Genomic DNA, 252,003 nt, shown 5'->3' with positions numbered 1-252,003 from the left:
GTTGGAATTTTCTCACTCCACTGAGTAATCTGGCCGCCGCATTCTGCACCACCTGTAGTTTCCGCAGCAGCCTCAAAGGAAGCCCCACGTAGAGCGCATTGCAGTGGTCTAATATTGATATTAAGAGCGCATGCACCAAGGTGGTGAGCGCCCCCACATCTAGGTAGGGCTGCAGCTGGGCTATCCGCCTGAGATGAAAAAAGGTGGTTCGGACCACGGACGCCACCTGGGATTCCATAGTGAGTGCCGGGTCCAGATGGATCCTCAAACTGCGGCCCCATCCTTGGCAGGGAGGGTCACCCCCCCAAAAGAGAGGGAGTTTCCCAAACCCCCCACTGTGGGGACTCCCACCCTCAGTACCTCCCACCCTCAGCCCGTTCTCCTGCATCCATTGCAGTACAGCCTCCAGGCAGCGCTGAAGGCACAGAACGGCATCTCCTGCGGTTGGCAAAAAGGAGATGTAGAGCTGAGTGTCATCCGCATACTGATGGCACAGGGCTCCACATCCCCTGATGACCCCACCCAGGGGCCTCATGTAGATTTTAAATAGCATTGGGGAGATAATCGACCCCTGTGGAACCCCACAATTGAGGCTCCACGGGGCCGAGACCCTCTCCCCAAGCTGCACTCTCTGGGGACAGTCCTCCAAGAAGGAACGGAGCCAGGCCAATGCCAGGCCACCTATTCCCAACTCGGAGAGCCTCCCCAGGAGGATACCGTGGTCAATGGTATCAAAGGCCGCTGAGATGTCTAGGAGAACCAACAGAGACACTTTGCCCCTGTCGGCCTCCCTCAGTAGGTCATCGCACAGGGCGACCAATGCCGTTTCTGTACCATGGCATGGCCTGAAGCCCAACTGAAATGGATCCAGGGCATCTGTTTCATCCAGGAGCACTTGAAGCAGATCGGCCACCACCCTCTCCACCACCTTGCTTAGGAAAGAAACATTGGCGACGGGTCTATAATTACCAATCTCGTCCGCCGCCAAACTAGGTTTCTTCCTAACGGGCCTAATGAGTGTCTCCTTGAGGGCAGATGGGAATCTGCCCTCAAGGAGAGACCCATTAATTATTACCGTGGCCCATTCCGTTGTTAAAGGCCTGGCTGCTTTGATTAGCCAGGCCGGGCAAGGGTCCAAGGAGGAGGTGGTGGCACGGCAGCGATCCAGCGCCCTGGCCACAGAGTCAGGTGTGACAGGCTGAAAAGAGTCAAGTGTCACCGGGCAGGACGGAGCACTGGACATCTCTGCTCGACTCACTATATTCAAAAAAGGAGAGAGGTCCCGGCGGATGGCCTCCACTTTTGATTTTAAAAATGCTGCAAATTGGTCTGGCGAAAAACTAGGGGGAAGCCCATCACCCAGACCAATTCCAGATAGGTCGCATACTATACGGAATAGTTCCGCCTGCTGATTGGACGCCTCGCTTATCCGGTTAGCGAGGTATGATCTGCTGGCAGCTTTTACCTTGGCAAGGTAAAGGTTAGTAGCGACCTTGACAGCTATCCAATTGAAATCCGTCGGGTCCTTTCTCCACTTGCGCTCTAGCCGTCTCCTGACCCGCTTCAGCGCCCGAAGATCCTGATTAAACCAGGGCGCCGGGCGGTCTCTGCGGCGGAGAGGGCGTTCAGGAGCGATCGTGTCCAGAACTGGCCCAGGTCATGCTCTTTTCTAGTTCCTTCCTGGCTCCCCTTCTGAGCCTCGGTCTTCTTCCAATTTCTGGCCTGCAGCTGCTTCCCTGTGGATGGAAGGTCGGCAAGATCTGAGACCCTTGGAGATGCTTTGTTGACCCCATGAAATTTCCAACAGGCGAGATGATAACCTGTACATCCTGCCATGCACCGTGGGCATGGCTGTGAGGAGGGCCACACAGCCAGGCTGGTGACGGGATGATGGGATTCGTCATCCAACAGGGCCGCTTTCCCCATCGCTGCCTCTGACAGGCTGTCGTTCAAAATTCATTGCAAAGCTTTTGGCTGAAAGCCGATCCTTTCCATGAGCAAAGGAAGGCTTAGCAAACATTGGTACTGTCGATTTTAAGGATGCTGCCCAGGTCAACAGGATCTCCCCCCCCCCCACAACTCTCCTTTGGGTGCATCGTCCCATTTTCTTTCATCTGCTACTGACCTCTGGCGATCACGCCAGGAAATTCCACACCTGCTTCCCTTCCGAGCCAGTCTTCAATTCCTGATCGAATGCTATCTCCTTTGTGACTCGCTTTGTGATGGACGGCTCTTTCACCACCAATTTCAAAGCAGACTGTATGGGATATTTGAGGAGTGGTTTGTATGCATTCCTCTCCCCCAGTATCTCCTCCATGGCTGAGCAAGGATTAAAACCCAAGTCTCCTGAGAGGCCACTACTCTACCCACTACACCACATGGGGAGTCACACAGTAAATAGAGAACGCTGCCCTCTTTGGACGGCCATGTGTTGCATGCAGGTTGTGGGGTTTGCTCGTTGTGCATCTCCCGGAGTTCTGTGAATTTGGCAGGTATATAAATTAATTAAATAACAACTATTTGAAATAGTGACCAGAATCCTATCGGTCATCTCCACTGCCTTTACTGTCAACCATAGCAGCAAATGTCTAGATAGCTCCCTGGTGTAGGCATCTGGCTGCAGAACCAGAGGTTTGGAGTTTGATTCCCCCACTGGGCTTTCCTTGGCGGGGGCTGGACTGGATGACCCCACAGGGTCCCTTCCAGCTCTGCAGGTCTAAGATGAGGATGACGGTTCCTAGTTCATGGTGCCTGTTTTTCCTCTTGGCACTGGAGTTGTGTGTGTCTTGGTGTATAGAAAGCAACACTGGCAACATAGCAAATCCCCACCATTGACATTCAGACATGTGCATCATCTTTCCAAGGGAGTCAAGGATGAACATAGGATGAACTTTGGTGCTGATGGAATCGCCTCTTAAGTCAGGAGAGGAACAAGGTGGCTGCTTTCATGATTAGCAGACCAGTGAGAATTGGAATTGGGTATTCTGATTTTTAGACCAGTACCAATTCCATAATTTCCTGTTCTGGGAGTTCTACCGATGGACGCCTAAATGTGACTCACATCTAGAGCTCAACAGGACTTGCCATCCTGTTCCAGGCACTTGTTTCTTGTTTAATGCCCCAATAAATCCCACACCTGCTTTGAAACAACACAGATCTACCAGTTTCTTGAAATTGAATGTGCAGCCTAAACTCGAACCCTCACCGCATGGCGGTCTTTTTCAGCTCTGTGATCTTTTAAGATTTTTGAACAGGGCAGACTCATACACTGCTGGTTGGATAGCTCCGTGGTTTACATTTGGTTGGGAGTTCGAATCTCCACGGTGCCTCCTATGAGTAGAGTTAGCCTGGGTGGCCTGGGGCAAGCGGCACCGTAGTCCAAGGGCACCCCCAGAAAGAGGAAATTGTGAACCAGTTTTGTGTGTTCCCTATGTTAAAAAACCCTGAAAAGGGTCGACATAAGTTAGAATTCATTTGACAGCACATGGTTCTTTATTATTCTGCTCATACAGTATAAACTTTATCACATACATGAAAACTTGCAGACATTCAATTTTTTGGCACTTCACAACAAAGCTTTTAAGGCGCCCTTTTCTCTATGAAGCAAGAGTAGAAAAAGGTGATTTTAAAGCCATATTTTTTAAATTGAGACTGCCTGTGCATTTTTATCTGTTTTTTATCTTTTGCACCCTGTAATGTGCCCTGAAAACCTTGTTTTTCACTAGATTTTTTTAAATGATTGTTGTGCTCTGGCTGTTTTAAATGTGCTTTACTATTGATTTTATTACTGTTTTTTTAATGTAATACTCGTTTAATTCTTTTTAAAATATTTTTTTTATTCCAACTGTTTTTAGCTTTTAAAGATTGTCTTTTTAATGATGTAAGGCACCTGGGGTTCTTTTTGAAGGAGAACGGAGGGCTAAAAATATTTTAAATAACTAAACAAGCTTCTGGCTAATATCATCAAGATGATGCAGGAAAGGGCTCAGGGTGCTGGAGACTCATAAACCAGGGCAGAATCTCCTCCCCTGCACCATGAGAAAACCCAAGGGGACCTTCTCAGCCAAAACCAGCTGTTTTTCCTCCAAAATAAAAAGTAAAACAATTGAAAGGGATAAGCCTGATGGAAAGGCAGGGGTGCTGTCTGCATCATTCAGCCTCATGGAGTCTTTCAAGGAATCTGCAGCTTTGTTTGGAAAAACTTTTTCACGGTTTGCATTCTTTTTAAAATCAGGTGCCACAGGTGGTTGGTGTGATGCTTGTGCCGTCATCAGCCCTTTAGAAACGACTAGAGCTGAATGGGATCTCTCTCTCTCTCTCTCTCTCTCTCTCTCTCTGGTCCCTCACAGAGAAGCAATGGCCAACATAAAATTCCATGGACCACCAGGAGAACCTAGTGGCTGAAAATAAATCCCAATTCATGTCCTTTCCCCCCCCCCCTCACACACACACACCCCCGGAGCATGCTGGATGCTGAGCCGGCTGCTTGCTTGGACCCCCATCCGGGAGTGACTGGATGGGCTGGGAACTTCCTGGCTGGTTGCATCCATGCTCCGAATGTGCTTCTCTCTCTCTCTCTCTCCTGTATCTCCTTTTCAAGGAGGCAAGTCAGCTGTCTGGTGACCGTGGGGGGGGGGGGGGCTTCACTGCTTTCAATAACTCGACACCCGGCCTCTGCAACGCTTTGTCTTCTGCGATCTTCCTGGATTGATTCATTTTCCCTTTTTGGCCCAAATGAATAAAGAAAGCAAGCAGGAAACAAACCCACGGCCGGCCGCTCACCTCCCCACGAGGCCGGGTGGCACAGACAGGGATCAAGGCCAGACGGCGGGCGGCCTTCTTCAATGAGGTCACCCTTCCAGGAGATGATCAGAGAGGCGCTGAGTGGGGAAGAGAAGGGAAACATACCAGGGGGTGCTGATAAGTATTGAGCCTCTCCCAGAGGAAATTGAGCTAGGAAGCTATAAATTGCAGTGTGTGTTGGCCAATTTGTCTGTATTCAATGGTGCAAAAATCAACTACCTATGATTTTAACATATCCGTCATGTTCGGGTCCAAAGTGAACATGGCAGCACCTCCAGAAAAGTTCAGTGTGGAAGAGCACAGGAGCATAATCAAGTTCCTGTTCCTCCAAGGGAAAGGTGCAAAGCAGATCCATGATGAAATGTCACAAACTAGGGGTGACAGTGGCCCTTCCTATGCAACAGCTAAACGTTGGGTTGGCCGTTTCGGTGTTGAAAGTGAGAAGCCCAGTGGAAGGCCTGTTTCTGTCTCTGTGCCTGCAAATGTGACAGCCATCCATGACATGATCATGGAGGACCCCCGAATATCACCCAAAAGTATTGCTGTATACAGTATCTGAGAATGTCACGTGAGAGAGTCGGGGCCATTATCCACAGCGACATGGAAATGAGAAAGCTGGCTGCAAAGTGGATCCCCAAACTTTTGACAACCGAACCAAAGAGGAAACGTGTGAAGTCCTCGGTGGCTATTTTGGAACATTTGGCAAGAAATGAGTAACAGTTTCTGGGCAAACTGGCAACTGGTGATGAGACATGGATCCACTGTTATGATGCTGAGACGAAGGGACAGTCTAAGGAATGGAGGCACAGGGGTTCCCCCAGGCCGAAGAAGTTCCGAGTGCAAAGGTCGGTGCAGAAGCAAATGGCCACAGCTTTTTGGGATAAGAAGGGAGTTTTGCTGGTGGACAACCTCCAACAGGGTTCAACCACCAATGCAAAATATTACTGTGCTTTCTTGACGGTTGAGGCAAAACCTTAAGGAAAAACGTCGAGGAAAGCTCTCCAGAGGTGTCATCCTGTTGCATGACAACGCCTCGTCACACACTGCAGGTGAAACAATGGCAAAACTGACCTCCTAAAGGCTTTCAAGGGATGCCCCATCCACCCTATTCTCCCAATCTGGCTCCCTCTGACGATTATCTGTTCCCCAAACTTTAAAAAAAAAAACACCTAAAGGGACAACGATTTGGGATTGTTCTGGAGGCAACTAATGCTTCAAACGAGTGGTCACACCAGCAGTCGGAAGAATTTTATTTGCAGGGACTTAAGAAGCTGCAGGACAGATGTCACAAGTGCATTGACTTCCTGGGGGAATACGTAGAATAATGTGGCGGTTACAGCTTCCTAGCTCAATTTTTTTTTTCTGGGAAAGGCTCAATCACCACCCTCTTGTAAATTACAGCCATGCCCCCCCTTGCAATGATGGGTGAAGGAAGCCTGCGGTGGTCTGGGCTGGAAACGGCTCCCCTCCCCAGCTTTCTGAGAGGAGTCAAAACAGGGTGCAGGTGGGATGAACCAGGGCCAGCCCAAACTCAGAATATTCCATTTGAAAATAAATTTATTCATGATAATGTTCCAGTAGCCACGTCTCCCATATTGCTGCGGTTACTCCTGTTGAGTAACTCATTCATTGCACCCCATTTTATTAACTCGGAGCATTGTAGTAGCAGAGGGGGGGGGGAGAGATAAAACAATCTAGTTCCCCCTAGTGGCCAATTCTGTTATTGTACCTTGGAATTTAAAAAAACCCTCAAATTACCACTTAATATTGATGAGAGAATGGCATAAAACCTGAAAAATTGGCATGGAAATGTTTCCAAAAATTCCTTCAAAGAATCAGAGGAAAGCGAGCACAAGGCAGCTCTTCATTTTTGAACCGAACCAAACTCTAGAAGTGGCAAATCTTAGTAGCAACCGCTACTGAACCGAAGGCTGCAAGCTTCTGGATTTTACAGAACGCTTCAATAGGTAGACGTGGGAAAACCACAGAAAGCAGGGGTTGGAGCAGGAAAAATCAAGAACAGATGCTATCGCTAGCCAGTATAACAACCTGGAGGCAAGGATGGGGGATTCCTTGATCAGATCCCTTTAGAAAATCACAAACCTCAGCGACCTTATGGCCTTATAGGTCTTCAGAGGTCAGGGGTCATCCTCAGGATGGACCCCACAGAGCCAAGGAGCCTCTCTCTGCCGTCCACAGGAACTCAGTTCAGCCGAGGGAGGGGCCCACCTGTCGGCCACACCCACCTCCCTCCTCTAGTCCAGGTGGGCACGCTTCTTTCCCAGGGGGCAGGACCAGAGAGCACCCAGGTGTGCACAGCCTGGGGCGGGGCCTAAGCGAAGCCCCGCCCCCAGGACAGGGGGTTCCACCGTTGCTCGGGGTGACCCCCGCTGTCTGAGGCGTTCCGCTTGGCAACCTGCCCCTATTGGCCAGCTCTCTGGGGGATTCCGAGGGGACCGTTGCTAGCTGCTCTTTGTCGCCGGACCCTCTTTGCCGTCCAGCTGCTTTTCCTCTGAGCTCCTGCTTTTTCTCCTGTTCCTGCTCCTCGTTTTCCTCCGGTTTCTGCTCCTGCCCCTGGTCCCGCTCCTGCCCCTAATCCTGCTCCTCTTCCTTCTCCTCTCCCTGCTCCTGGCCCTCTTTTACCTCCTCCTCCTCCCCCTCGTCCTCCTCCCCTGGCGACTTTGGGGAAGCCTTTCGCCACAATGGCAGATTGGCAGGTGTTGGCATCCCCAACAAAACTTTACTCAGTGGCAGGACCGTCGTGCAGGGGCCACCGGCTCCTGGCACGGCGGAGCATCGTCACATTGGGAGTGTCCCTTGCATTCGCTGGGACACTCCTAGTCTCTTCCATGCTGGTCGGGCTGGGGCCCTGCAGCTTGGCCCTCTCGATGACCGTGGCCGCTGGCGCCAGCGTGGCCATCGCTGCCGCCCTGGGTCCCAAGGAGCCCTCCTCGCTGGGCCGATTGGGCCGCTGGCCCCACCATCAGGACCAGCCACCAGAAGGCCAGGCAATGCGGATCTGCCCTATTTGTGGGCATCAAGAGCCTTTCTTCCGTCCCCTGCAGATCTGGTAAGGAAGGGCCCTGCAAAAAAGGGAGAGGGTGAGGGAGAAGGCAGCGTCTGTAGTGAGCTCCGCTCCCTATCTTTTTCTTTTTCTTTTTGGTAAATGCTGTGCTTTGTTTTTTCTTTTTTAAAAATTTATCTATTTCTAAAGAATGAAAAGACAATTGACCATATTGCAAATATTAAATACAAAACTATCCCCCACATTTCTCCAAATCACATATATACCTTTCCCCATCACCTTTTAAAGAAATATTGACCAACAGTGTATAAGTCTCTTTTCAAACCACATGTCTCAAAGTCTATTTTATCAGCATATTTTAATAATGGCTTCCAATGTTTTGTGAATTTACTATGGCTTATTTATCCTCTATGTCAGTGGTCCCCAACCTTGGGCCTCCAGATGTTCTTGGACTATAACTCCCAGAAGCCTTCTCCACCACCTCTGCTGGCCAGAATTTCTGGGAGTTGAAGTCCAAGAACATCTGGAGGCCCAAGGTTGAGGACCACTGCTCTATGTGCTGTAACTTTATTAGTACAGTAATTTTTCCATCAGCAATGTATACCATATTTTACTTGTGAATGCTTGCAGTGAGAGATCTTGGGCTTTCCCCCCAATTTTTAGCTATTTCAGATCTTGCGGTGCCTATAAGATTTGCAACTAATTCTTTATATTGTAGTTTCTCATTTCCCCCTGTGAATGTTTCATTAATCTCTATTTTTGCTTAGTCAGTGTTTCTATCCATTTAACTACCTCCAGCCAAAAAGTTCCTATTTGGGGGCAAGAGATCCACATATGTTCCAGAGTTCCCTTTTGTCCGCAGTTCCTCCAACATTTATCAGATATATCTTTATTAATTCTATGTAGTTTTGTAGGGGATAGATGCCATTGATGCACTACCTTTAGAACCATTTCTTTTGCACTTGCTGAAATAGATGTATATGGATATTTTTTTCCAGATTCCTGTCCAAATTTCTTCAGGTATATTAATATTTAAATTTGTTTCCCACACTGTTTTAAAACCTCCACCTTTTCCATATTCTTTCTCAATAATGCTTTTATATATTAGGGAGGTTAGTCCTCTCTTTTTATTTTTTTTTATTTTTGTATACAATATTGTTCAAATTCAGTTAATGTTCTTAGATGGCCAGTTTTTTGTTGTAAGTGAGTCCCGAAACTTCTTATTTGTTTTATTTGTAGCCAATTGCTTTTTATTTGCTTTATTTTTTCTTCTATTTGCCTGATCATAAGTGGTTCCCCTGAGTTGAATACGTCATTAATTCTATATACAATTTGCTTCCATTCCTTAAATTGTGCATATTTCTCTTTAAAATCTGGGTGATCCATGAGGGGACATAAAGGGGATACTGGGGGGGGGGGCAATGTTTTACTATGTTTTCTCCATATCCTTAATATTTCAGAAATGAATGGGTTCTGTATTTGTTCTCCTTTTCCATTTTTTTTTGTAGTATAAATATACTTATTTGCTATGTCCGTTTTCATTTCACTTTCCATTTTGACAAAATCGGAATTTTTACAAGTCTCGTCAATTTGTATAAGTTTAATAATTGGGTTTATTTGCAAAGCTTCATAATATTTTTGGAGCTGTGGTATCCCTAATCCCCCGTTTTGACCATGTCTATATTTGACACTGTTTATAAATCTTATCTTCTTTCCTTTTCCTGCAATAAAATTTTCTAGCTTTCCTTGCCATAGTTTTACTTTTTTTAATCTGGCTGTAATGGGATATTTTGAAATAGAAATGGAAATTTTGGTAATATATAAGATTTAATCAAAGCAATTCTCCCCAGCATTGATAGATTCAAATTGACCCACTTTGTCATTTTTTTCTTTTGCGAATTTAAATAGATTTTTATAATTTCTGTAGATTAATTGATTAAGATCTTTTGTTACCCATATTCCTAAGTATTTAAAACTTGGGGGCAGCCTTTCACCACCATTCCAGGTTGGCAGGTGGTGGCGCCCCCTGCACCAAATGTGTTCCTCAGTGGCAGGACCATCGTGCAGGGGCCACCGACTCAAGGGCTATGGCAGTACAGTGGTGCCTTGCTTAACGGGCGCCCCATTTATTGACGAATCTGCATAGCGATGAAGATTTTGCGATCGCAAAAGCGATCATATTGCGATGTTTTGAATAGGAAAAAATCGCTTTGCGATGATCAGTACCCTGTTTCGTTTACTGATCATCGCATAGCTGATCGGTAGTTGATCGGCAGTTCCAAAATGGCCGCCGGGTAAAAAAAATGGCCGCCCGCTGTGTTTTCGCACGGATTCCTCGGTTACCGGGCAGCGAAAATGGCCACTGTATGGAGGATTTTCGCTTAAAGGTGAGTTTTAAGCCCATAGGAACACATTGAAGGGATTTCAATGCATTCCTATGGGCTTTTAAAAACCGCATAGCGATAAAATCGCTTTGCAGCGATTTTTGCTGCACGGATTATCGTCGCTCTGCGGGGCACCACTGTAGTCCTGAAAAGTGGGGAAGACAGTCTAATTTTAATAAATGTATATATTCCCCCATTCACATTAAAACAACAAATAACCGAAGCCTGGAATTCTCTAGAGATATATGTAGCAAACCTATTAGTAGATCACTCAAAAGCAAAGGTGATACTTCTAGGAGATTTTAATGCACATCTTGGCCCTGATGATGCCAGCCTTGAATTTGAGTACAAGGAGTTTTTTAATGATCCGGATAACTCTTATAAATTTCTCCCTTCCCCAAGGCTTTTTAAAGACTCAACCTCAAACCTTACAGGATTGTATCTGGCCAAAGTAGCCACCAGATTGGATCTGTACCTTTTGAATGGAGTTCACCTATATGTCAGGCCAAGGATCTAGTACTATTGATTATATGCTAGTTTGTGCCTCTCTAATCCCACTCACAACTAGCTTCCAGGTGTTACCCTACTTAGAGAGTGACCATTTCCCCCTACTGCTTCAGGCTAAATTCTCGTTTACAACCCAAATTATGACTGAGCAGCCTTCTTATGAAGGCCCGCAAGTATTAAGTCATAGAGTGAGGTGGTCCACACAAATTCAATCCAGGTTTAGAGAAATAACAGAGGTCAAAGATCACAGTATTCATAAATGTGAAGAGCAGGATCATAATCTACAGATTGACCCCATTAAGATCTATAATAGTTTAATACAGGAATTAAAAATAAATTTACCTGAACCTAAAGACCACCCATTCACATCCTTTAGGAAGTCCAAACCCTGGTTTCATAAAGATTGTCAAGGAGCAAGAAAAGTCCTTACAGCTTTCCATTACCTGTTTAAAAAAATCAAACAACAAACAAAGATAGGAAATCCAACAGAAGCTTGGGGTTCAAAAAGCAGCATACAAACATCTAATTTATCAAAAGAAAAAAAGAATACACTCATTCCCTATGGGAGGAAATAATTTTAGTTGCAAAACAGAAAAACTCTTCTAAGTTCTGGCGACTGGTTAGGGACAGGAGACAAAATCTCCCCTGCCAAATTGATCCTCCAATTTCCCTTTGTAAAACGGGAAACGGGACCCTCCGGCTTTACTTGCCCTCTGGCTCACTGAGGGTCTTCTTTTCTCCCACAGGTTGCAGCGTTGCCTGGAGGCGCCTCCTCCTCCCTTTGGTTCTCCTGCCCCGATCCCTCCTGCCCCTCTCCCTCCTCCCCCTGCCCCTCCGGCCCCGCTCTGTTCTCCCCGTGCCCGTCAGGCCCCGATCCCTCCTGCCCCAGCCTTTTTCGCCCCGATCCCTCCTGCCCCAGCCTTTTTTGCCTCGATCCCTCCTGCCCCCATCTCTCAGGCCTTTTCCAGCGTCTCCAGCCAGGCCCCATCTGTTCCTCCAGGTACGGCCTTGGGCAGGGGGGTCAGGGGTGGTCTCCCTCCGCCAGGGCCGTGGGGCAGGTGGAGGCAATGGGTCTCCCGGCGGGTGCCTCCTCGGGCCCTGCCTCGGTGGGTTCCTGTAAGGCTCTGGGCTCCCGGCCCTGTCGTTCCAGAGGGGAGGGCCGTGGGGCGCCCTAGAGGCTTGGTCAGGGAGCTTCCCTGCCTTTGGCCGCCCCACGGGCGAGGGTGGAGGGGGCACGCATGTGTGTTGGTGCCCGAGTGGGAATGGGCCAAGTGGGGCCCCCCACCCCACGCTGGCAGACCCCACACTCATTGGGCCCCCTCGTGATCCACGGTCCCAATCCTGGGAGCCTGGAATGGGGGAGGAAGGATCCCATGGACCCAAACGATCGCCATAGGGCGTTCAGTTATCCAGTCAAGTTTCCACTGATAGAACGTGTACACTTCTTTCTCTGACAGCTGAAGAAATGGAGTGGAGCCCGTCCACCGAGGACGAGGAGGCCATGGATTGGGCTCCTTCCATCTATGATGAGGAGGAGCCCATGGATTGGAGCCCCTCGTAAAACAGGTGAGGAAGGGAAGGGGGTCGGAGCGCTCAACCCCGGTTGGGGGGAGCAGAGGGCCAGTGCAACCTCCGAGATCCCTCTGAACCCAGGTGAGCAGAAAATAATTCTAGAACCCAGATTAGAACCCAGCTCTCCAAAGTGGTAGCCCAAGGCTGTAAACACTACTCCACACGAATATCTGGGGGCCAAAAATTGACAGGTTTTTTTTGGATGTGGCACCCTCTGGATGTCAGCAATTGGGAACAACAAGCATGGAAGGCGGTTCATTCTTGGCTTATGAGCTTCTCTGCTGGGTTGACCAGATGGACTTTGGGTTTCATCCTGCACCAGCTGGGGTTCTCTCAACTTAATGTTCAAGATGCATGGAGCCCCTTGGATTGAATCATGGAACTCTAGGGTTGGACAAGATCCAGTTCTCCATCGGATCCAACGTCTGACTGCTGCGGGACATCCAGAAGGTTAAAACATCTTGGAGAGGTTGGTTGCAAACTCTTCAATGGAGGAGGGTCGACCACCTTGCACGGCAGCCCATTCCACTATCAACCAGCTTCTACTGCCAGGAATTTCCTCCTAATGTTTAGTCCAAATCTCCTTTCTTGTCAGTTGAAATCATTGGTTCCTGTCCTGCTCTCGGGAGCAGCTTGCTCCCTCCAGATATTTAAAGATGACTATGTCTGCATCTCTACATCTTCTCTTCCCTTGACTGGTCCTCATAAGGCTAGTTTTACTCCTTCAAATCATCCTCTTCTGAACATGTTCCACCTAGTCGACAGCCTTCGCAAGTATGGTAATCCCTTACTCAACCAGAGCTACCGGTTTAAGTCTTCCCAAAAGAGATGTCCCAAGGTCAAAGATGCTGTGCTTTCATGGGGCAAGTGATGACTCCATGTCAAGTCAGAGCAAGCCTAAAATCATAGAATAATTGAATTGGAAAAGTCCTATGAGGCCATCGAGTCCAACCCCCCTGCTCATGTGATGGGACATCAAAACCCCAAATAAATTCAATCCTGATCATTGCAAGAAAGCTTTCTGTCCTATCAGGGACCCTGGGTTAAATCCACCTTCTCAGTTCTGGTGCCTTTATGTTGGACTACAGCTCCCATTAACCATGCTGGCTGTGTGGATAATGGGAGTGGCATTCCAATAGGCCCAGATGGCACCAGGCTGGGGAAGAACAGGTTTGTGTAAACCGAGGCTGTTGTTCTGCGGGATTTGTTGTGTGTTTGTGTTTTCATGCTCACTTCTTCTTTCCGTTTCAGGGGGAAGGAACAGTCGGCGACTCCCTTGAGGAGGTCTTCAGCTGCCGACGACAGGCCCGGATCCAAGCAGACCTTCTTGACACAGAGTAGAAGAGGGATGTTCTGTGGGTCCTTCTCCTCCGAGCAGAATGGAAACGTGGAGAACCACTTGCTCGGCTCAAAAGGCGTCCCAGAGCTACGACCTGGGAGAACGGCAAGGAGTCCCCAGATGACGGCTGCTTCTCAGATTAAAAAAACAGAGGAGGCCACGTCCCCTGGAACTCCTGGCCAAAAGGTCGGGGCATCTCTGGCCTCTGGATTCCAGCAGATGCTCAAGCTCCGTCCATCGACTCCAACTCATTCTAATGTTCAGCAGACTCGGGAGGTCCCAACCAGTGGCCACAGCTCAGTGGCCCATCAAGAAGGGGTTCCTACTGAGGGATTGAGAAAGGCCCCCAAAGCAGGGAGATCGGATGCGTTTCCAGATCAGCACCCCAGTTACTCCAAGCAAAGCATGCCTCGTAGCAGAGCCGCCGAAGACATTAAGACTGCCGGCTGCTGGTCCCGAGTCTCTGTGGGATCTCAGTAAATGCGCACAGGAGATCTCAGTAAATGCGCACAGGATGACATGCTGTCAACTCTGTGCAATGTGACGGAGAATCCAGGGTCCCCTTAGAACCACCACTGGGGTTCTCAGAAGATCACCCTGCCTTCTTGGCCCTTTCCTGGCTTTTTGTACAAATTCCCACCCACCCAGCCTTTCTCAAGGGTTCCCATACCATGGCAGTTAAGTGCTTAAATACACTGATATTTTGGGGAATTTTTCCGTAGATAAGTGAATCAGCAGATACTGAACCACTGATCTCTAGAACAGCTACTCTCATCCACCCACGATGCAACTGTCTTTGGTCTGCTGCCTTCGCTATATTTTTGGCCACGGCGGCCTCTTTGTGGACTTCCCCATTTCTTAGCTTTCTTTCGTTTCTTACAGTCCCCTCACCGGAAGGTTTTCTTCAGCTCTTGCTGCCCCCTAGGAATCGACGAGAAAGGCCCCCAGCATCAGGGTCCTTCTGCATACGGATGCCGCTGGACCAAGCGTATGGAATGATGTAAAAGGAGAATTGAATGGGAGGCTCTTAGAGGGCTTCACATAGGAGACAACAGCTCTTACGGCCAAGCAAAGCCTTCTCTGCCCACTTCGTTGCAAGGAACGTAAGCGGCGTAGGAGGAGTGCAGAAGGAGATGGCTTTTCATTTTGGTGCTCGGCACCACCAAGTGGTGGACTGAAGACCAAACTTGGGAGGGCAGGCGTCTCACCTTGAATGAACTGCCTGTGGAGCACCCCGGACAGGGGGGAAGACCCTTTAGGGGCTCTTACTGGGTCATAAGCTATGTGAGGTCTTAAGACTGCAGAAGACCTGTCCTTAGGTATTTTCCCAGAATGCAGGACATTTGAATGCTTGCATCCCCTCACACGGCCACTTCCACAATTCATATCTTCCAAAGACAAACGGGGCTAAAACGTCATGTTTAATTGTGGGTATGTTAAGTTCATGCTTTAAAAAAAAACAGAGAAAGAGAGAGATCAGGGTGGTGGTGGGGGTTTCCCCCTTCTTGTCTTATTTACTGTCTTTCTCCTACTTGTCTTTGATAATCTGCATCTCCTCACGGTCTCTGTTCTCGTTCACCAAGTTGGTAACGTTCTTGAGGTACTTAATAAATTCCATCCGGATGTCCTCCGGGTCTTCTTCCAGGCTGGAGTGTATCAGCTGCAACCTGTTGAGTGGGGAAGCTTCAAAGATGGAGAGGGGCAAAGCATTATTAGAAGGTCTGCTCAGAGAGACACGCCACACCCCCCGTGTTGTCAAAGAAGCAAGAGAGAAATGGACAAACTACGATGGCGGCTAGAAGAGGAAGAGATTTGTTTTTTTTGTGTGTGACCTTTTGCGGGTCAAAATGCACTGCCACAGACTCATGGAGTGCTTGTACATTTCCCCCATTATGGCAAGGTCAGGACTCAGTGAGAATATGGGGGATGGACAAAGGCACATGCATCATTAATACTAAAGGACTGCATCTCCCTCCATGAGTCTGCTCAAGTGTTAAGATCATCCGGAGAGGCCCTTTTCTCCATCCCACTACCTTTACAGTTGTGTTTGATGGAGACACAGGACAAGGCCTTCTCTGTGGCTGCTCCCAGAGACTCTGGAACTCCCCCCCCCCCCACTGGAGGCCAGGCTGGCCCAGTCTTTGCTGTCCTTCTGCAAGCAGGCCAAGACTTTTCTCTTCAGGAAGGCTTTCCCTGAGTGACTGGCTTGCCTGAGTGAGGTTTTTAAAATGGATTGTTGTACCTTAACTGCATTGAACGTGTTTTTAGTATTGATTTTATTCACCCTATACTGTATATCCACAGCAGCTCACACAGAACTTAATCTTTTAAGATCCCACAATATATTGTCCATTCCCCTGTCCATTCTTTTTTCTTCTTCTCCAACATGCCAAAACAAACTAAAAAGGTTACCTCTTAGGAAACAACCCAATACATTGTTAAGGAATAAAAACTTTGATGGCCTTACGCAAGTTGAGGTTCTCTGGGTCTCCCCCACTGCCTGGCTTGCGATGGGCAATGAGCAAGCACTGGCTCTCAAGCAGCTGCTGCTGCTGGACAAAGTATGAATGCCACATCTCGATTTCCTTCACGTGGCTGGGCAAGCCAGGGTTGAAGACCACGACGACCCCGTGAGCATCCTTCACCAGAGCTGGCCAACAAGTCTCGAATCTGGAAGCAAGACAGCCACACCCCATGGCTGGAAATACAGAAGGCACTTCCAGTTTGAGGTTCTGCAGCTGGATTTTTATGCACAGATCAAGTTGGATCTGATTGAAACCAAACATTTATTTTTTAAAAAAATAGGGTTTTTTATTTTACATTTTGAAAAATCAATTTTTGTTATTTAATTTTTTTTTTTAATCATTGCTGTTTATCTACTCTGGCACAGGACGATACTGCATACCTTTTTTTGCATACCTGTGGGGAACGTTCTTCAGTGAGGCCCCCCAAACTTGTGCCTCATCTGATGTTTCATTTTTGGATGAAATAAAGATCTGGGTATAACAGAGACTTTACTCTGTGGTGGAGCCCTGCGTGTTGGTGGCTGCCTGACCAATCTCTAACCTCACAGGTTCAATTTTGAACATTTAGGACTCGCACATAGTGGCTGTCATTATTCATCCTAGATGGGCCAAAATCTTGTTGAGCCGCTATGCAAGTTAAAAAATTTCCATTGCACAATGAGCAGCATGATTTGTTAACTCAGGGCAATTCAGTTCTAGACATTATGTCTTTTGGGTAACAGCGCAACAGGATTTCAGCCACCAAGGATATGTTTAGATGAAGGTCAGTGAGCTGAAGGGAGCATTTTCGTTAGCAAAGTCTGAGGAACTGAATTCAAATTCATGCACCTTGGCACTGAAATAAACTGATTACTCTTTAAGAGATCAATACTTTTCTGTTTTTATTTTTGCTAGACATGCAGGAACAAACAAATGCAGCTTCCTCATTGAAATTGGCTAGAGTTGATTTAAAAGCCCATCTTTCAACACCGTCTGCATATTGTGTCTTTAGTTCTGTTCTTTACATTTATTCCATAGGTCCCTAAATTAATGACTACTGTATTTAATTATTGAGTAGAATGGATAATATGATAACCCTGCTGTGAGGGTTATCATACTATCACTAGCTGGGTGAGATAAGTCAAATGAATAAGTAAATCAATCAATTAATCAATCAGTCAATCAGTCACTGCTGTGAACATGTTACATTTTAGAATCTCTTTGTGGCATTTAAAAATATTGGTATTTTTGGTCACTAAGTGAATTAAATAAAAATAAAGATATATAATTTAAACCACCGGGGAAAGTTCCTTGAACCATCGTTGGGCATCTGAACTGAACCTATGCTGAGAGAGGTGGCAAAGTACGTGGCAGGCCCACTTACTTTTGATCCCCACCACAATCCCACAGTTCAAATCGACACCTGGCTCCTTTGCCGTTTCCACCAATTTGGGGATTCTCATATTCTAGGATTCTGAAATGAAAGAAATACAGATACAAGCAACTTTAACATCCCCACGTAATAAAGGCAAAAAATACAAGAAATACATGTATGTACGAGCAACTTTAACACCACAATGTCATATATGCAAAAAATACAAGTATTCAATACAATATTGTATAAATACAACAAAGGATCAGGCTGTGTCATGGCACAAGAGGTATTGCTCACCCTGCACGATGATCCTTTGAGGGAGGCCAACAGGGGTAAAATGTCCCTGCTGGTCCTTCTCAAACCCTCAGGGTCTTTGATGCTATTGACCACGGTATCCTCCTGGGGAGGCTCTCTCGACTGGGGATCGGTGACCCGGCTCGGTCCTGGCTCCAGTCCTTCCTGGAAGACCGTCCCCAGAGAGTGCAACTTGGAAGAGACGGTCTCCACCTCTTTGACTTTCGATTGTGAGAGTCCCTCAAGGGCTCAGCATCTCCCTGTTGCTGCTTAATATCAGAGGCCACTGGGGGAGGTCACCCATATGCCGACGGACACACTGCTCTCTCTCTCTCCTTCCAGCCTTCTCCAGTGGATGCGGTCCCATCCCTTGAGTGCGACCTGGCTGCGGTACTGGAGTGGACGGGGGTGGGGGCAACAGATTGAGGCTGAACCTGGACAAGATGGAGGTCTTTCAGGTGGGTGCTCTGGCTGTCTGCAGACCGGATGTCCCTCTCCTAAGAGGGTGCAACTCTCGCTGCGAAGAATGGGATTTGTAGTTCAGATGTCCTACTGGACCCAACACTGTCTGTGGACATTCAAATAGCGTCCACCGATTGCCACTGGAGGCAGATTGCCCCGGCTGTGCCCCTCTTTTGCCAGCTTCAAGGTGACGGTTCTAACCTATAAAGCCCTAAACAGTTTGGGACCTCATTACTTGGCAGAAAGCCTTGCTTCCAACAGGAAGGACTTGCATCTCAAGCAAGCCAACTGAGGATGCTAACCCCAAGAGAGGCCTTTTGGGGAGGGGTCGAAACACCCATGAAAGACCATGTTTATAAACTGAATATAAGAGCAAATTAATACGGTACAAAAGAAATGCAACATCGAAACAGTTCAAACCTGTGTGGACCGCTTAATGTTCCATAGGTGGGTGGAAACAATATATCCTAATTTTTGTTGATGGTATTCCAAGATACCGTGTAGCTTATTTACTGAAAGAGAAAAACCAAACTTCTGAAATGGAAGGAATTTGAGAGAAAACTAAGGCCAATATTAACAGACAATAATAATAATAATTCATGTGCCCTCAAGTCAATTCTGACTTATTCGGGTTTTCCAGGCAGAGGGTACCCAGAAGTGAGGAATCAAACTCCCAACTTCTGGTTCTGCAGCCAGAGACCTAAACCATGGAGCTACCCAGCCAGCTGTTATGCTATTGTAAGAACCATGTGCTGTCAAGTCATTTCTGACTTCTGGTGATCTTTTTTTTAGGGTTTTCCAAGTAGAAAACACACAGAAGGGATTTACCCTTCCCTTCTTCCAGGGGGAAATCTGTGGAACTGGGCAGCTGGCCCAAGGCCACCCAGGCTGGCTCTTCTCCCAGGAGGCGCAGTGAGAATTCGAACTCCCAACCTCTGGCTCCGCACTCAGAGACCTAAACTACAGAGCTACTCAGCCAGCTTGTGAGAGCCTATTTGGGCTCATTTACAAAGCTGAAATGCACAATTTCCTGGGGAAGTACTTTTCAGAGTTTGTAGGGTTCCAGATGGCTTTGCAGAGGGAGAAAAACCAAACACCTGCTTGTGAGGTTTTGCATTTAACAAGCCGTGCTACACAGGAATAGAACAAAGCCTGTTTTTTGACTAGGCATTGCGGCCGGGCAGCACACACATACCTTACTCCTTGGGTTGGGATGTAGGTGCCAATCCCCTCCGTGCTTTCTGATAAGAAGTTCGCTAAAACAGATTTTCCAGCCTGCCATAAATAAGCACAGAAGCATGATTTACCATTTATCTGAGCAGCTGGGAGCTACAGTGAAGCATTAATTAATTGAGTGACTGGTTTATTTATTACTTTCATTTAAACGCACACACACAAACACACACACACATATAAAACCCATAACAATCTAACGGCAAACAGCAGCTTGTTATATTCCATCAAGTTGGTGACTATTTGAATTAGGTAAAGGTAAAGGTTCCCCTTGACATTTAGTCAGCCATGTGCGGCTCTAGGGCGCGGTGCTCATCCCCATCTCCAAGCCATAGAGCCAGTGTTTGTCCAAAGACGGTTTCCGTGGTCACGTGGCCAGCGAGACTAGACACAGAACGCCGTGACCTTCCCACCGAGGTGGTACCTATTTATCGACTCACATTTTTTATGTGCTTTTGAACGGCTAGGTTGGCAAGGAGCTGGGACAAGTGACGGGAGCTCACTCCATCGCGTGGATTCGATCTTACGACAGCTGTTCTTCCGACCTTGCAGCACAGAGGGATCTGTGGTTTAACCCATAGCGCCACCATGTCCCTATTTGAATTCGTGGCCTCCAAATGGTCCTGTCCATTAACAGCCCTGCTCATCTCTTGCAAATGAAGAGCTGTGGTTTCTGTCACCGAGTCAGTCCATCTCATATTCAGGCTTCCTCTTTTCCTGCTCCCTTCAGCTTTTCCTAGCATGATTGCCTTTTCCAATGAGTCTTCTTTTACCATCACCAGCTCCAAGTATCATGTTTCCTTCTGGAGAAACATGACTATCACCTAACAGAGAGGATATCTGTGGAAAAGGGAGGGTTCTAATGCTGGTGGATGCTTGCACAGGTTATTCCCCTCCCGCACCCCTTTCCAAAAATCTTCCCCCAGTTGCCTTATAAAGTGCTTAAAAGCTGGGGCCGGCTAAGGGGTGCATGTTTACAACTCGTTTTCACCCAGCTCAGGATCTTACCAGCAGACCCTACGGATGGGGGTGCACTCTTATTTCCCATCAGCCCCAATCTGCAATGCTTCATTCCTAGGACATTTCCCCTGAAATGTTTAGCACACTCTCTCTCATCCTTTCCCAGCCACTGGCACCGCTGGCTGGGACTGATGGGAGTTGTAGTCCACACTATCTGAAGAGATCAGCCCAGGGAAGCATGCCTTCAGCCTACTTACAGCTCCTGTGCATGCCAGCACCACTTCTCCCTCTGCTTTATTTTAATTTTAGTGCAACTCGCTTTGCAATCCTGGTGATAAATACATGCAATAAACAAATGAATGCACAAATAAAGGGATGGCTATATACATAAATGTATAAATAGTCTGATGGCTACTAGTTCTCCCTTCTGTCTCCTCCTCTGGAACACGAAGTAGCAACTTTGCTGAGAGGCTTTTTATGGATCTATTTAGGTATTTATTTATTTATTTATTTCGACTTTTCCAGCGAGGCATCGTTTGTAGTAACGTTCCAGCGCTTGGCTTGCTAACGGGGGAGACAGGATAAATCCTCTTCGTCAGATCTAAAGGGTAGCCAGAAATGAGAAAAACTGAGGTGTGTGCGTGTGTCCCATCTCAGACTCACCTCGCTGGGGCCAACGAAGAGGATTTTCACCTTCAGCATACCTTTCCGGACCAGGCCGCAAAGCCTCGGCCTCGCGTAGGGAAAGAATCCGATGTGAGGGGTCGAACGGTGGTCCGAAGAATCCCCGCGGCTCCGCCCAACTCAGCGGCACCGCGTTGCTAGGGACGGTTGCTAGGGGCGGAGAGAAGCTGGAGGGAGGAGAGGTGGCCTCCACGCTAGGTCTCAATTCAACAGGAGAAGCTTGTTCCTCTCGCAGACGAGAAGTCTTCCCTGTTGACCTATTTGCTTATATTTCTGATGCTGGAACTAGAGCTTTGGAAATTTACTTTTTTTGGGTGGGGGGGGGGAGAAGCAGTTCCCGACATCGGATAGGATGCTCTGGGAATTGCCATTTCCAGAAAGGGGAAAACCAAGGACAGAAATTTTCCCTAGCTCTAGAGTGGGGGGAAAACAGGTGAGCCATATATTTCTGGCATGGCAACAAGAATCCCTGGCTGATCCTCTTTGCCTCTTTTCTCCTCCCTGAGGGACCAGATTCAGGCAGATTCAGGCCAGCCTTTCAAACATGCCTCTAATAAAGGGCAACCTCCTAATTTAACACCCCCCCAACAGCATGGAGCAATACCTGCTCCAAGGAAAAGGGCAGTTCTTTTGCAAAAAAAGAGAGAAGAAAACATACATACATACATACATACATACATACATACATACATACATACATACATACATACATACATACATACATACATACATATATATAATCCCCCCTGCCCCCCAAGAAGTCAGGCATGTGTGAAACAGAGGGCGAGAGGGGGTACCCCACTCACTGGAGAGCCGTCTCTCCTCAACAAGGACGTGGACCCCCAAAAACCAGCACCAGAACCTGCAGTGGTAGCTCAGCAGGAGACAGGGATAGAGGAGCTGACAGAAGACCTACAGAAAGGGAGAAAATGGGGGAAGAGAGAGAAAAGGAGGGTGGCGTTTGAAGCAGGGCCCGGAGAGGTAGAGAGGAGAAAAGACCAGTCACCGCTTGGTAGTAACTGGTCTTTTGTGCAGTTACTGCATCCACACTCATACCAGTTGGGAATGGGTGTGGAGGCAGGATCCTTGGACTGGATTATGGGAGAGGTTAAGAGGAGGCAGATTGTAGGAGGAGAGCGGAGGTTCCCCCCTAGACTCTCTTACTGGGGAGACGCGGAGGCGAGGGAGTGGAGGAGGAGATGGAGAGAAGAAAAGGAACAAGGAGAGAGAGAGAAAGGAGAGAAAGGTTGGGATGGAGAGACAGGGAGAGGAAGAGAAGGAGTTTACAGGGAGGGCCCTGGGAGAACCAAGACCCCGATGGACGGATCCTGTCGGATGACGACCTGGACGAGGAAACCATATGGATTGGGTCCCCGCGGATCTCCCGAAACCATGGGACAACAACAGTGATAGAAACCCATTCCTGTTTGACGAATGGAAGCTCCTTCCGGACCCGTTGGCAGAAGGAGAAAGGACTTGCCATCCTCTTCCAGACACTTGTTTCTTGTTTAATGCCCCAATAAATCGCACACCTGCTTTGAAACAACACAGATCTACCGGTTTCTTGAAATTGAATGTGGAGCCTAAACTCGAACCCTCACCGCATGGCAGTCTTTTTCAGCTCTGTGATCTTTTAAGATTTTTGAACAGGGTAGGCTCATACACTGCTGGTTGGATAGCTCCGTGGTTTACATTTGGTTGGGAGTTCGAATCTCCACGGTGCCTCCTATGAGTAGAGTTAGCCTGGGTGGCCTGGGGCAAGCGGCACCGTAGTCCAAGGGCACCCCCAGAAAGAGGAAATTGTGAACCAGTTTTGTGTGTTCCCTATGTTAAAAAACCCTGAAAAGGGTCGACATAAGTTAGAATTCATTTGACAGCACATGGTTCTTTATTATTCTGCTCATAAAGTATAAACTTTATCACATACATGAAAACTTGCAGACATTCAATTTTTTGGCACTTCACAACAAAGCTTTTAAGGCGCCCTTTTCTCTATGAAGCAAGAGTAGAAAAAGGTGATTTTAAAGCCATATTTTTTAAAATTGAGACTGCCTGTGCATTTTTATCTGTTTTTTATCTTTTGCACCCTGTAATGTGCCCTGAAAACCTTGTTTTTCACTAGATTTTTTTAAATGATTGTTGTGCTCTGGCTGTTTTAAATGTGCTTTACTATTGATTTTATTACTGTTTTTTTTAATGTAATACTCGTTTAATTCTTTTTAAAATATTTTTTTTTATTCCAACTGTTTTTAGCTTTTAAAGATTGTCTTTTTAATGATGTAAGGCACCTGGGGTTCTTTTTGAAGGAGAACGGAGGACTAAAAATATTTTAAATAACTAAACAAGCTTCTGGCTAATATCATCAAGATGATGCAGGAAAGGGCTCAGGGTGCTGGAGACTCATAAACCAGGGCAGAATCTCCTCCCCTGCACCATAAGAAAACCTCCAAAATAAAAAGTAAAAAAATTGAAAGGGATAAGCCTGATGGAAAGGCAGGGGTGCTGTCTGCATCATTCAGCCTCATGGAGTCTTTTAAGGAATCTGCAGCTTTGTTTGGAAAAACTTTTTCACGGTTTGCATTCTTTTTAAAATCAGGTGCCACAAGTGGTTGGTGTGATGCTTGTGCCGTCATCAGCCCTTTAGAAACGACTAGAGCTGAATGGGATCTCTCTCTCTCTCTCTCTCTCTCTCTCTCTGGTCCCTCACAGAGAAGCAATGGCCAACATAAAATTCCATGGACCACCAGGAGAACCTAGTGGCTGAAAATAAATCCCAATTCATGTCCTTTCCCCCCCCACACCCCCCCCCCCCGGAGCATGCTGGATGCTGAGCCGGCTGCTTGCTTGGACCCCCATCCGGGAGTGACTGGATGGGCTGGGAACTTCCTGGCTGGTTGCATCCATGCTCCGAATGTGCTTCTCTCTCTCTCTCTCTCTCCTGTATCTCCTTTTCAAGGAGGCAAGTCAGCTGTCTGGTGACCGTGGGGGGGGGGGGGCTTCACTGCTTTCAATAACTCGACACCCGGCCTCTGCAACGCTTTGTCTTCCGCGATCTTCCTGGATTGATTCATTTTCCCTTTTTGGCCCAAATGAATAAAGAAAGCAAGCAGGAAACAAACCCACCGCCGGCCGCTCACCTCCCCACGAGGCCGGGTGGCACAGACAGGGATCAAGGCCAGACGGCGGGCGGCCTTCTTCAATGAGGTCACCCTTCCAGGAGATGATCAGAGAGGCGCTGAGTGGGGAAGAGAAGGGAAACATACCAGGGGGTGCTGATAAGTATTGAGCCTCTCCCAGAGGAAATTGAGCTAGGAAGCTATAAATTGCAGTGTGTGTTGGCCAATTTGTCTGTATTCAATGGTGCAAAAATCAACTACCTATGATTTTAACATATCTGTCATGTTCGGGTCCAAAGTGAACATGGCAGCACCTCCAGAAAAGTTCAGTGTGGAAGAGCACAGGAGCATAATCAAGTTCCTGTTCCTCCAAGGGAAAGGTGCAAAGCAGATCCATGATGAAATGTCACAAACTAGGGGTGACAGTGGCCCTTCCTATGCAACAGCTAAACGTTGGGTTGGCCGTTTCGGTGTTGAAAGTGAGAAGCCCAGTGGAAGGCCTGTTTCTGTCTCTGTGCCTGCAAATGTGACAGCCATCCATGACATGATGATGGAGGACCCCCGAATATCAGCCAAAAGTATTGCTGTATACAGTATCTGAGAATGTCACGTGAGAGAGTCGGGGCCATTATCCACAGCGACATGGAAATGAGAAAGCTGGCTGCAAAGTGGATCCCCAAACTTTTGACAACCGAACCAAACAGGAAACGTGTGAAGTCCTCGGTGGCTATTTTGGAACATTTTGCAAGAAATGAGTAACAGTTTCTGGGCAAAATGGCAACTGGTGATGAGACATGGATCCAGGTTCCCCCAGGCCGAAGAAGTTCCGAGTGCAAAGGTCGGTGCAGAAGCAAATGGCCACAGCTTTTTGGGATAAGAAGGGAGTTTTGCTGGTGGACGACCTCCAACAGGGTTCAACCACCAATGCAAAATATTACTGTGCTTTCTTGACGGTTGAGGCAAAACCTTAAGGAAAAACGTCGAGGAAAGCTCTCCAGAGGTGTCATCCTGTTGCATGACAACGCCTCCTCACACACTGCAGGTGAAACAATGGCAAAACTGACCTCCTAAAGGCTTTCAAGGGATGCCCCATCCACCCTATTCTCCCAATCTGGCTCCCTGTGACGATTATCTGTTCCCCAAACTTAAAAAAAAAAAACACCTAAAGGGACAACGATTTGGGATTGTTCTGGAGGCAACTAATGCTTCAAACGAGTGGTCACACCAGCAGTCGGAAGAATTTTATTTGCAGGGACTTAAGAAGCTGCAGGACAGATGTCACAAGTGCATTGACCTCCTGGGGGAATACGTAGAATAATGTGGTGGTTACAGCTTCCTAGCTCAATTTTTTTTTCTGGGAAAGGCTCAATCACCACCCTCTTGTAAATTACAGCCATGCCCCCCCTTGCAATGATGGGTGAAGGAAGCCTGCGGTGGTCTGGGCGGGAAACGGCTCCCCTCCCCAGCTTTCTGAGAGGAGACAGAAACAGGGTGCAGGTAGGGTGAACCAGGGCCAGCCCAAACTCAGTATATTCCATTTCAAACTAAATTTATTCATCATTATGTTCCAGTAGCCACGTTTCCCATATTGCTGCGGTTACTCCTGTTGAGTAACTCATTCATTACACCCCATGTTATTAACTCGGAGCATTGTAGTAGCGGGGGGGGGGGGGGAGAGATAAAAAACATCTAGTTCCCCCTAGTGGCCAATTCTGTTATTGTACCTTGGAATAAAAAAAAACCCCTCAAATTACCACTTAATATTGATGAGAGAATGGCATAAAACCTGAAAAATTGGCATGGAAATGTTTCCAAAAATTCCTTCAAAGAATCAGAGGAAAGCGAGCACAAGGCAGCTCTTCATTTTTGAACCAAACCGAACTCTAGAAGTGGCAAATCTTAGTAGCAACCGCTACTGAACCGAAGGCTGCAAGCTTCTGGATTTTACAGAACGCTTCAATAGGTAGACGTGGGAAAACCACAGAAAGCAGGGGTTGGAGCAGGAAAAATCAAGAACAGATGCTATCGCTAGCCAGTATAACAACCTGGAGGCAAGGATGGGGGATTCCTTGATCAGATCCCTTTAGAAAATCACAAACCTCAGCGACCTTATGGCCTTATAGGTCTTCAGAGGTCAGGGGTCATCCTCAGGACGGACCCCACAGAGCCAAGGAGCCTCTCTCTGCCGTCCACAGGAACTCAGTTCAGCCGAGGGAGGGGCCCACCTGTCGGCCACACCCACCTCCCTCCTCTAGTCCAGGTGGGCACGCTTCTTTCCCAGGGGGCAGGACCAGAGAGCACCCAGGTGTGCACAGCCTGGGGCGGGGCCTAAGCGAAGCCCCGCCCCCAGGACAGGGGGTTCCACCGTTGCTCGGGGTGACCCCCGCTGTCTGAGGCATTCCGCTTGGCAACCTGCCCCTATTGGCCAGCTCTCTGGGGGATTCCGAGGGGACCGTTGCTAGCTGCTCTTTGTCGCCGGACCCTCTTTGCCGTCCAGCTGCTTTTCCACTGAGCTCCTGCTTTTTCTCCTGTTCCTGCTCCTCGTCTTCCTCCGGTTTCTGCTCCTGCCCCTGGTCCCGCTCCTGCCCCTAATCCTGCTCCTCTTCCTTCTCCTCTCCCTGCTCCTGGCCCTCTTTTACCTCCTCCTCCTCCCCCTCGTCCTCCTCCCCTGGCGACTTTGGGGAAGCCTTTCGCCACCATGGCAGATTGGCAGGTGTTGGCATCCCCAACAAAACTTTATTCAGTGGCAGGACCGTCGTGCAGGGGCCACCGGCTCCTGGCACGGCGGAGCATCGTCACATTGGGAGTGTCCCTTGCATTCGCTGGGACACTCCTAGTCTCTTCCATGCTGGTCGGGCTGGGGCCCTGCAGCTTGGCCCTCTCGGTGACCGTGGCCGCTGGCGCCAGCGTGGCCATCGCTGCCGCCCCGGGTCCCGAGGAGCCCTCGCTGGGCCGATTGGGCCGCTGGCCCCACCATCAGGACCAGCCACCAGAAGGCCAGGCAATGCGGATCTGCCCTATTTGTGGGCATCAAGAGCCTTTCTTCCGTCCCCTGCAGATCTGGTAAGGAAGGGCCCTGCAAAAAAGGGAGAGGGTGAGGGAGAAGGCAGCGTCTGTAGTGAGCTTCGCTCCCTATCTTTTTTTCTTTTTTCTTTTTGGTAAATGCTATGCTTTTTTTTTTTAATTTATCTATTTCTAAAGAATGAAAAGACAATTGACCATATTGCAAATATTAAATACAAAACTATCCCCCACATTTCTCCAAATCACATATATACCTTTCCCCATCACCTTTTAAAGAAATATTGACCAACAGTGTCTAAGTCTCTTTTCAAACCACATGTCTCAAAGTCTATTTTATCAGCATATTTTAATAATGGCTTCCAATGTTTCGTGAATTTACTATGGCTTATTTATCCTCTATGTGCTGTAACTTTATTAGTACAGTAATTTTTCCATCAGCAATGTATACCATATTTTACTTGTGAATGCTTGCAGTGAGAGATCTTGGGCTTTCCCCCCAATTTTTAGCTATTTCAGATCTTGCGGTGCCTATAAGATTTGCAACTAATTCTTTATATTGTAGTTTCTCATTTCCCCCTGTGAATAATGAAAATAACAATAATGTTTCATTAATCTCTATTTTTGCTTAGTCAGTGTTTCTATCCATTTAACTACCTCCAGCCAAAAAGTTCCTATTTGGGGGCAAGAGATCCACATATGTTCCAGAGTTCCCTTTTGTCCGCAGTTCCTCCAACATTTATCAGATATATCTTTATTAATTCTATGTAGTTTTGTAGGGGATAGATGCCATTGATGCACTACCTTTAGAACCATTTCTTTTGCACTTGCTGAAATAGATGTATATGGATATTTTTTTCCAGATTCCTGTCCAAATTTCTTCAGGTATATTAATATTTAAATTTGTTTCCCACACTGTTTTAGAACCTCCACCTTTTCCATATTCTTTCTCAATAATGCTTTTATATATTAGGGAGGTTAGTCCTCTCTTTTAATTTTTTTTTATTTTTGTATACAATATTGTTCAAATTCCGTTAATGTTCTTAGATGGCCAGTTTTTTGTTGTAAGTGAGTCCCGAAACTTCTTATTTATTTTATTCGTAGCCAATTGCTTTTTATTTGCTTTATTTTTTCTTCTATTTGCCTGATCATAAGTGGTTCCCCTGAGTCGAATACGTCATTAATTCTATATACAATTTGCTTCCATTCCTTAAATTGTGCATATTTCTCTTTAAAATCTGGGTGATCCATGAGGGGACATAAAGGGGATACTGGGGGGGGGGCAATGTTTTACTATGTTTTCTTCATATCCTTAATGTTTCAGAAATGAATGGGTTCTGTATTTGTTCTCCTTTTCCATTTTTTTTTGTAGTATAAATATACTTATTTGCTATGTCCGTTTTCATTTCACTTTCCATTTTGACCCAATCGGAATTTTTACAAGTCTCGTCAATTTGTATAAGTTTAATAATTGGGTTTATTTGCAAAGCTTCATAATATTTTTGGAGCTGTGGTATCCCTAATCCCCCGTTTTGACCATGTCTATATTTGACACTGTTTATAAATCTTATCTTCTTTCCTTTTCCTGCAATAAAATTTTCTAGCTTTCCTTGCCATAGTTTTACTTTTTTTTATCTGGCTGTAATGGGATATTTTGAAATAGAAATTGAAATTTTGGTAATATATAAGATTTAATCAAAGCAATTCTCCCCAGCATTGATAGATTCAAACTGACCCACTTTGTCATTTTTTTCTTTTGCGAATTTAAATAGATTTTTATAATTTCTGTAGATTAATTGATTAAGATCTTTTGTTACCCATATTCCTAAGTATTTAAAACTGGGGGGCAGCCTTTCACCACCATTCCAGGATGGCAGGTGGTGGCGCCCCCTGCACCAATGTGTTCCTCAGTGGCAGGACCATCGTGCAGGGGCCACCGACTCAAGGGCTATGGCAGTACAGTGGTGCCTTGCTTAACGGGCGCCCCGTTTAATGACGAATCTGCATAGCGATGAAGATTTTGCGATCGCAAAAGCGATCATATTGCGATGTTTTGAATAGGAAAAAATCGCTTTGCGATGATCAGTACCCTGTTTCGTTTACTGATCATCGCATAGCTGATCGGTAGTTGATCGGCAGTTCCAAAATGGCCGCCGGGTAAAAAAAATGGCCGCCCGCTGTGTTTTCGCCCGGATTCCTCGGTTACCGGGCAGCGAAAATGGCCACTGTATGGAGGATTTTCGCTTAAAGGTGAGTTTTAAGCCCATAGGAACACATTGAAGGGATTTCAATGCATTCCTATGGGCTTTTAAAAACCGCATAGCGATAAAATCGCTTTGCAGCGATTTTTGCTGCACGGATTATCGTCGCTATGCGGGGCACCACTGTAGTCCTGAAAAGTGGGGAAGACAGTCTAATTTTAATAAATGTATATATTCCCCCATTCACATTAAAACAACAAATAACCGAAGCCTGGAATTCTCTAGAGATATATGTAGCAAACCTATTAGTAGATCACTCAAAAGCAAAGGTGATACTTCTAGGAGATTTTAATGCACATCTTGGCCCTGATGATGCCAGCCTTGAATTTGAGTACAAGGAGTTTTTTAATGATCCGGATAACTCTTATAAATTTCTCCCTTCCCCAAGGCTTTTTAAAGACTCATCCTCAAAACTTACAGGATTGTATCTGGCCAAAGTAGCCACCAGATTGGATCTGTACCTTTTGAATGGAGTTCACCTATATGTCAGGCCAAGGATCTAGTACTATTGATTATATGCTAGTTTGTGCCTCTCTAATCCCACTCACAACCAGCTTCCAGGTGTTACCCTACTTAGAGAGTGACCATTTCCCCCTACTGCTTCAGGCTAAATTCTCGTTTACAACCCAAATTATGACTGAGCAGCCTTCTTATGAAGGCCCGCAAGTATTAAGTCATAGAGTGAGGTGGTCCGCACAAATTCAATCCAGGTTTAGAGAAATAACAGAGGTCAAAGATCACAGTATTCATAAATGTGAAGAGCGGGATCATAATATACAGATTGACCCCATTAAGATCTATAATAGTTTAATACAGGAATTAAAAATAAATTTACCTGAACCTAAAGACCACCCATTCACAGCCTTTAGGAAGTCCAAACCCTGGTTTCATAAAGATTGTCAAGGAGCAAGAAAAGTCCTTACAGCTTTCCATTACCTGTTTAAAAAAATCAAACAACAAACAAAGATAGGAAATCCAACAGAAGCTTGGGGTTCAAAAAGCAGCATACAAACATCTAATTTATCAAAAGAAAAAAAGAATACACTCATTCCCTATGGGAGGAAATAATTTTAGTTGCAAAACAGAAAAACTCTTCTAAGTTCTGGCGACTGGTTAGGGACAGGAGACAAAATCTCCCCTGCCAAATTGATCCTCCAATTTCCCTTTGTAAAACGGGAAACGGGACCCTCCGGCTTTACTTGCCCTCTGGCTCACTGAGGGTCTTGTTTTCTCCCACAGGTTGCAGCGTTGCCTGGAGGCGCCTCCTCCTCCCTTTGGTTCTCCTGCCCCGATCCCTCCTGCCCCTCTCCCTCCTCCCCCTGCCCCTCCGGCCCCGCTCTGTTCTCCCCGTGCCCGTCAGGCCCCGATCCCTCTTGCCCCAGCCTTTGTTGCCCCGATCCCTCCTGCCCCAGCCTTTTTTGCCCCGATCCCTCCTGCCCCAGCCTTTTTTGCCCCGATCCCTCCTGCCCCCATCTCTCAGGCCTTTTCCAGCGTCTCCAGCCATGCCCCATCTGTTCCTCCAGGTACGGCCTTGGGCAGGGGGGTCAGGGGTGGTCTCCCTCCGCCTGGGCCGTGGGGCAGGTGGAGGCAATGGGTCTCCCGGCGGGTGCCTCCTCGGGCCCTGCCTCGGTGGGTTCCTGTAAGGCTCTGGGCTCCTGGCCCTGTCGTTCCAGAGGGGAGGGCTGTGGGGCGCCCTAGAGGCTTGGCCAGGGAGCTTCCCTGCCTTTGGCCGCCCCACGGGCGAGGGTGGAGGGGGCACGCATGTGTGTTGGTGCCCGAGTGGGAATGGGCCAAGTGGGGGCCCCCACCCCACGCTGGCACACCCCACACTCATTGGGCCCCCTCGTGATCCACGGTCCCAATCCTGGGAGCCTGGAATGGGGGAGGAAGGATCCCATGGACCCAAATGATCGCCATAGGGCGGTCAGTTATCCAGTCAAGTTTCCACTGATAGAACGTGTACACTTCTTTCTCTGACAGCTGAAGAAATGGAGTGGAGCCCGTCCACCGAGGACGAGGAGGCCATGGATTGGGCTCCTTCCATCTATGATGAGGAGGAGCCCATGGATTGGAGCCCCTCGTAAAACAGGTGAGGAAGGGGAGGGGGTCGGAGCGCTCAACCCCGGTTGCGGGGAGCAGAGGGCCAGTGCAACCTCCGAGATCCCTCTGAACCCAGGTGAGCAGAAAATAATTCTAGAACCCAGATTAGAACCCAGCTCTCCAAAGTGGTAGCCCAAGGCTGTAAACACTACTCCACACGAATATCTGGGGGCCAAAAATTGACAGGTTTTTTTTGGATGTGGCACCCTCTGAATGTCAGCAATTGGGAACAACAAGCATGGAAGGCGGTTCATTCTTGGCTTATGAGCTTCTCTGCTGGCTTGACCAGATGGACCTTGAGTTTCATCCTGCACCAGCTGGGGTTCTCTCAACTTAATGTTCAAGATGCATGGAGCCCCTTGGATTGAATCATGGAACTCTAGGGTTGGACAAGATCCAGTTCTCCATCGGATCCAACGTCTGACTGCTGCGGGACATCCAGAAGGTTAAAACATCTTGGAGAGGTTGGTTGCAAACTCTTCAATGGAGGAGGGTCGACCACCTTGCACGGCAGCCCATTCCACTATCAACCAGCTTCTACTGCCAGGAATTTCCTCCTAATGTTTAGTCCAAATCTCCCTTCTTGTCAGTTGAAATCATTGGTTCCTGTCCTGCTCTCGGGAGCAGCTTGCTCCCTCCAGATATTTAAAGATGACTATGTCTGCATCTCTACATCTTCTCTTCCCTTGACTGGTCCTCATAAGGCTAGTTTTACTCCTTCAAATCATCCTCTTCTGAACATGTTCCACCTAGTCGACAGCCTTCGCAAGTATGGTAATCCCTTACTCAACCAGAGCTACCGGTTTAAGTCTTCCCAAAAGAGATGTCCCAAGGTCAAAGATGCTGTGCTTTCATGGGGCAAGTGATGACTCCATGTCAAGTCAGCAAGCCTAAAATCATAGAATAATTGAATTGGAAAAGTCCTATGAGGCCATCGAGTCCAACCCCCCTGCTCATGTGATGGGACATCAAAACCCCAAATAAATTCAATCCTGATCATTGCAAGAAAGCTTTCTGTCCTATCAGGGACCCTGGGTTAAATCCACCTTCTCAATTCTGGTGCCTTTATGTTGGACTACAGCTCCCATTAACCATGCTGGCTGTGTGGATAATGGGAGTGGCATTCCAATAGGCCCAGATGGCACCAGGCTGGGGAAGAACAGGTTTGTGTAAACCGAGGCTGTTGTTCTGCGGGATTTGTTGTGTGTTTGTGTTTTCATGCTCACTTCTTCTTTCCGTTTCAGGGGGAAGGAACAGTAGTCGACTCCCTTGAGGAGGTCTTCAGCTGCCGACGACAGGCCCGGATCCAAGCAGACCTTCTTGACACAGAGTAGAAGAGGGATGTTCTGTGGGTCCTTCTCCTCCGAGCAGAATGGAAACGTGGAGAACCACTTGCTCGGCTCAAAAGGCGTCCCAGAGCTACGACCTGGGAGAACGGCAAGGAGTACCCAGATGACGGCTGCTTCTCAGATTGAAAAAACAGAGGAGGCCACGTCCCCTGGAACTCCTGGCCAAAAGGTCGGGGCATCTCTGGCCTCTGGATTCCAGCAGATGCTAAAGCTCCGTCCATCGACTCCAACTCATTCTAATGTTCAGCAGACTCGGGAGGTCCCAACCAGTGGCCACAGCTCAGTGGCCCATCAAGAAGGGGTTCCTACTGAGGGACTGAAAAAGGCCCCCAAAGCAGGGAGATCTTTTTCCCCAGTGAAACAGATGCACTCTGTTCAAAAAGAGGAGAGCAGTGCAAAGGGTTCAGCCAAGGTCAGGCTGACGTTCTCCAGGCCTCCCACCCCCAGCAAAAGCTACGAAACGAGAAATGGAGGGGGCCTTATGACCCAAGTTGGGGTGCTCAAGGGTGGGGCTAGTCCTCAGAAGGAAGAGGGAAAGGCAAGCAATGGATTTCCTGAGAGATCCTGGGTTGGACTCAACCAGGTAAACCTAGAACATCAAAGGAAGAATGTCCAGACAAACCTTGATCAAAGAGGTGCTCCGCATAGCCCTTGTGAGAATGATCAAAGCGGCCATGGAGATATCAAGGAGCCTCCAGTAGAGAAGGAACGTGTCTACACTCCATTGCCTATCAACATGGCTGAAGAACAGGCTCTGTATAGGAGTCTGGAGGAAGAAATCATGGCCAACATCAAGGAGTTGGAAGACGGCGAGGATGAGAACCACATTTCCAAAGAGAGCCAGTTGAGAGGGTTTAGAATGGACCGTGACTCACGAAGAGGCACGGCTGCCTTAGACTGTAATGACCGAAGGTTGTCTACACCATCCCTCCCCTTTTGGTCAAACGCCACAAAGGTCTTGGATTACAGGGAAGGTGTCCCTCGGAGTGGTGTCTATGTCCCTGAAAGCGAGACAAAATGGCACCCTGCAGGATCATGCTATGAGGCTGTCATTCGAGAGCTCTCCATGGCCCTCCACCAGGACCACGTGGGGAGGGTGGAAAATCCATGCCAAAAAAGGTTCTGGAAAGAGACCCTCCTCGTGAGGAGAAGCAAGGGTCCCCCCAAACAGGAGAGGACAAGCCCTCTCCTTCGATGGATGAAGGCGAACCAAATGGTGATGCCACCCAAGCCACGTTGAGTACGGCCACCAGTTCCGCAGAGAGTTTTGCCACTCTAGAAAGCGTGGAACTGCTCCCAAGTAAACCCAGGCGGTCGCTGAAGAAACCAGAGCGCGTTCCGTCCATTTACAAGCTCAAGCTGCGTCCTAAGATTCGACCACGCAGAGACCACCGGCCAGAGAAGAAGCCTTCAAAGATCCCTACCCCGGTGGCCGACAGGCAATCTCCGAAGGACCTCCAGCCTCAAAAGCCAGCCTAAACCTCCCCCCAAGAGCCTGGCTAAGCCGAGAGAAAAGGAAACTTTGAACTCTAGCACTGAAGGGCAAAATGAGGTCTCTTCCACACACTGTGAGGAGAGGACCACGGCCGAGAAGGAAGCTGGAGTGTCAGACGACGAGGAATCCTGGGTGTGACGGTTCCAGAAATGATGTTCTTCATGGTCTTTGAACATGAATGGTGCTTCCTGACTGTGGGGGACCCCCAGGTGTTCCTGGACTGCAACTCCTAGAAGCCTCCCTCCTTAGCTGGGCTGGCCAGGATTTCTGGGCATTGTAGTCCAAGAACATCTGGAGAAGAAAGCTTTCGGGAGCACTACTCTAAAGCCATCAACCTCAGCCTCTATGAAAAGGATCTGTTCCAGATATTATTTGCATTGTGTGTTTGCTGGTTTGTGCTAACTCGTGATGTGTTGTATCCAGGGTCGGGGCAGCTTATGGGGCTGGAATGGAAGGGTGCCTCAGCCCCAAATTTCAGGGTGTGTGTGTCTCAGTCTCAAATTGCAGTGGGGGGGGGTAGTGCGCCTGAAATTCTGCAGTATGGGAGTTAAGGAGACACCTTCTCCTTAAACGTCTTCATCTGCTTGATCCCCTGGGGGAAACTGGTCACGAGTCCTTGGCCTGTAATCATGAGGTCTAGAAACCTTTTCAGAAATTAAACCTCAAGTTCTCAAGGTTCCATGTGAGTTATCGGAAGTGTCTCTGCTCTACGTAAGGATACCGGTTTGACAGCACTTTAACGGTGACAGAGGTGCGGCGTTTCCAGGGTACACCAGGGGGCGCTATTGGTAGACAAACTTCCCTAAGATGAACACAGCAGGCCACTTGTAGTGTTGTCAGAAGTATAACTTGTATTATTTACAGTAATTTTCATATATACACAGCTTTACTCTTGGTCATACAGTCCTCGGTCATACACAGCAGTCCAGCAGATATTACTTATAGAATTGCATTCAACAATTTCTTCAGGTTGCCAAAACCTGTCAATCTCCTCCAAATTGTAGAATCAATTCTTCGTTTTACATATATGTACATTCTTAAATTGTTTTCTATACATTCCAGAATATTTACATTCATATATATTTCATTTCAATCCCAACATACAACAAGCTTTCTCATGCTTCGTTGGCCCCAATACCTTGGTTAAACAATCAGCTTTGTTCTTTTCAGTTTCACAGTATATTAGCTCTATCAATCCATTTTCAATGCTTTGTTTCACATTCTGGTATCTAATATCTGTGTGTTTAGATCTACTTTTCACATTAGGTGAATTCGCCATCTGAATGACCGCTTGATTGTCTTCAAAAGCTATTATTGGGCTTTGTATATGTATTCCCAGATCTTGTGCCAATTGCTTATAGTACACAAGGTCTGTACAGAGTTCTGACAATGCAGCATACTCAGATTCAGCACAGGACAAAGATATAAATTTTTGCCTAGCTGTTTTCCAGTTCACCAGACTACCTCCTAAATGTACTGTCATGCCTGAAGTGGATCTTCTGGTTATCACATCACTTCCGTAATTAGCATCAGCATAAGCAGTTATGGAAAGTTCTCCCTCTGGTTCTAAATGTAGCTCTTTGTCTTGTGTCTCCTTTAAGTATCACAACACTCTTTTAGCAGATTGCCAATGTCTTTCATTGGGTTTGCATACATTCCTTGAAAGTAAATTTACAGCAATGGAGATATCTGGCCTTGACCATCTGCTAAGATATAGTAAACTACCAATTAAAGATCTGTATAAGTCTATATCACACTCAGGACCAGTGATATTCTCTTTCTCATATTCAACATTCATTGGTGTTGGTGCACCTTTACAGTCTTTCATTTTATATTGTTTTAATATTTTATTTCTTTGAGTTATTTTAAATCCTTTTTCATTTCTTTCAGTTTCTACTCCTAAATAGTTGCTGATTTCTCCTAAATCTCTCAATTTATAATTTCTCTTTAACATTTGAATTATTTCCTCAGCATCTTTCTTACTTTTTGCAAATATAGCCAAATCATCCACAAATACAAGTATTATTGCTTGTGTCTTCTCTTTTATAAATAGACAAGGGTCTGCTTTTCCTTGTATAAAACCATTACTTTTTAAAGTTTTGGTTAAATGTTGGTTCCACTCATGGCCACTTTGCCTGAGACCATACAAACTTTTTCTGAGTATCCAACATTTTCCTTTCTTTTCAATACTTGGTGGTGTTTCCATGTAAACTGTATGCTGCAGGTCAGCATATAAATAAGCTGTTTCTATATCTACATGCTTGGTTACTAGATTGTGTTTAGCTGCATAGGTTAGTACAAATCTTAGTGTTTCTGGTCTTAGTGCTGGAGCAAAGACCTGATCATAATCATTTGATGTTTGTGCATATCCCTTTGCTACTAACCTCGCTCTATATCTCATGCTACCATCGGCATCTACCTTTCTTTTAAATACCCACCTGCATCCTATTATTTTACAGTTTTCAGGTTGTTTCACTTCCTCATATACCTTCAACTGTTTTAAGGAATTTAATTCTTTCTCTATTGCCTCTTTCCATTTTATTTGCTCTTTTTCAGGCATATGGCAAATATCCTCATATGTTTCTGGTTCAGATACATTAAGACAATAATATGTCTCTGGTTTATACCTATCTGGAGTCCTTCTTTCCCTGGTAGATCTCCTAGGTAATTTACTCTCCTCCTCAAGAGTTTCCCTTTCCTCTGAGGTTGATGGAATTTCTGCATCTTGCTGTAATTCAACAGGTTCAGTTTCTCTTTTTATTTCTTGTTCTGGCTGAGATTCTCTCTCATCTCCACTATCATCACTATTCTCCTGTTCTTCTGGTAATTGAATTATTGTCTCAGGAGGTTCACTTATTTTTTCCCAGTTACTGTGCTCGTTAAATGAGGCACTGCTACTGATAACAACTTTGTTTAAATTTGGCAATCCGAACCTAAATGCTCTCCTGTTCTGTTGATAGCCTAAGAAATACATCAATTTGGCTTTCCTGTCTCCCTTTCTCCTTGTCTCTTTGGGAATGTGTACCCATGCAGGAGATCCAAAAACATGCAAAAATTTTAAATTGGGTTTCCTCCCTGTCCATATTGTGTTCGGAATGTTGTTTACTCCACTGTGCCAAAGAATATTAAGATAAAAAATTAGCACAAAGTATCGCCTCACCCCAAAATTTTTCCGATAGTGTACTCCCCTTAATCATCGCCTCAGCCATGTTCTGCAGAGTTTGGCCCCTTCTTTCAATAAATGCATTTTGAGTTGGTGTGTAAGGAGCAGATTTCCTATGAGTAATGCCATTTTTACTCAATATAGCCTGAAATTTGGCATTGGTAAATTCAGTTCCATTGTCTGTTTGTATCTGTTTTACTTTCCTGCCAGTCTTACGTTCAACAAATTTAAGCCATTTTTCAAATTCTACATGCACTGAACTTTTGTCTTTCATCAAGTAGCAGAATCCAAATCTGGACTTCTGATCTTGAATAGAAAGAATTATCTCGCTCCTCCTAATGATGCACGCTTCGGTCCTATTACATCCATGGATACAAGATCTAAAATATTTTTGACTTGTACATTACTGTGTTTCATTATGGGAGCTCTCTTACTCTTAGCTAACTGACATGCTTGGCAGTTCACATATTCATCACACTGCCTTAAATTTACTCCTACTGAGTTCTCAATTGTTTTTCTCAGAGTTTTATAATTTGCATGTCCTAATCTCTGATGCCATAAATGAATGCAATCCCTATGTGGACATTTGTTCTCATATACATTGTTAGCTTTAGTACAGTTCAGCCTATATAAATTATTCCTAACATAGCAATTCAATTTTTCATTGTTCTTGCCTGTTATTATGCATCTGTTTTCATAGAAAGTGCAGATAAATCCATTCTTTGTTAATGAACTAACAGACAGTAAGTTATGTTTGAGTTTAGGGACATATAAAACTTCTATTGGTTGAGTTAAACAAGGCAATTTAACTTTACCTCTTCCCACAATTTTAGCATTTATACCATCAGCTAAACATACTTGCTGATTAAATACTGGCTGGTAATTAAATATTAGCTTTTTGTCCTTACTCATGTTGGCTGTTGCTCCAGAATCAACAATCCATTCTTCTTGGTGGTCAGAGTTATAAATAGCCTCAGTCAGGTTTAGTGCGTCTCTCTCGTGTCTTGGTTGTTTTCTTTTTCCTTTCTTAAATTTACAATTTTTTATCAGATGTTTTCTCGAGCCACAGGAAAAACAACGCTTCCCAGGATGAATGTTTGCAGCTGTATCTACCTCCTCCTCACTTTCATTCGGTTTGTCACGTTGATTAGTGAGTTTGGAGTCGCGTAGTTGCCTGTTATCTTTTCGCTTTTGCTCTTCTTCCAAAAGTTTGCTTGTTATATTAAGCACTGTCAGTTCTGCTTGAGGAAGAATTTCTAAATTGGTTACTAGCTGGTCATATGATTCATCTAATGAAGACAGAATAATAAATGCTTCCTGTATTTCTGTAAATGTAATATTTTTCTCCCTTAAGTCCATTAGCATTGTCTTCATTATTTCTAAATGTTGAAGCATACTCTCACCAGCTTTCAGTCTAGTACGAAAGAGTTTTCTGGCAATTTGTATTTGGCTTCCAATGCTATCTCTTACGAAGAGTCTCCTTAAATCCTCCCATGCCTGTTTCGCTGAATTTTGTCCTCTAAGGTGAATAAGAAGACGATCTTCTAGAGTTAGCCCAATTATAGCCAGTGCCTTAGTGTTTTGTTTCTGTTTTCTTTCATTTAGCACTGCCGGGGGATTCTCTACAATGTCGCACAATGCTTCCTTTTGTAATAGTAATTGGACCTTTTGCTGCCAAGTTGAATAATTTTCTCCATTCAACTTCTTAATGCTCAGTCCAGACATAAGCATTTCATTGGCCATTTTTACAGACTGTTGCCAAAGCTGTTAATACTTACTTCTTCTGTTTGCACACTACTTGGCTCTCTCTCAGGTCAGCAATTTCTTCAATAGCTTCCTGGATACACACCTGGACGCAGTCCTGGGCCCATAACCATTGACAGAGGTGCGGCGTTTCCAGGGTACACCAGGGGGCGCTATTGGTAGACAAACTTCCCTGAGATGAACACAGCAGACCACTTGTAGTGTTGTCAGAAGTATAACTTGTATTATTTACAGTAATTTTCATATATACACAGCTTTACTCTTGGTCATACAGTCCTCGGTCATACACAGCAGTCCAGCAGTTACAATGGATAAATCACAGGTACAGTCCTTTGGTAAATAGTCCAGAGTTTGTTACCAGTTTGAGTAGTCCTGAAGCCACAAGTTCCTCTCCCAGTAAGCACGGAGATAGGCTTCTCTCAGGATCTTCTCCAGCAACAGCAATTCTTCCAATACAGCAATTTTCTTCAGCACTCCGACACAGCATATATCACCAACAACCAACCCCACAACCAACAAAGTGTGAATGCTAGCTCTCCTAGCTTTATTCTAGGTTTCACCAATCATGTTGGTCTTTACTCAGCTGTATTCATCAGCTCAGCTGTATTGCCTTTAGTTACACATCTCTTTGTAGCTCTGATCCTGATATTACTTATAGAATTGCATTCAACAATTTCTTCAGGTTGCCAAAACCTGTCAAACGGTCCTATGGAGTCCTAGGGTTCGTAGGTTGGTGGCAGCCTTAAGATTCTTTGCCAATAGCCTTCTCATAGGAAGCTAGCAGAACCCTTGAAGTTGGACCCATGACAGTCAAGGCGGGACCAAGGTGCTCTTTACATATATAGTGCAGATGCAACGTCTTCTTTCTTTGGTGCTGTTGATTCCTAAATCTGCATTTTGTAGCAACAACAAAAGGTTGCCCAGATAGTTGTATATTTGTTGATTATTTTCTTTGCCTGTTATGACGATTCAGATAATTTTTTTTCATGTTTGTATGTGGGGAAGATCTTCTGTATATGGAATAAACACTTTTTATATTGCAAGTATTTTTTAAAAATCTCCTGATGACATCTTGGGATGGGTGAAAGGGTTGTTACAGAGGTGAGGTATATAGCATGTTCTGGATTTGGTCTTGGGATTTATACCCTCACAAAGAAATAATCATGGCATACTTATCCGGGACTATTGTTTGTTTATTGCTTCTTTATTTAAAATATTTACACCCTGCCTTTGTCCTCAAGAGGGCTCAAGGCAACTTATGTGTTAGAAGAAACAATATGAAGCTAAAAAAGGACAAACTCTTACAATGCAGCAGGACCCCTATATCCACTGGGGATTGGTTTCAATCCCCACCCGCCCCATGGATGCTGAAAATGACGGGTGATACCGTTTCCCTAAAATTCGACCTAACCTGAAAATAAGCCCCAGTATGATTTTTCAGGATGCTCGTAATATAAGCCCTACCCCCCCAAAAATAAGCCCCGGTTAAGTGGAAACCCCCACCCTCCACCCTTGTGCAGCAACCAGAAGAAGATGACAAGACTGCATTGGAATCAATGTAGATGATTGTACATGAAAAAAAAAACTTCCCCTGAAAATAAACCCTAATGCGTTTTTTGGAGCAGAAATTAATATAAGACCCTGACTTATTTTCGGGGAAACACGGTAGTGAATGCTACACATAGCATGGTAAAAGGGAAAAAAATGAGAAAGTATTTTCACCATGTCTTACCAGAACCGGCCACCCGAGGGAGCCAGAGACCATACTATGTATACTTAAACAAAACAATACATAACATGGTCTCTGGCTGCCTCTGGTGGCCAGTTCTGGTAAATACATCATGGAAATCCCTTTTTCTCGATTTTTTTCTTTTAATATTTTAGATTTTAGATTCTACATTTTTTTCTTTCGCTTTTTTCAGACCGCAGATAAGTGAAACTGTGAATACCGATCCCATGGTTACAGTCCTACTGTATTTAAAATGTCTGTACCATGCCTTTCTCCTCAAGAGTACCCGAGGTGGCTTGTGAAGCTAGGGAAGAAAGGGAAGGGAAAAGAAAATTAAAGAACGTGTATCTTAGGTAGCAGTGATTATTCAGTTCTTTCACTTTTCCCGACAGATCCTCAAAATGGCTAGTGGAGAATGGTCTTAGCCCTCCTTAAAGCCTTAGTAGCTGGTGTGTCCTGGGGAGAAGATCTAGGCCTCCATTCATCTGTTGCTCACCTTCTCCTTTTGTGTCAGCAGTTTCATCATCATCATCATCTTAGAACTGCAGAGCTGGAAGGGATGCTATGGATCGAGTCCAGCTCCTGTGAAGGAGGCATAATGGGGAATCAAACTCTCAACCTTCAGGCTCCATAGCCAGATGGCTAAGCCACTAAGCTACCCATTTGATGTCCATTTCCTCACTGCAAAACACAGGATATATAAGGCTTATAAACCCCACTAATGGTGAACTGGATGTGAAGAATCTATAAGGGTATTATTCTACCCTGTTTAACCAGTAGCTCATTGACCTGCTTTGGAGATACCTTAGAATTTGGTCCTCTTTTACCCATTTGTCCAAAGGCAGTGCACCTTCCTATTATAGACAATCTGTCATTAGAAGAAATAATTCCTTAATGGTTGAAAGCATCTGAGTGCACAGCAAATGCTTTGCTCACCATGGCCCGTCCTTCTGACTGATCCCCAGGGGAATAACAACAGTTTGAGATCTACCTCCTGCCCCTCCTTCATGCATCGATTCGCAAGGACATAAAACAACAGGGAGAAAGGGTGCCCCCCCCCTTTGCTTTTCCAGATGTAGGACTGAAGATTTTCTCTCCAGGCAGCAAGCTTTCATGTCTTCAGTGTCAGCTGTCAGCTCTAATACCTTCACCGTTTCCTTTAATCTGTGCTGAAATGTGACTCTGAAAGGGGTAACTTTGAAAGCTCTCCTCTTATCCTCTGTGAGTCACTGCCAGGCCCGATCCTGCTCTGCAGAAGACGGCGCTGGGATGACTCTGGAGGGAAAAGGGCCAGATGGAAGCAGAGACAGGGGAAGACGCGTGGATCGTGTTTGGATGGATTGAGGCTGGGGCGAGGAGTCGGATTAGCGTTGGGTTTGTTGTTGTGGTTACAGTTCGGGGGGGGTGTCAGGGTTTGGCTTCGCATCAAATTCTTTGCCAACCTGTTAGGGAGAACTGTGTACAAACCACACATCGGGGGGTGGGGCAATTTAACGGGACGTATTCCAATCACGCAAACCTTAAGAGATGAAGAAGCGGGAATGGTTCCAGGGGGTGTGAACCCCAAAGCAAGAACCCCACACAGGAAGCCCAGAGCAAAATTAATCAGTCACTTTTATTCGGAATCACCAGAAAATAATTCATCTATGATACTGTCGATTTTAAGGATGCTGCCCAGGTCAACAGGATTCCCCCCCCCCCCGCAACTCTCCTTTGGGCGCATCGTCCCATTTTCTTTGATCTGCTACTGACCTCTGGCGATCACGCCAGGAAATTCCACACCTGCTTCCCTTCCGAGCCAGTCTTCAATTCCTGATCGAATGCTCTCTCCTTTGTGACTCGCTTTGTGATGGACGGCTCTTTCACCACCAATTTCAAATATCCCTCAAATGGGATATTTGAGGAGTGGTTTGTACGCATTCCTCTCCCCCAGTATCTCCTCCGTGCCTGAGCAAGGATTAAAACCCAAGTCTCCTGAGAGGCCACTACTCTACCCACTACACCACATGGGGAGTCACACAGTAAACAGAAAACGCTGCCCGCTTTGGACGGCCACATGTTGCATGCAGGTTGTGGGGTTTGCTCGTTGTGCATCTCCCGGAGTTCTGTGAATTTGGCAGGTATATAAATTAATTAAATAACAACTATTTGAAATAGTGACCAGAATCCTATCGGTCATCTCCACTGCCTTTACTGTAAAACCATAGCAGCAAATGTCTGGATAGCTCCCTGGTGTAGGCATCTGGCTGCAGAACCAGAGGTTGGGAGTTCGATTCCCCCACTGGGCTTTCCTTGGCGGGGGCTGGACTGGATGACCCCACAGGGTCCCTTCCAGCTCTGCAGGTCTAAGATGAGGATGACAGTTCCTAGTTCATGGTGCCTGTTTTTCCTCTTGGCACCGGAGTTGTGTGCGTCTTGGTGTATAGAAAGCAACACTGGCAACATAGCAAATCCCCACCATTGCATCCCCCACATGTGCATCATCTTTCCAAGGGAGTCAAGGATGAACATAGGATGAACTTTGGTGCTGATGGAACCACCTCTTAAGTCAGGAGAGGAACAAGGTGGCTGCTTTCATGATTAGCAGACCAGTGAGAAATGGGTCTTCCCTTTAGGAATTGTGTATTCTGATTTTTAGACCAGTACCAATTCCATGATTTCCTGTTCTGCGAATTCTACCTATGGACACCTAAATGTGACTCACGTGTAGAGAAAGACCTCAACTAGAAGGCTTTGAGAGTTAGCTAGGCCTAGTTCTGCCGAAGCTTCCTGCTCTTGCCCCAGGAAGCTTCCTTTCTGGACAGGAAGCTAGACCTGTAGCTACCTTCCAATTGAGGCCCTTCTCCCAGGCGAGCCACATTTAGGTGTCTTTAAGGTGTGTGTCTCTCAGATAGGATGATGAATGACAGAATTTGCAGTGCAAGCAATTTATTAAAATCCCATTTCTCTCTCTCTCTCTCACACACACACACACACACACACACACACACACACACACTCATTCACTGGTCCTTTATTTCCTTTTCTTCAGTCTCCTCAGGGGCTTGAACCAAATCCATGGAATCTGGAATAAAGAAAGAATATGGGGAGGGTTGCTGGACTGCCTTGTTTAATCATCACAAAACCCAACAGCTTCAGCAGGATAGCTCTGAGGATGATGGGAGATGCCGTTCAACACTTTTGTGGTGGGTGCTGCCATCCTGGGAAAGGCTGGCTCTCAGGACCAGATGTGGACCGCTCAGCGGCTGAGGTCTCTGGCTGCTGAGCCTGAAGTTGGGAGTTTGATTCCCCCACTGGGTCTCCTTGACCGGGCCTGGACCCCGATGGTCTGGAGCAGGGGGTTCCCAACCTTGACTCACCCAAATGTTCTTGGACTGCAAGCCCCAGAATTCCTGGCCAGCACAGCTCGTAGTGAAGGCTCCTGGGAGTTTCAGTCCAAGAACATCTGGGGACCCAAGGTTGGGAACTACTGATCGATAGGTTTCTTTTCAGCTCAGCCATTCTAAGATGATGGTGATTTCTTAGCCGATTCCGTGAGCTTGGTGAATCCACCCCACGTATGAAGTCTCTACGAAGAAGGTGGCGGATGACATTCACACCATAACTGGCTTTCTGCAGAACGGCACAACTGAGGGGCAGCGAAAAATTGAGCGCCGGTGAAATGAGCAAAGTTTCCCCAAGAAGTGTATAATACCATCAGTCTTTCCACTCCTGTCCCTTCTATATTGGAGCCCGCTCCCTCCCTGTTTCGGTACATCCTTCCTTGTGACTTCAAAAACCCCAATTCATCATTTTGGGAGTTCCACCTGCCACACACCCCACAAAATGTGGCTTGCCTGGAGAAAAGGTCCTGTGGCTTCACAGCCTAGAAAAAACTGGGGGGGGGGGTTGCGCTTCTTGGCCTTGAATAGGCCTAGTTTTGCCGTAGCTTCCTGTTCGAAAAGGAAGACCTCCCTGCAACTTCCTTTTCAGCAGGAAGTGAGGACTGAGAAAGGCTTCGCCCTCTGAAGTTTGCCAGCTAGGCCACATTTCCAGGTGAGCCAAATCTGGAGGAACTCCCAGAACATGGGCTTTGTAGGCCAAAAATTATCCAAAAGGTGCACCCCTATTTGCCACCGGTGAGACTTAAAAAATCAGAAAGGGCTCGATCTTTGAACAAACTAATTTGGGACCCCACCTAAATTCTGCCATTTTATTTTGGGCAAGTGTACTTTGATCAGTTTAGGTAAATTAGATGTTCTGCCCCACACAAAAAAGAAAAATCATATATGTATACATATACAGTGGTGCCTCGCTTGACGAGGATAATCTGTTCCGGAAAAATTGCTATAGAACGAAATCCTCGCCAAGCAAAAATAAAAAAAACCATTAAAATGCATTGAAAACCGGTTCAATGCGTTCCAATGGGCTAAATACCTAATCGTCCAGGGAAGAGGCTCCATAGAGCGGCCATTTTCCAGTGCCTGTAAAGTGAAAAATGCCTCCTAAAAACAGCGGGGAGCCATTTTGCACAGTGGGTGGTCATTTTGAAACCTGATGATCAGCTGTTTTCAGATCGTCGTAATGCGAAGAATCGGTTCCCAAAGCAGGGAACCAATTGTTGTAAAGCGATTTTTGGCCATTGAAACATCATTTTGCGATTGCAAACGCGATCGCAAAAACTTCACCGTCAAGCGGATTCATCGTTTAACGAGGTAATCATTAAGCGAGACACCACTGTATGTGTGTATCCATGTGTATCCACTGTCTATAATATTTTAGACTGTGGATAAGTGAATCAGTGAATACTGACCCCATGGACATGGGGGTCCTCCTGTACAGCATTGGGAGGAATTGTATTTGTTAGCTTTGCAACCCAAGAGACTAGTCCTCATTGTATCTTGCCTGTGTTCGGCGCAGGGCTCAAATCCCCAGGCAGGTTTCTCGGGCTGTGGCCCAGGAGCCCATGTTCAATGAAGACAGGGCTGTAATGTAACTTCTCACACTTCCTGCAGAAAATAATTTCGCACTCTGGACACATCCCACTGTCGGAAGGTGAGTTTCTCTCCAGCCGGCAACATAAAGGCTCCTGCAGAGTTTTTCTCCTAAGTGACCAAAGGGAAAGGAGGATTAAGACACACATGGATATGTAGCACTTCCACCTATGAGAGTCCCTAATTTGGTCTGCAAGGTTTTTCTGCGGTTCTCTGCAATCGCAGCGAATGGATATCAGACCATTTAAAATCCAGAAATTCTGGATTTCACGCCGCAGGAAGCTGCTGGTTAGAACCAACTTCTGTTTTGCACTGCTCTGGGGAAATCCGGCTTCTTGCTTCCCTTCAACCATGGCTCCCATCGAATGACCCCCTAAATGCAAATAGATATCACACTTTTGTATCCACAGGATCAGGATCTGCGGTTTCACTTATCTGCGGTCTGAAAATATTAAAAACTATTAAAAGAAAAAACTAGAAACCCATATTCCCATCGTGTATTTATTAGAAATGGCCAGTAGAGGGTGCCAGAGACCATGCGATCTTTTCCTGTTGTTGAAGTTGTAACCCGTAACCACACACCCAGGATTCTTAACACCAATGAAAGGTTTGAATGTTTTGTGATTTCTGCATTCTCCGTTTTATTTCTTCCCCATATGTCCAAAGAAGTGGGCGTGATCCACGAAAGCTCACATTAAAATCTAACAGTTAGTCTGTAAGGTGCTGCCTGGTTTTGTTTTATTTTGTTTCTTCGTGTTTAACCCGACAGGTTTTAAACAAATCCAGTGCTTAGGGCTGGAGGTTAATTACACATACACAAAAGGTCATTTGTAAACCCCACATAGCGACGTAGAAATTTGAAGGATTTTCCTCTTCTACTGAGAGGGTTCATCTCAAATGGCTGATTCTCTTCCCAAGGGCTAACTCGTCGTCTTGCTTTGGGCCTACCTCACACGGTTGTTTTAAGAATTACAAATTAAGAATTTCCTCTGGTGGGTTGAAGGCTGTTCTGCTCGCTTAATTCTTAAAACAACCCTGTGAAGTGTGTGCAGACAGACAGACAGATGATAGACAGACAGACAGACAAAGAATCAAAATACATCTTTCAGATCTCCAAAGCACAGGTGAGCATTTTGGCTAGTTTCCAGTAAAGCGGCTTGGACCCTCTCACCTCTCTCCGAGCCTCCCTGAGAGAAGGGGGAAAGACAGCAGACCCCAAAGCCAGCTCTCCCTCCTCCCGCCCTGCTCCATCATCTTCGGGACGGGAGAAGGACAGGCCGAGGGGCGAGAGCCCGAGGTCTCGGCATCCGGCAGGGGCTCTTTCTCCTCCTCTTCCAGCTCCTCCGATTCTCGCCCTTCCTCTTTCTCTCCGTCTTGAGACATGGGGAGCAGTGGATCGCCTGAACCGAATCAAAGAGAGACAAAGTGGGAAGAGTGAAAGGATCGTCCGTGGCCGGGTTTCTGGTGATGTCCGGCCACAAGCCAAAGTGGGGAGGGGTGGAGGGGAAGGTTCATTTTGAGCCATAAAGTGCAGAAGGGAGACAAGAATTCTCAAATGGGACTGTCATGAGGAGGGCCCTTCTCTGAAACTGGGGGAAACAGCCATACCAAGGCCCATTTTATCTTAAAGAGAACTTTTAAGTCTCTGCTCAGGAGACCTACAAGCGTTTTGAGGAACCCCCTTTTGCCTGATGTTCCCGGGAACTGACCGGCTGATGGGTCCAAACGCCCTCCTTCCGTCGGCTTGGTTGAGGCAACCTGACTTCGGCGATTGTGATGTCACATGGATTTCCTGCAGGCCGGTTCTGCCAAGGAGAACCGGGGGTGTGTGTGCTTAGTGGCTTAAGAACGAGGGATCCCAGGGAAGAGGGCGTGAACTCTTATCACCCATTACCACCCCAGCTCATTTCCAGGGCCGAAACTGACTGCACCCATTCCATTTGCAGCTTCATTTCTGCAATCCAGAGCTGTTGGCTTTACAAAACACCTGCTCCTTGCGTATTTTATACTGACAACAACAAGAAGTCGAATTGCGTAAGTCGCTGCAATGAATGGCCAATAATTAAGAGCTAAGCGGTAGCCAGTGAGGAGCAGTGAATCGAATGATGAACCAGGACTCACGAGTCCTGTTTTCGAATTCCTGCATGGCTGTGGAAATTTATGCGGAGGGGGGCACTGATGAAAACACTCCTTCAATATCCGGCATCGCTATTGGGCTCGCTGTATGTCTGAAGAAACATCACAAGCCAAGCACCAGCCTCATGGGCAAGGGCTTTGCTCCAGGAATCTTAGCCGACTTCCATTTTAGTTAGAGTTGACTGCACTGAGTTACTTGGGGTAAGTAAGGAGCCAGTCATATGTCAAAGCAATTCAAACGAAATCAGTTTCTCAAGCAAGATACAACCAACTGCACTTGGGCCACCCAGTAAAATACAGCACAACCTCCTCATCCACAGGATCATAATCTGCTGATTCGTTTATCCACCGTCTGGAAATATTTAAAACATCCAAAGAAAAACCCTAGAAATATATATTTCTAATGATATAGTTAGCAGAACTGGCCACTAGAGGGATCCAGGGACCAAGCTTTGTATAGCATTTGCTAAAGAAATATATTTTTATAGTGTCATTACCAGGACGGACCACTAGAGGGCTCCAGAGACTAAGCACTGTTTAGCATTCACTATCTAAATAACATTCGCTCTATCCGCATTTTTCAGCATCCGCAGGGGTCTTGGAACCGATCCCCCATGGATACAGGGTCCTACTGTACTTGGTTTCCAACTGAAAAATATGGTTCTGCATTGGAGGGAAAATTCACACTTGCAAGTGTGTCATGTAGTCACCTTTTTTAAAAAAAAAAAGATTTAAAACATGCCAAGCCTGATTCAAATATGTCCCCCCCCCCCGTGTAACCGCGCTCTAACACCTGTATAAAAGACGAAGAGGATTCTGGCCCTTCTCTGCCATTTTATTTGGGAGCCGAGCGCCTTTTCCAGGACGTTCAGGGGACCCCCACACACACACACCTTCCTCTCCTCCCCCCGGGCAGCCCGTCCTTCTTCTGCAGCCTTAAGTGGTGGTGGGGCTTCGAAGGGGCGAAGAAGCCCCCCCACCCAAGGGACGCTACTTTGGGGGTTCATTCCTTTTCCAAGGCTATCTGGCCTGGAAGCATAAGGGCTGAGGGGGGGTGGGAACAGGGGGCCCTGGGTGGGTGGGGGGTGACGGGCCCCTCTGGCTTTACTTGCCCTCTGGCTCACTGGGGGTCTTGTTTTCTCCCACAGGTTGCAGCGTTGCCTGGAGGCGCCTCCTCCTCCCTTTGGTTCTCCTGCCCCGATCCCTCCTGCCCCTCTCCTTCCTCCCCCTGCCCCTCCGGCCCCGATCTGTTCTCCCCGTGCCCGTCAGGCCCCGATCCCTCCTGCCCCAGCCTTTGTTGCCCCGATCCCTCCTGCCCCCATCTCTCAGGCCCCGATCCATCTGGCCTTTTCCAGCGTCTCCAGCCAGGCTCCATCAGCTCCTCCAGGTACGGCCTTGGGCAGGGGGGCAGGGGTGGTCTCCCTCCGCCTGGGCTGTGGGGCAGGTGGAGGCAGTGGGTCTCCCGGCGGGTGCATCCTCGGGCCCTGCCTCAGTGGGTTCCCTGCCCAATCGGGATGGGTGCCCTGTAAGGCTCTGGGCTCCCGGCCCTGTCGTTCCAGAGGGGAGGGCTGTGGGGCGCCCTAGAGGCTTGGTCAGGGACCTTCCCTGCCTTTGGCCGTGCCACGGGCGAGGGTGGAGGGGGCACACATGTTTGTCGGTGCCTGTGTAGGAATGGGCCAAGGGGGGGGCACCCTAGGCTGGCAGACCCCACACTCATCATGCCCCCTCATGATCCACGGTCTGAATCCTGGGAGCCTGGAAGGGGGGTGTTAGAAGGATCCCTTGGACCCAAACGATCGCCATAGGGCGGTCAGTTATCCAGTCAGTTTCCGCTGGTAGAACGTGGACTCTTCTTTCTCTGACAGCTGAAGAAATGGAGTGGAGCCCGTCCACCGAGGACGAGGAGGCCATGGATTGGGCTCCTTCCATCTATGATGAGGAGGAGCCCATGGATTGGAGCCCCTCGTAAAACAGGTGAGGAAGGGGAGGGGGTCGGAGCGCTCAACCCCGGTTGGGGGGGGCAGAGGCCCTTTCCACCCCCCTGACCGCCTGCTGGAGGAGAGAACACCTCAGCCGGCCCAAACCTTTGCAGGATCGGAACCCCAATTTTGTAAGGGCTGGGAAAGCCAAAGGCAGGTGGGCGGCTGAGAAGGGGAGGCTCCCTGGGTGTCCCCTGCAATTTGGGGGGGGGAGTGAGGCTGCAAGGGGTGGGTTCCTGGTGTGCCAGACCTGGACACCCTCCGGCCGGCCACCTTCAGCCCAGGGAGGGGGCTTGGGCTTCCTTCCCTATCGGGGAAAAGGACTCAGGGTACAGGGAATGGGTAGCTGGGCTTAGCCCCTGTCCCAGCCCCCCCCTGAAGGTCTCTCTGCTTCTCCTCCTTTGCCCCAGGCTCGACGCTGAATGAAAGAAGATCCGGGGCCAGCAAATCATGCCCTGCCCAGTGACACAGCGCCAGGCATATAACACCAAGGGGGTTCTCCACTCCCTCCAGCTGATCAGGTTAGGGTCAATTTCCTCTCTGCACAGCCTCACAGGGAGTGTGGTTCTTTGAGGGACGAAAGGAGGCGGGTGCCCGACATCCGATCTGCCGGGGAGTGTTTTGTCGAGGGCGCCTGTCGCCAAGGAGAACAGGGCCGGTGAATAAGGAAGCACAACAAAACACGGAAAACCCAGGCCCCATTTCAGCAAGGGGAGTCCCTCGGATCCTGCAGCTGGGGAGTCTGAGAACGTCCTGAAAAGTCACCACGGGGTGAGGTGGAAAGACCTCCCGAAGCTCCTTGCTTTGAGTCGGGAATGAAAGAGCGGGTTTCCAGGACGGAGGATGGAGAACGAAATGCTTCATCTTGACCTCCCTTCCAAAGAAAGAGAGAAAGATTCCAAAGGAAAACATTCTTTCAAGGAGCTGGTCCCTGGCGTGATGGAGAAGGTCAGGACACAGAGAAGATCCTGAGAAGATCCCTGGGACCAAGGAGGTCATGAGACGGAAGACACACCCTTCGATCTTGCTGCTTAAGACGAGGACCGGTTGACTCCATGCTTTGGTGATCTGTGTCCATTTTTCTAATTCAGTCCTGAATCCAGGTACCCAGAAGAAGAAAAATCCCACTTTAAAAAAAAAATTGAGCCCTAGGAATTGTTTCAAGCAGCCAGAACTGAAAGGTGCTCTTAATTCTTCCTTGTTGATTTTTTTTTAAAAGTCTATTTCTGATTACCTGAAATTTTTAAAGATTTCAACACACAATTGTGGGGCGGATGGGGGGGGACAGTTTGTGGTTTATTTTGTGAAGTAACAAAATAAACGTCTTGGCCCAGCGATGAGAAATCCCACAGATTTACTTTCTTCTCACTGTTCACTCAAGGAATTAAAAGATTCAGGGGCATTTTTTGGAAAACAGGTTATGGACTGCAGTTGTGATCAATTTGTCTTTCCTTGCAAAGATTGAGTTGGCGTGAATTTCTGAGGCTGTAGAGGCTTGGGAATGGGTTGAGGACATTGGGGAAGCAGACCAGCAGATTTGGAACTCAGGACCTTAGGAGAAGATGTTGGGGAGTCAGGAGACGAGCATGAAAAGCATCCGCCCGTACAGGACCAGCGAGCAGTACCTCTACGCCATGAAGGAGGACCTGGCAGAGTGGTTGAAGGACCTTTACCATCTGAACATCCAGGTGGAGTCCTTCCTGGATGTCCTGGAGACCGGAGTCTTGCTTTGCCACCATGCCAACACCATCACCCAGCTGGCGCAAGACCTCGGCCAGGAGTACCCCGGGTTATCCCACGCGATCCAACTCCCCACGCACGGAGTGACCTGCAATGACTTTGCTCAGCCGGGGACCTTCCAAGCCCGAGATAACGTCTCCAACTTCATTCAGTGGTGCCGTCAGGAGATGGCCATTCAAGGTACAGGGGAGTGAAGCGAACCCCTTGTCGGACCAGTTCGACTAAATTTAAAAGGGTTGATTAATTAGGAAGGCGAACCTGGCTTTGCTTTTTTTTTGGCCTGCCTTATTCTTCCTTCTTAAGTAAAAATCATACACTAGGACTCCCTGATCCGCGGAATCAGTATCCGCTGATTCACTTATCCATGGTCTCAAAATATTAAAAGAAAATCCTAAAGTTCATCTTTAGATTATATATTTTTAAAGATGAACTTACCAGAATGGGCCACAACAGGAAGCCAGAGACTATGACAATGTCATTTCCAGAACTGGCCACAAGAGGGAGTCAAAGATCATGCTTGCGCTCAGTCTTCTTCAGTCTTAAAGCCAGCTCTGAGAAGTGTTGTATCCTAAGGAAACAGCACTTTCCTTCCTTCTTTCCTTGTTTCCCTCCTCCCTTCCTTCCTTGCTTTCTAACTTCTTTACAATATCATCTCCTTCTCTCCTTCCTTCTTTCCCTCCTTATTTGCTTCCTTCCTTCCACCACCAGCTCCTTCCTTCCTTCTACTCATCATCTGCTCCTTGCTTGCTTTCTACATTTTAAAAAAAATAAAAACTGTAAAACTGATTTTAAAACACTGAATAATAAAATCAGGTAAAATGTTAACATCTATCTTAACTTTAAAAAATGGCATTCAGCAAGTCCATCCTGCTTGTTAAAAGCCTGCCTGGAGAGGTGGGTCTCCAGGGGTCGGCGGAAGGAAAAATGGGGGGGGCCTCCTGATCTCCCCCCTCCCCTGGGAGGGAGCCCCCCCCATACCCTGGGAGCTGCCCCCTGAGAAGGATCTGTCTCAGGTCCCCATACACTGGGCCTGGGCTGCCCGATGGGGCCGAGAGGAGGGCCTGCTCTGAGGACCTTAAACACTGAGAAGGCCAGGATGGCGAGAGATGGCCCTTTAGGTATCGGTGGAATATACGGTATATAGGGTGTTGAAGTGAGCCTGAAACCGGACGGGTCACCGGCGCAGCGGCTGTCGCAGGGCCTTTAAATGCCCCCTATAACTGCGACCCCCCAGTCAGCAGTGTCAAAACCGACGTCCAAGGCAGCCCCCACATAGCGCACGTCCCGGTCATCCAGACAGGATGCCACTAAGGCCTGCACCCCTGTGGCCAAACCAGGCCTCTCAAGGAATGGGCATGGCTGGTGCACGAGTTCTCCCTGTGCAAAGCACCCCTGGGTGCTGCCGAAATCTGGGCATCCCGGGTGGATCCAGGAACACGGCCCGGACTCTCAGCTAGATTCAAGAAATTAGACCGAAGGGCCCGAGAAGACGTCCAACCCACAGTCTTGCCAAAATACTGCACAGAAACAAATGTTCGTCACAACAAATGAGACTTGATGGCACATCAGTAGCGCTGCTTATCTAATAACTGGAAGAAACTACAGCGTTCTAAAAAGCAACTTTCCAAGATCGGCAACAGACCTCTTCCGTTGTAGCTCTCCATTGACGGACAGCTGAAGAGATGCTGCTTTCAACCACGGTGGCTTTAATCAGCCTTTGTGATTAATTGCCCAAACTACGGAACGAGCCCTCCTTCAAAGGCTTCAGAGAGAGAGGGACATGGCGAAGAATCCCACAGATTGAATTGGGACCCACTCCATATTCTGACCAAATAAAACAAAAGATATGGTAAGGCTTGGATTCTCTTTGGAGCAGGAAGAAAACGTACAAAGAAAGCACTCTGCACATGCTCTGAGGATATAAAGAAAAATGGCAATTCCTGAAAGGGGGCCAGCTTTGGAAAGAACGATGTCCTGACTCGAGTGTCGGGAAGCTGCCCTCTCAAAATACCATACCCGGGAATCCACCGCTTTCTGGGCTGGGCTGCTCTCCACCAGCATTCCCGTCAGCTGGGACGTCTCCTCTGCCGCCCCGGCCTCCTTGGCCAACCCATGAGGGATGCCTCGCCTGTAGCCCCTGAAATCGGGGCTGCAGAAAAACAACAGAGGCTGGTGTTTTTTTGGGGGGGGCAGCATGAGAGGAGGGGGCCAAGCCGAACTCTCCAGTTGCCCAAAAGAGGGAACGGGGAAGGGCCCAAGTCAGGATGGGGCCCTTGGCCAGACAAAAGCCTGGAGGAGGCCTTGCCAGCATTAAACACACACATATACACAGAGACACACACACTGTCTGAATCCATGCCCCCTCCCAGCCAAGGCTCTGGGCTCCCGGCCCTGTTGTTCCAGAGAGGAGGGCTGTGGGGCGCCCTAGAGGCTTGGTCTGGGACCTTCCCTGCCTTTGGCTGCCCCACGGGCGAGGGTGGAGGGGCACGCATGACTGTGTCGGTGTCCAAGTAGGAATGGGCCAGGGTGGCAGACCCCACACTCATTGGGCCCCTTGTGATCCACGGTCCCAATCCTGGGAGCCTGGAATGGGGGGGAGGAAGGATCCCATGGACCCAAATGATCGCCATAGGGCGGTCAGTTATCCAGTCAGTTTCCGCTGGTAGAACGTGGACTCTTCTTTCACGGACAACTGCCCACAGCACGGAGGAAGCAATGGAGTGGAGACCGTCCACCGAGGACGAGGAGGCCATGGATTGGGCTCCTTCCATCTATGATGACGAGGAGCCCATGGTTGGAGCCCCTCGTAAATCAGGTGAGGAAGGGGAGGGGGTCGGAGCGCTCAACCCCGGTTGGGGGGGCAGAGGCCCATTCTACCCGCCTGGCCTCCTGCTGGAGGAGAGAGCACCTCAGCCGGCCCAAACCTTTGCAGGACGGGAACCCCAATTTTGTAAGGGCTGGGAAAGCCAAAGGCAGGCGGGCGGCTGAGAAGGGGAGGCTCCCTGGGTGTCCCCTGCAATTTGTGGGGGGGGAGCGAGGTTGCAAGGGGCGGGTTCCTGGTGTGCCAGACCTGGACACCCTCTGGCCGGCCACCTTCAGCCCAGGGAGGGGTACAGGGAGCGGGTAGCTGGGGTTTGACGCTGTCCCGCCCCCCCCTCCTGAAGGTCTCTCTGCTTCTCCTCCTTTGCCCCAGGCTCGATGCTGAAAGAAGACCCAGGGCCAGTAAATCACGCCCTGCCCATTGACACCGCGCCTGCCCTATAACATCAAGGGGGTTCTCCCCCCCTCCAGCTGATCGGGTTAGGATTTCCTCTCTGCACAGCCTCACACGGAGTATGGTTCTTTGACGATGAATTTGAAAAAATTCAAACCAAGCTAAAAGAAAAATTGTCCTTATTTCTATGCAAGATCTAGCAAGGACAGGAGGAGGACATCTGTGCTCCTGGCATGAGATCGCCTGAGTTTTAGCAATCCCAGAGTCAGCCCTGAGTCAGCCATATATATTGGCTCAGCCTCCCCTTAACACGGAAGTAGTGATTTTAACCTTTACCCTCTAAATATATATACAGAGAGAGAATGGAGATAATCCATTCTCTATGGTCTTCCTGCCACCCCACAGCGTTGCTATTGGGGTGCCAAGTTTGACCCCCAGCAAACCTCAACTCTCCTTCGTTTATCTTGGGTTCCCTCTTTCCCAAAAATGTCTCGGCAAAACCCTGCTCTCTTTGCCAAAACAAGCAAGGGCTTCCACCGGTATAATTTATTTTGTTTGCAAAATGGTTCTCGGGCAGTGGCAGCCATAAATTCATGTCGAACCAAAGGTTCGCTCTGGGTCTGCCAGAGCAACTGATGTGGCATCCAAGGCCGGGGTCCACAGTGGGTCGAGGTCACCTCGCTGTAAAGCAGCTTCGGTCTCTCTGGGAGACGAGTCCCAGTGAGGAAGAGAGGGCCAAGGCGATGGTACCAATTGGTCTTGGTGGAAGAGACACCGGTGCTCCATTTCCCTCTCAGGATGAGAAGGATCCTTCTTTGCTAAGGATGTAATCTAAAGTCATTTTGTGTTGCATTAGCATCCCAGCAAGTGACTCTATTTCTGTTTGCAAGGCCTTTATGCCCCTGGCGGTTAGATTTGCCAAGGCGTCTACTTGAGAGGACAATTTCCTGAATTGTTTAATATTTACAGCAACTCCCACTTGTGGCCACATAATTGTTCCCCATCTTTGCCTGTCTGGGGTACTGGATTGTACCCCAGATGGTCATCATAACTCCTTTTTCTTTTACTTCATCTAAAGTGAGAAAATCCCATGCAGTTTTAGGTTGATCTTTCATGTGAAATTGTATTCCCCTTGGGGATATGGTACCACCTGTACATGTCCCATTCCAGACACAGTCAAGCCCATTCAGCTCCTACGTAGGGAGCGGTGGAGGGGAAAGCAACCGTGGCAGATGGTCTGCGTGGTGACTTTGTAGGTTGCCTGAGCAGTGAGAATTAGGGTTAGGGTACCACCTCTTCTTCTTTTTCCCAAATGCAATAACCTCCCAGATCCCACACATTAAAAAGGGGGAGGGGATTGAGCCACGACATATATCCTTACATATGTGACACAGCCCCAAAGGCTGGGCTGTGGACCACAACAGGAAAATCTAACCCACCCCTCCCCAATTTTTAAAAAATTATTAGAAGTGAGCTAAGCTTGGTTTGTATATAAGAGTGGGAGATGGTCTATGTTTAGCTGGCTTGCTTTGAGCTTCTGAGCCATTTAAAGATGTGGTTAGTAGTACGACGCTCTTGTAAGGCGGGCTAGCCTTTTGAGCCTCATGTTGTAAGCGGAGGTGCTGTCCATGTGGGGGTGGGATTTGAATCCAGGATCTCTCGATGTCCAGTTTTCATTCTGGGGTCATTATTGGCATGGCAGAATTAAAGGTAGCTTGGAGGAGAATCATGTCTTTACTTGTCTTGAACTCATGATTTTTGTCCCGTATTTTGAATCATGAAGTGATGGGTGGACCCTTTCTTTTGAAGAAAAAAAATGGGTACCCAAGTCTTGCGAAACCAAGTGAGGAAGGAAACAGATGGAGCTCCAGATATTGCTAGATTCTGGTTCCCAAGAGCCCCAGTTAGCCTAGGCATTGGTGTGGATGATGGGAATGGTAGTTCATGAACCCTGGAAGGCTACAGATCTATCTGTCCCCTTTGAGGCTCACCAAGCTCTTTCTTTGCTGAAATATGTCCGTTTCTCTAGGGGTTGTTTGGGTCCCATAAGGACACGGACATCATGGAGGAAGTTAGGTTGTGTTGTTTTGTGTTTTTGTTCACTATGGTGCGGCTTTCCAGACCATCAGATCTTGTTTGTGCCAAGGGGCCTGGGCTGTTGTGTTCCAAAAACCTGTCAGCCAGGTGTGTAGTTATAAACCATCACAATGACAACAACAACAACACAACATTACCAAGGTAGCTGTTCCACAAAACCGAGGGGCGCAGATCAGCACCCTGAGAAATTTGCATCTGTGCTGACAACAGGAAGGGGAATGAAAGGCAGAAAAGAGGTCTGAGGGCAAAGGTGTCACTTGAGGGAGCGAGTCAAGCCTCAGGCTGCAGGCAGGGTGTGTGGAGCTGCTCTCTGAAACAACCGTCGTGGTTTCCAAGGGACAGGGAGAATGGAAAGGAGTAAGCATGGCAAAATAGAATAACCCCACCCACCCCACGCGGTGCAGGTCAGCTTCATTTGGGATGCTGCGGAATTGGCCACGAACATGAAATGCAGTCTCGGCTGCCTAGATAAGCCCCGAGCGGAACGGCAGATTTAGTACAGGTTGTCAGTGTGTCGGCCTTTTTTGCTGCAGCTTCACACCCTTGCCACCTTTGGGTTCCGTTTGCCGCAGCCGGGCGCAGTAAGAGACCAGCTTTTGTCTGGCTCCCACCTTCTCCTGTGGCTGAGGAACAAGATCTCAAGCGTCTTAGGTCATCACCCCAAAACGGGCCGTATCCTGTCGGTCAATGCAGAGCAGAAGCGGAATCACACAGAAGGATCCCTCCCACCCTGGCAGAGTTGTGTGATCGGTGGTGTGCTTGCTCTTATAACCAGAGTGAGAACAGGCACATGATTTGGTGCTCTAGCTGTAGGGCTATGGTAGATAGTTTGATTGAACTGGGGATCCCTAGAGCTAGGCCTGCATCTCACTTCAACGACAGTGTGGGCTCTTACTTTCAAATTCTGCCTGCGCTACTTTTTTAAAATAAACCCAGATGCTCTCCTTGTTCACCTTCTCAAAGACCCTTATCAATCCGCATGGTTTACACAATGTGAACCCAAACTTGTGACCATTGGCCTATCCTCAAATTCTCTATTCAACAGTCATTTTAATCAAGCACTTTCCCTTATCAAGGGGAGACTATGGGAGTCTTTCACTTAGTTTCCAATGTGAATCAGACATGCTCCCCAATTCATTTCGGTATCTTTTCCTCCTTTGGTTATGGATATTCTTATTTCCAGTCCTTGGTGAACCCCTCTATCAGGAGGGCCTTTAGCCCGGCTGGACATTTTCCCTTCTGAGATGCTAAAAGGACCATATGCCCGGGTACCTTTTGAACAAAGAATCTGAAATTTTTGTGGTTTAGAACCAGACTCAGTCACACACATTCTCTGTTACTGTCCTGAGTTTAAAGATATGCGTGCTTGTCTCTTAGGTTCAATTATTTCAATTTTTTCTGGCCCTCCTCAGTTTCTCACAGGTTTCCTCCTTTATGACTATTCACAAAAAAATAACGGCCTTAGTAGCCGAGTTTCTTGCAAAGGTTCTCTCCTCCCAGGTATCTAAAAATTAACCAGACTACCCCAAAGTATCCCCTATTGTGTTTCTTGCTGTATTTTTTAGCTGTGTAACTATTATGTGTATCTCTATTTACTATTGATTTCCCAAGTGTATGTTTTTAATTTTCCTATGCCAATAAAGGTTACCGAATTGAATTGATTTGGTGCTGGAGGTGATTCCCCTTCTACTCTACGTTCAGGCATCAGAGTTTGCCTTAGACTTCTCCTCTCATGGTTGTCTCGGGGGCTGAGCTCGGAACAAATTTGCTGGTCCTGGCACCATCAGACTCATCTTCCCTCCCTAAGAGGCTGGGAGAGCGCCAGCGCCAGCACAGAACAAGTAGCAATGGGTATCCCGGGCATGAAGAGGCCTCCTCTCGCACCCAAGACCCAGGTGGCCTCTTGCTCCATTGCCACATCCTGCTCCTTTTCGGTTAGTAAACCCGGGGGTGTGAGCTATCATTTCTTACAGTCAGGAAAAAAAATCCCAAAGCAGAACAAGGAAGCAAAAACCCATTGACTACAGTCCTGGTGCCACTGGGGGGGGGGGGGGTATCTGGATGAGACCGTCTGGTATCCTGATGCAGTGTTTTCATGGTGCAGGGGGAATGGAGCTAGACTCTCAGCACGGCCACAGAGCTATGCCTGGGTGGAGAAAGCAGCCATGTGGCTGGAATATGCCAAGATTCACTGAATATTCTGGGATGCGTGACTCTCCTGCCTTCCCACAGAAATCAAGAAGGTGCCCCCTTCCCCCCCCCCGTCCTTGTTACTATTTCGTGACTCTTTTCTCTGAATTTCAGGGTAAGATTGTGGGGGTGCGTGTGGGGGGTTGCAGAATGACAGTGTGCAATGTTGTTTAGGAACCCCAAAGAACGTTTCTACCTATCCTGTTTTTTCTTGTTTCACATCTTGCTATTTTCTTACCCCAAAAAATCCTATCTTGGCAGAGGTGTCAAAAAGAAAAAATGTCTTTATCAAGGCTGTAAAGATCCTATGTTTATACGTTCAGAAAGCTCTGGTAGAAAAATATTTTTTATCCCGCCAATAAACATTGCTAATTTCAGCGAGCTGGTTTGGGACTGCCCATTTCTTGATCTTTGCAACCCATGCTCCTTCCCTGTGTGGTACATACATAAAATGTCTTTTCTATTCTCCTGTGAAAAACATGGGTCAAAAAAAAATCTCTGCTGTGTGCAAAAGACCAAATTGCTCTAGAGAAAGCATGGAGATGTGTACTTTGACTGGGGCGTTTGTCTCTCAAGCAAACTCCTAGCAGAAAGGAGTTATAGATTGATATGAAAATATTCACACCAGGATAGTAGTAAGCGGTTTTATTTTCATGGAGAGAGCACACCTCGGCAAGTATGGTCTCTGCCCTTAGAACAAACAACAACTTTTATACCCGAGGCATATTTTCCCTCTCTCTCCCTCTGACCAATCCGGTCACGGTGGAGGGCTCACATTCAGCCTATCACGCGACGCCAACACAACTTATTAGTCTAAACTGCATATGTACTCCATTTTGTAAAATCCTCCATGTAAAATCCTCCATTTTGTAAAATCATTTTTATTACTGTATTGTGGAACTTAGAACTTTATAAACTACAGTTTTATATCAGCTCATTTTCTTTTTATAAAGATCTTCTAATGCTCACATTTAATAACCATACTCATTGTCTCTTTTTCTTTTTCCCTGATTAAAGGAGCCATCACTTCTTGCTGTCTTGTCTTAGTTTTCCTTATACATGGCATCCCTAAAGAGACCCATTGCATACAGCAACAAACTACTATTCCTATAACTACTATAAAGATAAAGAACACAAAAATTCCTTTAAAAAGCCATGAGAAATCAGGTAGCCATGAAGTGAGCCCATCCCACCATGATTCTCCAGCCACTAAGTTTTTCACACACTGGCAGCAATATCTTGTAGTTTGCTAATATCCAATTCAACCTGGCCATTTTGATTTATATAATGGCAACACGTGGTATTAAGCCAAAAACACACACACACCCTTCATTGCTAAGGATGTAATCTAAAGTCATTTTGTGTTGCATTAGCATCCCAGCAAGTGACTCTATTTCTTTTTGCAAGGCCTTTATGCCCCTGGCGGTTAGATTTGCCAAGGCGTCTACTTGAGAGGACAATTTCCTGAATTGTTTAATATTTACAGCAACTCCCACTTGTGGCCACATAATTGTTCCCCATCTCTGCCAGTCTGGGGTACTGGATTGTACCCCAGATGGTCATCATAACTCCTTTTTCTTTTACTTCATCTAAAGTGAGAAAATCCCATGCAGTTTTAGGTTGATCTTTCATGTGAAATTGTATTCCCCTTGGGGATATGGTACCACCTGTACATGTCCCATTCCAGACAGGTGGTAATGCGCTACCAGCCCACTGTCCACATATCAACACTAAACCTAATGGTAATTCATACAAACACATTCCAGTATGCATTTTTGCCTGTAATTGCATAGCTGTTATAGGTACATTTCCAGCCTCACTTTCATTAAGTACCGTCATGCAATTACTTCTTATTATTGATAAATCTTGGAATGTTGTATTTAAAGTGGCACTGCATGGATTTCCACTAACACAATAATCACAAACTAGAAAAGCCAACTTGCAGTCAGGATAATCTCCTACATTAACTCTTTTTATCGGAGATTTCGTAGTTTTCTTATTTTTGGTAATCGTGAAATGAGTCGGACGAGGTGAGGCAGTCTCTCTGGGTTGGCTCTCATCCCCCCCACCCCCGGAGATCAGAGTTGGGGGAGTCCCCTTCCCAAAATCCATAGCCGGTGTCATTTCAAATTCTACAGGTTTCCCGACCACACTTTTATTTTTTTCTGCTTTCTTCCCTCCCCGCCCACCCCAGGACGATAAAGAGTACGTCGGGTTTGCAACCTTCCCGAATCAGGTCCACCGGAAATCTATGAAAAAGGGGTTTGATTTCACCCTGATGGTGGCAGGGGTTGTGTGGATGGGGGGGGGGGTTGTGGAAAGGGGTGGGGGTGGCTCCCATTTCTTTTCTTTTCATCTGCAGGAACATTAAAACTGGGACAGGCAGAACCGAGAGTTCCTATTGAAACCAGCCATCAAGCTTTGTGTGTCCTCCTGTTTAGAGCGAGGGTCTCTCTGACAGGAGGGTATAGAGAGAGAAGAAAGGGGTTGGTCGTGTTTGATTTCCAAGTGAGCTCTGATTTTACAAGTCAGCGTGTTGCCAACCTCTTTTACCCTCGTGTTCCCCTGAATTTCTGGAAGCAGAGAGCAGGGTTCTTCTGCTTAATCGCCTCCGGTGACTCAAGCTCCTTGCCAGGCAACCACACAAGTGACTGTCGGAAGGAGGCACATTATGCAGAGCTGGAATTAAGGCGAGCCGGCTGGGGCTTAGCCCCACGGTGCTGAAATTTGCAGGGTCCAAACATTTACTGATGGAATGGTGCAAACCCACCCACCCTGGGTCTCTACTGCCTCCAGCGGATCTTCCGAGGGTAGAAGGAAACCTAAACTGGGTGGGCTCCGCACAGATCCAGCACAGCTGTTACACAGTCCCACTAAACCACCTCTCCCCATTTCATCATCCTCTGTGCATCTGCCAAGCTCATGTGACCCAGGCTTAACCCGTCGGGCAGCAAAGTTCAAGGTACCCAAACGGTTAGGGGGAGATTTGACGGTCTCTCTGCTTCTTTCAGTGAAAGCTGGATCCTTAGTTTGGATGGGGGCTGAGGGTGAGACACTCCAGGCTCTTCCCAAATTTTTCTCTTGGCACTCCTTCAAGGCCAAGCTCTGCTCAGATCCTGTGTGCTTGTCCAAATCCGCAGTTCCTCCCACAAAAAACTCTCTGGGCCCATCATCTTAACTGGGGATGGTGGGGAGCTAGAATCTGGCTGGGTCTAATCCTGCTTTCTCGCTGTGTGCAGTGCCAGTTCCAACTCGCTGGTAGTTATAGTCTTGGTAGAATAAAAGAAGGAAGTGGTTTCGATATACTCCACCAAACCCCACTCCCTCTTTTTGCTTCCTTCAATAAAATCTTTTCTCTCTCTCCCCCCCCCCCCCCCCGGAGTAACCTATGCATTGAATGCTATTGATGGCTTCCTTCTCCTGATTTCTCTTCCCAGGAGTAAGTTGTCTGGGAAAATCCACGCTTATCAACAGCCTCTTCCTCACAGATCTATACAAAGACCGGAAATTGCTAAATGCTGAAGGTAAGCTTCCCCTTCATGGATTGCTGCCTTGTCGTGGCGAAGGGGCTTGAGTAACTCAGAAAATCTATGGGCTATGCCGTGCAGGGACACCCAAGACGGACAGGACATAGTGGAGAGTTCTGACTAAACACAATCCACCTGGAGTAGGAACTGGCAATGCCACTCCAGTATCTTTGCCAAGAATGCCCCATGATCAGAAACAAAAGGCTAAAAGATATGACGCTGGAAGATGGGACCCTCAGGTCGGAAGGCGTCCAACATGCTACTGAGGAAGAGTGGAGGACAAGTACAAGTAGCTCCAGAGCTAATGAAGTGGTTGGGCCAAAGCCGAAAGGACACTCAGCTATGGACGCGCCTGGAAGTGAAAGGAAAATCCAATGCTGCAAAGAAAAATACTGCATAGGAACCTGGAATGTAAGATCTATGAACCTTGTGAAGCTGGAGGTGGTCAAACAGGAGATGGCAAGAATAAACATCGACATCCTGGGCATCAGTGAACTAAAATGGACAGGAATGGGCGAATTCAGCTCAGATGATTATCATATCTACTATTGTGGGCAAGAATCCCATAGAAGGAATGGAGTGGCCCTCATAGTCAACAAAAGATTGGGAAAAGCTGTAATGGGATACAATCTCAAAAATGATAGAATGATGTCAATACAAATCCAAGGCAGACCTTTCAACATCACAATAATCCAAGTTTATGCACCTCTGTGCATCTGCCAAGCTCATGTGGCCCAGGCTTAATCTGGAAGCCACAGCACCCTGGCCTTCCTCTAAGCAGGGTCCCAAAAAAGGCCAGCATTCCCATTGATCCATAGCAACAAAATCACTCTGGCAGTTTTGACCTCCACCAGGAGCAGGGCTTTTTTAAAGCTAACAGCTCTGAGTTGCTGGCTCAAGATGAAATCACCAGAAACAGCATTCCAGAATGACAGGGGTGACTTGGAGCAATGGGTTGCAATGCAGGGGAAACCCGCCTTCCCCCTTCCTAGCTTCAGGGATGATTGCCACTCAATCACAGTCAGAACAGAGAGCAGGGAGGGGGTGACACTCTTGTCCCTTCGGATCAGCAACTTTGGGCAGTTTGACTCTGTGGGCCCACTACCATCCCTGAAGACTTCCTCGGACAGCAAAAGCAAGACATTTAAAAACTTTGGAAGCATCCATCATGTTCAGTTCTCTTCTTTGGAAAACTCCTGCCTTTTCACAAATTGATGTCCCCTCCCAACCCAGACAAGCCCAAGTGGGATCTTCTGAACTCTAGCTCCCACCAACCCCAGCCAGCGTGGCCAAGGGGGACAGCCTGGGGGAGCTTTAGCCCACATGATGGGGCATACAACAAGTTGCAGACGGCTGGGAGAAACTACTGGCCATCCTGGGCTGGCAGGTGGAGGCCAGCGGTGCTAATATTTGGCAGGCCAGTGAATCCATTTTGGATTTTAGTTCGAAACTTACTGGAGCTACCTATTACAGGGGATGTTCCAGGAGCTACCTATCACGGGGAGGGGGGGAGGATTCAGTAGCTTGGGTAGCACTTGTAAAGTTCAGATAGAAGCCCCCTGTGGACTCATCTCCCCCCACCAGCCTCTACCAGACAGATCAAGGCCCACATTAGGAGAGAAGGCAGCTTGTCCTTCAGATTGAGTGAGAAGAATAGTCCCCATCTCTCTGAAAGGCCTCAGATGCTGGTCTGCCTGCGGGTTAAAAGATTTCCAGAAGCTGTCGCATCAGCTGAAAAACTAGGAGCTGCCTCACCCACTCACCCTCCACTTCCTTGCCAGTTGCTTTGCTTCCATGCGGAGCACGAAAACCCGCTCACGAAACCCAAAAGGACATTGGAAATTGGGTGTGCTCTGTCGAACTTCCAGTCATGTCCCATAGGAGACGCCCGCCCCCCAACCCCAGCCCTGGGCATCAGGAAAGTGTGTGCCAACACGAGGTCCTAAATCAGCAGGTGGGGGGGGACGACAAAATGCTGGCCCTCTAGGATTGGCTTAAGGGAGGTGAGAGCCAAATTCTGTGTGGCTTGGGGTTCCCCAAACAGTACTGTTTTTTAAAAAATCGGTCACAATGAGGTGTGAGCAGGCTTGGTCAATTTCTTAAAAGCCTCGGGGAGTTCAAGATGAGGAGCAGGAGTGAGTGCAAATCTCGGATCTCGGGTCTTCTTTCCTGAGAGAGCCTCTCCGGACTTCCCGGGAACCCAGGGTCTTGGAAGGAAGAGCCCCTACTGAAGAAGTCCTTGCTTGCATGCCTTGCCAAGTGCCAGCTGCAAAACTCCTTCGCTAGTGGCAGTCAGCCACAGTAATTGACCCCACTGCCCTTCCGCTGGGGTTAACAAACCCATTGGGTTTTTATCTGACTGGCCCCCGCCTGCACGGCCCTCCACAGAAGCCCTCGCATGAAAAGTGGGGGTTCGCTGGCCTCCATACGTACCCCTTCCCTCCCCCCTCCCCATCCTGATATGAATGGAAGGGACGGAGAGACAAAGATGACCGGGTGGTTGGAAAGTAAAAGCTTTTATGTACATGCATGGAAAACCAGAGAGATGCAGCTGGGGGGGAGGATGCAGGTTGACCCGAGCGCCACCCCAGCCTGGCAGGGGGGGAAAACGTGTGGATCCTCAGCCGTTCTGAGTCTGGTACAGCCATCCGAGCGCCCGAGGGAGCAAGGACCCGAGTGGCTCACTCCTATGGAGCAGTCACTGCAACACAGTCGTAAGGATGAGGGGGACTCTCCTTTGGCCCACCCAAGGGGCGTAGCAGGAAACAAAACAAGAGAAGGGAGACACAGAATTAAGGCCAGGGAGGAGAGAGCCAAGGTTTCCCCGTAAGGGATTCCTCCGAGCATGTAGGTCACCGTCCCTGCTTCTTTTTTTTTTAACTGGGTCGAGGGACAGGATTTTGCAAACCCAAAACTTTGAAATAAGGCATCTTAACCTTGAAGGTGTCTCTTCTGCCATAAACTAGAGGACGACATCTGATGCTTTTAAAATACAAGTTTCAAAAGCTTGGGTAAATTAGCCTTTTGACCTCCTTCTCTGGCTTTAGCACATTGTGAAATTAAATGGTCTTTCTCCCCACATCCAAAACCCAATTGGGAATTTCTCTGTTCTGGGCTAATGGTCTTATCTCCCTTCCCTTCCCAATGCTTATATTTTGGCTGGCTCTGTTCTGTGGGCTTGCCTACAAAATGGCCGCCACTCGCCTGCTGGTTCTTGAAGTAACCCTTGGGCTCCTTTTTGCTGTCCTCCCAAGTTTTTCTTCCCACTTTTACCTCAGAAAAATTTGGGTTTTGAACGTGTGCACTAAAACCTGTGACATCTCCTGGTTCCTGAACAATTTTGGGCTTTATCTTTCTTTCAGAATCATTAAACTTTTCCATCTCAGCTTTGAGCTGTAAAGCTTTTCCCTCAGCCCCATCATCTATTTTCCACTTCTTCTTAAGGTATAGTTCCATCTGCCTATACTCAGATCTCTATTCCGCTTTCCACTTTTCCAACTCTAACTACCACTCTCTCTGCTCAAAGGACATTTGACTGGCCTCCCGCTCATCTTTGATCACCATTGCTTCCAATTCCAATTCCATTTGTAATTTCCATTTTTGAAACTTTTGAAATTTTAGGCAGTTTTTCACCCTCGAGGTCTACTTTTGACCCTCTGAGGTAATTCCTCCCTGAATATCTTCCCCCTCCTGATCTGAGCCAACTGCCACCTTAGGAGGCACCTCTGCTGCCTTTTTTCCCCGCGTGAAAGGCATGTTTAGTTATGTAGGCTTCTGCTTCAATTTACAAGCCTCAAATTTAAAATGTACACTTTTTTCCTTTCCAGTGAGTTAGAGTCTGTAATAAAGTTGCTTCCCCAGTGATCATCCACTGTTAAGATACTGTATTTAGACCTCTGGCTCCCACCCAGGCCTTCTTCCTGAGACAAAGTGTCTCTCCCTGCTTCTAGGCACCAAATAACCAGAAATAATCAGCTTTAACTCTTCCCAGTTTTTGCTGATTTAAGTCGCCTCAGCTTCTCTGCCCTTGGTCTCCGCTTTATCCCCTCAGAACTCTGTCCTTTGAGCTCAGGACAAGCTAGCCAACTGGCCCTTCTCTGCTTGAGGCAAACTCCTACCAGAAATGGTTTCATCAGAGCCTGTCCCTATCTTAGCCCCCCCCCCCCCCCTCTGAGCTTAGGAGCCTTCCCACTAAGCTTTTTCCCCTTGAAAAAGCCCTAGGAAGTTACCCACTCCTTCCACTCAGATTCCCTGACTAAAATATATTTTTCTGCTCTGGGAACCTTTCTGTTTCTAGGCGTTCCTGGATTAAATCGTATCCCAACCACTGGCCACCACTTATGTGGCGATCACCTCTGAAGCCCCTATTTCCCCAGGCCTTCAGAAGGTTCTCGCTCTTCTTCTTTCTTCGTTGCCACCAGGTATTACTGCCTCAATACCATTCAATCAAGGAGACATGTGTGCTTTTAAAACTTAAATGATTTATTATATCAGGGAAGTTGGCATATGATTAATATTCAGTAAGCAAATCACAGGTTGCTAATCACTTGTATTTGAATCAGTTCTACTTTAACTTTAAACTCCTATTAACACTCTCTTCCATTCAGAGTTCTTACAGATCTCTAACTCACTCTAAGTTCACTTTTAAATTTCAGACTGTCTCTCACTCAATCTCTCTCAGGCTCCATACACAAGCCTTTATATCCAGCCCCCTTCCCCCTTGGCTCCACCTTCTGTCCTCTCATTGGCTCCTACTTCCCTGTTCAGCTGTGACGGACAGGTGAGGGCAGGGCTGTTCACTACCCAGGTCTTTTGCAAAGTCAGTGGCTCTTGATAGCCCCTCCAAGACGAAGCCTTCTGCAAATACTTGCCATTCTCATAGGGACACTTCATGGTCCTTCTGCCATTCTGGAGAAATCTGCAGTAACCTCCCACATCTCCTCCCCCCCATAACTATATACTTAAAGGGAAGATCCAACATTTTTCTGCCAGTATTTTTTGAGTGGCAACCTTGTCTAGGAACCCAGACCTTCTGCTCCCTGTAGTTCAGCCCCAAACGTTAAAAGGGGGCGGGATTGAGCCACGACATATATCCTCACATATGTGACACAGCCCCAAAGGCTGGGCTGTGGACCACAATAGGAACATCTAACCAACCCCAAAACTGGCAAATGTCTTCCTCTTTGAGATGGAAAGAACGTGAGGTTTCAAGTGAAGATTCAAACATGGGGACAGTAAACAGGCAGATTTTCTCACTCCAAGTCCAGTGGGAACATTTCCTGGGCTGCTTTATTTCCATCTCCCACCTCCCCTCGGGGGCTTGTGGGTCCCACGACTCCATCTTTACCAGCCTGTTCATCCCTTTGCTTCTTGCTCATTCTCGCCTCCTCTCGGCCCCTCTCCCTGATGCTTTGTTGTCCCCATGAAATTTCCAGCAGGGGAGATGTTAATCTGTACGTCCTGCCACGCACCGAGGGCATGGCCGCCTAGGAGCTCTCCAGGAAGGAAGAGGGCGGCCGTGTCATGCCAAGCTCGGCCCCTTGTGGCCAGGAAGACAGTGGTGGAGGACGATGGGCCTCGTAGTCCAGTGCCCCTGCAGGGTAGAATTTCTGTGGGGGACCCCCGAGAGCTCCCCTGGCCGAGCAGGGGCCCTTCTGCTCCCCAGACGCGGAGGTCCTGCAACAATCAACTCAGGGATATCTCTCCCCCACCCCACTTTTCCCCATTTCTGCAGGGAGAAAGCGGCACCATGCAAGCTCCGGCCTCTTTCAGCATCTCCAACTAGGCTCTATGGGCTCCTCCAGGTACGGCCTTGGGCAGGGGGGTCAGGGGTAGTCTCCCTCCGCCTGGGCTGTGGGGCAGGTGGAGGCAATGGGTCTCCCAGCGGGTGCATCCTCGGGCCCTGCCTCGGTGGGTTCCCTGCCCAACCGGGATGGGTGCCCTCTAAGTCTTGGTAGAATAAAAGAAGGAAGTGGTTTCAATATACTCCACCAAACCCCACTCCCTCTTTTTGCTTCCTTCGATAAAATCTTTTCTCTCCCCCCCCCCCCCCAGGAGTAACCTATGCATTGAATGCTATTGATGGCTTCCTTCTCCTGATTTCTCTTCCCAGGAGAAAGTGGTCTAGGGAAATCCACGCTTATCAACAGCCTCTTCCTCACAAATCTATACAAAGACCAGAAATTGCTAAATCCTGAAGGTAAGCTTGACTCCTGAACCACTTTCTTTCGGCCGCCAACCCGGGTTCAAACTGTTATCTTTCTGCTCACTTAAGTGGCTTCCCAGCTTATGGGAACACCGGGAATTTATGATCTCCAGGAGGTCCCGTTCGTTAACAGGCCAGTGGTTCAGTCTTGCAAACTCTGTGCTGTGGCTTCCTTTATTGGGTCATGGCATCCCACGACCATTTTTTTCCTCTTCCCCTGTCCTTTCAAAATTCTGTAACATTATTTTCTTATCTTATGACAAGGAACCATGAAATTCTCTTTCATTCTCCTTGGCATGTTTTTTTTTTTAAAAAATAAACCCTCAGGTTCTCTTCTGGGCCTGAAACCCTAGATAAATAAATTCTTTAAAAAAATAAAATAAGCTGACGTGAAATTTGGCCCGCGCTGTACAGGTCCGAACGGCACAACCTCTAGTCCCCAAATTGCCTCCTGGGGCCACACGTGCAGCTGTTTCCCTCCTGACAGCCATTTTGATTCCTTCTAATGTTTGGGCCAGAGAAGAGCCGCTCCTCAGCTTGCTCCAACCCTCCTTCAAACAACAACGGGTGTGTCTGTCTCTCTTTGGAGTATAAGATAGACTTGAGAGACCACACAGAGAAAGATGTAGGGCAGATCAACACACTTCCATCTCTGGTGGTACCCTTGTTTTTTGGGGGGTGTGTGTTTTTCTTCACCTTCTGGTGGTGGAGGCAGCCAATCAGTTTCCTCAGAGTACAGAGAGGTGCACCCTGAACAAAACCCAGAGCTCTACTGGAAGGAAAATATGTCCACGGTGACCTCCACAACCACTGACATCACCCCACAACCCTCCCCTTCCGCTGTAAGGGGCCTGGGTCGACCCTTGACCCAGACGTCCCACCTTACAGGGCTGTTGTAGCTATCAAAATGGCGGTTTGATGAATGCTATGCCCTTCTACTACTTACGTCAAGGATGTAAGTCCTCCCTGGCCTCATTCACAAAGGTGAGCAGGGGCAGGGGGAAGCCACCCAATACTTTTCCTCACTTGAAAGATGGCGGGAGGTTCTCTCTCATTGTTGACAATTGTCTGTGTGCAGTAAAGAAAGCCGCCTAGAGTGGTCGCAAGACCGGATAGGCGGGGTATGTATAAACAAACAAACAAACAAACAAACAAACAAGCTCGCAACATTTTTTGCACTAATTGTGCAGCTGCACAAACCAACAATAGCACAAACGACAATATTTTCATTGCTGGAGCTTTATTTGCAACATAGCATGCTGTGGTTTGCGTGACTAGGTGGGGCTTTTCTCAGCTAGGGTGATTATTTGTCTACCCAGCACTAATAAGTCATTCCTTGTAATCTTTGATTTAAAAGAGAACCCCATCTCTCTGCCAAATGTTCTTTCCTCATCTCTTTTCTGGGTTGGTGGGAGTCGCTTGTTTTGCTGTGGATCTGTTCAGTTGATTGCTAAGTCTGTGTGCAGTAAAGAAAGCAGCATACACAAGCCTGTCATTTCAAGCAGCTGTAAGTAAAGAAATGTTTTTAAAATTCTTTCTCCTACAAATGTCTCAGAGTGAGTTACTGAGGCCTTAAGCACCAGTTACTGAGAAAGGGGTGAACTCTGAAGATACTGTTCTCTTTTGCAGATGTCTGCACGTCTACTGCATAGCAACAACGAAGTTTCCTAAAAATTCATAGCTCTGGAACATACATTTTAAGAAACTAGTCAGCCAGCCATTCTGCGCTTGCTGTGTGTATATGTATTTACTCAGCTTCACGGAGAGAAAATGCACTAGTTTTACATGGATCTCTTTTGTGCAAACAGTGGAACCCCAAAGTACGAAACCCACACCATGTCTAATTTTCCCATGGAACACACAAAATCAAAGGGTTAAGAAAGTGTTTCATTAAAGATATTTTTTGCATGAATTCATCACCACTCCAGTCTACATCTGCCTTGTATCAACCCTGAAGCTTTGCTGAAAAACCACAGGCAGGGCTGCTACATGTTCTGGAGTCTGAGAATATCTCCAGTCGCTAAGGCTCTCTGTTTGGGTTCTTGCTCTGAATGCTTCTCCCCCCCCCCCCCCAAATTGGAACCAGGGAACGTGCTGAACAAACATGGGGTGTGAGACCTTTCTCCTGAGGCTTCGTGGAGATATATACATTTCCAAGCATAAACATTTCATGACATTGAACACAACATGGAACGAAAGTTTGCTCTCACTGCTTTTCAAAAGTAATTCAATGGTAGTATGCATGGATAGTTATATCCATGCAAACTATGGCAAGTCCTTAAAGAAATGGGAGTGCCTGATCACCTTATCTACCTCCTGAGAAACCTATACGTGGGACAGGAAGCAACAGTTAGAACTGGATTGGTTCAAAATTGGGAAAGGAGCACGACAAGGCTGTATATTGTCCCCCTGCTTATTTAACTTATATGCAGAATACATCATGCGAAAGGCCGGACTGGAGGAATCCCAAAACAGAATTAAGAATGCCGGAAGAAATATCAACAACCTCCGATATGCAGATGATACCACTCTGATGGCAGAAAGTGAGGAGGAATTAAAGAACCTCGTAATGAGGGTGAAAGAGGAGAGTGCAAAAAATGGTCTGAAGCTCAACATCAAAAAAACTAAGATCATGGCCACTGGTCCCATCACCTCCTGGCAAATAGAAAGGGAAGATATGGAGGCAGTGACAGATTTCACTTTCTTCGGCTCCATGTTCTCCATGGAGACAGCAGCCATGAATTTCCTCTTGGGAGGAAAACTATGACAAACCTCGACAGCATCTTAAAAAGCAGAGACATCATCTTGCCAACAAAAGTCCAAATAGTCAAAGCTATGTTTTTTCCTGTCGTGATGTACGGAGATGTCCTGTCGTGATGTCCTGTCGTGATGTACGTGATGCAAGAGCTGGACCATAAAGAAAGCTGACTGCTGAAGAATTGATGCTTTTGAATTGTGGTGCTGGAGGAGACTCTTGAGAGTCCCCTGGACTGCAAGGAGAACAAGCCTATCCATTCTAAAGGAAATAAACCCTGAGTGCTCGCTGGAAGGACAGATCCTGAAACTGAGGCTCCAATACTTTGGGCCATCTCATGAGAAGACTCCCTGGAGAAGACCCTGATGTTGGGAAAGTGTGAAGGCAAGTGGAGAAGGGGACGACAGAGGATGAGATGGTTGGACAGGGTCATTGAAGTGACCTAGATAAATTTGACACAACTCCGGGAGGCAGTGGAAGACAGGAGGGCCTGGCGTGCTCTGGTCCATGGGGTCACGAAGAGTCGGACACGACTAAATGACTAAACAACAACATAGCAATATGGTACCTAAAAAAACCTATCTATGCAATGTATAGTTCCTGCAATGTAATTCATTGTTTAGTCGTTGTGTTTAGACCCTGGGAGGTGCTGCAGAATTCCAGGGTTTGCCCACCGTCATTCTTCAGGGGGGCCCCAATGAATAGGAGAGGCATGAGATGTCTCTAGTCCACCGTCTGTATAATTGAACTTTACCCCTTTCCTTCACTGGTAGGTTCCTTGTCTCCAAATCCAGGAGGGCCCCTTCTCAGCCTTGACCAGGCCTGGTGTCAGTAGGGTTGGAACAAACATAGACCAGCTGGTGTTTCAGAAGACAAGAGAAGATTGCCTCCATCTGCGTTTGGCAGATTACCTCTCTCCTCTTTCATAATTCGTCAACTGGGCGAGCCTTTGCTGCCGCCTCTGACGTCTCACTTTCAGGCATGTAGCCCTGAAACATTTGCCCACTTTGTACGTCCTAACCTGTGATCTGAACATCCGAGACAAGAGAGAGGGATCTGCGCCGTAAAATGAATACTGAATTTCACGGGAGCGCAGTCCGACAATCAATCAATGGAATCAAACAGTCAACAATAAAAACTCGAAAACCTAAGGGGCAGAATCTCACCCCAAAAGGGGTCCGGTGAGGACAGATCTTGGCCAGTAGCCATTGAAAGTTAAGTTTGCATTGGAGAAGCACCCCACAGAGATGTTGAGCGGCGGTGTAGGTGGATGGTAACCCGAACAGGAGCATGGCGGCCAGGTTGTGAGGATAACAAAGAGCTTGTAACAAAAATTCATTATGGATTCTACCTATAAAATTGGGTCTAGTGGCCAAGATAGCTCCGATAGGTAGCTCAGTGGTTTAGGTCTCCAGCTGTGGAGCCAGAGGTTGGGAGTTCGAATCCCCCACTGGGTCTCTTTGACAGGGACTGGGCTGGATGACCCCCGGGGTCCCTTCCACCCCTGCCGTTCTAAGGTGATGATGAAGAAACCAAAGTGTAGTTGTATTTGGAAGAAGATATGGAACCATAAGGAGATGGAGGGCCTGTTGAAGTCCATCTCATCTAACCTGTTGCCAGTGCAGGAAAGGCAAGATTAGAACGTACAGAACCTGATCCAGTCCCTCTCTCTCTCGTCCAGGCATTGTTAAAACCTGGAAGATGAGCTCGTGGCGCAGTGGTTAAAATGCTGTAAAGGTAAAGGTAAAGGTAAAGGTTCCCCTTGACAATTTTTCGTCCAGTCGTGTCCGACTCTAGGGGGCGGCGCTCATCCTGCTCTTCAAGCCATAGAGCCAGCGTTTTGTCCGAAGACAATCTTACCGTGGTCACATGGCCAGTGTGATTTAGACATGGAACGCTGTTTCCCTTCCCACCGAGGTGGTCCCTATTTATCTACTCGCATTTGCATGCTTTCGAACCGCTAGGTTGGCGGGAGCTGGGACAAGCGACGGGTGCTCATTCCGTTGCGTGGATTCGATCTTACGACTGCCGGATCTTCTGACCCTGCAGCACAAGCTTCTGCGGTTTAGCCCACAGCGCCACCACTGTGCTCACGACCTGGGGTTCAAATCCCAGGTAGCCGGCTCAAGGTTGACTCAGCCTTCCATCCTTCTGAGGTCGGTAAAATGAGTACCCAGCTTGCTGGGGGGGCAATGTGTAGCCTGTATAATTAAAAATTGTAAACCGCCCGGAGAGTGCTTGTAGCGCTATGGGGCGGTATATAAGTCCAATAAATAAATAAATAATAAATAAGAAGCCCGGTCTCTTTGGAGGCTAAGGTTGTTTAGCATGTGAATGGAAGGCTAGCACAGAATACTAGCTTACAGAGGATCTCCAGGTGGGGTCAGGAAGGAGTCTGGTCTTGAAACCCAGGAGCGCCATGGGAGCCATCCAGATGGGACAGGACTGGACAAAAGGACATCATGTTCTGATTTAGGATTAGGCAGTATCCTGATTTAACTTTCTATGCTCAACGAAAGAGAAGCTGTTCCGCCATCAACCCCTACATCGCCACAAAAGACCTCCTAATGTTTAGTCACAGTCTCTCTTTCCTTGTAACCAAAAATGCTGGGTCGGGTTCGGCATCCTGGAGCCCTCTCTTCTGCATGAACACCTTCCAGTATTTGCTGGCAGCCTTCTCATCGTTGCCCTGTCATCTCCAAGCAGACATATTCACCCCCTCCAACTAGTGGTCTCTCCCGTATTTTCTGCCCTCTTCGTTCATGTTTGTCATCCCCGTATACATCTGTCAGAAGGATAAAGTTGGGAGGGGACTTGGCTTGGGACCAATCTCACCCTCGCCGCGGCCAGGATACTAGAGCAGTGGTCCCCAACCTTGGGCCTCCAGATGTTCTTGGACTTCAGCTCCCGGAAATCCTGGCCAGCAGAGTTGGTGGTGAAGGCTTCTGGGGGTTGTAGTCCAGGAACATCTGGAGGCCCAAGGTTGGGGGCCACTGCAATAGAGCATCCAGGACAGATCAGGGAGGTAATCCAGCTAAAGCACTATTTTGTTATCACAAACAGAATTCATGTGGGCTGGAAGCCCCAACGTCATCCCAGGAGCTTCAGAGGAGATGGTAACCTTTCCCTGTAAAATCTGGTTATGTACAAAATACTCTCAGGTTTCCTGTCAAAACCCATCCATCACTTCTGGGCAAACATCAGGCAGGGGTAGCCTGTGCTCTGAGCAGAGGTGGGGATGGGGTCCACTCTGAGATGAGTTGCCCCAAATGTTGATTACCCTGAATCTGAGTGATGCGCAGAAGGGTGTGAGTGTAAAGGTTCGACCCCCAAGCCAAATGGCATTGATAAAGAAATGCACAAAAAAAAAAAATCAACAAAGTGGTAGGTTGAAGTCGCTAGCAAGATCTCCTCCAAACAATTCAGAATGGCATCTGAGAAGCAAAGGATCATCTGGGAAAAAGGCGGGATGACGGGGATGAAACCAGGGCCCAAGGATCATACCAGTCCGGATTTTAGCTGTAAGTGATGAAGGAAGTATGAGAGAATCTGGCATCTTCTTTGATTTCCACAGAGCTCTCCCTGTGAGATACCTCTGAGAGCGGTGAAGGGGATTAATCAAATTGATTCGGACAAAGCGCATGAAAACAAGAAAAAGACCCCTCCGTGTGGGGATTGGGGGGGTAGGAGAAAGGAAGGGAAGGGAAGGGGGGACCCCCGCGCACGCCGGGAATTGTGGAAAAGAGGGGGGGGGAGCAGGGAGGGACAGATCTGGCAAAACTCTTCCAGCCTCCATGTGGAATAAGTTACCGGGGGGGGGGTGTCCTGATGTTGAAGCCAAGCTGGATGCCTGAAATGAAGTGATGGCAGATGGGCAGATGGGGGAAGGGGAAGAGGAGCTGGCAACTGAATGGAAACGCTTTCAGAGACGTAGGAGAAGACATGGTGGGTGATGCTGCAGCCGCTAGAAGAAAGGGGCTTGGATTCCAGCTCGAATACCTCCCCAGTTTTGGTACGCTCACAGTCAGCAGCTTGGACCTTGCCTTCTCTCAGCCTCGATTTGTTACAGGGTTTTGAATGGTTGGTCAAATTCCTTTTGCTATGCAGTAGAAGTATAGAGATTCACGGAGGAGAATAGCTACCAGTTCCCCAGAGAGTCCACCCCTTCCTCATTAACTGGCACTTAAGGTCCCAATGGCGGTGGCGCTGTGGGTTAAACCGCAGAAGCCTCTGTGCTGCAAGGTCAGAAGACGTGCCGTCGTAAGATCGAATCCACGTGGCGGAGGGAGCTCCCTTCACTCATCCCATCTCCTGCCAACCTAGCTGTTCGAAAGCATGTAAACACAAGTAGATAACTAGGTACCATCACGGTGGGAAGGTCATGGTGTTCTGGGTCTAGTTGCACTGACCACGTAGCCACAGAAACCGTCTACAGACAAACGCTGGCTCCAAGGCTTGGAAACGGGGATGAGCACTGTGACCAAGAGTCGGACACGACTGGACTAAATCTCAAGGGGAACCTTTACCTTGACCTTTTTAAGGTTCTCAGTCACTCGCTCTGATATTTTCAGGCTGTGGATAAGTGAATCAGTGGATACTGATCCTGCAGATAAGGGGTTCTACTGTAGGTGTTTAACAGAAATCCCCTCTTTTGCTTCAAATGGAAATGTTTATTTGAAGACTTCTGCCCTGGTTAAAAAAGTGAAATCTTCATCAGATAGCAAAAAAGCAAAACACAAACAGATCTACAATATCAAGAATGGTAACAAAATATTTTCAAGATATGTGAGCGATTTGTAAGTGGTTTTGTCACTGCCACACACACATCCCAAAGGATTTCCCATGGCTGAGTGAGGATTCAAACCCATGTTTCCTAAGTCCAGTTATCAAAGTTTAGAAACAAAACCCACCAATAAAGTAGTTAGTTAGTGCTGTATGGAGGCCTGGGAGAACCAAGTTTCTAGTCCCTATTGTGCTCTAAAAATTCAGCGGGTAACCCTGAGCCGTTCCCTCCTTTCCTTGATCTGACTCCCTCACTGGGTTATTGTTAGAATGATGTTGAGCATGAAGGGGAAAATTATGTAGCCTGGAACTCATCAAAAAAGGGGCAAGGTATAAATGAAGCCATTGGTTCCATTGACAGATGCCGCAGACAACATATCTGCAAATGAAATGAATTAGTTAATTTAAAGCCACAGTAATAGACAGAAAGAAGAAAAGTGGTGAAAACAAAAGCCCGAACGAGCCCCAGGAGCTTCTCGAGGGACGTGATCCATTCTTTGGGATCCCAGATCCCTGATTTCAAATCGCCATCCACTGAACTTCAAAGCGGTCCTGGAAGAAAGGACACACAAGGAGAGGGTGGAGCCTCTACCCTGGACAGTAGGGCCCCCTTATCCGCAGGATCAGGATCGGCTGATTCACTTATTCATGGTCTGAAACTATTAAGAATATTTTTAAACCCCCCCCCATGTAGATGTTTTAATGGTGTAGTTACCAGAACTGGCCACTAGAGGGGGGTCCGAGACTATGCTATGTATAGCATTCACTATTATAACAGCGTCTGCTATAATCCACAGTTTCCAGTATCCACGGTGGAGGTGGGTCTTGGAAGTGATCCCCCACAGATGTGGGTGTCTTACTGTACAATTAGAGCAGGATGACCCCACTTTAACCGACATGGCTCTGTCTTGAGGAATTTTGACAAGCGAGTTTGAATTCTTTGCGGGACTGTTTCTCCTCTGTCAAGTCCACCACTAAACTACAAATCCCATGATTCCACTGGATAAAACCACTGCAGACACCATAGCATTGAACTGGAACAATAGGCTTCTTCCCCCAATCAGGGGCCTTCCAGGTGCATTATCCCATTAACCTCCACCCTCTGGACTACAAATCCCATTGCCCGATGCTGACTGGGCATCATGGGTATTGCAACCCAACCCATTTGAAAGACAGGTTTGCTACTTCGACCTCTTCCCATTTCCTGGCAAGTGTGTGTGTGTGTGTGTGTGTGTGTGTGTGTGTGTGTGTGTGTGTGTGTGTGTGTGTGTGTGTGTGTTGTGATGACCTTGGGGGCAGCCGTGGTGAAATAACAATGGAAAATCAGCCACCCCCAAATTGTGCATCCACGCATGCTGAGACAGTGAGACAAACGTGGGTTTCTGGCCTTAAATCCCGAACAAACAGTGAGTGTGCAATACGGACGGGGAGGAGAAAGAATGCTCCTTCTCAAACTTTCCGAAGAATGGCACTAAAAATAAATGAAGCGGACTTTCCCCTTGAGAAGACAGCTTGAAAAGCTTGCTTTTGTGGGGGTGGGGTCTGTAACACTCCCCCCAAAAAACTTTTCCATGTTCTGTTTGAGAAACACGGTTTCTTCAGTAGGGAAAAAATGCATACGGATTTAGATTGCCAGAGGAAACCCACTTACGCGAACGTTAAGCCCCACTGAGTGGCACACAACTTATTGTGTGAGTCATCCTGCAGAGGGGTAAGAACTCTATGATTTCTTTAACTAGCTGAGTACACCATCTTTGTCTGAACGTGCATAGCCATGAAGCTGAGAGAAAGCGAACCTGTGAAAGACACAAACCGCGTTGCGGAGTTGTGAACTTATGTTAAAATTCCTTGTGGCTACGAGGTACAGAGACTCACAGAGCTTCTAGTCCCCCAGATCCACGCCTTTCTCATTAACTGGCACTTACAGCCTCAATAATTCACTCAGAGGCATTTGCCTGAGAAAGAATCAAAACGTTTCACTACTTCCGGTTGTGAACAGATCAACAGCAAGCCAACAAATGCTGCTTCCGACAGACTAAAGAGAAGGAAAGGGAGCACTGGGCAGAGAGGCGGGGCTCTCTCTGAATTCAGAGGCAGGGAAGGAATTATTGGTTAGCGCTGGAGAGATGGACAGTCCGCCCAGCCCAGGAAAGTCCCTCCCAGTCACTCGGACCACAAACAGCATACGAGGTTGCAAAAATTCCAACTGAACGCAGCAAAAAAATTGTGTGAATTTCAAAGTCTGCCCCACCACTAGCAATTTGGGCACCCAGGATGAGCAGGAGCCAAAATGCATCTCCGAATCAACACTGCAATGCATGAGAGGGAAAAGAGTGAAAGATGCCATTCCACTACCAAAGACGTTGCAAGCATCTCCCTTCTGGTTTTACCCACACAATCCAGGTAGACGGTCCCTCTATCTGGACACTTTTTTTTTCCAGATATGACCCAGAGACCGGACCTCCTGAGTTCTGGGAAGAGCAGAGCTTTTCTCTGCCTCCACGCAGCCTGAGATACTGAGCGACCCGATCCGTTCTTGTCTGGCAGCCAGCAGTGTTGACTACACAGCCTGCTGCAAATCAGTGACGTTTCCTCTGGAGGCGTCGGCCGCTTCGCCTACGGCCATAGACTTGATGGTCAGCTCAGTCTCGGAAGTCGAGCAAAGAGGCTGCAGCCTTTAAATTTGGCCTCCTTGAGCAAAGCTCGGGTTAGAGCCCCATAAAAGCTGTCATAATCATCCGTTCCCCTTCCTAATTTATGAACCTAGACCTATTCCATTAAGCTGGCTGGAGAGCTCAGTGAGTTAGGTCCCGGGCTTCGGAGCCAGAGGTTGGGAGTTCGATTCTTCCCACAGTGCCTCCTGAGAGAAGAGCCAGCCTGGGTAGCCTTGGGCAAGCTGTATGTTGGGCCAAGAATTGCAACCAAGAAGGAGAGACTGGGAAGCCACTTCTGAGTACAGTGGTGCTTCGCATGATGACGATAATCCATCCTGTGAAAATCGCTGTTTAGAGAAATCATCGTCATGCGATAACCCTTTCCCCATTGGAATGCATTGAAACGCGGTTTAATGCATTCCAGTGGTGAAAATACCTCATTGTCCAGCGAAGATCGCCCATAGGGAAGCCTGTTTGCGAGCGCCGATCAGCTGTAAAAATGGCTCCTCTGCGAAGCATGGGTCCAGAAAACACAGGGCAGCCATTTTGCGAAGCAGAAAAAATCATTGTCTTGCGAACAAACGGTTCACGAAGCACGGACCTAATTGATGTCCAGCGAAAATCCTCCATTGGAATGACTGTTTTGCGAATTGCTACAGCGATCGCAAAAAGTCATCGTCATGCGGATTTGTCATTTAGCGGGGTCATCGTTTAGCGAGGTACCACTGTACTTATACCTAGAAAACCCTGAGAAAGGGTCCCCCACAAATCAGAATGTATTCGACAGCACACAGTTATTATATTACACCGATAAGAATTGGCCTGTTCATATTTTTGGGTTGCTTCTCCTCTTCCCAAGTGAAATCTCCTTCATAAATTGGATCACAGCTCTTTTTCTCGGCCTCTCTCTCTTCCAGCTCTGCTCCTTCCAGTTTATCAACCCCGTTTTTGGAAACTGTTTAGATCAGCGATTCTGATAGGCACCTTGTTGTAGATTGAGGGGGTGTGTGGGGGTAGACACAGTCTATTTATTACTGTTAATGTAGGCCATTATATGACAGATCTCAAAAAGGAGCCAGCATGAAATGTCGCCTCTAATTTGTCTCTTACAGCAAGGAAAAAAAAATTGGGCTTTGTTTTCTCCTCCTTCAAACAAAACAAACAAACACGCCCCACCCACCCCCGGTCCATGGATTCGAACTTTGTCACCAAAACGGAAATAACAGAAGATAGCAATGGCTGGATCGGCAACGCAACGGCTGTTTTTCCGACCTTTCTGCCTGAAAGTGGCTGGAGAGGTGGAGGAAGTGGCTCATGACGCAGAAAATCAGTTCCTTCTCTCCTGCGGTGGAGGGAAGACTCATTCAAAGGGAAGAGCTTTTTTCAACCAGAGTTTGGAAGTAACTAATTACAAGGGACATATAGTTATTGCCAGGTGGCCAGGAAACACACACACACATACACACACATTAGGGTTTTGGGTCCACTAATGGTGCTGTTTCAACATGCCATTGCAGAAGTCCCCCCCCCGGCTGACCACACACCAGGGAGGCTGGGAGGTCCAACCATGGGTCCCATGCCCCCCCACCAGCATTATTAAGGTGGGTGGTGGTGGCTGGAAGCCCATGTGCCTTGTCACAGAGGCGCGAATGCTATTGCCAACGTACAGCTCTGTAAGGGAAACCACTGATGCCTGTGAGGAAGTGGAAAGCCCAGATTTGGGGGCTGAAGACGCTACGGGGAACTTGTTGAAACCTTGCTGGTGCATGGAGATGGACCTATGTTTTTGTAGCACCTCATTTGAGGGGACGGGGTGGCACTGCGGGTTCAACCGCAGAAGCCTCAGTGCTGCAAGGTCGGAAGACCAGCCGTCGTAAGATCGAATCCACGCAATGGAGGGAGCTCCCGTCACTCGTCCCAGCTCCTGCCAACCTAGCCGTTCAAAAGCATGCAAAAATGCGAGTTGATAAATAGGTACCACCTCAGTGGGAAGGTGACAGCATTCCTTGTCTAGTTGCGCTGGTCATGTGACCACGGAAGATTGTCTATGAACAAACGCTGGCTCTATGGCTTGGAGACGGGGATGAGCACTGCGCCCTGGAGTCGGACACGACTGGACTAAATCTCAAGGGGAACCTTTACCTTTACTTTTACCATTTGAGCGGTCTTTGCTGTAAGGCTTAGCCTTTGCTCCCTGGTTTAGAACATCAAATCATTGCCAAGTTAATGGGGTTTGCTATGTTTGTGTAAAAAGACAGACCAAGGCATGTCCTATTTATGGTCTAACACGGAGGGTCCTCTTTTGTCTATGCAAGAATTCACATGCAAAGAACAGGGGAATGTCGGTAACTATGATCGCCTCTGCCTTGATGTTTTCCTGACTTCACAGTCTTCCGATGCGGACAAATCTGATCAGAGCTGTTATGCATTCTGTATGTGCGAAAGTATGCCTGAAATCTTCGTGCCCCACCTATTTCCAAAATATCTTTCAGCCTTCAATTCTTTGGAGATTGGGAAGAATCGCTGTTCCTTTTTTAGATTTGCGGTGATATACTGGGGCAGACTGGGCAGGGGGGAACAACACTATTTCCTTCTTGCCAAATTATGTTTGAATGGAGTGTTTTCCCATTCTTTCTGCATTTCAAAGCTTATTTTATAGTGTTATTTTACCATCCTGTTATTTTACATGGTTGTTTGGGCTTAGGCATTGTGACTCTCCTTTATAATGGGAATGGGGAGTTGTAAATTTTTGGACTCTAACCCCCTTTCAATGCAGTAAATAAAGCATCTTTAGCTAGAGCTGGAAGTAACTAGTTACACAGAATGTGGTTACCGGCACCCTGATACTCTGCCGAGGGAGCAATATAACAAATAGTTACCAAGTTACTTTTTAGTTACAATGTGTCAATTACTTTCAAAAGTTACTTTCATAGGCCATTTTAAAGCATCTTTGGAAGCACTTTGGTAAGCTTTATGCCATTCTCTTCTTAATAGTGAGTGATTAGGAAGGCATTCTTTGTTTTCATCCTTTGACTTATTGCAAACATTTCAAAAGTGTGAGGTCAGAATTGGCCACTAGAGGGAAGCAGAGAGCATTACCCTCAATTTCCCTGGGCCTGTTGACCACCAAAACAATGTAATGCATTAAAAATGTATAATACAACCAATGGTGTGACTGGAGCAACAATAACAATTGCAGCAACCTGACCTCTGAGACAGAATTATTAACACAAGATGTTCCTTTGAAAATGTAACAGTCTGTATTCCACTCCTGAATGGGTGGCTACTAAATTAACACCTCCATTGAGGATGGATGTACAGTAATGAGATATCTGGGCTCCATAAAGCCACGAAGGTCATAATTTTTGCAACCTCAAAGTCCTTCTCATATGTCACTGGATTCTCAGCCTCCTATGATCTGCACATGACATCACCCGTTCAATAGTACCTCTTGAACAGATGCAATAACGATCGGCTTGCGTCTTCACAGATCTAGATATTTGTAATGGCGACTTGGTTCTCAACATTCTGGATTCTTGGATTTAGTTCCAAGACGGACAAAACCACTGGAATAAATAATGAGCTGATTTTACGTTCAAGCTAAGCATGTTCACATATGCCTTTAGTCAAAGTATTCCTCCTCCATTATTATTTTTTTAAAAAAATTCTATTAACATCCCTGATTAAACACGAGGACTCCCACCTCGTCCTCTCTCAGGAAATGCCAGTGGACTACACTAAGCAGAGACTCCATTTCTATCAGCACCAAGATGGAATGAAACGCGGAGCAAAAAGCCTCACCAAATTCATGTCAAAGCCTGGGCCCGCTGGCATAACGGATTTCACTCCTAATTAGAAACAGAGCCCTGTCTGTCCATAACATTGCCTGGTCCGGGTGTTTTATGAGGAGAGACCATTAGTGAGGTTATCTCTAGAGCGTGAGAATCCAGGCATTACCAGAGGGTTCATTCCCTCTGTGTTGTACAGTCCGGAATTCCGTAACTGAAGGTGGCCAGCTGCTGAAAAACCCTCCTTGTTATAGAAAAAGCAGAAATGTCTGGCCATGGAATCACAGAATCTTACAGTTAGAAAGGACCTCAAAAGTTACCTGGCCCAATCCTCTACTAAGGGAGGAAAATGATAATCAAGTGTCAAGTCAATCCTGATTTATGGTCACCCTTCTGTAGGGCTTTCCAAGTAGAGAATACTCAGAACTGGTTTCCCCCTTCTCTTCTTCTGGAGGAGGGGATCCCTGGGACTCCTGTGCAGCTGGCCCAAGGCTACCCAGGCTGGCTCTTCTCTGGGAGGCACTGTGGAGAATCGAACTCCCAACCTCTGGCCCCGCAGCCAGAGGCCTAAACTCCTGAGCTACCCTGCCAGCAAAGGGAGGAATTCTCAGCGAAACCATCTCTGACGGATCTTTGTTTAGGACGTCCAAAGGAGAACCCGCCGCCCTCTGAAGCAGTCTGTTCCATCATCAGACTGCTGTTACTGTCAAGATGGGCTTCCGAAAGATTAATCCGAATCTCTCTTCTTGTGGTTTGTATGTGTTACTCTGGGTCCCACCTTCTGGAGCAGCAAAAAGCAAGCAAACCCCGAGCTTTCTCCATCGTCCATCTGGCAGTTCTTCAAAAGGAAGATGGCCTTCACATCCCCATTCAGTGTTGTCGCTTCCAGGCGAAACATCCGTGGTTCCCTCAAACGGTTCTTTACACGGTTTGATTTTCAGACTCTTTATCAGGTTATTCCTTCTCTGGACATGTTCCAGATTTTCTAAAGAAGGGTGCCCTGTTTTCTTGTTTCTGGGTTTCTATTTTTGATTGGGTATTTTCCCTTGGCCTGTTTATGACCAGCAAGATTGAACCTTTTAATGCCATATGCACAAACACCCACACTTACCACTGGTGTGATATGCAAGGAACTAAGGGGGGTTAAAATCAGGAAAAGGCAGAAGGGTCCTCAAAACAATACAAATGCAGGAAGAGGTGATACCTTTATCGAACTTAGCATCCTTCAGTCTCGAGAGATGATAGTAACATGCTCTGTATGGAGGACTTGGAACAGCATCTAGTGTGGCTGAGGAGGCCAATTCGAGAGTGACCATCCCTTCCACACTGAAGACAAATACAGTCTGTCCCCTGTCCAGCTCCCCGGTTTTGCTGCTTTCGTGACTGCCTCTTTGCCTCGGCTTGCTGGACAAGAGTCTCTTCAAATTGAACACTCAAAGGTCAAGGTTTCTCATCAGTTGAGGTCCATTCTTAAGGCCTTCAGATCCCACTTGCAGATATCCTTGTATCACAGCTGTGGTCTCCCTCTGGGGCGCTTTCCCTGCACTAATTCTCCATACAGGAGATCCTTTGGAATCCGACCATCAGCCATTCTCACGACATGCCCAAGCCAACGTAGACGGCGCTGTTTCAATATTGTATACGTGCTAAAAATTCCAGCTCAATCTAGGACTACTCTATTTGGAACTTTGTCCTGCCAGGTGATACCAAAAATGTGTTGGAGACAATGCATATGGAAGGTGTTAAGCTTCCTCTCCTATCATGCACGAAGGGTCCAGGACTCACAGCAGTACAGGAGTGTGCTCAGGATATAGGCTCTATAGACCTGGATCTTGGTATATGCCGTCAGCTTCTTATTAAGCCAGACTCTCTTTGTGAGTCTAGAGAACGTGGTAGCTTTATCGAACAGAAAAAGCCAAACAAACAAACAAACAGCTTTCAAGGATAAGTCATCTTCTTTGGGCTGTGCCTGAAGAAGATGACTTACCCTTGAAAGCTGGCTGTTTGCTTTTTGTTTTTCGTTTTATATTCTGAATGGTCCCATGAAAGGCATAACCTATTTCTACCTTACTGCACCTAGTGATCCTCACTAGCATTTCGACTGGTGGCCTTGTCAGTGTGAAACCCACCACCCTGTGAAGGTCACACCCTCTTTGCTCAGGGCGACGTGTCCCCAGCTCTCCACCGTGTCCTCATCTTCCTCTATCCCCCGTGGGCCGAACTGTTCGGTTCCCTGCCTCTCGGGAAGTGGGTTCTCCTCCCGTAGAGCTCCCCCCCCCCCACTGCAAGGGATCTGTGGGTCTCTCAGGAGACCGGCGCTGGGACGTTCGCCGGCCAGCTTTTCGGCGAAGCTGGAGGAACAAAAACTTCGGCGCGCGTCGCTCCCGAAATCTCCCCTCCTCTCCGGTTCCTAGCCAGCCCGGACGCCCTCGAAGGGTTAATCCGGCGCCCCTCACCCACCCACCCCCCACTCCCACCCCTCCCTCTCAGGCAGGCAGGCGGGAGGGAAGAAGGGAGGGAAGGAGCTGCCAACCCAACCTCGCTCGGCTTTAGAGAAGCATCGCTAAGCGGGCTGGTGCGCCCAGGGCGCACGCTGCAGCTCGCCTGGCCGGCTCGGTGGCTTGCCGGCGCCCTGCCCGCCTCGCCCCTCTCCTGCTTGGGGTGCGCGCCCCCACATCCCTCGCCCCCTCCGTCGCGGCCCTCCCCAGCCCGGGAGGAGGGGTCTCGGAGCCGTGGGGGGGGTCGTCGAGCCCTTCCCGACCGCGGCAGCTCCGGCGCCTCCGCCTCGGGGCAGAGCGCAGCGCCCGCGCCCCTCCGGCGGAGCCACGATGTCCCTCGTGTTCTTCTGGTGCTGCTGCTGGTTGTGGGGAGGGACCTTCGGGACGGGCTTCCTCTACCCCTTCCCGGCCTCCGCCTTGCAGCACAACTATCCCGAGCCCAATGCCGGGGGACCCGCGGGCAACGGCTTCTCCAGCCGCCGGTGAGTGAGGGATGCCCAAACCCAGCCCGCTTGGCAGGCGCAGCCCCGCGCGGTGCCATCCGAGGAAGGAAGGGCTTTCGGGGGAGGGGGGCCGCCGCCCGTTTGCGAGTGTGTGTGTGTATGCGGGGGGCAGAACACCCGCTTTACGAGGGAGGCTTCTTTCCTGGCATCACAGCAGCCCGGAGAGACTTTGGCTGCCCGGTGCGGAGCCCGGTGGGGGAGCTTCCTTCATCTCCTCCCGCCCCGATCGTGGTGATGGATAGCTCTGGGCTGGTTCAGAAAGTACCCATGGGCATTGAGAGGTGGTGTGTGGGTGTGTGTGTTTGTGTGTGTGTGTGTGTGAGTGAGTGAGTGAGTGAGAGAGAGAGAGAGAGAGAATAGACGATTGCAAATTCCTCATTTCAATGCAAACTGAGTGCCTTAGTCCAGTCTTTCTCTGGCTGCTCCTGAAGATGATGCCCCCATCATCCTCTGCCACTTGAGAGATCAGGCATGCTTCCCCAGAAAATCTGGCCGTACAGGTTGTCGCAGGACCAGCCGTGTAAAACAGCCCCATATTTTCTGCACAACTAAATCCAAAAGCAATCCAGAGAGGCACACGCACGTGTGAATCTGACCCTGGAGGTCTTAGAGGGGCCGGGAGGTTTCCGTGGGGTGTGCCCTACACCCACGGTAGGGGAAATGGGTGGGCTCCATGCATGGGTCTTGGGTGGCTTATCCAGCTGTGCAAGGAAGGTCCTGGGCAGAGAGATTATTTTTCATAGAAAAGCCCTTTTATCCGTGGCACTTCGCGTTCAAAAGTGTGGAAGAGAATGGAAGACACAAAGGAAGTGAAGGGAGAACAACATGGTTATGCGCACATGAAACCTAGTTACTGTTGGGGACGATCCCAAATCCTTGGGAATGGCACTGTTGCTGTTTGTTTGGACTTCTTTTTTAAAAAAGGGGGGGGATTTGGAACAAGGCTTTGTCAGCTCCAGCGCTGATCTTTTCAACGGCTCCTGGTATCTGGCATTCTGGAGCGAGTGCAGCCGGGATCCCCCGTCCAGCCGCCTCCAAACACCAGAAGGGTTCACCGTTCGCTTTCATCAAGGCGTAGACTTTTCTGTTGTGAGAAGCAGGCTCTTTCCTGCCTGGTTTTGTGAATGAACAAGTTGGAGGACCCGTGGAAGGAGCACAACGCGGCCGCTTGCTTGGCTGGAAAGCCAGCGAATGCGTTGGAGAGGCTTCTGGCGAGCCTTCTGCCAGGTTGCAAAACGAGTCTAAAGGTAGCTAACTTCAAGGAGAAATTCAGATTCAATCCAGAGTTTGAGAAAGTTAGGGTTGTTTTTTTTTCGGGGGGCTGGGGTTGGACCACAGCCCCCACAACTCAGCGACCCCGTGTCATTCAGAATACGAATTTTTCTAAGCTGGCGGAGCGCTCATGGTGGTGGGAACTCTCTCGCCTCCATGGCAATGCTATCCAGCCCGTGTCAAACCTTGTGAAAAGCAAAGAGTCTCAAAATACTGCATCTCACTAATCTGAACTCTGGGAGGACATATGGGGATGAACTAGACAGGGTGTCTACTTATGTGAAAGAAGCGACTCTTGAGCCACTGGTTTTGCAAAATAACAGGGAGGGAGAAATCTTTGATGAGCCACCTAAATAGCCCAGAAATCTGCCATCTCCTGCTTTAAATAGTGGGGATACATTTAAACCTTAGTGTAATTTGTTCAGAGTCTTCCCAACAAACTTTCTACTGATTAATTATATTTTACTCCCATCCTTCTACCTTGATCTTAACAACAGTCACTACAAAATAGGCCAGTGTGCACTCAGAGAGAGAGAGTGGCAGGCCTTATTGATACCCAGCCACTATCATCAGAATCTCAATGACAACATTCCAAGCATGATACTACGCTGGCTCTCTCTTTCATGTGTGTGACCTGCCATTTTGACCCTACTGGGAACCACAATTCTCCTCTATAGATGGATGCATTTATTTATCCGTTTGATTTTTATGCCACCCGACTTAGTGAGAACTCACTGTTCTAGGCGGTGAACCTTAAAAAAAAACAACCATAAAAGAAATTATGCCCACAACCACACGATCAACCCCAACAACGGCACAGAGTGACAAAATAGTATCAAAGGGTGATAAAGTAGAACCAATTAGAACAAAACAACCAAGTTAAATGGCAACGGATACTACGCTCCAAAGGGGAAAAAAAAACACACAATGAGGTTTCTGAAAGTAATCCTCCTTTGTATATTCCTTGTTTTTAGCTTTAAATATTGTCTTTGCATGATTGAAGCGGCTTTGGGCCTTTTTAAAGGAGAAAGGTGGGTTAAAAAAGTATTTTAAATGATAATAATGTTAATGAGGTCTGGTGTGCATCTATTGGTAAGGAATTCCAAAGAGTCGGGGCCACCACCGAGAAGGCTCAGTTCCCGGTTGTATTTCTAACTGTTGATCTGTCTATTTGTGTGTTTCATTTATCTAGCAATGAACCATGCAAGACATAGTCCAGCTCCTCTGGAGGGCACTCGGTTGTCTGATCTTGCTGTGCCACCCCAAAGAAGCCCATGTAGATGTTAGTCTCTCTCCGTTGTATGGGACTTAATCCCAGATTATAAAAAAGCAATAAGTCTGTCTGGAGAGTGCGGGGGAAGCTTCAGTAAAACAAATCTGGAGAATACCCATTTGAGAAGTGCTGGGGCATTAGATTGCCAGTTTAGCCTTTAAGGAGTCTTTGATATGTTTACAGCTCCTGTTGTCTTGTTGTGGCCCTTGTGTGACCCTGGTTTTGCCATTTCCTGAAGGCTTTGCTAAATTGTTAGTTGTTACAGTGGTTGCAGTTGTTCTTCATTTGAGTTAGTCTCTCATTAGGGGCGCGAGGTGGCGCTGCGGGTTAAACCGCAGAAACCTCTGGGCTGCAAGGTCAGAAGATCCGCCGTAGTAAGATCGAAACCACACGACGGAGTGAGCCCCTAACGCTTGTCCCAGCTCCTCGCCAAACTAGCAGTTCGAAAGCATGCAAAATGCGAGTAGATAAATAGGTACCACCTCGGTGGGAAGGTAACGGTGTTCCGTGTCACGCTGGCCACGTGACCACGGAAACAGTCTACAGACAAACGCTGGCTCCACGGCTTGAAGATGGGGATGAGCACCATGCTCTGGAGCCAGACAAGACTGGACTAAATGTCAAGGGGAACCTTCAGCTTTTACCTCATTAGAACATGAGTTTTAAACGGTGGACCCTCTGGATGGATGTGTTCTGGCTTTCACTCTTGTCATGTCTCATGGTGTGCTCCTGCCACGTGGGGCAAATGGGAACCGGAATCTAGCAACATCAGGATGGCCACACTCCCCCTTGGGAATTCAGTCCCTAAGGGGGAAGGTGATGCTTCTCGTCTGGAAATGGAAATAAGAATCTGTGAGAGAAAATCCTGTCCAGTTCATTGTTGACCAACCAACCCCCCATTGGAAACATCTTCGTCAACGGGATGGAAAGATTGTGTGGGGTGGAAGCCAAGGTGGTAGATTTGTCTGTCCCAAAGGCATGCATGCGGACTCCGACGTGCTGAGCAGCAGACAGCAGAAAATGGGCTTTGTAGTCTGACTTCCGGAAACCTCTCTGGCCCTAGGGCCACCCACCTGTGTTACAGTGGTGGGCCTACATTTTTGGGGGCCTTGAAGACTGAACTCTTATGGAGGCCCCTTCACCTCCAGCAACAAAGTCTGGGTCACCACTGCTGTCTTCTTCAATGGGGTTGCTGCTTCTTGACCCCTCCGGGATTAGGGACCCTGAAGCTTCAACGTCATCCATTCCATAGGAGATCTGCCTCTGCTGGGGTGGCAGGGGAAAATCTCAGAGTTCAGGGAAGCCATGTATTCAAGTCATGCGTCGTGCTCATCCTCTAGGGACATCATTAACCGAAAGAAAACCCTTCTCCTCGATTTTAAATTTCTGCAGGAATAGACTTCCTTGTTGCTCTGTGTCCTCAAGTTGCTTCCAACACATGGCGACCCTAATGGGGTTTTTCAAGACGGGTGTGATGTTCAAAAAATGGTTTCCCATCATCGCACACATACCCTGTGTGTTTCCATGGCCAAAGGGGGGGGGATTTGAACACAGGTCTCCAAAGTCTTAATCAGACACTCTACCTTTACAGTGGCTCTTCCTGACTCCAGTAGATCTGTGAAATGGGGAGGGCTTGTTAAAGCAACAGTTGCGTAAGCCACATTGATTTAATAGGGCTCTTCTAGCTGGGAGTAACCACTGGAGTCAGCCTTCGGCCTGGTTAAAAAAAATGGAAGCCACTGCTAGTCAGAATTAATAGGATTGTTTCCGTGTCAACTTCAAAGTTTTAATGCTTACTTATAAGGCCCTAAATGGTTTAGGACCTCGATATTTGGCGGAACGCCTCCTCCCACCAAGGTCTACCCGGATCACCTGCACGAGTCAGGAGGTGAGGCTGAGGAACCTGACGTCCAGAGAGGCCCGGAAGGAGAAGACACGAAACCGGGCCTTCTCGGCGGTGGCTCCTCGCCTCTGGAACAATCTCCCTCCAGCGATTCGCGCGGCCCCCACGCTGGGCACCTTTAAAACCCAATTAAAAACATGGCTGTCTATTCAGGCCTTCCCTCCAGCCAACTCTTGATTTTTTTCTTACTTTTCCTTTTTATCTTTACTGCTGTTCTTGTTTGATTATTATGTATTTGTCTATGTTTTATTATTTGATTTTATATTTGGAAGCCGCCTAGAGTGGTCTGGTGGGCCAGATAGGCGGGGTATAAATTAAATAAATAAATAAATAAATAAATATTGGGACTAACGAAGGAGTGACTTGGTTCTCACGAGGCCTCTTCCTGTGTAGCTGTCTAAATGATCCTTTATCAGTGAAAGAATGCACACAAATCCTTAGGGCATAAGCCCAGCCTTAGTGCTGGATCAGACCAGCAGTAGTTATCCCTTCTCGCTCCACAGCCTGTTTCCCATAATCAAAGCCCGGAAGGTTACATTTTAAAAGGAACTCATAAAAATATTCATTATTTCTCAGCAGCTAGACTGGCATTTCCTTTGCGCATTGGCCTCTAAGCGATGCTTTGCAGGCTGTTTTATTAACACACTGCATGGTTATCCAGGGGCCAGAAAATACAGGAAGAGATTGTCTGGTTCCCACCAGTGGCCAGTTTCGATATTGCACCTTGGAAATATTCACAAACAAAACTAATCAAAACCAAATCATATTTCTCTTGCCATTTAGAGTACAAAAGAGAATTGCATCACATGAAAGAAACCCCCCAATGTCTTAAGAAACACCTTAAATGTCCTTCAAAAGTTACATTTGAAAGTTTAATTAGATGTTGCTCACTGCCACTGTCTGAAGTCTCTTAGGGTGTTACTTCTTATGTCTGGAGAAGTAGACTTGCCCACAAAAGCTGATATTAAAATACTAGGAGTTAGCCTTTAAGGTGCCACGACATTTTTGCTTTCTTTACTTTTCATCTTTCTTTTGTTTCTGCCTTCTGCACCTAAAAGAACGACTTTGTAACTACCAGTTGTATTCTAGTAGTTATATTGGGGAATCTACTCATTCCTCCAAAGGAACCACTTATAGGTCACTGCATTATTTGCAACTAGTTGCTTCTAAAAAGTTATGTCCACGGGAGCTAACCAGATGCTTCTGGGGAGCCCACAAGCACGTGATGATGACAAAGGAAACTCAGTGGCCCATAAGGAAGAGCAGGCAGAGAAAGAAAGCTTGCATTTGCTTCCGATAGTTTTATACTGATTCAGAGGGATAACTACAAATTTAGAAGAAGACACAACTAGAGACTATTTGCGACCAGCTGGGTGACTGACAGATGACACCTTTGCTGATTTAGCCACAGCATCGTCTATGATTGCTCTTCATAGGTGTGAAGGTTTAGTATTTAAACAAAAGAGAGCAGCCACCACATCTGGTTCCCAAGGATTCTGTTATGGCCTCCAGCATCCTGAACAGCTGCAGCATGCCAAACCTCATTTTTTTAAAAAAAATTAAATTAATTTTTTTAAAAAATATTTTTTTAAACAATTAATGTTATTTTAAATGTTTTCACTCAAAAAGTCACCTTTCACCCTCTCTAGGGGATGTGGGAGGAAGTTTCCCATAATAGCATGGCCCCACCAGCGCCCCTCTCCCTTAAAAATATAAATAAATAATTGGCCACTAGAGGGCACCAAATGACTATTTCAGTTTTTAAAAAAAGTTGTAAGAAATATTTTTGCAAGGGCTCGGTGGGGTGTGTGGGACTGCATGCAGTTGTTGCCCTCCAGGGTCCAGCAGCTTATATCTGTGCCCCCCACCAAAGTTTGCCTGCCCTTGCTATATAGCAACAGCCACTACAGTCTAGTGGTTAGAGGGCACATGCGACTCATGTTCAAATCTCCATTGAGGGATGAAATTCACCAGGTGACCTTGGGCCAGTTACAGTATTCTGGAATTAGCTTGGCCTATCTCAACAGGTTGTTGTGAATGGAGGTTGCTGCCCCCTTGAGTCTGTTAGAGGAATTGCAGGGAACAAACATTTGCTGCAAAAGCAGCTGTTTTTAGTTGCTGTGAAAATAAGTGTTTCCCTGTCTTCTATACCTGGTCTAATTCCATTTCAACACACTTTTAAGAATCGTTTCACTTCTCCATCAGTGAAAAATGATGCATATTTTGATAAAAAAAACCTTCTGACGTCTGGTAAGAACATATTATAGATAAGAATACGCTGTTGTACCTCTATAAAAATATTCGATCACCTGAAGTTGAAGGTGGGAGATACAGGACAGTTAAAAGGAACAATTCCTTCATAAGACACATGGCACTAAACAGTGGAACCCACTGCCACAAGATGTCCTGGTGGCAGCCAATGCGGACATCATTGAAAAGGGGGTTGGATAATTCCATGCAGAGAACAGGGTTCTACCGCGCCATCCATAGCCATGTGGTCTCTTCCATATTTGAGCCCCCTGGCCTGTGTTCCTCAGCTGCTAGTGGACCCCCCTGCAAGGAATTGACCGGCCACTGGGGAGATCAGAATAGTAGACTCCAGATGTGATCCCATGGAGAAATTCACTGGAATTTGGACCCCTTGCGGAGCAGTCTGGTGCCATCTATTTTCCTAGAGATTACAAGTTGTACAGGGAATTGTGCTCTAGGAGGACAGCAATTTGTGGCCAACTGGCCTGCTATGTACCGTATTTTTCTGTGTATAAGATGCCCCCATGTATAAGACGCCACCCCCCTTTACTAATCCAAAATTAAGAAATCTTAAGGGGGGCTTAGCAAGTGTAGGGGGGAAGGGATCAAAGCGCTGCAGGATCGCTTTGATCCCTGCTTCCCCCCCCAGTTGTTTTGTTCTCAGCTTAGTTCCGTGTATAAGATGACCCTCAATTTTTAGTCTAAAGATTTTAGACTAAAAGTCTTATGCACAGAAAAATACGGTACCTTTCAGGGCTGGGCTGGAGCAATTCCCCAAGGGAGGGAGGGGTGGTTTCAGAGATGTGAAACAGTTCTTAAAAGCGTGTTGAAACGGGTGCAATGGGACAAATGCCTTTCTTGGCACTCCGGCGGCACCCGTGACCTTCCCACCGAGGTGGTACCTATTTATCTACTCGCATTTTTACAAACTTTCGAACGACTAGGTTGGCAGGAGCTGAGACGAGCGACGGGAGCTCATTCCGTCCTGTGGATTAGATCTTATGATGGCTGGTCGTAAACTACTAAAGGAATGGTAAAATCTACTAGCTTTTATGGATCTGGAAGTCCATGTCCTCAGGCTAGCCACCTAGAGTGGTCACAATTGACCAGATAGGCGGGGTATAAATGAAACAAACAAACAAACAAACAAACAAACAAACAAACAAATAAGTATCTTGTTATTAAAACCGATTTCATACTTGAAATATATTTACGAGAATATACATATGTATGTATGTATATGTATGTATGTGTATATATATACTGTATACATATATACATGTATGTATGTATGTATGTATGTATGTATGTATGTATGTATGTGTGTGTGTGTGTGTGTGTGTGTGTATGTATGTATGTATGTATGTATGTATGTATGTATGTATGTATGTATGTATATACATATATATATATGTATGTATGTATATATGTGTGTATATAAATTTATACTCCCGATGGTGGTGAGTTATGGTGTATATCTGAGCTGTGATTCTATATATCATTTCTGTTTTTGTTAGATTTTGTTATTTATATATAAAGATGAAAAAACAACGTATTTCATACTTTACAAAATGCGAATGATGATGCCAGTGGTGGTGTCCATGTGGGGGGGAACCCCCTATGTATGGTAATTCAGTACTTTTGTTTCATATTGGTGTACCCTGTTTCCCCGAAAATATGACTTAACCTGAAAATAAGCCCTAGTATGATTTTTCAGGATGCTCGTCATAGAAGCCCTACCCCCAAAAAATAAACCCTAGTTAAGTGAAACCCTGCCCTCCACTCTTGTGCAGCAACCAGAAGATGACATGACTGTATTTGAATCAGTGTAGATGATTGTACATTAAAAACAAAAATATAACATCCCCTGAAAATCAGCCCTAATGCATTTTTTTGCAGCAAAAATTAATATAAGACCCTGTCTTATTTTCGGGGAAACACGGTAGTCCCTCTTTGGCTCTCGTTCAAGTCTGGTTCCAGAATAAATAAACGCAAAGCAAGCCTTGTACTGTATTTCTTCCTTTCCATCTGTGCCTGGCACATTCGGAGACTCCAGGAAGAAGGGGGACCCGCTGTTTCTCTTTTTCTTTCCCTTTCGGTTTCCTTGATGTGGTTTATTCTTCTGGGAGTGAGTCTTTGCTGTTGACCTTTCCACAGAAGGCTTTAGTTAGCCGGTCAAGCTGAGCATATCGGAGGAGGGAAGGGGAGGACGGGTGGGTGGGTGGATGGAGAATGGAGGGAGGGAGAGACCAGAGAGGGGAGAGTTAAGGGCTGCTGTTCCAGAGAGCCTTTTGTTTCAAGGGACACCCTCTTTTCAGATGTGGTCCCTTTACCTCTTGGGCCGCTGGCAAATGCTTCACATTCGAGGTTCAAGATATTGGCTTTATCATTTGTATCGCAGCTCCTTCTTGTTGATGTCCGAATTCTGCTTCCTTCTGTTTCCCCTTCCTTAATCGTCTGGGGCCATGAAGCTTGAACAGTGACGTAGCGCGGCAAATTTGGAAGTGGCGGTATTCATGGGGGCCAATCCTGGACCCAAAAAGAGAGCCCGGATACACAAGCTGCTGAAATTGGGGCATATTGGCAATTGAGGACCAGGTGTTTTGCAAAGTTAATAGCTCTTAATTGCCCCTTCAAGATTAAACGGCCCTCATATACTTCAGAATCGTACAATCATTGAGTTGGAAGGGGTTCTTGAAGGCCATCAAGTCCAACCCCCTGCTACAGGCAAGAATCCAAATCAAAGTTGATTTGAAAGAGGGTGGTCCAGTTTTCTCATGAAGGCCTCCAGTGCTGGCACACTCAAGAACGTCCCCCCCACAAAGGTCGCCGGTTCTCTTGTCGTACCGACTCAAACAGTTAGGTTTCGTGACATTCAGCCGAAACCTGGCTTCCTGAAGGTTGAGCCCATTATGACGTGTCTCGTACTCTGGGATGATTAAGAACAGAGCCTGCCCCTCCTCTACAGGACCACCTTTCAAATAGTCAAAAAATGCTGTGCTATCTCCCCTCCATCATCTTTTCCCAAGGCTAAACAGGCCTGGTTCTTTCAGCCTTTCCTCCTAGGGCTTGATTTCCAGTCCCTTGAGCATCATCCCTGTTGCTCTCCTCTGAACTTGATGTCATAGTTGCTATTCCTCAGAAAATCCCAGGCCTTTGGCCCTGTGAGCCCCACTATCCCCCCCCCCCCCGGGCTTGGACTAGGATCGTGATGAGTGGAAGGATGTCCTGTGATAAGGGAATGTCCTACTGAGGTTTCACCTTGGCCTGTGTCTTCATGCTCAGGAGACAGACTGCTTTGCACACTGCCTGAGAAGAGGAAATGACATTGGGTGGGGGGAAGACGACCCACCCCCCAAAAAGAGATAGGGGATCTATGTGCGATCCTTTGGATGCACGGCTGCAAATTTGGAAAACATATTGGATTTAAACTGAAATGCCATTACACCCTGGCGTTAAGGGGAAATAATGAGCTCCAAGTGATTAGCGTGGCTCCTGAACCTGCTGAGTTGAAGACTCTGCCACTTTGTGGACTTTTTTTTAAAAAAAAGAGACTTGGGCTGGGAAGGTCTTCAGATGGAGGATGCTTTCCCACAAAGGGCTGCCGGTGAGTGGCTCCTCAAGCAGAGGAGAATCCTTCCCCCAGTAGACGGGTGGCCATCTTTCTTTTCTGAAGGTGCAAGTGTAGGATTAGGTGGCAAGGCTGCCCTCCGGAATGCCTTGCTCTGCCGGAGACGCCTCCTGGAACTCTGCGAGGATGATTAGCGCTCCAGGACACCATGAACCGAGCAGGAGTCAAATAGTAACTTATCACCATCATCTTCATCTTAGAACGGGAGAACTGGAAAGGAACCTGTGGATCATCGGATCCAGCCCTGCTCAAGGAAGCCCAGTGGGGAATTGAACTCCCAACCTCGGGTTCTGCAGCCAGAGGCCAAAACCACTGAGCTACCTACACAAAGAAGGCCTTTGTCCCAAAGTCTATAGGCCAGGGAAAAGAAAAAAAGAGCAGGAAATACAAGCAGTTAAGCAGAAAGCAGCAAATACATTGTGTCCTTCCTTCCTTCCTTCCTTCCTTCCTTCCTTCCTTCCTTCCTTCCTTCCTTCCTTCCTTCCTTCCTTCCTTCCTTCCTTCCTTCCTTCCTTCCTTCACTGAGGGTCTCCATAGTGGCATGTTGGCTTCAAACTCCTAAAGTGGGGATCAGAATCAGAAGCCATGCTGGTTTCTTCTCTGCCCTTCTGCTTAATTTGCTTTTTTGGCCGAGTTCAAGCGACAGATCCATTTAACTTGGCATTCCACTCCCTGAAACTCTTTCCACACAGAGTCTACCCAGAAATTCCAGATCTCTTGAGGAAGGTGCTGCATTTCTTCAAACCGTCGGTCCAACCCCTCTCCCTCTTTCCCTCTCTCTTTTACTCACTGTTTTTGGCATGTGTTACACAAACGCCGTCCAGCTTATATCCTGCACTAGGTAATAAGTGTGGTGTTTTTTGAAGCGGGGGTGGTGGTGTCCCCAAGTATTTAGGAGCACTTAACTCAATCAAGGACAACTTATCTCAGTAAATGGAAGTTAGTGGCCCTGGCTTGTGTAAACCGTTTTCAAGTGCAGAATTTCCTCTTTTTCCCCCCAAGGAGCTATGAGATGATTCAGTTTATAAGTTTGTGCCAACTGTCAGACGTTAAGCGCTAGGTGAAAGGGAAAAAAACCCAACAATGACAAACAACCAATCCTTTATTAAAGTAGGTTCAATCTTCAGTAGCACATTACACAAGATATATGACAGATGGGCCATGCAGGCAATAATAATATACCACCAAGCATTAATGAAGCTAGGTAACAAAAAGGAATGAGTATTGATTGTAGGGAGCTCCTAGGGACTAGCATCATAGAATAGAATCTTAAAATAATAACAACTGACGCCCGTTTGTTGGCACCCTTCTTAAAGTGTGGTGTCCTTCCAGAATGTAAGGTATATAAAGGAAGCAATGCAGAGATTCAGAAACCACCTCCAGGATTCTTTTAGATATTATATATATAATATTACATGAAATATTAGTATATAAATCAGGGATGGGCAAACTCGGACTGCCTAACTACCACTCCTATCGTCCCTCGCTGAGGTAGCCGGTGGTGAAGACTGACGGCTCGGGCCACCATTTGCTCACCTGCTCTGACAGAAATGTTTGCATAAACAAGCCAGCAAGCCCTTGGCAAAAGTACCTATTAGAGGAACAAAGGGTTGCTTTATGGAGTAACAGAATGGGGTCTTCCTCAATTTTAATCACTGCAGCTTCTGTACTTGACGGCTCTGTTTTTTTCTATAAGTAGGACTTTACACTGTGCGGGGTGTGTGTGTTCATTTTACACAGAGCTTGGAAAGGTGGGCTGCTTTGCACTACAACCCCCAGAATCCCCACCCCACCCCGGATTCTGAAAATGTGGATTTCCTAAGCTCTGATTGGAATATTCAATGGCTTTGAGCGGCTAATGATTTTGAAGCAGCATATTGGGAGGAAGGCTAGCAGGTAAGACAAGAATGACCCCAGGTCAGCAGACACACACACACACACACACACACACACACACACACACACACACACACACACACACACACACACACACACACACACACACACACACACACACACACACACACACACACACACACACACACACACACACACACACACACACACACACACACACAGACCAAAACTTGGCCGTCATTTGATATCCACGCCGTCCCAGGAAAAACCAGGGCCCTCTTGAGAAAAGAAGACAGAGGAGCAACGGGACAACACTTTTCAAAGACTTGAAAGGCTGTCCTTCAGAGGAGGGGGCAGGATCTGTTCTCCATCATCCTAGAGTGCAGGACACGTCACAATGGGCTCAAATGACAGAAAACCAGATTTCCGTTGAATATCAGGAAAAACTTCCTAACTGTTAGAGCAGTAGGATCATGGAGAGAACAGCTTCAGGAGGTGGTGAGCGCTCCAGCGCTGGAGGCCGTCAAGAGAAACTTAAGATCTGCTTTGATTTGGATTCTTCCACTGAGCATTGGGTTGGACTCAGAGTCTTTCGACTCTTTTCTTCTAGGATTCTAAACTTAGCCATTCCCAATGTGCTCTGATTCCACCCCACATAATTTTTCTTGCCTTTTTGCCTCTTTTCCAGCTTGATCCTATTCTTTCTGAGGCCTGTGGCATGCACGGTCTCTCTCCCCTTTTCTCTCTAGCACCTGCTGTTGGAAATAAAGCTCTTGTTTCCAGTCCGTGTTCCACCGTCCCTGGTGGGTCTCGGATGTCACTAGCGGTGAGTGCAGCCCTCGCCATCCATCCCGACTTTGGCAAGGGTCTTTGCTCTTTGGCAAAACGCCTGGTCTGCTCTATTTGCGGGGGACGGTCAGGGGGGAGTGGGTTGTGTGAGGTGTGACGGAAGATAGGAAGTCATCCTATACATGGCATTCCAGTTTCTTACTTTGGTGACTGAGACCCTCTCTCATGCAGCCTGACTATATGAAAAAGGGAGGACCCCGTGGACTTATCCAGCTGTGGAGTTGTGGCCGTTGGCTTTAGAGGGTGAGCTGCTTTGCTTACGAGGCTGGTGGAGGTCTTTGCCAGGTAGTTTGAGGCCGGGCAGAGCAGAGCAGGTAAAGGTAAAGGTTCCCCTTGACACTGAGTCCAGTCGTGTCCAACTCTACAGCCCGGTGCTCATCTCTGTCTCCAAGCCGTAGAGCCAGCGTTTGTCCGAAGACCGTTTCCATGGCCACGTGGCCAGCATGACTGGACACGGAACACCATTACCTTCCCACCGAGGTAGTACCTATTTATCGACTCACATTTTTACACACTTTCGAACGGCTAGGTTGGCAGGAGCTGGGAGAAGCGATGGGAGCTCACTCCGTTGCATGGATTTGATCTTACGACGGCTGGTCTTCTGACCTTGCAGCACAGAGGCTTCTGCGGCTTAACCCGCAGCCCCACGACGTCCCTAGATCAGAGCAGAGAGCCCTGCATCTCGGTCACAGTAGCCAACCTGGCTCTCCTCCCAAAAGGTTGTGGAACCTGTTCATGTGTTCTGCTGCTTGTTCCTTTTGTAAACTTCCATTCCTTTTTAAATTGAAATTTAGGATTATAAGAAAACAGCACAAAACGTGGACGTTTCTTGTCAGAAGGCTTTCTAAAATACTCTTGAAACGCAGAAGGCACTAGAAAACATAGAACACCAGTAATGTAAATTTGTTCATGCTCAGTGTGTTTTTTTTTAGAAACGTAACATAATTTTACCATAAAGAAATTAATGATCTTACTTTAGTGTGTGAATTGGGTGGAGCCAACTCCGGGAGGCCGTGGAAGACAGGAAGGCCTGGCGTGCTCTGGTCCATCAGGTCACGAAGAGTCGGACACAAGTAAATGACTAAACAACAGCAATTTAAGCATGCAAATATGTGTTCATTTATTTCATTTAAAATATTTTTACCCTGCCTTTCTCCTTGAAAAGGACTCCGGCTGGCTTAAAACAATGAAAGGCAATATTTAAATTTGAAAACAATGAGTGTGCAACGGCGTTTAACATCATTAAAATATGATATTTAAAAATTATGAACAATGAATAAAGAGGCATCTTACATTAATGAACAGGCAAAGATAAGTATACAAAATTTTTAAAAAGTCACTCGGCGAAATGGGAAAATACAAAAATGGAAAACACAAGCGGTACTAAAAATCCAGTCAAAGCAGTTATGCATAACAATCTATCTAAAGTGGGCAAGCAGTTTGCTAGCCGAATACAATGTATGTGTTATGTGCCATTTCGTTATCATTTGCAGCCCTGTTCAGGTCTTGCAAACTGAAATACGTGGCTTCTTTTAGTGAGTCACTGCATCTCATGTTTGGTATTCCTCTTTTCCCACTGTCTTCAACTTTTCTTACCATCGATGTCTCCCAGAATACTTCATTAATTAGCTAATGGCAGTCTTCTTGATTCTGGTTTACAAAAACTCTATGAATCCGTGACCTCTGAAAAGTCCTGTTCTTAACAGTCCAGTTCTTGAAACTGAAACCTGTGGTTTCCTTTATAAGTCAATCCAACTCATGTTAGGTCATCATCCTTTCCTGCTGCCTTCCACATTTCTCAGCATTATTTTTTTCCCCACAGAGTCTTGTCTTCTTACAATAGGATGGCCTCACTTTAAGCATATTTGTTTCTTGCAAGAGTGAAGGTTTGAATTTGTTTATTTGTTTTCTTCATGGTCAATGGTATCCATAAATCTCTCCTCCAACACTCCATTTCGAATAAATCATTTTTCTCCCTATAGCTTTTCCATTGTCCAGCCTTCACATCTGTACATACGCATACATTTCTTGACTGCCGTCCCTAAGTTTTGTTAATGCATAATCCAAGGTCCAGGAAATTTTCTCACACTTGGAGGTCATCATTATCAATATTAACAACATTAACTGCTCAGAATAGCACTAAAGAGGCACTAAATAAATAAGATTAATTAATTAATTAAACAAAAGTGAAGCAGGGCTTCTGTGAGCAATAGGTAACTATAATTCTGCTTTTGCCCTTTTTTTCCTTGAGCTTCCTTAATCATCATTATAGAATAGTGTTGCTATTTATGCTAGTAACCTGGTGTCATCTGCATGTCTTAAATTACTGAAGTTCCTTTGTCCAGTTTTCACTCCTCCGTCATCTGAAATCTGATCTGGAAGGACCCCCATACTTTTTGAATTAAAAAAAAATTGGAATGTTTTCTTTGAATCCAGTCTGCCCCGTTTCCCACCCAAGAGCTGATGACCTTTGGGTTTTATTAAAATTCCTCTCCTGTCTTGGGCAGAAATAGGATCTCTCTGGGACGGAGAGAAACCCAAAGTTGTAGGTGGGGGAGAGAGAGAGGGAAGCCCTTTCCTTATCCAAACACTCCTTAACTGTTCTTTGTGTCCAAAACAGGGATCCACCAGTGTTAAGTCTCCCACAGAGGTCTTTTCTTCCCTGGAAAAATAAGAAGATACTAGTTCAGGACGGTTGTGTGAGATGGTCTTTCTGGTTGTGCTGAGCTGCAGGGATGTGGATTTAAAAAAAAAATCTAGCCCCACAAATATTTATTTATTTATTTATTTATTTATTTATTTATTTATTTATTTATTTATTTATTTATTTATTTATTTATTTATTTATTTAAAGCTCTCTCTCTCTCTCTCTCTCTCTCTCACACACACACACACACACACACACACACACACAACACACACACACACACACACCAAAAAGCTTATAGAACAGCTTCAAGTCAAACCAATCCTCTTTGGGCACAGAGGTGGCCGGGCTTTTTCAGTTTTGTAGCCCCGGCATGTGGGTGGCTCGTTTTCACACTCCTTCTCCTCTACATCGTCTGAGAAACGGCAGACTTGGAAGGGACCCTGTGGGGTCATCCAGTCCAGCCCCTATCCAGGAGGCACCGGTGGGGGGGATTCGAACTCGCCACCTCTGGTTCTGCAGCCGGAGATCTCCATCCCTGAGCGATTCCCTCCATCCTGCTGTGCATCCTTTCTAGGTACTGGGATGTGCCTCAGCTCCGGGGCTGGACCCACCATTAGGCTCAGGGAGAAGGCGGCCTCAGGCGGCACATTTTTTTGCTGCCATGTAAAGGAATGAGTGCTGAGTTATTTGTTTGTTATGAGGGACGGAAGAATCTGTTTGCACAAAGCGCCAGAATCACTTCGTTTGTTGAGTGTTGCTGCTGTTGTTGGCTTTTTTTTGCAAAGCAAACAACCTGCCTGTCCCTAAAAATCCAGCCAGCCTCACAGGATTTGACCCATTTTGCTGCCCGAGGCACAACTGTAAGCAGGGATTGGGGGGGGGAAGTATTAGATTTCCCCTGAGGCGGAAAATCTTCTCTCTTCTTCCAGGCAGTCCTTGAGGCCTAAAGAATTTAAAAAAAAAAAAAACATGGCCATCTTTTTGTGGCCGAACCAGAAAGGTGCTTTCTCCCCCTGCTAATTTGCTATCCCTCCCCCTTTTTCAGCCTCAGTGCAAATTTTGGTCATGTCCAAATTAAAACTTTGCCGGAGTCTCAAGACAACTCAGGTGCTCATGCTTGGAGAATTTAAATTTTCTGGCATCTACCTCACACAATTTTGCTAAATAAATAAATAAACCAGATTTATTCCCTGGGGAAAATATTTCCCTGTTCACCCCTCTGATCCTCGATCCTCACAGGCCTTTGCTGAGAGTGCTCATCAAAATGGTGTTGCTCATTGGAGGCTGGACGGGGGGAGAGGAGAAGGAGCAAATAATGTGGAATTTATTGTGTGTTTCACACAACTTGCTTTTAACGTTGTGAGCTGCCTCGGGCTTCCCTACCTGGGCGAAAGGCTGCTTACAAATGATACAAAATAGATTTTTTAAAAAATCAATAAAATGCTCATGCAAGCCAGGTTGGGGGGGAAAAAATGAAGATTTAATCCAACAGATAAGTTTACTTTTTAAAAATTACCAATTGTTGTTTTTTATTCACCAAAATGATTTCGTATTGATTTCAACAAAAGAAGCGCAATAGACAGAACAAACAAGCTAGGAATACATCCTGGTATGGTTGCACACATATAAAACATATCTTTTGTGTGTGTGTGTGTGTGTGTGTGTGTGTGTGTGTGTGTGTGTGTGTGTGTGTGTGTGTGTGTGTGTGTGTGTGTGTGTGTAAAAGAATAAAGCATATGTTATTAATCAGTGGCTTTCACACTTTTCAAGGAAAATTGTACAAATGGCCTCCAGGCTGAGCTTAAAAAAATCTATCTATCTATCTATCTATCTATCTATCTATCTATCTATCTATCTATCTATCTATCTATCTATCTATCTATCTATCTATCTATCTATCTATCTATCTATCCATCCATCCATCCATCCATCCATCCATCCATCCATCCATCCATCCATCTATCCATCTATCTATCTATCTATCTATCTATCTATCTATCTATCTATCTATCTATCTATCTATCTATCTATCTATCTATCTATCTATCTATCTATCTATCTATCTATCTATCTATCTATCCTGCCTGAAGCGAATTAAAAACAACAACACCAAGATGGCTGCCAGATTTTTTCTTCTTCAGTGCATAGCATCTTCCACCACAACCGTTCCCAAACTTGGGACCCCAGACGTCCCTGTACTACAAAGCCCATTAGTCCCAGCTTGTGCAGCCACTGGTCAGGAGGACTTTTGGGAGTTGTCATCTGAGGCCATGCCCCCCCCCAAGTTTGGCAACCACTGTACACACCCTGTCTAAAAGCGAGTCAAGACTGGGGGGCGGGCGGGCGGGCAAGATGGCAGAGTCTCCTCTTTCAGGGGCCCCACTGGCATCTGACCCTTTGGGGACGTGCCTCATTTTGATTCATGGCAGGGCGGCCTTGACGGGCTGCAGGTTTGAACTCCTATCCATAAAATCCTACCCATTAAAATTGGATAAACTATACGGAAGACTCCTCTGCTTAAATTAGTCTTTGTTTCATGCAGCCTCCAGATCACCGTAAGAATCTTTTAAATGCAATTCATTTTTTGTTATAAACAGCCCCGAGGCCACTGTGTTGGGCTGTTTTACCGTAAGTTGAAGATTGACCTTAAATATAACCGATGGGTGTTCTTCGAAAGGTTTTTGAAAATCAGACAGATCTAAGCTTCTGGGCGTTTATTTCGCTGAATTTTGTCCTGCAAACCCCATTATTTATTTGACGGAAAGCTTTATTTTTTTTAAAAAAAAATATCAGTCCTTTAGTTTTAAAAATTACAGCTCCCCTGTGATCAAAGTCATGTTACTCCCATCAAGATGAGAGGGTGCCTCTGACAGAACAGGAGATGCTTTTAATTAAGCTGCTTGTTTTATTGCTAGGAAATCCTTTATCCTGGGATACAAGGTTTTAAGTATAGAGAGTAATGTAAACAGATATATGTTTTCTTCTCTTATCCAATCTTTGAGTGTAATCTTGCTTTGTCTACTTCCTACCCTCTCATCTCTTGTTCTTAAAGTTTAGGACGGAAGAGTACATACAATTTCCCAGAGCTGCTGGTCGTGTTTGAAGTTCTGTCCATTATTAGTTATCCATATTTTAAATTCTGTGGCTAGCACACATTAATGTATGTATCTCATCAGTATTATTTCTAATAAAATGTACTATTAATTGGCCAAAATCCAGTGTCATACATCACACTGGCGTAGGCCTATGGAATCAATGGGACTTTAGCATGTCTACTTTTCCATAGGTTCCATTGATTCCAATGGGCCTACTCTAACTGCAAGTTATTCTTAGAATTACAGAGCTGGGAGGGTATGTACTGAACAGAATCCTACTGGTGATTTATGCTTACTGAAACTGGCTATGTTGTATGAAACTCCTCCTTAACAAGATTTGTTTTTGTTATAGTTAATAAAATAAAAATATATTTTTTAAAAAAGGAGGATTTTCCCCCAAACCATGCAACCCGATTCTAGAAATATTATAATGGCCAGTATAACCGTTGCTACTCGCAAGTAAAGTAGCCCACCACCACCTCAGTTCAGAGCAGTCTCTGCTCGTGTTTTAATGCAAACTCGTTGGCATAGGTTTTTCCTGTCCCCAGTGCTATGCAAGTATTATCAGTAAATATGCAAAATGGTTAAAAATAAATATGGAGGTGTGAAAATAAATATATGGGTCAGGAAACCGAAAAGCCAGATAAAAATGTCCAAGTGGTTAAAATTTCCCCTGCCCCACATTTCAAGGTATAAATGCTTTCCATATTTAATATCTGCACCTTCATTTTGTACTGTGTGGACTTATCAGGAGCCATGTGGCGCTGTGGTTAAACTGCAGTCCTGCAGCCAAAACTCTGTTTGTGACTTGGGTTCAATCCCAGGTAGCTGGCTCAAGGTTCACTCAACCTTCCATCCTTCCAAGATTGGTAAACTGAGTACCCAGCTTGCTGGGAGGGGGGTTGGAAGGGGTTGGAGGCAGTGTGTAGCCTGCGTAATTAACTGGTAAACTGCCCAGAGGATGCTTGAAGTGCTGTGGGGTGGTATATAAGCAGCACGCTTTGCTTTATTTTTGCTTTTTCTGGATTTGCAGCCTAATTAGAACTACTGTCTCCTCTCCATCTTCCCAGGAACTGGTGTCACTACACCGTCACTCGGATGGTTTCCTGCCAGCTTCAGAATGGCTCTGAGACGGTCATCCAGAGGGTTTATCAAAGCTGCCGGTGGCCGGGACCTTGTGCCAACTTAGTAAGGTAGCCACGGCTTTTTTCTACTTTCCAGAACTTGATTCCCCCCCCACACACACACACAAGGGTAAACAGTGTGCATCCAGAGTAAAAGAGGTGAAAGTAATTTCTTCAAGTTGAGAAATCACCATAGACACTATATGTCACGCACTGAGTTGTGTGACCCTGGATGTGATCTCACGAACATATAGTTCGCATTTTGACACTTTATGGTACTGCTTTTTGAGCCAGGTTAGAGCAATTCACTGATGGGTGGAATGGCCACTTTAAGCCATGCTAGCCATGTGGCCCTTTCGGGTGCAATCAGACACCATCCTTTCTCTCCCTCCGATCACACTGTCAAAGTACAACAGATAACGCCTGTGATGATTTCGTTAGCCGGAGGCAACGTACCTCCTTTAGCATTATGCTGGCACAACTATGCAAGAGGATTGAGGCGAGAATTATTCCCTTTGCCCCATGAAAGGGCATTTCGTGGCACCCTTTCTAAGAGGGGGGGAAAATACAAGAAAGATTATTTCAGTGTAAAATAATCTATATGGGGCAAAATAATACTCTAGTAGAATTAGTGTTTCGGCATGATTAAGGCAACTCAGCTAAAATGATGACTGGCTGGTTTACTACAAATGCTTTAAAGGATGTGAAGCACCAGGAGGGGTATATATGCCTCTTTTAACAACCAAGCATTCCTGTATAAGCGCATTGCTCTCCTTTGCAAAGGGGAAAAAGCATTCATTTTGTGAGCATCCTAAGGGCAGCTTATGGAAATCTTGATGAGAAAAAGAAGCATCTCTTATCTCACTCTTGCCTAGAGGCAAGGAATATTACAGAGCTTAAAAATGCCTCCCTTGAGTTGTCTGGTTAAGTCAAGACATACTAACATGAGTGTAAATGATGGCTAGAATCCTATTGACTCAGGCAAGCATGCAAGCAGTGGGGTTTATTTTACAACTTCTTTGCATGCTCAGTCCTCTTCTGAACGATCTTGCTATTTGGTGCTAGATTCTCGGCACGAGAACGAACAGGGGGGGAAAAAACCTGCCTACACCATTGCTCATATGTGCTCATTAGATTTTGGTCAGAGAATTAGCAAATTTACTTTAAATTTCTATTCCAGAGGGATGCAAAAACAAACGAATAAAGAAACCTCAAGGGTTTTTTTTGTTTTTGTTTTTGTTTTTTGCTCCAGGGGATCTGGGTTCAAATCCCGGCTTAGCCCTGAATGCTCACTTGCGGGTGGCGATAGCACACCTTGAATATCTCACATACCGCGGAAACCCAACGTGGGTCACTGTAAGTTAGAACCTCAGGCTAAAACAAAAGAGAAAGAAAATATAAAGAAGACCAAACGATAGTGGTACATGGAAGACTGTTATATTGGCTGTGAGCTTTTGTGGGCATGTCCACTTCCATAGCGGAAGTGGTGCCTGAGGAAGTGGATTTGTCCACGAAAGCTCGCAGTAAAACATAATAGTGAGCTTTAAGGTGCCGCCATGTTTTTGATCTTCTTTATTTTTTAATTTTTCTTTTGTTTTGGCCTGGCAGAGACCCACAGAAGTACCCCTTCTAAAACTACGACATATTTAAAAAATGGCTTGATGGCACACCGCAGCGACAAGCTATCTTTGGTGATATAGATGTACTGTATATATAAATCCCCTGAGATTTGTAGATCTTGATCATTATTTTGCTGTTTGTCGGTCCTGCCTGGGGGGAATTCATGATCAATAGCATCTTGAGGGCCTCCTCTCTGAACTGCTCCAGTTCAGGGTGCGAGAGATGCAGCCTGCCAGACTTAGAAAAGGTGCCACGCACCCCCATTTTTTTTTCAGCCTGAAAATTGGCAGTTGTTGCTCCCTAAAGCCTCTAGGGGGCACACTTCCCCATTTGACACCTGGATCCCTTCTTTTCACCTTTAAAGGCCCTAATAGTTCACACACACCCCAAAAAAATGTAAAAGTGAATGGATATCTTTCATTCAGCCACTAACAAACAAATTGCAAATCGTTTCATTCTTAGTGGTCCAATAAAAGGTATCACCCACACTTACATTTGACGTTTTGGAAGACATCGCTCTGTAATCTTGGGGACCACCTTGCTTTCTTTGTTTCCCCTCCAGTGACTTCCAGCTTTTTTAATTTTTATTTTTAAGGGAGGCCCTCTGAGGTCCGGGAAGGGTGGCCCCAGGGACAGACGCATCTCTTAAGCCTCCCACAGTTTCCCTTCACTGCTTTAAATACTGCTTTGGTCTCTCTCTCTCAATTGCTCTCGTTTAAAAAAAAAGTTTTAATATTTTAATAGCAAAATACTTTGGTCTAAAGAAACAGGGTGTAAAAGGCAACCAATTTTGAACTTTCGCGTACAGTCTCACCCTCCTCTCTGGTTCTCCCGCCCCTGATTCAGGCGTTCGAGATGCCATTTGAAATGTTTGCTGTGTGAAATCCTTGTAGAAGTTTGGTGTTCCAAATTGCCCAGTCTTGCCTCTAAAGAAGGGCATTCTAAATGTTATGTTGCTTTTATTTCTAATGCACATCAAAGTGCTCTGCAAGCCTATTTTGCCACAGCCGTCTGTGGCTTTCACACCTTTGTCATGCGCTTGCACATGTCCGTCTGCCTTTCTGCACGTAAAATAAAACACCGATGCACAACATACCAGGCCATTAGCAGGGACGTTGGCAAATCTTTGAGTCTGAGTCCCGAGTCTGAATTCCAAGTCTTTGGTGCCAAGCCCTGAGTCTCAAGCCCCCAATTCGAATCCCTCTTAAAAGCAAGCTTTTCCCCTCAGAAAAAAAGGGAGGGGTGGTTGGGTTGTGTGAGTCATGGCCCAGTCATTGAAAAAAACAACAACACACATCCAGAATTGAGTTCAAGTCACGTCACCCATGTGACTTAAATCTGACTCCATAGCAAGTTATGCAACTCGAGTTCCCATCCTTGGCAGTTGGATGCATGGAGGCCATGCGTGTTTGTGTTTGCATGATTTCTCAGAGCCACATAGAAACTGTCGAGCCATGTAGGCAGAAGACCTGGAAGGAACTAAAGGAGGAAAGAGAAAACAGTAGTACCTCCTTGCATTTGGGAATTAATTTTAAGAATTCTCCCAAACTGAACTGGAATCGAGGAGAAGTAATTGTGAAGAGAATCTATAGGGATGGTAGTTGTAGAAAAACCTACAACCGCCGTCAGATCCCAGCCATCAAAGTCTTCGGGAATACTTCTATAGGGACTTTTACTACAGAATAATCTAGATTTTGTGTGCAGCCGGGGACCTCGTGGTGCGACTAGGCTGCTCTCTCCAGGTTTTTGTGTTTTTCCTGCATTATGCAGTGCTAGCTAAAGGAAAAATCAAATTCTTCAAAAGCTTTTTGCCAAAAATCCCCAGTGGACTGCAGAAGAGAGCAAATCTAATAAAAGAATAAAAGATCTGGAAGCTACCTCCTGTTACAACCATTAATTTTTTTCCTTAAAGTACGGCAGGAGTTCAATAAAAACAACAATAACATTGAATGGTTCAGTATCGCTCAGAGAGGTGAGTAGCCTCGATCTCCGTTGAAAAACTGGTATTTTTAGAAGATCTTTGAAAATTTTGTATCAACACTTGCATGGTGTTTTATTTGTCTATTTATTTATTTATTGTATTGAAAATATTTTTTACCTCACCTTTCGTCTTAAAAAGGACCAAAAGAGGTCATTAAGACATCATTAAGACATAGTATTTAATACTAACAACTGTGAGTATACAAATACTAAGAAAGATCAGACAAATATCATGCTAAAAAACATAAGCAACACCAAAACACAGTCAAAGCAGTAAGGTACAACCATCCATTAAAAAAAAAAAACCCACTCAGGCAGCCGGTCAGTCACTGAGGAAAACTCTGCCTGAAGAGTAAGGTCTTTGCCTGCATGTGGAAGGACAGCAAAGACAGGGCCAGTCTGGGCTCCAGTGGGAGGGAGTTCCAGAGTCTCTGGGACCAGCCACCAAGAAGGCCCCGCTCTTCCACGTACCCAGCAGTTCTTTGATCAATAGTGGCTTTTTACTGTGGCTCCTATATACATTTGGAGGTTGGGAAGGATGAGGAGAGCTTAGACTCTGTGCAGATGGAGTGGTTGAAAATATCCACAGCCTTCATGATCCCAAAGGACAGACCATGTTATGACACAGAGAAATAATCCATGTATTAGAAAGCCCAACCACTAGCATCCGGAATCACAGCTCCCGGAATCTCCCTCAGCCACCGCAGTGATTGGCCCTGGATGCATATCCTTCTTTACAAAACAGCTTAAAAAACACGGCCTGTTCAGTTCCGAAGCAAAGACGACCGAGTAGGGTAAAGTGTGTGCCTTCAAGTCCCTCCACACACACCCCCCTTGTCCTGTAGCATGGACGAAAGAATATTCTCCCCTTGTTCTCAAAACATAGTCCTAGATCAGTGGAATTATTTGGCAGTAAGTCCACAGAACTGACAAAAGGAAGTCGTTCTTCCCAAAACAGATCATTAACTCAGGATATTTTTTTTTGCTGGTCACACACTGCGGTGGGGATGGTCAATGCCTTTGGTGGCTTTCACGGGGGATTAGAAAGATACGTGGCGGAACCAACCTCCTGCTTCAGAGCGACGCGCAGATGTTTGGACGGCATTTTTGACGGACGCAGAGCGTCCCGCGAAGGCTTGAATCGGACGCTGAACTCCAGAGCAACGCTAAGGATTTTAAGTCTTTATCTTAGCCACGGACAGCAGGCTCATAAGGTGAGCCGGCGGTTAGGAATTAGGAGCAATAATTCAAGAAGGGGGGGGGGAAATGGAGAGAAAAAAAGATTTATTCTTCCCCCTGCAAAAATCCACTCAGCCATGAAACATACAGCTGCACACAGACATCCCTGCAACTGCTTTTTCGATGCACAAGTGCGTGGAAAACTAATATGGATCTGCTCTTGCATGAGCTGATCGATTCAAAGAAAGAAGAACCAAGGACCTAAACAATTCCCTTGAAGAAAAAGTGGGTGGTCTACCACGAGTGATCTAAAAGCAATTGTCAAGAAGAGGGAGAGAGTTGAAGACACACATACACCCCGTTCTATCTTCTTCCCCCCCAAAAATCACACTGATTTCTTTAAATGCAACATGGCTGCCTGTATTCTAACAAACCCAGGGAGGGTCCTGTTGGATCAGACCCAAGGCCAACTCGTCCGGCATAGAGTGACCAACAAGACGCCTCCAGAAACCCTCCCTGCAGGACAGACGGATTCAGCGCCTTTCCACCCACATTTCCCAGCAAGGGTTCCTAAAGGAGGAGGTATTTGAAGACATGCCAGCATCGTTCTCCCTGCGTATCTGTTTCAGGGGTGCGCGTCTCTGCTGATTTCGTTGCTGCCATCAAGAAGGAAAAGTTCCAGAAGAGCCAGCCCGAGTGGCCTTGGGCAAGCTGCACCACCACCACCCCACCCTCGGGAAGAAGGGTAAAATGAACCACTTCTGGATATTCTTTGTGTGGAAAACCCTGAACAGATTCGCCATAAGTCAGAATTGACTTGACAGCACGTGATTCTCATTTATTCTTATCGTACATAGCTTTTAATGTGAAATACGATACTTTTTCTTTCTTTGGGGGAGCCCACAAAATGGATTCCCCCCCTCCCCACATGATGCAGATGACTAAAAAGTCATTTTTTTTGCCCTTGTGCAGGAGTGAGAGAGAAAAATAGCAGTGATTGGACTCCCTCCCCCCCAACGGGTCATGTCAAAACATACTTTTCTGTTGAGGGTGAGCATTTCTGCAGCCCCCCCATGTTTATTCTGTTCTATTCTAGTTTTTCACAAGACTTCCCTTCTTCCTCCCAGATGGGAATTTATAGGCATTACTCTGAGAGCATTTTTCTTTGCATATTCCTGATGCACACAATTTTCTAACACGTATATTTTTCTGTTAACTCAAGTGGGAGCGAGCAAACTGTAGACTGCCATTCCCATCTGCCCCAGGCAGTATGATTGATTGAGAGGGATGCTGAGTATTGTAATCCAGTCGTCTCTTGAGAATTGACAGCCCTTTCCCTCTCCTGCACTAAAGTGTGTAGGCACCCATTTTTCAAGGGTCCTTGTTTTAAAGTTGTCTATGTTTTTAGAAACATCTGGATTGTTTGTGTGCGTCCCATCTCCTCCAAAATATATCGCAAGTGTCCAAAATGGACAGATTTTTGAAGCAAGACGTCTTCCATTCCATTTCCAGGTTCTGAAGTGCAAAACGGGTGTTTCTGTACAGAAATGCAAGCCCAACAGATTTCTTTCCCATCCCTATTGAGAGGTTAACCGAAGGTGATCTATAAACTATAACGCCATTGACAGCCTTATCCCTCTCCATAAATTTCTCTAATCCCTTTTTAAAACTGTCCAGGTTGGCAGCTCTTACTGTGTCTTGTCCGAGGCCTTTTCTGCTGACGCCTCAAAATTTTGCAGTCCAAAATCCAGCACGTGCTTGTAACATTCTCATACAAAATATAATTTCATGGAGTCGGTCACCACCGCCCCTGCTAATATTATGCTATTTTCTTAAAAATTGACTTTGCAATGGCCTGTTTTATCATCGACTTAAAAGGGGGGGGAAGGTTAAAGATCCCCAGAAAAAAGTTGATGTTCCTACAGTGTTGTAAAAGTCAGCACTGGTTGAGCTTCATCTTGAGTATACTGTGTCCAGTTCTGGACACCGCACTTCAAGAAAGATATTGACAAATTGGAGCAAGTTCAAAAGAAGGCAGCCAGGATGATCAGGGGGCTGGAAACCAAGCCCTAGGATGAAAGACTGAAGGAAGTGGGCATGTTTAGCCTTGAGAAAAGAAGACTGAGGGGAGATGGGAGAGCATTTTTCAAAGACTTGAAAGGCTTTCATTCAGAGGAGGGGCAGGATCTGTTCTCAATTAACCCAGAGTGCAGGACATGCAACCATGGGCTCAAGTGACAGGAAGCCAGATTTAGGCTAAATATCAGAAAACACTTCCTAACTGTTAGAGCAGTACGACAATGGAACCAATTACTGTGAGAAGTGAGTTAGTGCTCCAAGGCTGGAGGCGTTCAAGAGGAAATTGGACCACCACCTGTCAGATCTGCTTTGATTTGGATTTCTGCCTTGAGCAGGGGGTTGGACTCAATGACCTTCTAGGCCATGATTCTATGATTCAATGAAAAGATATACAGTGGTGCCTCGCTTAACGGGTGCCCTGTTTAACTACAAAATCGCATACCGACAAACTTTTTGCAATCACATTGCAATGTTTCAAATGGTGAAAAATCGCTTTGCATTGATCGGTACCCTGTTTCGTTTACCAATTATCGCAAAGCGATGATTTTCTAACAGCTGATTGGCGGTTCCAAAATGGCTGCGAGTTAAAAAAATGGCCACCCGCTGTGTTTTCGTGCGGATTCCTTGCTTACCGGACAGCGAAAATGGCCACCGTATGGAGGATTTTCGCTTTAAGGTGAGTTTTAAGCCCATAGGAACACATTGAAGGGGTTTCAATGCATTCCTATGGGCTTTTTAAAATCGCATAGTGACGAAATCGCTTTGCAGCGATTTTTGCTTCACCGATTAACGTCGCTATGCCGGGCACCACTGTATAGCCTCTATAATGGTAAAGCTAAAGCTTCCCCTTGACATTGAGTCCAGTCGTGTCCGACATTAGGGCTCGGTGCTCATCCCCGTCTCCAAGCCATAGAGCCAGCGTATGAGCCAGACAGTTTCCATGGTCACGTGGCCAGCACAATTAGACATGGAACGCCGTGACCTTCCCACTGTGGTGGTACCTATTGATCGACTTGCATTTTTACATGCTTTCGAATGGCTATGTTGGCAGGAGCTGAGACAAGCATCTATAGTTCAAATGCTATCGCAGCAGCTGAAGTGAATGAAATACAGATTGGGCCCTGCAAGACGCTTGCATGTTCCTGATTTTAATCCATGTGCATCAGAGCATTAGCAACTCTTGAGTGGCATACATGAGTTACCCTGCCCCCTCATCCCAAATCTGCAGCCCATGCACTATAAACAAGATGGTCCATTGTCTCCACCCCTCCAAGATCTAACTCCTAGAAGGAACTGAATGCTCACAAATGACTCGATTGACCATCTGCCATATCCCAGAGAGGAGAATGCTTTATCCCAGTGGTTCCCAACCTTGGGTCACTTGGGTGTTCTCGGACTGCAGTTCCCAGAAGCCCTGGCCAGCACACCTGGTGGCAAAGGCTTCTAGGAATCGCAGTCCAAGAACATCTGGGTGACCCAGGGTTGGGAACCGCTGCTCTGTTTGAAATTACACAGAGAAAGTTGTCTTCTGATTCTTTGTCAGCAGGGTTGACAAGCTGACATCTGACTTAGAACTATAAACCTGGAGACCAGGAGCCATAAAATTGCCCATTGACATTTATTACCTGCACAGCAGAATGAGCTAAAATGGTTGGGGGGGTGTTATCTCCGTTCATTCCCCACCCCCTCCACCAATTTACACATTTATTTATATTTGGGATGGAAATACCTTGTGTGTTTCAAGTAAAATAAAATAAGATTTAAAAGAAATCTGAACTTACAAAGGCATCCAGCATGGCCTAGATGTCTGAGTGTTTAATCTTTTAAAAGTCTGGATTCGAATCTCTGCGCTTTTGATCATATTTATGGCCAAATTAGGGATGCCCCCACGTTTTCCGAAGAGGCTCCTTCTCTCTAACAGGTGACTCTTGAAAGATGGGAGGTGACAATCATGCACTCCTATCTGGATTGGGAAGAGCAAAATTGGATGAGGATGATGGAAGACTCTCCCCCCCCCCAAGTTTATATTTGAAGAATGTACTAAGATTTGCAAATGTTTTCACACGTGGGATGGAAACGAATGGAAGCTTAAGCCATTTTAATATGGCAGAAAAGGAAACGAACAGATTTTCTATCTTGAGACTGAGCACACAACAATGGTTACCTGCTCTCTTCCATTGCTCTCACCGTGAAACGGCTTGTATTTCAACTGAAATTCGCTGGCCAGAGTCCTTTGGGGATCTACACTCGTGCAAACACGGTTGTGTAAGAGGTTGTGATTTTATTGGAATTGCGGAAGGGCTGCATCCAAGGCAGAGTTGCACAGATAGTACGGTACACACGCGAGGTTGTATTTCAGCCATTCTCAGCCTTTTTTTTTTTTTTTAGCCACGGACATAAACACAATATGAGAGAAATATAGGTCGAATCAGGATTGTACAAGTCACATGGCGAACCTTATAAGGCAATGTGTGAAGAATGGTTTCCAAACTGCAGCCCCCTTCAAATCTGCTGGCCTCCCCCATGGGAGGCTGTATGTCCCCTTCTTGAGAACAGCTACACCAGGCAACTGGCTGTGCAGCAGTGTGATCCAACACAACTCTTGCATCACGTGAGTTGTATTTATGCTACGTGACTGTTCAGCAGGGCCCTGGTGTTTATATCTAAACTTTCTGCTGTCATATGGAATTCCGTGGCCAAAATCCTCTTGCAGAACTTACACCAGCACACGAGGAGGTCAATATTGGGGAAATATGTTGGTATTTATTGAACCAGTCTGGACTTGCTGAAATTTCTGGAATAACTGTGTATCATCAAGTGACTTCCAACATATGGTGGCGACTCTTGTCATGGTTTTCTGGGAAGGGAGTGTTCAGAAGTGGTTTGCCATTCCTTTCTTCTGGAGGTGGAACTGAGCAGCTGGCCCAAGGCTACCCAGGTTGGCTTTTCTGGGATGCACAGAAAACGGGGAATTGAACGCTCAGTTTTTAGCTCCACAGCCAGGTACCTTACTTGTTATCCAGCTATCCAGCCAGCTGACATGCACATATTGAAACCTATTACCGTGTGCCTTATTTTCACCCCTGCTGGTAGTGACACCAGCACACAAGAATGAGGTCACTGCACTAGCACATTACTGCTAATGAGAGTCCATAGTCTGATTTTTCATGTGATTCCCCATTGAGTGCTTTTGCACATGACTTGGAATGCAAACAGTGACTCCCTAAACAGCTGCCATTTGCCACTACCACGTCATGCACATACACCAGTGCATGTAAGATTCTAGCTGTTTCTTTTCCCTTGAAACAGTGCGCTCGTTGGCCGCCCAAAGAACGACGGGGCCTGCGATTCGCAAAATGTCAACCACTGTTTCGCCCCAAAGGCCAGAAGAGTGAGAAAAGAAGGAGCAAGGATTTTCTGGACAGAGGGACTGAAAAAAAGAGACGTCCCAATGAAACAGGAATAATCCTGGCAGAGGATTCCCGTTCTCCAGTTCTAAAAATGGACTTGAACGTCCCACGAGGACTCTGGAAGGATTCTGTTGGCTCAGTCCAGAGGAGAAAGGAAGATAAACACCAGACTCTTATCTTGCAACTGCGAAAGCAAGCTTGATCCCAATCTGAAAGGCGGTTGTTCGCACGGTCGGCTGCTTTGCCAAAATTCTAAACATTGCAGGGCGAATGTTTTAAAAACACACAGGAATGAGACGCGTCCGGTGTGGTCTAGGGACACACGTTGGAGAGGCTGCTCTTTTCTTGGCCTGATCCAAGGTCTGTCTCGAAAGAGCCTTGACCATTCCCACCACCCCCACCACCCCCAAGCTGCTTGTAGCCTTGAAATCCGCCTGCTTGGGGAGTTTCTGGAAGAGATGGAAAGGGGCTTGTTCATAGCACCTGGGCAAACTGCTATGGTAGCCAAGAGGGAGGGGAAAGAGAACCAGTATTGCCTTCCCATTGCTCCCTATCCCATGGAGTTAAGGCGACCCATCTCAAGAGAGGGAGGGAGAAGAAGGAAGGGAAGGGTGACAGGGGTACTTGGGTTTTCCTGGCTACCACTGGCCATCTCCATGCTCCTGGTAAAGGTTCTGGAGCGTAGGTGTTGCGATCCCCTGGCACAGAGCTGGCAGAGGGCGTAGCTGTTGCAGGAATGTCCTTTGGAACCTAGGTTTGAGAGTAACGTTTGTTTAAAAAATAAAATAAAAGACAAAAGCATGGTGGCACCTTAAAGACTAACTTGGATCATTTTAAACATGAGCTTTCGTGGAGAAGTCCATCTGATCAACGGTCACGTTGGGTGGCGTACCACAGCAAACAGTACAAAACATCTAATTCAATAGCAGCAACAGAAATCATCAACATCAGGCGAGGGCTGTAGGTAGTAAACAAACAGTCTGTAGTCTCAGCGGAGCATTGAGGAGGTTTATGGCTTGGAAAGCCTGTTGGAATGAAAAAGTTTTTAAAAGATTTCTTAAAGATTTCCAGGGAAGAGACTGGGCGAATTTTGGGTGGCGGTTCGTTCCACAGCAGGGAAGCCACCATTGAGAAGGCCCACTTCCTCGTTTTCTCTTGGGGGGGCTCTCTCGGGATTAGCCCCCTCAGCCTCTCAAGCTGTGATGCCCAGGTAGGACAAGCAACCCCTCTTGGAGGGAGGCGTGCTGTCCTAGACGGAGGTATCAAACCATTAGAGCTTCATAGGTAAACACTTGCACCTCAAACCTGATACAAAAATGGATCAATAACCAATTCAAGGCAGCCAGTATTGGGGAAATACGTTGGCATTTATTGAACGAGTCTGGACTTGCTGGAATAACTCTGTGTCATCAAGTGAATTCCAACATATGGTGGCGACTCTTTTCATGGTTTCCTGGGAAGAGAGTATTTCTAAGGGGTTTGCTATTCCCTTCTTCTGGAGATGCCCTGGAATTGAGCAGCTTGCCCAAGGCCATCCAGGCTGGCATTTCTGGGATGCACAGAAAACGGGGAATTGAACGCTCAGTCTTTAGCTCCACAGCCAGGTACCTTACTTGTTATCCAGCCAGCTAACATGCACCTATTGAAACACATTACTGTATTTTTCCATTTATAAGACTTTTCTAATCCAAAATTAAGAAATCTTACATGGGACTTAGCAAGTGTAGGGGGAAAGGGATCAAAGTGTTGCAGGATGGTTTTGATCCCTGCTTTCCCCTCCACTTGTTTTTGTTCTCTCCTCAGCTTACTTCTGTGTATAAGACGACCCTCAATTTTTAGTCTAAAGATTTTAGACAAAGGTATAGTCTCATATATGGAAAAATATGGTACATGTGCCTTATTTTCACCCATGCTGGTAGTGACACCATGGCTCATGACCTTGACAGTTGAGGTGTGCTGATTTGTGCTTTCGGGTTGACTACAACTCCCAGAATTCTCCAAATGGCTTGAAACATTCTGGGACTAGTTCAATGCCTTGTTGTGTTATATGTAGCCCCCCTTCAACCACATCCCTAAATAGAAGAGCCTCCTTAGGGAAGATCAACTAGCACTCACTTCAATATCTATTTGCCACTAGTGAAAACTGACTGACTAAATAAAGTACTTTTTAAAGAAAACATTCTTTCAGGTTGCTGAGGATACTGTTTATTATGTTCTGGTGCATTTTTATTTCCTGCAACCCACTGCTATTTTAAAAGTGTGGTCACACCATGATTTATTAGTGCATGAATGATATGCAATTATTTTACTACGATCTATTCTTTCTTCATTTGCATGTTACAAATTGCCCGGGAAATGTTGTGTGCACTGAATAAGGCAGGATCTAAATCCTAGAATTGAATAAGCAGTAGGGCTGTGATTTATACTGTACATCGGAAAAAAACAGAGGTCTTCCATACCTCGTGGCACCTTTGATTCCAAGAAGTCTACCCCTGTGTAAGTTTTTGTGGCCCATGCTAGTGCAGTTCAGTGGGTTGGAGCACCCAGTTATAGAGCCAGGAACCGGGAGATCAAATCGCCCTTTCTCTGTGCCTTCTGAAAGAGGGGGCCTCAGCTGAGATCACTCAGAGGGAGAGGGTGTGACTGGGATTGACCTGATGACACTTCATGCATTTGGGAGCCACGCAGAAAAGAACACATTTCTTCTGGACCCGCTCCATCCGAAACAGAGGGGCATGAAAATAAATGTGTTGACCTCGAAGGTCCCTTTAGATCACTGGTTCAGGAGAAAGGTGGCCTGTAAATAAAATAAAACAAAATAAAGGTTCGAGCATACTCTTCTTGTGGCTGTCGCTAAAAGAGACCAACATGGCTTCTTCTCTGAAAATCATGTATTTGTGTAGCTGTGGTTGATCCCCAGCGGGTGTTCTTTCCGCCAGTGTGACGTCATCTTTGTGTTAGTTACAGGACTCTCATCAGACCCACGTACAAAATCTCCTACAGAACGGTGACGGCCCTGGAGTGGAGATGCTGCCCTGGCTTCACTGGAAGCAACTGCGAAGAAGGTGAGGCTCTTGCGACCGGGCGCGTCCCACGTGCAGCTCTTTCCAACTGATTCCAGGGCGTCGAGCGAAGCGCTCGCTTTCTTGCTCGGGGGGGGGGTCCCCCTCTTGTGTAACCTATCATGCAAACATAACACAGTGGAGATGATATAAACACAACATGCTGGCTTTCACTGGGACATGTCAAAAACCATAACCGCCTTACTCGGCGGACGTTTCTGGATTTGAATCCGTGTTGCTTTTAGAGCCTTGTGAGGAGCATCCTCATGCAGCCTATTATTGTATTGTTGCACGACCCAGTGTAACAAACCATGCAGAAGTGCTTCTGCTGACTTCTGAACTTGGGGCCTTTCATTGTCGAAAACGGTGCTCATGGTGCTGCACCAATGGGTGCAATGAACAGAATGATGGCCGATCGACGATAGTGATTAGAGATGGGCCCAACCCTTGGTTCAGAGGTTTGTATGCGTGTTCCCTTTCCCTGCCTCCCCAGACAATGACCCACTCCCCAGCCGGCGCATGCTCTTCTCCTCCTCCTCCCCTTTGGCTGTTCAGCCAGTCCCAGGAGCACAAGTTCGCCTGTTCTGCCTCCTTGTTTGAGTGGGCCATCAGCCAAGGAGGGGCGGGACAGGGAAGCCCGTCCTCCTGCCTGGGATTGGCCGAACAGCCCAAGAGGAGGAGGAGGAGAGGAGTGTGTGCCAGCTGGGGAGTGGGTCATTGGCTGGGGAGGCGGGGAAAGGGAACACATGGCACCTGAATTGTTGTGCATACGAACCGGCACAAATCTCCGAACTGAGGTTCGTGCCCATCTCTTAACGGCAACGATAATGATGTTGTATCACCCCTAATGTGCTATGATGAAGCTTCCTTTTGGAGCGGCGCTTGGCCAGTTTCCCTCAGACTCTCTTTCACCGTGGACAGTGGTGCAGGTGGTTTCCCTTACCACACGTTCTTGGAGCCTGGCATTGGAAAAAAAAGGTCATCTCTAGGGAGAGGAGCGTGTTCGGGGCCGGTGATAGCTTTCAGGTCCCAGAATGGCTCTCTTAACACGCACTGAGTTCTTCCCACTCAGGAAACTCCTGAGCACACCCAACAAACACATCTCTAGCGTCGGGCTGAAATTCACGCCTGCCTGACTTTGTAATTCTGAGCATATTGTGTGTTGCATTCGTGAAAGATTGTAAGACGTTTGCCACGGTCTGGCTCTGCTTTGTGGGTCTGTTTTATGTGGGACTTTCTTTGTAGAAATTGAGGTTGATTCCGTTGGGTGTTGGATTCTCTGGTATTCCCTTTCCCTCTGTCTCCGAGTCCGAGATCTCTCTTCTCCCCGTCTTTGGCAGCCTCTCAGATTACTGGTTGAGTCGAACCACTCTGGAAACTGGCTGTAGAGTCAAACAGAACGTCTTGACCCTTTGCTAATAGGTTCAGGTTTTTGAGAAAAGGCACCACTTAACCATCACCAGCTGGCGGGCACCTCCTTAGCGCCCGAGGGCTAAAGATTGTTTAGATTATAATTATCTCAGGAATTTTAACTCTTAACCTGGCAGCTGACAAAGAAGAACTCCCAGCCTGGAAGGAGGTCTTGCTGGCAGTGAGTTAAACTGCACTGGGAGGTATGTGGGCTTTAAAAGCTTCTCTCTGTCTGTTTCCTTATTGTGGGGGAAATGGCCTCCTTGCTTCATGGGATTCCCCCATTCCCACGACACATGCCACGGCTGTGTTTACACAAGACATTCGGGTGAGGGTTTTGCGCTGGACGTTTTCTTCTTCTCTGTCCACCCCGTGGGCTTCTCTTGGCTCTAATATGTTTTCAGCGGCAATGGAAGGCCTGATTTGTTTTCTCCGTCATTCAGCTGTTTTTAAAATTAAGAGTTCTTTCTCTCCTGGAATTGGTTGATTTTGTAAATGCTAGAAGACCAAACTTTAAAGGAAATTGGGACCGCCAGTACGGTGCACAAATCCTGAGTTGCAGATCCCGGTCGTCTTAGAGTGGAGAGTACCGTGTTCTAACTGTCCACCATGGAGATGTTAAAGATGAGCGACATCTCAGAAAAAAAAGCAACAGCTACCTTAATTCAGTGCTAGCACGTGTGGAAAAACCAGGAGTTCAAACCCAGAGTTTTAAAAGTTAAGCACTCAAACCCTGGAAGTGGATGGGCTGAGGAGCTGAAGGACTGAAAACATCAGAATGAAATTTAACAGGGATAAGTGCAAAGTTCTACACCCGGGGTAGGGGGAAACAACTGCCCTGTTCCAAGCTGGGGGATTATTGACTCAGTAATACTCCAAGTGAAGAGGAACTTGGAATTGTTGTGCATCACAAGCTGAATGTGAGCCAGCAGTGTGATGTGCCTGCAAAAAAGACCAATGCGATTTTAGGATGCATTAACAGGAGTCTAGTCTTCAAATCCCGTGAGATACTAATCACCCTCTATTCAGTCCTGGCTAGGCCTCATCTTGAGTCCTCCGTCCAGCTCTGGACACCACATTTTAAGAAGGAGGTCAACGAACTGGAGCAACTTAAGAGGAGGGCAACAAGGATGATGATCAGGGGACTGGAAACCCAGCCCTAGGAGGAAAGACTGAAAGAACTGAGCATGTTTAGCTTTGAAGAAAGAAGACGGAGGGGAGAGAGGATAGACTTGAAAGGCTGTCCTACAGAGGAGAGGCACGATCTGTTCTCCATCCTCCCAGAGCGCAGGACACGTCATAATGGGGTCAAGTTACAGGAAGCCAGATTTAGGCTGACTGTCAGGAAAAACTTCTTAACTGTTAGAGCAGTGGGACAACGGAAGCCATGACCTCAGGGGGAGGTGGTGAGCGCTCCCAACACTGGAGGCTTTCAAGAAAAAAACGGACCACCTTCTGGCAGATCTGCTTTGACTTGGATTCCTGCCTAGTGGTCAGTTCTTGTAATGACTTTGTGGAAATACATTTCTCCAGCAAAGGCTCCCTTCTATTGGCCACTTCTGGTAACGTCACGGTTAGAAATATAAATTTCTGGGGATTTTTCTTTTAATAGTTTGAATATTTTGGGGTCGTGGATAAGTGAATCAGCGGATACGGATCCCGCAAATACGGGTGTGTGTGTGTCTTCCTGTACTTTAAAAACAGTTGAGCAAAAAACAGTGATAGGGTGATTAACTCTGTCCCCAAATCTCTACAGACAGAGCAAAAACCACAACTCGTGAGCTTTCAGCGGCCTCCCCAGGTTGCCATACAAGATTTTCCACCAGAATCATTCTGAAGGAGCTTTCAATGAACGCTAACGGCAAAACATCAAGTTGCCCTCTTCAAAAAAAGCCCTTCTGCATTTTGAAATGATTAGCTCTCCCAAGAAATGTGCTATTCCACTTGGAAGGCCACGCAGGAGACGATCCTACAGAGAATATGCCACAATCAGGGCCCGGCATGCGTCAGGCAAGGCAGAGCATCAGCTTATGCGCACATCACCTGACACCTATGCGCCTGTGTTGCCGCAGTGTCCCCCGGTGTCATCAGCTCTCGATCACCAGGGACAGCTCCAGCATTTTGATTTAGTTCACCCCAGGAAAACGTCATTTCCCCCAAATTGTTGTTGCTGTTTAGTCGTGTCCGACTCTTCATGTTCCCACGGACCAGAGCACGCCAGGCCCTCCTGTCTTCCCCTGCCTCCCGGAGTTTGGTCAAAGTCATGGTGGAGTTCCCCCAAATAGGGAGGGCCATTTTCTCTTTGTGATAGAGGATGGATCCTTGCAAAATGGAAACCTCTGGGCATGCTCGAGGTTGGTGTTGTCTCAATGATGCATACTTTGGTGGAACAAAGGAGGCTGGTGGGGAACGGTTTTTACACGCATGCAGGACAGCCCCCACTTAGCCTCAGATTTATCGGATGGAGTAGTTGATAGACAGAACAGAAGTCCGTCCTGGGAATGGCTGGTCTCATCAAGCACCACCAGCTCCAGAGGCTGAGGGCACCGAATTAGCTCCGGGTACCTGAGTTCTTATTTCAAGACCCGCCGCCTGCCCCCGGAGTCTTACCCCTGCCCCATCGTTGGACTCCCAAGAAACCTGCAGCTAAACCCCATCTGACAGCCCTTGTGAGGGACGCTGTGTTTGTAGAAGGTCTTGGTTAATTCCTGGATTGTTTTGGCTGCTTCTGGCCTCCCGCTAAGTTGATAAGATAACCAAGAACTTAACGGGAGTTGTTGCTTCAGCTTCGGAGGGGCTTAACTCAAACAATTCTGCTGGGTAATAAGCCTGACTTTGTTTCTGCCGCCCCACACACTCTGCCCCCCTCCCTCTCCCTTTCTCTCTGGCGTAAGGGGGATTTCGGCTACAACAGGAAATGAGCCCTTTCAGCCACCCAGCCTGCTGGCGGGATCCTGATCTAAAGACCATATGGAAGAGGGCAGCGTTGAGGGGATGCCGGGGAGTTATGACGAGGGTGCGTCGATTTGATTGATTGGCCTCCAAGAGGAAGCCGACACCTCAACCTACCCTATGTGCCTTACTCCTCTTGGCCTCGAGGAGTTCAAAGCCCACGCGGTGTCTCCTGGGAGGCAAAAATTTTTAAAAATCGTCCGTCCCCTCCACCACGCCAGCTCAGAAGGTTGGCGCCAACTTGATGTCAACCCGCGAATGACGGCCTTGTTTTTACTTTGGCTAATATCACATGTCAGCTTCCCCTTTCACCCTTCTTACGATGCAGATTGGCTGTATTCCGTAGGAGAAGAGTGCAGACTCAGCGAAAACAATTCTGTCCACCTGGCTTCCAAGGGAATGACATAGTCGGTGCGCTACAACATGATTCTGTGCCAGGGTGCAGAAACTGCCCTCTTCAAAACCTCCCTCCTTCCCTTTCTTCTCTTAAAAATAAGTTTCTAGCCCTGGACGTGACGAAGACACACTCTAGTCCTGAAAATGAGTAGCGGTCGCAGAATGTCTCTCGTGTTCTTTCCCTTTGGAAAGGAAAGCATAACCCAGTTTGCAAAGAAATATACACACAACCCATCCAGTGCTTCAGCCTCTTGCGAAACCTATCTTAACCTGGGCTTAACATCTAGGAGGAACTTTCCTGGCTGAATCCGTCTTGCCATGTATGTTTAGACTTCAAGTTTTCAGCTCTAGGTTCTTCACATTGGTACAAACCTGACGAAGTGGTGTTTTAATCCACGAAAGCTCGTCGGTTGTATGATGATATTTTTAGTGGTCCGTAATGGTGTCACCTATTTTTGCATTTAAAACAAAGCAGTCATCCTAGTTTTAAGCAGTAGTGGCTATGGATGCAATGGCGTGATAGTGAATCATCACCCTGCCCCCTGTACTGGCAATGTTCGTTTAAAAAGGGGACAATGATAAGCGAAATGCCATTCCCACAACTGCAAGAACTCAGTGCTGAGCGCCAGGAAATGTCTTGGCATTTTCACCAGCAAAGAGAAGAATAGGACATTCCTCTGCTTTGGCGTGCAAGAATGAAAGAAGCGAACATTTATAGTCAAATATAGTCGCTTAATTTGTTTCATTCACATGGTTCCCGTTTGCCCGGGCACAAAAGACTGGTCATCCTGAAGCTAAACCTCATTGTGAACCTGATCTTTACAGAAAAGTCGTCCTGACAGCTGTCTGTTGATCTGCCTATATCCTACATTGCCCTTCGACAGCACCACCGGCAGAACAAAATATCCCTTCCATTATTTATTTTGGATTCTCTTCCTATGGACTTTTGCCCACTTCCCTGTTTTAATCAAGATTTTACTTGTGTTTTTAATTCCTTGCCTACTAAATATTCCCAGTGCAACATAGCTCTCTTATCAGACAGAAATCTGATTAGCATACTCCCCTTTTCATCCACTAGCTCAGAAAGAAGAACCTTCAGGCGGTTTTGCAGACTGAGATGCCGTCCACATGCTTTCCCCTTCCCCCCCCCCTTGGAAGGTTTATTGTTTTAGTATGCGCAGCAGACTACAGTGCCCATCATGCTTTTGCAGTGTGATATCCTCACAAGCGAACGAGGAGACATCTGACAGTCATGGCGAGGAACTTAGAAACTGACACCGGGAGCGACACTAGTGGCAGATGGGAGCTGGAGTCCAACATCAGCCTCAATCAACCTGGGTCATTGTCGTCGAAACACATCTGGAGGCCACGAATTTCAGGAGGGCTGGCATATTGGATTTATTAAATCATTCTGGCTGCTATCATGCTTACCATACTTAATGGTAAGCCAATCCTGTGACCCCCCCCCTTTGCAGCAGTAGTGTATTAAAGCCATCATTCATATGGGTATCAGCAAAAAGGAGAACTCATAATATTGCACCCCATAGACCTCCTCCTCCTCCTCCTGGCACTCATTAGGGGGAAATCCAGGGTTTCAATGTAATGCATAAATAAAGAATATGTAAAGGTGCCACCTTTTCAGCTGCAATTGATGGGGACACAGGAGAGGGCCTTCTCTGTAGCTGCTCCCAGAGACTCTGGAACTCCCTCCCACCGGAGGCCTGGCTGGCCCCGTCTTTGCTGTCCTTCTGAAAGCAGTCAAAGACCTTTCTCTTTAGGCAGTCTTCCCCTTAATGACCGAATGGGGTACTTCAATGCAGAAGTCTCCAACCCCTGGTCCACGGCCGGTCCGTGGCCTGAGCCGTACTGGGCCGTGGAGACAGACCTCCCGCCCCTCCCCACACGCACTCACCCCCCGCACAGCTGATGTGCACTTGCGTGCACACGTGCAGGGGGTAACCTGCCTTCCGCAGCCGGTCCGTGGGGTGAAAAAGGTTGAGGACCCTTGTTTTAATGGATCGTTGTGCTTACTGCTTTGAATGTGTGTGTTTTTTGATGTTGCTTCTCTTTTAATGTGACATTTGTTTGATCTTTTTTAGTATTTGTGTACTTACTGCTTTTATATCCCAATATTGTTTTTTTAACGATATAAGCTGCCTTATGATATAAGCTTGCCACGAATTATGGCGTTAGCTCGTGTGGATTGCAATTACCTTCCTCAGTTACATGGGAAACTGCTTCAGATACTGTACATGTAATTAGGATGATGGCAGGACAGGACTGTAGACTGTGAGATCTGTAGGGGATCAAGTGCAGAACTGTACAGACAGTGAAAATTACATTATGAATTACATTATATATACAGCCCTTCTTGTTCATAGCAGAAGAATCTGAGTAAGATGCAGAAGCATAGAGGGTGTTGAAAATCCATTATCCCTATCCAAAAGTCTGGTGTCAGACTGGAATCTTTTAATGGCAATTCAGAGTCACCGTAACTCAGAAGAGAAATTGATAGCAAGTAGGGATGTATGCAGATACGTGGTGCCCCGCATTAACCCTCGCTATGCGGAATCGCCGCTAAACGGGTAGGGAAAATGTTCCAATACCTTGCTTACTTACCCGTTAGCGAGGAGTCCCCTTGCCGGCAGCCATTTTCGCGCCCAGCTGTTCGGCAGCTCCAAAATGGCCGCCGCAATACCCGATCTTCGCAATGCGGGTTTTCCCCATTGCGAAGATCGGGTATGTTTCCGTATAGCGATCCCGAAAAAGGGATCGCTATACGGAAACATCGCTATACGGTGCACTCGCTAAGCGAGGCACCACTGTATATGCTTTTTGGGTTCTTTTGCAGCTACCTGTTTTATTTGGGGTGGGGGTTCACCAACCCTTTCGGCTTTCACAAAAGGAAAGCCCCTTTTGAATTCCCTCATTTTGGATCTCTCATTTGTGGAAGGAAAGTTCTGACACTCCAAAAGTCTTTAAAACCACATAGAAGCAAGGCAAACAGAGAATCAATCTACTCCAAAAGCAGGCGACAGGACAGGAAAAAGAATAATCAGCCTCATTTATTTACCGACCAATTCAGGTACTGGATTCACCAACCTCAGAAGGCTGGAAGGCCGCATTTTTCAAAATGCGCTGTCTCTTGCGTCAGCCGTGGTCAAGCTGTTCTTAATATGGAACTGACTGTATTGTACCTACCGGACATTTTCACTTTAAAACTGAGTGGCTGTTTGCTTTTTATTTTAAAGGGCACCCAAAATTCAGCGCCAACATGCTCAAACGGACAATCTTCTCAATTTCTGTTTCTTTTACATTGATCCCCCCTCCCCAGTTTTTGATTTGCTCTCCGTCTGAGATTCAAATAAATTTACGTTTGAGTCAATTCTTATCAAAAAATGGCATTGAACGATATTGCGCCTCATTCTTACTTATTTCAACGACGTACCAGGTTTGCTTGGATATTGGAAAGCATTTGTCGATTTATTTGCAAAGTTCAAAAGAAGAATTCAGCATGGCCCTTAAGTGGTTGCATTGGGCTGATCTCCAGAGAAGAAATTAGGGATTTCTCATTTTGCTTTTCCCATGAGAAATGGTGGCACTTGTGTATATGCAAAAGGTGCGTGCCAAGTCTACGCAATGTGGTGCCGGCCTCAGGCGAATCTTTGCATCCTTCCTTTATGCCCTCAGTTCCCCTTTTCTCTGGAGTAATCCCCCAGTTTCTCCACGGCTTCCACGCACACGCTGGGGTACATGCCTTGGGAATACGTCCCGACCAGGATGAAGAGCCGCGTCTTCACCAAGATCACGCCGCTGTCTTTCCCTTTCAAATAGATGGATTGGTCGTCCGCTCGGACGCACCTGTAATGCTGGCCCTTAAAGTAGAGGCCGTCCCGTCGGACTTCGAGCAAGTTTTTGTTGAAGGCCTGGATGAAAACTGAAGCTTGGCTTTGGATGTTGAACCCGGGGGTGGTCGTCAGCACTGTCCCGTTTTCAATTTTGACGAGGGCGGCGTTGGCCACATGCTTGGTTCTGGTGAGGCTGTCGATCAACAGACTTTGTGCTTGGTTCATCTCTCTTGGAAGCTGCTCGAAGCGTCTTCCTTCCTTCCTTGGCGACGTAAACAGCTCAACTGCCGGCGGCTTTGCTCAAAGAATCCTGGCGAAAGGGCCGTTGGTTGAAGGAGCTGCCAACACAGGCTCCTAGCAACAGAGCAGACGAGGAGGAGGTGGCTTTCGCCCTGCCTGAAATTCGGCTTTTTTGTTCGTAAAACAATTGTGGTTTTTTTTCCTCTTATGGAGATACACAGGGGATTGTGGCAACGGGTGTTTTCTCCCGTCACTTGCAAGGAAAACTGGTTCCCCTCCCAAATGAATTAACTCTTTGCTATTGACCCTTCTTCTCACACATTACTGTCACCATACCTGGCCTCTTCCTCATTTGCTTTGCTTCTCTTGAATGTCAGGAGTGACAAGTTGACAGGGGGACTAATAGTCTTTATTATCGGTTCTCCTAGAACTGGAAAGACCTCCACTTTCTTTGTTGTTGTTTAGTCATGTCCGATTCTTCGTGACCCCATGGACCAGAGCACGCCAGGTCCTCCTATCTTCCACTGCCTCCCAGAGTTGGGTCAAATTCATGTTGGTCGCTTCAGTGACAGTGTCCAACCATCTCGTACTCTGTCGTCCCCTTCTCCTCTTGCCTTCACACTTTCCCAACATCAGGTTCTTTTCCAGGGAGTCTTCTCTTCTCATGAGAGGGCCAAAGTATTGGCCCCTTTCTAGATATGGGATTTAAGGTAACATCCCATTCGGGCTTTTGAATGTCTGTAAGGTTAGGCATTATACTTCAGTGGAAGACAGGAGGGCCTGGCATGCTCTGGTCCATGGGGTCACGAAGAGTCGGACATAACTTAACAACGAAACAACAACAACAACAAAATGTTAGGTTTTGCTCTGATCAGTGGAGAAACGCTCTTGCACTCTTCCTCTCACTTTTCTTGGTATCTTGGGTTAGCGCTAAAGCGCTACAGGTGTCCTAACACTCAAGCAGTCTTTTAAAAAAAAGTTCGGTTCCAATTTGGGTTGCTCCCCCCCCCCATTTTTCTAGCCATAAAGTGCCATTTATTCTATGTAGAGGTATCTGTGGGTGCATGCCTGTCTGGAAGAGAGCCGGCGAGGCTTTCCTCCCTTGCCTTGCTAACTTTCTCCTGACCCAAAGGCAGTTTAGGAACCGATGAAACACGACGGCAAAGGAACCAGAAGGTCCAGAAGAATCTGGGGCTCACATCTGACTAGAGACGAATTACGGCAGGAAACGATGCCTCCTGACTGGCCACTTTGAACTCTCTTTAAAAGCACAGGCCAGCTTTGTCGTAATACTGTTTTCTTTTAATGTTTCCTTTATGGGTCCTTAGGAGGACCTCCACCCAACAGACCTTTCGCTGTCTCCCCCTCTTCTTCCATAAAAGCATTGACATCTGCAGGCAATCCCCCGTCCACACACACACACACACACACACTCCGCCTGCCGAAAAGCTTCAAACAGCAAAAACGCCTGGGAAAGGTTCATTGAACAACACCAGATCTCTTGCCCCAGTGGACCTGAAAATGCGTCGGGTTAACCGGCTCCCTGGCTGACGGATGGCCTTTGTCTGTATGGCTTCCAAAATGGGTCCAGGAGTTGTCTGTCTGTCCCTTTATCTCGGAGCAAGATCTGGTTTTCTGCGCTCGGGACAAATCGAGACTCTCTCCCTCCCTGCTAGAGAACAGTGGGACAGGGAAGAGACAATTATTAGAGAAGAAGAGAAGAGAGAATATATTAAGGAAGGTCAGATATCTGTATTGCTTTGTTTTTTTTTATATTAAAAAGGGGAAATCCGTGGAAGCTGAAGCTCAAAACCTCTCCATCCTTACACGTTGCTTCTCGGTGTCTTGTCGAATTGGTGCCCCAAAAATGTGCAAGGATGGGGAGTGTCGCTGCATCACCCACCCCTGTTGTTGTTTCCACTCCCCTCTCATGCATGGAGGGCAATGTTCTGCATGCAATGTATTGTGTTATGTCTGAAATCTCCCCATGCTCTTGGGGAAGCCTTCCCCACAGAACATCCGCCTGGGGAAGGCCGCTAAAAATTGTGAAGTGAGCCGGTGGTGGTTCACGGCTGGTTTGTGAACTTTCCAAGTGCCACTTTCCAAGTGCCAGCCTTTTCATTAATTTGGAAGCCAGGCAGTTTGTTCTTTGGTCAAAAGATTCTGTTGTGCAATATCTGAAGAATCCAGAATGTAGCTGCCAGCCAGTATGTACACAGGGCTTTAGTGTTCATTTGCATGCATTGAAACACATGTGCGTTAGGGAGGACATGCAATCATTCCCAGCTCCAAGTGCCGAGACCAAGACAGAAGAAAACCAACGCAAAACCTAACACAAACCTTAAACTATGAAGGGAACACAGCTGCAGGTGGGAATCTGACCTGGACCCTCCCAGCCTATATTTTTCCATTTCACATTATTAGGTTACAGCCGGCTGGATAGTTCAGTGGTTTTAAATACCTGGCTGGAGAGCCAGAACTCGCAAGTTCAATTCCGCCACTGTGGCTCCTGGGAGAAGAGCTAGCCTGGGTGGCCTTGGGCCAGCTGCAAAGTCATCCCGGGGAGCCCCCTAGAGGAAGGAAAAGGTAAAGCACTTCTGAGTGTTCTCTACCTGGAAAATCCCGAAAAAGTCAGAACTGACTCGACAGCACATCATTATTATTTTATGAGTGGAGAGACATTTTTTGTTGGGAAATCATTGATCCATTCGAGAAGCCCAATCTGGATGAAGGCTCCACTTTTCGTTAAAATAACAATGGTCTGCTCAAACATGTTTTTGTTTGCTTGGTTTGTTGTCTTTTTTGGGGTTGGATTTGTTTGCTTGCTTTTTGATTCCAGAGAAATCTCTTTCAACTGGAACTGTCCTTATAAAACAGAGACGGTTATAGCAATCAGTACAGGGACTACTGTTCTTAAACTCTGCTCCCATAAACGCTCCCCAGCATATCCAGAAGCCAGGGATCCTGGGAACTGTAGTCTAGTCGTGGGCAGCTGTAGTCCAGTGATGGATACACACAGAGCAACACCCACAGGTGGCTCGTGCTCTGAGTAACGACCTAGACAGACTGCCATCATGCGATGTCCATGGGATTGGGCCTAGAGACAGCCTAGAACAATGGCGGCGAACCTTTCTGAGCCCGAGTGCCCAAACTGCAACACAAAATCAACTTATTAATTGCAATTAAAACCCAAATACTGAGGTTTTAGTTTAGGGGGAAAAAACTGCTCCTGCACTGCAAGGGTTAAATGCTTGTATTTTTTTCTTCTTCTTCCTATGGGCGGTATTACCAAAGAAATACTTACTGGTCCTCCAAACCCTCACTGGACTAGACTGGTCATGATCCCCATTGCAACCCCTCCGCTGGACCACTGCACCAGCAGAGGGGAGTGCCAAAATCCAGGATCAGAAGACAGGTAAGTATTTCTCGATGGTGACTTATGGCTCGCATGCCCACAGAGAGGGCTCTGTGGGCCAGCTGTGGCAGGCGTGCCAGAGGTTCACCATCACTGGCCTAGAGAGTTCAACTGATGTAGGATGCCAGGGGTGGGGTAGAATTGTAACTGGTGAAGCCAGATGGAGTTACATGGAGCCAATTCTGAAAGAGCTGCACCTCCCAATTCAGACTGGTGGCACTGATCTTCACCACCCTAAATGACATGGCGTCTGGAAGGTGGCCTTTTCCAGCTTGCCCGTAACCTAAGCCGGTTAAGGATGCTCCCTTCCGTTGATGAGGATTAAGTAATAATAATGTGCCATCAAGTCAATTCTGCCTTAAGGCAAGCTTTTCCAGGGTTTTCTAGGTGGAGAGGACTCCGAGAAGTGGTTTCCCATTGGCTTCTTCCAGGGCTGGACTGGGATAGTGAAGTTTGCCCAAGGCTACACAGGCTGGCTGTTCCTCTAGGAGGAACCAAGGGGAACCGAACTCCCAACCCTTTTGGATCCACAGCCTAACCCAGCTGGTTGTCTAGCACTGGCAGACCAAAAGTGCAGTAGCTTTTTTCCTTTTTGCATGAATGTTCCTGAACTTGGAGATTTCAACGTTTCTAAGGAGCAGGGTTAGGCTGCCAGATGTCAAGCAGCTATCTTCAGAGAGTTGTGTATTAGACGTCTTTAAAGTTGACTTCCTCCCTCGCCCTAAAAAGACCCAACCGTTCCTGCTCCGGTCTATTCAGTTTCAAACGGATCTGCAGGTTCAGCTTGCGTTACTCTGGAACCAAATGTGGCCCCTCCTTTCTGGTCTGGACTTCCCACCAATCGTTTCGGATCAGACCAATCTGGCTTAGAATTTGGACTCCAGCCAGAGTCTGTGCACGGCCTCCATCGTGAGCGGTCGGTTGGGCTATGGAGAAATAAACTTTTTTTTAAAAAAACATACTCTCAGTAGATCAAGATCTGATTCAAGAGCTGACATTCCAAAATCTCATATTTTAGAAAGCAGTGTGAAGATGTGGCTCTGTAATATAAAAACACTTCGCTTTTAAGGTACCATGGGAATCTTTTCCAGCAGCACGGCAAGGAAAGAGTTTGCCTACAAAACTCAAGCATCTTCCCCTCGTAAGCCGTCAGAATTCATCTGCACCCACGGGGGTATATATTCTCTAATAACCATTCCTGGCTTTCCTTCGTGGCTTTAATACAAACCATACGCAATGAAACCCATTTGCAAACTGGAGATTGTCTACGGTATTTGTCACTTTCCCCCTTCTTCCCTCCCTTGCTCTTCTGCAACGGATCAGGATCCAGGGTAAGGTTTTAGCTTTTGTTAGGGCCCTTGGCAGAAAACAACAGACCATAAAAGCCATTCCCCAGAACAGCTGCTAAGAGAAAGGCCTTTTTTTGATAATTTCCCTTCTCCCCGGCTCCCCAACCCACTAATCGCCCCCTTTTACTGACCTGAATGAAGGCAATTATACATCCTGGTTATTGTAAACGGACCACAAAACACCAGGCATACCTTACGATGATGTCATGTCTAGACGTGTCGTTCAGGTATAAATTATCGAGAAAAAGTAGCTTGTTCAGTGGTTAAAACTGTAAAAGTTTAACAAGATATTTTTGTGTCTCTCTTGCGCACTGTCTCCCATGCGCAGGCCTGTGTTTTGGGCTGAGAGAATTCTCCACTGCCTCTTGATTTAGGGGGAAGGGGGTGGATGGGTTGGGCTGGGGAACTGGAAATCTCTCCCCGGTTTTCTTCCCTAAACTGTTTCATTTCCTATTAGTACTGTACCGTGTTTCTCAGTATGCATGACTGTGTCTTCGTGTATAAGCACAGTTTTGACAAAGAAAGAAAGAAAGAAAGAAAGAAAGAAAGAAAGAAAGAAAGAAAGAAAGAAAGAAAGAAAGAAAGAAAAAGAAAGAAAGAATGAATGAATGAATGAATGAATGAATGAATGAATGAATGAATGAATGAATGAATGAACAAATGAACAAATGAACAAATGAATGAATGAATTTGGGTTTTCCACCTTCCTGGTAGAATTGTGATTATGGATTATTGAGGAAGTGGACTTATCCATGAAAGCTCACATAAAAATATAGCAATTACCTTTTAAGGTGCCACAATGTTTTTGTCTTCATTACTTATTTATTTATTTCAGTTCTGTTCTAATTACTGACCTACCTTTCTTGAGTTGCAGAAATCTGCAGCTTGGTAGGAGAACACTAGCTTATCCACAGAACAACCCAGATAGAAGCTGTGGCACCTCCACATCACGATGGGGAAAGTGCATTTGCTTCATCAAAAAGGAGGATAAAAGAGGGACAAGAATTTGCATATAATTTGCATATATGTAGCACTTTCTAGATGAGATTATGTTAAACTAGCTCTTATCTTTGTGACTAGAGATGAGCACCTCTCATTCGTTTCCCTGGGGAAATGAATACTAACCATGGCACCATGGGTTCTTCGGTGGCCAATCCCGCCCCCCATAACTGGCCGGCCACTTACTGGGCTCCGCGAGGTGCTCGGCTCTGTCGTTATCACCGCACCAATTGTGGAAGCAGCCCGTCTGGCTCTTCCCCACCTCCCCACGCAGCCAACCACTGTAGCATGGAAGTGTGACAGGGAGTCTACCCTGCTTATCCGATAAGTGGTCTGCTGTGTGGGGAGGCGGGGAAGAGCCAGCCAGGTTCCTTCCGTGATAGGCGCAATGATTACAACAATGGACCCGAGTCCTGTGCAGACCCCAGTATGTGGCCTGGCATGTTCTGGTGTGTGTGTGTGAGAGAGTGCGTCTAGCATGTGTGCGTGCCACTGTGTCACTGTGTCACCATTCATATTCATTTTTCCAGGGAAACAAATACTGTATGAAGTCCCCATCTCTGCTTGTGACTATTTTTTTTAATCCTACTGAATGCATACAGTACATCAAAAGATTGTCATATATACTAACATATTTGATAATATATATTTATAGTTTGTAATGCTACAAGGGCCAGAATATGGTTTAATATGCAGGCGTACATGCAATGGTGTAAAATAAGTGGGTGCATTAGGGTGTGAAGGAGGATGGAGAACATCCGAAGCATCAGAGAATCCAAATAATTTCAGTTAAAGAGACGTGTGTTCACAAGAAGCAACAGGACTTCCAATTAAAAAAGAAAAAAGAAAACGGACACCTTCTTATATACCAGAGATAATAGTAAGGAGTAACATTGGTTCAATATTATTTGTTAGATAAAAAAGTGGAAATATTATAAAGATTATAAATTTCTCATGTGACTGATGAAAAGTCACACCATTGGCCCTTATTGCATGAAAAGCCATATCGAGTAACAGTAATACTACAGGGACGTGGTGGCGCTGCAGGTTAAACCTCAGAAGCCTCTGTGCTGCAAGGTCAAAGACCAGCCGTCGTAAGATCGAATCCATGCGACGGAGTGAGCTCCCGTCGCTCATCCCAGCTCCTGCCAACCTAGCAGTTCGAAAGCACGTAAATGCGAGTCGATAAATAGGTACCACCTCGGTGGGAAGGTCACGGTGTTCACGTGGCGCCAGCCACGTGACCACGTAAACAGTCTTCGGACAAACGCTGGCTCTGCGGCTTGGAGACGGGGATGAGCACTGTGCCCTAGAGTCGGACACGACTGGACTCAATGTCAAGGGGAACCTTTACGTTTACCTTAATGGCATACTCAACCCATTACCTCCAAATTCTGTTTTGGAGTTATAATTTTTAAAAAATATATCTACTGGCTTCAAGGATCACTTCCACTGCCTGCCATCATCAGCACATTTGTTACCTGTCTACAAATATCTGTCTCAGGGAATTTGGGGGAAAGGCAGGAAATGGGGGGGGCGGGGTAGGGAGAGAAGGTTGCGTTCCAAAAGGCAGCTATACGAGCCCTTAAAGAAGGAACTGGATACCTCTCGGCTTGATTTTCTTTTCTTTTTAAGTGCTTTTGGTACTCTTGGGTCCAATGCTTCTGTTTCCAGATTTTAAAAGAAGAGAGAGGGAAACAGAGAAAGAGAGAGAGGAAAAAATTGTTTGAAAGAAAACCACTAACAGCATCAGAGGGCTATTAGGCGAACCACGATTTGGTTCACTAGTGTGGGAAATGCATGATTTGGATCTCCAATGCCAGTCGGCATTGTGCACCATATTCTGTGGATTATATCCCAGCCCCAAAGAGAGGCTGTGGTCTCCCAAAGAACATTAACATGAACATTCAAAAGAACTTTAGCATTAACCAAGAATTGGAGTGTTGTTTTTTTAAAAAAGAAACACTTAGTTGTTCAACAGACCTTTAAAAAGGCATGATTTCCCTGAAACAGGTTCTCAACAGAACAAAATAGGCAGGAAGGAACATGGCTGGTGGTGAGGGTTACAGGGCAATTTGCTGTTAATGTGTATGCGCGGATATCAGGTGTCCCAGCTGTGTTGAACTACCTCTTCCAACCCCTACACTTGGGGATGGTGGGAGTTATAGTCCCCACCATCTGGGGGGGCCAGAATGTGAAATGCTGATTTACACCAACAGAGGCTAGACGGACCCACTTAACCACCCTGAGATGTCAGCAAGAGAACGCGTTGAGAGAAGGACCTCAGTCACAGTGGAGATGATGATGATGATCATCATACGGATTGGGCTACCATATTTGAGAACAAGCAGGAAAAATCGATAATCTGTTATACATGGGCGACCCAAAACGACATGCAAAAGTTCCATGGAGATAGAATCACTGGACACAGTGTGAATATTTAGTGAAGATATTCAAATGGAATACTGTATTTCCTTCTGTCCATCATCAGCTCTTTCCTTCCTTCCTTCTGTCCATCATCAGCTCCTTCCTTCCTTCCTCTGCTTCTTCCTTCCTTCCATCCATCCATCATCAGCTCCTTCATTCCTTCCATCATCAGCTCCTTCCTTCCTCTGCACCTTCCTTCCTTCTGTCCATCATCAGCTAATTCCTTCCTTCCTTCCTTCCTTCCTTCCTTCCTTCCTTCCTTCCTTCCTTCCTTCCTTCCTTCCTTCCTTCCTTCCTTCCTTCCTTCCTTCCTTCCTTCCTTCCTTCCTTCCTTCCTTCCTTCCTTCCAGCTCAAAGGGGTGCCTGTGGCTTTTTCATCTCCACTTTATCCTCACACTAACCCTGTGAGGTCAGTTGTGAAAGAGTCGGACTGGCCCAAATCCACGCAGTGCGTTTCATGGTCACGTGGGGGTTTGCGTCCAGTTATTAACCGCTATACCAGGTGGGCTGTTGGGCAATCTTTCCCCTGCCTGTGGACTTCCCAGAGTTGCCTCTTTGGCCACCATGGGAAAACTCGAAGCTGGCTAGCAAGATCCCAACCTCCTCTCTGATCTGCCAGGGTTTCTTCTGATGTCATTCGGCTTGTTGCATAAAATATGAAGTGTTTCTCCTATTCCTGCTTTGCCTGGAAAAACCAATCAGGCGGAACACCTCGGTTGGCCATCTTCAGACCCGATTGCTTTTGTCCTCTCCTAATTTCTTTGCACGACCCCCCCTTGCATCTAGCAAAGAGCAAGCTGGAGCGATGGGAGGGGAACCAGGCTCCTTGTCAGAAAGCTTGAGAATTAATGGGGTAACATCCAATTCCAGAGAAAGAGCATAAATTACATCCTGGAATTCATCATGCCTTGCTCCCTACGACAGGAGGAAACGCAAGTCTACATTGTGAAATAAAAGACATACTGGAACCGATTATATTCTCGGAGAAAAAGACAAAAGGAACACAAGGAAGAACGTTATAGGATCGACAGGTCTAATAAATGATCTGCTGGCATCTCTCTTCCCCCAAGCCGTGGATTAACAACAGATGTATTACACTAATGCCTATTTATACATTAATCTAAAACAACTGCCTTGATGTTGTGAAAAGGAACCCTATAAATGCAGTGCTTTCCACTTTCTCCCCTGTTCTCCCCCCACGGTTTTGATTCTCATCGTAAGAGGGGGTTGCCAAGCTTGCAAAAATTAAATTGGGTGGGAGAACAGGGCGCAAAAAGACATTTCTAAATTAACAAATGACACCAATCACTTTCAAAAAGTTAATTTTAAAGGTCATTTGTTGGGGTGCATTTTTATAGGGATTTTCCAAGTTTTATGCCATTTTTAGAATCATAGAACGGCAGAGCTGGAAGGGACCCTGTGGGTCATCTAGTCCAGCCCCTGTGCAGGGATTCAAACTCCCAACCAGCTCTGCATTCAGAGACCTCAGCCCCTGAGCTCTCCCACCCTCTTCCCCAGTCCCAAGAGGCAAACTTTTATCTTTCATCTTTTTAGGGTTGATTTTATTGACCGTTTCCAAGATAATCATTGTTTTACTTCTTTTTTTAAAAAAATACTTGCATACACACCGTCCTTTTAAGGAGCCAGGTGGGGGTAGATTTTTTTTAAAAGAAACAAATCATACATAAATAAAGACATAAATATGATTTTAAGACGAGGGTGAGCCGTACCTTGACTAGACTGCTAAAACCTGACTCTGTTTAGGACTGGAACGCACCTTACCTGTCTTCAGGAGGCTTAGGGACCCCTGGGAGGGTGTCTTTTAATGCACCTTGAATAACTGATCCAGGCCAAGAAGACTGGCAATTCAAAGAAGGAACATCTGTCTTCTACACAGTTTTAGTCCTTCTCTCTACACCGCTTTCCAAAGCCCTTCCAGCCTTAAAAAACTTGTAAGAAAGAACGCTCGGCTCAGCTCTGTTTAAGTTCTTAAACGTCTTTGGTTTAAGAAATTAAAAGAACAGCATGGGCCCAAAAGCTTTAGGGAGTGTTGTTCCAGAAACCTCCTGCCTGCAAAGAAAAATGCCACCTTTCTCACAACCCGTTTACCTGCTTTCCCATCCTTTCTCTCTTTTTTCGCTCCGTCTGCTTTTTCTTTCCGAAAGTGCTACGGGAGCAGGGGAGGTAACTTAATTCATCTCATCCTGTTTCTCTCCCATCTCCACCTGCTGGGTTCAAAGCACTGCAAGATTTCACCCACGGCGTGGGGCGGAGGCTGATTAAAAAGTTGTGTGGGATATTAAGCATGTTCCCCCCCCATCCATTCTGGGGGTGCGATTTATTGGCTGATCAAACTTTTAAAGACTCATTTCCCCTCCTGCAACCCTTTCCACTCCTTTGCTGCAAAATCACAATTTTTACATTTGATCTCTTGATGAAGTTCATGAACTGAGTTGCTAACGGTTACAATGATGTTAGACATCTGGGAATAGCCCTAATCAAATAAACTGCTGACTCAGTTAGGCTGGATAAACCCAGACGGGTGAATTATTAGGTTTGACATAATGTTATATTTATTTTTTCCTTGTGTTTGCCTGTCTCCGGCAAATCAGACCCTCTCTGACACTGGGATATGGGTTTTTCGCAGAGGCAGATAAGGGTGCCGTATGGTTGACCCAAAATACTTCTCCTGCTCAAGGATTGTGGCTCCCTTTGGCCAGTTTTCTTGAGAGGAGTTGCCAGCCAGAGGAGCCACAGAAAGTTCTTGATAGCTTAGGTATTCACATCTCTTTGGGGAGTTAGAAACAATGGGCTTGGGAGAGAGTACACACCTGGTTTTTCTCCTTTTCAGGAAGGCTTTTTCTTAAGCGCTCGGTCACACATAAGAAAAGAAACCAATTTATACCAGTTCTTTTAATCCCTCTCTTATACAGAAACATTCCCCCCCCCCCAGAAGCCACATGGTATATATAGATTGGTGGGAGTGTTTACATTGTTTAGAACTGTGTCAATGTATTTCCTGCTATTTGAACTATTATAGCAGGCTACACTGCTCTTTAATTTTGTATTGATTCATTTTCTCTACTGTTTCCTGGGGCAATCAGCCGCTCCCTTAAAAAAAATTAACCAAAGATGATATATTGATTGAGTGGTACAAGCCTTCTCTCCTCCTCCCCTTTTCCCTTCCCTCCTTTACTCACTCATTCCCCTTTCCTTATTTCCCTGCATATCTCTACATTTTTGGTTTTCATTTTTCTTTCCCCTTTTGCACAGCATCAGGAGGAAGAAGCAGGTTTTAAAAGATTTGCAAAAAATGGTGAAGAGCAGAGTTAAGAGAGAGAGAGAGAGGAGAGGAGAGGAGAGGAGAGGAGAGGAGAGGAGAGGAGAGGAGAGGTTCATACAACACCCCTTTCTTAACAATTCAAAGCAGGAAATGTCCCTTTCTTGGCTCGAGCCCTTTTTCATCCACAAGGTGGGGGGTGGGGTGGAGTCTGTCTCCTTATGAGCACTGTTTGTGGTGATGGAGGTTGCTACTAGTGATTTACTGATATCCCTTAATTATTTTTTAAGGATATGAGCACAGTGGCCATGAAGTGGCCACAGCACCCAAAAACCCAACTCCTTTGCAAAGGAAATAAATGAACAATGGCATTCACACACACTGAAACTATAAGGAATGAAATTATACATTCTCTGTACAAATCAGTACTACCCTCCAAGTGTGGAGGAAATAAACAAAAAGCATACGAATCAATGTTACCCATGCATCATTTGCATGGAAAACTTTGAAACAATCCAAATAACAGCTGAAACGCTATAACTGGGGTTCTTTTGGCACGTGTGTTTGAGCCCTTGGTAACTGGCTGCCTAAGAGCCGTTTCTTAAAAATTAGTCTACTGTTTTTTGTTTTTTTAAAAATTTTGAATACAGTTTGTTTTATTATTGTCTGCCACTTTGGATTCTTCTTGTGGAGAAAGGTGGTGTATACATATTGCAAGTAAATAAATAAAATAATTACGTGCTGTCAAATCATTTCCATTGTATGACAACTCTGGCTTTGAAAAGTTCCTGTCATTCACATCTCTGCTCAGGTCTTGCCAACACAAGATCATGTGCCTGCCTCTTTTCCTACTGCCTTTCACTTTTCCCAGGATGACTGTTTCTTCCAAAGAGTCTTCTCATGAGATACCCAAAGCATGACAGCCTCAGTTTATTCATATTTGTAGGAATTCCTGCTTGATTTGATGTAGCAACCACTTATCTATCTTTCTCGTGGCCTGGGGTATTCCTCCAGCACCATATGTTAGAGGCGTTGATCCAGAGATGCTGGAGGCAAGCAGAGGCAAGAGCAGGGGTCAAAGCAGAAACACTGGCACGCAGGGGCTCAGGACCAGCAAGGCTCAGCATGAGGCCTGTCTCTTTAAGGCAGTCAGCTTTTATAGGAAGGGGTGGAGTCTGAGAGGGGGTGGAGCTTCAGGAGTGGGGTATTCAAAGCTGTCTGGTCTCAGACCTTGCCTGATGAAGTTGCAAGCAGGGAGCTGTCCTTTGTGCTGCAACCTCTGACCTGCCTTCCATGCTTTCTTCAGATCTGTCCATGACCTTGCGCTCCATCCGGTGAAGGTCTGAGATTGCCTTGGCACAGAGCATCACGCCACCGACCCATGCTTCCACCGTTTCATTGTGTTTGCCGTTGTGGTGGCTGGTTTTAGCCGTCCTTGTGAGGACAGGCCCCAAGGCACTTGCCTAAATCAGTTCTAGGTTGGCTGACACGAGGGCTACACTTGAACGTCCCACAAGTTGGTAGGATCTGCCTGAACACGGGAGGTAGGACTTAGACTTTGTGGTTGGGCAGTTGATGTCGTTTAGAGCAGTGGTCCCCAACCTTGGGCCTCCAGATGTTCTTGGGCTTCAACTCCCAGAAATCCTGGCCAAAAGAGGTGGTGGTGAAGGCTTCTGGGAGTTGTAGTCCAAGAAAATCTGGAGGCCCAAGGTTGGGGACCACTGGTTTAGAGCACTGGTTCTTAACTTTTGTTACTCAGATGTTTTTGGACTGCAACTCCCAGAAGCCTTCACCATCAGCTCTGCTGGCTGGGGTTTCTGGGAGTTGCCGTTCAAAAACACCAGAGTAACAAAGGTTAAGAACCACTGGCTTTAGTGTTCTTGTCATACTTAAAAATCGCACTTCCTCGTGCCGTTGGATATAAACTGGGAGCCAGTGTGGGAAACCACACAGGGACTTATCATGTTTCAGATTGTATTTGTTTTTCCCCCCATGCATTTATAAACTGCTGGCTTAGTGCAAAGCACAACTCTTAGTGATTTACAGCAGCACAGTATAGCGCTAACCCAGCCATCCAACACGAACTGTCTCAAAACAAGAAATAGATACAAAACCCCAGTTTTGATGTTGGGAACCTATATAGAATAATTTCATTTATGAGAGGGTGCTTTTGAATGCCTCTTGAAACAGGCTGGCCTGTTTGCAAAATGGGAAGCGGTTGTGTTGAAATGGGATGGTTTGTTTGTGGTTGCACCATCCACATGACGCTCACCTTGTTGGTGTTATGTGCTGCCAGGTCGGCTCGATTCATGGCCGACCCAGCGGATCAGTGACCTTCCAAAAGACGTGGCAATAGCCGCCACCCGGGCCTTGCAAACTCATGGCTTTTGTTGAGTGTGTTCATCTCGTGTCAGAAGCTTCTGTGAGCCTTTCACACCATCGCAATGGCTTCCTTTTCTGCCTTTTGTGCTCTCATTGGCCCTTCTCCTTCCTGCTGCTGACCCTTCTCCCACCCTCTCTGGATGTAGCGTGCCCTTCCTTATACGCCAACGACACCCCCTCAATAGGTTGTCAGAGGATGAAGGATTGTTTGAAGCGGAGAGGAAGAAGTAAGGACAGTGCCTTCTCCATTACAAGATGGAGGAGAGTTGGTTCAGTAATATTATGAGTAAGACGGATCTTGGAGCTATTGGAAGTCTAAAGCTGAGTATGAGCCAACCGTGTGATGGGGCTGCAAAAAAGGCCAATGTTTTTAGGCTGCATGAACAGAAGTCTAGTCACTCGGCTGAATATCTGATAACTGTTATGAGCAATATGACAAAGGAAACAATGACCTCGGGAGGTGTTGAGCGCTCCAACGCTGGAGACCTTCAAGAGGAAATGGGACCGCTACCTGTCAGGTCTGGTTTGATTTGGATTCCTGCCTTGAACAGGGCGTTGGACACGATGGGGACCAGCCTGACAAGTTTTCACCAGCCTGGCAAGGTATGGTCTGTAGGTTCAGACCGAGTTAGAGGATCTTGTTTCTGTCATGGGGCAAACTCCTCGTAGTTCCTGAACCGTCTTCAAAGGTCCCTCCGCACGCAATGCCTTGCATTAACCCAATGAAGCCACTGAGCATTGGGCAAATTCGAGGTAGTGAGAGGCAGCTTGTAAATGAATTCCGAGTGGCCGCTTTAGCAGGTACATCACCGACTGAGCATGAGCCCTGGAATGCAGCCAGCACTCCTCAGTAAAAGCCACGGCTTACTCCTTGTAACGTACGCCAGTGTAAATTGGCTCTTTGATTCCGGCCCTCTCAGACTCCACCCCTTCCTATAAAGCTGACTGCCTTAAAGAGACAGGCCTCATGCTGAGCCTTGCTGGTCCTGAGCCCCTGCGTGCCAGTGTTTCTGCCTTGACCCCTGCTCTTGCCTCTGCTTGCCTCCAGCATCTCTAGATCAACGCTTCTAACATATGGTGCTGGAGGAATACCCCAGGCCACGAGAAAGATAGATAAGTGGTTGCTACATCAAATCAAGCAGGAATTCCTACAAATATGAATAAACTGAGGCTGTCATGCTTTGGGTATCTCCTGAGAAGACTCTTTGGAAGAAACAGTCATCCTGGGAAAAGTGAAAGGCAGTAGGAAAAGAGGCAGGCACATGATCTTGTTTTGCAAATCCAAGGTCTTGCCTTGGATTCGTATTGACATCATTCTATCATTTTTGAGATTATATCCCATTTCAGCTTTTCCCACTCTTTTGTTGACTATGGGGGCTACTCCATTCCTTCTATGGGCTTCTTGCCCACAATAGTAGATATGATAATCATCTGAGTTGAATTCACCCATTCCTGCCCATTTTGGTTCACTGATGCGCAGGATGTCGATGTTTATTCTTGCCATCTCCTGTTTGACCACATCCAGCTTACCAAGGTTCATGGATCTTACATTCCAGGTTCCTATGCAGTATTTTTCTTTGCAGCATTGGACTTTCCTTTCACTTCCAGGCACGTCCACAGCTGAGCGTCCTTTCGGCTTTGGCCCAACCACTTCTGCAAAATGCTGGGTTAAAAACAAAATACAAGAGGATTAAAAGTACACCTATTTTCAATTTTAAAAGCCAAGTCATTTCAGGTGGGTCTTCAGATGACGTATTCGCACAAGGTAAACATTTATTATAGCCACTGGCCGTTAAAACCACGAACATATTCATATACATTAAGATGCACGATAAAATGATATAACAATAGTAAGGTTGTGCATGTGATAAACTATATATATGACAGGAGTTTGTGCCGCATCCTGCAATGCAGCTGAATATATCACAATCACCCCTAGGAAGCACCTACCACTGCCCCCTTAGTGTGGAGCAAGAGGCATGCTGCTCCACACAGCCTCTTCTCTCCTACTTGGCTTATTTTGATAGCATGAGTGGCTCAAAACACCAGAACCATTCTTCTCATGCTCACCTAGAAAGTTTGCTAGGCGGTTATTTATTAGAGAAGTGGTTTAGCAGCTTCTGTTGCTGATGGTGCTCTGGGATCACTGACCAGTTTACCCAAGACCACATAGGTTGTAGAACACATGATCCCATCAGCTACACAGGGTCTAGGTCAGTGGTTCCCAACCTTGGGTCCCCAGATGTTCTTAGACTACAACTCCCAGAAATCCTAGCCGGCACAACTGATGGTGAAGGCTTCTGGGAGTTGTAGTCCAAGAACACCTGGGGACTATAGATTGGGAGCCACTGGTCTTGGTGATCTAGCTAGGTCCTCTTCCCAAAAGCTGCAGTGGGGATTAAAACTCATAGAATAATTGAGTTGGAAGGAACCTCTATTGAGCCCAACCCTCTGCTCTCAGTGCAGGAATCCAAGTCAAAACAAATCCGACAGAGGGTGGTCCCACAGTCTCTTGAATCCTCCAGCATTGGAGTGCTCACCACCTCACAGATTCCGTTGTCGTACTGCTCTAACAGTTAAGAGTTTTTTCTTGATATTCAACTCCTAGGTGCTCCAACACGCTGAGCTATTCCAACACTCCACAAAATCTGGCCAGCCGTTCCACATTCTTAGGATCTTATTCTGAATGAGACAACACTTCTCATACAATCCGGGACAGGCTGTCCTGTTTGTATTCTTTTACAATCCAGTGGTTTCGTTTACCATTCCCAGAAAATGTATTCTGGTCCGTCCCTCAGGCGGATCAAAATGGATGGCATCCGTTGATGGCCTAGTTCTCTCTCTCTCTTTTTTTTCTGTTCCTGGATTGGAATGGGCAAAGTATACTCTGAAATATTGCAAACATATTGCAAGCATATGCTCTTGGCATGGGGGAATTTTTAATAAATCCAAACCGTCCTTGCATAACAATAAACTTAATGCTGAAAACCACATTTTTTAAAAAAAATAAATAAAAAGCTAAGTGGGAGAGAAAAATACCCTTCTGCTAATGGTTCAGGGTTGCTTTGAGAGGCAGAAGAAGCCTTATTTATTTATTTTTACCCAACCCCTTCTCCTTAAAATGGACCTAAGGTGGCTTACATCCTTGGAAGGCAAAATACTTAAAGCTAAGAACAATGAGTATAAAGAGGTGTCTTACATCATTAAAAGACAATATTAAAGCAGAAACAATAAGTATGCAGATGCTAAAAACGAACAAATACCATTCTGAGAGATGATGAACACTGGTACTGCTAACAATCCAGTCTGAGCAGTAATGCACCTAAAAGTCACTCAGGTTGCCAGTCCCTGAGAAGAAAGCTTGACTAAAGAGAGAGGTCTTTGCCGGCTTGCAGAAAGACAACAGAGATGGGGCCAGCCTGGCCTCCAGTGGGAGGGAGTTCCGGAGTCTCTGGGAGCAGCCACCGAGAAGGCCCTTCTCCTGGGTCCCCACCAAACACGCCTGTGAAGGTGGTGGGACGGAGAGAAAGGCCTCCCCTGATGATTTTAACACTTGAGCAGGCTCATAAAGGGAGTTGCAGTCCTTGAGATAGCTCGAGCCCAAGCCATTTAGGATTTTATAGGTCAAAAAACATCACTTTGAATTATGTATAGGTAGTATAGGTAAAAGATCTTGCCAGGCCTTGTTCCTCCGGGTGGCCAGGAAACCAGCCACAACAGCCCGGGCCTTCTTCGCAGTGGCGCCTACACTTTGGAACTCTCTACCACTTGAGCTGCTCCTGGCCTCCTCCCGCCTAATGTTTAAAAGGCTTTGGATGACATTTCTTGACAGAGAAGCCTTTCTGTGCAAGCCAGCCTGCCCTTCTGCCCCCTGTCCCATTCCCGCATTTAGAGAATACGCCTCTTCTGTTATTTGTGGTGTTTGTTTTTATTTGATTTATAAGTCGATTTTAATTTCTAATTTCTAGATGTTTGATCATTATGTTGTCGGCCACCCAGAATAGTGAATGCTATGCACGAATGGGGTGGCATATAAATGTAAATAATAAACAAAGAATAAGTTTGATCAATGATTATTCATACTAATGGAAATGTAGAAAAGTCTCCCTGCTAAGCTGCCTTCTTTCTAATGCAGGGAAATGTTTCACGTATGCAGTTAGAGGGGGAAAAGAACTGCAAGGACGTGGAAGAAGCCAGCAATGTGGTTAGAGGGTGTGGCTAGATGTGGCTAGGTTTTTACAGGTGAGGTTTTCTCCGGAACTGTGTGACAGCTTTGCCATTCCCGGCAATTTTTCCGTCACACCCTCCATCCAACATTTAGGGTGGTCCAGTTTGTTACGGATCACTGGCAGGCGATCACAGGCTTAATTTGCAAAGCTGAAGCTGATTCACTTATCCACAATCTGAAAATATTAAAAGGAAAATCCTAGAAATGTATATTTATAAAGAAGTTACCAGAACTGGCCACTAGAGGGAGCCAGAGACCATGCTATGGACAGCATTCCCTATCATCTGTGTTTTTCAGCATCTCCAAGGGGACTTCGAATCAATGCCCTGCAGATACATAAGTTCTACTGTCATTTTTAAATGGAGATCAACAGCCAACAGACAAACTAACTAGAACGAAACAGAAGAGCACAGAGCCGAGAGACAGGGCTCTCTCTGAATTCAGAGGTAGGAAGGAATGATTGGTTAGTGTTGAATAGATTGACAGTCTCCCCAGCCGAGAAAGGTCCCTCCCACCTACACCTCCCACAGACAGCATGCGAGGTTGTAAAAGCTCCAGCAAAAGTCATACCATATGGCCCAAGAATCTTTTTCAATTTATCAAGTACTGTTACACAGAGATGCTATTAGATTGCTTCTCAGTTATTATGACCCGATGAATTAGTGATGGCTCTGCTCAGGTCATGCAGATTCAAGACTCTAATCTTCATTGTTCTCTCGTTCCCCTTTTTTTTAAAAAAGTCAATCCATCTCATAGTTAGTCTTCCTCTTTTCCCATTCCCTTCCACTTTTGGGGAATCATCTCCAGATGAAGGGTATACACCCCGACCAATCAGGATCGAGTAAACCCCAGAGTCTTCCCAGAAAATTGAGACCAAAAGCCTTGATTTAGAAAAAAAAAAAAAGCAAGGTCCTTTTAAAAAGCAAAATTCACATCCATCTCCTTTGGGTAAAATCTTGTTTATTGCACTTATGTCTGCGCACAAGGCAAAGCTCTGGAAAGTCAAGCCCATTTAATCACTATTGTTCAACAGCTCAGAGGCCATGATGTAAGCCTCAAAGGAGATGGGAGAAACATCAGCTGCTGAAATCCGAGTTGTTGGTAATAGAATAAAAGAATTGTGTCAGCTGAGCCTAGCTGCTTGAAGTCATTAACTGGGGGAGAGGAATGCCCTTCAGATAGCTCAGAAGATAAGGGCTTAGACATGCAAAGCTCATCTGATCAAACAGTGTGCAACAAGGCCATCGCTGAGTGGTAGGTAGCACATGTGGTTTCCATTGCGATCATCCTACATTAAAATCCCCCAAATCTCCAGATACCGCTGGAGAAGAATTGTCGGGAAAACTAGTGTCTAAATGGTGACCAGGAGTTGGACGAAGCGGCCGTGTCAGAAAGCTCGAAAAAGTTATTTTTGAGGACTACAGTACAGTTTGGAAAAGGAATATTTCCAAGTTCCGGGTCTGGCCCGGTTTCTCTAAGGTTCTTGCACAAGATGCCTTCGATGGATCCTGTCCCATGAATGTGTGTTGGACTTTTGGCTGTGTTTTGCTCGCCCCTCACCTGAGCTTCTTAGTTCATTCACCTGCTGTACCTTTCCTTCTCTTGAAGTTCTTCAATCAGGGGATGACCTTGGGTTTGGCCGCTGGTCTTGGTTCAGAAGACTATCCCCCCCCATCTGCTCTAGAGGAAATGGGGGAGCTGCAGAGAGTGGTGTAGCCGACCCTGGGCTTGCAGGGTCAAAGCTCTGGGATTTTCCTAAGTAGCTATCTGCCACCGCTCCGGATTCCTTGTTCCTTCTGAGTTTAATTATAATTTTCACCATATCTGGGAGAGACTGATTTTTCCCGGGAAGAGTATATGCTCAGAAGCTTTTTCCTTATGTATCAAAAGGTGGTTTGGTCTTGAATGGGCTAATAAGAGCCATTAACTTTGCAAAATACCTGCTCTTCACATTGCTACGGTGTTGATCCCGCTGCCTGCATTTTGGACTCTGGTTATACCGTGTGTCTGGTTGCAAGAATTGTTATGACAGGCACCCGTGCTTCCAAACTCACTGCTCCACTGCTGCCTGAATTCTGTCAAAAAGCTGAATCGATACTTCTAGAGCCACCCAGAAGCGACCATTCACCTTTTTCACCAGAGAAGGAGAGAGTTAGGGGAGAGTAGAAGGCTACAAAAATAGCCTTTGGTACTACAAATGTCCCCACAGCTACACTTTGCCTATCCCTGCCCTAGAGCAGTGGTTCTTAACCTGGGCGATAATGCCCCCCAGGGGGCGATTTCATTTTTCAGGGGGGCGGTAGAACGAAAAGGGGCGGCGTGGGGTCGCTGGAGCAGAAGGGGGGCGGTAGGGGGTCGCTGGAGCAAGCCAAACCTGTGAAGATGGCTGCAGCCTTTTTACAATGTGCAAGAATATATATTTTCCTCCTATCTTAATTTAGTTTCAGAGTTTTCGTCTTGAAATTTTTAGTGTCTGCATTTTATGCCCTTTTTATATTTCTTTTTGAGTCTTAAAATTCGCTTGCAACTAAATCATTAAATGTTACTTTTTTGGGGCATTTCGTTTTCTTGGAATTGAATTTTGTTTTCAGGGGTCATTGGATTTAAGTGTCTTAAACAAACAAACAAACAAACAAACAAACAAGATATAATAAGAAATAAGAGGGGGGCGATGATAACTTCCTCAATGGCTCAAGGGGGCGTTTCTTTCAAAAAGGTTAAGAACCACTGCCCTAGAGGATAGAAATGTTGGTTTACTATATTAGGACCCCTGTATCTGTGGGGGACCAGTTCTAAACCCCCAGCCTCTGGAAACACTCCACATAGTATGGGTCCATCTAGTGTCCAGTTTTGGTCATGTCATCTTTAGAAATACAGTGGTGCCCCGCATGACGACGATAATTCGTTCCGTGAAAATCGCTGTTTAGCGAAATCATCGTCATGCGAAATGTGATTTCCCCATTGGAATTCATTGAAACCTGTTTAATGCGTTCCAATGGGAAAAATACCTCTTCGTCCAGCAAAGATCGCCCATAGGGAAGCCATTTTGCGAGCACTGATCAGCTGTAAAAATGGCTGACCTGTGAAGCATGGGTCCGGAAAACACAGGGCAGCCATTTTGCGAAGCCGACAATCAGCTGTAGAAATTGTCGTCTTGTGAACAAATGGTCTGCAAAGCACGGACCAAATCAATGTCCAGCAAAAATTGCCCATTGAAATCACTGTTTTGCGACTCGCTATAGCAATCGCAAAACGTCATCATTATGTGGATTCGTCGTTTAGCGGGGGTCGTCTAGCGAGGTACCACTGTATATATATATATGTATATTTGTGATTTTTCTTTACTATTTTTAATATCTTCAGACTGTAGATAAGAAAATCAGTGGATACTGATCCTGCGGATAAGGTGATCCTATTGCACTTCCTCCAGGACTCCAGGGAAGAGGGCACTGATTGCCTGTTTCTCCTCTTTAAAAAAAATGTTTTCAGCTAGTAACCTTTTTTTTAAAAAAAGTTTTTTAAAAAGTTTTTTTAAAGTTTTTTTTTTTAAGTATCTGGATCTTTGCTCTCTCTCCTTGTGGCTCTTCACTTTGCAATCAGACCTGAGAAGACAATGATCTCAAGAGGGGCAGGACCCATTGGAACCCGGGACGTGTGATCAGTCTGTTTCCATGTGTAGGGGGTGATTTTATTGAGACATGGGGTGAGGTCCTTTGGGAGAGGTCCACAGCCCTGTTCTTTCGCACATTGTGCAATTTTCTTTTCCCCACGCCCCACCCCCCCAAAAAAGCTCTTTGCATTCTTTTCTTCTTAGATCTTGCAGGAATTATACCCATATTATCACTGGGGAACAATTAAGTGTCCCTCCCCTTCCTTTGAAGCAAAGGGATTCAAGTACAGTATTTGGCTTGCGTTGCTAACACGCAGGCTTGATCAAGGGTTTTTAAAACAATGTGGAATGGTGAATGGTCAGAAAACAGGTGACCCTGATCATTGATAACATACAGCCATGAACTGTTGACAAGGGGACAGGAGAGATGGTTATGCTTGTGAAAGATGAGTATGTGAAGTTTTAATTCCTCTGTGTGTGTGTGTGTGTGTGTGTGTTAATATTTTTTAGAATAGTTGTGATTCTACCGATTCAGAGAACTAACTCCTATGGTTATTCCCAGCCACAGAAGACCCACTGAATGCATAGGGATTGTTCGTCACAAGTAACATCAATTCTGTTGACTTTGTTGGTCTCCTTTATTTTGTCTCAATGGCCACAATCTTAATGCCAGTTTATGCTTACTGAGTAAGGTATCTGGCTGCAGAATTAGAGGTTGGGAGTTCGATTCCCCCCACTGGGCCTCCTGAGAAAAGAGCCAGTCTGGGTGGCCTTGGGCAAGCTGCACAGGAGTCCCAGGTGAAGGGAATGAATGGGAAACCGCTTCTGAGTATCCTCTATCTGGGAAACCCTGGAAAGGGTTGACTTAAGTCAGAATTGACTTGATGGCACACAGTTGAAGGAAATGGCCTAGGTCCTGGTGGCAAATTGCCACTCATTAACAATGTACTGGCCTGCATACCTGGGAATGGCTAGGAATGCAACCAGCACCTCTTTAATGGGCAGCAATTTGCTACCAAGACATTCACAAGTGTAAATTAGCAGTAGGATTCTCACCAGGGATGGGCACGAATTGCCAGTTCGCCAGTGCATACTGGTTCACATTCGCTGAACAAGTATTCAGCACTTCGCAGCCCTGCCTCCTCCAGCAGCAACCACTCAGAGGCAGCAGCCTAGCTTTCCTGCTCCACCTCCTCTGGGCGCTGCCTCTCAGTGGGTGACTGCCAGAGGAGGCAGGGCTGCAAAGTGCCAAACACCTATATGGCCAATAAACAAACGGTCACAATTTACTGAACCGGGAGGTTCGTGCCCATCTCTTAACCAGACCAATGATTGGATACCATGTGTGGCATTGCTTACTGAGCTTTTTATTTAAAGAGTGTTATAGCTTGCTTTCCTGGGCACAGCTTGCTTATCCCGGGATAATTAGTAGCTGTAATTGGTATAAATCCTCTGTTGGAAATAACAACCAGGGTTCTGAGCATTATGTGAATGTGGAAGATAGCACTTAACTATTTCTCTAGTTAGCCTGGTCAGAAGCGCAGCAGTTCTGTTTCACCAGACCAGCTGGTCCATTTTTAATCTCTACGGTTCTCTGGCATCTTATTATTCATAATAGATTTTTAAGCACAGAGTTTCTGTGTACATTGGAATCTTGCTCAATGAAAAATGCCAGGATTGGTTGTTGTGGATTTTTCGGGCTCTTTGGCCGTGTTCTGAAGGTTGCTCTTCCTAACGTCTCGCCATGTCAATCACAGTGACAGATAATCTCTTCTCCTTATGACTGCAATACACCCACAACAAAAACACACTGATCACCATAATCACCCATCTCCTGAAAAGGACACAAGCTGATCTCACAGCCATAAATATTCAACTCGCAAATAAACTGCACCAGAGCACAGAGTGCTACTCCTGTCCTCTGAAGATGCTGGCCACAGAGACTGGCGAAAGGTTAGGAAGAACAACCTTCAGAACATGGCCAAAGAGCCCGAAAGACCCACAACAACCATTAGATCCCGGCCGTGAAAGCCTTCGCAAATACATTGGATGCCTCTATGAGGAGGAAACAGTCAGACAGACTTGGAGACTAGAAACACTCCAAAACAAAAGAGCAATGCCGGGATTCTCCTGCCATCGGTGACACATGTGTGTCCCCTCCCTTCTCCAACCCCGCTCTTTTCCTGCAAGAAATACATTCCTAACCAATGTGTGAAGTGTTGGAACCTTGCAAGAACCCAGTTCCTGGCTTCATCCGGTGTTTGCCTTGGAGACCTGTAGCAACCTCTCTCAGTGGCGTTGCCTCCATTGGGAGTCTTCTCTCTACACAAGGGTCTACCTTTTGCCCCCACTCTGCATGATTCGAATGGAATCATCTGTTCCTCAACCAGACCTAGGGTAGGCATCGCCCCAAGATAAGATGTAATCTGGAAGGATCAAGGACAGATCTTGCCCTCCTCCGTATGACAACCCTATCAGATAATTATGCTCCTATCTGGTCTATACTTGGCTCAGAGGTTCAGTTTCTAGACGCTACAAACACACACACACACACAGAGAAAGAGAAAGAGAGAGAGCGCATCTCACAAATATACAAGCAGGAACAAAAGAGAGCTAAATATTTACTGAGGCAAGGACTTCAAAACATAAATGTTTTCTAATAAATAAATACTGGCAATGCATGGAATTCTCTAAAACAGCTGTTACCAAACTTGGAGGCTCAGGTGTGGGTGTGTGAGTGTCTTTTGGCAGGCAGGGGGGCATGATTTCCAGAAGCCACAAGAGCACAAACAGCATTGTCCGTGTGGCTGGGTCATTCAGGCGCAGATAATTTCATTCATTCATTCATTCATTCATTCATTCATTCATTCATTCATTCATTCATTCATTCATTCATTCATTTTTCAGAGTACTCTGGCTCAACCAACCACAACCTGCAGCCTGTCAGATGTGTAGTCTATAACTCCTATTATCATCAGCCTTGATGCTGGTTGGGGATAATGGTGGCTGTAGTCTAAGCCATCAAGAGAGGGATGACTCCAGGATCTGGTTTGCTCCCTTGCTTGGTCTGAATTGTCCAAAGGGGTGGAGTGGGGAGTCTCAAACCTGGCATGTGTACAGGCAAACATCAAAGCACCATAGAGGGCCCACTGGTGCTGGCACACCCTTTAGGATATTAAAAAAAAAAAAAAAACACGTATCTGGGGACAGTGGTGAGAGGCGACACACCGGGGCTCATGCCCGTCTTCATATTGCCACAGTGGCCGTGTGGATCTTAGCAGATGTGCAGGCCCAGAGACCTTTGGGGGAAAGGAAGAGGGTGGCTCCAGACATCCAGAGCAGCCCTTTGCCTCTCGGCACCTGCTTCTGGATGGCGCTGAAGGGCAAAGACAGAACGGAGAAAGAAAGACGAGGGCATCATTTCTTGGGCGTGGATCAAACCTCAAGCCTCGGCTTCATTTTTAGCGAGCCCGGTCGTAGCTGCTCAGTAAAGTTGCAGGAAGGGGATCTGGCCCCCATGTCGTGTGAGGCAACACTGGAGGACTGTAGGCCCTCCCCATGACCCCCCCAGTCTCCGAGACGTCCTGGAAGGGCTTATGGAGGTTGGAAAGCCCCACAATGCAAATGGATGGAGGAGCCCTCGCCGAATCCCGGGCCACTAAGAGTTCAGCCTTCCCAGGTCCTGTGCAGCTTCAGCATCAGTCTCAAATGCGCTTGGAGAGCATCCAGCAGCCTCTTCATGCGATTTCTTCGCATTCGGGGCTGGTTTGAGTTAAGCCTTTCCTTCAACTCCCTCGACTCTCCCCGAAGCTGCCTTCTTTCTCTCCCCCCCCCCCCGCATCCTCCGGCTTCTCCAGAGCGCTCTTGACACGCCTCCAGTTTGTACAGCCCTGCAACCAGGTGTCCGGAATGAATGCAGACTTTGTGTAAGTCAAGACTGGGAAGGGTGTGTATGGCGTTTTCTGGTGTCTCCCCCCACTCGCACAAACTTTTTTTAAAAAAACTTTTAATGCTTTCAAGACAGGGAGATCCCAAGGAGATGTCTGGACAATATATCACCCGAGGTTTATGCTTGAGGTTGACTCAGCATATTTGAGATGAATCTTTGACCTCTGCATGCTTCAGAAGGAAGCAGTAATAACTTTCTAATCATCCTTGCTTTGGGGCAGTGGGAGCGCGTCCCCTTGAATGGCCATTGCAGCTGTGTGGAAAAAGATAGCTACAATCCTGACCTTGTGTTTCTGGTTTGCTGCCTTGACCCATTTCCCTCTATTTTACTTTAACCACACAGCCTAATTTTTTATGTGTTTTGCATCCCCTCCAGTGGCTCATGTTTTTCTAGTGAAGAAATCTCAAAATGCTACTGTGCCAGTTGCAGAAAAGGAGGTCAGAAATATCACCTAACCAGACATACAGAGAGAGGTAGCCCTGTTACACCCCAACCACTGTGGCTTCTATTTGTTCGGACTCAAACGCATTGGCATGAGTTCAGATGGTGTGATCGCTTGAGCCGAGGTGGAGGGGGTTTGTAGCTGGTCTGTTTGAAGCCACCGTACATCAGCAGCGAGAGAGGCCGGGCAATGGGGAAGCTGACCAGTGATTGCCTGAATCATCTCCACCACATCTTGGTGTCTGCGTCTGCCCGGCTCTTCTGTTCCTGCTCTTTTTTCTTAAGGCTTTCGTTTTCTGGTGCTAGAAAAGCTAAATGATCAAAGAAAAAAGAGTGAGGAATCATCAGAGAGAGAGAGGAAGTTAACCATCAGCCTTGTTTGCTGATTGTTAACAGCAGTGCACCTTGTTTGGGAGCTCTGCTGTAGCCCTGCCTCCTGTGAATCTGGATGGCTACAGCCCAGCTACCTCAACAAGTGGCACCAAGGCTTTTTGCTCATTCCTCCTTCTCTTTCTGCCACCTCCTGTGTGGTTGGCTGAAACCCCAGCTTCCTGGATGCGAATTCAAATCTGATCCATTCTTATTTTTCTCACTGTCTCACCATCCCTAAAAGTGCCGAAATTCTCTAAAACATGAACTGGGGTCCTTTTGAGACTAAAAAAATGGTGTTGGTTTCTAGATTACGATCCACTTCTTCAGACCCATGGAACACAGTATCTGTATGAGGATGACAGGACAGGATGGGACTGAGAGTAACGACGGTTGGATAAAATCGTGGTAATGAGCTTGCAAAGTGACCATGGCCTTATGAACACAGGAAGGGAATGTTCAAGATGTTGATTTAAAGATACCCAGGTCATAGGGCAGTGAGCCTTCTGTCTACTTTCTTGCTTATAACAAAGTTTTTTGGAAAACAAGCTTTATGAAAAGTCAAGTTCTGCAATGTCTGTCATTCTTATTCATGTCCTTCTGGGCCACGAACGCCTCCAGTCTTGCCTTAGTTATGCCAAGCGCTGCCAAATTTTACCCGTCCACGTTTGTGTGGCGTCACAAGTGAAATGAAGTGGCGGTGTACACAATGGTATTGACTTCAATTCAAGTGAGCCGGCGCGGCTGTCATTCAGAGAACATCTTATTATATTCTTGGCCAAACATGAGATCTGGTTAACACTGCTTGGAGAGATATCTCCTATTTCCTCCCTGGCCATATTCGTTTACCTTACATTTCGAACACATTGGGATAAAAGACGGGGCACGCAATGAAACAAAACAGATATAGACAGATAGTTCAAAAGGTCTCGTTCATGGCCCAAGACATAAACATCTGCTTAAAATAAGGCTTTACCGTGGAGAGAATTAAAAGGGGATTAAAATTTTACTTCCTCTTCCACGACTCTGTGTTTGTCAGCTGGAAATCCAATCTATCAGAAAAATACGTTTCCCTACGATTCCTGGCAGGAGCACAAGTTTGTATGTTTGGACTTTGGGGTTGAGGAGAGGAAAAACAACCGTAATTGGTTTTGTATCCCAGTTTTGAAACATGTTTGGCCTTTTGAAACAGTGTGCATGATCCATTAGTTCCGATGTCAAGCACATGCTTCCATAAATCTTCCCTACTGAAGTTCGTGAATCTTGACGGGACAGATCATTTCCTAAAATTTTAGGCAGTCGTTCAATTTTCTTTTCAGTTTTCTATATTTTTAGAAAAATACTTGGGGGGAATTATTTTCCCAGCATTCTTCTTGTTGTTTATTTCCTACTTTGGCACAACCTAAGTACTGTACAGCAGGCCCGCCATATCTGCGGGATCCAAAGCTGCGGTTTCACTTATCCACTGCCTGAAAATATTAAATTAAAAAAACCATGGAAATATGCATTTCAGAGATGTATTACCAGAAGTGGCCACTAGAGGGAACCAGAGATTATGCTTGATAGATAGGGTTTTTAAGCCACACTTTCTGGCACTCGAGAAGCAAGGGACTTAGAACCGATCCCCCACAGATACTGCAGTACATAATAATACAGTGTTCTATTATGTGCCACCAAGGAATTTTTTAAGTTATGGTAACCGAGTAAGGTTTCCAATGTTAGTGCGATAATTTAGTGGCTTTTGCCAATGCAAACTCCCAGGGAGTCTCTATAGCCAAGCATCTCCAGAATCCAAGTTGAAATTCTGCTAACTATGTTTAACAAAAAACCCCGATTTAGCCTTCTGCATTTTAAATGTCCATGATTTCTCGATCTTTATTCGTCTCAGTACAACTCTATTGGCCACTCTTCCAGTCTAGAAAATTCTTAGCATCCTGTGATTACCCATCCCTTATTATAGTTCCCTCTAAGTCCATACCATATAGTAGAACAGAAAGGTCATCGCACCTTACAACGTGCACCCTCAAAGCCAATTTGGTCCATTTCAACTTACTGGTTGGGAAAGCAGCATTAGTGATTTACCTTCCAGGTATATTACGTCTGGACATTGAGGTTCCACTCCTGACTGCCATGGCATATAAAAACAGCTATGTTGAGTCACCATATAAGCCGTCCCTCTAACTCCATAAAAGAGTGAAAAGAAGTTTTTCTTTCCTGGCTCAAATGTGAAGTGGAAGTGAGTAACATGTTAATAGACTTTTAAAAAGCAGGAGGTAACTTTGGCCCCATTGAAAATAGATTTTTTTTTTTGCGGGGGGCAGAAGGAGGGCTTTGACAAGCAAAGACATCATCAGATGCAATCATTTTCTGGACAATCAGAAGAGTGAGTTAAAGCAGTTCCCACTGGAAAGTGATAAAGGAGAACGAGAGACCCGCTAGAGAAGCTCAGGTTTAACGGAGAGAAAAATTGGTTATAATTTGCATCAGTTAAGGGAAGGCCATTGGGACTTCTAGGGAATTCAGATTGAGGTTGTGTGCGTTGGGGGTTTAGGGAGGAGGTTGTAGGGTCTGGAAGAGAAGGGAGAATGAACTTTACATATGTTTTGTCTTTTGGAAGGTTCTGTTTCTTCAACTGCTCTCCTTGGGCAGTATTTTTTAAAACAGGAAAAAAGTCCATGCTGTTAACCTTCAGTTATCATTTGATACGACACTGTTCCCATTAAGGATGCACCCAAAACCTACTAGCTCAGCAGCAAAGTTCTTCTTCTTCTTCTTCTTCTTCTTCTTCTTCTTCTTCTTCTTCTTCTTCTTCTTCTTCTTCTTCTTCTTCTTCTTCTTCTTCTTCTTCTTCTTCTTCTTCTTCTTATTATTATTATTATTATTATTATTATTATTATTATTATTATTATTATTATTATTATTTAAATAGCCCTCTGCCTAATCGCTCAAGGATGTTTCAACATTATTTCCATAAATGTTTTCCATTGCATTTGTATTAATCTCCTCCCTCCCAAATGACTTGATTTATCTTCCCTGATAATATCGTAGAGGCCCCTGTAACTCAATTCATGCCCTCTAGAGATCTTTTGGAGGGCAGCTTCCATGATCTTTGACTGCTGCAGGTGAGGGTTTATGATGGGAGATATCTGGGAGACACCTAGGTGGTCAAATCTAGTTTTTAATGGTTAGTCACATGGATTATCTCAGACAATCAGGGATTATAGTAATACAGTAATGCAGTGTAATCCCTGATTGGCTAGGATGATCTGTGACTAATTCAGGAGGCATTGCTTTCTGAATGGATTTAACAGCCACTTTGTCATTACGTAGCCATTTGGGAACTGCAGTGTAATCCCTGATTGGCTGGGATAATCCAACTGTCTGTATACATACCTTCGCAACATCATTGTGTTGACTTTATTCTTTTGATGGGGTCCAAGTTGGTGTGATACATTCTAGGACAGAGAACGTAGGAAATGCAAGTAAGGGACACCAAAGAAGCAGCAGTAGCAGCTGAACCATTTGATGGCAGACATATCATTGAAAAGGTGGTCTGATTGAGTCATATGCCATGCGGGAATATTTCTTGCACACAGGCTGCTAGGTTCTGCCTGAACAGAACTTGGGTGCTGTCTGGTGAGCCCCTTTGTGTCCAATTTGCAGCAAACAATAAGAGAACTATAAATACATGTCGATGTTAAATTATAAGCCACTATATACAGCTTGCTTTCCTTGCTCTTCCTAATGCAGGGGTGGGCAATTAATTTCTATAGGGGGGGGCACATGAAAAATCTGAACTGTGTTCAGGGGCCGAACCAACTTTACTTAAAAATAAAATGAAACAGTGATGTTATGATTGTTTTTATTTTAAACTTGTTAATCTTCACAAATACTAAAGAGGTTTTTTTGCGATGGGTTAAAGATAAGCAACTGATCAACTTTAGACAAAAAGCTATAAATGGTTTTGATGTTCAAAACTGTCCGCGGGCCGGACAGGAGCGGCTCGGAGGCCGTATGTGGCCTTTGGGCCGCACTTTGCCCAGGTCTGTCCTAATGGATGTTTTACATTTGCCTCGTGATTTTTAATTGATAAAGGATTCCTGCTTTGAACAAACCGGCCTGGAAAGATCTGGGAATTTGCTTATGAAAGCTATTTGTTTTCCAGCGTCTGGAGCTGATGCTTTAAAAGAAATCAAACCATTTTAGATTTAGAAAGGCTTTTGCTGTACGGCTATTTTGGGGGGAACCTTGTAGGAACCTGAAAAGGAGGGGCTCGAAGAAAATAAGAACTGTCCCTATGAGAAACCATAAGGGATTGAAGAGGATGTAATCATTCCATTCTAAAATGGAATGAGAGAACGATCGCTCTCTGAATGTTTCTGATTTTCAGTTCCTATCAGCCTTAGTCTGCACAGCCAATGCCTAGGAAAAATGGGACCGGGAATGACAGCTGCAAGGCTGTTGGTTCCCCCAGCCTTATTTCAAGCCTTCTCCAAATCAGCTTGCCTTATGTTTCCCCAGCCTGGGCCCATGTTATTCCTTTTCCTAGTTTCTTTCAGCATGACATCAACCCTGATGGGATAGGATGTAGAATCAGTGGGGTGTCTTGCTTAGAATTTTGTCTGTTTCACTTCCCTAGTTTTTTTTTTCTTTCATTCATTCCTCCTTCTCTGGAGCAGACATGTCCATTATGGTGTTGGAGACAGGGATCGCTAAGTCTTCCAGAAATCTGTTTTTGGAGGCCGGGAAGGAGAAAGGCTGCTGCTCAGGGAGCAAGTTGTTTGAATGCGAAAGCACAAAAGGAAAGAAGGCTCCGTCTGTATGGTGTTTTTTTTTTTAAAATACTTGCGTTTCCCCGTCACTGCAGCTACTGGTGTTGTGGTTGAAAGCTAGCCTTCCACGCTCAGGGCATCTCTTCCATGCTCTTAGGTGAAAGCAAACCGTTTCTGCGGGCTGCTGGTCAGGCTTCCGGTATCGTATCAGGATAGCTCACACATTTCCTTAGTTTACAATCCTCGATCTGTTTTGGAGCCACCAACATCGCACTTAGTACAAGAGAAACCTGAACAGTCATCTTAAACGGGTAGGATTCTGGCTCGAGAACCAGATGGGCTTCCGGGTGGAATATGTTTCGTTATACAGTGGACCCTCTACTTACGGAATTAATCCGTATTGGAACGGTGGCTGCAAGTCGAAAAGTCTGTAGGTCGAATCTCCATTGACCTACAATGCATTGAAAACAGATTAATCCCATAACTGGCAGTTTTTATTCTATTTTTGTTCCATTTTGGTTTTTTTCTGGTCTGTAAGTCGATTCTCCGGCTGCAAGTCGAATCTAAATTCCGCGGCCAGAGAAGTCTGTAACTCGAAAAGTCTGTAAGTCGAGCCGTCTGTAAGTCGAGGGTCCACTGTATTTGTTAGCTATGGTGTTTTGCACTAAGGAGCAGACTGGGTTGAAGTGATTCTAAAATAATCACACTGTTTGATCAAGGGGCACCCACTCTGCATTCATCACCAGAGAGGAAACTGGGTGTGATTGGTGTATACAGCAGGACCCAATATCCATGTGGGATTGCATTCAAGCCGCCCCGCGGATGCTGAAAAATGTGATTAGAGTGAACCCTATACATAGCATGGTGTCTGGCCCTGTCTAGTGGCTAGTTCTGGTAACTTCATCTTTAGAAATATATTTTTCCAGGATTGGATCCTTTTGGAAAGAAAGGCAGCATAGAAATATTTTAAAGAAATAAATGAAATACATTTAAAAAAATATTTTCAAGACATGTATAAGTGAATCAGCAGATACTGATCCCGCCAATAAGGGAGTCCTACTGCACCTTGGGCTCTATATGGGAAATTAGAGCTAAAAATGGTCATGGTAGAGGATTCTGAATGGGCTAGTTCTAGGTCAGAACGAGGGGCCAAGCTACAGCCAGAATCCACTAGTTTGCTTCTGTCACAGTAACTCCAGTAACACAAGCAAACAAATAAGTAAATCTCAGTGGTGAACTGCAACCAGTTCAGATGCCAAAGACTGTATTGTCACAGGGTCATGTGCTGCATTATGTGCCTATTTTCCCTCTCACACTGTCTTTCTCTAATATAAGTAGTCTCAGATATCAAGGTAGTATCACCACATTGGATAGGATCTTTGGAATTTATTTTTTTTACTAGAAATACCACAAATCGCCATTCTGGGAGTTCCACATAATTTGCCAGCAGCTTGCAATGACTTGGTGTGATGCACCTGGGAGGAAGGCCTACGTTGGAAGGCTTTGAAGCTGAGCTAGGCCTAGCTCTTCCCAAACATCCTGTGCTCACTGGAAACTCTCTTTCTGAACAGGAAACTAGGCCTAGCTAGGCCTCAATGCCTCCCAACCCAGGCCTTTCTCCCAGGTGAGCCGCACTGAGGCGTTCGCCAGATGCCGGCAAGACAGGAAGAATTCCCAAAGTGGAGAATGATGTGCTTGTTGTCTAGAAAATCAAAACATCCCATCCCTACACCCAAGCGGACCAGATATTTTAGTGAATGCCTCAGCCCTGCTTCCAAAAGGCTGCTACATTCAGGCAGTGAAATTTATGGCAACGAAAGTTCAAGTATTCCATTCCCTTTTGTTCCCTTTACTCGCTGGGGTGCTTGGCTCCCTGTTGCAGAGAGAAGGGTTAAACACACACGGGGTGGAGCGCAGTAATGCCAAAACCCATGGGACACGGGAGGAAAGAGAACAAGGGGCCTGAGAGACCCATGGCAAAACACCACTTGCTCCTTTCTGTGGTTCACTGCCTTCGGAGTTTCCTGTTTGAAGGGCGAGCAATAACCCGGAGATTGTAATTTATCTTAGTCACTCAACGCCAAGCCTCCCCTCTGTTCACAGTCGGCTTATTTCAGGTCTCCAAGAATTGTATTCCACGTCTTTTGCTTTTCTTGCTTTCCTTCCACCACCACCCTCTCCAGTTTTGCAAAGCGCAGGCACATCCTGGGAGAAAGCCAGCGTGTGTATTTTGGGAAAATAAGAGTTATAAGGGTTTTGCAGTGACACCTCAGTAATTCTAGGTGAGCCGTTACATTTGTTTTTACAGAGGCCAGAAAAGAAATTTGGTAGCTAAAATTAAAACAAACCACAGGTCCTCCAAGCCCCCCTTTTTTAAAGGGAAAAAGGCAGGATAAAATATTTTAAATACTGTAAATAAATATTTCTTCTTCCTTTAAAATTTGTATTTATTTTATTGTTCTTTTCTGGGAGTCTCCCCAGGTCCCCAGCTTTGCTACTGATCTCTGAAAAAACTGTGAAACTAGTCGCAGCAGCTATTCTGCATTCAGTCCACAACTGGTTGCCTGGTTATTAAACAGTTCACGCTGCAGTTTTAGTAGGAGGTAGATCCAGTGATGGTGTTTGCATCTCACTTTAAGAAAAAAGAAAGAAAAAGAAAAAAAAAGAAAGAAAGAAAAAGAAAGAAAGAAAAATAAAAAATAAAAAAAGAAAATTATTATTGTTTAAAAATGCCAAACACAGTCAATCAAAATTATAAAAACAGATAACAGGTTTTAACCAAAACCCGAAGTATCTGTTAAATATTAGCGCAGTATGTACTGTATGCTGTTCCTAATATTGCCATTTTTTGCAGCTCCGATGGTGTTATTTCTGAGATCTGCAACTGCTTATACTACTGTATGAAATTTATTGACATTGTTCTCAAAGCCCCAGTGACTAAGGGGACCACTCAAGTGTGTTTCACCCACAAGCGAGAAGTTTCACAAGGTCGTCTCCTTGCTGGTCTCCTTGTTGGCGTTGTTAAAAGCATTTCCCCAAATTTGCAGCGATGTGTTTTGGGACCGTTTTCTGAAAAAAATGAGAAAGTGCTTCTTGAACCCGGGGGGGGGGGGGGGGGAAGGCATTTTATTATTTTTTTAAAGGGGGGGGGGTTGCAGAAGAAAGCTTGCATTTTTGATCCAAATAACTGGTGTGTGTTTTTGTTTGTTTGTTGTTTTTAAGAAAAAAATCCAAACAAACCAAAAACCATTTTTTGTCATGATGCCATTAATGAAAAACTGCTGGGGCTGATGGGAGTGGTGGTCTGTCTCAGACCCGTACGACACGTTCACTTTCTTTCTTGGGTTGTCCCGTCGTTGTCATCAAGTTGGCTTCTATTGCACTTGGGGCTGCGTGCAGATCCCCACATACCCTCTGGGGCCAGTTCGGCATTTCGGAATAGATCCCGATTCAGTCTGGAGTGATTTGTGTCCCTTCGGAGCCAATTTGCGCCCGCCTCAATCCAAATCAATTTATGAACCTGTGAATCCAATGCAGTAGAAAAGCAAAAGATGGCTGTAACAGGACTTCTATGAAATTTGGAGACATAGACTTTGAAGAAGGGATGCATCTTTCCAGATTTCAGGAGCTAGATCCACCGGTAACTGGCTGGATAGTTTAGTGAGTTAGAGAGGTTGAGAGTTCGAATCCCCGTGGTGCCTCCAGGGAGAAGCGACAGCCTGGGTGGCCTTGAGCAAGCTGCTCTCCAGAAGAAGAGAAGGGTCAACCACTTTTGAATATTTTCTACTGAGAAAACCCTGAAAAGGGTCGGTGTAAGTCAGAATTGACTTGATAGCCCATCATCATCAGATCCATTGGTTGATATGCAAGGCTTCTTTGAAATTTGTTTGAAACAAAGAGAGGATGGCGGAAGCAATTATTCGATTCATGTTCTGGATACAAATCAATCTGAAAGTTCAATTCACTCGAATTTTGGGGGTAACGACATGCCTATCTCCCCGTTATGCTCTTAACATGTGACAGTTTTGCAAACTCAAGGAGCATCAGATCTAAAATCTTGTCAGTGACTAAGAAACAAAGAGTAAAACTCTATCGGTGAAGCTAAAATTATATTTCAGACCAGGATTTCAGTGGCTTTCTACACCAGCTCTTTTATTCTTACCAACATAAATGTACTCCCCACCTCCACTCCTTTTTTTAACCCAACTTTAGCATTTTACACTCTTTTAATTTTCTGCTTATATGTTTTGGCTTTTGCCCAAAAGCTGAAGCTGCATGCTCATATGGTTTCGATAAAAAGCCCCCAACGCCAGTGATACGTTTTCTTGAACATGTCTTCCTGTAAGATCGGAGGGCGATAGCAGACAACTGATATATTATTGGTAGCAGTAAGGTATCCTCCATCGCAAAGCATCCAAGACGCAAGAGCTTATGCTATGTGCATCCATGAGTCTTTCAACAAACAAGATTAATACATATCTTATTTTTGGAAGATGCAATCCCCCATTATTTAAGAACAGCCATCAGGGCTGGTTAGCTCTTATTTCGGTTGCATCTCTTCTAAAAAACATTTGGCAAATCCTCCTCTATTTCTGTTTTGCAATCTTGTTAGCCTGCTAGGAGAGATGCAAATGGACAGCAGGTTCCGGAGTCTCCGCAGCTCAAAAGCAAGGAGAGAGATAAATCAGCCTCCAGAGAGGTGGATACGAGGCTAATTAAATTGGGGGGGGGGGAGAGAAAGAGAAGGGAAAAAACATGTGCAAACAATTGCGGTAGTCGAACTGGTGTGTTCATGTGTTGTTGTTGGTAGTAGTTGTTGCTGTGAACAAAACCGTACACAACCTGAAGCCAGCTGTGTTCCAATTCGTGAGTCAATTTCAAGTCACTGGGGGAAAAAAAAACAAGTCAAGTCTGAGTCGAGTCACTGGTGTCTGACTTGATAGCAAGTCTGACTTGCTAAGTCTGACTTGATAGCAAGTCCCACATTTCAAGTCCCCATTCCTGATTCACATTTTGCAATGTGAACCTTTTATTCAGGGACCTCCACTTTGGCATCTTCTACAGGGCCAGCCCTACTGTTAAACAGGATCTTGCAGCTGTCTCGGGTGGCGCATGACTGAGGATGATGAATTTTTCCCTCCCTTTGCTGGGACAGAGCTTGGCACTCCACTGCGTTCGCAGTTCTCACCTGATTCTCAAACGCCTGGCTTCAAGGGTTCTCGGACCAGGCGCGACGAAGGGGAAACCCACCTGACGGGCCCCTCTATTCCAGAATTTCAGTTCGGAAAATTCCGTGAGAAATAAAAATCCCGTTGTGTTCCAAATCCTCTTGGTACAGAGAGGCTGGAGCACGCAGGGGTGCAGCAGGTTTTGTGCGTTGTTGCAAAGTAAAGGTAAAGGTTCCCCTTGACGTTTAGTCCAGTTGTGTCCAACTCTAGGGGGTGGTGCTCATCCCCGTTTCCAAGCCGTAGAGCCAGGGTTTGTCCAAAGATGGTTTCTGGGTCACGTGGCCAGCACGACTAGACACAGAACTCCGTGACCTTCCCACTGTGGTGGTACCTATTTATCGACTCACATTTTTACATGCTTTCGAACGGCTAGATTGGCAGGAGCTGGGATGAGCGACGGGAGCTCCCTCCGTCTCGTGGATTCGATCTCACAACGGCTGGTCTTCCGACCTTGCAGCACAGAGGCTTCTGTGGTTTAACCTGCAGTGCCACCACGTCCCTTTCATGTTGTTGTAGCTTTGGGCTATTCACATGGTTGGGGAGAAGAGTAGAGGCGACACTCACATCTTCACTTAGGAGTGATGGTTACTAAAACTGAATGAGCAAGAGAACATGCTTTCAGGGATCTTTCTGTATAACCCCTGGATGTCATCCACACATTCATAGTTTTAATGCTTTTTTATATAACTTTTTTATTTTACTAAAATGAATTACATAACATAAACCTACTCCCACACCACACACACAAAAGGAAAACACAATAAAATAAAATACAATTAAATATGACGCAGTGCCACCATCACCTTCAGAAGCTAGCATTAAATTTCATTCAATCCATTTCCCCTCCAAAAATGCAGTTTCTTCCCTCGGTGTATACCCCTTCCCTCTCCAAAATACATATTCCAAAAATACATTCCATATTTTCTTAAAATCATTATTTTTTGATTGGCCTCTTCTTATTTTCATATCACATGTTTGTCATTAATCGCCACATCCCATAATTCTCTACACCATTCCTCTGAACTGAATTATCATTTCTCCAGTTTCTTGCAAAAATTAATCTTGCAGCCATAATCATTATTACCATAGTTTTAATGCTTTGGAATCACTCAGCTGAGAAGATCTGGAGAAGATCCTCTCCAAATGGGGCCTGAAAGCTAAAATCTAGAGCTCTGGCTTGTTTACATATTTATTTGAAATGTTTCTGTGCCATCTCTCATTTGCCTAAATTCCAGGGTTTTTCTCCCTTACTTATTTTTTTAAAAAAAATGCTCTCAAGTGGAGGACTGTTCTTTTAAGAACGAATGCCAGCAGGCCCCTGAAATCCATAAAGACTTTTGAATCATGGAAACACAAAACCACAGAGTGGGAAAAGACTTGTGGGTCATGACGTCCAACCCCTTGCAAATAGGGCCGGATTTCGAAAAGTCAATACAACAAGGCAGCGCCTGTTGTATTTGTGTGCGGCTTGCCCCCTTTCCATCACCATTTCCGTGATTTGGCCAAAAAAAAAAAAAAAATCTTCATGAAAAAGCTTGAGAACCTCAGAAAACATCTTGCCATCTCACATACGGGGAGAATGGAATTCTGCTGTTTCTCCTGCACAAGAACAAGATAAGCTAGGATTTACATCCTCGCCGTAATTTGAAATCCCCAACCAGCCCTGAAACTTACCGACTGACCTTGGGCTTACATTGCACATCAGCCTAACTGAGCTCATAGGGTCAGGGTGAGGTTAAAATGTGGGGTCAATCCTGCTGTAAGCTGCCGTCAGCTCTGCGAAAAAAGGGGTGGATCTGGAAGATGACAGATGAATATTTTACCTCCCCTCTCCCCACCACCGTGAGACTGCGCGCATGGTTCAAGTTAAATTAAATTAACTTGCATTCATTGTCAGCTTCCAAAATATTGAGGTTGGCCAAGAAAATAATTGAAAAATAATATAAATCAAAGATTAAAACAGGGGTGGTGGGAGGTTCTGGGCAGGTGGAAACTCTGTTTTCAACTACTTTGGCACTCATTCTGAGGGCCTCTCTCATAATCCATAGCTTTCTCTTCCCTTCTTTTTTAAAGAGAAATATTTATGAAACATATAAAATATCCAGACTTCCCTTCCAACCAGCTTTCTCGATAGTTTGCCAAGTATTGTTTTCTATAAGCCTTGAGACGCTGGGATGGGGCTGTTTCAGAAAACTCTGCAGAGCGTCCTTTTCCTTTGGAAAGGACGACGCTTCCACTTCAGCGCATTTCTGACGGAGAGAAGGAATTTTTGCCCTTTCGTTTCCTCTTCTTCTTCCTCTTTTCCTTCTCCTCCTCCTCTTTTTAATTTTAAAATCACCTTTCAAGGTAAGCAGGAGGCATTTTGCTTCTTGAAACAGAGCCCCACCAAAATCAAGGCGCTTTTTCCCCAAAGTTTGCCAAGCTATTTCGGCACGTGATGTAGCAAAATCACGCCGGGACATCTTCCCCTCCCTGGGAGTCACAAGGCAGTGGCCAGAATCCTCTTGGAGATGTATCATTCCGTAAGGCAAATCGTGTGAACCCGGGCAGCAATTTGCTCCTTGTTGCATCCGTGCTGGTTGTATTCCTGAGAGTGTGCCAGTTCATGAGGTTGGAACAAGATCATCATTGGGTTGAAGAGAGGTTTGCTTCTCTGACTTTCACCATTTCCTTTACGAAAGCGTAGGTTGCGTGTAGAATTCTGGCCGATAATGCCACTACAGAAACACCAGAACAATTCTCAATAAGAATTTGCTGTCCTTTTTAGATGCCTCAAATCAGATGCCTAATAACAGGGCTTCCCCTCCCATTAGACAAAATTAGACAGCCTTCTGTCAGATCTGCTTTGATTTGGATTCCTGCCTTGAGCAGGGGGGTTGGACTTCATGGCCTCATCGGCCCCTTCCAACTCCATCATCCTAGGATTTCCATGGTTCTGCCATGCTTTGCTCCCCCATCTGATAATTTTCAAGATGGAACTGTGTGAATACAACTCTAAACTCTGAGTGGGGTATGAGATTTCAGGATCCTGACCCTCAAAGGCTCATTTGATGGCTACTCCCTTCCACAAGAGACTTGGCCAGGCCTTCCTCTGTTTGCTTTTAATGAACATGTGCTCTTCGTCTTTATAAAAAAACCCTGATTTTTTGGGGGGTAACAGTAAATAATAGTTATGAATGTTTTCATATTACGGTTGGTTTTAAATGCACTTCTTGCTGGTCTGTGCCGTCAAGACTTATCGTGATCCTAATAGGACTTTCAAGGTAGGTGAGATGTTTAAGGAGTGGTTTTACTAGTTTGAAACTGTCGGTGAGTTTCCACTGCTGAGCAGGATTAGAATAAGTCACTTTGAAGGCAGTTTGGGCAGACAAAGTACTGTATCTGTAATTGGACAAAGACGCTGATTAGAAGGTAGAGCAACAGGTATACAGTGGTGTGAGGGTACAGACATATGAGACCATTGTTAGCTAGATGCATTTTGCACTCATTTCAGTCTTTGAACAATCTTCAAGGGCTGCCCCGTCTACTGCAGACAAAGTGTAGGAGTGGATTTATCACCGAACACACACGAAACTGGCTGTAAAGCAATATAGACTGGCATTGAAAGGGCAGAACAAAGTTGTCATGAACAGAATAGGAGTGGAATTAGGTGGATATGATGTGGGGCTACCAAATTGTGGATTCACAAGGTCCTCAGTCTAATTTTGTGCTGCCTACGGCCGAATTTCAAAATTTGTCTGCAACGAATCAGTGCACACTATTCTGTTCGTTCTGTGCAGAGAGTAAAATCTGTCCCTCCATGGCTGCCCAAAGAAGAAGGAGGGAAAACGGGTAGCAGAAACAGAGAGAGTGATCGAGAAGGTTTCATGGCATCGTTACATGGCACATGCCCACACAGAGACACACATTTGCTACCACCAGAAGCAGCAACATTAAAATGAGTGTTCTTGGTGAAGAAAGCATGCATGCATAAACAGAGAGAGAGAGAGAGAGAGAGAGAGAGAGAGAGAGAGAGAGAGAGAGAGAGCACAGAAGATGGAGGTGATGGCTCCGAAAGACACAAGCAACCCATCTGAGGCTTTCTCGCCCGCCAAAGTCCATGGAAACAAAGCAACAGCCATGGTAGCTGGCTGGATAGTTTAGCGAGTTAGAGAGATTGGCAACCCTGCATGAAGGGAGAATATTGAGGGTTTTTATATCTGATGAGAATACTCAGCTGTAGCCCCCATCTTGCAGGGGTGCTGATCCAGCCTCTGGTGTGCTGGAGGATTCAGGGCGGTTCGCCAGGAGTCTCGGCTGCTGGCTACCAGGAGCCCCAGCAGAGAGAGAATTCTGTCAGGAAAGTGATGCCGTTGTTATGTGCCGTCAGATTGTAACTAATTTATACAACCCTAATAGGTGCTTTCAAGGTAAGTGAAATATCTAAGGGGTGGATTTATCAGTTCCACACCCGCAGTGATTTCCATGGCTGAGCGTGGATTCAAAACCTCCTGAGTTTTTGTCCATCACTCTATCTACTACGCCACACTGGAGAATGGTCAGTATTGGGGGGGGGGGGGGAAAGGTGAACCCGTGCAATTCAAGGGAACCTTCACTTCCTGCCCTCCCAGTAAATCCCACATTTTTAGTTTAGCCATAAGAGCAATGCAGTTAGAGAATGTGGCTGGAAAATTACCACCAAATGTTCTCGCATGTCCCATGATACAGTCCAGTCATTTTTCACCTGAACAGGCTACCTTTTTACCTTGGTAAATGTACCAAAGCTACGACATTCTGTTTTGCACCCCTCTGGGTCTGAAACAGTTGGTTCTTCATGGTGGTCGTGCGTGCCATTTGCAATCCCGCCGATGTGCGATGCCTGCCATTAAAGAGGGGAGGGGGAGGAGAGAAGGAAAATTAATCGTAATCCAAGCTGAGATATGAAAATAGATTTCAGGTCTCCAGCAAGCACTAATCAGGAAGCACTGGGGATTTCCAGGGAACGTTTTCTTTTCTTTTTTTCCTTCTTCTTTTTGGTAAAGGCTCGCTTAGGATGGGGCTTTATACGTCGATTAACATCTGCGGATTTGTTGTAAGGGAAAACCTTGGGAGCTGAGTAAGCCGCACATCTGCTAAGCAGATGAGCTACCCAAAAACACAGAGGGGGTTTTGTGAAGGAAGCAACGGCCCATCTGGGAATCGGGAGTCTCCTGCTCGAATGTCTGTCTTTTGCCACCCTCGAGAGGAGAGCAGCTTCAGCGGAAATCTAATGCTGGCAGCCCGGTGAGGGCAGGCTCCGGTGTCGGTCCGCCAATGCGCAAGGGACCCGAGACTTTGGGGGAAGGTCAAGGGGAGGGACTTTGGGGTGCTCACGGTCAATCCAAAGTGTCCGGGGAGAGTTTCATCTCTTCTCTCTTTCCCGACGTCCCTCCTGGTCAGCCTTCAAATACTGCCCTGCAGAATAAAAATACAGGAGATCCCGTGGATGGAACGACCACGATGAGCCCCACAAAATAGTCGATGAGCAGAAAAGAGCTAAAACATTACAACTTCTTGATGGCTTAAAAATATCTGCAGGACTGTTTCTACCACAAGTAACTGGTGTCGGGGGCTGACAACCAAGCAGACAACTAGGTGGGCAGGAGTACGTTGTCCATCTTGACCTTTTGTCCAAGATTACTTCATCCTCAGTCCAAGTCCCTCTCGTCTTGTGAAATAAGTTGCGCTTTGTTCCCCTGTTTCTCGCTTTCTCTCTTCTGCTGCAACGGAGGAGGGATTATGAAGGCTCCTCAGTCTACGTACAAGCCAGCTCCAGAGGTTTAAAGTACACAAACCTAGGTTTCGCCTTGTTTCATCCTCATGGATGGGTTGTCGTATTCTGTCAAGTCACTTCCAACTTAGGGGGATGATGCTCTGATTGAGTGACCTCCCAAAGATCCTATGGTTAGCCAGCTCCGCTTAGGTCTCGCAGACTGCAGGCCATGGCTTGCTCTCTTGACTTGACCCATCTTAGGTTTGGTTTTCCTCTTTTTTCCTCCTGACTTTCATTTTTCTCTGACTCCTTCTGCTGAATATCCAAAGTAGAGATGGGCCCGAATCGCATTGTGTCGGGTCATCGCAAGTTGTTGGCGCAGCACCACAGGTTTCGCGCATTCTCTTCCCCCACCCCTTGGCTGGCTCCCCAGCTCACCAGCCAGTGCACACTGCCTGTCTCCTCGTCATCACGTGACTGTCCTGTCGCAGCAGGAATGTGTGCTTCCCTTCTCTTCTGCCTCCTCCAGCAGCTGCCCACTCAGACGAAGAGACAGAGCAGAGATTCCTGCAGTGCAGTCTTTGATTGGGTGGCTGTCATGCCTATCTCTAATCCAAAGCCCCATAGCCTCATTTTAATCGCTTTAGCTTTGAGAAAGAGTTTCTGCTTTGGTATTTGCCATTCTAGACGCCCAGGGTGTTTGTAAATCTCTTCTCTCTGTCTCTGGGGACCATCTCTGTGGTTGAGGTTGGCTTCCATCATGGCATGTCTCCTCCAATCTCTCCCTATGTGGACTAGCTGTTCTCTATTATCTCCTCCGACACCACACTTTGAATGAATTGATTCTTTTTCCTGACATTGTCCAGCTTTCACATCACGGTATACATATTCTTGGCCTTGGCCTCCAGAGACCCAGCCTTATTTTTATGGATCTTTTCTGGATTTACTGCAACAACAAAGGCTTGTTTATATCTTATTGTGGGGTATCCAGAATGATGACTCCTAATGAGCAGACATCAGCTCACCATCAACTGAGCAGCCTCTGGCATTCTGCTGAAAGAATTACTACAAAACATCAAACGTGGATTACTGGACAACTTCGCCTGGCTCGTGCTGTTTGGGGTTTGCTTTTAAGGCCTCATTGAACAGCAACAGATGGCTAACTGAAAAGTTTCTATCCCAATGATGCTATTTATGTAAAGAAGATGTTTACCAATGGCTGATTCTAGGATACTATTTTTTGAATCCTGGCCAACATTTAAAAAACAAAACCTTGCGAAGAGAGAACCAATGATGGTTGCTGCTTTATTTGCATGGGTTTGAAAGTTAGAAGGACCGGATGGGGTGTTTGTGTCTCTTTTAATGATCAGCCATCACTCTGTCCTTGTTCTACCCATGGGCGTGCTTTTCTTCTCAAAAGAAAAGGCACATTTTATATAGATTGTACAAATTGCAGAGATTTTAATGAAAAAAGGTAGTATTCTTTGACTTCCTCTCTCTTGGAGATGATAAATCGCTTAGTCAGGAAGTCTTCTCAAGTCAACGCAGCCAAAATTAATTTGGGGGGGGGGGGAATTAGCAGCCCCAGCCATAAGCTATATCCTTTGGAGATAATAGCTAATTGGAAATTGGCTAAGGAGCTCTCAAGAAAGAAGTGGATGGAAAAGTGGAGAACAGTTTTAAAGAAAACATTAGGAAGCCAGATACCATGACAACAGACCCTTTTAATAATATATGGCATTGATTTGACTTATATCAAAAGAACTGGGATGGCTATACACTCATGCTTGACATGCACAACTACATGGGAAGCCTTGCCCAAACCTTACAGGAACACCGTTAGGATTCTGGCCACGGACAAACAACTAAAATTAAATTTAAAGCAATCATCATATGCTTGTATTCAGACCAAACTATCCGAATCATGATGTCCATTTTTCAGTTGTTTACTTACATGAGTAAATGAGCTGTGTGCCCCATTATGCACCCAACACAAACTATCCATCCATCCATCCATCCATTTCTATGCCGCCTTTCTCTCCAAAAAGGATCCAAGGTGGCTCACATGATTTACCAATGTGGGATGCCCTGGCTTAAAAAAAATGCACGAATGGGATTTCACCTCTTTTAAAATAAAGGAGGGACACCCACCCACCCCAGTAAAGGAATGGGGGGGAAAGGTGGGTGGTTGCTTGTTCCCAGTTTGGTTCTTTACATGGAGAACATGTGAATGTGGCATCTCCTACGATGATCCAACTCTGGGCATTGCATCGGCTTTCTGCCATCTCCTCCCTGTTTCATTCTGCTGCCGCTACTACTAACGTGTATTGCACCAGTCAAAGACCATGGCAAGATAAAACAGTTGCAATCACTCCGACTGACATAAAATAACAGCAAAAACAACTAAAAACAGGGTGAGGGGCATAATAAATATACATACATGCATGTTAGGTACCTTTAAGTCAGCACTTTAGATATCTTTGAATCAATACGACTACACTTGCAACCCCAGACTAGGCTCCCACCCATTTCCATGCTGGTAGCTGCCAATTTTGGAAGATTTGGGGGGGGGGGGATATGCTCCACCAAGCGCTACAGGGCATGCATCAAAGAACCTCCAGCTGGATGGTGACCCCCAGTGGTACCCTAAGCCACTAGCAGTTGCTACAAGGTGCAGGATTCGTGAACAGATGGACCATGTGGTGAGCTGCAGGTGATAGCCTTCTCAGCAAGACCTTGAGTGATTTCACCCACCCAGGTAAGCTGTGGGCCCCTCCTGGGCAGCAAGGAGTAACACTGCAGCTTCCTGATTCAGTTGGGTCTGCGAGGAATAACCGTTTTCACTTGTTTCTGGCTATTTTGATACTGCTGAAGGCAAAAAACATTCCACAACTCCCAGATTTGCCCAGATCCCATGAGGATTCAGGGGCATGTATTGATAGATAACCAGATGGGGTTGGGTATCGATCTTTCTTTCTGGCTTGGAAAGAAAGCTCCCAGCGAGCATTGGGGCAGGAACAGGAAGCTTGAGTGGAACTAGGCCTAGCTCAGCCACACAGCTGTCCAGTTGAGGCCTTTCTCCCAGGTGAGCCATACTGAGGTGTCTGAAAGGTATCGCTAGAACTCCCAGAATGAAAATGATGGGATTTTTAGTCCAGAAAATCCAAAAATCTCTTCCTTTATTGAGAGCACACAAATTAGAGTGCACAGAAAATCAAGTTAGGAGCACTGTATGATACCCAGCGTGATGTAGTGGATAGAGGAGCAAACTAGGATTTAAGAGGCCTGGGTTCAAATCCCTGCTCAGCCATGGAAGCTCACTGGGGGAGTGGAACTGGTAAAAACCACTCGTTAGATATCTCACTTACCCTGAAAGCACTATAGGTAAAAGTTCCCCTTAACATTTAGTCCAGTCATGTCTGACTCTAGGGTGCGGTGCTCATCCCCGTTTCCAAGCCGTAGAGCCAGCGTTTTTCCGAAGACAATCTTCCGTGGTCAAGTGGCCAGCGTGGCTTAGCATGGACCGCCGTGATCTTCCCACTCAGGTGGTACCTATTGATCGACTCGCATTTTTACATGCTTTCGAACGGCTAGGTTGGCAGGAGCTGGGACAACCGACGGGGGCTCACTCCGTTGCCTGGATTCGATCTTACGACGGCTGGTCTTCTGACCTTGCAGCACAGAGGCTTCTGCGGTTTAACCTGCAGCGCCACCACGTCCCTTGAAAGCACTATATGGGTCACTATAAGTTGCTTCCAACTTGACAGCACATAACATAATACGAACGACAGCTCATCTCCTAGAATTGCCAAATAATCCAGCGACTCCATCCTCTGTTCCCCAAAAAAGGAGGAGCTGTAGCCCAAAACACCATGGGCCAAAGCTTCCCGGCTCTCGGACTTCGGTGTTCCTGATCGTAGGCGACAGGTACTGTCCTCTTCATGTCCATCACATGGGCTTCTCTTCGGCATTCTGGTTGGCTACAGTGTAAACAGAGCATTGGACTAGATGGTCCTTGGGTTTGATCTACCCATCACTCTTTGATGTTCTTATCCAGCTACTGACTCTATTGACAGTCACAGGGCTTCCTCCTAGCCGCCCCAGCTATCAGTGAAGCACCATTTTAAGGACAGTCGCAGCTTGCTTCCCTCTCCGCTTCCAGCACTGTCAGGTCCTCGTGTTGATCCCTTCTCTGCCGAGGACTTCGGGACTGGTTGCTCCGTCATTCCAAAAGTCCATTTATGGGACAGGGACCCTTGTCCTTTTCTGAAGTCTATCTACTCTAGAGCATGACTTTGTCAATGCTGCCCTCTAGTGGTGCTTTTGATACAGGGAAGTTCTTTGGACGCCTCGGGCAAGAAGACCCTTGTCCACACAGCACTGATTGCTTCTGTCAGCAGGCCTGTGTGCTTGTGTGCCCTTGGACCTGACCCTCGGTTCCGTTCCACATCACCTGTGAGCTGTCCCCCCCCTCCTGGTGCTGCCGTCTATACTGATGTCTATTTATGTACGATTTATGTATTGTAACCGTTTGTCACGGAGTGCATGATTCTTCCCATTGTATCCTCACAAACACTATTCTGCCATGGATCTAGCTGAGAGAGGGGAACTGACCCAGTGATCCCTCGGGAATCTAGTGGCTACGTTTATAAGTGGATTTCGGTGCCTTGGAAGTGAATGCACCTATGGCCTGTTTGATTGCCATCTGATGACTTGGCTGAGGAATTAGGGATGGCTGTCTGGCATTTGTAGTAGAAGTAGAAGTTTGGGGTGTGTGTGTCCCTTTTCTAAGAAACAGTGCAAAGGGGACAGGCAGTGGCTACCGGTCCATTTCCAGGCCCTAATCAAAGTGCTGGCGATCACCTATAAAGCTGTCTATCTCCGAGATCATCTGCCCTTGCAACCCGCTCCATCCAGGCTATGATGCTGCAGACCCAACATTCTGAGGGTGCCCCAAAAACCAACCACTAGGAGCAGGGTCTTCTCGGTGGTGGCTGTGATGTGACAGGATCCCCTGTGATGTGTTGGGGCCCCTCCCTCCTCGCATTTAGATCATCTGTCGAGACACAGCTTTTCTGAGAAGCTTTTCAAGATGTCCTTCCCGCTTGCGACTTTATGATATTTAATTGCTGGTTAGGTAAGAGTCTAATTTAGTTCTGCTTTATTGTGCCATGTTTATATGTTAACTTTGTTTTTACTTGTAGCTTGGTCTTTTGTTGTGAACTGGCCAGAGTAGCTTTGGCTCGATGAGCAGTAGACAAATCAAATAAACAACCACCACTGTAACAACGATGATGATGATGATGATGATGATGATACATTTAATGTATTTCCTGTATGGTGTTGCAGCTTTTTCAATCAATCAATATATGACGGGTTCAGGCTATCTGAAGGGCCATATCTCCCCATAGAAGCCTTCTCAGCTCTTAAGATTCTCCGAAGACGCCCTCCTTGTGGTCCCATTGCTATCATGGGCACATTGTGGCCTCATGACACAGGGGTTAAACTGCAGTTACTGCAACAAAAACTCTGCTCACGACCCAGGTTCAATCTCAGGCTTAAGGTTCACTCAGCCTTCCCTCCTTCTAAGGTTGGTAAAATGAGTATCCAACTCGATGGGTTGTGTAGCTTGCCGAATTCAATTATAGACTGTCCAGAGAGAGCTTTAAGCTCTGTGGGGTGTTATATAACAAGCACACTTTGCTTGATGGGGGGATACAGGAAAACCTGAGGCTGCTCAGGATTGGAAGGGGTTGTTTTTGTTTATCCCTTTGTGTTAAGAGTCATGAATTGGTACAGCCGGCTATTCTAGAAAAGAGGAAGAGCAGAGTAGAAACAAAGCACAGCAAGAAACAGAAAAAAGTGGCTGGGGAAATACTTAAGAATGTAATGTGTTTTCTTCAACCACGTGTTATAACAAAGCTAATGGATTTCCTCCCCCCCTCCTCTTCTTTTAGAATGCATGAATTGCACTAAGCTCACAGACATGACTGAGCGGCTGAATACCCTTGAAGCGAAGGTAAGGTAGTTTTTCACATACATGAGGATATGCCGGATAGCTCAGGGGGTTGGGGCATCAGGCTGTGGAGCCAGAGGTTGGGAGTTTGGTTCCCCCACGGTGCTTCCTGGACAGGGGATGGACTTGATGACCCCTAGGGGTCCTTCCAGCCCTGCAGTTCTAAGATGACCATAGAATCAATGAAAAGTGAAGTTGGAAGGGGGCCTACAAGGCCATCAAGTCCAACCCCCTGCTTATGGCAGGAATACAATCAAAGCATATCTGCCAGGTGATTATCCAAGTTTTTCTTAAATGCCTCCAGTGTTGGAGCACTCAACGCCTCCCCTTGAGGTCATGGGTTCTATTGTTGTACTGCTCTAACAGTTAAGGTTTTTTTTTATGATATTCAACCAAAATCTGTCTTCCTTTAACCTGAGCCCATTGTTGCGTGTCCTGCACTCTGGGATGATGGAGAACAGATCCTGCCCCTCCTCGGGAGGACAGCCTTTCAAATATTTGAAAAGTGCTATCCATCAGTTTTCTTTTCTCAAGGCTAAACATGCCCAGTTCTTCCAGCCTTTCCTCACAAGGCTTGGTTTCCAGCCCCCTGATCATCATCCTCGTCTCCCTCCTCTGAACCTGTTCCAATTTGTCAGCATCCTTCTCGAAGTGTGGTTTCCAGAACTGGACACAATAGTCAAAGTGAGGGCTAACCTTTGCTGAATAGAGGGGGACTAGCACCTTGCAGGATTTGGAAACTATACTTCTGTTAATGCAGCCTAAAATGAAGGGATGATGATGATCCTTAATGAACTACTGGTGGTCTCTGGCTGCAGAGCCAGAGGTTGGAAGTTCGATTCTCCTGTTGTGCTTCCATGACAGAGGGCTGGATGTGATCATCCATAGGATCCCTTTCAGCTCTGCAGTTTTAAGGTTATTGTTATTTACTGTTATCATTGTTATCATTGTTGTTGTTTAAGATGGGCCACCCACTTCAGTTTTCACAAGGATGCTCAAGTCTCCGTGTTTATTATTTGTTTATTTTAAACATTTCTCTGCCATCGTCCTCCTAGAGGATCCAAGGCAGCTTTACAGGATTAAAAGAAACAATGTTAAAAACCCAATAATGAATTATTACAATCCTTTAAAAAAAATTCGACCCGTGTCTTATTAAAACTTGCCGTAAGAGCAAGATTAAAAAGACAAGGAAAACACAGAATAAAACAATCCTTTTTGTAGAACGATGAGACAGGCCGATTTTCCACACAGTCCTGGGTGCGATTTATTTTTAATGTCTTGCATCTAGATCTTACTGCTGGAGGCTGCAGAGCGAGTCCCGCCTTCAGAGAACGACCTGCCAGTGGTGAGGACGACGGCCACGTGGTATGATGACTTCGTGCCCGACGCCATTCCTCTAGCCAAGCCGGGTACTGTGCTGAGGAAACCTGTGGGACCCGTAGGTGAGCCAACGGCAGGCTATTCGCCTTCCACACACTGTCTCCTAGCAGAGATGGCACTGCTTGTCTTGTCTTTTCTCTTGGCCCCTTTGGCGTAGGTCCACTTGTAAATCAAGCTGATTCTGTGTCTGTGCCAACTGTTTTATCAAAAACAATTTGTCTTTCCATATTGCTTTAAAATGTATTTTGATGGATTTGAGCCAAGAACTTCACCAGACGTTCAGGACATGTGAAATCAGAAGGAGAATGAAGTTCTGATCTGCACTTCCATGTAGAGCCCCTGGATCGTGTTGCTCTCCTTTCTGGAATTCACATGGGTCAGATTCCTCAAATTGATCCCTCTACTGTATTAGCTCATGAATGCTTTATAGAGAGGGGCACAACTGTATTTCAGCAGTTCAGCCCGGTTTGGCATGGTGCCTGCCTGGGTATCCCTCGGGCACCGCCTGCTTCCTTGCTCTCCCTCCTCCAGCAGCCGCCCACTCAGGCAAGGAGGCAGGGCAGGGAACCCTATGAAGTGGCGTCTGAGTGGGCGATTGCCCGAGGAGGCAGAGGAGGAAAGCGCACTACTGCCAGTGAGTGGGCAATCATCTGGAGGAGGTGCAGACAGGAATGCACGACGCCCATGGAACATCTGTGTGGGCGCATGCCAAACAGAGCCAAACTTCCAAACCACAGTTGATGCCCATCTCTATTTATCATATCTAAGGCTTAAGATATGATAAGATGAGTGCCCTACCATGTCTAGCATCTTGTTTACACAGTGGTCACCCAGATGCCTCCTCTACAAATTACTCTCATATTAATGCTGTGCTATGCTGTTCTCTGGCTGGGCTCCTACTGGGTTTTACAGCATGCATATGTGCATTTGTAGAGACATTGCTTTCTGTTGGTGGGCTGTCCATTGTGTGACCAGACCTACGACCGGCTATGTGGCCAAGTGACGAATGACAGCACAAGTGACTGATGGACCAGCCGTGAAACCGTGTTCACTGCTTTGTGATTGTGTTTGCATTCTACGTGATTCCAAAAGGATGCTGATTATTCTATTCTATTCTATTCTATTCTATTCTATTCTATTCTATTCTATTCTATTCTATTGTCCCCAAATCCTGTGAGATACTAGTTCTTCTCTATTCGGCACTGGTTAGGCCCCATCTTGAAGGATGCCAACAAACTCGAGCAAGTTCAGAGGAGAGCAACAAGGGTGATCAGGGGGCTGGAGACCAAGCCCTAGAAAGAAAGATGGAAAGAACCAGGCATGTTTAGCCTTGAGAAGAGAAGACAGGGGAGATAGGGGAGCCCTTTTCAAAGACTTGGAAGCATTGCCCTGCAGAAGAGGGCCAGGATCTGTTCTCAATCATCCCAGAGTGCAGGACATGTAATAATATGCTCAAGTGACAGGAAGCCAGATTTTGGCTGAATCTCAGGAAATGTTAGAGCAGTCCAACAATGAAACCTGTGACCTCAAGGGGAGGCGGTAAGCGCTCCAACACTGGAGGCATTCAAGAGAAAAGGGGAGCCCCCCCCCCTACAATCTGCTTTGATTTGGATTCTTGCACTGATTAGGGAGTTGAGCTCAGTGGCTTTATAGGTTCCTTCCAACTCCATTGTTCTATGATTCTGTGACATTATGTTACGAGTATATGGGCCAGAATCCTTTGGAATATTCAATATTCTATTGAATATTGCATCAGTCTCAACAGCTAATTGCCACTCATTAAGCAGCTGCTGGTTGCATTTCTGGGTCTGCACCTGATTATTGGGAGCGTGCCCGATGCCTCATTGAATGAGTAGCAATTTGCCACCAAATTTCACCTGATGGCTGCCACACACACATGCATCAATCGGGATCCTGGCCATTACATTACATGCTATGCTCCACATATCCAGTGCTGTCTGGGTTCTTCGTCTTTTGCACCAAACTGTGCGACACTGTATGCTTGAATCTTTGCAGGGCTACCGGGACCGACGGGGAAACCAGGCCCAAAAGGGGAGAAGGGAGAAGTTGGTGAGAGGGGGATGTCTGGACCGCCAGGTGAGTTCCGGGTGGAGGCAACTAAAGTTATGAAAAATAAAAACCCACTTCCCCCTGGGCATGTTGTTTTGAGGACCCATAGCGCTCAACCACATGTTATATCTGTTGTCAACAGTCTCTCAGGCGGTAGGTCCTTCTTTGCTGGCCGTTCTTCTGTGCTGGTACTCTTTTTAGGGCTCCTCTGGTCCATTCTTGGAAAAGCAGCTTCTTAGAGCTACAGCTCTTCAGCTACTCGATGGCTGTGGTGGCTGTGTAACTCTGAGAATTGCAGCCCCCAAATGAAACTTTTCTGAGCTGTGTGCCTGGTCACAGTCTTCTGCATTTGGGCAAGAAGTTTTTTTTCCCCTCTTTAAATGTCAGTACCTGAAACAAAATGGACAAAAACGGCCTGAAACTCAACATCAAAAAAACTAAGATCATGGCCACTGGTCCCATCACCTCCTGGGAAATTGAAGGGGAAGATATGGAGGCAGTGCCAGATTTTTCTTTCTTGGGCTCCATGATAACTGCAGATGGTGACAGCAGCCACGAAATTAAAAGACACCTGCTTCTTGGGAGGAAAGCGATGACAAACCTCGACAGCATCTTAAAAAGCAGAGACATCACCTTGCCAACAAAAGTCCGAATAGTGAAAGCTATGGGTTTTCCTGTCGTGATGTATGGTAGTGAGAGCTGGACCATAAAGAAAGCAGACCGCCGAAGAATGGATGCCTTTGAATTGTGGTGCTGGAGGAGGCTCTTTAGAGTCCCCTGGACTGCAAGGAGAACAAACCTATCAATTCCAGAGGGAAATCAACCCTGAGTGTTTACTGGAAGGACAGATCCTGAAACTGAGGCTCCAATACTTCTTTGGCCATCTCATGAGAAGAGAAGACTCCCTGGAAAAGATGCTGATGTTGGGAAAGTGTGAAGGCAAGAGGAGAAGGGGACGTCAGAGGATGAGATGGCTGGACAGTGTCTGCAAAGCAACCAACATGAATTTGACACAACTACGGGAGGCAGTGGAAGACAGGAGGGCCTGGCGTGCTCTGGTCCATGGGGTCACGAAGAGTTGGACACAACTAAACGACTAAACGAACAAACGAAACGAACTTATTTTCATATAGGCATGTTTACTTATACAGTAGCCCGTGCAAATAACATGCAGGCCCATGCCTGTTTTGGTGCTTCTTCTTAGGATGGAAGTGAGTTCTCCAGAGTTTCGGCATTAAGGAACTGATTTAGGACATCCTTTTAAGCCCCTGCAATATTTTTAAGCCTCTGCAATAGTTTTAAGCCTCTGCAATAGTTTTAAGCCTCTGCAGTACTTATTGCCTTTTTATTTAGGGATGGAAAATATTTGTGGGGGTTTTTTTTTGTACTGCAATTCCTAGAGATGTTTTTCTGGTAGTGGTGGTTCTCCATACACACGCACACCCACCCACACGTGCACACACCGCGAAAAGTTTCCAATCTCTGCTTCTAATAGTTAAAAAAAAAACTTATGCTTCTCTGTGTTGAATCCCCAGGTCTGCTGGGGCCTCCTGGACCCAGGGGATATCCAGGCGAAACTGGAATGCCAGGGCCGCCGGGGCCACCAGGACCACCTGCGTCTCCAAGCCTGCCTTTGACCTTCCAGCAAGGTGTCCTGTATTCGCTGCAGCCCAGCGCTGAGAAAGAAAGTAGGTCTTGTTATCTTTCGCACCAGGGCCATCCTCTTCCCCAAGCACATGAACCAAGAAGGGCTGTAGCTGAAACCCAAACAGAGCATAGAAGAGTGAGCGCTGCTTGAACCCTCAATGCTCAACAGCAGCAATCCTTTTTTGAACCTCAATTAGCCCTGCACAATTAGCAACCTTGAGGTCTCGTATATCACAATGGATGCACCCCACAGGCCACTTTGTCGAGAACCAGGAACCTCCGGGTCGGGCCGGAAGGAGTCAGGGCTAAAAGCCAGCCAAGGTGTCGCTTGGTCAGAGTTGGGCTTGTTCGACCCGACTTGATGTAAAGAGCAGCCTGTGTTGCCAAGTTTTGAAATTTCTGGTAAAGTTCTCCTTCAGTAGAAAGACCCACAGACGAGAATAGCCACAAAGTTCCCCAGAGTCCGCCCTTTTCTTATTAACTGGCACTTAAAGCCTCTGTAAGTCACTCTGAGACATTTGCAGGAGTATGAAATTATAGTGGCTTGAAATTACAGACTTGTGCTTCCCGCTTTCTTTGTGGCACACATACTAGCAACCAACCGAACAGATCAACAGCAGACAAACAGTGGCCACCGACAGAAGAAAAAGAGGGAGAAAAGAACACGCAGCAGAGAGGTGGGGCTATCATTGAATTCAAAAGCTAGAAGGAATGATTGGTTAGGGCTGGATACACAGACAAACACCTCAGCCCAGAAAAGTCCCTCCCAGTCACTCAGTCTGCAGATTGCATGCGATGGCTAAAACTTGAACAGCCTGCCTTTCCATGTATCAGTACACAAGAGTATGTATGTAGGGTGTACAGTGGCCCTTAACCGCTTCACCTTCACCGGAATCCTTGACTTCCCAGAAATTCTGTACAAGGTCAAGAAGATTTCCTTCTGCTGTTCTCTCTTCTCATTATCCCTTACATTTTGCTCACCACCTCTGTCCAGTAGGTGAGGACTTCTAAACTTTCATTCTGATCCTTGGCATGTGGCACAAGTTTAGCTTTGATTCATATTTGAATTATTGATCCACACGAGCACCTATGTGCGTGGATGATACGCAGCTCAAAAGAGAACTTCTGTGCTTCAGTGGCTTTTCTGTACACTCACATCTTTTTTCCCCCACAAGATTGTCTATATATTTTTGCACTCTGATTAATTTAATCCATGCACACGGGCGCTCATGTGCATCACTCACCTGGAAAGGTGGTGCCAGGAGGGTAGAGAGGAACTGTATTACTGAATGGAAGAAAACGAAAGCTTCTAAATCCCAAGACGGCAGAACTCTGTATAAAGTCAGGGATTAAAATAAGGAGAAAGTGTGTAGATTTTTGCTCTAGATACAAGCCAGCATATTTGGGAACCCCCAAATCCAGGAAGTAAGAGGGATAGGGACCATTTATGAACAAAGCTATTTTTTTAAAAGCTACTGTACTAATCAAAGAGCAGGAACTTAAATTTCCTGAAAGTAGTTAGGTGTTATCATTGTTAGCAGTTTTTCAAAGTTTGCACTTTTGCAAAAGTAACTTGTACCTTTAAGTTACTTTTAAGAACCTGTAGATGGTTCAGTTTGCTAGCTTAGGCACATCCTGCTTGCTGTTGCTGCAATACTATGTAATAAATACTCTTCCTTTTTTAATCCTTAATGGAAAATGGTGCCTTGAAATATCACTTGATCAAAATCCTGACTTCTAGTGAAACTTTTCCAGGGTTTTCCAGGTAGAGAATGCTCAGAAGTGGATCACCCTTCCCTTCCTCTAGGGGGAGCCCTGGGACTACTGTGCAGCTGGCCCAAGGCTACACAGGCTAGCCCTTCTCCCAGGAGGCACCGTGGGGATTCGAACTCCCAACCTATGTCTCTGCCAGCTGTTTTGGAACATCGCTGTGTCTCATTAGCAAGTTTTGCTGCTATGTTGGCTGTTTGTTTACTGAGCTCCTCTAGCGCAGCCCACCCATGTTCTTTATCTCCTGGTTTGTTAAAAGTGCCGTAATCACTACAGCAGCCTTTGTAGGCAGAAGATTGTTCTTGTTAATTAATCATCTCTCTCTTTTTCTCTCTCCTGGACATGGAGGAAGTGGATGTATTTTTAATCTCCTGAAGATTAAAAAAAAAAACAGCTCCTTTAACAGCCGTGTTTTTTAAAAATCTAAATTATTTAGAAGGGAGCGAATTATTTGTGGTTCGTTACACCAAGGTTCGGAGTAAAATGGAGGGAAACACAGAGAGCAACCCCCCGTTCATGAACAGTTTGTGCAGTGGTTGTGTGTTTGCCCTCATGTTTCGCTCACAGTGGCTTCATAGCTGAATTAATGGAATGTTTTGTCACTGTCCACCAGACAAACTCAATATCTATTTGTTCAAAGCATTTATCCATTACAAGTATGCATATCCTAGCTTTTATCCAAAGGAAGATTCTCCTCCATCCCATCTTCTCCAAATGGCTTCTTCTTTTCCCCACTGTATCCTCCCCACCACTAGAGGCTTAAAGAGTGTAAAGCCGTCTGAGTCTCAGGGCTTGGTGGGGATTCGAACCCAGGCCCTCTTAATCGTAATCTAAACTTCCAATCTAATACACCACATTGGCACTGTGAATACACAAAATTGGGATGCTCACAGCCCTAGAAGAATTCAAGAAGCAGAAAAACATTCTAGGAAAAGAAACTTAAATGGAGGGAAGCCCCACCCCGACAGTCAACTGAGGACCAAGCAGATTTAGTGGCCATTAAATACTAGTTGATTGATGGAGGATAGAACGAGATAACAAAGTACAATAGGACCCCTGTATCCATGGGATCAGTATCCACTGATTCACTTATCCATGGTAGGAAATTATTAAAACTATTAATAATTTTCCCTACATCCCCCCTCTACCTTTTGTATTCCTTACCTTATGCCTAGTTTTTAAAAATAAAAAAGAGATTTTAAAAAATAAAACTATTAAAACTATTAAAATCCTAGAAATATGTATTGCTATGTTTTTACTAGAATTGGCCACTAGAGGGAGCCAGAGACCATGCTCTTATATATACAGTGGTGTCTCACTTAACGACGATAATCCATTCCAGGAAAAATGCCGTTAAGCGAAAACATCGTAAAACGAAATTAAAAACTCAATTGAAACGCATTGAAACCCGTTCAATGCATTCCAATTGGGTAAAAACCCACTGTCCAGCGAAGATCCTCCATACAGTGGCCATTTTCACTGCCTGTATAGCAAGGAATCCGTCCCTAAACACAGCAGGGAGCCATTTTAAGCACCCGGTGGCCATTTTGAAACCGGCGATCAGCTGTTAAAAGAAACATCATTTTACGAAGAATCGGTTCCCAAAGCAGGGAACCAATCATCGCAAAGTGAAAAAACCCTATTTAGAACATTGTTTTGCGATCGCAATTGCGATTGCAAAAAGATTGTCATACAGCGATTTTGTTGTAATGCGAGGCAATCGTTAAGCGAGGCACCACTGTATACCTACTGGAGTTGCTATGGAGGCACACTCACTAAGGACTCTCAGCTTGTCATCTCTTGTGGTGAGGAGTTCCACAGTATATATACTGTTTGCTATTAGAATACATTTGCAGTAATCTGTGTTTTTCAGCATCCGTGGGGGAGGAGGCTTGGAACAAATTCCCCCCCAGACATGGGGGTCCTACCATAATTCATAAAAAATTAGGGCAGTGGTTCCCAACCTCAGGTTCCCAAATGTTCTTGAACTAAAACTCGCAGAAGCCTCCAACACTAGCTGTGCTGGCTAGGATTTCTGGGAGCTGTAGTCCAAGAACATCTGGGGACCCAAGGTTGGGAACCAGTGGTCTAGGGTTGTCCACTGACACTAGACAGTGGGTATATCAGTTGATGCAAAGAGGAGCTTCTGCAGACATGCTATGAACCTGTGGAACTCCTCGACACAAGACATGACAAGAGAGTCCTTAGTGAGTGTGGCTCCATAGCAACTCCGGTAGGTATTCATTCCATCCTGAATCAGGAGTCAGTGCAGCCACGTGTGGCTAATTTTATGGACTTCCCTGCCTCCAAGGTGTGGCGTTGGCCGTTTGTTTGGGGTCCCTAGCCCCAAAGGGGCATCCGATGAATTTCTTGGTGTGGGAGGAGGACGAATACTCTGTTCGAGGACTGCGAGCCGTCAGCGCTCAGCACATCCACCCTCTCTGAATCTAGGTTGATGGGACACTGGGTCACAACGGAGGCGTCTTCTTCTGCCCCCTTATTCGTGGCCTTCCCAGAACCACCCCATAATAAATACCATGCCCCCCTCTACGAGCAACAGGATGCTGGAACGAGAGGGCCTTCTGGTCTACTCCAAAACAGATTTTGGTTTTTCGCTCCCAACGCTAGATCTTAGGCTTTCTGGAGCACACCCCAGGAACTGGAGGAGATGGAATTCTATGCTACAGACAGCAGATGGAAGCAGAGCCCAACTCACTGGAGAAAAGACTGCCTTGTGTTTTTTTTAGCCTTCCCCCAGCTGTTGCTATCTGACAGTTTTCCTCCTCAGAGCAGGTGGGAGTCACCTGGCTGGCCAGCCCCCATCCCCTCTCCCATGTCAAGAAAAAAGGTTTTTAAAAAATAAATAAATGGGTAATTGCCATTCACAGGAACTTCTGGGATAGACTGTTTCCCTTTCAAACCCAGTGCAACTTCCATCCTACCATAGAGGCTCCCTGAACAAACCCCTTCTCCTCTATAAAAGTAATTTTACAGGGGCAGGTGGGGGAGAATTTATCCATCCGCCCATCATGGGGTGATACAACGGGACGGCTGGAAAAAGATTTTGTTCCTGGCATCGAAAAATAGTGCTCGGAAGCCTTCAAACACAGGTGGAATTCCAACGGCTTTGTGTGCAGTAAGTTGCAACTAGAGTAGGCCCACTGGATCAGTAGGTATTTGCTGAGTCAGCTCATTGGCAACCTCCACGGGGTTCAGTGGGTCTACTCTAGTTGTGATTTACTGCATTAAGCAACAGGGTTTTAGCCAGAGTCTAATACAGTGGTTGCCAACTTTTGGGTCCCCAGATGTTCTTGGACTGCGACTCCCAGAAATCCTGGCCAACACACTTGGTGGTGAAGGCTTCTGGGAGTTGCAGTCCAAGAACCACTGGTCTAGCACAACCGATCGCGTAGGTATTTTACCTATGTATATCCTTTTATTCCCTTCCACAGCTTCAGCCAGGCCAGGTATGGCTCTCCTTTGGCCCTCCAGAGGCTAGACTTACATATGAGTTCCTTGCATGTTCATGTCATGTGGAACATAAAGTTAATTCAAAATATTACATCTTAAGGGCTGGATCGCTCAGTGGCTTAGACATCTGGCTGCAGAGCCAGAGGTTGGGATTTGAATTCCCCCACGGTGCCTCCTGGACAGGGATTCATAGGATCCCCTTCTAGCTCTGCACTTCTAAGATGATGATGATGATGATTAAGGAGACTCATAACAGGAATTCCTCAGGACTCGAGAAGCATAAGTAGCAAAGGAAGTCTGTCGCGTTGTCTTTGGTAGCAGTTGTACTTATTTCCTTCCTTTGTATTATAATTTTTTTTCACAGCACAGCCATGCGCTTTCATGCCTTACATGTTGGGATTCTCGACAACGGTAGCTTATTCAGTGGATTGTAGAGCTGGGATAGTTGCATGGAAAAGTGGGCAGATGTTTTAAACTCACTTTTATAAGTACAAGGTTTTCAGCAAATGCGTGGTTTTTCTCGTAAGCTCCCCCCCCCTGAAATCAACGAGTCCAGAACTGTGGAACGCCACTAATTTCCTTCTTCTGCTTCTCTCTAATACAGATGGAGAGCCACAGCTGGCCTCCACAGTCATTGACACTATCCTGGCCGGCTTGCCGGGACCTCGCGGCGCACCAGGACCCATTGGACAACCGGGTAAGAGGGTTGATGGGATGAATCCGTAACTAGTTACAAACCAAATAGTTACTTGTAAGTAATTACTTTTGAGAATCAACTCATGTAATTAGACTTTACAAGATTGCTTTTTAAGTGTAACAAGAACACCTAGGTGACTTGGGTGTAAGGAGTAAATCTAGTTACTTTCAGGAGTTACTTTTAAAAAGTATTTTAAGATATTTCAGGTGGGCTTAGACCCCAGATGTTTAAGTGTTACACTATTCTGTTACCCATCTTAAGTGGCAAGGGGACATATTTGGTTCTGACTTTATTGTTCTTGCAAATATTTGTGTATTGTAATATCAGAATGTTTAGTGTTACAGAATGATATTCAAAGCAAGGAATGTTTTTTAGTAATAGAAGAATACCTCCTTTTGTCCTGTGGCTCCCACAGCTTTCACATGAGGAAACAGATTATTTGCAAATGTGATAAGACATGGATGAGAACGGGGAAGTCTGACTACAGAGAATTTAAAGATAGATGTGTACTTTCACCCAGAAAGGCAGAATGAGGCTGGTGTGCAGAATGAATTCCAAGAAAATCCATATTTGTGTCTTGTTCTGTCCTCACCTCAGACTACTGATGGAGGCTGGGGCAATTCACAGTAGAATGAGGGGCAATTCACAGCACAGTAAGGTCATGGATTGAGTTCTGTTGAACTAGATGGGAACAGGCAAAATGTGTCGCCCTTAATGTTTTTATAATTTAGCAGGAACCGTATGCCCAAGCTTGTAGATTCAATCCAGTGCTTGGAAGGTTAGCTGTAAAAAAAAATAACACGTTTCATTACTTATTAGCAAGCTCTAAAAATAATTCTCCATCGTTAGCATCAGTGGTGAAAAAAAAAAGTACAGTAACTTGTTATATCAACCAGTGTGTTCATCAGTGCATTAACCATTACTTTTTGAAGCAACCCTAAGCAATCAGCAAACTAGCTGCTAGTCTGTATAGAAGAGCACCCTATTTAAAAAAATCAGAGGGGGAAAAAACCAAATAAATAAAAATTCAGAAATCTAAAAATAAATTTCATTTCTCAGTCCTGGCAGCCAACAAGACAGGGAGTTTTGCAAGCAAACAAGGACTCTCAAAATCCCATATGGGGGGTGGGGGGACACACATGAAACCAGAAATGGGCTGCTAGCATAATTCGGTTTGGGTTTTTCATATTTTCCACTGGTTGCCAGCACCGGTGTGCCCTTGATGGAACTTGAGCTTAAACTGTGGGTCCCCAAATTGTCCTGATTTTACAGCATATGAGGAAGGAAAAGAAAGCTCCAAACTGCCTTTATATCCCTTTTAACCGATGGACCGGTGGTTCTCAACCTTGGGTCCCCAGATGTTCTTGAACTACAACTCCCAGAAGCCTTCACCACTGGCTGTGCTGGTCAGGATTTCTGGGAGCTGTAGTCCAAGAACATCTGGGGACCCAAAGTTGGGAATCGTTGCTAGACTTAACCAAGAATTGACAAGCATGTTTTGTTAATAAGTCCCCCCCCCCCATGAGACCTGAATCCCCTTCTGGTTTTTAATGCTGATACACATTTTCCCCACCCCAAAAGGGTCTTAAGGGGATTGTCTGCATGGAAGACTCTCAGAACTGACCTCCCGTGAGGAGCGCAAGAGGCTGTTTGCTCTTCTCACTGCATTCCTCCATTTAGCCTTCGGTTCATTTCACCCCTGGCTTTGATAGACAAAAGGTTGCATTAATTATTGAGGCTGATTCAACGGCCCTGGTGGGCGTCTGAAGCACGCCGGGGTTTCATCTGAAACAATTAAAGCCGAGATCAGAAGGAGCCTGTATCTGTTCCCTTCCGCCCGCACCCCGAGAACTGCAAATATCCTTAATAGTCAACGTCTGGAAGAAATTATATTCCCTTCCTGCTCTCCCTCCCCAAGTGGGAGGAAGCCATCAGGAGACAATGCGGCATAGCAAGCAGATCCGGCCAGAGGAGCATTCCTGTTCTGCCAAGCGCGGGACATGCCAGGCGGGACTCTTAAAAATGAATGCCTGGCGAAGACGCAGCCTTTGGAAACCTTGACCCATCGCGCCGCCTGTTTCTGATCCCAATAAGTCGGGAAAGGTCCCTGGGAGCAAAATCTGGTGGGTTGTAGCTGGGAGCAGAACCAAGTTAGCACCAGGGCCGTGGGGCTGAGTTCAGATCAGTTGCAAAGCCCAAACCAAATCACCCGGGCTGGCCTGGGTTTGTATGAGGTCTAAGTGAAAACAGAATGTCCACATTCAGTCCTGGAGCAGACAGAAGTGAATTTAGGGATTTGTGCCATCAGAGGGGGCACGAGTCACTCTGGATCAGAGTGTGTCCGGAAGCCCCAGATCGGCCTCCCGAGGGAAAGACACGCAGCTGATCACAGCAGAAAAGGGGTGCTTTAATGGGAGTGATCTGTCTTGAAGGAACCCTTCTGGGGAGACTAAGAGCTGTTGAATCTTATTTCAGCCCCAGTGATGGGATTAGCTAGATGGACCGGCGGTCAAACCCAACGTAAAGCAGTTCCATGTGAATGCGGCATAGTGAGAAGGGTGTGCAGGCTTCTAGGCTGAATCCAGAACGTAGCATTTTGAGTTTAGTGTCAATATGCCTCATTACCTGTTCGTGATAGACGCAAAATTAATTCAGAACGTTTAAGATCAGGAGTTTGAAAACTTCGCCTTAGTAGTGAATAGCTTTATTTCTCCTACGTTGCTCAGCATCTTTCATCAAGGCGTTAATCATAATCTGTTTGAAACAAAAGTGTGCAAACGGAAGTTCTTGTTCCACGCAAAACAAGCAAGCAAACAAAAAACCAACACACAAACACAAGGGGCAGGTCTGCACCCCGGAGTATCCATTCCATAGGCTACAAACGGGAGCTTGTTTCCCTAAAAAAATCTTCCTAAGCTTGGAACCAGCATTTTTAATTCTATCTTTGAACACTGATTTGATATTAGAGCAGGGGAAAAGAATCAGATTATTAGTCAAAGACATATTATTTTGTTATGCCATTCTTAAACAAACAAGCGGAAGTCTTCCTAAAATTAAAATCAATTGTGAAGTCAATTTTCATTTGTTATTAAAAGAACAATATAGAATAATGTGTTATTTTTAATGCATTGGCACCAAGCTCCAGTTCCCCTGTCATTATATTGGGCTTTACAGTAGATCAAATCAAGCCCGAACTGTCCTTGGTTGGTGGCAGAAATGCTGGAGCTGAAGCTGTCCTCCTTTGGGCACATCATGAGAAAGCAAGACAATCATGCTAGGAAGAGTTGAAGGAAGCAGGAAGAGAGGAAAACAGAATGTTAGATGGACTCCCTCCCTAAAAGAAGCCACATGCTTGAGCAAGGCAACTGAGGGCAGGGCATGTTGGAGATCACTCATTCATGCCATAATTCATGGGCAACTTGACAGCACATAAGAGTAGTAACAGCTAAGGGAGGGAGAGAAAAAAAAATAAGGCTATTCTGAGCTGGAAAAAATAGCAAACTTTTCCTCCCCCTCCAGCTCCCATTGGGCTTGATTTTCTATTAATTCTCTTAATAATCCTCTTAATTTTCCCATTTCCCCCCCCCCCAGGCCCACCTGGATCATCAGGACCCAAAGGGGCCCCGGGATCTGTTGGCACTCCTGGCTTACAGGTAGGCAAAGACCACCCTTTATCCTTGAATAATTCCTATACGAAAATAAGGGCAGGTTTCTAACCAGGGGTGGCAAAAAAGAAAAAAGAAAAGAAATTGGATTTAATAGCCTTGGGAAAAGGATTGTCATTGTACCGTTTGGGATTAATTGTGGGACTCAAGGAACCACATTTCAAGAGTCCTACATTGGCAAGAATCAAGATATGCTTTGGAGAAATTCTTTACATAAAAATAGGCCCTGAATTTTAATATCGTTTACTCACTCACTCACTCACTCACTCATTTATTTACTTACTTAACTACTTACTTACTTACTTTATTTAGAATATTTTACTCTGTCTTTCTCTTTAAAAGGAACCAATATAAGATAAGGTAAAGGTTCCCCTTGACATTTAGTCCAGTTGTGTCCAACTCTAGGGGGCGGTGCTCATCCCCGTTTCCGAGCCATAGAGCCAGCGTTTGTCCATAGACAGTTTCCGTGGTCACGTGGCCAGCGCGACTAGACACGGAATGCCATTACCTTCCCACTGAGGTGGTACCTATTTATCTACTCGCATTTGTTCGTGCTTTTGAACTGCTAGGTTGGCAGGAACTGGGACAAGTGACGGGAGCTCCCTCCGTTGCGTGGATTCAATCTTACGACGGCTGGTCTTCCGACCTTGCAGCCCAGAGTCTTCTGCGGTTTAAGCTGCAGCGCCACCAAAATCTATGCACACAGTGTTGGAAATGTGCCTCCCAAACTGTGTACAAATATCACAGTGTGTGTTAGCAGGGGACGCAATGCCACTTAATATAAACGACCGTTGAGGAAGGGAGTGCAAAGTGGAATTTTGAGCATTTTCTCCCTCAACTTAAAGGCCACAAGGGTGTTTGAAAAGATACAAATAGAATGGCTTCTTGTGCACTTGCTGGTGTGTGAAGTGGCAAGTGTTTGGTGCGCCACAAGATGTTACCTTTTTATTAAACAAAGCAGAGGCTGACTTTACTTGGAGCAGAGATTCACGTACAAAGACATTATCACTGATGACTACCCCACGGGGCCTTATCTCTGCTCCTTTCCTGGGGATGGGCCTGATCCATTCACCCTTTCTATTTAACGCTCATCTAGGGCATCCCTGGCTCCCCAGGACAGCCTGGACCGAAAGGATCCAAAGGAGACCGAGGAGAAAAGGTGAGTTCACCTTAAGATTCGGGCACTGCCTTTTTCTAGTTCACAATGCTGGACTCACACCATCTTCTCCATGAGTTGAAAAGCAAGCACGAGGAACCCGTGCACAAAAACCCTCCGGGCTACTGGCTACCCGATTGGCGTTATACCAAGGGAAAGAGTTGGACACTCCATCCCAGCCTGGAGGTTGGGCTTCATAACCCTTGAGGGCCCTTCCAGCTTCCCAACGACGTGAGCCCAGGAGCCGACGAAATCCGACACGGTGTCGCCAGGGCTGTGGCTCCAGAGGACAGTTCCCTGAGAGGGTGCACAGCTTGTCCCTCACACAAGTACGAGTGTGACAAAGACAGGGTCAGATCCAGTCCTCGTCCTGCCTCTGAACATGTGCACAGCTCTCGGTATGATGGGTTTTATGCTAGCAGAACGGCACTGGCCCTTCCATCCCCTGGCCACAGAATCCTGCTTCCCCCTCACGCACGCACGTTTGTGAGAGAAGAAAAACAGGATCATATGGTTCCCACGGTGCAACACCATATTCCACACCAAGCATGCCAAGTGGGCCCTTAGGAGTTCTGAAGAGTTTAGTGCTCCATTCCCAAAATTATGCCCATCCCATTTGCAAGCTGAAAAAATGAGAGTGACATGAATGGATGTAACATCTTCCTCTCCTTTTTATTCTCTAAGCATTTTCTGGTTCTCCATGTCCCTCTGCCAATCACCCCTGTCCAAAAATCCTTGTTTATATCAGACACTTGTCTTTTCTGGACCGCCGTATCCAGAATCCTGCAAGCAGGATGGGTCCTTGGACCTGCGGCCTCAGAGATTCTGAAAGTTAGAATCCAAACGTGGCTTGCCCAGCCTCTGGTTTATAGCTAAAAAAGGAATGTCCTATGTCTGTCTGTCTCCTGTCTGTCTGGTCATATGGGCCAAAACGGTGCCGCTTTGTCAACAAATCTTCCCCCAAAGTACACCAGTGGTGGAGAGGTCTGTGGGTTACCTGTGGACATGTATGGTGAATCTCTGTCATCGCTTGTGGAGAGGGAGAAGAAGCTGAGGAACAGAGTCTGCGTGGAGAAAAGAGCAATCAGGGGGAATGGGAAGTGTGGAAATAGAGACCAGAGACCAGAGAAAAGGGGTTGTGTGACTTTTCCTGAGAAGGGCTAAAATCCTGTTGCCCAGTTACACAAATACTGTAGTGGCTTAACTCAAGGCAATTTGTTTGGAAGCAAATTGCCTTCAGAAATCTCCATCGGCTCAGCAGGCAACCGAATAACGCCTATGGTGATTTCTTAATTTACGCAAGTCCATCTCTACAAGGTACATCATTCGTGTAACTGTGCCGCAGGATTTCAGCCCATGCTTTTGTTAGGAAAAGCTATAGTGCGGTTTGTGGAGGTGGCTTGTTAGGATGTGGCATGATGACGAGGTATGATTCCGCAGTTCCAGACCACTCCTTGAACCTGTGGTTTGCTCTCAGCTTATAAATTCTGGGTTGCAAACTCGGGACCGTGGCTTTTCGTGACAACTGGACTCACAACTGTGATTTGTTCCTGGGTTCTTTCTCCAGCTGCCTGCTGTGAATGGACACAGGGGAAGGACAGTGACAAACCAGAAATGGAAAAGACAGATCCCTCCTCCACAATTTATGGAGTGGTCTGCTGCAATACTTGTACTTAAATAGGGACAGGTAGAAACCTCATTAAATTCCTCACTAAATCCCCGTTGGGAGTTGCCGGTTTCAGAGGTGCAGTGAAATTGCCCCGGCTTTCCGTTTGCCCTTTACTGCAGCTGTTCAAGGTGGTGAATCTCTTTGGGGTATTAGAGTTCAGCACCTGGAACGGTTCCAGCAGAGTCCATAACAAAACTCGGAGTGGATTTCTGCCACTCCCGAAATTGGCTTCAGCAGCTGCCACTGCTTGGAGGCTGCCTGTCAAAAGCTCGTTGACGTCTGTGATATTTCTCACCTACGGGACAAGAAAAAGAATGAGCGCAGGGGGTTGCCGAGATTTCCTCAATTTGCACAGAAATATCTGTGCAAAACTAATCTTTTCCCTTCGTGAAGCAAAATCAATCCATAGCAGGAAAGAAGGAAGGACTGGCCTGAGTGACAAGAAGACATAGATTAAGCCATCCAATCTTTCTAAAGTTTAAAAGTTCATGAGACAACGTGGCAGCTGTGATAGTTTGCTACACAGGGTTGTGCAATTTCCATCAGGATCTTTCTTTAAAACATCATATTTTGCTACACAAGAACCAGCAGAATTCCCAATTATTCCATTTCAATTTTTCAGCAAATCCCAATTAATTCATTCTAATGAAAAATACTTCACTTCTAACAGGGACAAGTGGGTCTGACCGGTGAAAGAGGCATTAAGGGAATTCCTGTAAGTGATGTATTTGATTATCAATTGTGTGTGTGTGTCTGTGTGTCTGTGTGTGTGTGAAAGAGAGAGAGAGAAAGAGAGAGAGAGAGGCATCATAGAGGAGAAGGATCATTGTTCTGGCCTCTAACTTCCCTCTCCAGAGCCATAGCTGGAAATTCTGGAAGCTGTAATTCAAAAATGTAATCTTCCCAGGTTGCAGGGAGGATATAAAATACCTATATGGTATTATATACTAAGATATGACCTGCTGTATTACAGAGTGGGTAAATTTTGATATTTAAGACTATTCCCCCCCTTCACACACATACACATACACACACAGCGCCCTGTAGGCTTGAGCAGTGCGTAGCCAGGGTTCAGAAGAAAAATGCCCAAACAGAATCTGGAAGTGAAAAGAAATTAGGATTTAGAAAGGAGGAATGTTGTTACTGTTCAGTCGAAGTGTTGCGAGATCCAGAATCAGAACCCTGGGTGTGGGGGTGTGGTGGGGAATTGAAAACTTTTATTCCTGGAAAACACCACCATATGTAATACTGGTATATCTTTTTCTTTAAAACTCATATGACTTTTTGAAGGGCCCAGAACTAGAAGCACTGAGCTGGCTGGCTATCGTTACTCAACGAATTATACCAAGAGCTGTGCTACACTGCCAAACTAATTGATGGGCCTGAGAGCCAGATCTGAGCACAGGCTAACCCCGCCTGTAGTTGCCACATGTCCTTTTTTTGCTGAGAGCCATGCTCTGTTAAAAATCCTGCCATAGGCCAGTCCTCTTTGAAAAGCTTCTAACCGGGCATCTCTGACTGTGGAGATCAGTTTCAGTCGGGAAGTGCTGTAGTGCTAAACTCAATGCCTGGAACAAAAGGAGAGTCAAAATAAACCATGCTTTCAGGAGGTACAAAAAAGTACAGCAGTCACAGAAGAGGCCACTGGACTAAGCAAGACTTGAGAAACGTCGTGCGGATGGTGGGGAAATGCCAATAAAATCAGTGTAGAAGCCGTTGTTGGTCTATGACTCTTATGACTCATCACCCTTGAGACGCCTGTCTTGAGTTGATGGGAGTTGTAGTCCAGTAATGTATGAAGGGCCACACTTTGCTGAGCTTTGTTCTAGAAACTCCTTTTTAAATGCTGTAGCCCATAGCTGTTATTCCAACTGTATCAGGCCAGCTCAACCAGTAGCTACGCTGAGGCAGTCACCTTGAGGCCACAGATTGCTGGAAACACAGCCATAATCTGCTGTTTGGAGAACGTCTGACTTTGACGGTCCTTAGAGCCTGGGCTTTATGGGACGGCTTTCCCCCTCCTCCCTGAATTGACCAAAGCAATGTCTTCCTTCTTCTTAGTGCGTTGTCATTTGGGAACAGGGAACATGGCATGAGGACCCTGTTTCCAGCCTGGTAGAAGGAAAAATGTGCGCTGACATTAGAAACCATTTTATTCTTGTAGCGCGAGATGGGAGTGGTGTTGATGATCCCGTCTTATACTGCGGATGGCTAAAAGGCTTTTTACTCCATTTTTAGAGTGGGGGAGATACAGATTTATATTCAGCAGGGATATCTACGCGAAAGGGACACATTGCCATGCTGACCGCTCCAGAGTGCAGATCAAAAGTCATTTCTTTGGACTCGCTTGTCTTTAGGAAGGGTCACGTTTTCATAACTTTCAAGGCCTGCCGATTGGAACAGACCTTCGTCTTGAGAACACACCCCCTTGTGAGGCTTCCTGGAGGTTTCAAAGATACAAACGCTCACACAAAAACGAGGCACACATACATTAAAATGCAAAGGACTCCATTTTTCAAAGGGATGTATAAAAAGCTTTCGTTGACGAGGCCATGGTGGGCATTAGATAAAACACACGGACAAATGTGCACCGTAAGCAAAACGTAGCATGAAATGTCAACTGTTGTACCCCCCCCCCAAAAAAAAAACAAGTTTCGTGGAGCGAAACAAAGGCTGATTTGGTACACAATGGGATTAAGAGAAAGGTAACAAAATTGAGATGGAAGAAGTCAGTAAGCAGAGCTTGCTTGGGCAAACTGGCTGTGGATTCTGGCTGGCAAGCTAGTTAATTTTCTTCGGGCCTCCGATCTTCTTTCTTCTGGCACTGAAAATGATCCGTGACTCAGGTGGGACTCTTTCACCATGTTCTGTTTCCTCCTTTTCAGGGTGAACCTGGCAAGAAAGGCGAAGAAGGAGACAAAGGTGCAGATGTAAGAATCCAAGCAATTCTTCTTTATAGTTACGGCCATTCTGTTCCCACACAATCTCTCCCTCCCTTAATGGATACAATAGGCGGGAGGGGCCCAGGCACACACCTCCAATGAAAATCCATTTCATAGGGAGTGGGCCACCACGAAGAAGGTCTCTCCTCTCTCGGTGGGGCCACTCTCAGCCACGAGGCCCTGGGAGGACCAGGTGAAACGGGTGGAGCTGTTCTTTGTGAGAGATGCTACTACAGTAGTACCTTGACTTATGAACTTAATCCGTATTGGAATGGCGTTCGTATGTCGAAAAGTTTGTAAGTCGAGGAAAACCTTTCCATAGGAATGCCTTGGAAACCATTTAATCCGTATCTGCTGTTTTTCGTTCATATGTCAAGGTGCTGTTCGTAGGTAGAGGCATTAGTTCCCATAGGAACTAACGCAAAGCTGGTTAATCTGTACTCTACCACTAGGGGGAGAATTTTTTTTATTTTATTTTTCTTCTTTTGACCTAAGATGAACTTAGGTCAAGAAAAGGGCAGGAAAGGTTTTTTCCTCTTTTTTTCATTCGCAAGTCGAGGCTCCGTTTGCAGGTCAAAGCAACTTTTTGCGAACGTAGCCATTCATAACTCGAATCGTTTGCAAGTGGAGACGTTCATAAGTCGAGTTACCACTCTACAGACGTTGTAATTTTTAAAAACTGTGGCCCCTGTAAAATGAAAGGCGGCCATCTAAGCAGGCCAGTAGAGGATTCTGTTTTTGTTTTCCGTCTCTGAAAGGATAGTGGGAGTTTCACGGCCAACGAGCAGTGGTGGAAAAAAACAGCTGAGTGGAATTGAGTGGGTTGAGGTCTCTGGCTGCAGAGCCAGAGGTCGGGAGTTTGATTCCCCCCCCCCCCACGGTGCCTCCTTGATCGGGACTGGAGTCCATGATCCCCGGGGTCCTTTCCGATCTGCATATTATAAGATTATAAAATAAGATTATAATCCACCGTACAATTTGTTAGGATGACGCCTATTCCAAGGGCCAGGATTTTGAATATTCTATGTCTCTTCCTACACAAGATTTTTTTTAGTGAAACAAAAGGAACCAAATACGTACATTCTGTGTGCCATTTAAAGCCCTCGGAATTACGTAGTTCCCTTTCTCAGACCCGCAGCTTGGAAAACTTTCGGTTTTAGAAGCTAACTTCTGGGAGAATCCCTCCAGCAGCATAACCACTAGCCATGCTGGCTTGGGAGCTTCTGGGAGTCGTAGTCCTCAAAGTTGGCTTTTCCAAGCTATACTGAGATTATGGCTTTCTGTGTCAGTGACTTATTTAATTAACTGAAGGATACCAAATCATCCAGTTTATTTTGGCATGTGAGACCACAAACTCCCTAAGGCCTTCATCCCGTTCCTGGCAGTAAAGTAGAAGAAGAACAAAATAAATAAATAAGCCTCCTGTGCTGCCTCTCCATTATTGTCACACCAGCCTGTTGTCCGAAGCAGCCCCCTGACCCTACCTAATGGCAGGACCAGTTGAGAAGCCAACATGTCTCCCCCCACCAACTTTCTCCCCATGCAGTTCTTCTCAGCAAAGGGAAAGGGACAAAGGGAGAGAAAAAGAATCCCTTTATGGGATTGTGCATTATGAAATGGTGGCAGTGATGTCTGATCAGGCCACAGTGCCACATACCTTAGTTGCATCTCACCTGGATGGCTGCAAGGACTTCTACATGGGGCCCTTCCTTGAAGATGGTTTGGAAACATCACCTGGTGCAAAATCTTCCATCCAGGAAGCTGGACTAGATGGGCCCTTGGCCTGATCCAGCAGGGCTCTTCTTGTGTTCTTATATCCAGGCCATGAATCAGGGCCAGTTAGCTTATAACTCCCCTGTTACAACAACTTTACTGGCTGCTAGTCTGTTTCTGGGCCCAATGCAAGAGCGCTTGCTATGACTAGAGGTGGGCACGAACCGCCGAACCTGGAGTTCATGCTGGTTCGTTTCTTGGCCAGAGAGCTATTTTGGGGCTCCCAACCCCACCTCCTCCATTGGGTGTCCACTCAGAGGCAGTGACCGGCTTTCCTGGCCCACCTCCTCTGGGCCCTGTAAGTGGGTGTCTATTGGCGGAGGCAAGCTGGGCGCTTGTTCGGCCTTGAAACGAACCAGCACAAACTGCGGTTCGTGCCCATCTCTAACTATGATCTATGAAGACCTGTAAAGGCTCGATTTGAGGCACACCAGAGAGAGAACCTTCTCTTTGGCTGCTCCCAGGCTTTGAAATGCTACCCCTCTGGAGGCTCGGTTGGCCTCCTTCCTCTTGTCCTTCTGCTGCCAGATAAAAACCTTCTTTAGATGAGCTTCTAACAGCTAATTGGGCAGAGAAGACTTTTTTAATTTAGAATATTATTATTAATATTATTATTAATGCAACTTAACAGGTAATTGGACAGAGAAGAGTTTTTATTTACGGTATTATTATTAATATTATTATTAATGCATCTTAACAGCTAATTGGGCAGAAGAGTTTTTATTTAGGGTGTTATTATTAATATTATTATTAATGCACCTTTGGATCTAGTTTAAGGGCTTTTAAACAGTCTCAACTAATTATTTTAATAAACTTATTAAAATGATTTAGCCTGATTATTATTTTTTAAAAAAATAATAATAATTTGTGCACTCCTTTGGGTCCCCGGTTTGGGAGAAAGGTTGCACAGAAATAAGATAAAATAAAGGTAAAGGTAAAGGTTCCCCTTGACATTTTTAGTCCAGTCGTGTCCGACTCTAGGGGGCGGTGCTCATCCCGTTTTTCAAGCTGTAGAGCCAGTGCTTGTCCGAAGACAGTTTCCGTTGTCATGTGGCCAGCGTGACTAGGAAGCGCCGTTTTACCTTCCCACTGAGGTGGTACCTATTTATCTACTCGCATTTACATGCTTTCGAACTGCTAGGTTGGCGAGGAGCTGGGACAAAGCAACGGGAGCTCCCTCCATTGCGTGGATTCGATCTTACGACTGCTGGTATTCTAACCCTGCAGCACAGAGGCTTCTGGGGTTTAGCCCACAGCGCCACCACGTTCCTTGATAAAATTATAAAATAGAACCTCCAAATCCATGAGTGGCAGTTTGGGGGGCAGGCTGAGTATGGGTGGTGGCACATGGCAGTGGGTTATACCTTTGGGAGCCTGAACAAATCCGTGGTTGCTTTTGTCTCCTCTCCCTTCTCTCCACCGCAGGGCGAAGGTGTACAACAGCTCCGAGAGGCCCTGAAGATTTTAGCCGAGAGAGTGTTGATTTTAGAACATATGATAGGAATCCACGGTGAGTCCCGGACAAAACATGCTAAGGGTTAATGGGGAAGGAGGCGCCATGCTTATTAGGGATGATTCTCTGCATGTTCCGAGGTTCACGATATTCGTCCATTTGTTTAAAGTATCCGTTTGCTACGTTCAGAGCAAATTGCATTCTGAAAGATAATGTTTCAAAACACAAATCACATCAGTCCGATTGCAAAATCGAGCAGCATTTCAGAGTCTTGCTGAATGGGACACAGACTGGGGTGGGGGAAAATGATCTGTTCGTGACAAGTGAAGGTGATGCTCTGGGCTCTTTGTGGATGAGAGGGGAAGGCACCCTCCTGGAATCATCACTTCTGTCCTGAAGGAGGAAAGGTACCTGTCCTGAATCAGGCACAATATTTTCTGTCAGTCTTTACCAGAGGTTGGGAGTTCGAATCCCCAACGGCGACTCCCGTGAGTAAAGCCAGCCTAGGTGTGGCCTCAAGCCAGCTGCAGAGTAGCCCCGAAAAGGTCCCCAGAAGAAGGGAAGGGCCAACCACTTCCGAGTATCCTCTACCTGGAAAAAAAAACCTGAAAAAGAAGTCAGAACTGACTTGATGACACAGGATGATTTCCAAGTCGTGCGAACGATCTTTCCACAAATCATGCAAATTGAGCACAATTGGCTGTGGATGCTGCTTTGTTTTTATAGATGACTAAGAACTGGAAGTGCGGGTCTCTTTTTGAATAATTATCAAGTGTTCCTTTGCTCTCTCCCCCCCCCCGTGTGTGTGTGAAAAGGGAGCTGTGTTTTCGCACAGGGACATCTCAAAGAAATTGTGGCGAACCCCTAGCCTTGCTTTTCCATCTCACTCCCTTGAAAGTTCCTCGTGAGGGAGCCAAAATCCATGAGGGGGGGGGGATTTAGCCGGTATTCTTCACCCCACAACCGCATACTCCACCTCCCCTCCCCTGCCTCTCTTTTAAAACAACACACACACCCCGTCCCCGTTTTTCCTTTATTTTCAGATTCTTTGTCTTTCGTTGAACCAGGCTCAGGACAAGATGTGATCCTGGGCGCCCCGCTCCGAGCGAACATGAAAATCAAGCGACACCATTCAAACCAGATCATCTCCTCACTGCTGGACGACAGCGAGACCAAAGGGAAGAGCAACGGAAGGAAGTAGGACGCCCAGTAAGGTCCCTGATGGAATTTAGAGGAGAGTTTGGGAATAACGGTGCTCAGAGTTAATTCGTTCACCCTGCAACCCCTTCTTCTCCATGAAATGGGAGAAACGAATCAATTCGTCTCACATCCCCCCCCGAACACCTTTTGGAGATTAAAAATTTAGGGTTTTTTTTCAGCCATTCTCAATGGGGAACATATGGCTACCTGGCGGGGTGAACCTTTTTAAAGGGGGCCACAAGCTGGAAACAAACCTCCATACACACCACCCTATAAGGTTCAATTTGCAACTTACACAGTCCTGATTCTGCCTGTATTTTTTCTGTGTTGTGCTTATGGCCGTGGCTGAAAAAGTCTGAGAATAGCCAGGTTAAATGACCACTTTGCTTCTCCCCCTGTTTAATGCATTAGCAGTGATTTTAATGTTAACAAGGACACATTTCCACCCTCTGGTTCAAAGAATGACTAGGAAAGTGGGATTATTTGTTATCTTTAATGGACTCTATACTCTGTATTTCTCCTAAGTGTATATGTTACAATGAATGTCCCAAATTTTAAAAATGTGCATGATTTGCAGAAAACACACACACACACACACCATTTTTCAGTTGGATAGACAGCCGACAATAAATCTAATTAAAATCACAGTTTATTTTTTTTTAAGTAATAAATTCAGAGCCAAACAAAAACAGGCGGGTATATCCTAACAAATATCCCTCCCCCCACAAAAGCACTCCGCTTAGCGTCAGATGAGACATCAGGAGAGATGCATGTTTCCACCACTGAAAATGTTTTCCACAATCAGATTCTTACAGAGGTAACATGATTTAACAATCAAGCTTGCCAATTCAGCCGACAGCCACTTTTCAGGGTCTTCTCAGAAAACACAGCATGCTAAATGCAAGATGTGTAGTTGCAGAAAATCACATGCTATGGGAAACAAGGGTCTTTAGGGAGCACATCTTCCTAAAAAAAGTGTCATATGGGTTATCTAGTTTGATCCTCAGCTGGTGGAATGCAATTCCTCAGTGAAGTCTGCCACTTATTAACCCATAATGTCTCCAAGTTATCCTACAGTATGTTGAGGCATCATTGATGAGAGAAAAAACAAAAGTTGATCCTCTGCTCGTTAAGATGGGTTCCCTCGACAGTCCTAACATTTATGGAATTTCTCCTGATCCCTAAACTTAATTGTGGGGAGAAGGTGTCTCTTTCTTTTTGCCTTTGTAAAGCAAAAAGAAAATATATTATTTTTTTCAAAAAAAGTCAGCACTAGCATTAACAGTATTCACAGAAAGTTGTTTACATATAGGCAACTTGGTGCTACCTCTAGAGGTTATCGGAATTATAATCTAAATTATCCAGAGAATAACCCCTGAGAATCCAGAGAATTGCCCCTGATAATAGGAGGAGACCGCACTGATTTAAAAAATGTGGGAAATGCTCCTGGATTGGGATAGGCTGATTCACATTATTTTTCCTCTAACCTCACTAAGCAAAAGGAAATATGAACCAGCCTAGAATCTCCCCCAACTTCAGTCTGTAGTTTTTGCCTCTGCCACTGAGGCTGCTACTTTTTTTTAAAGGATCCAATTGCATTGGTTCAGAACTGTGCTGCTTGAACCCATGCAGAAACATGCCCATCAGCACACATTTAACAGCTTCTTCTTCTCTCTCTCTGCAGGACTCTCCATTTGTTAAATATCTCTCTCCATGGGCAAGACTCTTCTCTCTATCAGCAAGTTTTCTTTTTAAAAAAATAAAATAAAATAAATAACAATATGAAGAAATGAGGGAAGGAAGCCTTGCTTACAGCTTATTAGGTTGTTTCTTTGTAACAGTGCCACCTACAGGACTATAATTAGAACTGCAGACAAGCTGTAAACAAGGCTGTCCTCCTCTCTGCCTGTGTGGGCCAGTCGATCCAAAAAGACCCAGGGGAACCCAAGTTCCCCAGTGCAACTTCACCATTTCCCTTGCTATATAGTCACATCCATAGTGTGACAACTGGTGTCAATAGCTGAGAAATGGAGGAAAGCTGAGTGGAGTGGTTGCCCAGTGCCAATGACAAAAGGACATACCGCAACATTTTGTTACCTCTCCTTATTGTGAACAATACATATTTTCACAGCTGAAGACTGAGTATTGTATCTTTCCTTGGCAGGCTCAGCCATGAAGGCTGAAGAGGCTCAGTTACCATGGACTTCTGTCAGACGTCCCTGCAGGTCAGGAAGATGGAACATCTGTTGGGACAGGAAAGCCATCTGTGAACTCTCCACGACCTTTCCAATGTATATTTCGCACCTGGTAGACCTCCTATCTCTTTGTTTCTGTCCTGTCCTTCTCAGCCGATCATGGCAATAATGTCTAGCTGCTGCCAGGCAAGCTCACTTAATCCAAGCGGGCCACCGTCCTCCATCCTGCTCCGCCTGTAAACATAGCTCAAACGCTTCCCCCTCTTCCGACCTCTTGCCAGCACAAGAGGAGTAGGTTCCCTAAGCATCATCCCTGCACAAATGGCTCCTTTGGGCCAAATGCTGGTCCCCAGTGGGTCCGGGGGAAGAGGTGGTCTCTGAGGTCATCACAACCCACCAGTGACCTTGCCTCTCTTGCATCCTTCCCTGTTCTTCTGGAATTGCACCCACTTCCTCCTCCTGTTTCCTCTGAAGCAGTGCACACAGGTGGGGAGAGGTGGGACGGAGGGAGATGGCGTTCGTGGGTTTTTGCTGGGGAGGCACCGTGGTGGTGTTAAGCCTGGGTGTGGGCAGAGGAGTGCCCCCCACACGCCACCTTGCTTAGGATGACCACCTCAGGGTGATGAATGATAAGGCTCTTCCCGGGTTCCAGAAACCAAGACGTTGGGCATGATCCAGGCACCAGCATCTCCGAGAATGTCTGAGGCCCACGCCCAAATTTCCTTCCTTCCTTCTGTTTGACTCACAAGATGCCTTCTGTTGTAGCCCTTCTGCATTCAGACACTCTGGAGCATTTTCTGCCTATTTAATCCGTGCAGGGATGCTCCGCTGGCTCTCTGCAAATCATTTGCCGTGAACCGAAAGGGTTCTGTGGGACCCACCCCACCCTTGCCTGCCACGGAGTATTGTGGCTGGGAGGGTGAATGACACAGCATAGCTATTTTCCATGCCCTTTCGGATCTTTTCGCAGAAGAATTCAAGATAACCCCTCGAAGGAACTGAAGGTGTCTCTGAAACACAGTTTGAAAGCCATTGTTCTACTTGGTTTTACAACCATTGCCCTCATGCAGGGGAAAAGGGAAAAAAGAAAAAAGAAACACACCATGTCCAATTAGGGGTATGAATTGCTGGTATTTGTTTACTAATCCTGCTGGCAAAACTTCATTCTGGGGACCTAAGATCCATGAAGCCCGTAAACCTCTTTCAGAATCCATCTACCATCTGCTAAAGTTCAGCTTAGCTCTTCACCCCTTAACTACAAGATCATTTCTGGATTCTCCTATCCATGAGCAAAGATTCCATCACCGGTTTCTCATTTTATGTCTGAAGTCCGCGAGTTGCTGTGGATGATGGGGAACCACAAGAGTTAGGGTTGCTCCTTGGGACCATCACTGCCCAAATCCTACAGACGTGCTCCTTGTAGGAACGAGCCAAACCCTTAAAAAAAGCAAACTTCCCCATCTCTGGGGGAACAACCATGCCATTAATTGCCAAGTTCATGGATTTTGTTGGGTGTAACGGGGTGAATTTCACCAGGCAATGTTTTCCCCGTTCCCTCAGGTTCACACTCACACAAATCTCTCCTCCTAAGTTTCCGCTCAACACAACAGATGTTAAAGGCACCAGATGCCCAAGCAGAAAAAGAGATGTACTCCCAGTCACTGGGTTGTTGAGATTTTGGAAGATGGACTCCCCATCTCGCTTCACAAGCCTTGCTTTGTTTCGACACTTTCAAGCCTAATTCTCTCAGCCGTGAGGACTAGAAACCTAGTGGCAAGCTGAGATTCTCAGGAAGAGGCATTAGGTCTGCCAAACTCATAGAAATCATAGAAAAGTGAAGTTGGAAGGGGCCTACAAGGCCATCAAGTCTGACCCCTTGCTCCATGCAGGAATCCATCTTTGGTGCCTTCATCGCCCTGCTTTGCTGTGGAAGCCCTTCTTTACCTTCTAGGGTTGTTGTAAAATAAAATAAAAAAGGGGACACTTGCAGAATGCATTCCCCCCCCCCCCAAAAAAACATAATTTCTGGCCACTGTTCACTATGGTGAGGGCAAGTAGGTTAAAATGGAGAATAGATAGGGCTCTGGTGGCTAAATCTGCTTCCCAGAAAGTAAATATTAGAGGTGTGGAGACTGGGTGTCTTTAGGACTGCACAACTGCTGGAGGAATTCTGAGCATCAAAGTCCAAAGCCACAAGTCTTCGCACCTCTAGTAAAAACCATGAAGACTGAACGCAGGGCAGCTTACTTCAAAGTAAACATGACATTAGTTTTGTATCATTTCAGCAGCAGAGGGGCCTGTTTTAGTCAATGGGATTGAGCCCAAAATATAGAGGCCTCAGTCTTGTTACTCCCAACTGGAAGAAACTCATTGCACCCCCGACCAGAATTTGGTTGGAGATTTATACTGGTGTGCATGTAATTATGTAAATCACAATCCAGGGTGAGATTTTTGGTTTCTCTAGCCTGCTGATACCATAATTTTCCATTGGCCCTATCTTGCGGGCGCATTACAACACCGCAGTGTGATGCAACTAGGAGCAAGGCCTAAACTGAAAAGCTCTTGGGCTGAGCTCGGCCTAGCTTCCTGTTCCTGCCCCCAGTGCTAGCTGGGAGCTCTCTTTCTGTGCAGGAAGCTTGGGCTGAGCTCGGCCTAGCCTAGCTCAAAGCCTTTCAGTTTAGACCTTTCTTCCAGGTGAATCTCAGGGAGCTGTTTGTCAGGTGCCTGCAAAGTAGGAAGAACTCCCAGAACTGTGTTTGTAGTCCAGAAAATCTTAAAACCCCATACTTAATAACAACGGTGAATTGCTGCTTTTTGAACTATTTGCTGCTTTCTTTCCTAGCCCCATGCCAAGCCATGCAACCACCACGGGTCCAAGAAAGCAAGTAGCAACTCGTTAATTAGCAACGATTTCCTGACACCATTGATGCATTTACTCTTTTGCCTGTGCAAATGCTGAGTATGCTTCTGAACCATGAGGCTTACGGAAGTGTTGATTTAACATGACTCATTCATTCAGTGGGATTAACATTTGCATTTAGGCCATATTCGTTTACAGTTTTAATGCTGCTTTGCCACTGATTTCAGCCTAATAAACCCCTGGTATGTTACAGTTATTTAACAGTAATTACAATAATTTTAAAAAGAAAATAGTTTTCAGAAACAGAGAGAAGTTTCAAGCTGGCATTCACATACTTTTCTTGCTACACAACGTGTAACGAGTTTAAAGTTATTGGAAGGGATCCTTTTTGTTGATGAACGACGTATGAGGAAGTGAGTCCACGAAACCTAATGCCCAGTAAACCTTTTTTCAGGCACCACAGTCACCTTTGGTTGGTCTTGCTCGGAGGAACGTGGCTCTGCTTTGCTCTCATAAACATTTTTTTTCATTATTTCACAAATGCTCCAAGGTTGACCTTATGGATATCCATCAGTAAACCTGCGATGAGGCAAGAAGTTGAGGTCCTTTGCAAAGAGCGCAGATATTCCTCCATTCGTGCCTCTTCAAAGCATGCAACACGTGTGTCTCTGCATGCACACACATCAAGTGAATCAACCGTTGGAATCAAAATGTTGCGACAGGATATTTAGCAGCATTGACCTTGACCCACAAAGCCTCAGTTGCCACTGTAAAGTAAGGCAAGGCAAAAGGTTCACATTGTAGGGAGTGTGATTTACCTGGAGGCAAAAGCAGCTTAGCTCTGATACGCAGGAGAGACGCTTCACATCTAACTATCCAGCCCTGCGCTATTGTGACCGTATAACGCAGAAGCCGTGGCTGATGTTCCTAGTCCGGTGCTGGCTGTCAGAAGTGTAGATGGTCTATAGGTTTCTTTCAAGTCCGTGCCTGCCCCCACAGCCTCCCCATACAGGATGCAAAAGAGGTGGCCCCAAAGGTGCTATAAATATCTATAAATATTAAATATATATATATATATATTTAATTTATACTCATGTGTTATTAACATCCACTAGTGTCCCAACTCCTTTTAAAGCTCCTAATCCTGATACTTGCTGGGAGAGGGGTTGTTTGCTTTCAAATCATCGTCACGCTGAGCTTGCACCGACCGGCGCTAGGAGCGCTTCTGTCTGAACGGGTGTGCTTTTGTCGATTTATCAGGATCTGTGGAACGGCGAATCCTGATCGGCAATGAGAGAGCTCAAGCAGGCCACTTGGGAAACGGGCCAAGACACCGACAACTCAAAGCGGCCCTGCCTCAGAATCTTGTTGCCTTAAATCCTGCTTCTTGCATCCTCTTCTTTAAGTCCAGGGCATGGAAAGGAAGAGACTTTGAACCCTGATCTGCCCCCCCCCGAGGCTTCTGGTTCCTAACCCCCCAGTACAATGGGAAAAAGGAGCCCACCCTTCTTTCTGCCCCCAGATTGTGCATTGTTAACTGTTACTGTTCACTGTATCTTCCCTCCCCACCTTTACTATGGGGTTTGTTACTGTATGTGGAATATTTTGTACTCCGTTTTTTGGGGGGGTGTTTCCCCCCCTCCTTTACAGAACCGAGTGGGGACACTATTAAAGGGCCCACAGATACCAAATCCCTGCTTATTTAATGCACTGAGAAATAAAACATACTGTTAGAGGAAAACAGCGTCTGGTGCCTGCCTGCTGTATTTACGAAATCGTTATCTTTTTCGCCTAATTTTCAATGAAGTTTGCTTCCCCAAATATAAACAGGGATGCCGGTGGGGGCCCCCGTTTTTGCTCCTTGTCTGTTGTCAGAGCTTCGTTTCCAGGCAGTTCGCATCTAGGGGAAGAAGTGGTTGCCAAGAAAACTCGAGCTGACAGATGGTTAAAATGCCATCCCACAGAAGATGCCTTGAATGCCTTCCTGATCTGCCTCTCTTCGTGCGGAGGTTCGAAAAGCGATTTTGTGTCTGAACACATTTTTGGTGGCTGCTTGGTACGAGGGCTCCTAAGCAGCGTGTTATCAAACAGCCTCCCCAGAGTTGGAAAGCTTTTCTTGGCCTTCCGGAATTCCCACATGATTTGTTTCATCGCCTCCTCACCGTCTGTTTGATGGGGGGGATCTGTTCGATCTGCTGCGGGAACGCTGTGCAAGCCGAAGGAGTCATGGATCCACGACTCGAAGGTTCCATTCAAAACATCCGTACAAAAAGGCTCAGCAAGAGTTTCCCCAGAAAGGCAGTTCTGGATTTTATGCAAAGGAAGAATCAGGGCTAGGGTCAGGCTTTTAGGGTCAGGGTCAAGGTTAAGGAGGAAGAATTGTCAGGGAGGATCAGGGGGCTGGAAACCAAGTCCTCTGAGGAAAAGCTGAAAGAACTGGGCATGTTTAGCCTTGAGAAAAGAAGACAGAGGGGAGAGAGGAGAGCCCTTTTCAAAGACTTGAAAGGTAGCCCTACAGAGGAGGGGCAGGATCTGTCCTCCATCATCCCAGAGTGCAGGACACATAATAATAGGCTCAAATTCGGGGAAGTCAGATTTAATATCCAAAAGCGCTTCCTAACTGTGAGAGCAGTACGACAACAGAACCCATGACCTCAAGAAGTAGTGAGTGCTCCAACGCTGGAGGCATTCAGAAGGAAATTGGAGACCCATCTGTCTGATCTACTTTGACCTGGATCCCTGCCTTGATGGCCTTCTAGACCCCTTCCAACTCCATGATTGTAGGATTCTATGCATGAAAATAAGCACAGTTGACTTAATGCTTGCATATGAATCTCATGCATGCCGATTCACTTTTATATGAAAATTCCTGGGGGGTTTCCCTTAATCTTTGGGGTTGCTCCCATCTCAGCCCTTAAGATCCACAACCCATCTATGCCCAAACCCTTCTCTCCACTCAACTGGTCCAGAACTACTTTGACAAGAACAGTGTAGCTGCCGAAACATTTCCAGCCACTGGGCTCATTCTGAGTCTAGCAGTCAACGAGTAGAACCCCACTCACTCAGCCATGAAGGCCAAGATCTGAGACAGGGTTTTGTGACATCATGGAGCAGAGCAAACCAGGACGAAGAAGGAGGCAGGACTGCTCCTGCGACAGGAAACTGAGCAAACAACCAGCCAAGTCAATCCAAGTAAACCCATTCAGGTAAAACGTGGTTGATCAAGTCATAAAGCATCTGAGATTCAGGAGGAAATGGAGTGCAAGGCAAAAGGCAACAAAATGCACGCAGAAATGCTGCAGCTGCTGACCTTTGGCTCCTATCCTGCCTGGCTTCCCCTACATCTCATAACAAGACTCGTGCAGGGGTGCTAGAACTGATGGAAATTTCACCCTCGTCCCACAAGGGCTTGTGCAACAGGAGGTCTCAGGAGTTGCCATGCCAGGTCTCTGCTCCTTGTCTTGTTCCGAACGGCAGGAATCATCTTTCCCGCCCACCCTTTTCAAGATGGAGGCCTGGCGCAGACGGGGCTTTGCTAGGTCTCCAGGCAGGGTGAAGGCCACAGGGGAAGCGCTAGCATCTCGCCATCCAACGATAACAGAAAACGTCTCTGTCAGCCTCAGTTCCTTGGAGATCATCTCTGCCGAGATGCCTCCTGACAACCCCACTCTGATCTCATTAGCCTTCCGTGGTCTGTAATTGTTTTGAAAAGCAAATCATATCAGGTTCTCTTCCACGGCAACAGTAAGCTTCACAGGGTCAGCAATGAACTCACGGAGAACTGGTGTGATCCAGGTTCCCAGGCTGTGCATTCTTCACCCGTTGCTCCTGCCGGTCTCCGGGGCTTCTCGGAGCCGACCTGATGCTTTGATGCATGGGCTGGAGGTGAATCACTAGGCGCGATCCAGAATTTGCAATTGCTGCTTAAGCGTGTATACTGTATGTATTCATACGGAAGGAAGGAAGGAAGGAAGGAAGGAAGGAAGGAAGGAAGGAAGGAAGGAAGGAACGAATGAATGAAAGAACGAACGAACAAACAAACAAATAAACAAAGAAAGAAATGAATGAACGAACAAAGGAATGAATGAACGAACGAATGAGCGAATGAGCTGGTGATGACTGGAAGGAAGGAGGGAAGCAAGCAAGAAAGAAAGAGAAGTTACAGAGAGTCACCAGTCTCTACAAGAGCTAACTGGCCCTAGGGAAAGATGATGAAATAAAGTTTGTGTAATTAGTTCCAAGTGTCCTTTAACTACTTTAAACTGTTACCAGTGGAGGTAGGCTGTATTAATAAAGAGAGAGAAAAGAATGTGCAGACGCCCACATTTATATCTGACCAGCTTTAAGGTTTTTTTTTACATTTAATATACATTAAAATAAAACAAATAAAGAAAATCTCCATACACAGTTAATGTACTCCCCCTAACCAGGACCAACGGGGATCATAAATTTCCTTCTTTTTATGGAGCCCCATTCCCCCTTCCAAAAATCCATTAATTAAAAAATATTAATTAAAAAAGTAATTTAAAAATGGGAATTACTCATTTGCCGTGCTGTTCCCAGGCCCATCCTCCCTGGAGAAGGGAAGGAAAAAACAGGACCACTAGGTGGCGCCCCACGTCTGTTTGAAGTGTGGTTTGTTCCGTACCTTCTGGCATTTCCTAAACCAAAACAGAGACAAGTTGCAAGAGGATCGCACCATTGTGCTTTCCTGGCACCATCATCATATGATTGTACCCAGGTGGTTTGTGATGAAGAAGCCCTGAATTGCCCCTGCTAACTGCCTGAAATGAAAAGAACAAACAAGGAGAGACAATCATCGTTGAAAGCGTTCCCGCCACACAAGAGCAGAAGATGATGGTGGATGATCTAAAGACATTACCAGGAGACAGTTCAAGAGATTTGTGCACAGGCAGATGTGAGAATACCTCTTCCAGTTCTGATTTATGAACGTTTCCATTACAAGAGTCATGCAAACCTACCTATGGCTCTTCAAAGGTAAGTTTCAGGAACATAAAAGAAAGCAGGTTCTTAGAAAGCAGGGATAATGAAAGTAGGAAAGAGTCCTGGCCCAAAGACCCCGTTGTGGACGATGGCATCCAGAATCCTTTGCTGGCTGCAGAAGCATGATTTTCTGAGCACTATTCTGAACTGAACTGAACAAACTGGTACATCCACGGAAGTCCAGATTATAAATGAGCGATGAAGTCTCAGGATGTAGAGAATAGAATCAAGTCCATTATTCCTTAAATGGGTCGTTAAAAAGCTCTGGCTCTACGTGTTATGCTTCGCTCCTGAAGAAGGCTTGGCTGAAACGCATAGAGCCAGAGCTTTTTAACAATCCATTTAAGGAATAAAGAACTTGATTCTATTCTCTACATCCAGAGACTTCTGTGCTGCAAGGTTGGAAGACCAGTCATCGTAAGATCAAATCCACGCAGCAGAGTGAGCTCCCGTCACTTGTCCCTGCTCCTGCCAACCTAGCGGTTCGAAAGAATGTAAAAATGCAAGTCTATAAATAGGTACCACCACAGTGGGAAGGTCACAGCGTTCGGTGTCTAGTCGCGCTGGCCATGTGACCATGGAAACTGTCTTCGGACAAACACTGGCTCTACGGTTTGGAGACGGGGATGAGCACCGCGCCCTAGAGTCGGACACAACTGGACTAAATGTCAAGGGGAACCTTTACCTTTATCTTTATGTGTGTGTGTGGGGGGAGAGATGAAAAATATTGGCAGGCTGGAGTTTATGGTGCTGTATTTCAGCCCACGAGCTACGTTTTTGATGGTCATTCCCATAATGCCACACTGTTGACAACACCGGATCGAGCTTCTGTACAGCAAAACACTCCAAGGGAGAAAGGTACTGGTTTCGAGATGGTGCAGGACTGTTGGACTGGACTTGGCACTATAAGCATGTCCAGAGTACACAAAAAAAACCCCACTATTCTTGCTCTTGACAATTTTCTCATCAATACCAAGTTTTGCCACCCACAGGATTCCCCTGTACTGGCAAAAATTTCCCCGCTTCCTCCAAAAATGAGTCCCTTGGCCTTGTTATTCTTGGGTTATTTCCCCTGATCCAGTGCACACAGGTGTTTCTTCCATGGGCCACAAAACATCTAAGAAATTCAGAACAAATCTGTAGAAGAATTCTGAATTTTGTGCAGTGCAGTGCAGAGAATAACAGAGCAGAATAGCTTCGTCCCCCAGAGGAGACCATCACTTTTTCTCATCAGCTAGCACTTTACAGTCACTCACTCTAAGATGTTAGAAGGAGAAATAATTTTTTTAAAAAACACCTTTTTTTGCTTACACTTATGAACAGTTCAAACAGCAAACTGACAGACATGACTGCCATCACCAACAGACTCAGTGCTTCCAACAGACTTTACAGAGGGAGAAAAAGTCTCTCAGCAGAGAGGCGGGTCTCACTTTGAATTCAGAGGCAGGGAAGAAATGATTGGTTACCGGTGGATAGATTGACCATCACCCCAGACCAGAAAAATCCCTCCCAGCCTAATCTACTAAAGGCAGCAAGCAAGGTTGTAAAAACTCGAGCAAATGTCCTGTGAGATTTCTTAAGGGAAAAATGAATAACTTTTTTTTTTCAAACAGAAAAGAGGGATTCTCCCACCCAGCAGCTGCCAGGACGAATCCCGTTAAATAGACTAATACGGCGATGCCAGTTGGATTCTTAAACTGACACCCACACATAACACAGTCCCTCTAATTTCTGCATGCACTTCCCTGGCTCCTTGCACCTCTCTTTCCGATTGCCCGCTGGAAAGCACAGCGTTGGCCTTTTGCCTTATGTACAGCTCGAGAAATAATTCATGATTATAACAGCTAGAAAAGGCCCCTCCCGCCTTGTACGTTTTTCTGGAGCACAGTTATTATTCCCCACCCTTGGAGGCAGACGTCCCAAAGGAAAGACCCTAGAAAAGAACTTATCAATGCTGGATGGTCTTTTGTTCTTCCCCTAGCTTGGCAGGATGTTCTCACATTTCTCCGGGCCTTTGAGGTCTCAGCATTCTTAAAGATTTCCTGTTAGATATTTGATTTCTATCAGATCACATATGCCTTTACCCTTTGGTGGTTCATGAATTTCCCTGCTCTACAGGGTGCTCTTTCGTTTCCCCCTTTCAAGGTCCCAATCCTGTTATGTAACACGCAGACTCCTGGAGAGAATGAGAGAGAGAGAGAGAGAGAGATGGAAAGGGGGGGGGAGAGAAGTGTCTTTGTGTGTAATTATTCATCTGAAAGATTCAGCAGGTATAACGGCTTCCCCCTCCCCGGGGCTCCACGGTATAATTGGATTTCATCCCTAGAAATTAAATCCAAGCTTCTACCCCTTAGTTAAGCCGAGCAGTAAGTATTTAATGCCAATATGCCTGGCAACAAGCGAAGCAGAAGGGGGTGGGTGGGTGAAGAGATGGGAGCATTGATCATTTAAGAAATATGTTGCTTTCATATGGGGTGGGACCACCCCCCCTTCTCTGCTTTTCCTCCTCATGTTTTGTCGGGAGAGAAAATCAGCCAGTGATGTTGCATTGGCATGAGCCAGCCTTGGTTGTTGTGTAAAAACATTCATGGGATGTATTGATTCTGAAGGAGTCATTGAGATCCATTGGCTTTACAAAAGCCCCCGCTCTTGCAGAGATTAAAAAACAACAACACACAGTTAGAGCTGGCTTGTTCAAATGAATCCCTTACCTACGGCGGTCCAGCCACAAGGAAGCTCTGCATTATAAAATTTACCATGGCCAATCCACCCGAAATGAATGTATCCGGTCCATTTAAGAGTAGCAAACGGGTCAATTGTGTTTCATTACAACTCCTACCCCTCCAGCCAAAATTCGCACTGGGCTGGCGGGGATGATGGTGATGGTTGACCTGACAACCTCTGTATCCTACACTTAAGATGCACAGATTCCAGACTCCAGGCTAGCGAACGTCTCCCAGAATTATAATGTGGGGCTATAGGCCTGGTGGGGCAACGTTTGATCCTGTAAATGTGGGTGAACTACAGTTCCCATCCTCCTTGGCAACTGCTTAAGCAAACTAAAGCTGGTAGGGTCTTGAGTTCAGCAACCTCTGGAGCATTACAGGTTTCCCCCTCTGTTGTCTAAATGAATACCTTGCTTGTGCAATTGTGGCCAGATACGCCCCTCTGAGATGCTAAGTCAGATTCAACCCCCGTGCCAGGTTCAAACTCTTGTTCCTCACAAGGAAGATCCTGCCTCTATCTGGACCCCGAAAACATCTTGGTGTGACTATAATGTTTAAATAAACTTTAAATCAATATTCTGTTGCAGAGCTTTGAATTTTCAGCTAAACTCCTTCAGCCATGCAGAGATTCATGGAGTAGAATCGTTCCCCCAGTTTAGTCTGCCTCTTTTTCTCATCAATTGGCACTTATAGTCTCAATAACTCACTCTGAGACATGAGTAGGTGAAGGTAAATGTTCCCCTTGAGCCCAGTCGTGTTCAACTCTAGGGCGCGGTGCTCATCCCTGTCTCCAAGCTGTAGAGCCAGCGTTTGTCCATAGACAGTTTCTGTGGTCACGTGGCCGGTGCACCTAGACACGGAACGCCGTGACCTTCCCACCGAGGTGGTACCTATTTATCAATTCGCATTTTTACATGCTTTCGAACGGCTAGGTTGGCAGGCGCTGTGACAAGCGACGGGAGCTCCCTCCGTCATGTGGAGTCAATCTTACAACGGCTGGTCTTCCAACCTTGCAGCACAGAGGCTTCTGTGGTTTAACCCGCAGTGCCAGCACGTCCCTGAGACATGAGTAGGAGAAAGAATAAAAAATTATAATTAAAGATGCAAAACAGCAAGCTATGAACAAACATGACTGGTTTCAGGAGCAGGCATCAACAGACTCACTGACACCAACAGGCTTTGGAGGGGGAACGAGACACAGAGCAGGAAGGCGGGTCTCTCTTTGAATTCAGAGGCAGGCGGGAACTATTCGTTGGTGCTTGGTGGATTGACAGTCACTCCAGTCCAGAAAGGCCCCTCCCAGGAACACCTACTAAAGGCAGCATGCGAGCTTGCAGAAACTCTAACACATTCCCTGTATATCGTAATGGAAAACAGCCACCTTGTTTTAAGGACACAAGGTGTACCAGTGTTACGTCGCTTCAGTCTCTGATTGATTGTGAAAATGGGTTTCAGAGAGAATTCGCTTGCCAAAACATGGTCTCCTGGTAGTTTAATATCTCTGTGAGAGAGTTATAGATCATTTCTCTACAGTTTCCCCTATTAAATGCCATTAGTCAATTTACCAGAAAATGCTTCGCTAATAATTTACAGGGTTTTATGGGATACAGGAATAAAAATGTGCGTATATTGTGATGTGATTTTTCAGTTAATTGAATTCCAAGAAGATTTATCTGCTGAGTTATTAATAAATCTTAATATGGCCTATAATGTTCAATTGATATTTAATTAACCTGAAGTAACTGCCTTCTAAAAAGGACCATTAGAGGCTTCTTTCTACCCTGCCAAGGATGTTAGACCAGGACAAAAATATCATTAAAAATAACTTTATAGGCTAAGAAAAGAAACAAAACATTAAGAGCATGCAGCTTTAATGCTGGCAATATTTAACAACTGAAAAATGAAGTTCCAGTCTAAAGTTCTGTTAAGTACCCTTGCCTTCTTGTTTGGTGGAGTGAGGTGATTGCCTCAGGCATCCGATACTGAGAAGTGGGCAAATCCAGTAGCCAATCCAGCGTGGTGTGGGTGGACCCGGAGCCCACTGGGTTTGAAGCTTCAGTGACACTGAATCTGTCCCTGGTTTTGTTCTGTACTTTGAAGCTGCTTTCCAAGGTGCTGAAGCTGAAACAATATGGGGAATACGGTTCATCACTTTAGAGAACTTTTTAAAGTTTGGACTAAAACCCACAGGTTCACCACTTGTGAGAAATTGAAGTAACTAGCCTCCACTGGAGTAGGAAGGGAGGGACAGCTTGGCCTTGGCCTCAGGTAGCAAAATGTCTTGAGTTACCTCAGATATTTCCTCATGAGCAGACTGAACATGTCCGAATAAGGTAACCACCTTGGGTGGCAGAATTTGGGGTGTGTGTGTCACGAAATGGCTGGGTATTGCTATTTATTTACTGCCACTGATGGGAAGATGACTTCTCCAAATTTTCCGTCGCACGTGCCAGGACAATTTGGTTGGCTCCAGTTCTCTGCAGGCTCGGATGGATGGATGGTGCCTTTTGTGACTCTACCTCTGGCAATGCATGAGCCAGCTTCCTATCGGATTTTGGTTCTGGTGTAAGTCATGGTGACCAACTGCAGTGAATTAACCAAGTGCTGGTCTCATGCCGGGTCTGGTGATTGGCCCATGACCAGGGATGCAAGCAGCACTTTGTTGGTTGGCTGCTGTTTGCTCTCTGTGAATGACACAGTTTCCCTTACTCCTGATTTACCACTTTTTGAGAACCAGGAGCTCAATATTGGATAAGACGAAAGGCTTCTCTAACCCAGATTCTGTTCTCACAGGGGCCAGCCGGTGACCCCCAAGGAAACCCACTGGGAGAAAACATGCCAGCTGCACTTTCCTTTCCTAGCCACTGTTCCACAGAGGCGTACCGTGCTTGATACATATAAACCCCTATCCATCCATCACAATTAATCGCCATTGACCGCCATCTCCTTTGAAATCCACCAAGTGGGTCTCCATCCAATGAAGCCAGGTGGGTCCCGCTTTCAGGAGATATCTTTCCCTGCTCTCTTAAGACGATTAACGCCCGAGTCTCAAAATGACTGGGCTTGGAAATCTCAAGGCCAGCCGTTGATCGCAAGCTTCAAGCAGTTTGTAAAACCCTTCTCAAATCCAAACATATCCGGGAGCTGATATTTTCCATCAGCGGCGAAGAGAACAAAGTATTTTCACTGGGGAAGGTGACAGTTGTATCCTGGCTCTCTGTCTGCGTCTATGATGGGATGCAGTGGGGCTAATGAATATTTAGGAATGTTAGGCATGCCATAGAATTGCAAAGACACTTCTGCACCCTCAGGATAAAAGAAAGAGGACAGGAAGAGAATACGCTCCCGTTTGAACAGAGTTTATGGCCGCCATCTAGTTCAACGTCCTATGTACATACGGGCAAATGCAGAAACAATTGTGGGGATGTTTGTATGGCTGCTTGTGCAACCAGTCACACAATCAACCAGTCACACAAGCAGCCATACCCCCGGGCATCCTAGAGAGTGGTGCATGCATTTTTAGGAAATGCCAAGAATTCCCCAGGCAGAATTCTGGTTATTCTTGGGAGCTGTCGTTCTTTGCAAGGTGCCCTCTGGCGTGTAACGGGAACTACGACTCCCAAGAAGCACCACGGGAGCTTTCTTTTTACTTTTTGATCATTTTAAAACATTTACAACAGGAAGGGCAGCTGGACCTTTCTCTGGATGTGTGCTTGAAGCCGGAGATGCTCAAATTTCTCCTTGGGGAATTCTTAGAGTACAGTGGAGTTGGAGCCAAAATGAAAAATGAAAATGAAAGAGCATACCGATAGCAACCTATAACACCTCTAAAGATTGCCACAGATGCTTTAGCACATGCACTTCAACCACAGGGTAAACTGAATAGGATCCTGACTGGTATCTTTTCCCCTACTTTTGGGACATGACACACGATGCATGTTCATGATGTCCTGTTTATTTTTGTTTAACTGACATACAGTATTTTTAGTCTATTCAATTCTTTTTTTAAAAAGACCCATCGTGTTTATGAATATATGATATTGTGCTTCTGTGTCCACCATTCAACACCTCAGGGAACAGCCCCATATTGTGGCACAATATTGTGCCCATATTGCTAGCAGGAATAAAGATGCCAAGCTTTTACAAAGGGCAGCCTGAATGTTGATGACACCCATGGCAGCAGCAGTCAAGATGGTCTATAGGGTGCCCTTTTGTGCTCGTTACCATGCACAAAGGGGCACTAAGCAAGGGAAGATCTCAGAAGCTGACTTCTTTTTTTCCCATCAGTTAACCAATTCTGGTTACACAAAGCAATTGTCGTGTCAATCACACCAGTGTGAATGGTAGTGAGCACAATCAGTCGACTGCCAGTAAAGCTCACAGTGGGCTCCCAAAGACACAACACCAAAGAAAAACAAACTAATGGACGACTTGCAAAGCTTATAAAAACATTTTTTCCCCTAGGATGAACAAACATCTACTATATTACCTATTCATGCAGCACTGCTTCTAACTGTGAAGCTGCTGTTTCCTATAGGCAAAAGCCTGCCGTTTTCATTTTGGTGGTATTCAGGTAAGAAGCCTATTCCTAGAAAGATGTAGAGCTTTTCTGGGCTTAAATGTCAAGGGCACTCCTTGTGAGTAAGTGTCTCTCTGGCCATAAAGAGACCATGTGGAGGGGAAGACATGGAATGAAAAGGTGCTCCGACCCACTGAGCCATATCATCTCTTAGGATAGATTGGTTTCCAAAAAAACCCCAAAGAAGCTTGTTCGGGGTAAGTCAGGACCCCTGTAGCATACATATTCCAAAACTGAAATGCAGCAAAAGGGTGTGTGTGTGTAATAAGATATTAATAGGTTTAGTAAGAAGCTTGCAACGCTTGCTCGGATGAATTAGTCGTTAGCACAGCGATTAACGGCAGTGATGGGTTTAGAGGCACATTGTACGGAAGGGATTTGGAAAGACAACTGCTCCGGCCACCCATCCGTGCCCTTCCAGAAGCTGGTTCTCAGCTAAGAACGATCAACAGAACGTCCGACTCTGCAAATTGTCGTCTTGCGAACACCGGAAGCGCAGAGCACATGGAAAAAATGTTGGCTTTCTCCCCTCGCCAGCCTTAGCCGCTCAGAGCAGCATCGAGTGGTGTGACAACCCCCCCCCAAGCCGGTGCTCACCAAAGGGCAGAATTGGAGAATGCAGGTGGTGCCAGAAAAATGTGGGAAGTGTCTGGGTGCCCCCCAGGGGCAGCTGTGGCTCCGGACATCTCCCACGGAACGAGGACTTCTTTCACCGCTTCTGTCACAAGCACAGAAGAACACTGTCTTACATTCTTAGACAGGACATGATTCCTTTCGAGAGCGAAGAGCGCTCAGGTCATCTTTCCGAGTCTCAAAGGGCTGAACCCACGTTTTAATGCTGCTCCATGACCACCGTGTGCTTGTGGCTGTCACGAGCCATCTCCGACTTAACGGTGACCCTAGTAATGAGCCATCTGCTAAATGTCCCGTCCTCTACAGCCCTGCTCAGCTCTTGCAAACCGAAGCCCGTGGCTTCCTGTAGCGAGTCGGTCCATCTTGTATTGGGTCTTCCTCTTTTCCTGTAGCCTTCCACCTTTCTCAGCAGGATTAGAGCCCTGCCTTCTCATGAGGTGCCCGAAAGCAGAACAGCCTCAGTTTCAACTTTTTTTTTTTTTTGCCTCCAAGGATAGTTCAGGCTTGATTTGCTCGAGGACCCACTTGTCAGTCCTTCCTGGCAGAACCAGGGTATCCGCAAAGCTCCCCCCCCCCAGCACTCCCATTTCAAACAAATTAAGAAAAAGGAAATGGTGGGCTTACTCTTGCGCTTATGTAGAAAAAGAAGAATTTCACATGTGGGGTTAGAGATCCTTTTTCCCTCTCCTTCCTTGTTTCTGTGGTTGGGCTATAAAATTCTACAGAGCTGGCACCCCTGAATCGGGATAGTTTACAGTTGGAAAGGAAGGGGGGGGCAGCCCATTAGCCCTGAAGGATACACCTCCAGTACGTATTATGGCTACTCGAGTGGAGGAGGAATGGCAAGGGGTGCCTTTCGGGATCCGGGAAGCCATTGCTTTGGCTGCTTCTGGGCAAGAGAGAGAGAGAAAGAGTTTGTGCTTTCAAGGAACAGAACCGAACCAGAAAGTGTTCATTTCTCTAACACTCACCGGTGGATCTGCCCTTAAATTTCGGTGCCGTGGGGCCAAGCTCTGATTCTTCCCCACCCTCGTGGACCACCCGAAACTCAAGACAAGGCCTCGCCACATCGCACCGTTTCAGGAAACAGGCCTTCCAGAACATACCTAAGGCAGAGGGAGTCTGGGAGCGATAGCAAGGACGCTTTGTAAAAAGAGAGTAAGTCTACAGGACGACAAATTTGCTGGGCCAAGCCACACGAAGTCTGCTGTTTTGCACGCAGTGGCTGGGGGAGTTTCTTTCAAAAAGTTGAGAGACGGACAGTTTTTTCCCTCTCAGACACCAAAATGCCAGATCAAGAGGGGGAAACGAGGTCTTTTGGAAGCAAAACTCTGTGACAATGTAGGTGTGTGTTTAGAATAAGCTTCCCACAACCATCTGCCTTTGCGATGTTGGATGCTACAACTTCCACATGAGCTGGGGATGAAGGAAGTTTGGAGAGCCAGGGAGTCAAGGAATACCCATTAAGACCCGGATGAAACCTGCAGCGAAGGACTCAGGCGAGAGCAGGACCTAGAAAGAAGAGCGATGAAGGAACGAGAGAAGATCATCAAGTGCAAGAATGTGGTGCTGGCGATCAAGGGGGAAATTTTAATGGTATGGTATAGTTCAGGGGTTTAGGTCTCTGGAGTTGTGGAGCCAGAAGTTGGGAGTTTGATTCCCCCCACCGGTGCCTCTTTGACAGGGGCTGGACTGGATGACCCCACAGGGTCCCTTCTAGCTCTGCCGTTCTAAGATGATGACGATGTTGATGAATCGTTTGGAATGTGCTATTAGAGACAGCATGACAGATACTGTGGACTGCCAGAAAGATGAACAAGGGAGTCCTAGATCAAATCAAGCCTAAATTTTCTCTAACAGCAAACATGAATAAACTAAGGCTGCCATACTTTAGGCACATCATAAGAAGACAAGGCTCACCAGAAAAGACAGTAATGCTATGAAAAGTAGGCAGGCGGAAGAGAGGATGACCAAAATATGAGATAGATTGACTGCCTAAAGGAAGTTACAGGCTTGAGTCTACAAGAGGATCTTTTGGAGGTCACTCATTCGTAGGGTTGCCATCAATCAGAAGTGACTTGATGGTGCTTAATTACCATATATTTAAATCCTCTGCTGGATGTCGTTGAGAATGAATCTACATTCTTCTCTCTGTCTCATTCCCACCTCCTTTTCCTGTCGCATCCTTCCATCTGAACACGGTAGCTGCTACTTAAACAGAGAGGAGACTCTATAATTAGAGGGAGCTCTCGTTCGGGCGATGGGTTGGAGCCAGCCTGGGTGGAGAGACGACGACAAGGTTAAGCCAACCTGAGGATTAAAGCCAGCACTTCTTGTACCACCCATCTTGGGGGGAAAAATTGGCAGGTGGGCAAGTTCAGTGTTGTAAAATGAGCTGTTGCGGTAGGCCTCAGGACCAACGGAGAAAGGAGCTGACCGCACGGACGCCTCCTTGTTCAAGGAAGGGTTCGCTCCTGAATTGGTTTCGCTCGGCTCCAATTTGGACTTGACGCTTACACGGACAGAAAGAAGTCTCGTTCAGAGTCGCCACCCCAATGTCTCCAGAACCTGAAATGGAAAGGCAGGTTTTTTCTAGGTGCAGAGTACTCAGAAGTGGTTTGCCGTTCCTTTCTTCCTGGGGAGCTCTGAGACCGTGCAATTTGCCCAAGGCTACACAGGCTGGGTCTTTTCTCAGAAACTGAACTCAAAACTGCTGGCTCCGCAGCCAGGTAACTACCTCGTTAAACTATCTAGCTAGTGCAAAAAAAAAATGTGTATGGAATTTCAGGATGACGTCCACAAGGACAGGAAGAAAGGAAGAAGAAGTTGGATTCAGAGAAACTCCATCAATTTTTCATTTATTTACGGCAATCATAGTGATTGCTGAAAACATGACAAATGATGCCGTTTCTATCTCCTTGTTGAAACTGGCTCAGCCAAGATGTCCGTAGAAGTCCTTCATTTTTGGGGAAATGACACCATCACATCACCGCCTTGAGTTAAGGCTGACTCTCTTTTTTCCAACTCTTCCTCAGCCGAGAACTAGGCATTTTTATGGGCACAGCTTTTCATTGCAGCGCCCAGCCCTTGAGCGGTGTGTACCTTGTTAATATTCGAGAAGATTAATAGGTCATCAAACAGAGCACGCACTGAGCGATCATTATACCATCTAATGACAAGGTGATACTATTGTATATTTAAAAGGTGGTGGGTAATTGCTACCCCTGATAACGTCAAGCTTTCCAGCATGAGCTACGCAGGGCAACTGCTACAGCTTGGACGTGTAGGAACTTGTTCATATTTTCCATGTTTAAAGAGCCGGCCCGATATAAGCACAATACAGCCGCCAGGGAGGGAGGGAAAGCGTGTGAGACCGAAGCATTAACCTTCCCAGGTCTTCTGTGGCAGAAGAAACAAGAGGAAAGCTGGTTTTACACTTTAACCTTTACCAAGATTTGGAAAGTCAGGTTAGCAGAGGACGAGAATGGCCCTCAATCGTCATTTACATTCCAGGGGGGTGGAAGGTTGTGGAGATGTTCAAAAGCTGTGGCTATTTGGAAAGTGTGCTCGGGAAAACAGACTTGTTTCAAATGTGCACAAAACAGTGCTGAAATCTATGGAGGAAATGTGAACAACACATGTACAGTAGTTTCAACATAAATGAATTTACACTGAATTGAAGTATGTCAACAAAGAAAAGGACAGGTCAATGACAGTTGGTGTCCACTATATTTATTCATTCATTCATTCATTCATTCATTCATTCATTCATTCATTCATTACAAGTCGAACCACATTAAAATTAACAATATAAAATGCAGTATACAGTAGGACCCCCATATCTGCAGGATCATGATCCACGGATTCACTTACCCATAGTCTCAAAATAATAAAAATAATATAGGAAAAATTCCCAGAAATATATATTTCTAACGAAGTTATCAGAACTAGCCGCTAGAGAGAGCCAGAGACCATGATGATGTCATTTCCAGAACTAGCCGCTAGAGAGAGCCGCAGGCCATGATAATGTCATTTCCAGGACTGGCCTCTAGAGGGAGCCAGAAGCCATGTTATGTATAGCGTTCGCTTGCTATTGTAACTGTGCTTGCAATAATCTACATTTTTCAGCATCCTCAGGGAGGCTTGGAACTGATCCCCCACAGAGACAGGGTCCTACTGAACAATAAATACCATACTATAGTAGAGTGGGTGGATTGTGAACACAATGTATTAGAGAACATGAGGATTTGTGGCCACAGGTGCATCTGGACCCACGTTTTGCTCAGCGGTGTCTGGTGTTCATTCAGGTTTTTGGTCCAAACTTTACAGGACCTTTCCAAGATACAAAACCTATTTGGAGGAAACAGCTGGTCACATTGGATAGTTTCTGTTGGCCCTGTGACCTCAGAATCAATAGCCTCCCTTGGACAGAAGGCATAGCAGCCAAGGGTAGGGTGACCTGGCAAAGCTGGGACAAGAGTGTCTGCCCCCCCACACACACACATTGTCACACTCCCCAGGCCCGCATGGGAAATGCCTCCTTGTGCTGGCACTTCCTTCTGTGCCTAGTTCCAAAGTTGGGCGAGTGACATATTCACTCACATTCATTGGCTAGAACCCTGCACGCATTCACAACTCCATCGGCATAGATGTTGGTGGTGAATTGTCACCAGACAAGGAGTCAGCGTCGGCATTTGGTGTAGCACGCTAAGCCGCGTGACTTGGCACATGGCAGTGAATGCTGACATTGACTTCTTATCTTGCCGCATTTTGCCAGTAAGATTTACATAGAACTCTGGCCACTCTCATTATTTTTGTTCTGAGAACTCACCCACACACCTTCACGGAGGGTGTCATGAAGCTGCAAGTTGAGAAGGATAGGACACAAAGGAAACCCTGACCTTATGCCAAAAAATAAAATAAATCCTGGTTGAACTGTGTAGGCTGGAGATAGCGTAACAGCTTGCAAGAGCCCATCTGCTATAATGAACCAATATTCCCCGGGGGCAGATGGGGTCTGGGGTCTAGATCAAACTAGACTGAAATAGAATGAAAACAGAACTTGGCATAATTGTGTGCAAGATCACTGCAAAGATGGAAAAGAGAGGATGATGTGAGAAACATGTTGTAGACTTCTAGAATCATGAAGTTGGAAGGAGCTTAGAAGACCATCAAATCTAAGGCAGAATCCAAATCAAAGCAGATCTGACAGAGGGTGGTCTAACTTCCTCTTGAAGGCCTCCAGCACTGGAATGCTCACTACCTCCCCAGTCATGCGTTCCATTGTCGTACTGCTCTAACAGTTAGGAAGTTTTTGCTGCCATGCAGCCTAAATTTGGCTTCCTGCAATTTGAGCCCCTTATTGTGTGTCCTGCACTCTGGGATGATCGAGAGCAGATCCTGCCCCTCCTCTGTCTGGCAATCATCTTTCAAGTCTTTGACAATGGTTATCCAATCTCCCCTCAGTCTTCTTTTCTAAACATGCCCAATTTTTTCAGCCTTTCCCTGTGCCGTCGGAAGCCTCCGGTTGCAACCCAGGCATGTGGAAATGTGTGAACTGTCCTATTGCCGCAAACACTTTATCCAGTCTTCCTCCCCGGCAGGCAATACAATTAACTGCATCTCGTTTTTTTAAAAAAGCACGCTGCTAACCTAACCTCCTTCAGTCAATATGTTGTTCATTGCAGTGAGGAGGAGAACCCACAGCGAAGCGGCTGGCCTCCCCCTAAGGGACGTCGCTTCGCCCTACTATAAAAGTCCATTTACTCAATATTTGCTATAACACAGGCGGCTAATAGGTTGCGTGATTTCTCTTTCTCCCCTGCCTGCCCTGTCCCGTTTGCAAGTAGATCCATTAACAAATGTACAAGTTGTAATAGCACTTCTGTCTTCTCTGGAGTCATGGCAGGGGAAGAAGGAAGAGGCAGGTCGGTCACCAATCCACCTCCACCGTGCTAATGCGATCACCCTAGTTGGCTATGAATAATTTGCAAGATGTCTCTCCTCGCATTCGTCGGATTTACCGAGGGCTCGTTCCAAACCGAGATGCTCTCCCCCATGTGCGCTGTGCAAGAGTTTCACCCTATAGGAAGGTTTTAAAAGGTGAGATAATAATTTAAAGCATGTCACACCTGCTTAATGTGGTGATTATGTTGGACAAAAACCCTCCCCCCCCATGTACCGAGGAGAGACACTGAAATGTAGAACAGATAGGTATGCTCTGAAAGCTTGTTATGGAAGTAGAGCAGAGGAAAGGTATTCATGTATTAACAATTATCTTAAGAAGTCGTCATCGTCATCATCTTAAAACTGCAGAGCTGGAAGGGACCCTATAGATCATCAAGTCAAGGAGGCCCTGTGGGGAATCAAACTCCCAACCGCTGGCTCCGTAGCCATGGACCTAAATCACTGAGCTATCTAGCAGTGACGCTGTGATGCGGCCCTTCTCAGTCTTTTGTACCTCAAGTCCTAGCCATCGTTCAAAAGAAAACTGGATCATGATAGCAAGAGAAAGCTATTCTTTCCAAAAAAGGGCAGGTATATCATTGCAAACATACTGGTATGATAGTTAGAACTGCACATTCCTGCTTTTTCATTCTTACAGTTTTTCCCCTTCCTGTTCTGCGACAGCTATTTCCTGATGCTGTCAATTCAACAGCATTTGTGGAAATGGAGTGTCTTGCCAAAATCGTGTGATTCGTAACTTACTCAAAAGGACGGCTGCTTAGTTGTGTGGATTTTTGAAACTTGGAAGCAGTGGATGGGTTGCTTATGTCTTTTTTAAAAAAAAATCAGCCAGTCCTTTGGTGCTTGACCTGTGTGTGCTTTGCTTCTTAAGGAAAATGATACAAGACCTCTGCAGGCCCCAGGAGAGTTGTTACGCACAGATCGAACGAATCTTGTCAAAGAATAGAAGCACTCCATGTCTTGCCCTCAATGTGGAGGTGAGGAACTGGGTTCTAATCTCTGCTCAACCAATGGAAACTCACTGGGGGAGTAGAACTGGTAAAACCACTCCTTAAATCTCTTACTTACTTTGAAAACTCTATTTGGGTCACTATAAGTTGGTTCTGACTTGATGGCACATAATAGCAAACACAATCCTTCATATTTTGGTTTCTAAGTCTGCTATTTCCCTCTGACTACAGAAGATGTGATGGTCGAAATCCTGGTGTGTAGAATAAGCAAATTTGTACATTTCGGCCTGTTTCTTGCAAGTAAATAAGGAGACCCTGACCACAGTTCTCAGGGCCACATGGCACATCCACCAAGACCCACTAACATGTCTGGACGTCCTTGAAAATCATGATGAGGTCTCTTGATGTGCCAACAAAGCATGGATGGAAACCAATGGCTTTGCTTACTCTGCTCAACAGGATTTGGGCCAATAAAGTGTCTTTCTAACTAGATTCGCTGTAATGCATTGGCTTTGGGTAGCAATGGGTGCTGTTTGATGGACTGAATCTTCAACTAAATTGACGTTATGAGGGAAATAAAGCATTAAAACTCGGCAACGAACCACCCTTTCTCCTCAGGGTATTATTACCCAGAAAGTATTAATAAAAGCATAACAGAACCACGTCAGCCCTTCCTCAAAAACAGAGCACTTGTTAATGCATCAAATATTCCTTATAATCTGGCAGCAAGGTGAATAATACATTTCTAGAACCATTCATTATTGGCATAACACGCCTAAAACAAGCCATTAATAAAACCGCTGGAGAATGAAAATGGCCCTTAATTATGGAAGGCGTTAAAAGACTGTTCATTGTACTGTACTTGTTTTCTGTTGCGGGGGGAGCAGATAAATGTTTTAATACAGGAACATTTGGCTTTGCGGGGGAAAGCAGGTCATGATTCTGAGGGAACGCTTTTTTATCGTAAAAGCGCACAGGGAAGTTCCATATGCTTGGCCTTTAACGGTTTCGTTTGTATTGTTCTGCTTCGCTTCATTTTTCAGATGTCCCGGAAGACTATTCCTCTCCAGAACACATCTGTTCCAAACAAATAGTAAATTTGTTTTATTGAATACCGGACAAAGTATTCACAGCGAACTTTCACAAGTGGGCGGCGTGAACGCCAGAAAGAAAGAAAGAAAGAAAGAAAGAAAGAAAGAAAGAAAGAAAGAAAGAAAGAAAGAAAGAAAGAAAGAAAGAGGAATATATTAAGGAAGGAAGGAAGGAAGGAAGGAAGGAAGGAAGGAAGGAAGGAAGGAAGGAAGGAAGGAAGGAAGGAAGGAAGGAAGGAAGGAAGGAATTAGAAAGAAAGAAAGAAAGAAAGAAAGAAAGAAAGAAAGAAAGAAAGAAAGAAAGAAAGAAAGAAAGAAAGAAAGAAAGAAAGAAAGAAAGAAAGAAAGAAAGAAAGAAAGAAAGAAAGAAAGAAAGAAAGAAAGAAAGAAAAAGAGGAATATATTAAGGAAGGAAGGAAGGAAGGAAGGAAGGAAGGAAGGAAGGAAGGAAGGAAGGAAGGAAGGAAGGAAGGAAGGAAGGAAGGAAGAAAGAAAGAAAGAAAGAAAGAAAGAAAGAGCAATATAGTAAAAAGTTTTTTGCATTAATAAGAGCTAATTAAAGTACTATATATAACATAAAAACACTTAAAGGTAAAGGTAAAGGTTCCCCTTGACAATTTTTGTCCAGTCGTGTTTGATTCTAGGGGGCGGTGCTCATCCCGGTTTCCAAGCCATAGAGCCAGCGTTTTGTCCGAAGACAATCTTCCGTGGTCACATGGCCAGTGCGACTTAGACACGGAATGCTGTTACCTTCCCACCGAGGTGGTCCCTATTGATCTACTTGCATTTGCATGCTTTCGAACCGCTAGGTTGGCGGGAGCTGGGACAAGCGACGGGCGCTCACTCCGTTGTGTGGATTCGATCTTACAACTGCTGGTCTTCTGACCCTGCAGCACAGGGTTCTGTGGTTTAGCCCGCAGCGCCACCACGCCCCACTTAAAATAATAAATAAAATACAATAACTTAAAATCCTGGCTGTTGAAAACGATGCCAGATATCGGAATAATGGATACCCCATGTGGTATTGGATAGAAACAAGATATAGACTAGGAATTGGGAGACCTAGGTTCAAACTGTGGCCGTCATGGAAACTCAGTTGGGATGTGGAACAGGCAAAACCACTGCTTAAATGCCACATTTAACTTGAAAGCTCTATCAGGGTCGCTAAAAGTCAGCTCCGACTTGGCAGTACGTAACACCAGCAAATCTAAATAATAAGTTGCCAGAGGAGGAGATGCCTAATAGCTGGAACAAGAAACAATCCAGCTATACCAGAGGAGAAGCTTAGCAGGCAAAAAGGGATATTGTCCCATGGAAATGCCTGGGAGAGGGTGAAAAATTAAAAAAACATTACAGCTGGTTTGTAAAGGTTATAAGAGGAAAGCCTAAGTAAGTGGGTAAGTTGTTGCTACCGTGTTTCCCCGAAAATAAGACAGGGTCTTATATTAATGTTTGCTCCAAAAATGCATTAGGGCTTATTTTCAGGGGATGTTTTGTTTTTTTTCATGTACAACCATCTACATTTATTTAAATACAGTCATGTCCTCATCTTCTGGTTGCTGCACAAGGGTGGAGGGCAGGGTTTCACTAACCTGGGGCTTATTTTAGGGGTAGGGCTTATATGACGAGCATCCTGAAAAATCATACTAGGGCTTATTTTCAGGGAAACAGGGTATTACTCTATAACAATGTCAGAATTGGGTCCACGTTTGTTCCTGCCTAATCATTTACAGCTTCTGTTACCTGTTTTATACCCTGCCCTGAGATGTTGGCACACTTGGGTAGGGGAGTAGGGGATAGGTTATTTGGAGTTAGACAAGGGGTGGAGCATTATCACTTTGACTCTTGAGATTTCTTTTTGCCCAAACTCTGGCACTGGGCCAGGAATAAACTCGCCAATCTCAATTCGTGCATGTTCTTCCTTTGTGATGTCACAAAGACTTTCCCTGTTGGCATCCCTAGGGCCCACCACCTGGGTTTGGGCCCTATTAGGCCTCTAAATTGAAAGGAAAATAAACGAGGTGTATTCTAACCAGTTGCACAGTACGATGAGCAGTCAGAATGAGATGTTCATATTTCTCGGACTTTAAATCCCGTAATTCTCCATTTGTGGAATGCTTCCTGACAGACGTGTAAATGTGGCTCACCTGAGAGAAAGGCCTCAACTAGAAGGCTAGGCCTAGCTCCACTTAGCTTCCTGTTCAGAAAGACGGCTCCTAGCATTGGAGCAGAAACAGGAAGTTTGGGCAGAGCTAAGGCCCTTCTCCCAGGTGAGCTACACTGAGGTCTCTGCCTCTCTTCCCCAGAATGGAAAATTACAGGATTTGTAGTCCCAGAAATAAAAATTAAATAATTCCATCCCTAGCGAGCACAGCCTGTCAGCCTTCTGATTTCTACTGGACAGTGAACATGGCCGTGGGCACTTGGCACACTTCCTCTTAATTTTATGCCATTCGGATTATTCAACAAATTAAACGTAGACCCTTACAGTTAGGTGTTCATGTTTATTTCCATGACATATTAGGCTTAAAACAGATCCCTCTGGAGAGGAGGCTTCAGCCTTGTCCCCAAAATTATTGGGTACACACTAGACCCATCCAGGTGTCACCAAAAAGTATGACGAGTGGAAAACAAAAAGTTCTTCTGCAACCGTGTCATTTTTTCCATAACCACCCGGATTTTGGCCTTTCTCCACTGCTTCATGTCGAAACCTTTCATACGTAATTTGTACTTCATAATTTTAAACATCTAGGATGACAGTTGTGGTTGGTTTTATTTTATGGCTGTCAATTGGTGTAGATGGCTTCAAAAGCTTAGTCATCCACAGATCTTTTTCCCCCTGTGAAATTTATTTGCTTTTAAGACCATGATTTTGCAGTGGTATAACATTTTTTTCTTGTCGTCGCCGGTGGTGGTTGTTTTTGAGCTGTTATCTTGCTTGCTCTCTTCTTTGCTATAATATAATAAATATTTGCAACGTTATAATTTTGGGGAGTGCTGTAAAGGCTAGTATTTCCCTTTAAAATATTACAGGGCGTTGGGGCATAGAGAGAGACTATTTAACAGTTTTAATTACTTTGCGTTCCCCCCCCCAAGCAATTAAAAAGTCATCAGAAGTGACTTATTGCTAAGCGGCACCATCAGTCACAAGTTACACATCTACTGTTAAGCAACTTGTAATGTTAACAAGTTACTTTTAAAAAGTTGAGCAATAAGTTGCCATTTCAAGATGGGGTTCTTTCATCTACGTACCTTTGTAGGTATGGGCACTTCCTTGATGTAAAGATGGACACCCTCTTTGTTAACAGTTTAATCTTGGAAGGTGTGAGGAAAACTGGGGAAAATCCATGAGAAGGAAGGCTTGCTCAGCCTCGAAGCATTCTGGGTAATTTTGGTGCAAACACTTCAGCCTCTTCCCACATCTGAAGGAGAGCTGCTCATATCTAGGGTTCTACGTGTGAGTAAGGCGGCAGATATTTTAGGTTTCTTGCTCACGTGTATAGTCTTGATGTAAGCAGAACCTCTCCTTTTCAGACATATGACTACTTATGGGGGGGAAGGTGACGCCAGAAGAGGGAAGGGCTAGCTGCTTCCCTTTGGCTATGATGACCCTGCTGGATTCGGTAATGACTGAATAGGGCTGATCTCTCTTAGCCCGATCTGTCGTGCCATGGCAATAAAACAGGGCAAGAAGGAAGGAGAGTGTGAGTTCCCTGAAAAAAAAAGGGAGATAAAAACACAGATTGGGAAGTTACTTTAGGTAAGCAATCGGCTACAGTAATAGTTCCAAGTCCCAAAGAAGCTGGCAGTTACTCTTGTAGTTGCTTTTTTAAAAAAATTCAGTTTTTATTTAAGTGGCTCCAAAAATTACCTTCTAGTTGGTTTGAAAATGGGAATGGCTCAAGCTACTGGTTGTGTTAATACAAGGCTATTGCCCACCTGTGGATTTTAGAGTCAGGTTCTTATCTGAGCCCCTTTTTATATAGTCTAATTGTAAAAAGTTTAGTTACTTTCATAATTACATGGAGACGGGTTGCCTCACTTATTTGGGTGTATTTCAGGCCAGCTATTGGTAGCCTTCTGGTTTCTTTACATGCCTTAAAGGGGACCATCTATTTTACCTTTTAATAAGGAAAAAGCAAAGAACTTATTTAAGAGTTAGCCAGTAACCCATACAACCAGACCTATCTACTTTCCAAGTCTTAGCACATTAAATATAATTACTTTTTAAAATTAACTTCCCCAAGCTCTCTACATCCTCTCCGATTTAAAAGCCAAGAAGGAGACATATTAAAACACACACACACACAAACACACATAAACAATATACTATCAATAATTCAAAATATACCTCAGCATGTACAGTGCATGAAATCTCAAACTGTGCTCTGCATGACATCTTAGCATTCCTCTACATGCCTTCATCTTTATTATTCATAAAATACCCACCGCCCCACTTTGCCACTTTAAAGAACGTTCTCCAAGGGGCTAACGACAGCAGTTATTAAGAAAGAAAGAAGAAAGACTGGGCACCAAGCCATGTTAGTTAGGTCTCACTCCCATGGAAGTCAATGTGATAAGTTAGTGGTGGCATTGGGTGTCTTTGGCCCATTGATTTAAAGCCCTTAAGTAAAAGGTTGGGGTGGACTGTTGAGTAACAGAACTCTGTTTTTAGTAACAATACCCTAGGGAGGGTCACATGGGCAGTTAGGAGTAAAGATGGGCACGAACCCGGGTTTGACGGTTTGTGCTAGTTCATTGACTGGCCGAGCCGACGTTCTGAGTTTCAAAGCCCCACCTCCTCTGGCAGGCATCCACTTGGAGGCAGTGCCTGGAGGAGGCGGGCCAGAGAAGTCAGACTGCTCCCTCTGAATGGGCACACGCTGGAGGAGGCGGGGCTTCGAACACCTGTTCGGACAATACACAAACCAGCATGAACTGCTGAACAGCGATTCGTGTTTATCTCTAGTTAGGAGTCTTGTAAGAGGGATGTGGTGGCGCTGTGGGCTAAACCGCAGAAGCCTGTGCTTCAGGATCAGAACACCAAGCAGTCGTAAGATCGAATCCACGTGACGGAGTGAGCGCCCGTCGCTTGTCCCAGCTCCCGCCAACCTAGCGGTTCGAAAGCATGCAAATGCAAGTAGATCAATAGGGACCACCTCGGTGGGAAGGTAACAGCATTCCGTGTCTAAGTCGCACTGGCCATGTGACCACGGAAGATTGTTTTCAGACAAAAACGCTGGCTCTATGGCTTGGAAACCGGGATGAGCACCGCCTCCTAGAGTCAAACACGACTGGACAAAAATTGTCAAGGGGAACCTTTACCTTTACCTTTACCTTTAGGAGTCCTGTTGTGTTTTTAAGATGAAAACAAATCAATTTGTGTGAGCTTTCAAGGGCTCTAGCCCACCTGTTCAGACTGAAGAGGCAACAAATACTTGCTAATTTGCTTATACTCAACATCTTGGATCTTGGTACCGGAGACTTCAAAAATGGTACCGCAGCCACCATTTTCTGTTGGAGTTTTAGCAAACTCGCATGCAGCTTTTACTAGATCTGGCTAGGAGGGACCTTTCTGGGCTGAGGTGACTATCAATCAATCCAGCAGTTCCTGCCTCTGACATCAAAGAATGCCATATTTCTCTGTTTGAGTGTCTTTTCCTGTCTTTTTTTTTAGCCTGTTTGTGTTAGCACGATTAGAATGTAATCTGCAAGAAGCAGGCTGTGAGTTGGTCATTTTTGCACAGTACGCTGTTTTTTGACCTTTTCGACTGTGAATAAATTTCTCTTTTTCTCTTGCCCGTGTCTCAAAACAAGTTTATAGAGACTGCATGTGCCAGTTTGATGAGAGAAGAGGGAGTGGTCTACTCTGTGGGGACTTGAAGCTAATTCTGTTTTTTAAAAAAAATTCTCTGCATATCTGCTGCCCAGCTAGAGGTTTTCAACCCTGGATTCAAAACTCTGCAAGATATTATCCATCAACTCTTCTTCTGTTTCACAGTTTTCAGTATCAGCATGATTTTCCAGGCTCCCTTCTCCTCCTGCTAGCCCAACTGAAGAGGCCAGTTGCCTCCCCCACCCCCCCGGCCCAAAAGCAGCCATTCCATCAAATCTACCCAGAGATCTAAGACAGAAAGCTCACTGCCGTGCGCCCCAGTGCTTTTGCGGGCAGACGAAGAGGAGGGGGAGATGATGACCTAACTTAACTTTCTGTTGGGCTTGAACTTCTGGGACTTTATCCCCTGTCACTAAAGCTTTTATTTCTGTAAGGTCGGCTACCGTGAGGAGGAAGAACCTCTGAGCTAATCCCCCTTTCACTCCCTGCCATTCCTGGCAGCTACGCCAAAGGCCCCGAGGCGTTAAGTGAAGCATCAAAAGGAAAATTAACATCTTCTATCAGCAATTAGAGGAAATTATGTAGATATAAATCTTGTTTTATACCTTCTCATATGTGTTTTTCGATCTCTGCCCTTTGATTTCTTCTCTGTCGCTTCTCCCTCTTTCCCCCGCTGGGGGGGAAAAAAGCATTAAAAATCTTTAGTGTAAAACCCGGTAGCGTAATTAGCTAGAAGTTACACCTGGTGTTTTATTCAGCTGTCAAATAATAACAATTTCTTTAGCTTTCTTCTTCTTTCTACATCCTGGATGAACTCCTGGAGGATTCAGAGCTGAAGTTGAACTGGCCTGCTCTCACATTGTCTCTCTTTTCTAACTGCGAGCGATAGGAGATGAACCAGTTTGGTTCCCATCCATGGTGAATAATGTTTCTGAATTTTCCCAACCTCGCATGCTGCCTGGAGAAGGTGTGGCTCGGAGGGATTTTTCTGGGCAGGGTTGACTGTCAAACTATCCTGCACTAACCCATTGTTCCCTCCTGGCTCTGAATCCAAATAGAGCCCCAAGTGTGTTGTGAAAGGCAGTTGTGTTTACTGTTTGATCTGTTCAACTGTAAGTAATGACATCTTTTATTCTTTTTCCTACTGATGTCTCAGAGTGAATTATTGAGACTGTAAGTGCCAGCGGATGAGGAAAAAAGAGGGTGGACTTGAAGGGATTCTGCTCTGTGAATCCTTGCACGTCCGCTTAACCGCTAGAGCAGTTGAACAAAAATTCAAAACCCTGCAACAAATAATACGTCCTCCAAAGTTTGACAGATGAAAATAACAACACCCTTGGGACGACTTGACTCCCTCAACCCTAAGAAGTAGCCATAGGGTTTGTTTCAGAAAGGCTAATCCCCTGTTTGAAGGCTAAACCAAAGCTGTCATAGTTTGGATATATCATGAGAAGCAGCCCTGCTGGGAAAAGTGGAAGGCGGCAGGAAAAGAGGAAGACAGAGAATGAGATGGATTTACTCAACAAAGGAAGCCATGGGCTTACTTTTTTTAAAAAAATCCCACCCTTCTGATGTTTCTCCAGCATGCAGCACAGCAAAGGACAATCCTAACCATTCATAAATTAAACTCTAAACCAGCAATTATATAAGAAAAACAGACAATTGTTGCAAGATAAAACACTACTGTAAAAGCCTGCCTCCACCTCCGCCTTGACAACATCCTCATATTTGAGGATGGTTGAGAAGGTACCAACCAAGGCATTCCACTTTTAGGCACAGCCACAGAACCATCATAATTCATGCCTCTTGTTGTATTCATTTGTTGTTGTTGTTTAGTCATTTAGTCATGTCTGACTCTTTGTGACCCCATGGACCAGAGCATGCCAGGCCCTCCTGTCTTCCACTGCCTCCCAGAGTTGGGTCAAATTCATGTTGGTCGCTTTGATAGCACTGTCCAACCATCTCATCCTCCATCATCTCCTTCTCCTCTTGCCTTCACACTTTCCCAACATCAGGGTCTTTTCCAGGGAGTCTTCTCTTCTTATGAGGTGGCCCAAGTATTGGAGCCTCAGCTCCAGGATCTGTCCTTCCAGTGAGCACTAAGGGTTGATTTCATTGTATTCATTAACTGCATTCATTTCCTTTCCAAAGCTTTGGCATCTTTGGCATGTCAACACAGTGTATGCGTTGTTACGTAGTTATATGCTATTTTTCATTTAATATCCGGTGGGGGAAAATGTCATTGTCCTCCAGTGTCTTTAAGCAGCTACCACCAAAGTGAAGAAGAAAGAATGCAACAGAAAGTTCAGTTTTGCCTCCTGTGGCTTAAATAGGGACAAAGGCTTTTTCTTGCGTATGTTCAGTAACCCATCCTTTTAAAAAAATATACTTAGAGCAGTGATTCAAAACTTTGAGTCCCCAGATGTTCTTGGGCTACAACTCCCAGAAATCCTGGCCAGCACAGCTCGCGGTGAAGGCTTCTGGGAGTTTTAGTCCAAGAACATCTGGGGACCCAAGGTTGGGAACCACTTAAGGAGAACGTAGAATGGAGAGACTCAGAATAATTTCTTCCAAAATAGGGCCTCTTACTGATGAAGATGACGGCTCTCTCCGTCTGCCAGTGTAGACGGCTCACAAAGGCTGCCGTCTGCCCCCAACCACCAAACATTTTGAGGGTGAAGTTACCACCTCCACTCAGTTTGCAACTGCTCCAAGATGTTATGCCCGAGGAAAAATCCTTTCCTCGTAAAACGTCTCCTCTTGGCCTGCTTTAGCGAAGGAACGCTTGTAACCTAATTGCGGCGCGATAAGATCAAACCGTCATCCTGGATCCGTACCTGGCCGCCAGCCATCTTTATCTCAGAACAGATCTGACAGGGCTAATGATTGATCAGATCATTAGCCGGCTAATATAGGTGTGTTACTCAGAGCGTGCCAAAACGCTTTAAGTAACTTTTGTTTCCTTGACAAAGGTTCAGGTTTTCAAGGAACATTGGAGCAGCATTTAAAGGTGGGAGGCAGCGAGACTCTTTCAGAAAGGAGGAAAGCCAGAGTCTAACATAGTTGCTTACTTGAAGAATTTCGTCTCCTATTTATATTCGTTCAAGCGCTATTAATCTCAAAGCTTATTGCTTTTGTGGTAGCAAAGTGTTCACTCTTTTATACGGTGCACATCCGATGTGACCAAGATTTCTCCATAGGAAGCTTGGAAATGGTGGTTGTTTGGCAGGATCAAATTTAAGACACCCGCCCCACACTCATATCTGAAATCTACAAAATGGCAGATGGATAAGGTAGTCATCAATCAAATTTTGCAAAACTCGGAGGAACACGTCTAGAACAAAGGCGGTGTAAACCCGAGATGGAAATCCTCATGAGTCACAAGATGGGGAACTGAACTGCAAAATTATGCCCCTCGCTCGGCAAAAGGGTTAGAGGTTTTCTGCATGCTGGATCGGAAAACAAGGCCAATCATGGCTTGCTTTTTTTCTGTCTTTGCAAATTAAGTCAATCGGGTGGCTCAAATAAAGCATGTTGTGCAAAACGGCAACAGCTTCCACTGTGTCATGTGGACTCTTCAGGATTAGAAATATTGGAAGTGGGGAGGTTGTGTGGGACTTTCTTTTTTAAACAGTCAGCCAGTCATTTTTGTACGTGGTTTTCCTCTCAAAAAGAAATATGATAGGTTTGCCCAGAGACGGATTTTGCCAAACTTAAGGAGGAAAAATAAATAAAAATAATGCTCCTTCTTTCATTTTTCACTCTGAAACAGAAATTAAACAGTAGATAAAACCTGTTTTAAGGAACAGGGTCCATATAGAAAATAATGAGCGGGTCGGGAGATGCAGTCCAAGAACATCTGGTCGGTCACACTGCTGATTTACATCAATTCCAGTCCTGACCTTTTCTAGATTGATATAAAGTTATATACCATGTGGTATATAAATTGATATTTGCATTCACTTTCACTTAAATTCAATTTGGTGTATTTCTGGTAATTAAAACTGGGAGACTACAGTGGAATCGAGTCAACTTCCATTCTGTTTGAGGTGCACACTGTGGTTAAATTTTTGAAGTATTTTTAAAAAGTAAGTGATACATCAATAAATCAGTGGCTGTGTTAATTTGAAATTGTTTCAAAGCCCAGTAAGTAATCTGGGGAGATTTTACATAACGTAGAGGACCTCTTTCTGTTTTATTGGTGTCATCCTGCTATGTCTTACAAGGACGTCAGAGATTGGGAAAGAGGGTTCTAATATCGAATGATGAAGTGATGCAGCAATATGCTCTCAATAGCACAAAAAAAAATCATATGCAGCCACACTGTACTAAGTGATGCATCGCTAAACATTTTAATAAATAGGTTTTTTTAAAATTAGAGGAAAAACTTCAGGGCCTGTACTACCAAAGTAGTGTTCACAGCCACTAAAGCAAATGGAATTGAATCAATTTAGAGACCAAGGTATTTTAAAAAGTCCAACTGGCCAGTTAAGAAAAACTCACTTTGCAGCCCAGATAAATCGAGTTCACCTGTGCGTCGTGTGCCCAGGAATTGATACATCAATGTAAATAATGCTGAAACCAATTCAATTGCAGTTTTTATTGCCAGCATGACTGTTTTTCTGCTGGAGTGGTTGTGTAGCCGCCCCTTTCAGGTGCTAACAGTGGGATGAGACTCTCTTGGGCCAAGAAGGATCAGAATTATACCTCAGAGATCCCTATCAGATTGCTGCACACTCTGAATAATTCTCTTTTGAGAACTTATTTTCCTCTCATTTTGTTCAAGCTTCCCGACTGCTCCTGTTCAGATAGTAAAATTATGTCTTGGCACATTAAATTTTGGGTTTATATGATTTTTGTATGGAGGTATTTCTCTCTCATGTCCCCCTCCTCCCCCCTCCCAGTCCTATTGTATCTTTCTCTCTCGTTCACTCTGTACTTCCTCAGCTTTTCTAACCCATGCTTTTTACTTTCTGGAGCCAAATGGGAAGACTGCCAGCTCCAAGTAGTGTACAATGTTCTTCCACTTATCCCATTTCATGCTCTGACAGCTGTGCACAAATTTCATGCGCCGGGGCTGCCCCCTGCCACAGAGACAGGTGTCCCAATGCTAAGTTTAACTTGAAAGGTTAAAAGACTACCTACCAGCCACAAAGAATTTGGCTTATCCTAATCCTCCTTCTGCCAGGCAGAACAAATACATTCACACCACACACATCCGCACACAGAGTGTATTACTCTCTGGCTCACTAGATATGGAGTACAGAAGCCAAATATTCTCTGGTGGGGTAGGAGCAGACACTTAGAAAATAAATTAATCTGATTAATTTCTTATTTCTCAAAGAGACAGATTGTCTCAATACCGTGTCTGTTAGGAGTTCTCTGAGACTTAGTGATGTTCTCCACTCCAGTGCAAGAACAAGACACTGAAAACTTTCCCCACCCAATATTGTTTTATTTTGCGCAGAAGGTGGCTGTGCAAACCCAGCACCTTTCCCCCGAGCAAACACACATAGATGTCCATGTGCCATGTATGTGTGCGCATGCGCACACACAAGACACAAGAAGACTAGTTGATCAAAAAACAACTTGTCTAATGTCACTGCATTTGCTAGTTCATGCAATTCTTACTGTACTTCCCAACAATCTGGATTTCTTTTTCAGAAATGTGCAAACATGGTTGTGCAAATGCGCAGGATTTCTCTGATGGTGACTGATAAAATCCTGACTTTCCCACAGCAAGGAGAAAAATGCTGGCATTGTCTCACCTGCCACTTTCAAGTTGCCAGGATTTATAACTATAGTACAAACCTATATATTGTGGCTTGTCCTATGCATTTCTCATTGTGATGCACCCCCTCCCATGCAGTCAATATCATGTTAGGGAAGAAAGACTCATGCTTCTATTTCTCTTCTGAAATTACATTTTCTATGTTTTCGAAATTACACTATGACTCAAAGTAGGGGCTTGCTGCCATGCACTGAAATTCTCTCTCCCTCCAGTTTTTGTTTTGTTTTGTTAATTTTTGGCAACTTGTGCAGACCTCTCGCAGAACACTCTTCGGTCTTCATTTGTTCTCTATGTGTGTGTGTGTGTGTGTTTCTCATTAAGCTCCGTTTTCTGTCAGTAGGGAAATGCAAACACCAAAGCCAGATCATGCGCTGAATGATGTAGTCAGGATAGGAGGGCACCAACAGCTGAATTCTGTGTTTCATTTCCATTTTTTATTTTTCCCTTTCTTTTTTCCCAGCTTTCATGAGAAATCCTAGCTGGCTCCCTAAAGCAATCATCAGGAAGGGAGTAAGAGAGATTTTAAAAGGGCAATGGGCAAAGCTGACCTTGGATCTTTCTTAAAAGAGCAATGCAGGGAACCTCAGGCCCCACACATTCTATCTGTTCTCCCCTCCACCCTCCTATTACCTGGATCTGAGATTAGGAGTGCTGTGACTGCAAGGCTGGTTTAATCATGACTCCGCCGCAGGGCGGGAAGGAAGATAGTTTAAAAAGCAAACTCTCCTTCCAGCCCTTATTTTTTTGCTTTCATTTTCTCCACATCTAATAGCAACAAGTGAATGCTAGATTTAAGAGGAGTGATCCATGGAGTTGTTAGTCCACCCTGTGGGTGACCAGCACCTCTTTGCTCCACTTCATGGTGGCCCCAGAAATAGACAGCCACAGATTCAGTTTTCATTTACACATTTGTCTAAAGGTAGTGCACACACCTAGCATTTTTGCTAAACACACTGGGTGGCCTGTAATGCAGCGAACAATGGATTTCCCCAACATGCATTAACATGTTGTGTGAGAGATCCTGAATGTAATTTCAGGGGTGGCTTGGTGTTGAACGGGCAAAGAAGATCTGATCTAGGCAATAAAAGCGTTTGATTTCTTGCAGTAACATAGCTACTTCTGCATTAAGCAGGATAAATGCAAACCCTCTCTCCATTAGCATTCTGAAAGCAACATTAAAACATTTTTAAAAAGTTACTTTCAACATGCCTTTCTTCAAATGCATCATGCCGCATGCCTCTTGTCAGTGCAGACGTAACCCTTTGACAAGTTAAACCTAGTACGTTATTTCCATGCTCTGATTAAGAGATGCAGCATCATTTCAGGCCTTTACAAAGAGAAATTCCTTGGGCACATAAAATCTCTTTTCTCTCCATATAATCTCCACCAATTTCACTCTTTCTGCTTTGTGGCAAAGTTTAGGGAGTTAATATGTTGTCCAAAGGGATAAGTCACGGTTTTCACTTTCTTGGCAAGTGGGGATGCAAAACTAGGACCCCATGAAATAGAGCCAGAGGTAGAAGGAGCATTAATTTTGCAGGTGTCATCCAGAGGTGTGTGTGTGTGTGTAGTTTTGCCCGAAGAACAGCAGGTACAGAACAAGTTGGCGAGCTTTTTATTTTTTAGACAAGGGGCTCTAAACATCTGGGTCACCAGATGTTCTTGGGCTGCATCTCCCGGAAGCCTTCCCCATGAGCAGTGCTGGCCAGGATTTCTGGGAGTTGTAGTCCAAGAACATCTGGGCTCCTGAGGTTGGGAACCACTACTCTGAAGGCTGCAAAAATGGCCCACGAGGGACTACAAATCCCATACTTCTCCATTCTGGGAGTACTGCCTGTGAGGCAGACACTTTACACACACCAAAGTGTGACTCGCCTGAGAGAAAGGCCTCAAGGGGAAGACTTGAGACTTTTCTGCTTAGCTTCCTGTTCAGTGCTCCCATCTAGCACTGGGGCAGGAACAGGAAGCAAGGCCCTAGAACTAGGCCTAGCTCAACTTCAAAACTTTCCCAGGCATCACTTCCTCCCTACATCACATCTGTGTGCTGCACCACGAACATTATATGTCAGCCGCAGCTTTCTTGGTTTGGAAAATCTCAACAGAAATAAAAGAGGGAATCAAACGGATAAACGAAAATATGTAGTACTCTTGAAGGCTTTCACGGCCAGGACCCGATGGTGGTTGTAGGTTTTTCGGGCTGTTTGGATGTGTTCTGGAGGTTTTTCTTCCCAACGTTTCGCCCGTCTCTGTGGCCGGCCTCTTCAGAGGACAGGAGTTTGAGCTTTCTGTTTCTTCTAGATCCAGGTTCCAAAATAAGAACCCAACCGCCGACATCACAGTTTTAGGCGGCCGCCCTGGCAGAAACTCCCCCGATGCCTTCTGGTTCACTGCTATAAATATGAATGTCACTACGAAAGACACAACACTGAGCAGACAGGGTTGATCATGCTTCCTGCCACTCATTCTCGTTCCTGGTGGTGACTAATAATAAATGATCTCGGCCGAAAGCCAGCAGGCTTCAGATATGGTATGTTTCTTCCAATCAGCTGCCCCCGTCTCTCCCAGGGTGCTTTTAATGCCTTCCGATCCCACCCCCGGCTCAGCAACAGAAGGCGCCGTCCTCCCATTCCGCACATCCCAGGAATGTGTATTGTCTTTGGACAAAGGTAGAAATGCTGAAGAAATTGGTGACATTTGTGTTTCTGGAGAAGCCGCATCCCATACAGCACCCGTGTTTCCAGCCTGGCAAAGAGGAAAAAGAAAAGTGGGATACAGAGATAAGACCAGAACATTGTTTCCACTTTTTTTTCTCAACAGAAAGAAGTGGTTTGCATATTTTTTCCCCTTGGATAACTCTGCCGGTTCTACAAATGGGGAAGAGGGAGACTGAGGAAGGGAAGAAACTGAGGTGAAATTCCAGGTGGTGCTAAGGAAGGGTAGACCCTCCCAAACACATACATTGCCCTTTAAATAAAGGAATGTATCCATTGCCCTTTTAAGTCCCCAACTCACTCCCTTCCCTGAAGCTGCTTAAAGAACTCACTCTGCTTGCTTGAAAGATTCAGCTTCCTTTCTGAAGGTTAGAAAAAAGAAAGAATAAGGGGAAATGTAACAGAGTGCCCAGCTTTGCAGACTGGTGCTGGCCTGCCCAGGAGACCTTCTGCCTTGCCTGAACTTCAGCCCCCTTCCGAACCCAGTGATGTAAGTGCACCATTGTTTCAGTCTATGACCCATTGCATTTCCTCATTCGCAGAAATGTCTTTCTTCCTGGAAATCCAGAAACCCACAGATCCCCTCTTAAGCATGGACATGATTGGGTAGGAATATCTCCAAAAAGCCCAAAATGGGTAAGATAGCCATTTGCGGGACTTTTTTTGGGCCACAAATCAGGTTGGGTGTCCAATGCACATCATTAATATGGGGTCACCCCAAAACTTCTCTTGGTAGAGCTGAGAACTGAACTCATATGAATAAACCCAGTTTATGCACCTCAATTTCTGGAATGTCCTTCTGGGTCTGTCTAGGGGGGTGATGGTCAGGATGCTCACTTGCATCTGGAAGTTGAATCGTACCAACTGGACTTCTTTCTTGTTAGGTTGAAACATTTCACTACTCATGCAAGTCACTTCTTCAGTCTGAGGAGAGTTGACAGGAGAACCCTGATATCAACTCCATGTTGGTTTCACTTCACCCTGGTCCGAATAGGCTCCTTAGATGGACAAAGGACTTGGGGGTGAGGGATAATCCCACTTCTGGAGTCCTTCTCCACCCACTGTCATGGGTCATTAATGGTCGTTAACAGTGGTCTTTCTGGTGGGTGGGGTCCTGATCTTTCTGGGGAGGGATGAAAGGCATGATCAATAGGAGACAGATGGTATCTAAGGCCTCTACCCCGGCTGAGTGAGGGGTTCTCTGTATGCACATGTATAGCCTCCCTGAACTTCCAGATAACCACACCTGGATTGACTGAGAATCTGCACAGGTATGCTCACCTGCACTACCAAATTTCATGGCTGCAAATACATGAGGTTGTGAGGTTTAAAGCCTGCACTGGGTCTGGGTAGGCAAACCCAGGTCTCTGGGCTTGGCCTGCAGGCTATAACATGCATTATCCGATTGCCACAATTCTACACCACTCTCCTTCATTTTACAGAATACGGGAAGGACATCGTTGGTTGATTCTTTGGTGCAGTTCAGTATCCCACCAGCAGGAGGAGGCAGTGATTCATATTTTTTTGGAACAAACAAAGGCTTTTAAGTCAATCATTTTTCCACGGCTTCCACCTGATAAGTTGGCTAAGGTTTTTGACTACTGTTTTTTCATGCCTACTGCACTCAGGAACCACTGCCTTAGGAAACTGTGGATACCAATTGAATAATAATGATAATGATAATGATAATGATAATGATAATGATAATAATAATAATAATAATAATAATAATAATAATAATAATAATAATAATAATAAGAAGAAGAAGAAGAAGAAGAAGAAGAAGAAGAAGAAGAAGAAGAAGAAGAAGAAGAAGAAGAAGAAGAAGAAGAAGAAGAAGAAGAAGAAGTCATCATCTGCCCTCAAGTCGATTCCAACTTATGGCTACCCTTTCCAGGGGTTCCTGTGCATAAGGCACTCAGAAGTAGTTTGCTGTTCTCTTCTTCTGGGGGTCAACATGCCAACCAAAACATACCATGCCATTTTCCTCTCCCAGTCCTATGGTTTCTCACAGTAATGTCAAGAATTACCATGATGGTGATTTAATGTGTTAGAAATTTTCTCCACCCACTCTTCATGTAGGCAGATGAGCTCCTTGAGCTCAGCAAAAATAATTAATCCTCAGTGTTAAAGCCAAAGTTTTAACGGAAAAAGCCATGCAGGGAAGCCTGGCGGTGCAAGCAGTTTTACATAATGACAGGGTATTTGCCGGGTGATCGGTCGTGCAACTATTCAGATGGATGATTTCACGGCTGTAGTGCCCTCAGTTGCACTATGGATGCTTCCTCAAAGGAAGAAAGCCACAAGCTCAGTTACTTTCCACATATGGTGTTTTCCAAGAGGATCCCAGTTTAGAATAGTAACTAATAATAATCTTGGAACCACAGAGATGAAAGAGGCCTTTCAGATCATCGTCCAGCCTCTTTCAAGGAGGCATGGTGGAAAAATCAAACTCCCAACCTCTGGCTCCACAGCTCCAGATACCCACCTCACTGAGCTATCCAGAAGTTCTACAATAATAATAATAATAATGTTAGAACTGCAAGAACCAGAAGGGACCCTCTAGATCATCCGGTCCAGTTCCTGTCAAGGAGGCCCCGTGGGGGAATTGAACTCCCAACCACTGGATCTGCTGAGCTATCCAGTAGATCCAGCAGAGGCATCTGAAAGATACGGGCTACTTGAGGGTGGAACAGACTGTCTTAGGGCTTTCCCGTGCCATGGGAATTTAAGCAGAGTTCGGACCACCATCGGCTGAAAATGCGGTTCTCATCTCCAGTATCTTGTGTCGCGTGGCGAGGGGGCTGGTGGTGCGGGGATCAAACTACATTATTCCTGAAATGTGACGATTCAGCTGAACAGGGCACAAGAACACAACGCTTTCTCAGGGCATGAAATGCCCAACTCCTTTCCTGAACACCCACACAGAGAACTTGGCAGCCCAGCAAACTCAACCAGGTCCTGCTACTGCTGGGTTGTTAGGGTTTTCTGGGATGTGTTTTTTACAGGTGCCCGGGTGCCTATTTTACGGTCCTGCGGCCATCGCTTTCAACTTCGCCTGTCCTTATCCTCTTGGGATAAGAGGACAAGAGGAATCAGGAATTCAGGGATCGCGCCCCCTCCTGCCCAGTGTTTTCCAGGCATTCCCCGCACAGGAAAACAAGGCGGCTGCCAAGGCATAGCTTGTAAACCCCTTTGATGAGGAGACGCTTGGGTAAATGGAAATGGAAATCATGCCCCACAATGTTTTGGTCCCATGCTTGGAGACGAGCTGATAGAGGCAGGGGAGATGCTGGCATGCAGAGGCTCAGTTTGCATGAAGTTGAGGGTGTGACAAGTACTGTACTTGCAAAAAATGCTCCTAGTTGGTGAGTTTCAAAGTCTTGACGGACCACGAACCTTAGTAAGAATTCCTCTCTCTTCTGTTTCCCAGTTTATGGTTTCTTCTTCTTCTTCTTCTTCTTCTTCTTCTTCTTCTTCTTCTTCTTCTTCTTCTTCTTCTTCTTCTTCTTCTTCTTCTTCTTCTTCTTCTTCTTCTTCTTCTTCTTCTGCTTCTGCTTCTGCTTCTGCTTCTTCTTCTTCTTCTTCTTCTTCTTCTTCTTCTTCTGCTTCTGCTTCTGCTTCTGCTTCTGCTTCTGCTTCTTCTGCTTCTGCTTCTGCTTCTCCTCCTCCTCCTCCTCCTTCTCTCTTTTTGGTTTGGTTAGCTTTAGTTTTTCATCCGTGGCTCTGCACGGATCAGTGCCAGATCTTGTGCAGCCCAATGCTTTCTCCTGTGAATCCTGCGCAGGAACGATGCCGTTCTACATAGGAGGTACAATGATCCTGCCTGGTTTAGTGTTTCTTTTGCTCTTTCCAATTGACTCCTGTGCAGGAAAGATGCCGTTCCGCTCAGGTATTACATTAGGACCGCAGTATCTGTGGGGGATTGGGTCCAAGCTCTGTCTCCCTCTAGTAGCAGGTTCTAGTAAAACACCCTGGAAATACATAAAATACATATTTCTATGGGTTTTTATTTGGTGTTTCCAAGCAGTAGATAAGTGAATCAGCAGATACTGAGCCCATGGATAGAGGGGTCCTATTGTACAACAATTCTGCACAGATTGTCATTTCTTCTGCTCTTTCCCAGTGAATCCTATACAGGAAGGTTGCCATTCTGCACAGGATCAGTATTTCTTCCAGGAAAAAAAAAATTGACCACAAAATATCTGAACAATATGATTAGATGGTTGTTGTGTTTTTTGGGGGGGCTTGAAAAACCCACAACAACCATTATATCCTGGCTGTGAAAGCCTTCACGAAAATCTGATTCAATTTCCCATTAGATTTTTCGAGAGGGGTGGAATCTAATGCAGAGGAATCTCCCTGCTAGCAGGAAAAAAAACCCACCTTTCTCAGTTTGTTTTTCTCTCAGTTGTTCTCTGAGCTGGAGAGGCTGTGAAAATCACACCCCTCGGCCAAATAAAGCATGTCAACAATCAAAAATCTACAGTCACATCTGCACATATCTGTTTTTGAATATCTATCATGACAAATGCAAAAAAACCCCTCCTAAAATATACTAAAAGCAATGCAAACAAGCAACAGCCCAAGACAAATAAAGCACTAGGCGAGGGGTGGGTGAACGTTTGGAAGGCCAGATATTTTTTGGACTACAGATCCCATCATCCTTTATCATCGGCAATGCAAGCTGGGGATTATGAGAGTAGTCATCCAAAACATCTGAGGTTCCAAAGGTTTATCAGCCCAGACAAGATTATTCCTTGAAAGCTTGCACAAATCATTGTGTTTTTAACTGACACCTGAAGGAGACAAGTATCAGGAAGCGTTAAATATAAGGGAGTTCCTTAATCATAACATATATACAGTAAGACTGTGGTATCTATGAGGGATGGGTTCCAAGCCCCCATCCCCCATGGATGTCAAAAACCACAGATAACAGCAAACCTTACACATAGCTTGATCTATGTTGATTACATTGTGGATATACAATAGGTATTTCTGGGTTTTTTCATTTCAAGTTTTTAATATTTTCGGACCGTGGATAAGTGAAACCGTGGATACTGATCATGCAGATATGGAGGTCCTGCTGTATACCTTAATGCAAGGAATCCATAGGAACATAAGGAAGGTCCCGGTGTGATGGATCAAAGGTTAGCTCCTCCAGCAGCTGGTTTCTTGTAGTGGTCAACTTGACTCCTATGGGAAGCCTAGCAGTTTTGCTTGCGTTCATCAGCCAACAGTATTCAAAAGATTGTCAGGGCAAAGCTGAATTTCCACCTGGACGAATTCTTGATGTGAACATATGAAAAAAAATCACCATTAATTATGCAAAATCTTTTTTAAAATAAAAGTCAATTCCTTGCCCTCTTCCCACAGCCTTCCCCCTGGCCTTCCTATCTTTTGCTGCCGCCGCCACTGCTATTTTCAGAGGCGCTCTGGCCAGCTCCTGTCAGCCGGGCTGCCTTGGGTTCGCTGGTGTGGATGAAGCGGAATCAACCCGAACCAATGAACCAGCGAAGGAAAGGTGTTATCTTTTACCTATATTTGGAAGCCACTCAGGTCACCTTTTGTGGCCAAAGAGTGGAATATAAACACGAGAGAGAGAGAGAGAGAGAGAAGGAAGGAAGGGAGGGAGGAAGGAAGGAAGAGAAAGAAAGAAAGAAAGAAAGAAAGAAAGAAAGAAAGAAAGAAAGAAAGAAAGAAAGAAAGAAAGAAAGAAAGAAAGAAAGAAAGAAAGAAAGAAAGAAAGAAAGAGAGGGAGGGATGGAGGGAAGGAAAGAAAGAAAGAAAGTAAGAAAGAAAGAAAGAAAGAAAAAGAAAGAAAGAAAGAAAGAAAGAAAGAAAGAAAGAAAGAAAGAAAGAAAGAAAGAAAGAAAGAAAGAAAGAAAGAAAGAAAGAAAGAAAGAAAGAAAGAAAGAAAGAAAGAAAGAAAAAGAAAGAAAGAAAGAGCGAGCTACAGATATGGCTTGATGCTGTAACAATAAAAGTATTTATGTATGTAAGAGCTACAGGTTGTACCTACAGATGATGCTTTGCAAAGGAATATCATCAACAGGAAGATGAGTGTCCTTCCCAGACAGCTTCCATTAGAAAAATCAAAACTAGAAGAATTTATTGGGAGCAGAAAGCCATTAACTGGCACTTACAGTCGCAATACTCTGAGACCTTAGTAGAAGAAAGAACAAAAATGTTTTCTGGCTTACAGATGTGAACAGAGAATGGCAAAAACTAACAAAAAAACACACACCATACAACAGACTTCAACAGAAGAGGGGACATACTGTAGAACTCTCAGCAGAGAAGCAGGTCTGTCTTTGAATTCCGAGGCAAGAGGGAATGATTGGCTAATGCTGGATAGATTGACAGCCATCTCAGCCAAGAAAGGTCCCTCCCAGCCGAGCAAACTACGGGCAGCCTGCAAGGTTGGAAAACTCCAGCAATAAGCTCTTGTCCTTGGTACATTGTCTTTAGCGCCTCTTCTTTGGAAATCCTCTCAGTCCAAGAGGTTCTGTGCCACATTGGCTGGCCAGAGAATAAGATGGACTGCCTGCAAGGGATGAGACCAATGTTTTCTTTATTTCAACCTCTCGTTCCCACCATGCCCCACCAGGAGCCACCAAGAAACCCAGCGCCACGCCGATCTACGGCTGTCGTTCCTCAGACGTGTCCATCCAGAGGTGTGTTGAAGGGAGACGGTGGGGAAGGCACCTCAGTGAAAAAGAATTGAGTCTGTTTAGCCTTGAGAAAAGGAGACTGAGGGGAGAGAGGAGAGCCCTTTTCGGGCCCTTGAAAGGTGGACCTACAGAGCAGGTTCTGTTTTGAATCATCCCAGAGTGCAAGCCGTGTAAGAATGGGCTCAAGCGACAGGAAGCTGGATTTCGGTTGAATATCAGGAAAAGCTTCTTAACTGTTAGAGCAGTATGACAATGGAACCCATGACTTTAAGGGGGGGGGGGTTGAGTGCTCCAGCTTTAGAGGCCTTCAGGAGAAAACTGGACCACCGTCTGTCCGATCTGCTTGGATTTGGATTCCTGCCCTGAGCCCGGGGTTGGACTCGATGGCCTTCAAGGCTCCGCTTTCAACTTCGTTCTTCTATGATTCCATGAAAAGGGGACCCAGATTTCACAGAAACACAACAGTGAGTGAGGAGAAGGAATGCCGGATGGAAAACAAACAGGTTTCCCCTCCGTTGTGGTTTGGGAAATTGGCTGATCTGTGTTTTTTAAAAAAAAACCCTAATGATAAAAGGTCTCCGTTCCCTCAACGCCCATTCACTCACCGGCAGGTAATGTCAAGCAAAATGAGCCCCAACCTCTCCCTGTCTTCTCAGAGAGCCAGACAGGTTTGTTCACGTTCCCTGGCGTCACGGGAGACGGTGGCAGGAGATAAGGCGGCCTGTATGTCTGCAGGCCGCGCAAGTTGGCGGCGCAGGAGGGAAAGGCAGACGGGGAGCTCCCGTTTTGGGACAGGAGAGAAGAGATTGGTTGGGTGAAGGATGATTTCTCAGGTGTACCCACCGCTGGAGTCTCCTATGGCATGTGTGCAGACACAGGCATTGAGAGGCAGAGAAAAAGCTCCTTCTGCAGACCACAACTCCCCCCCCCCCCGCCACAGAACGGACCCTGCTGGATGTGGGATTCTGGGGGTTGTTCCCCCCAAAATAATTACATTCCTACACTTTGCTCTTTGCCCTCCTATCTGAGGACCCTTCTTCTCTCCTTCTGGGATGAGTGGTAATCAAATCCAATTCATCTGAGTGTGGGAGGGAAAAAAAACTATTCGCTTGGAAAGTTACTTTTTAAGAGTGTGTTGCTGTTCCCTGGTCCTGAAAGTTTGGATCATAGTTACAGTTTTGAAAAGTAACTATTTCCTGTTTTCTCAAAATAACTGACACATTGCCTGGAATTAATTCTTCCTTCCTTCCTTCCTTCCTTCCTTCCTTCCTTCCTTCCTTCCTTCCTTCCTTCCTTCCTTCCTTCCTTCCTTCCTTCCTTCCTTCCTTCCTTCCTTCCTTCCTTCCTTCCTTCCTTCCTTCCTTCCTTGACTTTCTCAATTTCTATTTTGATGGAGCATTCAGTTGGACACCCCAGTCTCCACAACTCTGCACGTTTGCCCAAAGTCTGATTCCCCTGCTGTTTGCCACCCTCTGGCCCAAAGAGAACACTTTGCTCCACCTTCTACCTGGCAGACCTTGTGAAATTTTAGAAGACAACGATTCTTATGCCTCCATGTGAATGTCCTTTCCTCCAGGCTAAACGTTGTTGTTGTCATGTGCTGTCACGTTGCCTCCAACATATGGCGACTCTATGAATGAGCCTTCTCCAGCATGTCCTGTCCTCAGCGCCCTTGCTCAGCTCCTGCAGACTCAAACCTGTGGCTTCCTTTAGGGAGTCAGTCCATCTACTATTTGTTCTTCTTCGTTTCCTACTGCGTTCAAACTTTACCAGCATGATGGTCTTCTCCAGAAGATCCTGTCTTCTCCTGAGCTGCCCAACATAGGATAGCCTCAACTTCGACAGGTTTGCCTCCAGTGATAGCTCAGGCCTTCTTTTGCTCTAAGACCCGATCGCTCATCATTTTGGAAGTCCAGAGTTATCCTCAAAGCTCTCCTGTAGCACCACATTTCAAAGAAATCAATTTTCTTGTCAATTTTCTTTACTGCCCAGCCTTTCAGACCCGTACATGGTGATCAGTAATACAATCATGTGGATAATCATGGTCTTGACAATATTTTCTATTTCCTTTCTTGCTGCCCTTCCTAATCTCATTCTTCTTCTGATATCTTGGCTGCAGCTTCCATCTGGACTGATGGTTGACCCAAGGTATACAAAAATCTCTAACTATTTCAGTTTCTTCATTGTTGTGTGGTTCTTCTGCAGTCATGATATATATATATATTTTAAGGAGCATGGGAGCACAGTATGAAATCCATGGCCTCCTCCACTCTGAGTATCTCTCACTTGGAGTGATCTTCAAAAATAAAGTGCTTCTGACTAGCACGGAGCTTTGCCCCTGAGATGTCAGGACAACAGCTTTACCTAAGCATTGGAAGGGAATGTGAATGGTCAGCTCAAAAAGGCTATGTAGTTTTCGGCCAAGTGGTCAACTCCAAAATTTGGCGGGAGTCGTATATTATTATCATATCATCATCGTGTGCAATCAAGTCAATTCCGACTTAAGGCAATTCCTTCCAGGGTTTTATAGGTAGAGAATACACAGAAGGGGTTTCCCATTCCCTTCTTCCCAGGGACTCTGCAGCTTGCCCAAGGCCACCCAGGTTGGCTCTACTATGCTAAACAACAGGATTCCAGCTAATCTGATATTGGCTGAAATCCTGTTGCTTAGGATAGTAAGCTGCAACTAGAGCAGGTGTATGGAATCCATGGAACTTAACAGAGGGCCTGGCTCCCTAATTCTTCTATTTGCAACTAAGCACCAGGATTTTTGCATTCTTAACTTCTGGATATTTTAAACCTAGATTCTTGTCTTCTTCCCTTTTTTTTTGTCTTCTCTTTTCTTTTTTCCCCTTTTTCTGGAGAAACACATCCAAGGGAAACATCACCACCATCCTCATCATCAAGCTACAGGAAGCCAGATATATAGGCTGAATATCAGGAAAAACTTCTTAACTGTTAGAGCAGTACGACAAGAGAACCCACAAGCTCAGAAGATGGTGAGTGCACCCATGCTTGAGGTCTTCAAGGGAAAATTGGACCACCTTCTGTGAGATCTGCTTTGATCTGGATTTCTGAATTGGGCAGGGGGTTGGGCTCGATGGCCATATAGGCCCCTTCCAACTTTATGATTCTGTGATAATCCCCTTTTTATTGGCTGTAAGGCTTTTGAATAAAAAAAACACCTGGAAATAAGAGCCTCATGGCGCAGTGGTTAAAACGCTGTACTGCAAGCTAAAACTGTGCTCACGACCTGGGGTTCAAATCCCAGGTAGCCGGCTCAAGGTTGACTCAGCCTTCTATCCTTCCGAGATCGGTAAAATGAGTACCAAGCTTGCTGGGGGGGCAATGTGTAGCCTGTATAATTAAAAATTGTAAACCGCCCGGAGAGTGCTTGTAGCGCTATGGGGCGGTATATAAGTCCAATAAATAAATAATAAATAAATAAATTTCACTATTGAGATCACAGAGAAACATTCTTCCCCCACATGTTTGCTCAGACCAGCCTTCTGAAAATTGGCAGTCTTGACATCTCTATGACCTCAAGTTTCAATATCTCCAGAGCTTTCTACCAGGTCAAGAATTCTGGGAATACCAGCTCACACATCTGGAGGTCACCAGATGGAAGCAGGCTGG

The 252,003-nt window shown here is 45.9% G+C and overlaps 6 protein-coding genes and 2 long non-coding RNA genes across 15 annotated transcripts; 4 read left to right on the top strand and 4 right to left on the bottom strand.

The window, feature by feature from the left end:
- Positions 1-15,030: 15,030 nt before the first annotated feature.
- On the bottom strand, positions 15,031-21,296 carry LOC110088442 (intraflagellar transport protein 22 homolog). Its single transcript, XM_072978317.2, has 5 exons — positions 21,122-21,296; positions 19,461-19,540; positions 17,519-17,608; positions 16,098-16,300; positions 15,031-15,313 (listed from the first exon to the last, which is right to left on the bottom strand). Exons 1-5 carry the CDS (start codon positions 21,158-21,160, stop codon positions 15,159-15,161), a joined length of 567 nt encoding a protein of 188 aa, XP_072834418.2. The 5' UTR covers positions 21,161-21,296; the 3' UTR covers positions 15,031-15,158.
- A 4,494-nt stretch (positions 21,297-25,790) lies between these two features.
- Positions 25,791-42,999, bottom strand: LOC144584070 (uncharacterized). The gene is made up of 2 exons (XR_013538095.1): positions 41,637-42,999; positions 25,791-30,476 (listed from the first exon to the last, which is right to left on the bottom strand). It is a non-coding gene; the product is annotated as an uncharacterized LOC144584070 (long non-coding RNA).
- LOC144584013 (GAS2-like protein 2) lies at positions 32,607-34,468 on the top strand. Its single transcript, XM_078379066.1, is given in 2 exon segments — positions 32,607-34,085; positions 34,088-34,468. Coding segments are annotated over 2 exon segments (1,374 nt in total). The 5' UTR covers positions 32,607-33,092.
- A 1,078-nt stretch (positions 43,000-44,077) lies between the features above and the next one.
- Positions 44,078-48,844, bottom strand: LOC110070189 (uncharacterized protein C17orf50). 2 transcript variants are annotated; one of them, XM_078379325.1, is made up of 4 exons: positions 47,823-48,844; positions 47,285-47,513; positions 46,025-46,224; positions 44,078-44,204 (listed from the first exon to the last, which is right to left on the bottom strand). In XM_078379325.1, the coding sequence occupies exons 2-4, from the start codon at positions 47,494-47,496 to the stop codon at positions 44,143-44,145; spliced, it is 474 nt and encodes a 157-aa protein (XP_078235451.1). In that variant the 5' UTR covers positions 47,497-47,513; positions 47,823-48,844; the 3' UTR covers positions 44,078-44,142. The 2 variants fall into 2 exon arrangements, with proteins under 2 accessions (XP_078235451.1, XP_078235452.1); XM_078379326.1 differs by lacking the exon at positions 47,823-48,844 and having other exon boundaries at positions 47,285-47,815.
- Positions 48,845-50,829: 1,985 nt separating this feature from the next.
- LOC144584069 (GAS2-like protein 2A) lies at positions 50,830-52,793 on the top strand. Its single transcript, XM_078379324.1, has one exon. The coding sequence runs from the start codon at positions 51,791-51,793 to the stop codon at positions 52,160-52,162; it is 372 nt and encodes a 123-aa protein (XP_078235450.1). The 5' UTR covers positions 50,830-51,790; the 3' UTR covers positions 52,163-52,793.
- A 32,914-nt stretch (positions 52,794-85,707) lies between these two features.
- On the top strand, positions 85,708-208,146 carry COL26A1 (collagen type XXVI alpha 1 chain). Of its 7 annotated transcripts, none has more exons than XM_072978288.2 (15): positions 85,708-86,160; positions 106,032-106,154; positions 119,315-119,418; positions 176,399-176,460; positions 177,746-177,899; positions 179,854-179,934; positions 181,443-181,595; positions 187,400-187,492; positions 191,084-191,145; positions 192,254-192,316; positions 194,653-194,697; positions 196,868-196,912; positions 200,123-200,207; positions 201,194-201,347; positions 203,515-208,146. In XM_072978288.2, exons 1-15 carry the CDS (start codon positions 86,009-86,011, stop codon positions 203,531-203,533), a joined length of 1,395 nt encoding a protein of 464 aa, XP_072834389.2. In that variant the 5' UTR covers positions 85,708-86,008; the 3' UTR covers positions 203,534-208,146. The 7 variants fall into 7 exon arrangements, with proteins under 7 accessions (XP_072834389.2, XP_072834394.2, XP_072834390.2 ...); XM_072978289.2 differs by having other exon boundaries at positions 85,709-86,160; positions 119,321-119,418; XM_072978291.2 differs by having other exon boundaries at positions 85,709-86,160; positions 201,218-201,347.
- PFN4 (profilin family member 4) lies at positions 127,221-131,341 on the bottom strand. The gene has a single exon (XM_020777832.3). The coding sequence runs from the start codon at positions 128,244-128,246 to the stop codon at positions 127,860-127,862; it is 387 nt and encodes a 128-aa protein (XP_020633491.3). The 5' UTR covers positions 128,247-131,341; the 3' UTR covers positions 127,221-127,859.
- Positions 208,147-226,188: 18,042 nt separating the features above from the next.
- On the top strand, positions 226,189-227,591 carry LOC140701716 (uncharacterized). The gene is made up of 2 exons (XR_013538117.1): positions 226,189-226,291; positions 227,308-227,591. It is a non-coding gene; the product is annotated as an uncharacterized LOC140701716 (long non-coding RNA).
- Positions 227,592-252,003: the final 24,412 nt, after the last annotated feature.

The sequence above is a fragment of the Pogona vitticeps genome, chromosome 7 (genome assembly GCF_051106095.1).
Source record: "Pogona vitticeps strain Pit_001003342236 chromosome 7, PviZW2.1, whole genome shotgun sequence".
Taxonomy (NCBI): domain Eukaryota; kingdom Metazoa; phylum Chordata; class Lepidosauria; order Squamata; family Agamidae; genus Pogona; species Pogona vitticeps.
Note: the sequence above shows the minus strand (reverse complement) of the source record. Positions and strands in the feature narration are given on the sequence as shown.

What these genes read in the sequence shown, in the direction of transcription:
- COL26A1 (XM_072978288.2), top strand. Translation starts at nt 86,009, where the DNA reads ATGTCCCTCGTGTTCTTCTGGTGCTGCTGCTGGTTGTGGGGAGGGACC. An exon ending in CCTTGTGCCAACTTAGTAAG is followed by an intron (nt 106,155 to 119,314) that starts GTAGCCACGGCT and finishes TCTTTGTGTTAG; the next exon opens with TTACAGGACTCTCATCAGAC. An exon ending in GGGGATGTCTGGACCGCCAG is followed by an intron (nt 179,935 to 181,442) that starts GTGAGTTCCGGG and finishes TTGAATCCCCAG; the next exon opens with GTCTGCTGGGGCCTCCTGGA.
- PFN4 (XM_020777832.3), bottom strand. Translation starts at nt 128,246, where the DNA reads ATGAACCAAGCACAAAGTCTGTTGATCGACAGCCTCACCAGAACCAAG.
- LOC144584069 (XM_078379324.1), top strand. Translation starts at nt 51,791, where the DNA reads ATGTTGGGGAGTCAGGAGACGAGCATGAAAAGCATCCGCCCGTACAGG.
- LOC110070189 (XM_078379325.1), bottom strand. Translation starts at nt 47,496, where the DNA reads ATGTCTCAAGACGGAGAGAAAGAGGAAGGGCGAGAATCGGAGGAGCTG. An exon ending in TCAGGGAGGCTCGGAGAGAG is followed by an intron (nt 46,225 to 47,284) that starts GTGAGAGGGTCC and finishes TTGGTCACTTAG; the next exon opens with GAGAAAAACTCTGCAGGAGC. An exon ending in GAGCCCTGCGCCGAACACAG is followed by an intron (nt 44,205 to 46,024) that starts GCAAGATACAAT and finishes TCTTTATTCCAG; the next exon opens with ATTCCATGGATTTGGTTCAA.
- LOC110088442 (XM_072978317.2), bottom strand. Translation starts at nt 21,160, where the DNA reads ATGCTGAAGGTGAAAATCCTCTTCGTTGGCCCCAGCGAG. An exon ending in ATCCCAACCCAAGGAGTAAG is followed by an intron (nt 17,609 to 19,460) that starts GTATGTGTGTGC and finishes CTTTCATTTCAG; the next exon opens with AATCCTAGAATATGAGAATC. An exon ending in CCCAGAGAACCTCAACTTGC is followed by an intron (nt 15,314 to 16,097) that starts GTAAGGCCATCA and finishes CCATCTTTGAAG; the next exon opens with CTTCCCCACTCAACAGGTTG.